The sequence below is a fragment of the Mytilus trossulus genome, chromosome 5 (assembly GCF_036588685.1).
Source record: "Mytilus trossulus isolate FHL-02 chromosome 5, PNRI_Mtr1.1.1.hap1, whole genome shotgun sequence".
NCBI classification, from domain to species: domain Eukaryota; kingdom Metazoa; phylum Mollusca; class Bivalvia; order Mytilida; family Mytilidae; genus Mytilus; species Mytilus trossulus.
In genome coordinates, this window is record NC_086377.1 from 161968 (window position 1) to 424393 (window position 262426).

At 34.1% G+C, this 262426-nt stretch overlaps 6 protein-coding genes across 18 annotated transcripts; 3 read left to right on the forward strand and 3 right to left on the reverse strand.

Annotated features, from left to right (window-relative positions):
• Nucleotides 1-15712: 15712 nt before the first annotated feature.
• On the reverse strand, nt 15713-22334 carry LOC134719345 (uncharacterized). The gene is made up of 3 exons (XM_063582355.1): nt 22299-22334; nt 17943-18200; nt 15713-16659 (listed from the first exon to the last, which is right to left on the reverse strand). Exons 1-3 carry the CDS (start codon nt 22330-22332, stop codon nt 16586-16588), a joined length of 366 nt encoding a protein of 121 aa, XP_063438425.1. The 5' UTR covers nt 22333-22334; the 3' UTR covers nt 15713-16585.
• Nucleotides 22335-28596: 6262 nt separating this feature from the next.
• LOC134719346 (uncharacterized) lies at nt 28597-33433 on the forward strand. The gene is made up of 4 exons (XM_063582356.1): nt 28597-28658; nt 29943-30077; nt 30955-31153; nt 33133-33433. The coding sequence occupies exons 2-4, from the start codon at nt 30035-30037 to the stop codon at nt 33221-33223; spliced, it is 333 nt and encodes a 110-aa protein (XP_063438426.1). The 5' UTR covers nt 28597-28658; nt 29943-30034; the 3' UTR covers nt 33224-33433.
• Nucleotides 33434-38007: 4574 nt separating this feature from the next.
• LOC134718427 (another transcription unit protein-like) lies at nt 38008-63146 on the reverse strand. Its single transcript, XM_063580927.1, has 12 exons — nt 63080-63146; nt 57405-58214; nt 57076-57156; nt 55887-55987; nt 55539-55681; nt 55021-55105; nt 52442-52560; nt 48089-48223; nt 41906-42041; nt 40678-40849; nt 39799-39911; nt 38008-39147 (listed from the first exon to the last, which is right to left on the reverse strand). The coding sequence occupies exons 1-12, from the start codon at nt 63123-63125 to the stop codon at nt 39004-39006; spliced, it is 2085 nt and encodes a 694-aa protein (XP_063436997.1). The 5' UTR covers nt 63126-63146; the 3' UTR covers nt 38008-39003.
• Nucleotides 63147-85817: 22671 nt separating this feature from the next.
• Nucleotides 85818-203787, forward strand: LOC134718429 (tight junction protein ZO-1-like). Of its 13 annotated transcripts, none has more exons than XM_063580928.1 (37): nt 85818-86105; nt 100598-100763; nt 102273-102366; nt 107475-107510; nt 145195-145242; nt 146061-146185; nt 146605-146707; nt 147271-147358; nt 147916-148019; nt 148436-148574; nt 148978-149202; nt 149935-150082; nt 151138-151167; nt 151606-151762; nt 152392-152494; nt 152702-152753; nt 153381-153551; nt 155726-155871; nt 163249-163299; nt 163744-163839; nt 164403-164488; nt 167239-167449; nt 168731-168828; nt 169714-169947; nt 170722-170770; nt 172254-172391; nt 172755-172873; nt 174721-174941; nt 176304-176498; nt 178007-178336; nt 184180-184332; nt 187440-187583; nt 188953-189087; nt 195773-195984; nt 197167-197310; nt 198895-199214; nt 199678-203787. In XM_063580928.1, the coding sequence occupies exons 1-36, from the start codon at nt 85826-85828 to the stop codon at nt 198996-198998; spliced, it is 4935 nt and encodes a 1644-aa protein (XP_063436998.1). In that variant the 5' UTR covers nt 85818-85825; the 3' UTR covers nt 198999-199214; nt 199678-203787. The 13 variants fall into 13 exon arrangements, with proteins under 13 accessions (XP_063436998.1, XP_063437000.1, XP_063437003.1 ...); XM_063580937.1 differs by lacking the exon at nt 85818-86105 and adding an exon at nt 94861-94951; XM_063580938.1 differs by lacking the exon at nt 85818-86105 and adding an exon at nt 94968-95012.
• On the forward strand, nt 127292-132427 carry LOC134718430 (uncharacterized). The gene is made up of 2 exons (XM_063580943.1): nt 127292-128917; nt 131800-132427. Exon 1 carries the CDS (start codon nt 127468-127470, stop codon nt 128911-128913), a length of 1446 nt encoding a protein of 481 aa, XP_063437013.1. The 5' UTR covers nt 127292-127467; the 3' UTR covers nt 128914-128917; nt 131800-132427.
• Nucleotides 203788-208767: 4980 nt separating the features above from the next.
• LOC134718431 (peroxisomal membrane protein 11C-like) lies at nt 208768-220460 on the reverse strand. The gene is made up of 4 exons (XM_063580944.1): nt 220154-220460; nt 212200-212378; nt 209932-210012; nt 208768-209391 (listed from the first exon to the last, which is right to left on the reverse strand). Exons 1-4 carry the CDS (start codon nt 220370-220372, stop codon nt 209166-209168), a joined length of 705 nt encoding a protein of 234 aa, XP_063437014.1. The 5' UTR covers nt 220373-220460; the 3' UTR covers nt 208768-209165.
• Between the last annotated feature and the right edge of the window lie 41966 nt (nt 220461-262426).

A 262426-nucleotide genomic window follows, 5' to 3' on the forward strand; every position in this document is an offset into this window, starting at 1 on the left:
TGAGGACGGGGTATCATCCGTAGATACAATTGTAAAGGGAAGAAATAAGAAAAAACCATTAGTTTCTAAAAAAGATTTAAAAGATATGTACAAAGAGATGAAGCTTTCTGATCCAAAAAAAAATGTCGCGGATGTATCGCCTAACACTAACCGCAGGAATAGAAAATTTCCTCAAATACATTCAGTACCTTCAGGCCGAGGGGGAGTCAACTCCGTGTCTTATTCCGCAATCCTACGTTCATTAAGGAAGGAAGGAGAGAATCAACCAAAGTCAAATAAACCTAATATAGTGGGTGAACAATTCTTAGGCGCATCGTCTAATTTCGATTATCCTACTACAACTTCAAAACAAGATTTGGTTCGAGCAGATCAACAGAGACCAACCGCAACTGTACCAACAAGTGTGAAATCTGGAGGTTTGGTATCAGCGCCGCTACTAGACCGAACGCAAAATACAAAATGGGCGTCACTAGCTTCCGGCATAATGCAACGTGACAAGAAAGCTCCAGGTGTTGTAATAGATAATAAAAAAACATCGATTGTTGGAGGCAAAAAATGGCCAGCAATGGTAGCACAACATCTGCAATGGACTGATACTGCACCGAATTCTATGTCTCTTTCTGTTGGTCATAATACAGACGGCAGATATATAAGTGATCCATCAACACAAAGAGATAGGTATAGAGGTACAATTGATAAAGTCAATAGTGGTATGCATCTCAACGGGCAAGGGGTTTTAAATGTTAGGCCTACGCAGAGTAAAACATCAGACAATGACCACTTATTCGAAAATATTTTAAATTCGCTTGTTGATGTAGCTATGGACTCACCATATTTAGAACAACAGAAACTTGGCAGTATTGTAGACCAACCTAGGGGTGTAGTTGTTGAAAAATCAATCAAAGCACACCCTTCGAACGGCAATTCACCGCAACCAATGTATAACCAACGGGATCGTCATAATAACATGCATAATGACAATAGAGAAATGAGGGATAATTATAGAATAAGCTCAGTACCAGTGACTCAACATACCGATAGAAATTCCAATACACAAGTCAATAGGATAAAAGATCAGAATTCAGTTGATTTATCTTTAGGATATCAACAAACCACATCTACACAACCCCCTAATCTGTTTACGTATGGCAAATCATCTCAAAACTATTGGTGGCACGACCGCCAGGTCAAAGGACAAAAAAGTGATGTTCTAACGTTTTCAGGAGCAAATGTTCCTTCAAATAGTATGCAGCAAAGATTAGGAAATAATCCTGGTAACTCTGCAAAATCTACCTTACAAAATTCAAGAGTTTCGAATTCGGATATAAATCGTTCTCGTCCGCGAAATCGTCACGACAGAATTTCAATGGTAGGAGCACCAGACATGGGATTCCACAACCGGCATCAAGGCATTGAATCACACAGCAGGGAACCAGATATGGGATTCCATAGCCGGGATCAAGGCATTGAATTACGCAGCAGGGAACCAGACATGGAATTACACTACCGGGATTCAGGCATTGGATTACACAGCAGGGAACCAGATATTGGATTACGCAGCAGGGATCAACGGATAGGATTACACAGCAGGCAACCAGACACTGGATTACACAGCAGGGATCCAGGCATTAGATTACACAGCAGGGAACCAGATATGGGATTAAACAGCAGGGATCCAGGCATTAGATTACACGGCATGGAACAAGACTTGGGGTATCACAGCCTGGATCCACGCATTGAATTACATAGCCGGGATCCACGCATCGAATTACACAGCAGGGAACCAGACATGGGATTACATTACCGGGATTCAGGCATTGGATTACACAGCAGGGAACCAGACACTGGATTACACAGCAGGGATCCAGGCATTGGATTACACAGCAGGGAACCAGACACTGGATTACATAGCAGGGATCCACGCATAGGATTACACAGCAGCGATCCACGCATAGGATTACACAGCGGGCGAGAGTATGATTTACATAACAATGGAGAGATACAGTCAACAGATGTAAATTTAAGCAACAAACCAAGTCAAATGTACTCTAATATTGAATTACCAGGCTTGAAAGCGCCGGGATTACAAATACGGCCAATGGACACACCTAAGAAAACGAACATACAATTTGGTGGTCTTTCTATAGCATCAAATGGAGCAAACGATCACCAAGGACAGATACAGATGCAAGGTGAACCTAATAGGTCCATTCAACCAGACCAAAGACTGACTAATAAGAAAACTATTCATCTAATGCCTGGTATACGTGGCGCACATGATATTTTATCTCTACAAAACCAACAACATTCTGAACCTGCTTTAACTGATACACAAACGCCAACAGTTCCCTATTCAAGGTTGTTGCCGCCAGAAGAAGCACAATTCAACACAATACCCGGTTCACCCAATTATGGTTTTCCGTTTGAAATGAGTCTTCATCAGTTCCAGCATGCAAACAATCAGGGTACACGCCGAAAACGTGTGATATCTCCACAGGAAATGGCGGGAAACCACATTCACTACGATGTTGGTCCAGCAAATGAGGTTTCCAGCAATAACTTGAATCCTAACGATTATGCCTATCAGACCTCTGGTCAACCTCATGAAGTTGTCGTTAATATAAATATAATGAAAAATCTGTCAAAAGTATGTGCTCCTCACGAACGTTTTACTTGTAATCCGGTTGAAAACAACATAGCCGTGTCCGATTTACGTTCCATGTGTATGTCGAGCTGTAGTAATGGAGTCTGTCCTGTCGATAAATGTTCGTGTTTTTGTGTTTCCTTGACAACCCTTGATGTTAAGAACATTATAGTCGCGTCGAACAAAATAGTACCTTCGAGACAGACAAATTCATTGGGACATATACTCGAAAACTCAGGAACTGGTACCCGAAACCTTCCAAAAACAGTAAATATTATTGGTGTAACTGCTGGAAGACAAGGAACCGGTTCTCCAAATCTTCCAAAATCAGTTAATATTATCGGTTTGAATTCTGGTATCTCTGGATCGAATTTGCCTAAGAATTCAAATACAGTGAAAAACATTGCTATGGACGCTGGAAACTTAGGAACCGGTTCTCATAATCCTTCTAAATCAGTAATTATCAACGGTATGAACGCTGAAAACTCATTATTTGATTTTCCGCAGCCTTATCAGACAGTGAATAATATTGGTTTGAATGCTGGAAACTTAGGAACCAGTTCTCATACGCCTTCAAAAACAGTAAATATCCTCGGTATGAACCCTGAAAACTCATTAAACGGACTTCCTCATCAGCCTTTTGAAACAGTGAATAACATTGGTTTACCTGCTCCTCCTACGACTTTGAATACGGCGAATACGATTGGTTCGGCTGGAAGTAATCTTTTCCCGCACGATTTCAAACCAATGGTGACGTGTACTCCAACAAGTCTATTTTTGTCTATCAAAGGCATGGTAGATTGGTGTAACACTGAGTGTGGAATAAGTTTAGATAATTGTCCTTGGCATATTTGTGAATGTCAATTCATTTTATAGGGTAGATTCATATTGTAATGCGCTTTCATGTAGATGTTTGGTGGTTTTTAACAAGAACAGTTTAATGTCGTGAAATTGAAGAAAACATTTAATTGGTACCATTGAATGAAATTGATGTAGAAATTAATTAAAAATTTTATATCGAATATGTTTTACGAAGATGTGTATGAATGTCAATGATTCATCAAAGACAAAATGGATAATAAATTTACACTTTTATGGCAAAGTACGACCTTTAATACGGAGCCTTGGCTCACACCGAACAGCAAGCTCTAAAGGGTTAAAAATGGCTAGTATAAAACAATTGTACACTCTGTAGATAATAGGAAATGTGATAAAAGTGCCAATGAGACAACTCTCCATCCAAGTCACAATTTGTAAAAGTAGACCATTATAGGTCAAAGTACGGTCTTCAATACGGAGTGTAAGCTCACAACGAATAGCAAGCTATACACGGCCCGTCAAAATGGCTACTGCAAAAATATACAAACAGGACTACCACCGGTCTTATTTATATAAAAAAAAAAGAAAGAAAAGCAATTATGAACCAAATCATCAAACGACAACCACAGAACATCAGGTCAATATAAGAAAAACGCGGGAAAACACGTATGAAGTCCACAAACAATCGACAACCACTGAACATCAGGTCAATATAAGAAAAACGCGGGAAAACACGTATGAAGTCCACAAACAATCGACAACCACTGAACAACAGGCTCCCAACGTAAAGAAAAATGCAACAGAATTCGCCGTTTCAGAATCGAATGCGTCCTGGGTAATATTTTCAAAAGCGTACAACAAAGCTTTTGATTCGTACACCAAAGCTTTGGATTGGTTTAAAAGTTATAAACAATGGAAATTCAACCAATGACGTAACGTTAGTTTCACTTTGGGGTACGAACAATGAAATTACCCATGACGTTTTAGATTCTGAAAATTCTGAAACGGCCAATTGAACGTTTTGACAAGCGCCAACATTTAGTTTATTCTTGGACAGAAATGTAAACAAAACACTATAACAAGATACAGAACAAAGAATTAATCAAAAAAAGTAAAATCACAAAAATACTGAACTCCGAGGGAAATTAAAAACGGAAAACCCCTAATCAAATCGCACAATACTGATAAAACACATCAAATGAATGGACAACAATAACCCAACTCGATAGAAAATACATATACATAAAAACAAGTGAATAGACGCTTAATTCTTTAAGTATTAGCTTACGTATATTATATATATATATAAAGTTTGTACTCATTTTTCATCCGTAAAAATTGATACACTATAATCATTAAAATATGGTGATTGCAAATGAGACAACTCTCCAAAAGAAATAATGTTAACATTCAACAAATGGTCAACTATGTCATGAATGTGTCAGTTTATAAGTATATTGACCCTTATGTCTAATACGGTAACCTTTATTCTTAAATACAATGTACATGTATAGGTGCGTTAGAATCAAACTAAAAATATTGTAATAAAATTCGACGTTAAGTCATCACACTACACATAAATTGTGATCACGTGACACTTGATGATCACACTACACATAAATTGGGATCACGAGACACTTAATGCTCACATTAGACATATAGTAATCATACTAGAAACCTGATTATGAAACTTAACACATAATGACCAAGTTAGATACATAACTATAACGGACATATGATGACACTACACCCATGATCACATAAGACACATGATCACATAAGACACATGATCACACTACAAATATGATCACATTAGACACCTGATAACACTAGACACATGAGGACATTATACACATTATCACACTATACAAATGATCACACTACACACATGATGACAGTGAACTCACTACACGAATGATCCCATTACACACACGATGACACTACACACATGATGACACTACACACATGATCTCGCTACATACTTGATCACATAAGACACATGATGGCACTATCAACATGATCACACTACACATATGATCAGTTTAGACACATGATGACACTATGCACCTGATCTCACTACATATATGATCACATTAGACACATTATGACACTATACACATGATCACACAATACAAATGATCACACTACACACATGATACACTAGAAACATGATGATAATGATCTCACTACACAAATGATCCCATTACACACATGATGACATTACACACATGATGACACTACACACATAATCTCACTACATACATGATCACATAAGACACATGATGACACTATAAACATGATCTCACTACACACATGATCACACTTAACACATGATAACAATCAACATGTTATCATAGTTTATTCAAGGTTATAATATACACATGATTAAACTAGATGCATAGTCACGCTAGACACATGATCCCAATACATACACACGATCACACTTTACACGTAATTGTCAGACTAAACACATAAGTGTAGACACAAATTAATCATGCTACACGCATGAGAGTAAGTAAGTAAGTAAGTAAGTAAGTAAATAAGAAAGTAAGACTCAGATTCTAATAAAGATATGAGATGGTCATAATAAGGACTGCCAAATTACAGAGTATTCAAGTATGTTCATTATAATTGTATTAGGTACCAGAGGCGGATTTAGGGGGGCCCAGGGGTCCCGGTTCGCCTCTTTTTTGGAAAAAAATTTGATTGCTTATATAGGAAATCATTGAAGCGTGACTGGAGCGGGTCCCCTCTTAGATCAGTCAGTGGGCCCCCATTTATGAAAATTTCTGGATCAGCCACTGGCTATATGTGTAACAAAATAAAAGTAATATGATATATAAAGACATTAAACACAAGGGGTCCCAATATAGAAAATTAGGGAAGCTACTAGGATCACTGTTGGCCTTTCGTGTGTGAGGAGTCCGAAGACATACGAGAATCACGCTCAACACATGAAGAGTCCATTGACGCATGGTAATTACACTAAATTCATGAAGAGTCCGTAGATACATGGTAATTACACTAAACACACTAAGAGTTTAAAGACACATGGTAATCACACTAAACACATGTTGATTCTGTTTGTGTTTGGTTCAATTTATACAGCCTGCGTATCAATGAAGAGACATTTATGGTCGAGGTGTGTATCTTGTTCATTCTAATTGGGACTGTTAATGTAACACTATACACATTATAATTTTACTTGAACACTTGTTGACTACACTGGATATCTGGACATTACATGAACTATTCAGACATATATAATACAGCATGTCAACGTTAAAGGCGTGTTTGAGAAGATACAAAAAAGATCACAAAAATACAGAACTCCGAGGAAAATTCAAAACAGAAAGTCCCTAATCAAATGGCAAAACCAAAAGCTCTAACACATCAAACGAATGGAAAACAAAGGTCATATTTCTGACTTGGTACAGGCACTTTCTTGTAGAAATGGTAGATTAAACCTGGTTTTATAGCTAGCTAAACCTCTCACCTGTGTGAATCAGTTCATTGGTGTTCATTATTTCTAAGAATTTTTCCGTTTCTGTTGATCTTTTGAATAAATATATCAGTTATGGTATAAGTTTACGAGTATACATATTATTATGAACATTTCTAGTAAGTAATGTATGGACTGAAAAGCAATGTTTTACTACAAAAGTCACAACTCGGCAAAATGTTTGTTTGAAATACATTCTGTGCAGTGGCGGATCCAGAAATTGTCATAATCGGGGGCCAACTGACTGACCTAAGAATAAGAATAAAAATTTTACTAGTCTAAAATTCAAACAATAGGATTGTTACTAAAATACACAACAAAAACAAGCAAACAGACAGGCATATTAATGACCTAAATGGGGGCCCGCTCCAGTCACGCTTCAATGATTCACTATATAAGCAAACAAAATTATTTTCCCAAAAAGGGGGGCCCGCCCCCCCCCCCCCCCCCCTAAATCCGCCTATGCTGGGAAATTTTAGTTCTTTGTTATCCGTATACGGTGCAGGAAATTCTTTCCTTCCGGTTTTAGTGGAGTTCGTGTTGTTTCTTATTTCTTATTTATAAATGTTGATGTAAATGTCCCTTGGTTTTGTTAGTCTTTGTTTACTCCTTGGTGTTGATTGTTATTGCCTTAAATCTTCCGAGTACCCGATGAACATAACAGTACAAACCGTCTATAATATGAGAGTTTAATTATGTGTTTATAAGAAAATATAGTATTATCCCAATCAAGTCACATTATATATAGAACAAGGGGGAATATTGAAATGCTTAAAAAATATATTCATATAAAACATTACATCTCAAAAAGTCACTCTAACTATCATTAAAAAATGTTTCTCCAACATATAAAATTTAGAAAAAAGTAAAAACACAAAAAATCTGAACTCCGAGGAAAATTCAAAAAGGAAAATCCAAAATCAAAAGGCAAAATCAAAAGTCCAAACACATCAAACGAATGGATAACAACTGTCACATTCCTGACTTGGCACAGACATTTTCTAATGTAGAAAATGGTGAACTGAACCTGGTTTTATAGCACAAAGAGACAACAACCCCATCAAAGAGCAGAAGATAGCCGAAGGTCACCAATAGATCTTCGATACAGCGGGAAAACTCCACATCAGAAGGCCTCCTTCAGATTGACCCAGTTATCGACGTCATACTCAGAAATATATATAAAAAAAACTAAAATTTCAAATCATCATAAAGTAACAAAGGATAAAGGTTATTATTTGCATTGGGACAGGCGCAGAAGATTAAACCTGTTTTTTTTTATCTCAACCCTCTTCCTATACCTTTAGCAAAATTTTATTGGATAAAACATAGATCAGTATAACTTTTTCAAATATTAAAGATGTGGAGATACATCATTCTAAGAGTATTTTTAAGGCCTAAAAGGGGCAAGATTCAGAGATATAGAAGTATAGGGAGATAGATCATTATACGAGGATGCAAGTAGTACAAATAAGTCAATTTGTGAAAAAAAAATGGACATACACCACTGTAATATTCACACGACGAAATGTAGATAAAAAAAAACCAGTAATACGCAAAGTAAAACTTACGTGACTGAGATGCCCCCAGCAAAGATATGCTAAGTATGAGATGGTAAGTTAAGAAATAAAGAGAAGCTAAAATTGAGGATAGAAATGGGGAATGTGTTAAAGAGACAACAACCCAATCATAGAAAAAACAACAGCAGAAGGTCACTAACAGGTCTTCAATGTAGCGAGAAGTTCCCGCACACGGAGGCGTCCTTCAGCTGGCCCCTAAAGAAATATATATAAGTGCAGTGATAATGAACGCCATACGTATTTCCAAATTATACACAAGAAACTAAAATTAAAATAATACAAGACTAACAAAGGCCAGAGGCTCCTGACTCAGGACAGGCGCAAAAATGCGGCGGGGTTAAACGTGTTTATGAGATCTCAACTCTCCCCCTATACCTCTAGCCAATGTAAAAAAGTAAACACATAACAATACGCACATTAAAAATCAGTTCAAGAGGAGTCCGAGTCTTGTATCGTTGTAGTGAAAAGAAGAGAAACAAAATCTCCGAACTCTAAGGAAAAGTCAAAACGGAAAATTACTTTTCAAATGGCAAAATAAAAAGCTCTAATTAACACGTGAACGATTGGAAAACGACTGTTATATTCCTAACTTGGTACAGGCATATCTTCATGTCGACAATGGTGTATAAATACTTGTTTTATAGCTTACGTACCTCCCACTTGTATGACAGTCGCATAAAATTTTATTATATGGACAAAATGTAAACAAAACAAATATAAGTAAACATGTTAAAAAAAGGGGTACAGTTTAGTCAACATTGTGGACAAATTAACTGGTTATAAAGGCACAACCATTCGATATACTGGGGTCCAGGAGAAATGTTTGCGGGTTACGTATTCATTTTCATATTGTGTTCAACAAACTATTTATTAACATCCGTCTTGATGTTTTCAGGAGCAAATCTTTCTTCAAATAGTGTGCTGCAAAATATAGAAGATGGATCTGACAACTCTGCAAATACTACGTCAATAAACACAAAAGTGTCAATGGCGGATACTAATCGTTCCAGTTCTCGTTCAAGTCTTGACGAAGTTTTAACGGAATTAATAGAACCAGATATTGAATTACCTAAAAGGAAACCAGAATCTGTATTACTTAGCAGGAAACCAGTCATTGGATTACACAGCAGGAAACCAGATGTTGTACGTTTCAGCAGTAAACCAGACGTTGTACGTCTCAGTTGGAAACCAGCCACTGGATTGACCAGGAAAAAAGACATTGCATTAATTAGCAAGAAACAACCAGACATTGTATTAAAAAGCAGGGAACCAGACATTGGACTTTCTGGTAGGAAACCAGCCATTGGTGTGATCAGCAGGAAACAAGACGTTGTAGTGATCAAGAGGGAGCCAGACATCGGACTTCTCGGTAGAAAACCAGGCATTGGACTTCTCGGTAGGAAACCAGCCATTGGTTTACAAAGCTGGAAACCAGAAATTGGTGTGATCAGCAGGACACCAGACGTTGGGTTGATCAGCAGGAAACCAGACGTTGGATTACTCGACAGGAGAGTAAATAATTTACAAAACTTAAAACAGATTCAGACAACAAATGATAATTTAAACAGCAAAGCCATTAAATTATATTATAAGAGTCAATTAAGAAGGTTAGCGCAGGGATTACACATACAGGCAATGGACATTCCAAAGAAAAATTCTGTACAATTTGGAAGTCTTATGGAAAACCACCGTAATGTCGCTGCGTTAGGACCAAAGTCGGCAAAAGAACAACAAAAAAGGGAAAGTTTTCAACCAGACCAAAGACTGAATAATAAGAAAACTATTCTTTTAATGCCTGGTATGTTGAATGGCGCTAGTGGTAGTGTATCTCTACAACACAAACCTCATCTTAAGCCTGGTTTAACTGATTTAAAAAAATATCCCAACCCGAGGTCGTTTGCTCAAAAAGTTCCCAACTCAAGGTCGTTTGCTCACAATGTTCCCAAGTCAATGTCGTTTGCTCACAATGTTCCCAACTCAATGTCGTTTTCTCAAAATGTTCCCATCTCAAGGTCGTTTAGTCAAAATACACAGCATGCAATGCCTGGTAATGACATAAATCATAACTTTCCGTTTGAAAAGAGTCGTGTCCGGTTTCAGCATGCGAGCAATCAGGGTACAAGAAAAATCAGTGTTACATCTCCACCGGAAATAGAGAAAAAACATGTCGACGCTGGTCTAGAAAATACAGTTTCTACCAAAAACTTGAATTCCAAGGAATACACTGGTCAACCGCATGCAGTGGTCGTTAATATCGATACAATGAAAAATCAGTATAAAGTATGTGCTTCTGACGAACGATTTTCTTGTAATCCGGTGGGAAAAAACGTAGCCGTGTCGGATTCGACTTCCTTGTGTGTATCAAAATGTAATGAGAGACATTGTCCTGTCGTTAAATGTTCTTGCTTCTGTGTTTCCTTGACAACCTTTGTTGTTAAAAATGTTAAAGTCGAATCAAACAAAGTAATGCCCTCGAAACAGGAAAGCGACATTGAGTTGGGCCAGATACTTGAAACTGCAGGAACTGGTTCTTTAAAGCTTCCAAAAAGAGCAAATTTTATTGGTATGAAAATTAAAAATTCTAGAATTGGTTCTTCAAAGCTTCCAAAAAGAGTAAATTTTATTGGAATGAATTCTAAAAAATCCAGAAACACTTTTCCGACGGCTTCCGAAACAGTAAATATTATTGGTATGAATTATGAAAACTCCAGAAACAAATTTCCGTCGCCTTCCGAAATAGGAAATACTATTAGTATGAATTATGAAAACTCCAGAAACAAATTTCCGACGCCTTCCGAAATAGGAAATACTATTGGTATGAATTATGAAAACTCCCGAAGCAAATTTCCAACGCCTTCCGAAATAGGAAATACTATTGGTATGAATTATGAAAACTCCAGAAACAAATTTCCGACGCCTTCCGAAACAGTATATACTATTGGTATGAATTATGAAAACTCCAGAAACAGATTTCTGACGGCATCCGAAACAGTAAACACAATTGGTAGGAATTATGAAAACTCCAGAAACAAATTTCCGACGCCTTCCGAAACAGTATATACTATTGGTATGAATTATGAAAACTCCAGAAACAGATATCCGACGGCTTCCGAAAAAGTAAACACAATTGGAAGGAATTATGAAAACTCCAGGAACAAATTTCCGATGGCTTCCGAAACAGTAAATAGTATTGCTGAAAAATCAGGAACCGACTTTCTAACGCCTTCAAGATCAGCAAATATGATTAGTATGACCGGAAGTAGTCTGTCGCGGCACGAGATGGTATTAAAAACAAGGGTGACTTGTACCCCAACAGATCTATTTTTGTCTATCAACGGGATGGCAGATTGGTGTAACACAGAGTGTAATATAAGTTTGTATAATTGTCCGTGGAATGTTTGTGAATGTCAATTCATTTTATAGAAAGCACATTTTACAGGATGTATTGATATTGACATGCGCATTTTATAGGAAGTATCTATATATTGACATGCGCATTTCATAGGATGTATCTATATTGACATGCGCATTTCATAGGATGTATCTATATTGAAATGCGCATTTCATAGGATGTATTTATATTGACATGCGCATTTTATAGGATGTATCTATATTGACATGCGCATTTCATAGGATGTATCTATATTGACATGCGCATTTTATAGGATTTATCTATATATTGACATGCGCATTTCATAGGATGTATCTATATTGACATGCGCATTTCATAGGATGTATCTATATTGACATGCGCATTTTATAGGATCTATTTATATTGACATGCGAATTTTATAGGATGATCTAGGATGTATTCATATTGACATGCGCACTTTATCGGATGTATTACATTGACATGCGCATTTTATAGAATGTATTCATATTGTAAAGCGCTTTCATGTTAAATTATAACCAAGAATGTAGACTAAACGAACATCTGGCGTATTAAACAATAAGCCTGGAACATTTAATAACTACTTATACCTCTGGGTCGATATCAAACTCCGAAACAGCGGTTACGTCCTCTTTACTACGCTACGTTGACTTTAAAGTTTAAGGGTAGGCTATTTTTAGCATAACAAGAAGAGAGGTCACCTAGCATGCCTAGGGAGTTTAGGAAATACACACCTTATTATATGGTGTTATGTATACATGTAGAAATAATTTCAGCTACATGATAGTTTAGCGAAGCAACGTCACCACTGTTTCGGAGTTTGGGTCGATATGCCACTGCTGGTGGACGTTTCGTGTCAATTTTTCAAAATATTAAGGATTTTGTTATTCCATGCAGAGATTACTTTAGTCGTATTTGGCACACATTTTGGTGATCCTCAGTGCGCTTCAAATTTGCACTTACAGTAAAACCTGACTAAACCGAAGCCTTTCGGGACTTCTGATTTTTTCGATCTTGGCAGGTTTTCGGTTTCATCAGGTTCACAATGCTTAAAATGTGGTATGATTGGTCTTCAGAACAAGTTTGGATTAGACAGGTTTCCGGTTTATTCAGGGTTCGGTTTAATCAGGTTTCACTGTATTTGGCTTTACGACTATTTTGATTAGAAGCGTCACTGATGAGTCTTGTGTAGACGAAACGCGCGTCTGGCGTATTAAATTATAAGTCTGGTACCTTTGATTAATATATTCATGTAAATGTTTTACGGTTTTCAACAAGAAAAGTTTCAGGGGCCAGCTGAAGGACCCCTCCGGGTGCAAGAATTTCTCGCTTCATTGAAGACCTGTTGGTGACCTTCTGTTGTTGTTTTTTCTATGGTCGGGTTGTTCTCTCTTTGGCACATTCCCCATTTCCATTTTCAATTTTACTACTGCATAAAATTGAAGAAATATTTATTTGACACCATTGCTTGCTATTTTGGCCGTTTCAGAATCTAGAAAGTGAAAGTGAAAATAACGTTATGTCATTGGTTGAATTTCAATTTTTAATAACGTTTTCAACCAATCAAAACGCTTTGGTGTACGCTTATTAAAATATTACCCAGGATGCATTAGATTCTGAAACGGCGAATTTTTAAATTAGTTAAATGTAGTAAAGATTTAGTTAGAATATATTTTTGAACTTAGTAAAGTCTATATTATTATCTTACGTAAATCATGTATATATATGTCTAACAATGTTATGGGGAGACACGTTGCAATATGTATATATCAAATATTTATTTATAATACGATTAAAATTAATAATAGCAATATAAGACAAACTACCCATCTATCGGGTTTGCAACTATCCAGGTGAAATCGGTTGCAGATATACGAAGTATATGCTGCTCGTCAGGCTCTATGTGCATTGACCAAAATAAACAATTAACTGTTAAACATGTTAAACTTTAAAAATAAATGATATTTAGAACTGTTTAAGTTATATTGTTACTTGTGTTGTTGAAATAATCCACACTAGATACAGTGTTCACACTAGAAGCATGATGATCACACCATACGTACTGTAATCACACTAGATATACTGTGTTCACACTAGAAACATGACGATCACACAAGAAATACTGTATTCACACTAGATATATTGAATGTGTTCACACTAGAAAAATGATGATCAAACGATACAAACTGTAATCCCACTAGATATATCGTGTTCACACTAGAACCTTAATGGTCGATACATACTATAATCACATTAGATACAGTCTGTTCACACTAGAAACATAATGATCACACCATACATACTGTAATCACACTAGATATACTGTGTTCACACTAGAAACATGATGATCACACCATACATACTGTAATCACACTAGATAAATTGTGTTCACACTAGAATCTTAATGGTCACACGATACATACTGTAATCACACTAGATATATTGTGTTCACACCAGAAATTTAATGATCACACCATACATACTGTAATCACACTAGATATACTGTGGTCACACTAGTAGCATGATGATCACACGATACATACTGTAATCACACTAGATATACTGTGGTCACACTAGTAGCATGATGATCACACGATACATACTGTAATCACACTAGATAAATTGTGTTCACACTAGAATCTTAATGGTCACACGATACATACTGTAATCACACTAGATATATTCTGTTCACACCAGAAACATAATGATCACACCATACATACTGTAATCACACTAGATATACTGTGTTCACACTAGAAACATGATGATCACACCATACATACTGTAATCACACTAGATAAATTGTGTTCACACTAGAATCTTAATGGTCACGCGATACATACTGTAATCACACTAGATATATTGTGTTCACACTAAAACCTTAATGATCACACCATACATACTGGAATCACACTAGATACAGTGTGTTCACACTAGAAACATAATGATCACAACATACGTACTGTAATCACACTAGATATACTGTGTTCACACTAGAAACATGATGATCACACAATACATACTGTAATCACACTAGATACAGTGTGTTCACACTAGAAACATAATGATCACACCATACATACTGTAATCACACTAGATATACTGTGTTCACACGTGAAACATGATGATCACACCATACATACTGTAATCACACTAGATATATTGTGTTCACACTAGAACCTTAATGGTCACACGATACATACTGTAATCACACTAGATACAGTGTGTTCACACTAGAAACATAATTATCACACCATACATACTGTAATCACACTAGATATACTGTGTTCACACTAGAAACATGATGATCACACGGTAAATACTGTTATAACACTAGATATATTATGTTCACACTAGAAACTGTATGATTACACGATACATACTGTTATCACACAAGAAATATTGTGTTCACACTTGAAAGTTTATAATCACACGATACATACTGTAATCACACTAGATATATTGTGTTCACACTAGAAACTTTATAATCACACGATACATACTGTAATCACACTAGATATATTGTGTTCACATTAGAAAGTTTATGATCACACGATACATACTGTAATCACACTAGATATATTGTGATCACACTAGAAACATGATGATCACATGATGCACACTATGTTATTACACTAGAAACATGATAATCATACTGAACACAATGCACTAGATTGATGATGCAGTGATATTGTTGGCTTTTTTCAAAACTTCCTCTACCCTTTTTTATTGGCGTCATTTTTATCAAGTTGGGAAATTTATTATGATTAACCATGAATTTGACTGGAACTTCAAGAGGTTAACCCTTATTTGAAATTAGACCCCTTATTGTCAGTGATGATAAATAAGGAGACCCACAAATCTGCACACATAGTCATTTTAGGCATGAAAAATGTTTAAATGAGTGTTTTTCAGTTTGTATTACTACTGAGATTGCACTGTTTTGGAAAAAAGTTGCCTTTTTGGGAATAATTTTAAGCCATTTCTTTTTCAAATTGGGATTTTTCTCCAGGGGAAAAAGCCTGTATCATGTGTATTCTCCAGTAATTTAAGGAAACAATATCACTGATCTGTCCCGCTTCAGGTTAAAATATTTGGTCAAGGTAGTTTTTTTTGAAATCGAAGTCCAATCAACTTGAAACTTAGTACACATGTTCCTTATGGTAACATCTTTCAATAACTACTGAGATTGCACTGTTTTGGAAGAAAGTTGCCTTTTTGGGAATAATTTTAAACCATTTCTTTTTCCAATTGGGACTTTTCTCCAGGGGAAAAGCCTGTATTCTCCAGTAATTTAAGGAAACAATATCACTGTGATGAGTACCCTAGAAACATGATAATTACACTAAGCACACGATGATTACTTTAAACACACGATGATTACACTAAATATATGAAGATTTATTATCACTCAATTAATGTTTATTATCAAAGTGTGCATCTCGTGCATTTAAATTTGAGCGTTTATGTTACACTGTACACATTGTGCTTCTTGTGTAACCTTGTTCATTACACATGGTGATTCCACTACACATCTTGTTATAACACATGATATATAAACCTGTTCAAACCTATGGCGTGTGAATGATGCGTGTATCTTTATATCTTCTGCCAATCTAGGCACATCTCCACACAAACATGTCAACACAATATTACAGGCGTGTGTGGGAATATAAAGTTCTTGAGTGTTCATTATTTCGAAGAATGCTTTCACTTTCTGTTGACCCTTTAGATAAAAATATAAATTATAATATAATTTTACGTGTAAACATAGATCTATTACTGTTTTTCATATATTAGTAAAAAAACTAATACAAATCGGTAAAATTCGTCATTTAAGGCCAATATAGCTCATACCATATCCTCTTACATCTATTGAGTGTAATGTGGTAAGTATAAAGTAATAAAGATCCAAATATAAAATAATAGGAAAGCGAGGGTGAAGATTGGTACCTATTCAAACGTTTAAATCCGCTGTATGTGTTTGCACCTGTCCTATATCAGGAATCTAATGTTCAGTGGTTGTCGTTTGTTGGTGTGGTTCATAAGTGTTTCTGTTTTGTCGAATTTTTTTTATATAAAGATCGGACTGTTGGTTTTTCCGTTTGAATGGTTTTTACACTAGTAAGTGTATGGCCCTTTATAGTTTACTGTTCGCTGTGATCCAAGGTTCTGTTTGGAAGACCGTAGTTTGACATCATGATTTTCCTCTTACAAATTATGACTTGGAAGGGGAGTTATCTTCTTATCTATATCCAGTAGAGTGGAAATGAAAAACTAATTGAATAACCTGTCCTAAACCCCAATAATCTGGGTTTTAGCCTGGGATCCGGCCCAATCTAGCTGCGCGTCGTATACTGACATGATTAGCCAGGACCCCAGGCTATCTGGGTTTAACTGAACAAACTCACTCGTTATAAGAACACACCCATAAGTTATTCTAGGCGGACAAGGCAAAACAATGTGGATTGCATATTGATTTTCATTTGTAATTATGCATGATAAGCTATCAAAAATTTCATCTTCACTTTTGAACATAAATACATCCCGATTTTTAGTGCTGCTGAATACTCATTAACATCCGGTCTTGAGCAAGATTATTTTCCGCACTTTTAAATACCCCACCAAACCCACAAACTCCCACCCCACCCCAAGAAATTTAAATTCAAATAATCAACCCATTGTGGTTCATTTTGCTGGGTCCGAGAAATTGTTCTCGTCAAAATATGCATCAAATATTTGCCACTGAATGTAAAGCAAAACAAATTACTAGCTGTATTGAACTTTATTTTCACACTACTTTCAAAGCTATTTAGTATTTGTACAGGTGTTAGGTCAAGAGCCCCCGCCCCCTTTTCCTCCATAATGTACAGGTATTAAGTCAAGAGTCATCCCCCATCCCCCCATAATTTACAGGTATAAGCAAAATAGTCCCTTCCCTTTTCCCCATAATGTACAAGTATAAATTCAAGAGCCCCTCCCCTTTCCCCCATAATGGCAAATACCTACTTGTCCATGGGTTATAATTTCTATAATGCACATATCCGTGTTTCCTCCTTCTATACACCATACATAGTCCTATGACAATTGCAATGAATAAGATTAAAGCCAACACGATTCCAATTGTGGCTCCCATGGACGGACAACAGTAGTTCCTGTCATCTGGTACCTTTGGTCCACAACATCCGGTCAAACAAAATCTGTATTCTGACAGCGGAATGGTTCTAAAGTAATACTGATAATAGCATGACCCTGCTTTCACGTACGCTAGAAATACAAATAAAGAAATAAAATGCGTATGTACGCCAATATAAGGCCTAGATGAATGCGTATATACGCCAATAACATATATATATATATATGTCACTGACTCAGACGTACTTATGAATATAATTATTTTCTGTGACTGTATCTTACATTAATTTGTAGGATCCTTTACTATAGATAATTTAGCTGATCTGTAACAATAACATCTGCATGCCTTATATATCATGTACTGTAGTACGCCGCTAGATTAAAACTGACGTGGAAAGGTAACATATGCCCACCGAAAGCTCTTTTTTGAGAGCCCAGGTGGTCGTGTGGTCTAGCGGGACGGCTGCAGTGCAGGCGATTTGGTGTCACGATATCACAGTAGCATGGGTTCGAATCCCGGCGAGGGAAGAACCTAAAATTTGCGAAAGCAAATTTACAGATCTAACATTGTTGGGTTGATGTTTCAACCCAACAATACATATTTTATTTGCAAAACAAACACCAATTTTGATTATGGCAAATACATAGACAAAACATACATAATGAAAACTCGACAAAATTATAATAGATATGATAAAAACAGTTATTGGTTTCCCAGTTCAAATGAATCTTTAATAAAAGAAACAACTGCCTTTACATCATTTGGTGTTGATGGATTTAGTATAATCACGAGTTTATCAGTAAAATTAAGTGTATAAAATTTACATATTTTTGTATATAATATTTTAGAAAGATTTCTCTTTTATTTTTACTAATTTTACAGTTAAAGAAAAATGGAATTCATCGTCTAAGGTATTACAAATTTACCATTTTCTTTCATTTTGTGGTATTTTTGTATATCGGTAATAACATAAACGCCATTAAGTTTTTTTTTCTCTGATCGTTAATGACGTCTTTACGCTAAATCCATTGGATGTCATATTGGATTTATAATGGTTGATATTCAAGTCTTAAAGAAACATATTTTGTTTAACAGTTGTTACTGGCTTTGAACTAGCTGTCAGTAACTTCGAATACTCTCAGATATGTACCGAGTTGGTGATGTTGCATCTTACATCTCCCTCATGCAAAGCTCTAATTCCTTTCACGAATTTGGCTATACTTTTTGGACATTTTGGATTATAGCTCTTCGTCTTTTATATACGCTTTGGATTTCAATTATTTTGGTCACGAGCATCACTGAAGAGACATGTAATGATGTATCGTCGAAATGCGCATCTGGTGCAGGAAAATTTGTACCATTAATGTTATTACATAGTTTAAGATTTACACTTAAGCGTAGGAACTTTTTTGTTTTAACTACTTTCCAGTATGTTTTCTTTTTTCTTTTCGGGACCCATAAAGTGGTGTTATATCTTACAAATCTATCGAAATAATTTTGGCAAATAACTCCGCTCAAGCCAATGCTAGGGGTCTTATTAGTCGTACAGTTAGGAGGGGGAGGGCAGGGGTACCCTTCTCCCACCCCTCTTCTCCTTTCTCCTACCCCTTTTCTCCTTTTTTTTTTTAATTTACCGGAAAAAAGAGAGATATTTTATTTTTTCATATTTTATTTTTTTCTCCAACTTTTTCTCCTTTCTCCCAGCCTTCCTCTCCTTTCTCCTACCCCTGTCCTCCCCCTCAGTTAGGTGAGAGTTTTTTTGTTGTTTTTTTAAGGTTTTTTTTTGTTGCTCCGTGTTGATGACCTCGATCAGTGTTATTTTGAGATGAAGAACAACAATAAAAGAGATATTCCCTTCGATTTTTGTGTGTGTTTTTTGCTGTGCATGTACTGATTTTGTGTACTGGATAAATGCCAGGATACCCCATATCCCTTGTTTTTATGTGAGGGGTGAGTGTTTACAATAGGCACTGGCCACAGTTACATGAAAAAATGTTATTGTTACATTGGAGACTAATTGCCGGAATGCAAAGTTGGGTAAGGAACCGATTAATTACGAATGTAACAATAATTATTGAGGCTACGGTTACATGGCGTTATTGTTACATGAAAAACAGCAATGTACGATCGGGCTAGTAATATGTACTAATGATAATAAAGTTAAAGGCATTGAATTCATATACAATATATACAATAATAACATACAATTTCTTGATTTTTTTAATTTACAATGACAGTTTCTACATATCCAGTCATTGAAGTTGTTTTTGGAGCATGTTCAAGTCCGACAAATTTTTGATGAAACAACTCCAAGCAATATTCGTATATAGGTAAATTGGTTAAAAAAAAGGGGGGAAAACCTTTGGTTTGGGTGAGCTCCATCTGATTTTGAAACGAAATTACGTCCTCCATGGACGAGATTGAGGATGGATACATCATCGTAACATGTATATAGAAGTTCATAGTATTTAAGTTCACAGTTAGCAAACTTTGATTTTGATGTATATATGAAGTTGTAGGTTTGTGTGTTGATATTGTTTCAGTTTCGTTTCAAACGCATCCCAAGTTTTAATGTTTTCACCCAATACAAAATTGGTAATAGGAATTTCTTCGTCCATTGGTCACGAAAAAGTGTTTAAGTATGAGGACTTAAACTAAAGTGTGTATCCTTTTGTTTGTGCTTTGTTGTTTGGTGTCTACGTTTCACACGTCCACGGACGACAAATGCCAAGTATACTCTTTAACAGGGTATCCCAAAAAAATCTCTGGTAGTGGGATTAAGGGAATCCTGATCACATAAATAAATAAATGGATCCTGGTGTAGTCTGAACGAAGTCTTGCAAGTTAACATAAACACAAAGTCGATTAAAAGTTCAATGCTGTATTATTCAAAATCCAAAGTACATGTAACATTAATACAACATCTTAACTGCAGGCTCAACAATACGGTGGGTGACATAATCCTAAATCTCCTACGTACACTCCTCTCGTACACAAAATCGTCTCTCTCGTATATCGTATCCCGTCCCTACAACTATTTCTCATTAGGAATATTACAATATGGTAAATGACTCTGAAAAAAGAAATATTTCTACAGGAGCTAAATTACAGGAGCCCGGAGCCCGGAGCCCGGAGCTAAGGTCAACTGAAACTGAGGTCAACCAGTCACCTGTATAAACATAGAAGCGGGGCACCAGCTGCTTAACATGATTGATATGACATTTAACAAGTACAATCTAATTGAAGGCGAGAAACATAGATTGCAAGGGATTATTTTATAACTGTTAATGAAAATAAGTAATTAATCTAATTATATCATGATCATAAAACCCAGTGATGCATGTAATAAACGAAAAACGTTACAATTTGTCATGATTATTGTTACATTTCCATGTAACCGTAGCCAGTGCCTTTACAATATGAAACATGTTAAATTCCCCCACACTGTGTGTGTGCCTGTCCGTTGGTTGTTGTGGTTTCATGTCTGCCATATTTGTTTTTTCGAGAGAAAAAAAAATGTTAAAAACTTGGCCACCGGTTAGTTTTCCAATTGAATTGAATGATGTGTTCGAGCTTAAATTTTGCCATTTATAGGCGATGAGCATAGGCGGATCCAGGGGGGCCCGGGGGTTGATTATATAGGGAATCACAGAAGGCATGACTAAACCAGCCCCCCTTAGGTCAGTCAGAGCCCCCCCCCCCCCTTAGGAAAAGTTCTGGATCCGCCACTGATGAGGACTTTCTACTTTGAATTTTCAACTATTCGTTTAGTTTTGTTTCGTTTTGTTCATTCCGTTTTGATTTCGTTTCTAATTTTGCTCACACCAATTAATTCTGTTTTTTAGCGGGGTACTTGTTTCTCAAATGGCAACAGGGACAATCTTTATTAATGTTCTGCGTATTTATTTTTATAAAATTGAGATTGGAAATGGGGAATGTGTCAATGAGACAACAACCCGACCATATAAAAAAACAACAGCAGAAGGTCACAAAAAAGTCTTCAATGTAGCGAGAAATTCCCGCACCCGGAGGCGTCCATCAGCTGACACCTAAACTGACTGTTTGTCTTATGACCTCGTCATTGTGATATAGTTGTAGATATCCTGCTTGCAATAAAGAAAAACTTCAATTGTATATCGTATACATGGTATACTTAAAACCTAGTATGACAAATGTGGAACAAGAATAAAATTGAATATGAACAAGATTTGATCAAATTTGTTACTCACCAATTGTAAGACAAAAGATAAAAACGTTCTCCATCACTTTACCAATGTTAACATATGTCTATCAAAACCGGAAATTATCATAAAAAAAATTCAATGAGAGATATTTTTAACGTACTTGTGAAACTGAAAGTGTCAGATTTTGTGCAAATTTCTTCCTCGTTTAAAATTTGAACACATCAAGGACTTATAAAGTCCCTGAACACATGTTTCTTTCATATTCCTTCTCGTATAAACTATACTTATCGATGTAGACAATAGACAATAGACAATAGACAATATTTATTAACACATTTACATTTACATTATACAGTATTGAGCATGTTGAGACAATAGACTGGCAATAGTTGAATATGATTATATTGATAGGTGACAGTGGTATTCACATGGGGGAGGGGTATGTAGACATAACCCTTTGGTGGACTGAAAGGGACACACAGAAGGGGTACGTTCTAAGTCAGGAGCTTCTAGTCTTTGTCAGTCTTGTACGTTTTTTTTTTTGTTTTTTTTTGTATTTTAATTCATTGATATGTTTCGGAGTTTAGTATCATAATCATGATAATGAAGCGTCCATTTTAACTGAACTATAGTACACAATATAAAAAAGAAGATGTGGTATGACCATGATGACTGCCAATGAGACAACTATCCACAAATCACCAAAATGACGCAGACATTAACAATTAACTATAGGTCACCGTACGGCCTTCAACAATGAGCAAATCCCATACCGCATAGTCAGCTATAGAAGGCCCCGATAAGACAACGGTAAAACAATTCAAACGAGAAAACTAACGGCCTTAGTTATGTAAAAAAAACTAGAGGCTCTAAAGAGCCTGTGTCGCTCACCTTGGCATATGTGAATTAAACAAAGGAAGCAGACGGTTCATGACAAAATTATGTTTAGGTGATTGTGATGTGATTTTACATCATCCTTTACTGAACATTCTTGCTGCTTACAATTATCTCTATCTATAATGAACTTGTCCGTGTAGTTTCAGTGGAAAATGTTAGTAAAAATTTACAAATTTTATGAAAATTGTTAAAAATTGATTATAAAGGACAATAACTTCTTAGGGGGTCAATTGACCATTTTGGTCAGTTTGACTTATTTTTGAGTCCTAAATTGCTGTACATTATTGCTGTTTACAGTTTATCTCTATCTATAACAATATTCCAGATAATAACCCAAAACAGCAAAATTTCCTTAAAATTACCAATTTAGGGGCTGCAACCTAACAACGAATTGTCGATTCATCTAAAAATTTCAGGGCAGATAGATCTTGACCAGATAAACAAGTTAACCCCTTGTCAGATTTGCTCTAAATGCTTTGGTTTTTCAGTTATAAGCCAAAAACTGCATTTTACCCCTATGTTCTATTTTTAGCCGTAGCGGCCATCGTGGTTGATTTGCCCGGTCACAAAACACAATTTTTAAACTAGATAGCCTAATAATAATTCTGGCTATGTTTGGTAAAATTTGGCCCAGTAGTTTCAGAGGGGAAGATTTTTGTAAAAGTTAACTAAGATTTACGAAAAATGGATAAAAATTGACTTTAAAGGGCAATAACTCCTAAAGGGGTCAACTGACCATTTTGGTCCTGTTGTCTTATATGTAAATTTTACTTTGCTGAACATTTTTGCTGTTTACAGTTTATCTCTATCCATAATAATATTCAAGATAATATCCAAAAACAGCAAAATTTCCTTAAAATTACCAATTCAGGTGCAGCAACCCAACAACGGGTTGTCCCATTCATCTTGAAATTTCAGGGCAGATAGATATTGACCAGATAAACAATTTTACCCCATGTCAGATTTGCTCTAAATGCTTTGGTTTTTGAGTAATAACCAAAAACTGCATTTAACCTCCATATTCTATTTTTAGCCGTGGCGGCCATCTTGGTTGGTTGGCGGGTCAAAAAACACAGTTTTCAAATTAGATACATCAATGATGATTGCGGCCAAGTTTGGATTAATTTGGCCCGGTGGTATCAGAGGAAAAGATTTTTGTAAAAGATCATGGAGATTTACGAAAAATGGTTAAAAATTGACTATAAAGAGCAATAACTCCTAAAGGGGTCAACTGACCATTTTGGTCATGCTGACTTATTTGTAAATCTTACTTTGCTGAACATTATTGCTGTTTACAGTTTATCTCCATCTATAATAATATTCAAGATAATAACCAAAAACAGTAAAATTTCCTTAAAATTACCAATTTAGGGGCAGCAACCCAACAATGGGTTGTCTGATTCATCTGAAAATTTCAGGGCAGATAGATCTTCACCTGATAAACAAATTTTCCTCATGTCAGATTTGCTCTAAATGCTTTGGTTTTAGAGTTATAAGCCAAAAACTGCATTTTACCCCTATGTTCTATTTTTAGCTATGGCGGCCATTTTGGTTGGTTAGCCGGGTCAAAAAACAAAAAATTTAAACAAGATACATCAATGATGATTGTGGCCAAGTTTGATTAAATTTGGCCCAGTAGTTTCAGAGGAGAAGATTTTTGTAAAAGTTAACCCCGGATGACGGACGACGGACGACAGACGACGGACGACGGACGACGGACGACGGACGACGGACGACAGACGACGGACGACAGACGACGGACGACAGACGACGGACGCCGGACGCCGGACGACGGACGCTAAGTGATGAGAAAAGCTCACTTGGCCCTTCGGGCCCAGTGAGCTAAAAATGAAAGAAAAACAACTAGATTTGTAATTGCTAGCAATAACGGATGGCACCCTTCCCCCATTGCCAGGTGAGCGGCAGCCATTTTGAAAATTCCAAAGTCAAATAGTGCATCTACAGATGTCTAGTAACATTTTTGCAAAGTTTCATTAAGTTTGAAGCATTTGAAATTTTGGACAATTTGCTGTTTCCATGGTAACGGCGGTCATTTTGAAAATTCCAAACTCAAAAGTCAAGTCTACATAAGCTAGGCAACATTTGTTATAAGTTTCATTAAATTTAAAGCATTTTGAAATTTTTCATATTTTTGCTGTTTCCATGGTAACGGCGGCCATTTTGAATATTCTAAAGTCAAACCCCCGCTGCAATTTTTTCCCTCCATAATCATATACCATTTTTAAAAATGTCTCTAGAATAAATTTAACATTGATGTTCTGGAATGTTCTGTGAAAATTCAAAGTTTTGACCTTTTAGCATTGTTTCCATGGTAACAAGAGATATTTTGGAAATTCCAACGCCAAATTCCACATCTTCCAATGTTGCTCATCCTTACTGTGAAGTTTCCTGAAGTTTGGAACATTTTGAGAATTTTGAAATTTTTGGTGTAGTTTCCATGGCAACATAGTAGTGGCGTGGATAAACATGTTAGCGGGGTTCCCCCCCCCCCCCCCCCCTAACCTGGGACTGTGGTATAACAGTACAACATAAGAACGAACTATGAAATCAGTTGAAAAAGGCTTTTAAAACTTATCAGATAGACAAAAATACAAGTGGACGTGACCGGATACTAACAAACTTTTGTAATGTTGAAAATATGTTTTTCGTTGCTATAGCATAAAATGTATATATGCGTTTTTGCAATAGATTATTCATTCATTTAATACATCCGGACATAAAAAGACACAATGAACAGATCTGAGAGTACTCGCAGTTATCTGACAGCTAGTTCAAAGCCACTAACAACTTATAAAAAAAACTCATGCACCTTAGACTAAACAAGTTGAGGCCACCTCCGGTGCAGGATTTTCTCACTGTTTCAGTTTTATTGGTTTTATCTTTTTATTAAAATCAAATTGTTTGGAACATGAATAAATATAAATGAGAGGATGTGAACATGTATGAGTGCCAATGAGACAACTCTACTCTCCATTAAAGTGACAATGTATAAAAAGTTCACAACTATATTTCATTTTAACACGGAGCCTTAATTGGCTAACACCAAACAGTAATCTATAAAAGGCCACATAAATCATCGGGTCTACCAGTGTTAAACAATTTAACAGAAAAGTAAACCTGAAATACTTATGAACCAATTCAAAGAACGACAGCGGTTTCTACTGAACATCAGGATCCTGTAAACCATGTTTGTGTACATTGCAATGAAATATGTAATATTATATGATTACGATATATAATTTCTATGTTATTGAGATTCCAGTCAAGGAATTTAATTTGACATTGACAACTTCGGGTTTATATTTCTTGAACGAAATACAAATTGAGAACTTGGCAAAATAGAGAAAACTCCACTTGCATCTTCTCTTTAGATGCAAACAAAGAAGCAAACACACAAATAAACAAACAAATAAATAAATAAAGCGCCAAATCTGATAACCATAATAACTGCACGTTCAAGAACACCCCTGGTCCTGGTTTTGCGGAATTTAACGCTACATCTAAGGGGCAAACTAGTATAAAGTGCGCATTGAAGAAAAGACGTGTATAGCCAGTCAAGGTCGTTAAAAACTTCCATTTGTTGACGTGTCGCAGGAATAAGCTACCTTAGTTCGGGAAAAATATCAGTTGATTGATTGATTGTTGGTCAGTTGCTTATAAATGTCCAGTGGCAAATATTTCATGCATATTCAGGACGAGAACAAGTTCACCATAAATACAATAGGAAGGTTGATACGATAGAGGCCATCTGGGGTGATGGTCGGGGAAATTTGGACTGCCACTGGAAAATGAGGGTATCTTGGAAAGGGAAAGAAATTCTGCCTTGCAACAGGCCACCTTAGGACCACTCAAAAGAGATGTTGCAAGGGTTCTTAACGTGCAAAGAGCGTGGCACTCTCTCTACACGAGGCATCGGATTTAACGTCCCCCTTCTGACCGGACGTGACTGCGAACTTGATTCATCCCGCATAGCCACTTCGGCAAGTGTTTTACTGCCGGTCGGGAGAAGACAAAGTGACCATATGTCTATACCCCAGTCACCATTGGGGGCAGGGAAATGATATCAGAACTTATGATTAGATCAAATAAAGTTTCCATAACTTCAAGTATAGGGCCTGTATATTTATTTTAAATCTAAATTATATAAAAAGGGTGGGGTACCCACAGTCGCCTGAAGATTTCATAATTATAGCGAGAAAAAAAAATCGCTATATTTTCGCTATAATTATGAAATCTTCAGGCGACTGTGATAAAGAAGATGTGGTATGAGTGACAAGGAGACAACTAGGCTCCATCCAAGTCACAATTTGTCAAAAGAAGAACCATTATAAATAATATCTTTATTTGCAAAACATACAAAAACCAATTTTGGTTGTGGCAAATACATTGACAAACAAACATAATGAAACATAATGAAAACTCGACAATATTATATAAGAAATATGACAAAAACAGTAACTCTTCTCCTTTCCTCAGTTCTAATGACTCTTTAATAAAAGAAACAACTGCTTTTACATCATTTGGTGTTGATGGATTAAGTATTATCACGAGTTTATCAATAAAATTAAGTGTATTAAAATTTACATATTTTGTATATAATATTTTAGAAAGTTTCTCTTATATTTTTATTTATTTTACAGTTGAAGAAAAAATGAAGTTCATCGTCTAAGATATTACATATTTTACATTTTCTTTCATTTCGTGGTATTTTGGTATATCGTCCAGTTTCTATGAAGAGACAATGATCGCTTATTCTAAATTTGGTTAACATTTTTCTTGTCTCTTTACTTGGGTGTGATAGGTAGTATTGCATTTGGTTATTTATATTAGATTTAAGAAATTTATATAGATATATTTTATTATTTTCATTTGAGTTATTTATTTTATCATCAATAAGAGTTTGATAATAGTTGATATAACTTTTTTTTAATTGGGGTTTTAACATTTTAGTCTGTTTTAAAGTTCTAGTTTCCTCAATAAGTTTAATGTCAATATTTATATCTTGTGACACATTTTTTGCAAAAGTATACCAAGAGTGTGTTCCCTTGGTATCTAAACTTTTAGTTAATTTAAAGGCTTCATTAAGAAGTGGGTTTAGATTTTCATTATTTAATCTAGATAGGTACATCATAGTTTGGGTTTTTATGAAAGTTTCTAATGGCAAAAGTCCTAGTTCATTTCTAACAGCTAGATTTGTTGAGCTTCTTTTTGTCCCCAGTACAGTACAGTCTATATAGGCTATATATTTTTCAATTTCAGTTAAACAAACCAAAAACGTATGCAAATATTTACCAAAATCTGTGAAATATTACCCATTTCATGTACTTTTTTCCCTTATTGATAAAGTAGTTTTTGTACGTTGTAGTGTATTACAGTTTAGAAATGATTTTTGTATTTAGTTAAACTTTTACCTGTTCCCATACTAAACAATCTGGCTAGCGCTTCAATCTGCCGCTCTACTCTAAATAGACGAAAACAGCAAAAAGGGTATTTTTGTATCATATATATACATTAAAAAAGTATAGGGACCACAACAGGTCTTTAAATGGTCAAGGAAAAGCATAGGTGGTTCTTAGCGGTCTTGCTAAGTGTACACATAAATAATTTCCAGCTACAGAAGTTGCACTAACAGTGTAAAAAAGGGGGGTTGTTTTCATCTGTAAAGTATTGTGTAAACACAGCAGACATTCAAATGAGATAAATAATTTTGGTGAAAAAAAATTACAGTAATTGGTAAAGATCGGCTGTTTATATCTCGAAATTTATTCTTAGTACTGAACCTATGTGGTTGGAAAAGTTTATAACTGTATGTATAATGACCTATCATTTTTATCCTATGGTCCAGATTGTTTACCAAACTCAAATCATAGTTTTATACCTACATAAGATACCTTTAAGATGGTTGTGGGACTCATCCTTTTTAGCCCACCATATTTTGGTACACTTTCAAAACTGATACAATCATCTGATTTAGTGCAATATTTAAAAAATTAAAAAGTTATATATAGAAAACTATTTGTGTCCTCATCAATTTCTTAACCATGTTAACTGATACATGACTGACTCCCAATGACGGTCTATACTATTTTTAAAAGTTTCCACAGTTTTTGATGAAATAACTTCAACTGGTAGGTTATTTCAATCATTAATAAAAAGTTGTTAAACGAAAAGAAGTGTTAAATAAAACGTTGACAATCGAAAAGAAGTGTTATACATAGATAGGTTTTGCTAATTTCCATATTAACAGTGTCTTTGCTAAGGTTGAAAATCAGTGAGATTCAACAATTTCTTCAAGAGTTATGCCCCTTTGAAATATTAATTATATGGAATATTGCTCTATTAATGTACACAGATTTTTATGAAATTTATATTACTGGTTTACATCATCAATGTCTTTTGACAAGTAATAGAACAGTGCTGATTAATTATTCTTTTAAAAGAGTAAGGTCACTTGGAAATATGGACATATTATATTTATAAGCTTTCTCATACATGTGTACAATATTACTGATTACTCAAATAATTCAAGCCCTTTCCGTGTCCGATTTTCACGAGGGCTTGTACTCCTGTCAATCTAGGCACACCTCCAGAGTCCTGTCTCTTTGTTAATATATATTAGTTTTCAACAAGTAAAGTGAACACATTTTTTTAATTAGGGTAGTGCCAAGGCAGTCCACAGCATTTTTTTAAATCTCAAACTTGTACATGTATAAAGTTATCAATATGTTACTTTTTTTAAAGGTTAATTATATGTAGAGTATTATTTTACAGATATTATAGAACAAGCTAGCAGTTATTTTATAGAATGAAACTGGACCATGGAAGGAGAAGAAATATAAAGATGGGATAAGACAGATGTAACTATGGACAGTAGTGATCCAGTCACCAATATCACAGATATCACAGGTTTGAAATGTGTTCTGTTTTATGCTGGAATTTTTTTTTCTCTTTTTCTGATATATAAGAATTTGGGTGTTGCAGCAACCTTGCCTTGGGATCATAATTCTTTCAAGTCAATTTTTTGTACTCATACTCAAAATTCAACCAATCAAAATGATGGATTTCATGTTTCATGCATGATTTTTGTGCTCTGAGCACTAAGCAAATTTTTATGACTTCAACCCCTGGATTTGGTTTCTAAAATAACAATTAGGATATAACAATATTGTATTTTCATCTCCTACGGCATCAATTGGTGATTTGATTGTCACAAATTAAGTTTACTAGCGATACAATATTGTTTTAAAGTTGAGAATGGAAATGGGGAATGTGTCAAAGAGACAACAAACCGACCAAAGAGCAATTAACAGCCATCTCCATTTTAATAAAACTGACAGAAAACAAAGTCAAACTATACATTTAAAAATAAAATTAGTCATACATCATCTTAAGTATAGGCATAGTAAGCTTTTTAAGGATGTTTGGTCATGTTGGGAATCTATCTACTTTTTGCATTTGTATAAATAAACAAAATGAACAGACTAGATTTGCTTGCTGCATTGAAGACCCATCAGTGGCCTTTGGTTGTTATATGTTCTATGGTCAGGCTGTTGTCTCTTTGAAATATTCCTCATCTCCATTCTCAATTTTTATTGTTAGATGAAATTTTTGTGACTTTACTGTTTATTATGATGAATAGAGAAAAACTTTCTTAATTTATAGAATATAGAAATGAAAGACCCCCATTGTGCAGAAAATGTATTTCACAACTTAATTTGTATTAGACTGGCACTGTCAGAATTAGAAATTTTTTTTTCATTTTTTTCTTTCTATTTTATTTTAGAAACAACCGCTTTAGCATCCAATACCAGCATTACAACGCCATTCTGGAAACCCCATGACGATGATTCCTCTGGTCACGGAATTAAAGACCATACAGTTTTTGTATCGTTGGTTGTCATGGGGATTATTGTGCCAGCCATCTTTATTTTTATATTTACAATGATTTGTATTAAACATAGGAAAACCAAACAGACAAGAAGGTGAGATACTAAATATAAGTAGATGTGGTATGAGTGCCAATGAGACAACTCTCCATCCAATAGATATAGGAAGATGTGTTATGAGTGCCAATGAGACAACTCTCCATCCAATAGATATAGGAAGATGTGTTATGAGTGCCAATGAGACAACTCTCCATCCAATAGATATAGGAAGATGTGGTGTGAGTGCCAATGAGACAACTCTCCATCCAATAGATATAGGAAGATGTGGTATGAGTGCCAATGAGACAATTCTCCATCCAATAGATATAGGAAGATGTGGTGTGAGTGCCAATGAGACAACTCTCCATCCAATAGATATAGGAAGATGTGGTGTGAGTGCCAATGAGACAACTCTCCATCCAATAGATATAGGAAGATGTGGTGTGAGTGCCAATGAGACAACTCTCCATCCAATAGATATAGGAAGATGTGGTATGAGTGCCAATGAGACAACTCTCCATCCAATAGATATAGGAAGATGTGGTGTGAGTGCCAATGAGACAACTCTCCATCCAATAGATATAGGAAGATGTGGTATGAGTGCCAATGAGACAACTCTCCATCCAATAGATATAGGAAGATGTGGTGTGAGTGCCAATGAGACAACTCTCCATCCAATAGATATAGGAAGATGTGGTGTGAGTGCCAATGAGACAACTCTCCATCCAAGTATGAAGTTGTGATATGAGTGGCAATGAGACAACTCTCCATCCAATAGATAAAGGAAGATGTGGTATGAGTGCCAATGAGACAACTCTCCATCCAATAGATATACGAAGATGTGGTATGAGTGTCAATGAGACAACTCACCATCCAAGTCACAATTTGATCATTGATCTGGTTATTTTTATAAATTTACTGCTCAAAATTTATGATTTTTTTGTAATACTAAGGCTTGTTTTACCTCAGTCATAGATTACCTCAGCTGTATTTGGGAAAACTTTTAGAAATGTTGGTTCTCAATGCTCTTCAACTTCGTAATTTATTTGGCATTTTTAACTTTTTTGGATTCGAGTGTCACTGATAAGTCTTTTGTAGACGAAACACGCGTCTGGCATATATACTACATTTAATTCCGGTATCTATGATGAGTTTATTTGTAAGAGTAAACCATTAAAGGTAAAAGTATGATCTTCAACACAGACCCTGGGCTCACACTGAACAGCAAGCCTAAATGGACCCCAAAAGTTACTAGTGTAAAACCATTCAAACGGGAAAACCAACAGTCTAATCTATTTGAAAAAACAAGAAATGAAAAACACTTATAAAGCACATCAACAAGTGACAACTACTGAACATCAGATTACTGACCTTGGACTGGTTCAAACAAATGCAGCATTAATAAATGTTTTATTAGGTACCAACCTTCACCCTTATCAGAAACAATAGTGTAAAATCACAACAAAGAAACAAGGTGAGATACTCTCTATTATTAAAGATTGAACATATAAGGAAAATGGAACAATGCTGAAGAAAAATGGGACATAACAATAAAGAATAGAGAAAAATAGAGGTAAATAAAATACCATTAGAGAATAATAAAGTGGTAAAACATTTTACTGGAACAGCCTTACAGAAAAATATGAAGAACTGTCTGCAATTGATAAACGTCATAAGGAAGCTAACTTTTGATTTTTATTGAGGGGCTAGGATGAAATTGTTAAGAAGGCAGAACAGGAGTTTTGAGTTAAAAAATGGGTAGGATGAGCAACTTGTCAAACAGAAAAGAACGGATGACAATTTATGGGAAAAAAGTCAGGATAAACTAATTAAAAAAATGCAACACCAAAGAGAGTGAAAAAAGCAGGACAGACATTACAACTGAAAAAAATGCAGGACAATATTTTTCATTCATTAGAGCCCCAGGAATTGGTAAGTAACTTATAGTATACACCAAACTGAAAGTAATTAATATGCTGTTGTTTATCATATGTATAGATCATCAAAAGTAATATATAAACTTTTTGTCATTTTAGATCAACCATGTTATTAAGAAACGGCCCTGACATTCCCATGGATGATATTCCTCTGTCTATCAGAACAAATCTAGAAAATGGCCGACTGTAAGTCATATATACAGCAGCCATCTTGAGAGAGACAGATTGAGGACTATGAATGTCAGAAAACATTTAAAATGTAAAAAACATCATATGTTCTCATGAGCTAAAATATTTTGCTTTTAAAACCTGGTTGTACTATTTTTAGAATGTGATTTTTATTTTATTTTTTTATAATTTTTAGTCTAGTCTACATATATATATATTTATGCAATACATGTATTTGTCAAAAAGTAGCTTTTACCGCTATCTTTTTTTTAAGCCATTCTAAATCTTAAATTTTTACATATTTTTTTAAATATTAGGCTAAAGGTCTTCTAACATTTTGAAAAAATAGTGTTATTTCCAGAATTTTGTAGAGAAAATTGTTTTTTACATCTTTTAATCAATTGAATTAGACATGTTTTGTCTTTAATATAATAAACCTTTTGAAGAAGTTAAGATTTGTTGTCTGATTTTTCTAGTGAAAATCTTTTTGAAGAGTTTTATATTTGTTGTTGTCCGATTTTTCTCATGAAAATTTTCTTTTTTTTCAACGTCATTTAGTGAAATGAATGGGGCATTTTTTCCCTACATATCCCCTAAATAACTACAACAAGTCTTATACCTATTATAGCACTGAATGTAAAAAATTGCTTTAATATATCAGTGGGAAGTCAAATTAAATATTGTGTTTTATAAAGCTCTGGTTGTAGTTGAGTCAATTACAATTCTGGACAAAGGAAGATAACTCCAATTTTTAAAGAGGGCTTTAACAATGATATCATTTATATTTTTAGAACAGAGATTAGATTTGTGCACCTTGCAAAAGTTACGTGATTGTCTTGACAATTGTAACATCATTTTTTTACTTATATTTCCTTGGTAAATTTCTGGAAATGTTCATGTATAGGATGTATAGAATTTTATGATCAATGCACTATATTTTATGTATCAAAAAGGTAGTGATCAGTCTTGGAAGATTTAGATATCAAGTGAGTACCATAGGGTACTGATTGCATTATGTAAAACTCTGTTGCAGAGCCTAGCTGTAAATACTGTAAATTCAGAAATTCAGTTCATTTCTTATTGCAATTTTAGAGGAACATAAAATATATGAGATTAGTTTAGGCTATTCCAAAACCATATGTATGCAGATACATGTACAAGATTTCAAATTGCGAGTGCTTATAATTGCCATACTCAGTCAGTCCCATTATTGGCATTTATAAAAGCCTCACTTTAATTTCTGAATTTACAGTTGTAGAAAATGTATTTGTAATAAAGTTACCTATTGTAATAAAACATTTTTTTTTGTAGCATGTACTAATTGGTGCTAGCAAATGTAACAAAATTAAATGTTTAAAATAATATATAGTCAGGGTCCATGGCATTCAGATTTGTATTTAATTATTATTGTTAATCTTTAGATTTAATGCTGAAGTTGGATTATTGATGTTTCGATATGCTTTTTTGTATGTAAACAACATATTGATCAGTAGTCGATGTTTGGTTCAAAAGTGCCTTTTGTATTTATTGTGGGTCTCATTGGGGTCTAAGCGTGACGCAGGATTGCCAATTTTTTTCCGTAATTGTGAAACATGAAAGTAAAATTATTATGTCGTGAAAACGAGAAATGAGGTCTTGCGGGACCTGGGAAATAACAGACAAATGAGAATTGCTTTCATACATAGTGTAAGCAGGATACAGGAATCTGACAAAACAGTAAGCGGGATCCGGAATCGGAACCCCCCAATGAGACCCCCTGTATTCTTGTTATTGTTGATATGCTTTCTCAAAGGTTATAATTAAATCATCAACATTGCTTCATTCCAGAGGCTCCCCATAGAGTTTTTTATTATGTGATTAAAATATATCAAGATTATTTGCAAATCTAGTACTGCATTTTTGTTTTAAAAAATAATTAATGATTGTGGTTATATTGGCAAAATAAATTGTGATATTTTGATAACTTGGATATTCCCATGAGGGGGCTTTTCAAATAGAACCACCCACATAAAATTTCCAGTCAGTTCCTCATTTCTTCAAGGCATTTTTTTGTGCTTGATAGGCTTATTTACATTCCCTATATTTGACTGTAACAATTAAATTATTATTTTCTCATACTAATAGCCCCTTCTCTCACTTTCCTAATTGATTTTCCTCTGAGTTCAGTATTTTTGTGATTTTACTTTTTTCTCAAGGAAGATTTTCCCCAGCATTTTACTACCCTGCATTGCAATAATATTTTGTAATAATATTTGAATATAAATTCTTATGATTTTAATCAAAAGGGTTGTGTGTAGTATTTATTTCTCATAAGACTTTTTTAATTTATAATAATTCATAGAATGAATATACATGTACGCATATTTTGTAACTGCCTTTTGTTTTATTTCTAAGTGCCTTGTACATAATATTTGTAATTGTTATACATGTATAAAGGAATAAATACTTTTTATGATGCAGTTTTGTTAAGTTAAATGCCACAGTATAGACACTGAATAAAAATTCCTAAACTTTTTTATGCCCACACCTACGATAGTAGAGGGGCATAATGTTTTCTGGTTTGTGGGTTAGTTCATTCGTCATCCATTCTTTTATCCATTTATTCATCCCTCTATCTGTCCCGCTTCAGGTTAAAGTTTTTGGTCAAAGCAGTTTTTGATTAAGTTGAAGTTCAATCAACGTGAAACTTAGTACACATGTTCCATATGATATGATCTTTCTAATTTTAATGCCAAATTAGAGTTTTTACCCCGATTTTGTTGAGGAGGTATCATAAACCAAGAACATCAAATCAAAAGACCCTAGATCTTTATTATACCCCCGCTTTAAAAAAGGGGGGTATACTGTTTTACCTCTGCTCTGTCCTTCCGTCAGTCAGTCCGTCCGTCCGTCCGTCCCATGAATATTTTTCATCACATTTTTCTCAGGAACTACAATACAAGGATTTCTGAAATTTGGTTTCAGGGTTTATCTAAGTCAGCTATACAGTGTGATGTGTTTTCAGATTGATCACTTGACAACTTCCTGTTTACCGAAAACTTGTATGATTTTACACATGATAGCCAAGTTGAAAATTTTCATCACATTTTTCTCAAGAACTACAATACAAGGATTTCTGAAATTTGGTTTTCAGATTCATCACTCAACAACTTCCTGTTTACCGAACACTTGCATATTTTTACACTATTAATATTATCCACTTGCGGCGGGTGTATCATCAGTGAGCAGTAGCTCGCAGCTTCACTTGTTATACATGGTTAATGAGGTATATTACTATATGCATAATTCAAAATATGCCAATATATATCAGGCATATGTTAATCTAATGTTTAGTACACTTGATATGATAATTGGTACTTTGTGATATCATGTCAAGTTACAGATCAAGTTTGAATGTTGTTCCAATCTAAGGATTGCATGCAGAGTTATGGTCCTTGGACTTAATTCACTCAAATAATCAGTTTTCCATTTTTTCCTGTGATGCTTGAAGATTTTGATTTGGTAATTGGTAGTTAGTTTTATCTTGACAAGTTAGTCCAAATTAGAATTGTGTTATGGTCAGATTATTTTGTGCAGAGTATGTTCCTTGGACTTTTTGTCGATGCTTGAAAATATTGACATGATTCTTGTTGTATAGTTGACACCATGATCAAGTTGGCATATTGTTCCAGTACAAAATTAATTTTTAACAGGTAAGGAACTATTTATTGCCATGCAATACTCTCAGAATGCTTGTTATACATGTCATTTCATGGCCTATTATACCATGCTGTGAAGTACAGTTTGGATCATGGTTGAAGCCTGTAGAGTGACCTATGGTTACATTTTCTGTGTAATTTGGTCTCTTGTGGAGAGTTGTCTCATTGGAAATCAAACCATGTCTGATTATTATAATATTATCTTACACATTAGCTACATTAAGTTTTTACAAAATAAAAAATAATTGCGATACTGTACTTTTTATACATTAGTTTTCACAATAAGGCTGCATAACTGCCCTAAGTAAGTTGTTGTGTAAAATGTATTCATAATAGTAATGGTAAAGCCAAATAAAAATATATGTGGGATTCCAGTATCATCCTTAGAGTTGGCAGGAAGGAATTTTTTTATTCTTTTTTTATTTTTATTTTTGATGGTGAAAATCCACAAAATATTTCTTTTGTTAGGGACCACATCAAAAGAATGATGCAGGATAAAAAACTTCAATCAAATAGTTTGGGAGTGGGGGGATCAACATTGCTGCAAGTTTTGTTAATCTAAAATCGATTTTACATATATCCCTATTGGTCAATCAATTTTTTCCCAAATTATGTTAAGAAGGGGGGTGTAGGGGTCAGTGAAAAAACTATGTGAATTAAGTTTTTCATCCTTCATTGAACTTTTGATGTCGTCCCTTAATCAAGTCAGATTTCGGTATATTCATGAATGCGCTTGAAACTTGAGTTAATTTTCAGTGTTGTTCAGTCACTTTTTCGATGTAATTTATTGCAACTAATGTAATAATCATATCTATTACATTTTAAGTTAATTTTATTGCAATCTGTTATGAATTTGTTGCATTTTAGCCATAACAGATACATTTTTGTACTTCAGATGACAGAAGTCTGAATTAAATTATTTAAATTCACATCCCTCCAAATTTGATCATTTAAAAATAGTATTTATCAGAATGAAAAAAAAGTTCTAAGGATGGGGTTTAAACTGGGACCTGTCACATATATACTTTTATTTGTCCTATAGTTTTCATGAAAAGAGCAATTTATTGGCCCTTCTGCGTTATCTTTTAAGAAATAATATCCAACATAATTCATTTACTTGTTTTTTATTTTTATGTTTATATTTACAAATTGCACATAGTTTCATCCCTGTCAAATCACATCCCATGTTCTCATACTTCTCTCTCCTAACACAGTTTATTGTAAGTTCCACATGGCATTCATGACTATCTAACAAGCACAACAATGGTTGAAAGAGAATGTTTTAAGTCTGTTTCACCTTAATGCTTAAATAGCATTGATGAAACTGCCTATAACACACACATCACTGATTCAAAGAGATTATTTTAAGTCTGCTTTACCTAAATGCTTATAAAGCATTGATGAAACTGCCTATAACACACACATCACTGATTCAAAGAGATTATTTTAAGTCTGCTTTACCTAAATGCTTATAAAGTATTGATGAAACTGCCTATAACAAACACACAAATGATTTGAAAAGTTATCTCCTATAACTGCTGGTATCAAATCTATATTTTAAGTCAACAAATCAGTTACACTCAATGCATGGAATTATACATATTATACATTATACATGTATGCAAGAATTTTAACCTTAATAACTTACCAACATTGAAATAGGAATTATACACTACTAGATTGATGATTGAACATTTTAAAATATTCTTACAAATTTTGCTTTCCTTTTTCTTGGTGCTTTAACAAAAAAACTTATAACTGATATTGATCGTAAGTGTACTGAATTGTTCCTGACTAATACTATCAATCTTAGTCATAAGTATTTTTATGAAACCGACTCCGGAATGCTATTTTCCAACTGGAAATTACATCAAAATCCCAAAGAGTGTGCAGTTGACATCAATCAAAATAAATTATTACATTGACCAATCAGAATTGGTGTTATAAAAAGTAACATTTGAATCCATGAAAAAATTTACGTCCATGATAAATATACATAATGATAAATTGATATGAGCATCATACAACATTCAAACTTTCATACATCACTCAAAAACCACATTTCTATATCTCAATCATACAAACATCACTAAACAATTCATGTCTAGTCCGATTCTGACCCAGATTTATTTTTCTCTGACTCACTACCACTCTGCTTGCCACCCCCTCCACTTCCGGCTTCACTTTCTTCATCAGATTCTACAATTCTGGCTTTCTTCTTTTTATGTCCTGTATCTGAATCCGAATCCTACAAAATAATAAAAAGTTTGACATAGAATTTTTCTTACGAGGAAGCTCGGAGCATGCTTCCAGGAAGCTTGGAGCTTTTTAAGTTGGCACTTCTTAGCAATATATGTAACACCAATTATAGATATAAGGCGATGTGGTATGAGTAAGAATAAGACAACTCTCTTTTCAATTCAAAATAAAAATCACATCAACAAACGACAACCACTGAACAACAAGTTCCTAGTTCGGGCAAGTGCAAACAAATGCAGCAGGTTTTTTACAATTATATCAAAGGGAAAGAATTTTATCATAAGTGTATGTTTAAAGTTTCGGGTTCAACATTACATAAATATATTACAAAATTGTAAAATAGTTCATGCATTCAGGTAATACATTTTTTGTTTCTAAGAAATTCTCTATATACTGTGGATTAATTTTTTTTTGTCTGTTTTATAGCAATGGTCAAGGCTAGTAACATCAGAATTTGGTCAACTCATTATTTCAAAATATTCAATGAATATACATTTATCATCTAATTGAATATATTGGGTAATTGGATATATTTTGCTGACATTAGGGTTTCTTATTTGCTAGATTTTACTGTAATTCAAAAGCTTGGTTTCTAATTTGCAAAATTTCATGGTATTTCAAAAGCTTCCTTCTAACTTACATCCTCTACTGGACCTTTCTTAGCCTTCATCAACCGCTGTGCTCCAGATCGTTCCTTGTCAGAATCATAAGAATCACTATCACTAGAGTAAATGTCTGGAACATTTGGCCGATCTGAAAAAATCAAATTATATGACATCTTATATTTACAACTAGTAAATTGTATGACTGAAAAATAATAACAAATACATTTTTCATAAAACAATTATATTTTCATTAATTACAATTCTGAACTTGTTTTTTGTTTAGATGTGAAGGCTTACAATCATAATAACTATCAAAATATGAGCATTTTCTCAAGACATGATCTTTGACCTACCTTTAGCATTTTGTGTAAAAGTTTGTTATTTTATTTCTCTAAAAGAAGACTTGACTTTTGACCTACCATTAGCATTTTGGTAATGTTTTTTTTTTGGCTGCTATCAAGATTTGACTTTCAACCTTCCACTTGCATTTTGTAATATTTTTTATTGGTGGCTATCAAGATTTGACCTTTGACCTACCTCTAGCCTTTTTGTACTGTTTTTTAATGACTGCTATGAAGATATGACCTTTGACCTACCTCTAGCCTTTTTGTAATGTTTTTTAATGGCAGCTATGAAGACATGACCTTTGACCTACCTCTAGCCTTTTTGTAATGTTTTTTATTGGCAGCTATCAAAATTTGACCTTAGATCTACCTTTAGCATTTTTGTAATGTTTTTAATAGTTGCTATGGAGTGTTTTTTAATGGCTGCTATGAAGACATGACCTTTGACCTACCTCTAGACTTTTTGTAATGTTTTTTAATGGCTGCTATGGAGATTTGACCTTTGACCAACCTCTAGCATTTTTGTAATGTTTTTTAATGGCTGCTATGGAGATTTAACCTTTGACCTACCTCTAGCATTTTTATAATGTTTTTTAATGGCTGCTATGGAGATATCTCCTTCTTCCTCTTCATCCCCACTTTCTAGGTAACCACCAGAGAGACCCTTGGCAACATGTCTTTCTTTTTGTCTTTTCCTTGTTCCTTCCATTCTAATGGCTGCTCTCAACTTTTCTTCCTCTTTCTGTAAAATATGAAAAAAATTAGATTTGACAAAAAGTCTATACTGACTGAAAAACTCAACAAGAATGTGTCAATAGTTCAGAGATGCCAAACTTCTAATGTTCAGTGGACCGTGAAACTGGATAAAATATGACAAACTTTAGATTTGACAAGACAAACATTCTATACAGACTGAAAAACTATACAAGAATGTGTCCATAGTACACGGATGCCCAATTTGCACTATCATTTTCTTAGTTCAGTGGACTGTGAAATTGGGGTAAACAAGAATGTGTCCCCAGTACACGGATGCCCCACTCACACTATCACTTTCTGTGTTTAGTGGACCGTTAAATTGGGGTCAGAACTCTAATTTGACATTACAATTAGAAAGATCATATCATAAGGAACATGTATACTAAGTTTCAGGTTGATTGGACTTTAACTTCATCAAAACCTAACTTAACCAAGAACTTTAACCTGAAACTCGACAGATGGATGAACAGAGGAACTAAAGGATGTATACACCATAAAGCATAATGCCCCTTAAAATAAGAAAATATGAGAAGTGAAAGTTATAAAATGAAGCTATTGTGTATTAATTTTGTGACATCTGATAGACGAAGGAGCAGGTTCTAATGCATGTATAACTCCTACAGCCCTAAAGTCACTACCTTTATGTATTGTTATCATTTCTGATCTGTTAGTGATGGGATAATACTGTGGACTCATTTATTTTCATGGGTATCAATTTTCGTGGATTGTTGAAAACTTGCATTTTCGTGGATATTTGATTTCGTGATTTTGACAATCACTGTATATAAAGACTATAGAAAATATATTATTCGTTGAACATTTGAATTCGTGGTTCACCTTTACCCACGAAAATTGGTATACAACGAATAATAATGAATCCACAGTAGCCACTACCTTTATCATTTATGTTCTGTTAGAATTATATTAACATTTGATGGGATAAAAGCCACTACCTTTATACATTAAATATATACATTTATCATTTCAGATCTATTAGTGAGTTAGTGATGTTATAATAGCCACTACCATTATATACATATACCTTTATCATTTCTGATCTGTTAGCATCAGGATCTTTGCCGTGGATGGGTAATACTTTGACCTTTTGTGCTTTCGTTGATCTGTCTGCTAATGACAAGGTCATTTTTCTGTGAGTGAACGATTCTGTAGAATGTGGTCTGAGGGAAAAAAAATAATAAAAAATTAATGTTAAAATATCCATATGGCCCGAGAACACAGTTATTTCGTAGTGCATTTCTTTTAGACAATAAATTCAAATTAAAAAAATCGCACCTGCTCTTTCTCAAAAATATTTTTACAGTGTAGTGTACTACCAGTGAGACAAATAATATCAAAATTATAGAAACTTCTCCCAGCTCTAACTCCAAATATTGACAATTCTGTGTTAAGGGGGTGTACAATTCAGTTTGACAGCTTCAGACGTGATAAAATTTGACCTTTTAGAACAGGACCAAATCACTACTTAACATAAAGTTTCAGCACCCAAATTTTTTTGACATGTAATTACATCCCCCTACTTAATTTTTCATGCATTTAATATAAAGAAATAAATTGGGAAAGTGTATTAAATAAAACATGCAAGTTATACACTGTTTACACTAGGGACTATATTCGTAGACAACGAAAACCAAAGGACGATAACTGTGTCCTTGAACCTAATAGGACAGAAAGACTTGACCAATCTTTATAAAACTTTGCATAACCTAAGCTTAGGCAATAATGAGATAGTTTGCCAAGTTTCATTGCCATATGTCATATATAACAGAAACTATGGTCATTTTAGTATTGACATTTGGATGTTTATTTTTGACGTATAAATTAAATATCTTCAACTGTCAAGATTTTGGCCTAAAAACTTGAATTTTGCAAAAATTTGCTTTTTAAATGCTCTTGAATATTAGATATTAAGTATTAAAAGCATCTGCATACTCATTTTATTTATCAGATGTATTGTATTTATTCCAAAGTCAAATTTATATGTGCCTATGCCTGAAAATAGAGATTTTCCAATGCAGGGAAGCCTTATATAAATATGCATTTTTCTCAGCCAATTTGAAGTTTTTGAAGTTTTTTAAGCCTAAATTATTCTTTCATATATATTAAATGTACTTTAAATGTATAGAAAAGTTACAAAAAGTATACCACATGAGTATAAAATGGTCTTGGAGCATGTAGTACTGAGAATTATTTAGAGTCAATTTAGGCGGTAGTCCATATTGACATATAAAAATGCACACAGAAGCTATCAGAAGTGAAAATGTGTTACTTTTTGTTCATTTCTATGCTAAGGTGTTATGATACAAGAAGTCTAAATGCAAAAGGACTCTTGCATTTAAATTTTTTGCAAGACAATATGGTCTGACGGCCTGTTTTTTCACTTTTCGATGGAAAACTTGCATTTAGTTTTAGTCTCAATAGGCATAAATTTTGACCACTTACTATCATACAGGAAAAAACATATGGTAGCCTTTAAAGGAGTAAGGTGTACTGAATATAGTTAAATACTTTTTTTACAGATTTAGTGAAATATTTGTGATGGACTACAGATTTGATGTATAAAGCGCTTCACATTTTACATACATCAATTAGGCCGTTTAACCAGGGCCATGAATACAAAATATGCTGCACTTTTTATCTGTGATAATCTACTTTTCTCTTTATTTAGAGTTCACAAATGGTTAATTTAATTTGATTTAAGCATAGAAACACAAATATCAGGATAAAAAAAGCTGTCAGATAGAAAGTCTGCATGCCTCTTAGGCATAAAATGTAAACTGCTTTAAAATGCTTATTATAGCCGTAGAATGTCAAAATGGCACTTTTTAACAGAATTTATGTAAACCAAAGATGTAAATCCTTTACTTTTATTGAGTTTGACAAATTGAAACCAGCAAATCATTCAGGAAAGTTCCCAAAGTACAGAATCTATATTTCAGGAATTCATCTCTTATTAATAGGACAGAAAGACTTGACCAATCTTTATAAAACTTTGCATAACCTAAGCTTAGGCAATAATGAGATGGTTTGCCAAGTTTCATTGCCATATGTCATATATAACAGAAACTATGGTCATTTTAGTATTGACATTTGGATGTTTATTTTTGACGTATAAATTAAATATCTTCAAATGTCAAGATTTTGGCCTAAAAACTTGAATTTTGCAAAAATTTGCTTTTTAAATGCTCTTGAATATTAGATATTAAGTATTAAAAGCATCTGCATACTCATTTTATTTATCAGATGTATTGTATTTATTCCAAAGTCAAATTTATATGTGCCTATGCCTGAAAATAGAGATTTTCCAATGCAGGGAAGCCTTATATAAATATGCATTTTTCTCAGCCAATTTGAAGTTTTTGAAGTTTTTTAAGCTTAAATTATTCTTTCATATATATTAAATGTACTTTAAATGTATAGAAAAGTTACAAAAAGTATACCACATGAGTATAAAATGGTCTTGGAGCATGTAGTACTGAGAATTATTTAGAGTCAATTTAGGCGGTAGTCCATATTGACATATAAAAATGCACACAGAAGCTATCAGAAGTGAAAATGTGTTACTTTTTGTTCATTTCTATGCTAAGGTGTTATGATACAAGAAGTCTAAATGCAAAAGGACTCTTGCATTTAAATTTTTTGCAAGACAATATGGTCTGACGGCCTGTTTTTTCACTTTTCGATGGAAAACTTGCATTTAGTTTTAGTCTCAATAGGCATAAATTTTGACCACTTACTATCATACAGGAAAAAACATATGGTAGCCTTTAAAGGAGTAAGGTGTACTGAATATAGTTAAATACTTTTTTTACAGATTTAGTGAAATATTTGTGATGGACTACAGATTTGATGTATAAAGCGCTTCACATTTTACATACATCAATTAGGCCGTTTAACCAGGGCCATGAATACAAAATATGCTGCACTTTTTATCTGTGATAATCTACTTTTCTCTTTATTTAGAGTTCACAAATGGTTAATTTAATTTGATTTAAGCATAGAAACACAAATATCAGGATAAAAAAAGCTGTCAGATAGAAAGTCTGCATGCCTCTTAGGCATAAAATGTAAACTGCTTTAAAATGCTTATTATAGCCGTAGAATGTCAAAATGGCACTTTTTAACAGAATTTATGTAAACCAAAGATGTAAATCCTTTACTTTTATTGAGTTTGACAAATTGAAACCAGCAAATCATTCAGGAAAGTTCCCAAAGTACAGAATCTATATTTCAGGAATTCATCTCTTAGGCCCGAGAACACAGTTATTTCGTAGTGCATTTCTTTTAGACAATAAATTCAAATTAAAAAAATCGCACCTGCTCTTTCTCAAAAATATTTTTACAGTGTAGTGTACTACCAGTGAGACAAATAATATCAAAATTATAGAAACTTCTCCCAGCTCTAACTCAAAATATTGACAATTGTGTGTTAAGGGGGTGTACAATTCAGTTTGACAGCTTCAGACGTGATAAAATTTGACCTTTTAGAACTGGACCAAATCACTACTTAACATAAAGTTTCAGCACCCAAATTTTTTTGACATGTAATTACATCCCCCTACTTAATATTTCATGCATTTAATATAAAGAAATAAATTGGGAAAGTGTATTAAATAAAACATGCAAGTTATACACTGTTTACACTAGGGACTATATTCGTAGACAACGAAAACCAAAGGACGATAACTGTGTCCTTGAACCATATATGATAGGGAGTCAAAAACATGATGAAGTATGCATAATCTCAACCACTCTCATACTGTGCCTGCCCAAAGATGAAGTCTGCATAATCTCAACCACTCTCATACTGTGCCTGCCCAAAGATGAAGTCTGCATAATCTCAACCACTCTCATACTGTGCCTGCCCAAAGATGAAGTCTGCATAATCTCAACCACTCTCATACTGTGCCTGCCCAAAGATGAAGTCTGCATAATCTCAACCACTCTCATACTGTGCCTGCCCAAAGATGAAGTCTGCATAATCTCAACCACTCTCATACTGTGCCTGCCCAAAGCAAGGAGCCTGCATAATCTCAACCACTCTCATACTGTGCCTGCCCAAAGCAAGGAGCCTGCATAATCTCAACCACTCTCATACTGTGCCTGCCCAAAGCAAGGTGCCTGCATAATCTCAACCACTCTCATACTGTGCCTGCCCAAAGCAAGGAGCCTGCATAATCTCAACCACTCTCATACTGTGCCTGCCCAAAGCAAGGAGCCTGCATAATCTCAACCACTCTCATACTGTGCCTGCCCAAAGCAAGGAGCCTGCATAATCTCAACCACTCTCATACTGTGCCTGCCCAAAGCAAGGAGCCTGCATAATCTCAACCACTCTCATACTGTGCCTGCCCAAAGCAAGGAGCCTGCATAATCTCAACCACTCTCATACTGTGCCTGCCCAAAGCAAGGAGCCTGCATAATCTCAACCACTCTCATACTGTGCCTGCCCAAAGCAAGGAGCCTGCATAATCTCAACCACTCTCATACTGTGCCTGCCCAAAGCAAGGAGCCTGCATAATCTCAACCACTCTCATACTGTGCCTGCCCAAAGCAAGGAGCCTGCATAATCTCAACCACTCTCATACTGTGCCTGCCCAAAGCAAGGAGCCTGCATAATCTCAACCACTCTCATACTGTGCCTGCCCAAAGCAAGGAGCCAGCTGTAGATCATAATCTCAACCACTCTCATACTGTGCCTGCCCAAAGCAAGGAGCCAGCTGTAGATCATAATCTCAACCACTCTCATACTGTGCCTGCCCAAAGCAAGGAGCCTGCATAATCTCAACCACTCTCATACTGTGCCTGCCCAAAGCAAGGAGCCTGCATAATCTCAACCACTCTCATACTGTGCCTGCCCAAAGCAAGGAGCCTGCATAATCTCAACCACTCTCATACTGTGCCTGCCCAAAGCAAGGAGCCTGCATAATCTCAACCACTCTCATACTGTGCCTGCCCAAAGCAAGGAGCCTGCATAATCTCAACCACTCTCATACTGTGCCTGCCCAAAGCAAGGAGCCTGCATAATCTCAACCACTCTCATACTGTGCCTGCCCAAAGCAAGGAGCCTGCATAATCTCAACCACTCTCATACTGTGCCTGCCCAAAGCAAGGAGCCTGCATAATCTCAACCACTCTCATACTGTGCCTGCCCAAAGCAAGGAGCCTGCATAATCTCAACCACTCTCATACTGTGCCTGCCCAAAGCAAGGAGCCTGCATAATCTCAACCACTCTCATACTGTGCCTGCCCAAAGCAAGGAGCCAGCTGTAGATCAGTTGTATCAATCTTTTATAATTGCTTTTGTTGAAAGTGGATTTGTTTATTTTTCATTGGTTCAAATTTTTCGTAGATTGAGGAAAACTTGCATTTTCGTGGATATTTAATTTTGTTGTTATTACAAATTCTGCATGTAAACATTCCATTAGATAATTTGTAATCTGTTGAACATTTCAATTTGTGGTTCCCCTGTAACCGGGTTCCCCTGTTACTGGGGTTCCCCTGTAACCGGGGTTCCCCTGTAACTGGGGTTCCCCTGTTTCCGGGGTTCCCCTGTAACGGGGGTTCCCCTGTGACCAGGGTTCCCCTGTAAATGGGGTTCCCCTGTAACCGGAGTTCCCCTATAACTGGGGTTCCCCTGTAACTGGGGTTCCCCTGTAACCACAAAAATTGGTGTCTGACAAATATTAATGAATCCAAAGTATTATTAAATAAGGTCGATAATTTTCTTTTAAAACTATTTCACATTTCCTTATCTCGCAGCCTATATAGCTGACTATACTGTATGGTTGTGGTCAATGTAAAATGTCATAGAGATCCATTTACTTACTGTGGATTCATTTATTTTCATGGATACCAATTTTCGTTGATTAAGAAAATCTTGCATGTTCGTGGATATATAATTTCGTGGTTTTGCCAAAGTCTGTATACAAGCTTATATAATTGTTTGTATTTGTTGAACATTTAATTTCATGGTTCTGCTATACCCAAAAAATCAACGAAAATTGGTATCCAACGAATAATAATGAAATCACAGTAAACTAAAGTTATTGTCTGGAAACCAAATGCGTCTTTAGTTTAGTTTAGCATTATGAGAACCCCAAAACATCTTTGCAGCCATATAAAAATAAGTATGTTTTATAAATGTTAATATATCATGTAAGTTATACATGAATGAGACAGCACTAAAACAACAAAAAGTTCTTACCTGAAGGCCACTTTTGTCCTGAATACACTTTGACCTTGTAAACCAGTACCTTGACGTACAAACAAGTGATTAAAATCTCCTTGAATAGGCATAGTATGGACGTCAAATATCTCCGTGCCCAAATGTAATGACATACTGAAATATAGAAAAAGTCACCATCAAAATTAATAACTCATAACAGAGCAAGGCATAGTATGGACGTCAAATATCTCCGTGCCCAAATGTAATGACATACTGAAATATAGAAAAAGTCATCATCAAAATTAATAACTCATAACAGAGCAAGGCATAGTATAGAGGTCAAATATCTCCGTGCCCAAATGTACTGACATACTGAAATATAGAAAAAGTCACCATCAAAATTAATAACTCATAACAGAGCAAGGCATAGTATAGAGGTCAAATATCTCCGTGCCCAAATGTAATGACATACTGAAATATAGAAAAAGTCACCATCAAAATTAATAACTCATAACAGAGCAAGGCATAGTATAGAGGTCAAATATCTCCGTGCCCAAATGTACTGACATACTGAAATATAGAAAAAGTCACCATCAAAATTAATAACTCATAACAGAGCAAAGCATAGTATAGAGGTCAAATATCTCCGTGCCCAAATGTACTGACATGCTGAAATATAGAAAAAGTCACCATCAAAATTAATAACTCATAACAGAGCAAGGCATAGTATAGAGGTCAAATATCTCCGTGCCCAAATGTACTGACATACTGAAATATAGAAAAAGTCACCATCAAAATTAATAACTCATAACAGAGCAAGGCATAGTATAGAGGTCAAATATCTCCGTGCCCAAATGTACTGACATACTGAAATATAGAAAAAGTCACCATCAAAATTAATAACTCATAACAGAGCAAGGCATAGTATAGAGGTCAAATATCTCTGTTCCCAAATGTACTGACATACTGAAATATAGAAAAAGTCACCATCAAAATTAATAACTCATAACAGAGCAAGGCATAGTATAGAGGTCAAATATCTCTGTTCCCAAATGTACTGACATGCTGAAATATAGAAAAAGTCACCATCAAAATTAATAACTCATACCAGAGCAAGGCATAGTATGGAAGTCAAATATCTCCGTGCCCAAATGTAATGGCATGCTGAAATATAGAAAAAGTCACCATCAAAATTAATAACTCATAACAGAGCAAGGCAAAGTATGGAAGTCAAATATCTCCGTGCCCAAATGTAATGGCATGCTGAAATATAGAAAAAGTCACCATCAAAATTAATAACTCATAACAGAGCAAGGCATAGTATAGAGGTCAAATATCTCGGTTCCCAAATGTACTGACATGCTGAAATATAGAAAAAGTCACCATCAAAATTAATAACTCATAACAGAGCAAGGCATAGTATAGAGGTCAAATATCTCCGTGCCCAAATGTAATGACATACTGAAATATAAAACCAGATGCTCTGCAGGGCACAGCTTTATATGACCGCAGAGGTCAAACCCTGAACAGTTGGGGCAAGTATGGACACATTATTTAAGCTTGATACAGCTTTGCATTTGGATTGTGATTAAAAAGTTGACACAACTTAGGTTTCTGACACAGAATGAATGTGGTCTAAGAACTTAAACTCAAAAGGTTTTTGAAATTTCAATAAATTTAGACATCACAAGCCTATTTTCTTAAAAACACTATTTTTGTCCTTCCAAATTCAGTATAATTATCTGCCCTTGATTAATGATTTTTTTTCTGAATTTTAATTACACTTGACTTTTTTGATAGTATAATTAAGAAACTTGAAGATTTATAACTATCCTGTTGAAACTTTATAAAAATTTAAATCTAAAAAAGTATATTTGCAACATGACCATAAAGGATCCTCAGAAAAAAATACTACTTGAAGTTTAAAATAAAATGGTTAACCATTACTACCTTACCTGCCGTCTGACCATCTTACAATCCTAGCCCTTACCTGCCATCTGACCATCTTACAATCCTAGCCCTTACCTGCCGTCTGACCATCGTACAATCCTAGCCCTTACCTGCCGTCTGACCATCGTACAATCCTAGCCCTTACCTGCCGTCTGACCATCGTACAATCCTAGCCCTTACCTGCCGCTGCCGTCTGACCATCGTACAATCCTAGCCCTTACCTGCCGTCTGACCATCGTACAATCCTAGCCCTTACCTGCCGTCTGACCATCGTACAATCCTAGCCCTTACCTGCCGTCTGACCATCGTACAATCCTAGCCCTTACCTGCCGTCTGACCATCGTACAATCCTAGCCCTTACCTGCCGTCTGACCATCGTACAATCCTAGCCCTTACCTGCCGTCTGACCATCGTCTAATCCTAGCCCTTACCTGCCTTCTGACCATCGTACAATCCTAGCCCTTACCTGCCTTCTGACCATCGTACAATCCTAACCCTTACCTGCCGTCTGACCATCGTACAATCCTAGCCCTTACCTGCCGTCTGACCATCGTACAATCCTAGCCCTTACCTGCCGTCTGACCATCGTACAATCCTAGCCCTTACCTGCCGTCTGACCATCGTACAATCCTAGCCCTTACCTGCCGTCTGACCATCGTACAATCCTAGCCCTTACCTGCCGTCTGACCATCGTACAATCCTAGCCCTTACCTGCCGTCTGACCATCGTACAATCCTAGCCCTTACCTGCCGTCTGACCATCGTACAATCCTAGCCCTTACCTGCCGTCTGACCATCGTACAATCCTAGCCCTTACCTGCCGTCTGACCATCGTACAATCCTAACCCTTACCTGCCGTCTGACCATCGTACAATCCTAGCCCTTACCTGCCGTCTGACCATCGTACAATCCTAGCCCTTACCTGCCGTCTGACCATCGTACAATCCTAGCCCTTACCTGCCTCCTGACCATCGTACAATCCTAGCCCTTACCTGCCTTCTGACCATCGTACAATTACCTGCCGTCTGACCATCGTACAATCCTAGCCCTTACCTGCCATCTGACCATCGTACAATCCTAGCCCTTACCTGCTGTCTGACCTCGTACAATCCTAGCCCTTACCTGCCGTCTGACCATCGTACAATCCTAGCCCTTACCTGCCGTCTGACCATCGTACAATCCTAGCCCTTACCTGCCGTCTGACCATCGTACAATCCTAGCCCTTACCTGCCGTCTGACCATCGTACAATCCTAGCCCTTACCTGCCGTCTGACCATCGTACAATCCTAGCCCTTACCTGCCGTCTGACCATCGTACAATCCTAGCCCTTACCTGCCTTCTGACCATCGTACAATCCTAGCCCTTACCTGCCGTCTGACCATCGTACAATCCTAGCCCTTACCTGCCGTCTGACCATCGTACAATCCTAGCCCTTACCTGCCGTCTGACCATCGTACAATCCTAGCCCTTACCTGCCGTCTGACCATCGTACAATCCTAACCCTTACCTGCCGTCTGACCATCGTACAATCCTAGCCCTTACCTGCCGTCTGACCATCGTACAATCCTAGCCCTTACCTGCCTTCTGACCATCGTACAATCCTAGCCCTTACCTGCCTTCTGACCATCGTACAATTACCTGCCGTCTGACCATCGTACAATCCTAGCCCTTACCTGCCATCTGACCATCGTACAATCCTAGCCCTTACCTGCTGTCTGACCATCGTACAATCCTAGCCCTTACCTGCCGTCTGACCATCGTACAATCCTAGCCCTTACCTGCCGTCTGACCATCGTACAATCCTAGCCCTTACCTGCCGTCTGACCATCGTACAATCCTAGCCCTTACCTGCCGTCTGACCATCGTACAATCCTAGCCCTTACCTGCCGTCTGACAATCGTACAATCCTAGCCCTTACCTGCCGTCTGACCATCGTACAATCCTAGCCCTTACCTGCCGTCTGACCATCGTACAATCCTAGCCCTTACCTGCCTTCTGACCATCGTACAATCCTAGCCCTTACCTGCCGTCTGACCATCGTACAATCCTAGCCCTTACCTGCCGTCTGACCATCGTACAATCCTAGCCCTTACCTGCCGTCTGACCATCGTACAATCCTAACCCTTACCTGTTGTCTGACCATCGTACAATCTTAGCCCTTACCTGCCGTCTGACCATCGTACAATCCTAGCCCTTACCTGCCGTCTGACCATCTTACAATCCTAGCCCTTACCTGCCATCTGACCATCGTACAATCCTAGCCCTTACCTGCCGTCTGACCATCGTACAATCCTAGCCCTTACCTGCCGTCTGACCATCTTACAATCTTAGCCCTTACCTGCCGTCTGACCATCGTACAATCCTAGCCCTTACCTGCCGTCTGACCATCGTACAATCCTAGCCCTTACCTGCCATCTGACCATCGTACAATCCTAGCCCTTACCTGCCGTCTGACCATCGTACAATCCTGGCATTACTTTCTTTCTGTGGTGCACCTAACTCATCCAATACATCAGTGCCGTCTACATCTTTCACTTTTCGCCATCGAATAGCATTCTCTACCTGTAAAGTCATGCATAAATTAAAGTAAAGGATTATAACTTATTTTTGTTGATAGTCATTGAAAAAAAGATTTTATTTTACCTTTTTTCAAACTATTATGTGACTTTATTCACTCAATTCAATTAGTTTTATGTTTATATAATTTTCAAATTTTAAAAATATTCATCGTAGACCTTTTCATCAAAATGAGTACATACGTAATCAAACCTAATGCCATTTCATAAAAAAGAGGGTCCTATATATATGAGGGCCCTCATGGGGTTTTTGATTATGTGATTACTTGGCCGTTTTTTTAATGATTATCTGATTATTAAGCCAAATATTTCATGATTATTTGATTACCTAGGACTGTATTTTTAGTTTATGATTATTTGATTACTAAAGATAAGCAAATATTTAATGATTATGTGATTATATTGGCAAAAAAACTAGAGGCTCCAAAGAGCCTGTGTCGCTCACCTTGGTCTATGTGAATATTAAACAAAGGAAGCAGATGAATTCATGACAAAATTGTGTTTTGGTGATGGTGATGTGTTTGTAAATCTTACTTAACTAGTCTTGCTGCTTACATTTATCTCTATCTATAATGAACTTGGCCCAGTAGTTTCAGTGGAAAATGTTAATAAAAATTTACAAATTTTATGAAAATTGTTAAAAATTGACTATAAAGGACAATAACTCCTTAGGGGGTCAATTGCAATTTCGGTCATGTTGACTTATTTGTAAATCTTACTTTGCTGAACATAATTGCTGTTTACAGTTTATCTCTATCTATAATAAAATTTAAGATAATAACCAAAAACAGCAAAATTTCCTTAAAATTACCGATTCAGGGGCAGCAACCAAACAATGGGTTGTCAGATTCATCTAAAAATTGTAGGGCAGATAGATCTTGATCTGATTAATAATTTTACCCCATGTTGGATTTGCTCTAAATGCTTTGGTTTTTGAGTTATAAGCCAAAAACTGCATTTTACCCCTATGTTCTATTTTTAGCTGTGGCGGCCATCTTGATTTGATAGTCGGGTCACCGGACACATTTTTAAAACAAGATACCCCAAAGATGATGATTGCCAAGTTTGGATTAATTTGGCCCAGTAGTTTCAGAGGAGAAGATTTTTGTAAAAGATAACTAAGAATTACGAAAAATGGTTAAAAATTGACTATAAAGGGCAATAACTCCTAAACGGGTCAACTGACCATTTCGATCATGTTGACTTATTTGTAAATCCTACTTTACTAAACATTATTGCTGTTTACAGTTTATCTCTATCTATAATAATATTCAAGATAATAACCAAAAACTGCAAAATTTCCACAAAATTACCAATTCAGGGGCAGCAACCCAACAACGGGTTGACCGATTCATCTGAAAATTTCAGGGCAGATAGATCTTGACCTGATAAACATTTTTACCCCATGTCAGATTTCCTCTAAATGCTTTGGTTTTTGAGTTATAAGCCAAAAACTGCAGTTTACCCCTATGTTCTATTTTTAGCCGTGGCGGCCATCTTGGTTGGTTGACCGGGTCACGCCACACATTTTTTAAACTAGATACCCCAATGATGATTGTGGCCAAGTTTGGTTCAATTTGGCCCAGTAGTTTCAGAGGAGAAGATTTTTGTAAAAGATAACTAAGATTTACGAAAAATGGTTAAAAATTGACTATAAAGGGCAATAACTCCTAAACGGGTCAACTGACCTTTTCGGTCATGTTGACTTATTTGTAAATCCTACTTTACTCAACATTATTGCTGTTTACAGTTTATCTTTATCTATAATAATATTCAAGATAATAACCAAAATCTGCAAAATTTCCACAAAATTAACAATTCAGGGGCAGCAACCCAACAACAGGTTGACCGATTCATCTGAAAATTTTAGAGCAGATAGATCTTGACCTGATTAACATTTTTATCCCATGTCAGATTTCCTCTAAATGCTTTGGTTTTTGAGTTATAAGCCAAAAACTGCATTTTACCCCTATGTTCTATTTTTAGCCGTGGCGGCCATCTTGGTTGGTTGACCGGGTCACGCCACACATTTTTTAAACTAGATACCCCAATGATGATTGTGGCCAAGTTTGGTTCGATTTGGCCCAGTAGTTTCAGAGGAGAAGATTTTTGTAAAAGTTAACGACGACGGACGACGGACGCCGGACGACGACGGACGCCGGACGCAAAGTGATGGGAAAAGCTCACTTGGCCCTTCGGGCCAGGTGAGCTAAAAAATTACTTGGACCCCCCCCCCCCCTCATGAGGGGCCTCATATATGTACTCATTTTTAAGTAAAATCAGTTTCAAACATAAAAATACTGTTGAAGAAAAGCATCTTTTCCTGATATGTCAGTTTGACTTTGCAAAAATAACATTTTATGTTTGCAATGTCATTATCTTCACAGTAACTGTATTGTATGCCCTTGACATTGGTTTTCAGACATAACAAAGTGACCTTATTTACCTTCAACTTTAACCTTGCTCGACCTTCTTCATCCAAAACTTCATCTTCATCAATCTCATCTTCATATGTTGTAGCATCATAAGGCCTATAAAATATATTTATCAATTATGGACTTTAGTTTTCTCGTTTGAATTGTTTTACATTGTCATTTCAGGGTTTTTTATAGCTGACTATGTGATGAAGGTTGTACAGTCACCTATAGTTGTTAATTTCTGTGTCATTTTGGTCTCTTCTGGACAGTTTTCTCATTGGCAATCATACCACATCTTCTTTTTTTATATTTTGACTAGGTCAAGACATTACATATGGACTGTTCAGATTATATTTATTATATTGACCATGTTGAACCCTTTCTAGTACAAAACCTGATGTGACATACTACGCTTTGGTGGTATTAAACATATAGTTATGCCTCGGTTTATAATGATAAAAGGGACATGTTACATGTATGTGTAAGAACAAATTTTACACAATGCATAGCTCTGTTTTATTTTGTAATGATACAAGGGGCATATTACCTGGTTTCTACACTGAGGAAATTAGGAAGTTTAACATAATGTATAGTTTTGCCAAGATTTGTAATGATACGAGGGATCTCTACTTCTATAAGTGTTTCTTGTGGCTCTTCGACCTCTTCCTCCTCATCAGAACCTCTCCTTCTCTAAAAAAACAAAAGTAAGGACATCAGTTATTGTTAAAAAAAGTTAAATGAGTTAATGTTAAGTTTTATACATTTATTGACTAAGTCAACTACTGTAAATTCAGAAACTGTTGCAATGTTTTTATTATTGCATTTTTTTTTTAACTTCACCTAAGGACATCCTTTAGTGTAATTTTAATAGTACGTTGACGGCTTCACAACATACCGGAGAATTATCATCTCTGTCACCTGACTCGGGCCGCTTTTCTTTGTCTTCTTCGTCTGAACTGATGTCATCTGCATCTCCAAAGAGATTATCAACAGTAGCTACAAGTAGATAAGGAAACATTGTTTTTAATGATTGCACATGAGGTGTTCTTGCGATCCCTCTCTATGAACATGACATCAATTTTGTTGTGACATTATCTATTTAGAGTTCCAATACAAGTATCATTGCAAGCAGACGTTTTTATTTCTAAGCCTTAATTTGTGTCCGTACAACCACTTATGTTAATTATAAATGGTTTATATTTTTCATGAGCCAAAACTGACAGCCTGACATGAAATGATCCCTATGTTGTAGAATGTGACATTAACCCCCATCAAAGAAACCATTAATAGTTTATACACACAACAATGATGCACTACATCATGGTTGCAATATATAAAGTTTTAAAATGTAAATAAAAACCTACCTACATGTACCCACCTGCTGATGGTGTGAGTCAGCAATGCCAAACAAACAATTTCTTAAGGGTGGCCTAGGGGCCATTTTGAATGTCAGGGTTTTTAAAGTTGACTATAAGGTACTAGCAGGTCTCATTGTTGAAGCCGTACTTTACCTATGGTAGTCAGGGCCTTTTATAGCTGACTATACTTTATTGACGCAGTCTGCACGGTTAGCCACTCGTCCGATGCCCCCAACTAGTAAAATTTCATTTGAACAAGTAAGTTTTTGCAAAACTTTGTTTGGCCAAATAAGAAAAATGTCAGAATATAGGTCTTCTGACTAGTTGTTGAAAATTTTTTTTTGTGCAGACTGTGACAATGATGTATCTCAATGTTAAAAGACCATGTGTTCTCTATATTTCTGAAAACAAGAGGTAGTTTCTCTGCTACAATCAAAAGGCGACAGAAAATCTACAGGAATAGTTTTTTGGTTCCCTATCTTAATGATCTAGATGGGGAGTATATGTTTATTCTTATTTTCCTACTCTTAGAAGTTCTATATAAACTTTTTTAAGTTGTAGTAAATCAAATATGAGAAGTTGAGTCAAGTCATGCATGCATGCAATTCAGAATTTACTTATTCGCTGCTGTAAAGAAGCTAATTATAAAACCTTTTGAAAAAGATTCATTCAATCAATTAAGTGATCTCTTAGAGTTAAATCCCTTTTTATGTTGAAAAATCTTACCATCTACTCTCCCATCCTGGCCTTCCTCGTCACTACCCATAATCCTCCTCTTCTTACGTCTACCAATATCTGAATCACTTCCTGTCAACATAATAATGTCATAATTATTGAAATACAGTCGCTTCATTTTTATTCATGTTTATTAATTTTCTTCCTTTAAAGATGATATAAAAAAGAAGATGTGGTATGATTGCCAATGAGACAACTATCCACAAAAGACCACAATGACACAAACATTAACAACTATAGGTAAAAAATGAGCATACTTTTCTTAGATACTAATTAATGATTTCTTTGTTTTCCTTAAGACTGCATACAATAATAAATACCTGATCCACTTTTTCTTGAACCTGATCGAGATCTTGACCTTGACCTAGGACTGCCTGCCTTCGACCTTGGACTTCCAGACTTTGATCTGGGACTTCTTGATCTAGACCTTGGACTGCCAGACCTGGATCTTGGACTTCCAGACCTCGACCTTGCACTTCCAGATCTGGATCTTCCTGATTTGGACCTTGGACTCGCTGATCTTGACTTTGGACTACCTGACCGTGATCTTGGACTTGCAGATCTTGATTTAGGACTACCAGATTTAGATCTTGGACTGCCTGACCTTGACCTTGGACCAGGACTCCTTGATCTACTTTTTACTGACATAGGGCTTCCAGATTTAGGACTGCCAGACCCACTCCTATGGGAATGTGGGCTCCCAGAGCCACTCCTGTGTGAATGTGGACTCCCAGAACCACTCCTATGGGACCCTGGACTTCTAGAGCCACTCCTCTGTGATCCTGGACTTTTAGAGCCACTCCTATGAGAATGTGGACTTCCAGAACCACTCTTGTGTGATCGTGGACTCCCAGAGCCACTCCTATGTGATCTTGGACTCCCAGAGCCACTCCTATGAGACCCTGGACTTCCAGAGCCACTCCTATGGGACCCTGGACTTCCAGAGCCACTCCTGTTGGATCTGTGACTCCCTGATCCAGATCTGTGACTTCCTACAGGACTGCCTACTGGTGTATTGCTATGTTCTGATCCACTGTGTTGGGCTGGACTCCCAGGTGGACTCCCTGAATGTGCTGGACTACTTCCACCTGGGGTTCCTGGCACTGATCCATGACCACTTCCATCACTTTCTGAAAATAATAAAAAGACCATATAATTATACACTGTACAGTGATGTCTCTATGGAGTTCAAAGTAAATATTAAATTGCAGTAGAGGAGCAGGTTCCCTTCTTATTGCAGTGTCATATTCTTCAAAATATTGGAAATCAGAAAAAAAATAATAAATTTTCCTATGACAATGTACAAATGATGAATTCCAATTCTTACTGAATATGAGCAATGAGATATATATATAATCTAAAAGTATGGTAATATTGGGAATGGGAATCGGGAATGTGTCAAACAGACGACAGTTAGCTGACCAAATGGCAATAAAGAGCCAAAATCTAGTGTTCTCTCCAGGCAGTTTAAGCGTCTACTTATCAATCTTTTTAGCGTATATTAATCATTTTGATATTGAGCTAAATAAGTTTGATACTTAAAACTATAGAAAGTTATCATGATTGGCGTTAGTTAATGTTTCATCAATTCAATGCATTTAAAGTGTTTAATTCATTCCCAATCTCTTGTCAAAAATTGTTTATTTCCATTAAGTTTTCTTCTGCTGCCATTGACATATTTGTGTAAACTATGGATTGGAACCGGACCAGATATGACAAAAGCCAGCATTTTATGATTATAACTACAGATGCACAGTTGACAGAAAAAAATATCCCAAAGAGAGAAAACTATATATGCATTCCACACACATTAACAGACTATTTGTTATATCTCCTGACTTAATGCATTCATTTTAAAAGTGCATTGTTTCAATACACTGACCGAAGTGGCATCTATTATAAAAACTGCTACTAATTTATTGAGTGCCATAACAGAATGAATTTCATGTGATAAAGAAAAAAGTTTTTAAATTGAAAACTGCTATGCAGGGGCATAAAAATGATGAATTAAACAAAACGATAATTAAAAGAAGAATAATAGACTAATGGGGGTTTAGATATATACAGAATAGTGAAAATTTGTTTTAAAAAGTATACATTACAGAAAATGATTACTCTACCAACAGTGCGAGGGCTGTAAAGCCAGTCATGTACATGATGTTGTCAAGGACGTTAAACACTTCTATCATCAATGATGACCCAGACACTCTACCCATCCTCATACCTAGACCCTCCGAAAATACTACTTAAACGTATAAATTCTTAAGTCAGAAGTATGTATATATCTTGAGTAAGGAAAAATTAAATCGAGTTATCTTTCTTTATCTGGGTGTGCACCTTCTTTGGAGGATTGTATACAGGATTTAATAATATCCCCTATGAAATAATGACCACCATTAAATACTGTCCATGGACAATATTGCCTTCTTATTACTGGGTGTACATGTAGTTTATAAGGGTTTTCATACATTTTCTGTCCATGGCATATTTTCACAACAATCGTTCAAAAAGGCTAAACTAACTTTATGGTAGCTTCAAACCTTCATTCACCAAAAAAACTGGTGCGTTTCTGCGAAAAAAATCATGTGCAATTTTGTGAATGAATGGGGAAAGTAGATCTTGTGTGTTGCATTCATGCATGTCATTTAATAATAATACACATGTATACAGTAGAGTTCTTCTCCTTTTAATTTATGGCAGATTTTACAATAAGAAGGAATTATTGTTTTTTTGTATCCATCAAAAAAGCAATTGCTGAAACTGTGAAACAGACTGTGTAATGGAGTAATGCATTATGTTATTGAATAAAATGTGTCTTTCTGAGTAAATAAAAATAAAAATTACTCTGTGTTTGTGTTTTTTGTTAGAATTAGAGGGTTTTCAATTTCAAAATATTGGACATGGAATAGACATCATGACCTACTTTACTGACATCCAGCTTATTCGGAGTGGAATTTTGAAGTATTATTTATAAGTTGAGCCTTATCACATGGACTTATATTTTAATAAAAAGTCTTCTTTTGTGTTTTAATCATAACTTTAAGGCAGATTTTTATTGGTAAAGGCTAAAAAAGGTAATTTAATAATATTGTTGCTAACGTCACGTCTTTTCCGTCCATTGTGATATGTCACGATCGCAATTTTCTTGTTGGTTCTCAGACTGGCCATTGTAGTTATTTTTATCCCGGGTTTTATAAATAATTGAAAATAGCAATCATATTAAATTTGGATGACGTAAGGGGGTCAAAGGACTTGAGGAATCAATATCATTGGCTGTTTTATTTTTTGCGAACGTTACTACTTGAGGTTTCCGTCCAAATCAGTGTCACGTGAGCAACATATATTTAGATCTGTAACTCTCCTGTATAGGAGTTACGATATCGCCCTTTGCAGAAATAGATTCGGAGTCAGTTCCTTCACATGATGGGGTAGCAAAGAAGGTAAGTTGTATGTAATATCGTTACAAGAGGACCTTAAATGTATTCCGTCCATCAAAAAGACGTTCGCAACAAAACGTAATGTCATGATAGTAGATGTTGCTAATGTTACTATTACGAATTGGTTTCTTGTGTATTCATTTGATATAAAGTACACCTGCAAATGACATTCTGTATTTTTAGAAATTCTAAACCAGACTGTACAATTTTATTACTCCAGGCATATATTAAACATCACTGTGTGCATACATTTTAACTTTTAAAGATGTTGTTGCTCATGTGACATGTCCAAATGTCGCTAACGTTACTAATTTTTTGGTTTCTTGTGTATTCATTTGATATAAAGTACACCTGCAAATGACATTCTGTATATTTAGAAATTCTAAACCAGACTACAATTTTATTACTTCAGGCATATATTAAACATCACTGTGTGCATACATTTGAACTTTTAAAGATGTTGTTGCTCATGTTACATGTCCAAATGTCGCTAATGTTACTCATTTTTGTCTCCGTCACGTTAGCAACATGAAAGTAGGAGACAGAACACAATACTGTAAAATCTGCCTTATACTTTACACACTACCTTCTTATTGTTGTTCTTTCATTCATTGTCATAGTTTATAGCTGGGTATTTCTTAGAACTTAAAATGTCTCTGTCATTCATTTCCATCCATTTATTATCTGAGATTTGTTGACAATCAAAATTTTTGAAATTCCTAGTTTTAATCAAAATTTTTACTAGCCTGTCGGACTACTATCATGACTATGATGAAATCAATATTTCTTTTTTTTTTTATTTTGCTTTATTTTGTCCAAAAATCTTAAGGGTCAGGCATGAAAAATTTGAAGATCCTGTAACAAAATCACATTTCTAGTCTAGGTCTGTCACTGCAAATTTTCCACATGTTACACAATTTATTACATTGCAATCCACTATATATTTCAACCATTCGTGATCTTTTTCTCAAGATTTTTTAAATAAATCATTCCCTTTTGTCAATTTCAAAAATCCTTTCTCAATGTTCTTTTGCATGTCAATTATTCTTATTTTTTTGTCTGACGGTTTAACTCCTTCCAAAAATTTTCACATTTTGTGTTGTTGTGAAGGACACAACCCTCACCCGAGATATTAATTAACTTGATCAATTGTAATAATTAGTACCCCCAGTATTGTGTAATTGATTTTGACAGGTAATTTTTTTTGTAAAACAAACTGTTTTTATAGTGCAATCATTGATTTATAACGACAAATTTCTAATGGTCCAACGCAAATTATATTGGTCTCAGACCACCCGACCAGTGCTAATTTCGAATCAAGGCAAAGATTAAAGATGTCATGTAGTTTGTTTGATTGTTGTGAAGTCCGTTTTGTAGACTACAGGAAAGCGCACCACTCAATTGTAACCTCACTATTGTTGAGGTACTTCCATGTTCACGTATTTTGCTAGTCCAAATAATTATGACGTCTGGCAAGGCTATTTTAATTTTTTTTCTGGGACGCCTTCCTACAACGTCATATCGCCGAAGCCATTTTTTACGTCTGGAGTTTGAGAGCAAATTTTGGGGGGAACTTTGAAACCTAATTTTGACAAGAAATTTTTATTGCCGGTTAGAAATTTTTACGTAGTTACAAAGTCCTACCTTTTTTGTGCTTATTGATGTAAAATATTTCCAGAAATATCCAAAAGAAAGGATAAAACAAGATAAGATTCCATTTGAAGTGGGGGGAACATTTATTTTGTTTGGCAAAGATTTCCCACAATTACCAACGGCACGTGATTTCCGGTGAATATAAAATTTAAAATCCGTTAAATTTGACAGACCCGAATTTCCGGATAATGTAAATCGAACGTTCCGGAAATTCGGAGCCATAAAAACTGACCGGATTTTAAATTTTATATTCACCGGAAATCACGTGTCATTGGTAATTGTAGGAAATCTTTGCTAAACAAAATAAATATTCCCCCACTTCAAATGGAATCTTATCTTGTTTTATTCTTTCTTTTGGATATTTCTGGAAATATTTTACATCAATAAGCACAAAAAAGGTAGGACTTTGTAACAACGTTAAAATTTCTAACCAGCAATAAATATTTCTTGTCAAAATTAGGTTTCAAAGTTCCCCCCAAAATTTGCTCTCAAACTCCAGACGTAAATAATGGCTTCGGCGTTATGACGTCGTAGGAAGGCGTCCCAGAAAAAAAATAAAATAGCCGTCCCAGACGTTATAATTATTTGGACTAGTATTTTGCCTGTAATTTTGGTTCATGCCATTGTTAGAAATCTTAGCCACTATATGCTTTACCAATCGATCTGCGATCAGAAACTGTACTTGGGAGGGATATGTTTCTAGTGTGTTCAATTTTGCAGGATGGAATAAATATTTTACTCTGGAAGGGATTTAAAAATTATAGTGTCTTCGTCCTTTTTGTTAAATTATTTTTTCTACAGTACATGTGACAGGTACATGAACCCTCATATTAAGAATACTACTTATTTTTGAGTGTGAATATCAGAGTAAACCATTTCAAATATATATATGTAGCAGATTATACCATTTCCACTCTCGTCACTGCCAAACAATTCTCTGCTTTCCGCCATGCTTTTTTGCTAAATTAAGAACCGATGTCGGACTGGATACGATAAGACAAATCGGCATCTGTTTATTTCGACACTTCTTTCTTCATAAGAATCAAACGTGACAAGTCGTACCTTCACCAACTCGTACTAAACCAAGTCGTACTATATTTAAACCAACATGTAGCCATAATGTATATATTTTTTTACACTTAAATAAAACATGATAATCTAAATCAAGTAAAATTTTAATGTATGTATGCTTTTGTATTTTATTGTGAATATTTGAACCTTTTTCTGTAATATGGCACTTCTGTGGTGATTGTAACAGACAACAGACAAATTCACAAATTTTGGAATGATAAATTAAAATCTGATGCTTGTAATAAAACCAGTCTTAAATATGTCTGCATAGATAATTTGGAAATAGGAAAACCAGCACATGTATGGAAGCTAAAAAATCAACCCAGAATTGAGATAAGAAAATCCATTGTGAAATCCAGAATGATGACTGGAACTTATATATTGCAATCAGACAAACATAAGTTCACACATTTCTCAACAGAAGCAACATGTCAACTGTGCCATACAGAAAGTGAAGACATAGTACACATGATAACCACCTGTCCTGTACTAAGCACTATAAGAGAGAAATATTTTATAGATATAAAAAAAGTCATTTTGGATAGCTGTGGTCCTGCAAAATGGAATACATACTGCAACAATAAGATGGAAATTACACGTCTGATATTAGACTGGAGCAATTTTAAAGAATCCCTTAGTATAGGAATGGCACTGGCAGAAAAGTTAGAGCAGAAAGCTAGAAACCTACTATTCCAACTACATATCAAGAGAATTGAAATATTAGATGCAAGGAACATCAAATAATATTGTATAAAACCAAAGTGTACAGGTATAAGAACAATTATACTGTGTATTAATATTCAATATTCAGTGATTAGTGAAGAAGCAAAAATGGATAAATGTCTATACATATAAGAACTGTTTTATTAAAAATGTTAAACATGGAGAAACAAATATATTCATATTCTCATTACATGGACTAGAGATAGATGATTCAAATAAGTGTGTTAGTAAAGAAGACAAAATGAGGATATTCATCAAGATGAATTGATAATCACCCGAATGCGAGTTCAGCTCTAAATTTATGAGTATAATTTTAAGTTTAAAATTTCTATAAAATGAGAAATGTTATTATATAATTAAAATAATTAAAATTAATGACAAGCTCCTGTATTATAAATGATAATTTTATATGATGCCAAAATATTTTTAACCACATTTTCCACTTAAAACAAAGTAAATTTATTACATGATACTGAACCTAAGAATAAGAACTTTGTTTTTAATGACTGTCTTATTTTTAATTTTTTAGCTTTTTAATTAGATAAAAGATTATAATTTTTATCAATGAAATTCCACATCACCAGTCAAGAAAATTGATGTTCACTATTATGAGATATTTTATCATATTAAAATTGATACAAAATATATTTTTACTTTTTAAAATACATACTTGTTCCTTTTAAAATAATTAAGTAACCTTATTTTTAGAAAATTAATCTATAACTCTATCCTTTTATAAAAAAAATAGAATTATATATATATAACTACTATCATTATAGACACTTATTTTGTTTTTGTACAACTTTTAAATATTGGATGTTTAAGTTTTAAAACAAACAAATAAAACAACAAAAAACATGTATATAAGACCCTCACATGTAAATACTGCTATGGTGCACGTTTCTTTTATTATATTAAAAAAAAAATTAAAAAAAAAAAATAGATACAAAATAAAACAGTCTGTATATATATATATAAAAACAACTTATAAATGAAAGTAAACCTCCTACATAGTGTGCTGTACATAGTTATCTACATACAACCAAAAAAAAAATCTTACAAAATTTACCCCAAATACTCTAATAATATATATATTAGAGGTGTTCCTATTTAAAGGAAGCTAATACAGAGAAGAAGAAGAAGTAACACCAGAAAAATAGAGATAATACAGGAGCGTGCCCTAAGATTTATATATGAGGAATATTGTAGTACCTATGAACAACTTTTATATTAAATCAAAATTACCAAGCTTAGAAATTAGAAGAATTAGAATGATAGCAATAGAGGTATATAAAATTATTAATAAACAGTGTCCATTATATCTACATGAACTTATTGAAATTAAAAAATGTAATTACTCTTTTAGAAATAACAACATAGTAGATTTTCCCAGGGTAAGGACAAATACCCATGGGCTACGTCACTCATTTAGATATGCAGGAGCCAAACTCTCGAACGAACTGCCAAATAAAATGCGGGAAGAAATGCCATTGGGTCAGTTTAAAAGTTTGGTTGGTAATTGGGAGAGCAGTTCGTAGATCTCGATGAGCTATAGATCAGTTTATTTATTTATCTTGTATACTCTGGCTTTTAAATTATTTGGCATAATTTATTATTTATTTGTGTTCTTAATGCTTGAATTACTTTTAGTGCTTTATAATAGCTTTGCATGAATGTTAGTTTATCTGCATTTTATGTTTGCTTATATGCTTTGATTGTGCTTATTAATTGCTGTGCTTGATAACATTATTTATTTCGCCTGATGTGCTTCGTGTTTTATGTGTTTTATGTATTGTGCTTGTCTTATATGTATGTCGGAAAAAACCTCTACAGAGCGTATGTTGTATTGTTATATGTATAACCGACTTTAAATAAAAATTTTATGCTTTATGCTTTATGCTTTTATGATCTTTTTTCCTGTTAAGACAGAAAATGTCGTGGCATGTATTTATATATGTATATGTATTGCCCTTTTGAATCTAAAATAAGTCAAGATTACATTTATTATCATGATTATCTTATAATTTGGTTTGAATCTAACTTTGATACACCAACCATGCACACTCTACATAAATCGTTCATTCGTTTATACACTCGGCTATTTTAAAACTGAAAACTGTATATTATTCTTTTTAACACATCTTTGATAAATCAATGGAAAAAAACACGAAGTTTATTCTGTTGTTTCTCACATCTTGTCACTAAATTTTACTTCATGCTTGTTGCTATATTCTCCTCCTTGTCGCTTCTTGGTGCCTTTTGTCGCTTCATGGCACTTTTTGTCGATTTTTAACGCTTATTGTCGCTAATTATTGTAACCCCGAATGATGATTAAATCTCTTCATCGATGTCTTTCCTCGATTGCAAACAATTTTTATGCAAAGTTTTTTTAAACTAGACAAATAAATTAAACGCAACAGAAATAATTGCCCTTTCTTGTATTAAGATATTTCAGTTTAACACTGGGCTGGTGATACCCGCAGGGAATTAAAACTCCACCGGAAGTGGCATCGACCCGGTGGCTGTAAATAAACTTATGATATATATACCAGGAATAAATTGTGTATTTACGCCAGACTCACATTTAGTCTACAAAAGACTCATCAGTGACGCTCGAATCCAACAAAAAAGTTAAAAAGGTCAGACAAAGAACGAAGTTGAAGAGCATTGAGTACCAACATTTCTAAAAGTTTTGCAGAATACAGCTAAGGTTATCTATTTCTGAGGTAGAAAAGCCTTAGTATTTCAAAATTCAAAAGTTTTGTAAACAGTCTATTTATGAATATTACCATTTCAATGATAATTCATGTCAGCACAAAGTGCTGACTACTGGGCTGGTTATACCCTCGGGGATTTAAAACTCCACCAGCAGTGGCATCGACTCAGTGGTTGTAAATAAACTCATCATAGATACCTGAATTAAATTTTGTATTTACGCCAGACGAACGTATAGCTAACTTCTTATCTTTCTTCCTTAGAAGTTTCTGTATGAAGTCAGCCTCATAATCATAAAGAAACAAGTCGGCAAGGAGAGGGGCACAATTTGTTCCCCTTGGAATGCCGACAGTCTGTTGAAAAAGACGTCCTTCGAACGTAACACATATGTTGTCAATCAAGAAATCAAGCATCTTGATAATGTCAGTTTCAGGGATTTTTTTGTTTACAAAATGAGAGTGATCCTTTACAAAGTAGGATTGATCCCTCCCTAAGACAAGATACTTGTATCTGCGTTGGCTATTCTTTTTTTTTTATGAAACAAAACGACACCAACGTTTTAATTTATCTTTTAGTTTGGAATGTAGAATACTTGTGTAAAGTGTAGAAAAGTCAAATGTTCTAATACTTTTACAAGATGAAAGAGACTTAGATTGTATGTACTCTAAAAGATCTTTGGATTTTTTAAGTATCCACATCTGATTCACGCCACCTCTAGAATAGGCAGTTTCACAATTACTCTGAAGTCCGTCTTTGATTGATGATAAAATAGATGTTAATAATTTAGAAACAGGTTTCGTGGAGCACTTAGAAGATCCAGCAATATATATATATATCGTTGTTTGTTAGGACACTTGTGTAGTTTAGGTGTACAATACATTGATGGAAGATCCAGTTCATCTTTGGTTAAAATTCCAAAGGTACATAACAGACCTATGATTATCCAGGATTTCCTCTTTGGTAAGTGTCATGAGTGTTTAAATAAAAAAGAAAATGACTTTCTTAGTGAATTGTCAATACCTAATTCGTTTTATATCAAGCAGTTAATGTAATGAGTTTTACACACAAAAAAAAAACCAATGTTGTTTGGGGCTTTATCTGCCGAGACGACAACATATTGGTCATACATGTAAGATAAGTGCTTTGCAACATTTGGGTCTTTAAAGATTGACGTAGCATGGACATTGATAGACCTATTCAGTTTCTTAAATCTGATTGGTATCAACGACCTCACTGCCTTTATCCATTCGGACATAGTGTCTACGTCTTCCTTCTCGCGCTTATCCCATTGTCTGGCATAATCCTATTCGGGATGTATACAGGACCACGTCATATGACGTAACAAAGAAAGATAGACAAATAAAATTGAGAATGGAAATGGGGAATGTGTCAAAGAGACAACAACCCGACCATAGAAAAAAAAACAACAGTAGAAGGTCACCAACATGTCTTCAATCTAGCGAGAAATTCCTGCACCCGGAATCGTCCTTCAGCTGGCTCCTAAACAAATATATAGTTCAGTGATAATGAACGCCATACTAATTTTCAAATTGAACACAAGAAACTAAAATTAAAAACATACAAGACTAACAAAGGCCAGAGGCCCCTGACTTGGGACAGGCGCAAAAAATGCGGCGGGGTTAAACATGTTCATGATATCTCAACCCTCCCCCTATACCTCTAGCCAATGTAGAAAAATAAATGCATAACAATACGCACATTTAAAATTCAATTCAAGAGAAGTCCGAGACTGATGTCAGAAGATGTAACCAAAGAAAATAAACAAAATGACAATAATACATAAATAACAACAGACAACGCATATTAACCAAAATAACACGAATACACAAATTGTCATAGAACATTACGCAATGACGGAATGTATAAATACAGACGAATCACATCAAATGGATACCACCAAAAACAGAATAAACAGTAGCACTGATATTCTTTCACACAAATACACGAATACTATAACATGTTGTTAAGATGATAAAAAATGTCGTTACTCAGAATCTATACTTCAAGACCACCGCGTCATTTTTGTGAAGTCGATACTGAATATTCACAAACTTTCAAAACACTCTGGTGTCGTTTAACAAAGTCTCAGTAGTTGTTGTGTGTTTTTAATAATATTCTAAATAAGGAATACGTTGGCTATACCCCATATGCAGGTGAAGTTATTATTTTGCTACTAAGATGGAAGAAATTGATTATTTCAAAAATAAAATTGTCTCGTTGGTCAGAGATTCTGGCACTGAGATGACCGTGTATGTCAAATTCGAGGTATAATTTCCATTGTTTTGGACGTTTTCAACCAATCACGACGTTTCGGTGTACATTTTTGAAAATTTTACCCAGAATGCATTAGATTCCGAAACGGCGAATTGAATCCAACCAAACAAAATTGGATTGTTAATAAAAAGCACATAATCAATATATATATGTATATATCAGAAAAGGAAATTGAATGACATGGCTTCTTTGATATTCTTCTTTTTCACAAGTGTCTGAAGGAACTCCGATTCATACGAAAACAAGAAAAGGTCGGCAAGCAGATGCAGTTTGTTCCCGTACCAGATCTCAATTCAATTATTCTAATTGCAAGATTGCGTCTTCTTCCCGTTTAGATTTTAGTATCATGCCGTCATAAAAGTCATAAAATATACGCCGGAAGAACACAACCCTTATCATACTAACAAGTGGTTTAGAATTAGAAAAAACACGAGCTTGGTCATAATTTTAATCCTTCTTTTTCATATGACAGGAATAGGCATTATCAGATTTTATTAACAATAAAAGGCCCAAAGGGGCAAATAGAAGAAACATGTATAGGGAAAAAGAACATTAATTATCATAGATAAATAGAATTTGAATACACAATCGCTTGTTACTAAATTGTGAGGGATGTCATAGCGATGATTATTTATCACTTTTTAAACATCCTTCCGGCTCCATGTATACAATTATCGGAAAGCAGTTTGTAATTTGCACCGCCAGTTCCAACATAACTCCCGACATTTTGGTTACCGCCAACTTCACGTGACCCCATAGATTGCCATTGATTGGACATATGTTTTGCATCAGTTACAACCGTTTGACTGGAATTTCCGTAGCCAGCACCTTTATGAAGAAGGTATTGATTTCCATGGTCCGTGGTAACTCTAAAAAAAACAGAAATTGAAAACAGTATTTTGTGAAAATATTATGATTTTTTACCTAAATTTAGCCTATGAAAAGTGGTAATGCCGTTTTCATTCATGTTTTCTTCAAATACTGATAATCAATGGTTTAAAGGATATTATATGTCTCAACGTATTTTAAAAAAAACATTAGAGAATAATTTAATTTTGGATGTAACGCGTCTTCTGATTAGCTGACGTTATTTTGTTATGAGCCCATAGACATAATTTAGTCATGCGACCGTGACGTCATCAACTTTTTTTCATGTTTTCTACGCTTGAAATTTAGAATTAAATGATAAGAATTGACTGTAATATTTTTTTCTGTCTATTCGAAATAACATAAAAAAAAATTTGGTGCACACTGTTGAATAACCCGACATGACATTATAGAGTAGAGAGACTGTTCCTCACGCCCTGGTGATTAACAAATGGGACATTTGCACTGCCACCACTACTGCCCATTGGTCTTGCCATACGTTCCACATTGGTCACTTTTTCGTTATATATACCGGTCAGTCCACTTTGTGTCTTTACGTCATGTGGGAAATTTGCCATTTCAAACCCTGTAACATAAACGTACTTCATTAAATTTATCATGTTGAACTTACTTCAAATAAAGCTAATACTAAAAATGTCCAGTGTTGGTGGCCTTCGGCCATTGTCTGCTCTATGGTCGGGTTGTTGTCGCTTTGACACATTTCCATAAATAAGGCCGTTAGTTTTCTCGTTTGAGTTGTTTTACATTGTCTTATTGGGGCCTGTTATAGCTGACTATGCGGTATGGGCTTTGTTCATTGTTGAAGGCCGTACGGTGACCTATAGTTGTTAATGTTTGTGTCATTTTGGTCTTTTGTGGATAGTTGTCTCATTGGCAATCATACCGCATCTTCTTTTTTATATTAGCAAGATGCTTCTCACGGTTCTTGATTGACAACATATTTGTTACGTTAGGATGACGTAATTTTCAACAAACTGTTGGTATTCCCCTGGGAACAAACTTGGCCCCTCTTCTTAAGTTAATTGACGACTTGATAATTTATTCGTATAATGCTGACTTCATACAGAAACTTCTAAGGAGGAAAGAAGTAAGCGGTATTCCTTAACCTTAATTTCCGCTATATAGATGATGTTCTCTCACTAAATAACTCAGGCAAAATGTGTGACTACAATGAAAGAATCCTTTACCATCGGACTTGAGAGAAAGGTTACAACAGATATAGTAAAATCTGTCGCTTATCTTGACATGCATCTAGAAATTGACAATGAGGGTCAGTTAAAAACCAAAACTTAACGAAAAAGATGATTTCAGCTTCCGAATTGTGAACTTTCCATTTCTATGTAGCAACATTTCAGCAGCGCCCTGCATACGGACAATATATATTGAAGTTTTTAAACTTTGGAATCGTCTAAAATGTGACAATACTAGTAATATATATGTAAAAAGGTTCATACCTGGGCGATTAGAAGAAAATCGTCATGGGATTATAGAGTTTTACAGTTAGCTCGTAAATATAGTTTGATTATAAATGTAGAAGATGAAATTAATATGAGTAATGTATGGGACTCTATACAAACTTTTGAAAATGAATATTGGCACCATGAAGTATGGAATTATAAAAATAATGTCAATGGTAATAAATTAAGATTTTATAGATTGTTTAAAACTTGTATTGGTACGGAGCCTTATGTAAAGGTAGTTAATAATAGATGCCACCGACGTATTTTGTCACTATTCAGAGCTGGTTCGTTACAACTTAAAGTTACAACTTAAAGTTGAAACAGGTCGATATGCTAACTTAAAGTTGAAACAGGTCGATATGCTAGACCATCAGAACCTCTACAAGACTGTTTATGTATTTTTTGTGATAGTAGCCAAATTTAAGATGAAAAACACTTTCTTTTTAATTGTTGTTTTTACTCTGATATCAGACATGAATTATATGCCAAAGCCTGTCTTTTAAATGTTGATTTTGAGAATTTATGTGACGTTGAAAAACTTCGTTATCTTATGTGTAATGAGAATATGGTTCTTCTTTTAGCTAGTTCCCTTTATCATATGTTTTATCGACGAAAACGTGTCATCTAGAAATTATATATGTTTTGTTATTTGTTATTTTTTTTTTAATTTACGAAATACATTTTAAATGTATCAAAGCTGTCCTTTTATGTATGTATTAGATGTTTGTTTTAATGATAGTGTCTCATAAGTCGTTTTCGGCTGGCATCCTTTTACATAAATGTTGGGTTCTTATGACTTTATGTGTATATATATATATTGATATTGTAATGGATGGTGACACTTTAATAAAATAAATCTTATCTTGGCGTAAATTAAAATATTGTTGATATTTCTTGTCCAAATTGACTGATTTAAAAAAAAAATACACATTAATGTCTGCAGTTTCTTTCAATAATTCTAAAAATAAAGTTATCATTTATTTAGGAAAAAACATTTTAAATACAAAAATGTCAGCACGAAAAAGATAGCATTTTTCGATAGTTGTAGTAGAAGTATGATGTTTGTGTTGAATGCAAAATATTCCATAAAAACTGCATGTTTTATATTGTAGACATCAAGTAAATAAATCACCATCTTAAAGAGGGACGCACTGGCTGATCTAGAAATTTTCATAATTTGGGGCCCACTGACTGCGCTAAGAGGGGCCCCCTCCAGTCACTGGCTTCAGTGATTCCCTATATAAGCAACCATTTTTTTCCCCAAAAGGAGGGGCGTTCCATGCCCCCCTCTAAATCCGCCTCTGGGACGAAAGATACCAAAGGGACAGTCAAACTCATAAATCGAAAATAAACTGACAAAGCCATGGCTAAAAATGAAAAACACAAACATAGTACACATGACACAACACAGAAAACCAAAGAATCATCATTACCTTGTATTTGAAATTCAGTGTCCTTAATTAAGCTAGAAATAAAACTATTCTGTCTGGTGTTCGATGTTAACTGCGCAATTAAATTTTCGCACTAAATATAAATCCTCTCAAATCAACGGAAATCCACAGTTCTAAAAATAAGTTTAACATGTTTAAGTCAATAGTAAAACCATTTTGTCTAAAGCTCAAACATATCAAACGATTGGATAACAACTGTCATATTTTTGACTTGGTACAGCCATTTTCGTAGTAGAAAATGGTTGATTGAACCTGGTTTAATGGCTACAGCCAACTAAACCTCTCACTTGTATGACAGTCTTATCAAATTCTATGATATTGACAACGATTCGTGAACAAAACAAACAGACTAATAGGTAACAATGTCAAATATACAGCAGTCAACATTGTGTTATAATCTTACATCACTAGAAAAACAACAGCTATTTACCAAAGAAGCACAAAATGGCAGATAGACCAAGCATATATATAATAAGAACACAATAACGACACGAATACATTTTCTTATGTCTTTTATCATTCAAAACTAATTAAAACTAAAAGAGATCTAGAAAACTAAGCGTAAATAAAGGCAACAGTAGTATACTGCTGTTCGAAATTCATAAATCGATTGAGAAAAAAAAACAACAAATCCGGGTTCCAAACTAAAACTGAGGGAAACGGGAAACACATCAAATATAAGAGGAGAACAACGACACAACAGAAAAAACAAAACACCAAAATGCAACACAAACACAGACGAACTATAATATCAGAATGCTCATTTTCCTGACTTGGTACAGGACATTTTAAGAAAAAAATGTTGGGTTGAACCTGGTTTTGTGTCTAGCCAAACCTCCCGCTTTTATGTCAATGTTATATTGAACATTAAAAGGACAGCATTTAATTTACATGACAGGACTACAATACAAATAAATTGGAGAACATACAGGACAGAGAAAACACAGATACGAGGTTTATATAATTTAACACGCCATACATGTGTCATAAGACTCATCGGTCCCGCTCAAATATAAGAGCATTGAGGGCCGGAGCAATGAACAAAAGACAAACCCGGCAACAAATAAAACACAAAACAACAAACAATAAGACAAATTAAAAACCAATTGTTCAGAGAACAATTGAAGGTCTTTCCACCATAACAATGTATTTTAATATGAAAGGTGTAAAAATAGGTTTAAATTGTCATTTCAATCGTCAAATGATAGCTTATTGTACGCTGATTCCAAAAATATATGGTTTCTAAACAATATTTTTTCAGATAAGGGAAATAATTTCTTACTTCCGGTTTGAAAAACGCTATTTCCGATAATATTTGACTATTAACTTGACACTGATTCCAAAAATATCTTGTTCTATATACTTTTATATTAATAAAGTACAATATATAGCTACTTCCGGTTTACACAAGGTCACTTCCGGTTGTTTTTTCAAGGTCAAATGGTTTGATATCGTTTGCCAAAAGTCTCATGGCTTTATCATGTATACACATGAGGTAAAAGCAAAGGTCAAAATCTAGAACGTCAAATTAAACTATGACCTTGAGATCAATTTCAAGGTCATTAACCAAGAACCTCAAATCAAAAGGCCATAGGTCTTAATTATGTTTAGTTAATGAGTTATATCACCATACGCGTATTTTTAAATTCCAAAGGGGAGAAAACTGCCTTTTACATTCAATGTACCCTTGCAATCAAAATTTACGTGTTACGAAATGTCGCAACAAACAATTTAGAAAAAATAATTTGTCGATATCTTATACGGTTTCTGGAAATGAGTGGAAATGAGCAAAATTCAAAAATTAGAATATGACCTTGACCTTTGACCTTGACCTAATTTTCATTTTTTTGGACCAAGGACCTCAAATTAAAAGATCCTAGGTCTCTATCAATTATGGTTTACCAGTTAGAAATGCAATTCACTTATATCAAATGCATAAGGGGAAATAACTCTCATATGGAGCGTTCATATCACTTCGGTCAAAATAGGACAAATCATGCGAAGGATATAACGAGCAATTTTGTAAAATAAATTTGTCATAATATTTTACGGTTGCGAAGGAGTTACCATAACAAGGAAAACAGTGTTTGGGGAGATAACTCCTACAAAGAAAAGTATTCCTTTACGCAGGGTAAATTTCAAAAGCGCATAAACTGTTTGATATGATATACCAAATATCTAAGCGACTTATTGCGAAACAAATGTTTATCGCAAGAACAAAATTAGGCAGAAGAAAAAAAAAAAAATAATCAGAAGAAAAACAATAGGTCTTTCCACAGAAAAGTGGAAAGACCTAATAACAATGAAAACGGAAAATAAATTAAAAACATGAACCCCGAAAAACACGGGGCTACGTCCGAGGGAGAACAGATCTTGCGTGACAACTATTTGATTTGAAGACAAGCTTTCTGTTTTGAAATTTTCAACATGTATGAGGGGTTTGCCTCAATGTATTCACGGTCTTTTAAAATAGTGAGATAAGTGTTCCTGAAATAGTATACATAAAGTTAAATGAAACCCATTTTCAGACATTTCAAGTTTATTTAAATAATATTTATACTTTTATCATTAAAAGATTTATTAAGGTTTTTCCCGAACATTTTTTTTTTTAAGATGATTTTTATGAAAAAATCTGGTGTCATCTCATACTTTCGAATAGCATTTACAGAATGGCTTAAAAGACCCGCCGAGTTAATTATTTTCAATACATTGTAAGTCAGGTTATTTATTTTAAAAATACCACAGAACAAACAATTAATGCTTGTGATTATTAAGGCTGAGTTATTTATTTTAAAAATCCTCCTGTCCACCTCACCCATAATATCAAATTGTCGTCCCCTTATAATATGCGTCCATAATATGGGACCCTTTCTTAATGAAGGACATGCATGTACGTAAACGAGCCCAGAGACAATCAGTTCGTTCCATCAATGGGTATTTCACAAGCAAAGAGTAGTTTAAGGAGAATTAGAAATGAACAAAAACTTCCGACGCTGGAAAACAGACGTCGTCAGACCAAAACGACAAATAAAAGCCAAACAATTTAATGACTATATAACAACAAATTTTGTAGGTAAAGGAGTAGGTCCAGTACTTGAAGACCCGGCCCCTTTTGGCCCCAAAACACAGCAGTTTTACAATTTTTTTTAAATGTAAACTTTAACTTATTTATTGGAAAGGAAAATGCTTCATCTACATAAATATGGGCTGTTTTTCACTATCTAATGCACAGATATCGGGTACCAGCATCATTAAGTCATGCTAAATTACTGAAATCTTCACAGTTTAACTGTTTATTTTAGACGGTTTCAGTCTTAAATGAAAGTGGCCAAATTTGTGTTCAATTCTAATATTGAAATGTAAGTTGTATTTGATGATAATACATAACATATATAAAGGTTGAAGATGAACACGGATGCGTGGGACATTTCATTTTTGACATAAAAGAAACCTTCTAAAATGTGACATTTTGAGGCATATTGGATAGATTTTTCACATATAAAAAAGAAGATGTGGTATGATTGCCAATGAGACAACTATCCACAAAAGACCAAAATAACACAAACATTAACAACTATAGGTCACCGTACGGCCTTCAACAATGGACAAAGCACATACCGCATAGTCAGCCATAAAAGGCCCCGATAAGACAATGTAAAACAATTCAAACGAGAAAACTAACGGCCTTATTAAGTAAAAAAAAAAAAAAAAAAAAAAAAAAAAAAAAAAAAAAAATGAACGAAAACAAATATGTAACACATCAACAAACGACAACCACTGAATTACAGGCTCCTGACTTGGGACAGGCACATTCACAAATAATGTGGCGGGGTTAATCATGTTAGCGGGATCCCAACCCTCTCCTAACCTGGGACAGTGGTATAACAGTACAACATAAGAACGAACTATAAAAATCAGTTGAAAAAGGCTTAACTCATCAGATAGACAAAAAATACAAGTGGACGTGGCCGGGTACTTATACATCCCGACACAAAAAGACACAATGAACAGATCTGAGAGTCATGACTCGCAGTTATCTGACAGCTAGTTCAAAGCCACTAACAACTAATAAAATCAAAGCGCGAAAGCGCTGTAAAGGCAGTTAATTACAGGTTGTGTGTATTTCTAGTCCAGTTATACCATTATTTTCCATAGAACAGAGGTGGTTTGTAGAATTTAAGATTCAGAGTTCTTTTGTACCTAGTTCACCTATATCTATAGTCTATGTTTACAGTATATTTTATGTGCCTCCCATGAAATGCATTTTTAGCCATGGCCTTGTCAGTTTGCTTTAAATTTATGAGTTTGACTGTCCCTTTGGTGTCTTTCGTCCCTCTTCTTTAGACATATAAGAACTTTTCCTTTTCAATATAAATAGACTATTCTTAATTATTGATTGTATACACATATTCTATGACTCTCATAAAAAATAGTTCACAAAGATTGACTAGTCTCTGTACTGTGTTTATAGCAAGAACATCAAGTAACATAATGGTAAATGTACATAGTAACATGTCAACTTTTTTGATGACCATACCTGGCAACTGTCAGTATTTCCCACATCGAGCTCAAGGCTCCCAAATGGAAATTTTGTAAGAGCAATTTTGTCGACTATTTTAAAGAAAACAATTAATTCAACAATGGCTATGAGCTTGTTAATGCACGAAGAAGCCAAAAACCACATTAGAATATATTTGAAGGGAATCCATGACAAATCGTCCCACTTTAAAATCAAGAGTGCACACACTGAAATGTCTCGCCTTCTTTACTAATCATTGATATTATGTTGATAATCCTAATAATAAAGCTTTATTACAACTGTCACATAATCTTAACATAAACCAAGAAAACTAAACATTGACAATTGAACCATGAAAATGAGGTCAAGGTTAGATAAACCATGCCAGGTAGGCAAGTACAGCTAACAATTCTTCCATACAACAAATAACATTGACTTATTGCTTATAGTTTAAGAAAAACAGACCAAAACACAAAAGCTTAACACTGAGCAATGAATTGTAAAAAATGAGATCAAGGTCAAATAAAACCTGCGCGACTGACATGTAGATCATGAAATATTTCCATACACCAAATATAGTTGACCTATTGCATATAGTATTAGAAAAAAAGGCCAAAACTCAAAAACTTAACTTTGACCACTGAACCATGAAAATGAGGTCAAGGTCATATGAAACCTGCCAGGTAGACCTGTACACCTTACAACCATTCTATACACAAAATATAGAAGACCTATTGCAAACAGTATAAGAAAAACAGACCAAAACACAAAACTTAACTATAACCACAAAACCATGAAAATGAGGTCAAGGTCAGATGACACCTGCCAGTTGGACATGTACACCTTACAGTGCTTCCATACACCGAATTTACTAGACCTATTGCTTATAGTATCTCAGATATGGACTTGACCACCAAAACTTAACCTTGTTCGCTGATCCATGAAATGAGGTCGAGGTCAAGTGAAAACTGTCTGACGGGCAAGAGGACCTTGCAAGCTATGTACATACCAAATATAGTTATCCTATTACTTATAATAAGAGAGAATTTAACATTACAAAAAATTTAACTTTTTTTTTCAAGTAGTCACTGAACCATGAAAATGAGGTCAAGGACATTGGACATGTGACTGACGGAAACTTCGTAACATGAGGCAACCATATACAAAGTATGAAGCATCCAGGTCTCCCACCTTCTAAAATATAAAGCTTTTAAGAACTGAGCTAACATCGCCGCCGCCCCCGGATCACTATCCCTATGTCGAGCTTTCTGCGACAAAAGTTGCAGGCTCGACAAAAAAACTGCCCCAACCTGGATTACCAAATCGCCCCCCACTTGTGAACCGTGTTAAATCCCGTTAATATTACCCCTGCCAACTGGTCCCACCTAATGGAAATCGGTGAAATCTAGATAAATATATTAATAACCAGGATGAATTTAGTAATGCCAACTCACCCCACTTATGGAAAAAGATGTTATCCCATGGAATATAAGTTCAATTCCATATATTGCATTATGATACATTTAACAGGTTTCTTTTCAATTGTTATGCAAATAACTTAGAGCTTCAAAACTTAGTTATTCTTTAACAATCAGGGTTTTTTTAGAATTATAATTTCAGTATTTATCAATAATAGTAAGTAAATTAATTTTCGGTTTGTTTGTATTCTGTGTACATTAGTTTTCATTAAAGTGGTGCGAGTTTTTATTTTTAATTATATATATATATGATTAATCTAAATATTACCGTTTTTTTATAAGTAGGGCAAGTTGGCAGGAGTAATATTAAACATGATTTAACCAATTTCACATGTGGGGCGATTTGATAAATCAGTTTGTGGCGTTTTTTTAAAAAGTGGGGCGATTAGCCAGTGGGGCGACTTGTCCTGCTTCCATTTGAAGGCCCCCTTGGAGGTTTTGTATGACTATATGAACCATCTTTCATGTAAAACCCCCATGTGCATTTTGAAAAGTTGGCAGATATGTTTCTAACTCCAGGCAAAATCTACTGGTATGAATGAAAAAGAAGTTTTCAATTGAGGCTCTGTGGCCATAACAGCTGTCTCATTAGCATTTTAACCACTTCCAATATTTGCAATTAAAACAATAGAAGAAAATTATTCAACGCAAAAACAAAACTTACTTGTAAGTAAATATGAAATTCTCTTTACGGTATGAGTTTTTCTCATTGTTTGAGAAATTGAGATTGTACAGTAGTACATGTACCTGTAACTGCTTATACCAATTTCTTATTCACTTTTGCTTGATTAACTCACTAAATATCATATACATTGTACCACATCTCCTTATTTTTATAAGCATTCCAATAACATGAACAATTGTAATTCAATTCTATATACCAAAGCAAAATGATCTGCACCACTTTCATTCACTAGTATGCATCTTTTGGCAAAATACAAGTTCTTAAATGACACAATATATATTTATTGATAAAAAAAATAAAATTTAGTATACAACTCTATAAACAGGTATAAAAAAACACAGCTGTGTCATAACTTGTGAAATCTGTGCTGAAAACACAAACGTTGATGGTATTTGATTAATTCCATATGTGAAGCTCAACATTAGCTCGTCAGTTGGTGGTGGACAGTTATAGTTCCTTTCTGCAGGCTAGGATGAATGGCTTTTCAGGAAAACCAATTTCACAAATCAAAACTTTCCTCTAGATTTCTCCTACAATATTCATCCAGTTTAGTTCTTTTGTTTTAATTGGACACCGTCCTGATTTTTAATTTTGCAAACCATTCAGTCTCTTGCTTGCAAATGGTGCATGAAATTAGGATGGGTATGGCAGTAGACAAGTGTCTTTAAAGTGGGTTTGTGCCCTGAAAAAAAGTTTTATAACTTAATTTTTTTGAAACTTGTGCAACACACATACCTAAATAACTATAACATAGAAGAGAGCAGCATTCGTGTCAATGTTTTGTTCCTGTTTACATTGTCATTGTCATTGATATTTTTTTCAGAAAGCCTGAGCTCATGAATTCCTGTCATTACATCCTAAATTAACATAATTACTGCTAGCTAGCTAGAATAATTATCAGTATGCAATACGTACACTATCATTGTACAGCCCAAGTCTTCAGTATATATAATTGTTGCATTCATTCACTCCTGTGTTCAGTCGTTCAAAAATATTTAAGGTGGTATGGGTGTCTTTCGCCATCTTGGATTGTAAAAAACAGAGAATCTACGGTCCATATTTTCTATCAAGTTAGCAAATTTTTATGCAGGAATGCAGATATTTAATGTGAATTTTCATTTAAAAGAACCAATTTATAAGAATATAACTTAGAAATATTAATATTTTTACAAGTGTAGATTATTTTTGGTTGTTTATGAATATTTTCAAATTGGTTATTTAAGGGGAGGTAACTCTAAAACAGTGCATTTTCTGAAGGACTCTACATGAAATTTTCCTATTTTGTCTTTTAGCCGGAAAAAACGTACGGTGACCCTATCTTTTCTTTTGATATTCTCAAAGCATTGTCTGAAAGCAATCTTTTCCTAATTTATTTTACAATTCTATCATTTTGTTTAGTTTCTATTCACAAAATGTTGTTTTTTCCTGTATAGTCCATACAAAATTTGTCATTTTGTCACAACCTGTAGCTTGAGAAAATGCGCGGTGACCTATCATTTCTATAATATTTTTGAACATGTATCAATAGATACTACATTTTGACAAAGTATGAACAAATTCTATCATTTTTATTTTAGACTCCCATACCACCTTAAACATCAACAAATGAACTTTAATAAGGACAAGAAAACACTAGAAAAGATACGTACATACAACCCGTGTTTAAGTGTATTTGAGAGAAATATATCGGGTTAAACGATTTATAAAGGAGAAATATATCTGGTTAAACGATGTATATAAAAGGAGGAAAAATTGTAGATATTGCATTACGATGCTTTCTACCTAATAGCACGTGGATATGTTTACATATTTAGACTTGACCCAGTATGACCCGTACCTTGTAGGTCACCGCCGTCGACTAGACTACAGTCGTGTATAAGACAACAAAAAGCTTAAGCCTATACTATTTGTGTGAAGTAAATGTGTTTGTTCTGTACATTTAAATTGTTTTACCTGATAGCAAGGACGTAAATCTATCCGTTTCCTTCTCAATTCACTTTGTCAAATTCTTCGAGCTTCTTCGAAACATACGTATTACTGCGCCGGAAGTGAGAAAAATATGAGAAATCCTCGTAAAATAATGCTATTTTCAATTTTGTGGAATCCATTTTGTTATATTTATTATACAAAGATAAAAAAAAGTTACGATTAATTATGAATTTGATATCATTATACGGAACGTTTGTGGACTATTTTTTCCATAGCTGTAAAACGGTCATTTTGGCGGGAAATCATGTACACATACACACGTAGATTGGCTGGTACCCGATCGTAATGTTACACATCACATACACAAAAAGCTAATACCCGGAACGTAGTACCGGGAACCAGGATAATACGTAGACAACATACATAACTAATACCGAAATTGAAAACGCTTTACAGTTTCTCGTTCATAAACCGAATTCCGCTTTGAATTATAGAAGATGCAATATTAATCATGTTCAGTCGACTTTTCATTGTTATATCAACGTCTGAACTAATTAAAGAATCTTTAGATGTCAGATAACACTCGAAATTGACCCGACCTCTTTCCGCACGGAATACACATAATGATAGTTTGTAGTCAGGTTGACTGCTTATAATGCAAAATACACACTCATAACAAGTTCTATAAAACAAACAAAACACACTGATCGTTTCTTTAGTCCCCAATGTAAATGAAAGAAATAAAAACCATATCATACCATAAAAAGAAGAGGAGAAATTCGAACATTTCCGGATCTATTTCTGGCCAAAAGACCCCCTGCAAAGATTGCGTATGAAAAGATGAACCTCATGACTTAAAAGTCAGGCCTTAAAGCACTGCCTTTAAAAATCATGCCTCTAAAACTAAACACTCAATCCGTACACATCCAACATACAATGGATTTAGAGTAAAGACGTCATAAACAGCCAGAGAAGAACGTGACCTTGTGCAATGCCAAGTTACAGGTATCGACAGATTGTAGATCCATGAAAATGTAAACGTATATAACATACTAGTTATATGTTATTAGCTTTTAAGCTACTGATAACAAAATCAATATTTATACCAATAAAAACAATATTCAATGATCTTATTACAGTGTTGAATAGATAACCTTTTAGAATAAGTTTATTTAAGTTTGTGACCTACCGAATTAGACTATTTACCGGATTTGTAATCACATAAACAACACGACGGTGCCACATGTGGAGCAGGATCTGTTTACCCTTCCGGAGCACCTGAGATCACCCCTGGTTTTTGGTAGGGTTCGTGTTGTTTATTCTTTAGTTTTCTATGTTGTGTCATGTGTACTATTGTTTTTTTGTTTGTCTTTTTCATTTTTAGCATTGGCGTTGTCAGTTTGTTTTAGATTTATGAGTTTGACTGTCCCTTTGGTATCTTTCGTCCCTCTTTTGAAGAGCAACAAGTTTACATGGATCATTTTTAAATTTCCGGGCACGGTTAACAACATTTCCGTTAAAATGAGGATGTGCTATCCCGTTTGAAATAAGTTTTCTACAGGTAACAGCTTCCAGTTGCTTTTGGGCATTTGCATATGCTCAAGTCAGTGGCCACGGTGTTTCGGATAAGCGAAAATTCTGATATAAGAACTTTGATAGGTCACCTTTTTATTTATAAAAAAAGAACATGGATTCTCGAATTCTCACTATTAAGCTAAGGAATATAAGATCGACAATGTACACATCAACAAAAAACTTATATTATCCGAATTCAGATAAAATAGAAAAAACACATTACCAAGGAAAAATAACTGCTCTTATCCAAATTCGGATAAGCAGTATATATTGCATACCTCTGAAAATTAAGTATGCAATCAGTATCCTTATCCAAATTGGGAAAAGTATATCTATATTTAATATTAATTTGGTTCCCCTGATTTGGTTGTTATCCGAATTCGGATAAGAAGATAAAATGAATTATACATATGAGTACCAATCAAGATTTTTTCCCATTTTTTTTTTATACAGATAAAGGTGATAAATTTACATGTCAATTAATCTTGTGATTAATTTTCTGAGCTATTATTGCTTGATTGTTGCTTGTTTAACGTTCAGTGGCAAATATTGCATGTACTCCACATGAAAAAGCAAAAGTTAATAAAGGAAGGGTAAAAATTCGTTCTACAAACTGCTTCTTCTTTCGTTTGTCATCGGTAAATGCAAGCATGATAGACAAAAAAGAGAAAAAGAAACTCGTCCGACCATATATATAATAGCTATAATGGTACAACCAAACTTCAAAACCAAATATTTATATCTATGGAAAAATTTAGTAAAGGTTTTAAGTAATTTATGGTAACGATATCCCTGGTTTAATAATTTACCTGTAATAGTAATACATAGGTTGCGTTCGTTAAAATCAAAAGGCTTTAAGCGTCACAAAAGACACGGGCATAGCGAACTAGTTGTGAAATATAAACACCGTAAGATGGTGCCAAAGGAACATCACCATGTAAAAATGGAAAATAAACAATAGGGAACGAAAAATCGTCTCTTTTGTTGTAAATTTTAGTGTGTAATTTCCCGTTTAAAACCGAAATATCTAAATCCAGGAAAGGACAGTTATTACCGAATACATTTGTTTGATTTATTTAAAGTAAGTTCCTTGGGGTAAATTTCAGCAGTATATTGAGAAAATTCTTGATTAATTAACGAAAAAATATCATCAAGATAACGGTAAGTGTTGTTGAATTTATCAATTAAATGCCATTTCGACGGGTCTTTACTGAGTTTAGTCATAAACTGTGACTCGTAACAGTACAAAACAATTCTGCTATTAAAGGAGCACAATTAGTTCACATGGGGATACCTACAACCTGTCGACAATCTTTGTTGCCGAAACGTACGTAAATATTATCAAGTATCTAAGCTTGAATCGGAGCGTTCTTAATTAATGACTTTTAAAATCAGTTAAAATCTTTCACAGAAACTTATTGAATCAACTGAAATAGACTAGACGTTTAAAAAGTGTCAAAAATCTTCCGTCAGATGAACTCGTAATTCAGGCCACAATCGGCCCTTTCCGCACCTACTCCTTTTCTAAAAACAACAGCCGGTGCTTCATTGAAAATTCCACCTAGCAAATCCGATCAATATAAACAGTCAAATAACATCAAACAATCTCGTGTGTGCCAAGACAATTGAGAGCTTTTAAAGTTTTAGACTTCGGTTGCTCTCACAACGTTGAATTAATTTTCAAGCGGCCTCTCTCCCGAAACACATTGATGTCATATACTGGCCCTGCAAAGTACACATTCAGATCAGGCAGATTATGGTACTTTAAACAAACATGAATTCATGACAAATTACCCCAAACCTAATCGCCCCACTTTTTCACCATCTCGCCCCACTTTTGTTTACCATCCCGCCCAACTTATGAAAAAGGTTAAAATTCCATTGAAAACGAGTTGGATAATTTGCTGCAAGTCTGTTTTTGAAAAGGGTAAACATCCTCTTTGAAATAAGGTCTACCATCTCGCCCCACTTGAGAAAAATAAATAAATCCTGATGAATTTAGTAATGCAAACTCGCCCAAATGCAAAACAGTTGTATATCTTTGTTTCCGTGAAATTAAATCAATACCTATGATTTCGGAAAACCTTAGATAAATATGCTTTTCCCGTTTGGATGGTCATATACTGTTCGGTGTGTGCCAAGGCTCCGTGTTGAGGACCATTCTTTGACCTGTAAAGGGTTGTTTTTTTTACAAATTGTGATTTGGAAAGAGAGTTGTCTCAAACTCACTCACAGTATTTCTGTGACGTAAATGGCAACTAGCCCCACTTGTGAAAAAATATATAGAGAAATCCTAATGTTGAGTCTTGCCAACTCGCCCCGGCCACTTATGAAAAATAGAAAAGTCCTGATGAGTTGAGTCATACCACCTCATAGTCAATAAAGATAGTTTGATAAATTTTCGTTTGTAAGTGGGGCGATTTGGCAGACATGAAAATTATATATATTCATTTAGATTCTACCTTTGTTCCTGAAGTAGGGCGAGTTGGCAGGATAAAAAAATAACGGGATTTAAACTTTTTTCACAATTGAGGCAATTTTTAAAAAAGTTGGACGAGTTTGGGACGTTTTTTTTTAAAGTTGGGCGATTTGGTGAAAAAGTGGATGGGTTTGGTGTGGGGCGATATGCCAGTAGGGCGATTTGTCCTACTTCCAACAAACATCATTCATTTTTTCGCAAACCCTTAATCGTCTGAGTAAGAAGGCCCTTTTCATGTATGCAATCTCCGTATTCTTGTTGCATACCAATTCATAAGTTGTATTTGTTTTATATTTCTGATTTCGTTTCGTTTAATTTGATCGTTTCACAAAAATATTAAAGTTGATCCGCAAAATGGATTGACCGTAATCAAAGTAGACAAGATGGCGGGCAAAAACACTGTTGCCCGTCTTCTTGGTCAACATAAGGCAGCTATACTAAGAGATTTGGATGTAAACAGAGTTTTACCACGATTGATAAAAAACGAAGTTATAACACAATCAGAAGAAAGACAAATACTAGAGTCTGGTGGTCGTAAAGTACAATGTGAAGTGTTTTTAGACATTTTATCTAAGAAAGGTGTCGGTGCATTTCATGAATTTTGTGCAAGTTTAGAAGAAAGTTCGCCACATTTATTGACAGGATTCTTATTAGAAAACCCAGGTTGTTATTTATTAAGAAATATATTTAATTTATTAAGACATAAAAAAGAAGATGTGGTATGATTGCCATTGAATAAGACAACTATCCACAAAAGACCAAAATCATGAAAATGACACAAAAATTAACAACTATAGTTTAGGTCACAGTATGGCCTTCAAGAATGAGCAAAGCGCATACCGCATAGTCAGCTATAAAATGCCCCAATAAGACCATGTAAAACAATAATTTATCCTTGCAAAATCAATGAAAATGACGTCACAAATAATTTTACAAGAAATAATCTTGGACTATAGTTGCCTTCAGCTGAAATTCGTAGCGGTTATCGGTAAAAATAATCTTAACTATCAACCGCGTTCTCTCAAGATATAGTTTTTCTCATTCCATTCATAAATCGCGAAAAGAAAAATCACAACTGACCTACCTTTTAAGTGATCGCACTGTAATAATCCTGACCTTCACATTTTCCAGAATGTTTTCCATTGTAATTCCGCCATCTTTGTTTCTATGAGGAACATTTGTTTACATGTGAAATTCGTCATTTACGCAGTTTCCTGAAATGTTCTTTTCATTGATGTGATACGGTTTCCCACGCTTTATGCAAATGTTATGAAATTGAACTCCAGGGGAACACTTCCGGAAAAAACAATGGCGGATTCCACCATTCAAAATAGTCTTGGAAAATGTGAAGGTCAGGATTATCACAGTGCAATCACTTAAAAGGTAGGTCAGTAGTGGTTTTTCTTTTTGCAATTTATGAATGGAATGTGAAAAACTATATCTCGAGTGAACGTGGTTGATAGTTTAGATTATTTTAATTGATAACCGCTTCGAATTTTAGCTGACGGCGACTATACAAAAAAATTATGTAGGTCTATGACAAGGGTTTCAAATCATAAATATATTTGAATCTGGGTCCGTTCGCGCCCATTCATGTTCGCACCATCTCATGTTCGCCCCCTTTCATTTTCACACCCTACATGTACATGTTCGCGCCCAATTTTAATTTGTTTTGGGTTTAATTACTTTGACATTTGTAATCAAGTTTTGGCAAGTAGTATTCTTATAAGTATAATAGTTTTCGTTGTCTCAAAATAAAGTGAGGCAGCATTTTTTATTGAGTTGAATAAATCTTAATTATGTTTTGGATAGTGTATTGTTAATTTTTTTTTATTCCTTTCTAAATAAAGTGGAATTCTGTTATCGTTTTATTTTGTGTTGAATAACTCTTAATCATGTTTTGGTTAGTGTATTGCTATAAATTTGTTTCATTGACTTGTTTCAAAATGGAGTGAGATTCTGACTACGTTTTTTTTAGTGTGTTGAATAAATTTTATCATGTTTGATCATGTTTTGGTTATAATAGTGTATTGCTATATTTTATTGTTTCATTGTTTCATATCAAAGGGACCAAGCTGTTAAAACAATTATCTTTTGTGTTTTTCATTTAAAATCTTCAATCTTTTACTCATATCAAGCTATAAATACATTCAGTATTTACACCAAAGCAATTAAAAACAACAATCATGATATTCCAATTATTCAACTGGAATTTGAATTAAAATTGGGCGCGGACGTGAAGAGTGCGAACGGAGCTTGGGTGCGAATGGGCGAGGTGCGAACGTGTAGGGTGCGAAAGTATATTGGGCGCGAACGGACCTGATACCAATATATTTACCCTTGAAGTAGACTTGCATTTCAACATCTATAACTGTCAGGGAGAGCCTTTGGCCTAGATATACTATATATAATAACATCTAAGAAACATGAATAAGTCTTTTAGAGTTATCTATAGATATACAATATATACATCCTTAACAATAACAGTGCATGATAACTCTGACGTCAAATGGCTGTGAACTCCGAGTTGGGGGTGTGGGATGCTAGAGCTCTTCCCATATTGAAAAGTGGATATTTGTCCGTCCAAAATAGAAGCGCTGCTTCATCGCATTAGGAGAATCCAGGTCCGTTCGAGCCCAATCATGTTCACATCAAATTTTTATTGGTTTTGTGTTTTTTAAGTTAGTAATCAATGTTTGACAAGTGTATTCCTCTAAGTATTTGTTGTCAATGTCATGTGAGACAACGTTTTTTTGTGTTGAATATATCATAATTTTTTTTTTGTCAGTGTATTGGCCGCCTAATTGCTAACTTTTATCTCATTGTTCATACAAAACGTGAGACTGACAACGTTTTTTTTGTGTTGAATAAATTTTAATCATGTTTTGGTTAGTGTATTGCTACAAATTTTTTGTTTCATTGTTTCAGATTAAAGTGGCCAAGCTGTTAAAATCTTTTGTGTTTTTCATTTAAAATCTTCAATTTTTACTCATACCAAGCTAAATATATTTTTTTGTACATGCAGTTTTTACATCAAATTAATTAAAAACAACAATCTTGATTTTCTGATTATTCTATAGGAATTTGATTTAAAATTGGGTGCAAACTTGCAAGGTGCGAAAGTGTATCTGACGCGAACGGACCTGATACCGCTTCAGGACCAGGTGCCGACTAGCTTATGTCCTTGGAATTAAAAATAAATTGGACATCAATTTGTTCATTTTTCATTATTCATACCATACTTTTCAGTGAATTAAGTCACTTGTTCAAAGTGTTCTGAAAATTTTGAAAACAGTAACTTTTTGTACATGAAGGACCGGCAAAAATTGTAGGACTAACATATAATCTTGCTTTGTTAGTTACATAACTCTGTCTCACACTATTACAAGAACAATTCTATTCATGTTCTGTAAATTGTTGATACATTTGTATTTTTAAGTCAGATAATGCATTGAAACACATCTGGCACTGACACTGGTGTTCCACTGAAATTCACTGCTTGATTATAAATAAAGTTTTAACTTTTAGTTATAAGCATGATAAGATAAGATAAAAAATGTACATGTACATTTGTAAGAAAAAAATTATTTTAATCCAGCATGAGCTAAAAATACAAAACAAGCTCTAAGACAGATTACACAATGTAAAAAACATGCAGATATATAGACAATAACTGTTTTAATAGTGTCTTTAAATATCAGCTGTATTTGTACGAGGCTAGGAAACAAGGTGTATGCGAGCTTTTAGCGAGCTACTACACCTGTTTCGAGCCGAGTACAAATACAGCTGATATTTAAAGACACTAAACAGTTATTGTCTTTATCCTGCAATTAATTCTGTATATTGTTTGTGTTTTGAAAGACACAAAAACCATAGATGCCAACCATTACCATTTTTCCGTAGTTTTTCCGATTTTGCGATAAAAACTACGCTATTACGGTCAAAGTCGAAAAGTTACGGATTCCCAACCCTCGCCGTTCAATTGTGTAAAACGCGGATTTTTATCATTACTGTTCCGTCTTGGTCCAGTATTTAGAAAACCCCAATGTAATGTTTCCGGTTTCTCTGGAGTTATCGACCTATCGTTGGGAACTAACTGACTGCCGAAGACGCAAACTTTCATTTTATGTAGTAGCTTTCCCCCTTTCTCTACTTCTCCTTGACAAAACGAAAATGTACGAGTCGAAAACATCTGAACAATTAATGAATGGAATACATACTACAGACACCATGTTGAACCACAAATTTTAGTGCAAATCATTTTGCAACCACTCGTCAGTAATTTTTATTGGTAAATGCAAATTTGTTAATGATTACTGAAAATTTATCAAAAGTACGGAAAATTTGATAGTTTGTTACTGACTGTGTCAAAAGGGGTTGGCATAGATCTATGAAAAACAAACTAACATATTTAGCATTTATTTTCGATTTGTAAAACCTTGAGGCCCGCGTAGTCATATCAAAATCACACATTACGCTGAAGATGGGTTCTGAAAAGAGAATGTTGAATGGTCAACAATAATACATCGATCAAAGTCAATAATTATCTATTTTAACATAACAACTAATTTCAATAGTAAAAACAAATAACAAAACATTGTCCCATTTGAAACAAAAGTGTACGAGTTGTCCTACGCTTCAGACTTGACATGGAATTTCCCTAAACATGCATACTGAAATTGACATGGTTGATTTTGTAACACAATCATACACATTCAAGTTTTGAAATCGACAATTGTCATCGTCATGTCATCGTCATTGGAATGCAACGGGAATACACATTCTGACTAGTGAGGTTAAACAGGTTCAAACAATACTCAGTCCGGCAGTGGGCGGAGCTTTAAAGTGATATCTGTATAGTATACAGATACAGCATAGCGATATCCGTAGGGCTGTATCTGTATAGTAGGACACCCAATTGCAGGATAAATATTAAGAAGATATGAATGCCAATGAGACAACTCTCCATTCAAGTCACAATTTGTAAAAGTAAACCATTAGGCATTACACATGTTATATTTGTTTAGGGGCCAGCTGAAGGACGCCCCCGGGTGCGGGAATTTCTCACTACTTTGAAGACCTGTTGGTGACCTTCTGCTGTTGTTTTTTTATTTGGTCGGGTTGTTGTCTGTTTGACACATCCCCATTTCCATTCTCAATTTTATATATACATGTACAGTCAAACCTGATTAAACCGGACCGTGAATAAACCGGTTTCCTGTCCATTCCGGCCGAAAATGAAAGTCCCATATATTTCCATTCAAAGTCTTTGTTAAAATACCCTTTGTAAACCGGACCCTGTGTATTCCGAATTCCGGTCTAATTATGAAGTCCCAATCATCTTAATTACATTAATTATTACCTGTCAAAACCGGTTTGTCTAATTAATTTCAATGATCGATATGCAATCAAAACATATTTGATAATCAATTAGTCAGGTGTCAAACTGTGAAACTACAATCGTACAGTAGTGAGCTGTATTATTTATTAAAACATTATAAACATGATAAACGTGTCAATTAAACGGAAAGACACACCGAATATATCTCGGATTAAACTTACGTTTTAACTTGGATAAACAAATCAAAATTGCAGAGTAAGAAATTCACATCGTGATTTCGAAATCCTGGGTTCCCTGTTGTGAACCCCTAAACAAATGACCTTGATAATGAAAAACACCCGGATGACAACAATCAATGGATATTGTACACTGTCAGACAACGTTTCGAAAGTGATGAAATTACATTTGATAATATTCTGGGTTTTTAATCGGCCATTCCAACATTTCAAACTATTGATCATGGGAATAAATCGAAATTCTCGTCGTACAATCCAAACAACACAAGCATTATGGTGCAAATGCAAACAATGAAAAGCGAAGTGAAAATATTTTAATTTATCAGATTTAATTTACATTTAGAGAGAACTTTTAAATGCAAAATGTCGGGCGGCACAAGTCATTAACTTCTGGTCAAAACGGAAACCTGAATAAACCGGCTCACTGTCCAAACCGGCCCTTTTTCATAGTCCCATAGCCGGCCGGTTTATACAGGTTTTACTGTATATAGGTCAATGTAAGGTCTTCAACACAGAGCTTTGGCTCTCACTAAATAGCAAGCTATAAAGGGCCCCAAAACTAAGTATCTGGTTGTCACTTTCACATGTAACTTTGTCTAAGTCTTTGGTTGTCACTATTAAAGCAGTGGCTTACCAAAAATGATCTAAAAGGGGGAGGGGGCATTGACTGCATAAGAGGGGGTCTGCTCCAGTCGTAGTCTTACTTTGTGATTCTCAATATAACCAATAACATCTATTAAAAAAGGGGGCAGGCCTCCTCTGCAAAAATTTTCATCCAAAACTTCGCACAAAGAAACAACTGCACTGTGATAAAATAATTGTTGTCCAAGTCCTTCCATTGGATTATATTCTGCTCCATCCAACATGTCTAAGTCAATCTATTGGATAAGTTTCTGCTCCGTCCAACTACATGTAGTCCAAGTCAATCCATTGGATGTGATTCAGCTCCATCTGACCGACATGTCCAAGTCTATCCATTGAATGAGATTCTGCTCCATCCAACATGTCCAAGTCTATCCATTGAATGAGATTCTGTTCCTTCCAACATGTCCAAGTCAATCAATTGGATGTAATTCAGCTCCATCTGACCAACATGCCCAAGTTCATCCAATAGAAGATTCTGCTCCATTCAACATGTCCTAGTCTGTCCATTTAATGAGATTCTGCTCCGTCCAACATGTTCAAGTGCACCCAATGAATGTGATTCTGCTCCATTGAACATGTCCAAGTCTATCCATTGAAATAGATTCTGCCCCATCCAACCAACATGCCCAAGTCCATCAATTGAATGAGATAGTGCTCCATCCAACCAACATGTCTAAGTCCATCAATTGAAATAGATTTTGCTCCATTTAACCAATATGTCCAAGTGCATCAATTAAATGAGATTCTGCTCCATCCAACCAACATGTCCAAGTCCATCAATTGAAATAGATTTTGCTCCATTTAACCAATATGTCCAAGTGCATCAATTGAATGAGATTCTGCTCCATCCAACCAACATGTCCAAGTCCATCAATTGAAATAGATTCTGCTCCATTTAACCAATATGTCGAAGTGCATCAATTGAATGAGATTCTGCTCCATCCAACCAACATGTCCAAGACCATCAATTGTAATAGATTCTGCCCCATCCAACCAACATGTCAAAGTCCATCAATTGAATCAGGTTTTGCTCCATCTGACCAACATGTCCAAGTCCATCAATTGAAATAGATTCTGCTCCATCCAACCAACATGTCCAAGTGCATCAATTGAATTAGATTCTGTTCCATCTAACCAACATGTCCAAGTCCATCAATTGAAATAGATTTTGCTCCATTTAACCAATATGTCCAAGTCCATCAATTGAATTAGATTCTGTTCCACCCAACAAACATGTCCAAGTCCTTCCACTGGATGAGATTCTGTTTCATCCAACGTGTCCAAGTTAATCCATTGGATGAGATTCTGCTCCATCCAACCAACATGTCCATCGATTGGATGAGATTCTGCTCTGTCCAACATGGTCAAGTCTATCCATTGGATGAGATTCTGCTCCATCTAGCCAACATGTCCAAGTCCATCCATTGAATGAGGTTCTGCTCCATCCAACAAGTCTTTTCATTGGATGAGATTCTGCTCCATTAACATGTCCAAGTCCATTAAACTTTTTTTATTTAAGTTTTCTTTGGTAATAGTCACTATAATAATAAAAAATAACAGCATCAATTTTGGCCAAGTAAATATTAGTGATCAGCCTTATTTATACAAGTTCATTACAAGTCTGAATTAAAAACAATGTTCAAAGCTATGATTGCTTTGGATTAAAACTGCAATTTTTGTACAACTGCCAAAAAAATTTTGCTTCGTTATATATAGATTCTTACATTGAAACCAGTGGATTATCGGATTTATCCAATCGAGATAGTTAAATTATCAATTTTAAAGTTCGAGCCGCCTCGGCAAGTACTTTAAAATTTATAATTTAACTATCGAGATTGGATAAATCCGAGAATCCACGAGTAACTATGTAAGAATCTGTTTCTCTAATGATTAAAAAGACATTTTCTTTTTGTGTTTACCGAAAATCCCCTTCGAGTGCCTTTCACATTGCACGAAGTTGTCAATTTCATTAACACCTGTTATCATATTTTGGTTCATCCAGTCAGCCAAAAAGGTCATGACCCTTAAAATCATCCAATGATCTTCTGAGATCACCAACAACCACACGTTGATTAAATTTTTTTATACAATGGGTTCGAAAAGGGATAAATTTCCATAGAATTAGAGAAAATGGTATATCTCCGTCGTCTGAAGATGCATTTAGTTTCTGGACAATAACTTCAGATAAAATAGTGAATGGATCTCCATAAATTTTTACCAGAAGTTTTAATATCACTTAATTGAAGGTTTGGATTGATTTTTGGGGGCTATCGTCCCGTAGTTTAGGAATAAGGGCTAGTTTTCAAACAATAACTTTAAGCAGTGAAAGGGAGGTAATTCAAAAGCAATTAATATACAATGTTTGGTATTTTCAGATTTATCTCCCTTACACTACTTGTAAGTAATGTATAAATGTTTTTGACTTGTTGCAAAAAAAAAGTGTAAAAAGGAAGGGGGGGGGGGGTATTAGTAGATTTCAATTTTCCAAATTTCTCAAATTCCAAAATTTTTGAAAAGTTTGAAGAAGAAATCTTTAATTGCACAATATTGCATAATAGATTTGTAAGATCTTTACATTTGTTTTGTGTCAGAAACTCATATTATGTCAAGAATTTGATCACAATTTAAATTTAGAGCTGTATATATCTAGCTTGAATGTTGTGTCCATACTTGGCCCAACTGTTCAGGGTTTGACCTTTGTGGTCGTTTAGAGCTGCACCTTGCGGAGCCCTTGGTTGTTCATGTGCATGTAAAACGAATTTCACTGAAGAGGGGTCTTAAAAGTACAGCACAAACAACATGAACAATATTTTCCAAATGACCAAAAAAGTGAAAAAGTATACATTGTAGCTTAACAAAACACATTTGACAACTGGTACAACTGATGTCCTTAAACCCTACTGACTGCAATATATACATGTATATATCTACTGTACAAAGTTTCACATTTTAATTGATGTTTGTAAACAAAACCTTATATAATATGTATTACAATGATTACAATGTCATAATAGTAAATGTATTATAAACAAACAAATGTGTAGAAATATATCTTGTTTATTTTGTACACAAAAAGATTTAAATTGTGGACTGGATCAAACCAGGTACAGTTTTATCTCGTCTTTTTCCCAGGGTAGATTTACAATCCTGACATCCCTATTTACCTGTTTGTTTGGACTATTCTGTAGTACAATAGTAAGACTTATAGACTAATACATATGTCAAGATAGGTAAAAAGTTCACCTGTAAAATATAGGTCAGGTATAACGCTTCTTAAATCACTACAGGTAAGACAATTTTAAATAATTCAAAAAATATAATTTGCATTTTAAAGATGACTTGTAGATAGTATGTTGGATTACTAATTGTAATATAATCTATATTGAAATTACGTAAAGAAGGTTATTTAAAAATTATCTGCTCAAATTGTCTTTTAATTGGTTGTACAATATTTTGGCATAAAACCTTACTATATGACTAGATCATGTCTTTAACTTTTAAAATTTAAGGGTAAAATGAGTCATTTGTAAATCCTAGATATTTTATATTAACACAAATAATAGCATGGAGAATGGTGTTAATTATTACTCATATTTTACTACAAATCACAAAATTGTCATTAGAAAAATTACTGTGGTTTGAAAATGAAATAAATTCCCTCTCATTGGCCTCTTTAATGTGGATATCGGTGCATCAACTTTTTTGTTGTGTATATTTAAATATGAGAAGATAAACAAGACGCATGGCTTCAAATGGTAAGATTTACAATTTTGTACACAAACTCAAACGACATATTCGGTCAGACGAGAACAAGTAATATTAAACTTTATTTTGAGTTTTATTTCATTAATTTTGTTTTATGATTGATTAGTGATTGCTAGACATATAACCTTAGCAAAATATGTTATTTTGTTGTGATTTTGGTGGAAGATGTTTTAGTTACCAAAAGATCAGAAACTACAGTGTGTGCATTTACTATTGTGATGGTTAGACATTGTTTCCAATAATAGACAGAGGCAGACTTAAAGGGTTTGGGGGGGGGGGGGGGGGGGGGTTTGGGGTGGCAGGGGGACTTGAGCTCCCATTTTTTTTGGAAAAGTTGGTTGTATACTTAAGGAATTACTGAAGCATTACCGGAACAGACCCCCCTCTTAGGCAGTCAATCCCCCCTCCCCCTTTCCCCCCAAATTAATTTTTCTGTATCAGCCACTGATAGAATGCTGTGTTGTCTATCTATCTTAAAATATAGGCCAAGATCTAAATCTTAACCAGTCTAAAAAAAAAAGGAGGAAAAAAATAAAATAAAGAACATCTCAAGTGACAATTGTGTCAATATCTGACTTCCCCAGACTGACACAAACAAAATAATGTTGTACACTGTAATTTAAGTAATTATTGTGCTGCTTGTGCATTTATAATTTTAAAAGTTATATACTGTGGATTCATTTATTTTCGTGGGTACCAATTTACGTGGATAAGGGAAAATTGCCAGTTCATGGATATTTAATTTCGTGGTTTTGCCGAAGTCTGCATACAAGTGTATAGAACAATTGTTATTCGTTGAACATTTAATTTCGTTGTTCACCAGTATCCACGAAAACCACGAAAATTGGTATCCAACGAATAATAATGAATCCACAGTATATAAACAATACAAAAATATGAGATTAATTATAAGAATTTTATGAAATACTGCATACAAGTATAAAGCAGTCCAATTTCAAAAGTTTAATTTTTATTAAACTCATCCCTTTGTAATTTTTGTTTTATCAAAAACCTCACAATTTAAAAAAAAACTGACCTTATTTAGAAACTTGTGACAAGAAGAAAACGTATTAAATGACAACAAGACAAATGTTATAAGGGATGTCGTTTCATGCCTCATTTAACTGGGGGATGTTTTATGAGGAAATATTTAAAAACAATGATTTGTTCAGTCAGAGAAAAACTGTATGTTGCACACCGACTACATTTTGAATTTGTATTGGTGTGTGTGTGGGTCTTGAGGAGTTATGGTGGTTTTTTTTTAGCCTTCGACTTTAGTCGAAAAAGCGAGACTAAGCGATCCTACATCCCGTCCGCGTCGTCGTTGGCGGCGTCCACAAATATTCACTCTGTGGTTAAAGTTTTTGAAAAGTTAATATCTTTCTTAAACTATACTGGATTTCTACCAAACTTGGACAGAAGCTTGTTTATGATCATAAGATAGTATCCAGAAGTAAATTTTTCAAAAATAAAATTCCATTTTTTCTGTTTTTTACTTATAAATGGACTTAGTTTTTCTGCGGGGAAACATTACATTCACTCTGTGGTTAAAGTTTTTAAAATTTGAATATCTTTCTTAAACTATACTGGATTTTAACCGAACTTTGGTTGTCTTATTGGTATAAGCAATTTTGTTTTACTACAATAAGAAAACTATTTATATTTGTATGAAAATGGGTCATGAAAAATTATTCTTTACATGAAATTACTGGGTATTGATTAAATATATTTTCTGTAATTCTTATTTTGATAACTTTTACATGAGTCTGATAGTTTAGTTTAAACATATTTATTTATAGTGGATTGGGAAACAAGTTTTGCAACTTATATTAATCCCTTTCCACTTTGCGGGTGCGAGTGCTGCCTTGTAGCGGCATTAGCCTACTCTTTTTCGAAATCTACATGAGTCTGATGAGAATTTAAAAAAAGTTAAAGAATTGAAATAAGGAATATGTCAAAGAGACAACAGCCCGACCAAAAAGCAGACAACAGCCCGACCAAAAGCAGACAACAGCTGGAGACTACCAGTTGGTCTTCAACACAGCAAGAAAATCCAGCAGACAGAGGTGATCCTCAGCTGGCTCCTAAATTAAATTGTGTACTAGACTAGAAGGAGGGTAGGAGGGGTCCTGATCCCGAAATCCCGGACTTAAAAATACGAAATCCTGAAATCCCGGGTTTAAAAAAACGAAATCCCGAGGTCCCGAGATTCAGAAAAAGAATTCCCGGATCCTGACAGGGTTAATCCCGAAATCCTGAGCTTAAAAACACCCGATCCCGGAGTCCCGAAAAAGGTCATATCCCCCTCAGACTAGTTCAGTGAAAATGGATGTCCCACAAAACTCCAAAACCTATTTAAATGAACTAAAATTATAAAAACATACAAGACTATATATGTGAAGCAAAACTGTTCAACTGTTTAAATCAGCTAGTCTACCCATTGAGCCAGCCGTGATATCATCATGTCATGGCTAATTTATTCTATACAAGCCCACTAACAAAGGAAGTATTAGATTACCAATACTAGCATGACTAGTATGAGTAATGATTGAACCTATCTTTTAAAGTTAACACCTTTTATTGTTATCTTCATTGTTTTAATTATAGATATATAAGTGTCTACACGTGGAACATTTAATTATCAACTCATAATGTTTTATTTCAACCCAATAGTTAAGTATATGCGAGGTCAAGGGTTCAATCTTATTATTGTTTTATTATGTCTTTTCCCAAAATTGCAAGGTAGGTAGGGGGATCCGCCTATAGCCTGTCATCACTGAGGTTGTGGGTTCCTACACGTGGCAGGGACACTTGACTCTAATCTTAATTGATCAGGGTTGTCAGATTTCCTACAGAGGTGTCAGTGGTTCTCCTGGCACTCCAGCTTCCTACACAAATAAAATGCTACAAAACTGGTAATTGGCTGAAAGTAACATTAAAGTTTAAATGTCAATCAATCAAATTGATATTTGCTCTACTGTGGATTCATTTAATTTCGTGGGTACCAATTTTCGTGGATTATGGAAAACTTGCAAGTTCGTGGTTTTGCCGAAGTCTACATACAAGCATATAGGAAATTTGTTATTCGATGAACATTTAATTTCGTGGTTCACCAGTAACCATGAAAGCCACGAAAATATATATCCCACGAATAATAATGAATCCACAGTATATATGAGAATGATCAATATATAATTGCTATCACCTTATCCTCAGTCCATTCTTATAACAAATATTTTGATCACTCTTCTCAGAAATTACTGAATAAAATGACTTGATGGTTGGTCAGCATCTTGACCGATACGAGTTGTTTTAATCTAAAATATTAAAATCGCAATAATAGATGCATGCAATAATTTTTGGACAGCAGCTTAGTAGAATTGTTAGTCAGATCAGCTTTGAGATCTATCAGATTTATTTAGTTGAATTTTAAAGTTATTTGTTAATTAAGAAAAAATGATTGAATTAATAATGTGTTAAAAAAACATCACACAATGTCAATTTGTAAATGTGACTTATCTCCCTTTAACTGTATTACATCAATGAATCCAGGACAATTCACACCAAGCATATTAACAGAAATAAATATCATTAAATTCTATATTTTGTTTATTATTTGTTGATGATTTAACAGAATGTCTTGTGAATCAGCTATTTGACTAATTCCCATCATTATCCTCCTTGTTAACTTTAAATTATCTTCCCAGGTGAGGTCATCCACAAAGGTATAACTCACTACAGGTGAAATAATTGGATTAATCACTTGTATAATATATTGGATTTTACCTTGATGTAATATATTTTACCCTTGTTTTCCCCCCTATTAAACATTTTAACATTACCCATTAAGGGGTGTGCTTTTTAATAGGAAGCTCATATCAAGAAAAGAAAAAAAGTAATACGTCACAGGGCTCACATTACTTCAGAATTATAGGGAGAAGTGACTTATCTTTTTGAAACTGATAGGGAGAAGTGGTGAGATTTGAACAGGGTGACTTGTTTTCACTTTTGGGGGTTCAGGGAAAGCGAAGTGACAGTCGGGAAAGCAACTTCTTCGGCCAAGTCGCCTGGTAGTGTGAGCCCTGAGTCGTTTTGAAAATAAGTCTTTTGGAGGCTGTTAATAAGTAATTGTAAATCCTTAGCTACTGTACACATAATTTAAAACTCTTGTTTTTTGTATACATGAACAATGAGGTCAATTCTTTAGAGTAAAAATGATTGCACCTAATTACCAAATTTGTGGTCAAAATCTAGCAGTCATTATAACATTCTAATTGTATAAACATTGTACTCATCTTCAGAATACAGATAATTCAACCTTTCACACCATTAGATTTTGCAGGGTTTGAATTAGCCATGCCATGGCCCACTCGCCAATGGTCCCTAAAATTTGGCCTGAGCTACTTAAATTTCTACTTTTCTGGTAAAGTGGGCTACACAATTAAAGTTGTGGGCTACCATGCCAAAATTTTACTTTAATAATTCCTGTTTTGTGTCACCAGCACAAATTTTGCACTCCCTTAAGTCCTTAGTATTGAGTAAAGTTAATGAGCTCTCAGTCACATTTTTATCATGTTCATTTATGGCCCTTAGCTGTTTGGATCTTTGGACTCATTGACACCTTCCCCATGTCCATACTCAATTTTATTTCAAGTTAATCAGTGACAACACAACATTTTTTCCTTGGCCTAATAGGTGCTCAGGTCTGGTAGTACTGGTTTTATCAACAGATAAGAACATGGATATTTTATTTGTCAACAATTAAAATTCCAATCTCTGTCTCATTTTATGGTCATTTGTTTCTGATCTTAATCAGTGAGACAATATTGATATAAGGGAGATAATTGGTTGATATTATAATGGATATGGCGACAAATTGTCACTTAAATTATCATACCATTAAAACATTAAAGACCGTGACTCACATGACTGATAAGATTGTTAAGTAAGAATTATTTTAGAACTTTCTTGTTCGCTCCTGGATCCTGGACTCTTAGACAGATCATAGACTATTCTCTATAGTACTGGCTGAATGAAAACAATAAATAAGAAAAGCTTAAGAACCTAGAGGCCTCTGATCTCTGACATGTTGTAATACATAATAATATATCCTTTGATTGAAACAAAAATGAAAGCAAAGGTTTAACGATATTGATGTTTATTTTTAGAAGCAATATCTGATGAGAAAGGACCAACAAAGGCCCTGCAACTGGGATTTGAATTGGCCCTGAAAGAGCGAGATCATGCTCTTAGACAGCTACAACAAGTAAAGACGGAGAGAGACTCAGCTCTAGCCAGTCTGGATAATCTGGAAGGGAAAAATAAAACTCCAAGGTAAACAACAATGTGCCCCATCCGCACTATCATTTCTTTGTTCAGTGGACCGTGAAAATGGAATAAAATCTCTAATTTGACATTAAAATTAAAAAAGATCATATTATATTAGGGAACATGTTTTGTTTACTAAGTTTCAACTTCATCAAAAATTACATGAATATTTTTTTAAAACAAAACTTTTACCTGAAGCGGGACAAACGAATGAACACAACCAAACGAATGGACGGGAGAACGAACGGATGCACAGACCAGAAAACGTAATGCCCATAAATGGGGGATAAAAAAAACAACACTGCTCTTAGTAGACAAAACTTTAAAATTTTTTTCTAATTCATATGACACTAAAACAGAATCAAATTTCAAAAGTGAACCAACCGAGATTTAACATCTCAGGCAAAAAAATTTCATATAGTTTTACAGTTTAAAACTCTGCCTATTTTGAGGTGCAAACTGAATCATCCTATGTCATTTTATTCACAATTTTACAGTTAGACCCCGTTTACATGAATAAGTGTAATATAGGTATATATATATATATATAATCATTATGAAAACAAAAGATTTTTTTTCATGTGCTTTTATACTTGCCTAATCAAGAAAAGAGAAGTATTAGCTTTAGATGACAGAGAAAAAATTTATATAAAAAATGAGAGCAAGAAGGCTTCATAAGAAATAAATTTGTTATCTTGGTGTGAAATCAGGTGTATTGAAATTACACTGGTGTTGAAAATTCTGTACACCCCTAGGCCTGATTACACCATGATAATAATACAACAACAACAACAACTCTCAAGTGGTCCCATAAAGACCATCACAACAGAAAGTAGGAACAAGAGGTACAGGCAAGGTGTGAATATAAGATAAACTCATCATAGATACCAGGACTAAATTTTGTATATAAGCCAAACGGGCGTTTCGTCTACAAAAGACTCATCTGTGAAGCTCGAATCCAAAAAAGTTAAATTAGTTAAATTAGCCAGATAAAGTATGAAGTTGAAGAGCATTGAGGACCGAAATTCCTAAAAGATATGTGTTGTAATTAGAACGTGTCCTAGAAGTCATGTACTGTGGATTCATTTATTTTCATGGGAACCAATTTTCGTGGATTAAGAAAAACTTGCATATTCGTGGATATTTAATTTCATTGTTTTGCTTATGTCTGCATACAAACCTATAGAAAAAGTATCATTCGTTGAATATTTAATTTCGTGGTTTGACTGTGCCCACGAAATCCACAAAAATTGGTATCCAACAAATAATAATGAATCCACAGTAAATCTTATACTGTGGATTCATTATATTTCGTTTGATAGCAATTTTCGTAGATTTCGTGGTAGCCTGGGATTCATGAATTCAAATATCCAATTAATTACATATTTTGTAGAGGAATTTGTGCAGAGTTTGGAAACAAAATGAAATATCCACAAAAATGGAAAATATCATCAATCCACGAAAATTGGTACTAATGAAAAAATTATTGAATTCACTGTTATTGTTTATTTTCAGTAAGTCCTCGGACAGTAACCAGGACCACAGATCTAAGTCTCCGAGTCGTAAACCTCGCAGTAAAAGTATGGAAAGTGACACAGAAATAGACGAAGTAAGTACAAACTGTTATCAGCAGGTTAAATTGTCATGACTACGTAGGACAGACAATAAATCAGGATTTACATTTGCAGGACCCAGTTGATGATTCTTCAAACTTTTTAAGAAATGTTTTCAAAATTAACTAAAATCGACAAGACGAATATATTTTTTATCAGGCGTGTACTGTCAGTCGTGTGCAAATTTGGAGGATTAATGTTAGAAACATATTCCAGCATTATTTTCTTCAATCAGAAATCGGAGTATATGCTCTATCGGAGAATATGCTCATATACGTTGAAAATGTGTTCGCATTTATATCCCAAACAATATTACCGATTTTTGACTTTTTCCCAATGATAATATAAAACATAAAACAAATAATTCTTTCCCCCAAATTGCACCATTTATAAGCTTGCTGGTAAATAGATAGCCATGTGTAGAAAAATTTAATAATTGAGTTAACATCATTATAGGAAAGATGATATACATGTGTGTCTGTTGCCTGCAGCCTCAAATGAGTCAAAAAATATACAGTTCATCTTGAAGATTTTTAAAATCTGGCCAACTTATAGAGTAAACATGACACCAGGAAGTTGAATGAAAACTAAAAAAAAATGTTTTATTCAAAGCTTATCCCCCCTTTTTTTGCATTTTGCACCTGTTCCAACTCAGGAGCCTCTCTCTGGCTTTTGTAAGTCTTGTATGATTTATATTTTAGTTCATTTATATGTTTTGTAATTTGGTGTGACATCCACACATTTTGTTCAGGGGCTAACTAGTTGAGCCCCCCCCCCCCCCCTTCTAGGTGCATGATTTTCATGACTCATTCTTGGTCTTCAGCTGTTTTCTGCTCTTTGGTTGGGTTGCTGTCTCCGACAAATTGCAAATTTCCTTTCTTAATTTTGATCTTGTTTTCTTTGATAAATATTGGATCAAACAATTTGGATTATAAAAATGTTTTTTTTTAAAATGAATTGGGATATTTCACCTTTAATGGTACTTCTATGGCAGAAAATTTGACCATTGGCCATCTGATAAGGAGATATGTTTATGTTTAATTTATATATTTATTATCTAAATTGAAATCAAATGAGAAAGCAAGAAAAGTTAAAAGTAATCAGATCCCTCCATTAAAATTTAATTACCGGGGACCACCATTTATCTCGTACATTTGAGATATTGTTACAGAGTTTGACATGACATACAAATTATAAACATAAGGAGATGTGGTATGATTACCAATGAGACAGCTTAAAACCAGAGTTCAAATGGAGTGAATGTAAGCAATAATAAGCAATTATACAGCTTTCGTCAATAAGGAAAACTTAGGCTGTGGAGGCTCAGCCATGAAAAATTTAAAACAATTCTAATAAGAAAAGCAACGATTTGATTACACAATTATGCCCTTCTATTCTATATTTTAGGCAAATTTTCTCTATTCTTACAATGTATTCTCTAATCTGTAATACTATTTATTAGTAATAGGCAATCATACAGCTTTCACCAATGAGAAAAACAGTAGAACACTGTAAAAAGTCTGGAAAAACAACAGCCTAATTTACACAATTCTAGCCCTTCTATTCTATATTTTAGGCAAATTTTCTGTATTGTTAAATTTTTTGGCCCATTATTCTCTAATCTATAATAGGCAATCATACAGCTTTCAGCAATTAGGAAAACTTATACTGTAAAATGTGACGTCTGAACATCAAAAATATGAAATTTAAATGATTCCAAAAGAAAACCAACAGCCTAATTTACACAACAGTGGCAGATCCAGAACTTTTCCTAAAGGGGGGCCCTCTGACTGACCTAAGAGGGGGCCCGCTCCAGTCATGCTTCAATGATTCCCTATATAATCAACCAAATTTTCCCACGAAAGGGGGGCCCAGGCCACCCAGGCCCCCTCCCCCTTGATCCGCCTATGCACAATCTGCCCCTTATAATCTATATTTTCATGCCCATTTCCTCTCTTCTTTAAATTTTTGCCCATTATTCTCATAATCTATAAACCCCATCCGGACCCTTGTAGATGAATCTATAAACCCCATCCGGACTCTCGTAGATATATCTATAAACCCCATCCGGACCCTCGTAGATGTATCTATAAACCCCATCTGGACCCTCGTAGATGATGAATGAGACAAGAAAATTGAACTAAGGTTTCACACTTTTATGTGAACATGTAAAAACATATTTAATACAATCTAAAGGTGATCACCTCTATACAATGTTATTCTTCAATTAAATTCTTCAGCATTGAACAGTTTTACTATATTATAAATCAAATTTAAAGACGTTTAAAAGTAGAATTTGTAAGAACATCGAGTGTGTTTGATATACTATGTCAATACTGGACGATTCTTTTGTTGTGGGTTGTAGGGTGAAATAAGTATGAGTCAAAATGTACTATGTTATACTACTTTATATCTGAGGAGTAACGAAGGAATTGTAACAATGTTTAGAAAAAGTCATATTTTTAATGAAGAACAACATTTGACGTACAATGTTTAAAAATGTTCATATTTTGAATGAAGAATTTTTATTTTTTGACAATCTTTTTGTGGACATACTTAAATATATCAAGAGAAAGGAGGAATTGTAATAAATAATACTGTATAGAGTATAGTCACTGAGGAAAGGAAGAGGCGTAAAAAACCTTGTCACATACTTTCTAAGAACAACTTGTTTGTTTTTTTGCCAATCTCTTGTGCAATAAAGAAATTTGAAGGAACCCCTAAAGTCATATATTGTGTTCAGCAAAGGACTTCAGAACAACAGAAGTTTTTTTAAAAAGTGATTGCAACCTAATAATATACCTATATTTAACAGGACTTCTATTCAACCAAAACAGTAGTGTGTAAAAATGAAATTTATGAACTAGATGATTTAAGACCTTGTTCTCTCATGTTTCTAATGCACCAATATTCCAACAGGAAATAGCTGCAATTAAATTGTTTGCAGGAAAGCTGGATTAATTCCTGTTTATTTTACCATTGTTCTGGATTTGAACAGTTATTCAACGTTTGTATGTTATAAGTGCAGGAATAACAACAAACCACAATAAATTCCTTGTAAAAATTATTTATTTGCCGATTTTGTGTATTACCATTCTAGTATAGACAAGATAGACTTTGATATCTTAATATTTTGATGGTAAAATTAATTAAATGTCACTCAGACAAACTTTAATGAGGTCGTAAAATTGTCACATGATTTCTGTTTAATTGTGGCATAATCAAGTGGATGTTTTAAGTGCCTAAATATTTACTTAAATTTATAACAGTTGTTATAACTTGTTGATTATTGGAAAAATAATCCAGTAAATATGAGTAGATATTAAGAACAGTTTAGGCCACATATTTGACAGGTCCATAGTGGAGGTAGACCTTCAGATTACAAAAATATGTTGGAATAAGTTTCTTTTCTTTGGACCTGTGTTTACAAATAAGAAAAGACAGGGCAGTAAACCGCAGCATTCTCCAGAGGCAATAGATCTACTTGTGTGTGGGACTATTTTTATGGACCTATCTTACAATTTCGGTATTTCCGTGGCTCTACTGGAACTAAGGGCACCTGTTTTGCCTAATTGTTGTGGATGCTAACGTATCACATTATCAGACACATTATTAAATGTACAGCTATCCTCAAAGGAATTAAAACTTATCAAGCTTATGATTGTTGGATCATTGAAATAAAAGGAAATTCAATGCAGGACAATTTTGACTGAAATTTACAGAGTTCTGCTAGTCAACTTTTTTTGTTGTTGCTACTATACATGAATTTGAGTGGTTCTAAAGTTGGATACACTGTTGTTTAGGATCTGCTTCTCGTATATGCCTATTAGGGTTGTCCTGAATGAGAAAATCTCCATTTGACATTTAAAGTTTAATTGTGATTAATTTTAACATTATTTTTGAAAAATAGTTTCTCTGGTAGAAAATCTATAACCACTTTAACAAAGGAGAAACTTTGATATGTATTAAACCGGTTAGATTTGAACGAGGACGTTAAAACATACATATCTGTTTTAGTAGGATCGTTACTCGGAGACTGAATACATATATATCGTCCATTTATTCAAAGTTTTCACGTTAATGGGACGATATAAAGTTGAGCAAACAAATCTTTCCTTTATTCATGAACTAGATGTTTCTAGTAAAATGTACAATTGGTGAGAATTGATATTTCTGTTACATTGATCAGAAATTAACAGTAGAAACTGTCTGATCTTACAAATAAAAACGTCAAGATTACAGTAGAATCTAGATAAAAAATGTCAAGTTTACAGTAAAATCTAGAATTATTAAATGAACGAACACAAAACTTTGTTCAAAGGGAAAAAACTGTTTATCGTTCCACCAAGGAAAATTTTGGAGTAAAAACTTGATTTATTGAGTCGGTGGGAATTAATCTATTTCTGGTTTCATAACAATAGATTTATGTGTTTAATTTGTTGTGAAGGACATGATAAAACGTTATTAATGTCATAAAAAATGACCACACTTTATCTATAACTGTGTTTATACATGTACATGGTATATGTATGTGGTTAGTGAGGGGGAGGCATTATATACATGTACATAAATGTGCAACATTTACTTTACTTAACGTAAGAGAATATTATAGTGCATAAATATTCAATTGAAGTTTGAAAACAAATATAAAATATTACGCAAACCAATGAATTAGACAAGGATATAGCGGAGATAGTGATATATGTGTGATGAAAGTTTTGTGTGTTTTAAATGTAAGGAAAATGTTATGTGCTTTACAGATGATTTATATGTTATACCTATTGTGATAGATTAGTCTCGGTGGCAACAAAAATTTAAATTCAAATATAAAACTAAAGACAAGTCTGTGTTTTGGATATATATTTGGATCAAGATGTTACAGATCAAATCTTCTACATTGTTGTGTGTTGGTGAATTAATGGTTTAGGAAAAGAAGTGAAAAATGGATAAAATTATCAAACTTAATAATTGAATGCATTAGAGGCAATTAAACGACTTGTCTTTTGATGAACCTCGTTTTGGAATTGAGTAGAATATATAACTATTCTTTGGTTATTTTGGACATTGCATTAAACAGTGGATTATGTTTTCTTTTAAAATGAAGGGATTAAAACGTAGCTCGTCAGTCAAGAAAAATAAGGTGAGTTCCGCATGTTGACCTTTTATATATGGAATTTATTAACTTGATGTGATGTTTGTAAACCAGTTGTGGTAGAGATTGTCCTAGATAATGACCCCTACAATAATGGTATAGATTGTCCTAGATAATGAACCCATTCACCATCTCAAAATGTGAATTTTAACTTGCTTTGAAATTAACTTTTCTGAAAGAGAAAAAAAAAATCATTGATTGGAATAGATATCTCCTAAGTATGTCTTTAATATTTTTCACAAAACAGTATTTTTGGTTTTATATATAATTAGTTAATTGTGAGAAAAATGACAAGTTAAGATATATTTATAGTGTGAACAATATGTAGCATTTAAGGACAAGTTATTGTGAACACTTTTGCTAGTGGTGAAGTCTTAAATTTGAATCTCTGGTGAGGCAAACTTTGCTAGACAAAAAATTAATCAGCCAGACAGAACTTAAATAAGATTTTTTGGTTGAATATATAGGGGAAAAGTCGAATTTCTTTTTCAGTAAGACAAACACTAAAACAGTTTGGCACACCCAGACTGTACATATACATGTATGCATATAATTGTAATTTGAAAGATTTTTTTTGTTCTCTCTGTACCTTTCATCTCTCCCTACTTTTTATGTCAAAACTACAATAGGGAGTTATCTCCCATTGTTTTGAGTTATCTCCCTTTGTTATAGACTATTTCAGACATCTCTACCACTTCTGTATAATGATGTGTATATAAAGGTTTGGTTAATATGTGTTGCATGTGTAAATATATATCCACAGAATACAGGTGGAAGATTTGTTATATAGGGTGTTATAAATATGTTACTTTAAAACTATATGGTTATAAGATTAATTGAAAAATCATTTTAATCGGATAATATCAGAATTTGGACTCATATTCCATGATTTACATTTGGAACAAAGAGCAACTTCACAGTGTATATTCTCCAATATTGAAATAATGTTTTTTACTCAGTATATTAGTGTTAAGCGTAAAGGTAATTAAACCCCTGACAGTAAAGTGTATTATTTACCGAGTACTAGTATGTACAACATAAACATTTTGTTGAGGCATCTATTATTGTTGACACTTATTTTTTACAATGAAGATGTAATGTTTTTTGGTGGAAATCAAATTTTGCAATAATCATCTGATTTTAATCAGCAATGGAAAAAAAATATTGAAATTGTTGTCCTGAAATTTTTTAACTAGCTGAAAATTGGCTAGATCGCAGCGGTGACGATTCTTTGATTTAATTTTTAACATTACATAAAATCAACTTTTCCCTGTAGATTTATATGATGAAGAAGCTTTGTTGTTTTACAAACGATGAATAATAACAAGGTTTGATTGATCATCTAATAATTGATTACTCAGCAGTTTTATTGACAATACTTAACCTTTTTATGTGTGATCATTTGACCTCTGTTTGACCTCTAATTTGTGATCTATAACCAGAAATATAATTAACCTGGACTTTTAATTGTTAATTATGATTTTCTTTCTTATCAGCAGATAAAATGTCCATATATAAATGTCTTGTTCCTAATACTACCACTTTTCCTGAATATATTTATTAATTAATTATTACCAAGATAAACTAAATTTTATATCTATCATGTCTATGTAGACCAATTAACATATAGCAGGTTATTTTCGCATATCTTTGTGGAAAGAACAAAATCTCCAAAATAAATTCCGCCAATTTAAAGGTGAACATTCAAAGGTATTGATAAAAGTTTTGAATACTCGAAAATATAACAAAATGCAAAAATTTCACAATAGCAAAAAATTACCCACTATACAATATTTTCCAAATTTTGCACCTTTATACATGCATTTAATCAGCGTCAAAAGTTATAAAAGAGCAAATGAAGATACCAAATGCTGAAAAATACTGCATGACATTATGTTTTTATAATGTTGCAGAAGAAAGGGCTACATTTGCACTTTAATAAAATAATATCTGACAGCTTCTGATCTCTCAAGTTTAAAATGAAGCTTTATCATTTAAGTCAATGGGAATTTTTTTACTGAATTTATCTCTATGCTACACTAAAATGTTACTCACAATAACTTGAAACTTAATACAGTTGTTCATTATGATGTAAAGTTTTTAAACTTTTCATCTCAAATTATGGTTTGACCCAGATTTCTAGGTTCACTGGACAGGGAATCGTGAGAGGGACTTGTGTCTTAACATGGAAGTAATATTATCTTATTAGACTCATAGACAAATATTGAGTGGGGCGTTAAAAAAGTATCTTATGCAGGCATGATTCTTGTTAATGATATAATGCTTTATTACCAAGTAAAAATTATCTTCAATGTAACTGAGATTTGAATAAGTAAAACAAAAACTTTTATTTTCTATGCAGAATTGTCCAAACAATGTCCCAAAGATTTTATGATTTTGTGATTTATGAAAAAAGATGTGGTATGATTGCTATTGAGACATGTGACTCTCCACAAGAGACCAAAATGACCCAGAAATTTACAACTATAGGTCACCATACAGCCTTCAACAATGAGCAAAGCCCACACTGCATAGTCAGCTATAAAAGGCCCTGAAATGATAATGTAAAACAATTCAAACGAGAAAACTAACGGTCTTATTTATAATTTTTGTGATTTGGTTATTATTTACTGGATAATGTTATTTTTATGATATTTCCACGTAATGACAATTTTACGATATTTCACTAATATATTCACATCTGTGTTGTACAAAGTTATAAAATCTCCCATCATATTGTGTTATATTACTGGTTTTCATTGTTATGACCAAGGGAGACAACTCTATAGAGTGTTTAGTTTGCAGGGGTTTCACTTCATTTTGTTTGAAGGGGCCAATTAGAGATTTAAGCAGGCCCAAACCTAACAGGGGGGGTTTGGGGGGGCTTGCCCCCCCACGATTTTTTTTAAATTAGACGCAAAATCCTGCATTCTGGCGCATTCTGGGCATTAAATTATAGTTCTGAAAATGTCACTTTTACCACTAGCCCACCTCAAAATTTTAACAAAAAGGCTTAAAAACCTGCATACCTGGCATAAAACTATAGTTCTGAAAATGTCATTTCTACCACTTTCCCCACCATCAAAGATTAAAAAAAAAAATAGACACAAAATCCTGAATTCTGGGCATGGCAGAAAATTATAATTGTTCTAAAAATGTCACTTTTACAGTACCACTGTTAATGTAGGCAACCTAAAGTTTTTCTAAGTAAAAAAATTGAATTTAAATATCTAACATCACTAAGTCAGAAAGTATAATATTGAAATATTTTCATTTATATCACTTCACTAAGAGATTAATTATTAGAATGATTGATGGATACAATTCAATGACACTTATGTATAAAAACTTGTTATTCATGCCAAAATAGAGTTCACCAGCAACATCTGATCATCCTCAGAATAAAAAAATACTACATTGAGCATCATAATTTATTTCTGGCTATATAATAATTGTTGATAAAAGGTTACATGTAGTAGCAAAAACTCTGAACCTGAAAAGAGGTTAATTTTATTTAAATAGGGACATGGGACAATAAGAAAATTATTGTGCTATTTACATTTAAAACCAGATACTTGTCCTACCTTTGGGGACCCCTAAAAAAATTTGGACAGCACTTCCCCTGCACGCAGCAGTTTTAAATATCCCCCTTCCCATTATCCCGGTGGTATGAAAAGATGTGTTAAGAAAGAAAAAGAAGAAGTGCTGGCCAGGCTCATTTATAAGAAAACATGAGCTTCCACTTCTTCTAAATTTCGTTTGATAGCTTTTAAAAGGGTTACATACCTCACAACTGAAAGTATTATCACCAGAAATATATATATGATTTGGAACGGGACCAGAAGTTCTGCCAAAGCAATTTTTCATCGATGTACCCTGCCCCCTTTTCGGATGCTTTGTAGTTGCCGGCAGATCGACGGGGTCTGTTGTAGATCACATAAACAGTAAAACTATGTATGTATGTACGTAGATCCCTCCGTTTACGGAACACCCCATGAGAGCTGCGAGGGTACAGTGGAATCTGTGTACATTACTATTCATTCAATCATAACAACGATAAGCACGTGTGTCAAACAGGAAGTCTGAAATAACAGCCAATGAAAATCGTCGTTGCAACCGCATGTCGGTTTAAAATATAAACACAAATCTTCGAACTCCGTTGTCATGATTTTAATATAAAAAGATCTGATAAAAAAAATCGGACTTTTTTTTTTTTTTGTTAAGGACAACTGAACCGGCCAGAAATTGATTTGAACAGTTCAAAATGGCCGGCGGCCGGTTCTTAATGAAAACACTGAGTTTGACATATTTATAGAGGTGATATCCATCAATGTCATATTGTTATAAACTGTCTCTATATTAGGATTACATGTCCTGTTACTGTGTGGATTATTTAAATGCCAGCATTTTTGAAATTTTCAACTTGATTTTTGTATTATTTGTGACTTATTTAAAGGATCTTTAACAATTGGGTATGTAGAGATTGAATTTAATACTTGTTATAATGGCTTGTGTATTTAGGAAGGACATAATTGTATTACTTTTTAAAAAAATCTGATCCTGGAAATATTTTTAACAAGCACATGCTCTAAACTTTATGATTGAGAGGTTTTGTAATAAATGAATTAATGTAATTACTTGGAAAAGAAAAAAATAATTCGATGACTGCATGATATGAAAAAATGGTCATTCTGGTAGTTAAATCTTAGTACAGTGGGATTGCAGAGGTTTTTCCTACAGGGGGTTGGTGGTTCTGTCTGAGCACTCCAGTTTCCTCCACCAATCAAAACAATGCCAAAACAATAGTGCTGAAAGTGACATTAAATATCAAAATAAATCAATGTGAAAGATGTCAAACTGGTTAACTGAAGCAGGCATATACCATTATCAATATAGATGAGTCTTTTTGTACAAGAGATGAAGTTATCAAAGGTCATGAATCGTCTTGATGGAATTAGTTTAACTGGTTCTTGAAGTTTTTTTGCTTCTAAAAATACAGTACAGCCAAACGTGGTCTTTTAAACTTTTTACCGCCAAATTGACTGTTAGTGGACCAGTACTTGATGTTACTCCTGTTCATAAAGTAACCACCACAGAATTACAGACAGACTTTAGACAGTCACATACAGGAATTGGTGGCTTAGAACATCTTTTATAAGAACTCAACTCTCTTCCTTATCGGGGGACATTAATTTGACAGCAGCTAAATAACTTCCAAAAAGGGGGGACTTATTTTATATTTATGTAAACAAAATCTTTAAATTAGAATGCAGACTAAAACTACCACCAGATTGTAAGATGAGCACTATTTAATATAAAATATGCAAATTTATTTAAATGACTTGCTAATCTTATTTGATGTAAACAGAGGTTTTTATGGTAATGATATGTTAATCCTGAAGAAACATCGGAATGTTAGATTAAATTTTAATGTGATCTATGTTATTGTCATCTGAGGTTTTTTCTTTCAATATAAATAGGTAAACTCCCAATGGAAGTATGTATATTGAATTCATAATTAGGGAGAGAGTGTAGTCTACAGGTTTTATTTGATATTGCTATAATTTTACATATTTCTGTCAGCTTTAAAGTTGAATAATCCTGTTGAATCACAATCAAATGCATGACTATCATGTAAATTTAAATCACTGCACCCTCAAAATTAACTTGATGTACATTTAATTTAAGTGAGATGTTTAATACTGAAAATAATATCCTGTGCACAGGACAAACACTTGTATGCTAGTTTCCCTACAGAAGGTAAGACAATCGCTTCTAATACTGCTGCTTCATTTATCACACTGATGATAACTTGGTGTTAACGTCCTTTGTCCCACTTGGGCTGAAAGTGGCAATAAACAAACTTTACCCCATAGAGGTTGAAAGTGGTGTTAAAGTTCCTAACCCCATAGAGGCTGAAAGTGGTGTTAAAGTTCCCTCCCCATAGAGGCTGAAAGTGGTGTTAAAGTTCCTAACCCCATAGAGGCTGAAAGTGGTGTTAAAGGTCCCTCCCCATAGAGGCTGAAAGTGGTGTTAAAGTTCCCTCCCCATAGAGGCTGAAAGTGGTGTTAAAGTTCCTAACCCCACAGAGGCTGAAAGAAGCACTAAACTTCCTTTACTCCATGGGTGCTGAAAGTGTTGTTAAACATCCCTTTTCCCACTTTTGCTCAAAATGGTGTTTCAAGTCCCTCTTCCCCCATCCCCACCCTCATTTTTGTGCAAATGATGTGTGTAATAATCATACAAATTGTGTCTCTAATCTGTGGGATTTTATAACTTTTATTAAAATTACCAAATTTGATTTTTGACAAAAAATGCCTCTTTTATCATGTCTGATGCTTCAACCTAAAATATTTGAAATGTTACTTTTTCTATGTTGTAACGATAGCAAAATAACAAACAGAAATGGAAAACAAACTTGTGTGGAATGTTGCGCCTGGTAAAACCCCTTGATCCTATCTTATGTTGAGATAAGTTTTAGAAATAAATAGCTCTGGTTTGTGTTTTATAAATAGTACATCAATTCTCAATCAATGATGCCACATTCTTTACATTGTATTTTTTTCTGGAATGAAGAAGGATCAATTTATGTGCCACAATCTTTATAGAAAAAGGATAAATTACATTTGACCAACGATCAATTTATATGCCACAATCTTTGTAGAAAAAGGATAAATTACATTTGACCAACGATCAATTTATATGCCACAATCTTTGTAGGAAAAGGTAAGTTATATTTGACCAGTGATCTGAATTCATATGCCACTATCTTTGTAGGAAAAAATGATAAGTTACATTTGACCAAGGATCAATTTATATGCCACAATCTTTGTAGAAAAAAATGATAAATTACATTTGACCAAGGATCAATTTCCCCTGTCAGTGTGCAGTTTGAACCATGGTTAGAACCATGGTTAACCATGGTCAACCATGGTTGTATGACCATGGTTGACCATGGTTTGACAAAATTGTTAATTGGCCGACCATGGTTAACCATGGTTTTAATGACCATGGTTGACCATTGTTGGAACCATGGTTATTGATGGGTCAACCATGGTAGGAACCATGGTCAACCATGGTCAACCGTGGTTACAACCATGGTCAACTGTGGTTACAACCATGGTCAACCATGGCTCCAACCATGGTTATTGATGAGTCAACCATGGTCAACCATCTCCATTAAACCATGGTTGACCATTTTACATTCTTGTCAAATCAATCTTCAATTATCTTGAAACAGTTTGTCTACTTGTTATGGAGCCTGTATACTTCTCTTCCTTTTTGTGTCAGGACTACCAACAAATGCTGAATTGCATGAAACTCTTTAAAGCTACCCTTGCAGAAATGGTCATCCATAAATTGAAAAGCAGTTTCCACCTGCAAGAACATAAAATTTTCCACAAAGAATCAATTGCTCTTGATAATTTGTATAAAATAACAGATTTTAAGGATCAAAAATGTTTTTATCTTCTTTTGCAAATTTTTAATAATAAAAAACATAACAACAAAATAAACATTATGAACATGTTTTTGTTTAAACAAATAATTGTAACCCCCCTTTTTTTTTGGTTTACCTTTCAAACAAAAGAATGATTGTGTAAATTATTTTACCATCGGAATTATAAATTGACAAAATTTTCATATTGTACAGTTTTATCAGTTACACCTGGAATTAAAAACAATTAATTTATCTTAAATATAAAATTTATGTTGATATGGATAACTGACACCAGTGGCGGATGCAGGTATTTTCGAAAGGGGGGGTGCTAGCCCAGGGCAAAGGGGGGGTGCAGGGGGGTGCAAACATATGTCCCGATTCAAATGCATTGATCGGCCAAAATAAAGGGGGGGTGCGGACCCCCGGAACCCCCCCTCTGGATCCGCCACTGCTGACACTGACAAAAAAATTTAAAGACCCATTTCAAGTGGCATGTGTTCAATTAATGAACGCCAAATCAAATACTGTAACAATTTTTATATCTTTTAAACAAAATTTCAAACGGATTTCCTGTGAATGTACTTATCTGATAACAAATCTTCTTTACGTGCCACTGGACATCAAATCCTTCACTTGAGTTTTAAAGCGCGAAATAACTTTACTGAGATCACGTGATGTTCCAAGTCATTTAAATGTTTCGCACTGAGTGAATCATAGTTAACGGTTGGTGATAATAATTGATCATGACGTCGCACGTGTTTCCGGCTGGGGAATAAACATAAACAATAAAGACTAAAGATATGACTCTGAAATGTTTTCAAGTTCTTAAAATATGCCGTATAATGATAAAGAAAGGCAGATTTATGAACTTGGAGAGAAAGTCAGAAATAACGTCTTTGGAAGAAAGAAATACATCGTTAAATGACAGCGTCCAACTGTTAAAAAACAAGGAAATTATACTGATCTGCTGATCGAAAGTAAGTTCCAACTTCCAGTTTGTAAAACTTAAAGTCCAAAAATTGAACCGACTGTAACTAGCATTCTCTGCCACTATAGCTTTACTGCTCAGTTTATGTGTGTTTTAAAATGTACAGAGACTATATTGTTATTGAAATAATCATGAAAGGTCACAATTTACCTCTTGGGAAGAAAGAAATTAAAAATTGTCAATAACATTGTACCACTTAAAAAACGAGCACGATTTTTTAATGTTGAAAGTCTCAAAGTAATTTTACAATTTGATATAAATTCCCATGGGTATAATCCAGATCATTTTATTTCACCATGGTCCAGGTTGTCAAGTTGACCATGGTCAGGTGCAAGACCATGGTTGTCAAATTGACCACGGTTGATTAGACCATGGTCAACCATGGTCAGATGTTTACCATGGTCACAAACGTGGAAAACCATAGTTAACCATGGTTAAATAGGGCATGGTCAACCATGGTCAGATGTTGACCATGGTCACAATCATGGTTAACCATGGTTGACCATGGGTTTCAGCACATCCAACCATGGTTTGACCATGGTTATCAATGGTTAGCGATGGTAACCATGGTCAACCATGGTTGCATTTTGACAGGGGATATATGCCACATTGAATCTTTATAGGAGAAAAAGGATAAATTACATTTGACCAAGGATCAATTTATGTGCCACGTAAGTTATATTTGACCAGTGATCTGAATTCATATGCCACAAACTTTGTAGGAAAAGGATAAATTACATTTGACCAAGGATCAATTTTTATGCAACATTGAATCTTTATAAAAAAAAGATAAATTAGTTGTAAAAGCCAAAATCTCTTTAAAATGTAATTTTTTTGCATTGATGCACTTTTAACTGTATCAAGGTTCAAATATGCCACAATCTGTGTACAACATTGTTCTGGTATGATTTACTAAAACTTATATTAAGGATCAATTCATATGCCACAAACTTTGTAGGAAAAGGATAAATTATATTTAAAAACCAAAATCTTGAGGTTCAAATATGCCACAATCTGAGTATAACATTGTTCTGGTGTGATTTACTGTTAATTATATCAAGGTTCAATGACTTGATGCCACTGTTTTGACAAGACGTGACAATATTTTATTTATTTATTCATGTTATTTCTGGAGTAATGTATGATTGATTGGACTTCTGTACATCACCTAACAAAGGAAAATTATATTTTACTGATTTAAAGCCAAATTTTAAACAGTAAAAAGATTTTTTCATGGTATTCCAACTATTTATTAACATTTTATTCATTTGTAAATGTTTTCTTTATTTTTGCTAAATATTGGTAGAAAGTAAAAGAAATGCATGATTTTTAACTGGATTTCTGTGGGATGTACATTGGGGGAGCAGGTGATCGGCTACCAAACTGTGTCTGTGCATTTGCCATGAACAGTTACTATAGCTTTTCAAATGATTATACATTGTTACTGATTCAGTTTGTTCTCAGTCTGACCAGTGGCAGATTCAAGGGGGTGGGTTTGGGGGTTGGAACGCCCCCTTTTTTGGACGATAAATGCATTCTTTAACCTGTGTTTGAAACTCCCCCCCCCCTTTTTTTAAATAGCTGGATCTGCCCCTGCTGACTGTGAGCCTCTTGTATTTAAAAATATTGTAAAAAAGGTAATAGATGTGTATAGAATTAAATGCCACTATCAAGAGTTGACTTAAACACTCAAAAAAGATTTAATTACAATAGAAATAATTGTCACAATGACTGCTTTAAAATTATGTTAATTCACATTTTTCGTTTACCTTAATGAACCTCGGATAACATATAACAGTAAAAAAAATCTCTAAAAAATTTAGAAAATTTCTAATCTGGTATTATGTGCCACTTGAAACATGTCAGATTTAAATATTGTACTACCTATGTGACATTTTTAAGGAGATCATAGTTATGTAAGTGTTTGTTTTTATTGAGCAATCAAGATTACATTGTAAGTTAAACCTTGATCTAGATCTCAATCATAGTAAAACTCTAAACACTTGGATCATTTGTAAATACCTGAGATAAATAGAAATATAACTTAGAAAATATTACGTTTAATATCAACAAGGTACAAATGAATGTTCATAGTTTAATCAATGTTAGAGAAGATCTGATTCTTAACTTCCTCCCATTCATAGTATGTTTTATTTTATTGCATTGTATTATGTTTGGGGAAGGTTAACTTATTAAAATCTGGTAATAAGACCCATCACAGCCTGGTTGAGGAATTGGGTAGGCAAATGCTCACAATAATCTGTACCGATACAGGCTCCAAATATCCTCCTTTATCATGTTTATACTCCATAACTCATGGTGGTGCTCCTAATTAAAGGAGGCTCATACGGAGACAAGACAAGTATATATACAGAAAAAGTAACTATGAAAATGATGTGTAATTTTGAAGTCCTAATTGGAAGTTTTGTCTTAATAGTCTTAAAAGTCTATTCGATGACGGAAACAATATTTGGACACCTTTATTTACATATTCCTAAAAAAAAAAACCAAACTGAATAATCTAAAGCGATGAGGACTCAAAGACATGCTGTTTAATTTATTGTTTAAGGAAGAGAAGCAACACACACAAGTAGGTCTTCTCATTTAATAGAATAAATTTTGCTTGACTGCAGGTCTTCCATTTGGTTTCATAGCTGTTTGCTGGCAAAATCTGACAAGGTTTAAGTAACTATTATCTACGATGTAAACTGTTTCCTGTAAGAAATATATCTTTGTTGCATGTGATGTTTTCGTTTCATAGTCTTGATTTCATTTAAGATAAAACTTCAATGATTTTCTTCCTCATATGCAAACTATCTGTTTACGTGTTTCCTGCTAACCCCAAACAAATCTAGAATACATATTCTTTACGAGGCCAGCTGGAGGACACCTCCGGTTGCAGGATTTCTCGCTTCAATTCAGTGGCCTTTTGGCTGTTGTCAGCTCTATAGGCACGTTGTTGTCGCTTTGACACATTCCCCATTTCCTTTCTCAATTGTATCTATTTAGTGCCACCTTAGTAAGGCTTATTAACCATTGGACTCTTAAAGAGGTGCCAAATCATTCACAAGATCAATCTGTGTGTTAATTCATCTTCTTTGTATAGTTTTCAGGCAAAGAGCTGAGTTTTTGCTTGTCCCGTTTGAATGGTTTTACACTAGTAATTTTGGGGCCTTTTATAGCTTGTTGTTCAGTGTGAGCCAAGGCTCCGTATTGAAGGCCGTACTTTAACCTATAATGGTTTACTTTTTAAATTGTTATTTGAATGGAGAGTTGTCTCATTGGCACTAACACCACATCTTCAAAAGTTTATTGTGAAGGCTGGAGTCTTAGTGAATCAGTGGTATGAGCCATTTAAGAGGCCATACCAAGCTCTACCTTTGGTGTCATTGCCATTATGGAGAATTTCTTAGTTTGGCCAGCTGGCAATCAAGACATTGGTTAGACTAATGACATACCAGAGAGCCTTGGTGTAGTGGTTAGTGCATCAGTGGTATGAGCCATGTAAGAGGCCATACCAACCTCTACCTTTGGTGTCATTGCCATTATGAAGAATTTCTTAGTTTGGCCAGCTGGCAATCAAGACATTGGTTAGACTAATGACATACCAGAGAGCCTTGGTGTAGTGGTTAGTGCATCACACTTCTAACACAAATGTTCTGGGTTCCATTCCCGTTCCGGGACTGAATTTTCAACTCTCCCTTAACACTATTTGTGAGTATGGTCTTCAGGAAACAATGATAGTTCGTCAGAAGCAAACGATAAATGACTGACTCGTGTTAAGAGAGAGAGCAATATCTCTTGCATGTTAAATGCATCCTTGTAGAATTAAAAAAAGAGCATGCTAATGCCGCTACAAGGCAGCACTTGCACTCCAAAGAGGAAAGGGATTTAAGTATAAGTTGCTTATACAAAACTTGTTTCCCAATCCACCTTAAATGAATAAATATGTTTAAACTAATGACATTCCACCAAATAATTACCAAGATAAATATACATGTTACATGTCATGGTAAAGGTGTGTCTCACCTGTGTATCTACCTGTGTGTCTCACCTGTGTGTCTACCTGTGTGTCTCACCTGTGTGTCTCACTTGTGTGTCTACCTATTGTTATTACCCCCTGTAATGGTACAGGTGTGTGTCTCACCTGAGTGTCTAACCTGTATATCTACCTGTTGTTATTACCCCCTGTAATGGTACAGGTGTGTGTCTCACCTGAGTGTCTCACCTGTATATCTACCTGTTGTTATTACCCCCTGTAATGGTACAGGTGTGTGTCTCATCTGAGTGTCTAACCTGTATATCTACCTGTTGTTATTACCCCCTGTAATGGTACAGGTGTGTGTCTCACCTGAGTGTCTAACCTGTATATCTACCTGTTGTTATTACCCCCTGTAATGGTACAGGTGTGTGTCTCACCTGTGTGTCTAACCTGTATATCTACCTGTTGTTATTACCCCCTGTAATGGTACAGGTGTGTGTCTCACCTGAGTGTCTAACCTGTATATCTACCTGTTGTTATTGCCCCCGGTAATGGTACAGGTGTGTGTCTCACCTGAGTGTTTAACCTGTATATCTACCTGTTGTTATTACCCCCTGTAATGGTACAGGTGTGTGTCTCACATGAGTGTCTAACCTGTATATCTACCTGTTGTTATTACCCCCTGTAATGGTACAGGTGTGTGTCTCACCTGAGTGTCTCACCTGTATATCTACCTGTTGTTATTACCCCCTGTAATGGTACAGGTGTGTGTCTCACCTGAGTGTCTCACCTGTATATCTACCTGTTGTTATTACCCCCTGTAATGTTGTTTACATTAATGATAGTAGATTTATACCTTTCAATTATATCCGAGAATTAAAAACAAGTTAATTTTGTATTCATGTCTTATTATTTAATGATTTTAAATATGCAACTTGATTGTTGTGAGTTGCACGAATTTGACACATACCTTGAGATTTAAATTGCAATCTTTGAAAGATTTAAGTTTTATGAATTTACATGTATCATGTTATGTATAATAAGGTTTTGAATAACACAGAATATGAGGTAAACCTTGACTGACTTACTAAATTGTCATCCCTTAACATGCACTTCACTACAGATGCAAATCCTCAATTTGTAAAAAAAAAAAAGGGGGGGGGGGTAACAAAAAGAGTTTTATCTAGAAAGCCCAGTGGCTTATTGGTGCTTAATTTATATTGTTACATTTTCCGTTATAAGAAAACAATGTTTATGTGGTAGGAATTTTCATGGAACAGTGAAAAGTGAAGAATTTGAAACTGGACAAAACACAAAATCCATGGAAAAACCAAAAGCATTGTATTGCTGTTCTTCATCTTAGAGTTAGAGTGAGTGTTTCCATAGGGGCTCTGGAAATCTTTTTAATACCATTATGTACTCTCTAACCTGAGCCAGTATAAAACTAAGGAGATATGAGGGTTGATCTAAGCCAGTCAAGGTCTTTAAAAACTTACATTTGTTGTTGAAGAGCACAAATTAGGATTATATTTCCTAAACCTGACTATGCATGAACCTGAAGCTTAATGAAAATCTAGATATAAAGATTTAAGATGTGACAAAGGCCATTGTAAAACTGTCCATTTCTTCTTAATGTCAATTAGAACCAACAGTAAATTTGTTTATATATAACTATTAAATATGACAGGAATAAATATTAACATTCCGTCAACGTCCCAATCATTTCATTAAAAAAACAATGATTCCTAACATAAACAAACTTCTAATGAATGATTTTATAACTAGATAGAAATAATTATACTGGACCAGAAAAGTGTTGCTTGAGGGTTATAATATTTTACTGTGACATTCCAGCGTGTAATCATACACGTTTGTTTACTACAGTCAACTAGACCACCTGTAAAGTAATACACAAAATATGTGGAAAATAATAAAATAACAAAAATACTGAACTCCAAGGAATATTCCACAGAAGTGATCGGAAATATTTTGCAACTGACTTACTACTGAAATGATTTATAATAGTTGTTCAAACTCATGACACTAAATTTTGATGACAACTGGATTGGAATTTCAACATTAAATATACATTAATATATGGTCAAGAACTTATGGATCTTTGTTTTTAAGAGAAAAATAACTAAGAAGACAGGATTTATTTGGACATGAAGAAGTCAAATCAGAAACTTTTGACCTGATTTGCACGATAAAAGTGTTCAAAGGTGTTAATTTTAATATGTGACTTTATAAAATATTGAAGATGAAAGTTTCCAATGTCAGTTTCCAACATTCAAAAAGTTTTTTTTTTGCATATTTAAATATAACTGAATGATTTAAAGCGTAGCAATACAGTATTTGCCACTGGACATAAGGAACAACAAATCATTTCCTTTCATAATAGCTAAAGAACATATGTGAATATTTGGTAATTAAAATCTCTTCCCAAATCTATATAAAATTTATAAGAGCCTAAAGGAATTTTGATTCCTCCAATTGATCTGACAATATATGTATATGATATGGTTATAATCAGAGTTTATGTGGCGTTTATTTCAACTTTATTACATGTTAATATCATAAGAATGTCACTGATCGTTGACAGTTGGAGTTTAATTGGAAGATAATCAGAGAAAGTTCAATACTTTGTAAGAAACGTCTAACTTTGAAAAATCAGTCGTGTAACGGCTCTATTCCAGCTTGAGCAGAACAAAATCTATAAAAAAAAATCAGAAATTTTGATAATTCCATTGTGAATTTTGGACTTCATATCAAGGGTTTAATTATAAAATGATTTGTGTTGGATTGTAACAATATATTGGATACAGTACCGCCATCTACTTTTAGTGAAAGCATTTTGATTTGTGAATGGAATAAAAACTGTTTGACACATTTATGATGCAATAGACTTTTGAAATGATTTGAGTTTGTAGTGAGAACAGCAAATGTCATTACAAGTTATATCAAATCTGTTTCTAAGTGTTAGACTATGTTGTTGTTGGTTACAATTTAAGTACATGTATCATGGTTTTACTGTATTTAAGTGATTATATACTTGCATTCTACTACAAAGCATGCAGAGTACCTACACAGTATTTCAAAAGAGTGCTACTTATATCATTGACAACTGATATTTGTTTTAGGAGGTCCCCAGATAAAAAACAATTGGATTTTCAAATTAAGTGAGTAAAAGTAGCTCAGAACTGTGAAGAGCTTGACTTTTTAATAAAAAAAGGTTTAAAAGGGTTGTTCAAAGCATCGCAATATACCTGTTGAAACTGCGTCAAAATTTGAACTTATAATTCAAAGAAACCTATGAGTGAGGTAACTAAAAAATCTCATAAACTACATCTAGATCCATAGGGAAGAAAACCAGGGTCATTTAAATATTGACCTCATTATTACAAATTCAGAGATTTATAACATTGTCAGAGATTTATAACATAGTCAAGAGATTTATAATGAGGTGATTACATATTTAATGTATACAAATTAATAAGGTGATAATTCAATTACACCAAAGATTACAACATACTATTATATTAGCATCATTTTCTGGTTCGTGTGTGCCTTAAATGGAGCAAACATTTTTACCAGATAACAGCTTGTATGGTGTGACTGTCTAGATTGATACACCCCCCGTCTACGTGGATGAGATTTGGAACGCTGTCTAGCTTAAAAGTGGATGAGTTAAGGACCGCTGTGTAGATCCATACATACCCTTTTACATTATTGAGATTTGGACAGCTATCTAAGATCATACAAATTCCCTTAAAGGCTCTTTACATGGAAGAGGTTTTGACCGCTGTCTAAATTCATAAACACCCATTTTACGTGGATGAGATTTGGACCGCCATCTTAATTTGGACTGCCATCTTAATTTATGCACACCCATTTTACGTGGATGAGGAGTGTGGGCTGCCCTCTAGAATCTTACATATTCTTAAAAGTTACATGTAGAAAGCTGGTATTCTGGAGTTACTGTAGAGTTTTTGTGAAGAGTTAAGATTTAGATGTGGATCTGTTGTAAATTTATTTTACAAGTCAAGACATATTTTGTGAATTTTGACTTTGTTTTGTTGATAATCTGGAAACTTCTATAGAAGTGATTATTTTTCACAATTTTTTCGTGAGTTTGTGAGATACAAAACTTCAGTGTCATACAGTTATTGAAAAATTTATAGGATAAAGATTCAAAGAACAATTGAAAGAAACTAAATTTTGAAATTTGTAAAGAACCTATATTGATACAGTCTTTATAGTGCTTCACATTATATATTGCTTCACATGGTATACTGCTTCACATTTTAAATTGCTTCACATGTACATTGTACAAAAAAAAAAGAAATAAAATTTTAAACTTAAAGAGTAAAAGCTTGAAATTTTTGAGCATTCCTCTGCTGGCTGTGGATAGAATAAAAGCACGAATTTGTTATCACCATTTGATATACCTTTCTCAGACTTAAGTGATTACAGTAATTGGCTTATGACATTATCCGACCAGAAAACAACGATTTATAAGATTTACTTTAGCAGAAGTAAGACCAGTCATATTTAAACCCCCTGAGAATTTAACCTGAGAGTGACTATTGTATTCTACAAGGATTAACTCTGATACAAGTGGGAATTATACATAATACAGAGTAACGAACTGTGGTATACATGTACATGTAAAGACAAACTCACCTACGGAGAAAATAGTATGCTACTTTTGGTCACTCCGTGATAGGTTTATATTGTTTATGTCAAATTAAGGAGAAGAAGTTCTAAACCAATTGTGTACAAGTTTATTAAGGAGAAAAAAATGAGGAAATTGAACCTGTAATATGCAGATTTGAGAGGATTACATATAATATAAAAACAATAGGCTGAAAATTAGAATACTATTTTTAAACAAAGTGTAACATTTGGTACATTTTCTTTGTGTTTGAGTCAGGGATTATAACACGGAGATCCAATAAACTTTAAAAAAAGAAAAAGATGGAATAGATTTAACCTTTGTTGTGGCAAGGCTATATAAAATTATTGTTATTGTCAATGTATTTTATGTGAAGTTTGACAAAACTGTGAGATCCAAAAAACTTTAAAAAAAAAGATGGAATAGATTTAACCTGTGTTGTGGCTATATAAAATTGTTGATATCACAGTCCATGTATTTTTTGTGAAGTTTGATAACACTGAGATTCAAAAAACTTTCGATAGAATAAAAATCTGTGTTGTAGCGCTGATTATAGACATACTTTGTATGAAGTGTATATATCACTATTGTCCGTATTTTGTGTAAAGTAACAACACTGAGATCCAAAAAACTAAGATCCAGAATAGAAATCTGTAGCGCTGATTTTAGACGTACTTTATATGAAGTGTATATCACTATTGTCCGTATTTTGTGTAAAGTGACAACACTGAGATCCAAAATACTTTCCACAGAATAGAAATCTGTAGCGCTGTATAAGACGTAGTTTGTATGAAGTGTATATCACACACATGTAGTGGGTGACACCAAGGTATGAAATGGTGACAAATTCTTGTCAATGAATGTATTATGTATTCAGGTATTACATACATGTAGATAATATAATGACAAATTTACATGTACGTTATACAATTCTAAGTTATTTCCATTTATGAATTTGGATTAGTTTAGTTGTGTGGGGATTTTAACTATAAGGATCAATTATTTTCTCTACCACGGAGTGAAGTAAAAAAAAATGAAGAAATGTTAAAAAAGTGATCTTAAATATTTGCAACTGATGAATGAAGAAATATTGAAATAGTGAGTTAAAATACTTTCAACTGATGAAGTAAAAACTAAAGAAGAAATGTTGACATAGTGATTTCAAATACTTGCAACTGATGAAGTAAAATTATTAACAAGGATATGTTGGAATAGTGTAATTTCTTGGAGAATTATAGCAGTGAAAAAATACATCTTCAAACAAACAATGAGGAAAGCCTATTCTTTTAACGCGCTTAGACGCAATGATCCACTAAGATGGTCTAAAAGCCTCAACGATTTGAGGATCCAGAAAAATGTCAATTTCTTGTACGACAGATGTAACGGACAGGTTCAAGTAAGTTACAATTCTGTTTTGAGCCCATTTTGTTTTCAAAGATACTTTATTTTACTTAGTAAGAGAATGGTCAGGTCTTATAAGCAACCTGGGACTTCCATTACAAAAACATGAGTTTTGTTCATCGTTGAATTTAAACTACCCCCTGACATGTATTGATGTTTTAGTATTTATGGTCTCATTGGTGGCGTTATACCGCATCTTTAATTTGTACCATTTAAAGATTCCATTTTCTGCTCTGAGGAATTTGGATATTTTCTGTGGAAGTGTATAATAAAATTGAGAATGAAAGTCATTTTAAAGAGCAATGATTAGTCTTTTTTTTTAGGGGGGGTCTATTTGAAAGTCAGATTGACACATGAGTTGAGTTCAACATTTAAATTAAAAGATGTATTTATAGTTGCAAATGGATTCATTTATTGATACCAATATTTTTCATGCATAAAAAGGGGGGGGGGGGGGGATTTTTGATTTTTGTGCTTTGCAGAAGAGTTCATAAAGTTCATGAACTTTGTAGAACCTATGATATATAAATGTGATTCATCTGTACACTCGAAATTCACCAAAAAATGATATACCACGAATAGTAATGAATCCACAGTATAGAATAGATTTTTTTATATAAATTATGTATATTTAAACCTTGACTTGATCATTCATTGTAATCTGAAACTGTTTGTAAAAAAGTTTGCCAGATATATATATAAAGTGATAATTTTCTTGAGTCTGCCAGATAAGTTATAAATTTGATACTTTAATACAAAACGTCATATTAATCTGTTACACTACAATCCCCATACATAAATCTGCCATCATTTAATCCAGTCTTAATTCTACCATCATGTCAGTATAGTGCAAGGTAAGATCTTTTTCTTCATACTGTGGATTCATTGATATTTGTTGGATACCAATTTTTGTGGATATCGTGGGTACAGGGGAACCATGAATTTTTAGGTTCAATAAATTGCAAATTTTCTAATGGGAATTTGTAAAACTCTTGAAATTAGATATCCAGAAAAATGGCAGTTTTCTTCAAACCACGAAAAATTGGTACCTGTGAAATATGAATGAAGCCTTCAATTAACAAGTAGTTTTGATACTTTATTTATTTTCTTAATCATATATAAAAAAAATCATAGCAAATATTGTTTTCAAAATAATTTGCAATGTCATAAAAAAGGGCAAAATTGAACCTAGATTAGAAATGTCAGTCTAATTTGTTAATCAAGCAAAATATTATCGAAACTGAAACATGGCTTTTCATTTTATATCATAAATTAAGGTACTTACCTGACATATGTACTTTAGGATTTCAATCTCGTTGGTATTAGACTCGACCGGAAGTTCAAAACGCGCGGGAACCAGATGTTATGCTACATCCGGTTTCCCATGAACTTATCAGTTTTCTTTCTCGGCGGCTTGAAAGATAGTCGTGTATTACGTGCTCGTAATTTCTGCCGTTTGAGATGGCAGAAGAAAATAGAAACGGAGATATTTCTCCGGTGGAAGAAGATACTTTGGAGGATTCCTCTCGTGAAGGGCAGAAGCCACCTTCATCTTCGTCTGTAGTTACGAAGAAAAAGAGGAAGTCGAGGTCCAAGTATTCGGAGTTAGAAGATAAGTGGAACACAAAGTTCGGAAACTTAAATAGTAAGTTAGATAGCATGTTTGACTTGTTAAAGGGTGAACTAACAGCTAGACATGTACAGACAAGTACCGCAAATGGTGACAATATAAATACGTCTGATAATTCACTGTCACAAAGACAGTCCAGTTCAACTTCAAGTCTGTCACAAAGACAGACGAGTAAAAGTCAGTCACAAAGACCGACACTTAGGTCTAGAGATTCAGATAATGAATCAGCTGATGATCGTGATGATGTAATGTCTTTGCAACCAGGTCAAAACGAAGTTTTGGGTTCAGGGACAGAGTCTGACAATGAAGGCTCTAATGATGAACAGTTGTCAAGTAAAGCAAAGAAATGTTTATTTGATATTTTTGGTGAGGATGCCATTGCCAAGAAAACAGAGAAAAAAATTGGCATTACAATGGACGATTCTCAAAAAGAGGTTCTAATGGGTCACTGGCGTGCACTCAAACCTAATTTAGTATCAGCATTTGCTGAAGAAACTAAAGAACTATTTCCTGTTGATGAGGAAACAGAAAAATTCCTTCAGGTACCAACTTTAGATGATTTCATTGGAAATTGTTTAGTTAAAAGACATGGCAGTAAAGCATCTTTTTCTAAAGGAAAAAATTTATGCTCCCAACCTTACAAAATGCTTGAGAAAATAGCATATAGAGGACAGCAAGCAAGTTTCATGGGTATTGTCATTTGCATGTATATGCAACAGAGTCTTGGTAATTTATTAGAATTATTATCTGATGAGACGCCTAACATTGATAAAGCTATTCAACAAGTAAGGGACATTTTTGCTATGTCCACGAAAGAGTTGGATCAAGCTGGTAGAGCAGGTGCGTTTCACCATATTTTGAGACGTCAAATGTGTATGACTGATACATCCATGTTTCTACTTCATGATTCTAGAGACATTTCAGATTTGCCTCTGACTGGAGAAGGTGTTTTTGGGGATAACTTAGTTTCTGCTTTAAAAGCTAGAAAAGACAAAGATAAAACTCTTGATGATTTGTTGCCTGATATTTTCCCAAAAGACAGGAAAAGGAAAACACCTTCAACAGAGGATTCTAGTAAAGCTAAAAAGGCTAAAATAGAGAAATCAGATCAAAACAAAGACAAGTCATCTGAGAATTTTCGTATCCCAAAACTGTCTTCCAACACAGGACCTAGAAAGTTCACCAAAAAGACAGAGGATGGAAAATTCTCCAAACCAGATACTGGTTACAAGAAGACTCCCTTTCCGGCTAGAGGAGGGAAGTCCTTTAGAAAATGACAAGGTGAGAATAGTGTTGTTTCCGGAGATACCAGTAGGTGGTCGTCTTTTTCATTTTCTTCCAAAATGGGAAGAAATTACAAAGGACAAATGGGTTTTGGCTATAATTCAAAATGGTTACAAACTGGAATTTTTACAAAAACCTCCGTTTTTAGGAATCAAAAAGACATTTGTAAATGTCACAAATTTGGAAATTCTAAAACAAGAAGTAAAAAGTTTATTAGAAAAAGACGCTGTAGAAATTGTGCAAAAAACACATGTTCAGACAGGTTTCTACAGCACACTTTTCTTAGTAGAAAAGAAAAACGGAAAATTAAGACCCGTAATAAATTTACGACCACTGAACCAGTATCTCAAGAAACAACACTTCAAAATGGATACAATGACCAAGGTTTTAAATTTAGTCAAGAAAGGAGACTGGGCTTGTTCTCTCGATTTACAAGATGCTTATTTACATGTACCAATCTTTCCAAAGCATCGAAAATATCTAAGGTTTGCAATAGACGAAACAGTGTATCAGTTCAAAGTACTATGTTTCGGTCCAACAAGCTCACCTCGGGTATTTACAAAGATAGTCTCAGTTGTAGCAGCACATCTGAGAAAACTAGGTATAAGATTAGCAGTGTACCTAGACGATTGGCTTTTAGTCGATCAACAAAAATCCGCACTTGTAAAAAATCGAGACACAACCATCAGTCTCCTTACTTCTCTAGGTTTTATAATAAACACAGAAAAGTCAGAATTAATTCCTACTCAAACAATAACATACATAGGAGGACTATTCAGACTAGATCTAGGACTAGTGTATCCAACTCCAGAGAGAATCAAAAACTTAAAAATAACAATTATTCAGTTAATGAGGGGTCAAATAACAGCAAGACATTATTTGAAACTGCTGGGCATAATAGCATCCTGCCTAGAATTGATTCCCAACAGTCGTTTGTTCATGAGACCAATTCAAATGCACTTGTTACAAGTTTGGAGACCCTCCAAAATGAGTCTGGAATATCAAATTCCTTGTACACAAGAGCTGAAAGCTCATCTAGCATGGTGGTTGTGCCAAGCAAACACTATGAAAGGGCGGTCTCTATATCAAGGGTCAACAAGTGTAACAATCACAACAGATGCCTCGATGACAGGTTGGGGGGGTCATTTAGGGACTCAAACTGTTCAGGGTCTGTGGTCAACAAATCAATTGAGATTGCTCAAACACATAAACAATCTGGAGTTGGAAGCAGTATTTCTAACAGTCAAACATTTCCTGCCTGTTTTGAAAAACAAACATGTACTAATTCGGTCAGACAATACAACGGTAGTACAGTACATAAACAAACAGGGGGGAACAAAATCGATTCAGCTTTGCAGTCAGACATGGAATCTCTGGAATATGGTTTTGAGACACAAAATTGTAATCAAAGCAGCCCACATTGCGGGGGTAAAAAATGTTCTAGCAGATCAACTGAGCAGGATCAAAGTAAGACCAACAGAATGGTCTCTGAACAAGGCAGTGATAAACAAGATTTTCTTGGAATGGGGATCACCAACAATAGATCTGTTTGCCTCGGCTCAGAATCACAAGTGTCCAGTGTTTTGTGCTTGGGATCAAGATCCAACAGCACTGACACAGGATGCCCTAGCAATCGGATGGGACAGGATGTTTGCTTATGCTTACCCTCCTCTATCCCTAATTCCGAAAGTGTTACAACACATGATAGATTATCAATGCGAGATGATTCTAATAGCACCTTTTTGGCCAAAACAATGGTGGTATCCACAGTTACTACAACTGTTGATAGCACAACCCCTACTATTACCTCAATGGGAAAATCTGCTAGAACAAGGTCAGAGAAGATTAAAAATAGTTCATCCAAATCCAGAGATATTCAACCTGACTGCATGGCGAATATCGACAAACAATTTAAAGCAAAAGGCTTTTCAGAAAACACTAGAAAATTATTATCTGCCTCATGGAGATCTGGTACACACAAAGACTACAAATGTAAATTTAGACAATTCAGTAGCTGGTGTAATCAATGGAAAATTGATCCATATGTTGCAACTTTAGAAGAGTGTGCAAATTTTTTAGCATCTTTATTTGATAAGGGGTTAAAATATAGAACAATTGCAGGATACCGATCAATGTTATCCTCTGTGTTGCCTCCTGTTGATAAGACACCAGTAGGACAACATCCTTACATTATCAGACTTTTAAGAGGGGTGTTTAACAGTAGACCACCTGAGCGCAAATTGCTGCCAGAATGGGATTTACCACTTGTTTTGGACATGTTCAAGAAACCTCCTTTTACTCCGATGAGATTAGCTAGCCTTAAGCATCTTACATGGAAAACTGCCTTTTTAATAGCTATTACAACTTTTCGAAGGTGTAGTGACTTACAAGCTTTAAAACTAGGCGAAGGCTCTGTCAATATTCAAGAAAAAGGAGTTACTTTTTTGAGACATGGTTTAGCTAAACAAGATAGAGCTTATCATGACAATTCAAAAATTTTCATACCAGCTTTTCCAGAGAGCAAATTATTAGATCCAAAAAGAACTCTTTACATGTATCTGAAAAGAACAGATGAACTGAGACAAAATGGGGAAAAACAAGAATTTAAATTGTTTTTATCAATTAACAAGCCTCATAAACCAGTAACAGCTCAAACAATATCACATTGGATAGTGAAAACTATCAAGATGGCTTACAAGCAGAATAAAAAGCAAATAGGCAAAGTAAGAGGTCATTCAACAAGGTCAATAGGACCATCATGGGCCCTTTTTAAGGGAGTTAGTATGAAAAATGTGTTGGATAGTGCAGATTGGGCAAAATCCACAACATTTACCAAGTTCTATTTAAAAGATGTTAATGTAAATTTTTTAAATTTGTAGGATGAAGAATGAGTTCTTCCTCGGCGAGTCGCTGAGGGAGAGTGTATATATGTTTTTCGTTATGTGGGAATGGTGGTGGATTTTAAATGCACATAGATGACAGTTTGCCTGAGTGTTTAAAAAACACAGGTTTTTAACGGCCAATCTGTATGATCAGATGTTTTTCAACGTTGTTGAAATAAATATAAACTAAGGAACTACATAGTAAGTGTACGTATTTCCATGTATAATAAGTTGTATATACTAGAGTTTATAGTTTGTGATTTATTGGAAGAAGAAGTATTTTAAGAAAACTTTTTGTCAAAACTTCCTGCTACAAATTATTGCTTTGTAATCAATAGAAATCCTAAAGTACATATGTCAGGTAAGTACCTTAATTTATGATATAAAATTCAAAAATTTGAACTCAAATTCAAATTTTATGAATAAATTATACTTACCTGACATATGTACTACCCACCCTTCCTCCCCAGGAAGTTTTTAAGTTTTCTTAACGGGGTCTTTCAAGCCGCCGTGAGAAAACTGATAAGTTCATGGGAAACCGGATGTAGCATAACATCTGGTTCCCGCGCGTTTTGAACTTCCGGTCGAGTCTAATACCAACGAGATTGAAATCCTAAAGTACATATGTCAGGTAAGTATAATTTATTCATAAAATTTGAATTTGAGTTCAAATTTTTGAATCTTTCTTACTTATTGTTTTTGTGTCTCTGGTTTTATATTCCTGCTCTGTGACTCTGTACTTTGTTTGCCTTTTTTATACCAATAAAAGACAAGTTTTGTTATCTTTCAGTATGTCACAACTACTGCTATAATTATTTATGTTTGAAATCTTTTGAAATATATGTTAATTATATAAATTTGAAATCTTTTGAAATATGTTGATAAAATTAGGTATGTGTCGATCCTTGGATAATTCTTATTGAAATAAAATATATGCATATTCTAAATGATTCAATACATGAAAGTATTCAACTAATTTTCTTGTAATTACATTTAGTTATCTCCCTTGATGATAAAACCTTGTAAATTAATTTTGTCTGACAAGGTACAGACAAAATTACGTAATTAAAATTAATAATCTAATTGCTATCTACACAAAGTGGTCTTTAATTGCAATAATTAACAAACAAAGACATGTACCTGAGTCTTATCATGACATCAAAGGTTTTTAAACGAACTTAATGAAGCCAGGTGAGTGTTATATTCAACACCTTTCTACCTGTAATCAGAGCACCAATCAAACCTTAGTCTAGACGTTTACTCAAATTAATATAATGAATAGAAAGATAGGGTTTCATGGAATTTCTTAACATGTTTAAAAAGTTTTTGACTTTTGATTTAAGGAAAGATTTTATCATCATTTCTCTGTCTTTAAATAGGCGAAAATTGAATTAAAATCTACCTTTAAAACATAAAACTATACTGTTTAAATATATTAAGATAAAAGGTATTATGCATATTCATTAGGAATTTAACATAAATGGCAATCGAAACATTTGAAAGACAATACTGTTTTAAAAATTTGCTAATTTATATTTGAGGCATACATAAATTAGTAATTAAAATAATAACAATGAATTTATGGGATGAAACAGCATTCACCCATATAGATTTAAGCTCTCTCAAAGTCTAACAACCCATAATTGAAAAATAAAAGGGCAAACACCACAAGCATGGGGACACATTCTACTGCATCCAAATACCTATAAGACATCATCAACAAAACCCCCAGTAATTGTATTACATAGATTAATTAAATTTGTTTCTGGTGTTCAGAATTTCCTTCTTTACCTTTATCTTCCATTTTCTGGCAAAAAAATAGGGAAGGCAAGTTAAAAGATAATAATTAAAAAATGAAGAAACTGTTTTCAAACTTGAATACTACAAATAAAAACTTTAAAAGTCAAAGATGGTTTTGGCAAGATATGATATTATTTTGGAAAGATAAAATTGAGAATGGGAATGGATAATGTGTCAAAGAGTCCTCAATCTAACCAAAGATAAAGGCAGATGTATGCTTCAGCTAGCCCCTCAACGTAAAAGACTTACAACCCACCCCTTTTTTTAGAGGAATAAGCCTGGAGGCCGAATAATTCAATCCCTCTCGGATCCAATTTTCTTCCATCTTTCCAGCCATCGTAGATCAGCAGAATATAACGACTGCATATTTCCTAGCCTAGGAAAGCATCAATGGGCAGGGGCAGATCCAGTCATTTTAAAAAGGGGGTTCCTAACCCAGGACAAAAGGTGGGGGTCAAACTTTAAGTTCTCATTCAAATGCATTGACCATCCATAAAAAAGGGGGGATTCTGTCACAGATGGGGTTCAAAATAAGTGTTGTTGTAGTCAGTTTGATCCTCATTCTTAACTCTTGTTATAAATGGTCATAAATCATAAATAAAATTTACTGTCAGCAAATTTTAAACTTTATGAAAATATGATATGATATTCTGATTATGATATAGGTTAAGGAGGCCATAAATAACTCGACAGTTCTCCATTTACTTCCATATAAAATTACATTCTACCTACAATTCTACAGGACTAAATAAGGTAAAAGTTTTGTTACATTCCGCATTACTTTTCTTTCTATCAGGAGTAAATTTAGAAGTTAAAATCTGTAGTTTTGGAGTCTCCTTAATAAGCCATTAAAAGGTGAGGTTTGTGCAGTTTTATGTGTTACTTTTACGGTAAAACTATCTTACTGAAGAAAACCACAAGGGAAAGTTTTGTTTCATTCTTTAAATGGCCCACAAGGTTTTAAGCTAAAATGTTATTGCAATTATTATTATAATAACAGATTTTTTTTTTTATAAAATTAACAAATATGCAGCATAAATACAAATATTTAGAATTGTTAGAATATTGTAGATTTATGAATATATGTTCATTTGAAATCTCAGTGACTTTCAGGTATTTTCCCCAGCATATTTTAAGGAAAACTTAAAATATCACATTTCTTAATCTGCAACTTTGTTTGAAAGTTCAGTTAAACAATTTATATGATATCAGTCACCATGGAGCTTAATTACTTAAGTTATTTTAAATAAAAATAAGAACTTTTGCAAAAACAACTAATGTATGTTAAAAAAAAAGTAACTTCAGAATTTGAGTGAAACAGAAACAATCTGAGATATATTGAACATATACTGTTCCAAGAGTGAAAAAAACATTTCATAAAATACCAAATATTTTGTAGTAAAAAGGAACAAAATATTTATGAGGATTTTTTGTTTGAAAAGTGATTAATTGAAATATGACAAAACTTGTGGTCATTCTTAAGATGTGCTGTACAGACCAGGAACTTATGGTTATCAAATGACCTGAAGCAGTGGTCATTTAATTCATGGTTGACTGAACACCAGTATGTCAAAGGGTCATGACCTTAGGCTTGTCTATCAATTGTTAGTATTGTTCCACCTGATTGGTTTCTAATTGTAAACAAACAACATGGATTAAATAGCAATTAAATCTCATTAGCCTTAGTTAATCTGTAGCCATATAAATATAAATAACAATTGGACACTTCATTATCTTATACAGCTGTCAACGCGACCTGACATCTTGAGAAAAGTGATGATTTTGTCATTTGGCGATTGTGTCAATTATTGCATGTGGTGATATTTTTTTTCAAATTACAAAAGTAAACAGTAAGATAGATTTTCTTCTTGGATTTGTATTGTTACTTACCAGTTTGGGATAATTGGATGTGTTTTGTATCCTGAGAAATAAAAAACTTCATCCAAGGGAGATAAATATGATGATGAAAATCTGTAATCGCTGTCAGAAATATGTCACATCCAAACTACATACATGTCAGGTAAATTATCTATATTGAAATAATGATGAAATGTAACTATTGAAAATATGGAAATATTTCGTTGGAACTGGAATAATGTAATTATTGGTTCAAATATAAATTATTTTGACCGGGAAAGCCGTAGTTTATAATAAGAATATATATTTCAGAGCATCAATATATTATAATGCTTAAGATCAATCTAATTTTAAAATATAAAAATATTGCATACTGAATTACACTGAATTATTATTTGAATTATTTACTTCAGGTTTCAATTTTGAATGAATCCAAAATAATGTATTTTTTGTAGTTTCTACCCTCATGAAAATATTTTTCTGAATTTTTTCTGAACTGGATGCTGAAATTTTACTGAACACATTTAGTAAACCCTTCTCTGAAAAATGCCTGAATTTGGCACGTTCCAGCAAGTTTTCAGCACATTTTCAGTAAAAATTCAGCAGTACGTTTTCAGTAAGTATTCAGCATTAATTCTGAATTTTTCTGAACACCTTGCTGAATTTTAGAGAATCTATTAAAAATCTTTTGCTTAAAAATGTCTGAATTTGGCACATTCCAGCACATTTTCAGCAAATTTTCAGTAACAATTCAGCAAGTCATTTTCAGTAACTATTCAGCAATATTCAGAAATAATTCAGCATTAATTCTGAATTTTTCTGAACACCTTTCTGAAATATTCAGAACCTATAAAAAACCTTTTGCTTAATGATGGCTGAATTTGGGACATTCCAGCAAGTTTTCAGCAAACTTTCAGTTACAATTCAGCAAGACATTTTTGACAGTAAATATTCAGAAATAATTAGCATTACTTCTGAATCTTTCTGAACAACTTGCTGAAATATTCAGAACCTCTTAAACACCATTTTCTAAAAAAAAAAACCCAGCTATAACACGTTCCAGTGGGTTTTCAGCAAATTTTCTGTTAAAGTTCATCTTAGACTCTTAAGGTAAACTTTTCAGCATTTCTTTCTAAAATGTTCAACAAACAAAACTATATTTAAGCAAAAATTCACTAAAAATTTGAATTAATCAATACTCAGCCAATATTCAGTCTTCAGCTATTGTTCAGGATGTGTTCAGACCATTTTCAGTTATAATTCAGGAAAGGTTCAGATGATTTTCAGTTATAATTCAGGAAAGTTTCCATTGGTATTTAGACAATTTGAGCTTTTTAATATTCTGTCTGAAAGACACTTTTTATCCAAAACAAATAAACGTTATTTAAGAAATACAATGGTGTCATATGTGAAGTAGAATAAACAGTTGTGTCTTTGTCTTTTTTATTATTTCTTTTTATTTTGTGTCTTACATGTATATAGTTGCAATCAGATCAGTCAAGCCTTTTACAACTGATGATTAGTTTGTGTTATGTTGTGACATCATTGACCCAGCATTGTGACATAAGAAATTTATGAGAAAGTGGACACATTTTAAAGTGGGTTATGCATAATACAGTATAGATTTTGCCCATTTTAATCTTTAACTGACCAGTAATGACCGTTTATTAAATCTCTGGTTTTGTTTTGTTTTTTTTTATCTATGAATTGTTTGCTCAGCATCAATCATGCCACATCTAATTATTTTTATATTTTGTATAATAAACATATAATTGTCCCAAGTGAAAGCTTCCATGCTGCTGTTGATACTTGGGCCAAGTATTGTACACCGTTAGGTTACCACACGAAAGGAGCACTACAGTAAATCTACATGTAATCTCACGTCTTTCACTTGAAACATTTCGTATCTATAACATTAACATTAACAATATATGCGTCTTGTTCTATTTTCCCACTAATAAAATAAGTCTTTTGGACTCTTTCCTGTCCTTCAACCCTTTGAAATTTTCTTATGTTAATAGGGAAAATCATCAATCCAATTTCAACGTCCTGATAATTATTTCAAATAATGTGAATCATGAATTATTCATGAACTTTTAATTCTGTTAATTCAGAAATTGAGAATCATTTGTAATTGTATATTAAATAAAAATCAGATTAAAATATATATGTAAACTTCTCTTTTTTTCTGTATTAATCAAAATTGAAGTTTCAGAGCTTCAAACTTAGATCAGTTCATTTTCTGCTTGAATTTCAAAAAGTTTCTGTGGAAGATGCAGTACTTCACCTGCAAGAAAATACAATCCACAAAGAATCCAATGTCTTACTTATTTTCTAATTCAATATAAATTATGATTTTTTTAAAATGCCATTTTTTAAATTGATTGATTTGGTATCATGAAAGAAACAAAATTTAGAAGGGAAGAGAAAAAAGTATAAACATTTCAAGGATTTTCTTCATTTTTATTTATTTTCTGGTGTTGACTTTCTCAAAAATGGTATTTATATGGGGACGAAGTCCCCAATAACAGTAGAAAATTCAATAAAAAAAAAAATCGGGAAAATTTCCCGAAATTTTTCATTGTACTAATGAACTCAAAATCATTCAATTTTTTTTATGTCATGTTTTGAAATCCCGGACCTGCGCAGAAATCTACAATGTACTTCCTTTTCCCGTTTTGTTTGTATGAATCTTTCAGTTAAAATATATATTTACCAGTCTATTATAAATAGGAAGGATCGCAATATCAATTTCATTTTTATATGAAAAAACGTTACCTAAGGAAAGCGTTTCTATGTTTACATTTCATATGACGTCATAACTTACGCACAACTAAACTCCCTAACAACAGAACCAAAATCGGAAACGTTACGGTATATTTCAGTTTCTTTTTTAACAAATATTTAAGTTACAGAAAAATAATTCATACAGACTTCGTCCCCATTTACAGGTAATGCCTGCCTCATATTAGATTGTCTCAATAAACTTAATCTTTAAATTAGATTTAAAATTAGCAATAAACATTTCAGTTCAAACTGTAAAATACTTATCTGATAAATATAGCTATCATTTCACAAATCGTATTTAGGGCGCCTAAATAGTTTTTTGTTGACGTAATTAATTATGCATTTCCGGTTCAGAAAGGTTTCACTTATTAAACTGGTATCTACTTTCTACGAACATAGTGTAGTAGCCAGCAGGGGATCAGCTTAGATCATGAAAACGTTTTAACTCCCTATATAACTGACTGTACTATCAATGCTTGTAAATAACACTGTCCTAGTTTACAACAACAACGATTGACTTATCTGATATTTTTCTTTGTTCTTTTTTTTATGCCGAAATACAATTAAGTAAGGCATATTGAAGAACTTGGAGAGAGATTCAGAAAACTTCTTCTACAGATAAAATTAACACTGGCAGTGCACCAGCAAAAACGGATAGGCTATCGAACAAATAGCAAATAATTTCAACGTAAGTTCCCTTTTCAAATTTTGAATTTTTATTAATACTTCGACACCAAGACACATTGACACGTGGCAAGACCTCCGGTGTCAATATTTTAATATAACATAGGACCTTGGTTACCTCTCAAGTCTTCATATAAATAAATTCTAGACATTCCGGCACCTTGTCAAATCGGCACTGTTATAACTTATAGACAGTTCGGCACCAAGTCAAATCGGACCTGGTTAATTCGCCCCCAAAATGAACAGATTATGTGTTGCAAGTTGGGGAATCATGACATTTAAAGAAAGGAAATTTATTACAGAAACAACAAACTTGTTATAAATTGTAATTGAGTCAATGATATAAGTTCTTCAGTTTTTAATGTAACATTATTAATAGAGTACTCATGACTGTAAACAGAAAGTCAGCTTATTTAATTGTTTATTGTAGATTTCACAGGTACCTGGGGACATGATTACATTTGGGTGCCCCTGAGTGGGAGAATCCTTAATGACACACACACCCTTTTTTTTGGTACATGTAGTTAATGATTTTGAGATTTTTTATTTGTTTATATAAACTATTTTCACTTTGAATATATTTTGATTTTACTGATTGGCTAATATCTCAAAAAGATACGACCCAAATTCTTAAACTTTCCCTTAAAAATCATATGTCACAATGCTTATGTTATATCAATAACTCTGCTCTAAAAATAAATTGTTTACGTTGTTAATGCCAATTGACTTCAGATCAACTCATGTAACATGTGTAATTAAAAAAACAACTTCAGTTTGGTGGTCTTTGGTGTACATGTATTCTGCTCTAATCTGATATAAAAGTTTTTAAAATATTTGTTTTGCCCCACCTACGATAGTAGAGGCCTGTGGCATTATGTTTTCGGGTCTGTGGGTCTGTTCGTCTGTCTGTTTGTCTGTCCATTCATCTGTCTGTCCCTCTTCAGGTTAAAGTTTTTGTTCAATGTAGTTTTTTATTAAGACTTGAAGTCCAAGCAACTTGAAACTTAGTATACATGTTCCTAATGATCTAATGCCAAAATATAGTTTTACCTCAATTTCAAGGTCCACTAAATATAGAATATGATAGTGTGAGTGGGGCATCTGTGTACTGTGGACACATTCTTGTTTGTATTATTTTCAGAAGATTTTCAGTATTCTGTCTGAACAGTTCAGCATCTGGCTAATCTGTTCATATAAGCTCTTAGAACTGTTCTGAACAGTTCAGCTTTCTATCATTTCAGAATTTTTTTTTTTAGCTGTATTGAACAATTCAACACTGTCTGAATAGTTCAACACATTTTCAGATGTCTTTCTGAAAAATTAAGCAAGTATTAATTCTGTTCAGAATGATTTCAGTATTGTTTCTGAACATTTCAGGATCTTAAAAATCTGTTCAGAAAGTTTTCAGGGCTGTTCTGAAAAATTCAGCACTGTTCAAAGATATCAAAAAGTTTTCAGCATAGTTTCAGATGTTTGTCTGACATGTCTGAGGAGTTCAGAAATAACTGAACAGTTCAGATTATTTTCAGCTTCAGTTCAGCGATGTCTGAATTTTTCAGCACAGTCTGAACTTTCCAGAAAATGTTACAGCACTTTTTCAGCATATCTGAACATTCCAGTAATTTTTCAGTATTTGTTCAGAATTTGGAAAAAGTGCTTCAGCACTTTTTCAGATCCCAAAATTTGGTTCAGCATGCATTCAGCTAGGGTCCAGAACCTATTCAGCAAAACTCAGCAAAAATTCAGACTTTTTATTTCATGAGGGAAATGACAGTGTTATAAGAATGGCATATTTTAAAGTTTTGTATTCTTACTTCCCTTGATTTGACAAGATAAATCAACGCTTTATTAAGTGTCAGCTCTATACATTCCTATGATTTTCAATCTGTTAGCTGGTCATTGCCATTTGTTTAGTTGACAGTGTAACCAGATTGACCTATGGTCATCTATTGTCCAGTTTTAAGTGTTTAGCTTTCATCCAGTCTGATATTAACATTTAGAATTCCTTTGGTATAGAAATGAATTATCCTCCCAATATAAGATGATTACACTAAGACAGTACAGAGAAGTTTGCCAAGTTATTTGTGAACGGTTATTAATAGATATATGTCTTCAGTCTTGAATTATTTTTCGTTCAGCAACCTGTGTGTTATGATGCCATAAGAGTCTGTTACATTGTAGGATTTAACCATGAAAATCCCTACTAATATATTTCGTAAACTTAAGGTAAGAAAGTTTACAGTTGAATCAATTGTTTGTTGCAGTTTAAACTTGAAGAATAAAAATTTTTAGATAAATATCTCCACTAGCAAAGATATGCATAATGTATTCTGTTTTTTTCAAATTAATTCTTTTTTTTTCTCTGTATAATTAGTTGATAGATAAATTATTTAGACAGACATTCTTGAGTAGTGAAACTTTAAAATTAAAATGAAAACTTTTAAGGAAAGTTATCTGCCCATTGTAACTTATTTTAGTTTTTATATCCAACAAAATTTTTTAGTGTTGTCACTCTTAGATTTAGTAAACATTAATTTACCAAATAAAGACACATCAACATTAGGCTTAAAACACTCTGATTTGACATTTTAATGTTGTATATAAACTGTGAGAATTTGATGTTTTTGAGCCCCTGATATTACATGTTTACCTGTGAGGTATATAATAATGACCTAGTAATGGCCTTGTTATACTAGTTCTACCACCTCAACCTGTTTTATAACTAGATCGTAACATGTACATGTACTGAATAGCCAGGAGGCACCCGTAACATGTATTTCACAGCCATCAGCCACCCGTAACATGTATAACACAGCCATCAGCCATCCGTTCACTGGTTATTCAGTCACAACAGGCAAATTGGTTCAATCTGGTAAAGATGCATATCCACTAGTGCAGGTCTTTTTGTAAGGTTATGATTTCAATTATCTCAAGAGTTTGTGTAAGTCTGAATTTGAGGTCCAGATCCTGTTTAATTCAGGGTGGGAACATTTGATCTTTGGAAAACGTGTATTACATAGCCATTAACCACCCGTTCAAATTGCTTCAATCTTGTAAAGTTGCATATACATTAGTACACTACCTATTGTAAGGTTATAATTTCAATTATCTTGAGAGTTAAGTTTGCTTCTGAGGACCAGAGCCTGTAAAATTTAGGTGGGAACAATCGACTTTTGGAGAACTGACACCCAGATATAATGGTAGAGCAGCACAATTTTGTGGAGTCAGAAAATGTAGACAAAAACTTTTATAAACTCATTGAAGCTAGGATGAAGAGTTGTCTCATTGGCACTCATACCACATCTTATTGTTTCTATTTCAGAATTTCTTTGTCTTCATGTTTCCATGTTGTATTAATATTTATGATAATGACATTTTGTCTGACTTCATTAGAAGAAACGCCCATAAACATTATCATGAAGTATTAATTAGTATCTAAAGTGAAACAGGAAATTGAATTAATCGCCATGATATTTTACTAGATAAATATGCAACATTCTTATAGGACGTTATCTATCTGCATGAAAACACTCAAGAAATAATAGAATAATTAATGTATGTAAGATAATAAATGTTGAGTCCAGAAAGTCAAGATTATTTCCAAACATGATATATCAAAGTTGATGTAAAATATCTAGAACAAAAATTAAACAACTTATTTTCCAATTATTGTAAAAAAAATAAGTAGTATAGTTTAGTGATAGGCTTTAATACAAGTTTATTAATACACTCAGGCAATAAAACAACAAAGAAACCAAAATTGTACTTAAGTGGATTAACCTTTTAGTATTTAGGATTTGAATAGAATTAAATTCAGAAAACTGAGAATGTGTTAATTTTGCTTATATTACGTGAAAAAATGTACTATTTACCAAAGTTATATAATTTAATTTAAATAACTAATTTAAATAAACAAGTTTTAAAAGATTTGATATGTAAATATTTAGATAACAAATACTTGTAATTGTTTAGTAGTAAACAAACACATTACAATCATAAACAAACACATTTGTGGGAAACAAGGGAGGTAATCTGATTTATAAACAGATTAAAGGGCAGATAATCCAATAAATGAAGTAGTAATTTAGTGTTAATTTATTTCTATTGTTATTTCGATAATTATGGACTTAAACAAAAATTATGAGATTTATGTAAAGTATACTGTAATGTAGCTGTGAAAATTATCAGCTATAAGAAGAAAATTAATCTTTAGATTGAAGATTTTTTGAATTCTTGTGATTAGGGAACAGACTTTATTTTTGTGTGGTATTTTATTTTTTATCAGAGAATGTATGTACATTCCAAGACTATTATACCTTATAGTCCTAGGTACATTTATGTCTGCCATTGTCAGAAAGACATGGATATTAGTTATTAATAGTAAGAAAAATAAAGATGGGTAGAAAAGCAAGGCGAAATCATATTTGAAAATTTAAATTCTTTGAAAATTCAATTGAAAAATTGCTAGACTGATAAATTGGTGATTTTATAATTACTCAGATTAAAGACTGATTAATTACAAGTAAGTAAAGATGAAACGGATTGCTTCAGGTGTCCAGACAGGTATAATTACCTGGAAATAATGACTTCAAAGGAAAATCTATTGTATTTACTAATTACCTGTACAATATTGAGTTGTCTGGAAGTCAAGAATTTTTACCTACACATCAATTTGATTTGTTTTTTTTTTTGTTTTTTTTGGGGGGGGGGGTCTATAATTTGTATTTATTATCTCCACATCATATCCCAAATTCTTTAAGTAGGATCATGGAAACATTACATTTGTATTGATAATATAAAGTCATATCATAGAACATGCATTGTACTTAAGTAGTATTCCTCAAAACAAAACACTCTTATCTATCTGCTGATGATAACAGATTCAGATATATGTCAAATAAATACATGTATCAGTACAGGTTGGATATTATCCAATGTTAAGCTAATCAGCATGTAATAGAAGACACTGATATGTACATTTATCAGCTCTGAGATTATCCCCTTTTGAGTTGTCAAATTATTTGAAAGAAGCCAACATCTTTATCAATTTGAATTGTATAATGCTATCATAATATTTCTGATATTGACTCCTTTATTTAGCTGTCAGATTAACAAGGAGACATATCTATCACTATAACAAGTAGTTTTGTCTGATTATATTTTGTAAAGAGGCCTTAAAATAGGAATGGTCGATGAATCCTCATCTTTAAGATATACTAGATGACCTCATAGATTAACATAAAACATATTAAATGTACAATTTACCTCAGTGGTGACTTTTGAATATCGTAAGATCGGGGAACAAGTGAAATTGAACTCTTTAGATAAATATGTTTAATGTGAAATATACCTTGAAACTTTAAGGTATTGTAAAATATGAAATTAAACTATTTAGAATATAAATATGTATGTTAATGTGCAAGTGTCAGTTTTTAATGGAGACATAATAATGTCAGTTTAAAAAATACACAAATGTATTTTTATATTTATTTATAGATATAATTTTGGCAGTGATACAAATATGTATACATATATGTCAATATTTTGATGATTTTTACATGAGTTTTTATATTGTTGTTATTCTTGATATGGTTCAACTTTTACCTGTACAGGTATTTATATAAGGTTGAAAAATTAAATCTTTTTTTTTATAAAAAGTAAGATTATCTTTCCCGTCAATCTGAGAGTTAGGAAAATATTTATTATGAATGTCAATTAACTTATTCATATATTTATAAATGTACCCAGATGACCTTTTGTTATAGTTTACCTCTATTAGTGAAGGGGATAATTGTTTGAGGTTTGGAAGCTTGTTTAGTAGGTATTTGGGTATACAGTTGTTTAGTCTTGACTTCTAAAAGATAAATGAATGAAGTAGACTTTACTGAATGAAGTGTCTCATATAGGGATGAAAAATGTGAGAATTTTTTAAATGGATTTGATTTCTTACAAGGTAAAGTTAATGTCAGTGAATAATTAATAATTTTTAGGGTACACATTGTCACTGGAGTTGAGTTATTGCAATATTAGAAAGACAGACAGTATCTAAGCCTCTGTCTCAACTATAGATATCTGTATTTGATATCAGAATAATGCATTAATTGAATTGATAAAAACCTCCAAATAATTTCTGAATTTACAGTAGCATAGATTTTATGTTTTGAAAACATTTTCGGAAGGTAAGGAGTAAATAGGAAAAACAAATCTTGTTGTCCGTCCATGTAGTTAGTTTATTTTATACTAATATTGTTTTTCTTTTTTCAGAGTGGTGATACAGTTGTATGGGAAACTCATAAAGTATCACTCACTAGGGTAAGTGAATAAGGAATAAAGTATCACTCACTAGGGTAAGTGAATAAGGAATAAAGTGTCACTCACTAGGGTAAGTAAATAAGGAATAAAGTATCACTCACTAGGGTAAGTGAATAACTCATAAAGTATCACTCACTAAGGTAAGTGAATAGGAATTAAGTATCAATCACTAGGGTAAGTGAATTACAGATAAAATATCACTCACTAGGGTAAGTGAATAACTCATAAAGTATCACTCACTTGGGTAAGTGAAGTGAATACCTCATAAAGTATCACTCACTAGGGTAAGTGAATAACTCATAAAGTATCAGTCACTAGGGTAAGTGAATAACTCATAAAGTATCACTCACTTGGGTAAGTGAAGTGAATAACTCATAAAGTATCAGTCACTAGGGTAAGTGAATAACTCATAAAATATCACTCACTTGGGTAAGTGAAGTGAATAACTCATAAAGTATCACTAACTAGGGTAAGTGAATAACTCATAAAGTATCAGTCACTAGGGTAAGTGAAAAACTCATTAAGTATCATTCACTAGCGTAAATCAATAACATTAAATCACAATTTTACTGCAACCGATGTACAGTTTGACAATTGATGCCCTGAGGCCAAAATATTTGAAAATCCAAAACCTTGTACATATGTGAAAGAGCTGATAACAAAAAAAGACCTGAAGTAATTAGTTACAACCAGAAAATACATTTGACCAGAACATGAGGGAAAGATATATATTTAACAGTTTAATATCTATCCTTTGCTCTATATTAACAGGTACCAGTGTATGAGTTTTATTCTAATCCTTTGCTCTTTATTAACAGGTACCAGGCTTTGGTTTCGGTATTGCAGTAAGTGGAGGGGTAGATAATCCACATTTTGCCAATGGTGATCCCTCCATTGCCATCTCAGATGTTTTAAAAGCGGGACCAGCAGAAGGCAAATTATTGTAAGTAGATATAACTTTTCAGCATTCTTTAACTCTGTCTTTGAATAACATGCACAGTTTGGAGGAAATGTGTCAGCACTTAGCACAATTAATGTCATATTTTTATATTTGATATTTAAAACACATCAAATCTGATCTTAAGTCGAACAAAGTTTGTAGAATTTGGACCCTTACATAAAATACTGGTAGGACATGAAAAAGAGTTTAGGAAAGCTTTGAAAAAAGGGTGTTAAAATGTGAATGATCATATGAATGGGATTAAATTCATTAAATACAATTTCTCAAATCTATATAGTATGAATAATGGCCCTTTAAATATCACTATGTGTCCACCATTACTTGACATCACAGAGTTTGTGTAATTTTGACGTCATGTGGATAACTGTATAAATACAATGAATATTTTTTATCTCTTTTAGAATAAACGACCGAGTTGTCAGTGTCAATAGCTCTTCCCTGGAGAATGTCGATCATAGAACTGCTATACAAGTATTGAAAGACAGCGGCAATAAAGTCCACCTAGTAAGATACTTATGTCCACATCTTTTATTCATTGATAGACAGTTATTCCCTTGGCAATCCTACCACATGTACTTATTTTCATGTTATGTTAAAATGCTGAAATCAAGCACAGCCTGTGTAAAAAATGCTGTTGATTTATTATTTTTTATGGAAACAAATTTCCATAGGTCAAGGAAAACTTTCGTTTCAGTGGATTTTTTTTATATTTCATACTTTTGCCTAAGTACATACATTTGTCTATTTAAAAAAAAATAATTGTTTAACATTTGAAGCTGTGTTTCACTTGTACCCAATAATATCCACATTAGTCAATAATGGAATGATTGGTGAAAGAAAGCACTTTGTCTGTTGTGAAATGTCCTTGTCATTATTATTTGCCATCAACATAAGTTACATATTTTAGACAAGAAAACTACATAAGATTAAGCTGGAACAAATCTTCTTGCATATTTTAATTTTGTGTATAGTGTATAGTTTTGAAATTGTTGTTTATTATCCCATTTTTGTGACCAGGAATTATTCTGTTCTAACTATTAACCCTGTGGTATCTTGTAATTTTACAGGTAATACGTAGAAGAGTTGTTGTCACTTCTATCATGGACCCAGAAACTCCACTTAAAATTATGTTGGAGAAGAAGAACAGAAAAGATGGTAAATAAATAAATAAAAACAATAAAAGGGAGATAACTTCTAAAGGGGATGATGAAATCTTAGAAAAGTTCATCTGGTAAATCTTCATGATGAGGTCTATTGATAACTCTTATCGAAATGGTAGGAGGGCGTGCCAAAAAAATATTGAAATAAAAAAAAAAAAAAAAAAAAAAATATTGTGATAACTTTGATAACATTTTTTGGCAAAATCTTAACTTGACTGTAGAATATATAAACCAATTTCTGACCCTCATGGGTAGACAAGGTTGCTAACCCCTTTAGGATGATTAATAAGAATAAAGTATAAAGGGCAAACAAATGAGAATTATGATTTGCGTAATATGAAGATGATGGGCATAAAAGTAAAAAATTAAAAAAAATAGTATGCTTAAATATGAATGATGATAATGATAAAAAAGGGGTTAAAATGTTAGTATATACACAAATGAAAACTTCAACACACTTTCAATAATTTGACTGATAAATGAGTTGCTGTTTGTTTTAATTCAGGTTACAGTTTTCTTTATATATAATGAGGTGTTTTGGTTTCGTTTCAGATTTTGGAGTTGTACTAGGTTGTAAATTCTTTATAAAAGAGATTTACTCTGGTTCCCTTGCCAGAGAGGAAGGCACATTACAAGAAGGGGATACAGTATTAAAGGTTTGTTCAAGTTTATCATGTTTATCTTTGCGTCTTATATGAAATGAAAAACTTGTTTTGATTAAAAATGGCAAGTTTGTTCATCATTAAAAATTATGCAGTGACCCTATATGCTCTCAAAGACATTCAGGATATACCTTTAAATGCTCAATCAATCTAGCAAGTAAGATCTTACTTTATGTATAGTTTAAATCGTGTTATAGTAATGCTTAAATTTGAGAATGGAAATGGGGAATATGTGAAAGAGACAACAACCTGACTAGATAGCAGACAACAACGGAAAGCCACCAATGGGTCTTTAATGCAGCAAGAAAATCCCACACCCATAGGTGGTCCACAGCTGGACCCTAAATAAAATTGTGTATTATAGTTTAGTGAAAATGGACGTCGCACTAAACTCCATTTATGTATTACAGATTAACAATACCCCTGTAGAAAACCTGTCTGTTCACGAGGCCAGGAAACTTATAGAGAAGACGAAGGAGAAATTACAACTGTTTGTCACCAAGAAAAACTTGGAGAATAGAAGGCAGACAAACAGGCTTCAGGATGACGGTAAATTGTGATTTTAAAAGGGGGAGGGAGGGGAGAGAACAGAGGGCAAGGAATAAGGGTACAAACAGATGGCTTTTAAAATATAGTTGCATACTGAAATTTAAAAAAAATGCGATCAGGTTTCCTTCGTAAGTCTTATCTGTGGGGTTTCAAATGATATGTTGTTAAGACAGTTTATTCACTGTTGAAAATTTTGAATTTTTTTTCAATTATGTTTGAAGAAATCATATTCAAATAATAAAATCACCTGTTAGCTATTAACATAAAAAGTATTTGAAATCCAACATGTTTATTTTGGTTAAAAAACATTGGTTATAGAACAAAAATTTATTGGTCCTACAATTTTGTATGAAATTTCTTTCATATAATCAGCTATATTATGAGTATATTTATATTTTGACAGAGGCCTCCCTTGGTTATGGAACATTACAAGGAACTCTCCAAACACAGAAAAGTGAAATAGATAGTGTCAACATCTACCGTCCTAATGGGCCTCTGGAGGATGTATATAAACAAGACATTCCACGTGGAGCCTACCCTCCTAGTGAGCATGCCCGGTATGACGGGAGGTACATCTATGACCATGAGGGACCCCCAGTACCTCCCCTTCCAACAGGTGTCGACCCTAGTAAGTCATTAAACTTATTCTTTATATTAAGGTGGTACATAACACTACAGGGAGATAACTCTATAAAATCAGCTGAATGTTTCAATCAAGTTCTATTTGTATATTATATACCTAGAAATGATTACAGTACAAGAAAGACAATTGAACGTCACCAATTATAATATTGGATTTTATATAAAATCATTGAATACAAATAGCATTAGTTTCAACCCAGTGGGTTTTCAGCTGAACCACTAGACAGGAATATGTGATAATTATCATGACAATTTGTAACATTTGAACTATTGACGTCATACAACAATCACTTTTTCTTTGTGGCATCAAAGACATTCTCTTCTGATGTCAACATTTTATGTAAACTTCTTTGATGAAATTGTGAATGGAAATGGGGAATGTGCCAAAGAGACAACAACCCGACCATAGAAAAAAACAACAGCAGAAGGTCACCAACAGGTCTTAAATATTGCGAGAAATTCCCGCACCCGGAGGGGTCCCTCAGCTGGCCCCTAAACAACTATATACTAGTTCAGTGATAATTAACGCCATACTAATTTCCAAATTGTACACAAGAAACTAAAATTAAAATAAAACAAGACTAACAAATACCAAGTTATGGTAGACATATAGATTTAAATTGTATTTGAAAGTAATGCAACTTATAAGGGAAGTTTTTTCGAGGCTAAATGCTAATTAATCTAATGTTGTATATTAAAATATCTTTTTGTTTTTCAGATGCTCCCCCTCGACCACCAAGCCCAGGAAAGGAAGCCTTACGGTCCGATGATTTTTACAATTCTCCTCCACAAAATGATGGTTACTATAGCGACAGACCAGAATCTCATATGGACAAAGCTCCAACAAGGAGACATCACCACGATGAGTAAGTTCAAGATTTTAAAAAATATAGGAAAAAACAAGAAAATTTCCTCCATTGAAACAATTTTTTTGCATACTTGATTCCCTTAGTAATTTCAATAAAATGCTGAAAATTGTGAAAAACAAACATTTCATCAAATGAATTTATTTAGGATATTCCTATCGTATTCCTTTTCATATTGGATACAAATTTTATTAAGTCTACTGCAGACACTTTCTAGTCAAGGTGTTTCAACCGAGGTACTCTATAGGCGTCAAAAGGCATCATTATGGAGGAAAGGGTTAACAAATGTATTTACACAACAAAAAAGTTGATGATCAATATGGCATAAGGAATATCACACATGCACTTAATATAGAAATGCATTTTATAGCTTATAATCATACATTTCACAATTGTCATGCTTGTTTAAATGCTGCAATAAATGTTGTAATGGCTAAATTGGATTTTTAACTTGTTCATGATGTGAACATTTTTATTATTAACTTCTAATAAGATTCAATGATGTATTATTTCTAAGTATGAAATGTAAATTTGACCAACATTTATTGCAGTATTTATAACATTAAACAAACATCTGCAAACATCATTGAGGGTGGCATTTTTGTATTTGCTTTTAAACTTTGCTTCCATCATGACTTTCTTATATAACTGCACGGTGGGGACAACAAGCTTTTCAAACTCGACGAAAATTTGGATAAAGGAATATAACACATGATGCTAGCACTACTGCACAAAAAATATAGAAATACATTTTATTGCTTAAAATCCTTATAATCATACATTCCACACTGGTACTACCAAAATGCAAATGGAGTGTTGTTCTAATCTTATTTTATATCTGTGGGTAGTATGAGTTAAAAAAGGGCCATCCTTGGAAAGGGGGCATAGTATTTTGTGGAACAACCCTGATTAGTCATACTTGTTGAAATGCTACATTTAATGTTGTGATGGCTAATTGTGATTTTTGTACCAGTGACTATATATGAGGACTCCACTTAGATATTTGCATAGCTTTATTTATACACGCTAGATATCATCACATTACTTTATTGTAGGAGATATGTCGGCAAGAGAAATGATATCATGTAAGTATTCTCACCTTTGTCAACTTTATATGACCTTGGTGACCTTTGTTAGCAAGTCAGTAAGTGACAGGCAGGTGTTGGCAGAAGTATCCTATTAACAAATTGAAGCTGAGTCAGATGTAAATAAAACTGTTTATAAACCATTTTAAATGTCTGTCAGATAAATGCATTCTGTTAGAAATCTGCAGATCCATTATATTAACCAACTGTTTTAATCCTTAGAAATTTTGTGGGAATTTTGTCAGATTTCTTTGTCCAATATAGATTAAACTTAAATCAGAGTTAATTTGTTCTCTCAAATTGTTGCTAAATGCCATCCTGAAACTCGTAATTAGATGTATTGAAATATATCCAAAAAGGGCAGGTAACTCTATTTTAATTTTTACAGAGTTAATTCCCATACAGAAGTAATATAGTGATTTGTTTTATTCATTTCAGTTCTGATCCCCGGTTTGTGTTCTTCCATAAGCAGCCAGATTTAGGATTAGGATTGAGGCTCGCTGGAGGGAATGCCACAGGGATATTTATAGCCTCTGTACAGCCTGGAAGTGGGGCTGCTGACGTGGGGCTCACTGAGGGAGATGAGATTTTATTGGTAAGTATATAACATGGGGCTCACTGAGGGAGATGAGATTTTATTGGTAAGTATATAACATGGGGCTCACTGAGGGAGATGAGATTTTATTGGTAAGTGAGGCTCGCTGAGGGAGATGAGATTTTATTGGTAAGTACATAACATGGGACTCACTGAGGGAGATGAGATTTTATTGGTAAGTGGGGCTCACTGAGGGAGATGAGATTTTATTGGTAAGTACATAACATGTGACTCAATGGAATTTTTATAGTTTTTCAATCTTTAGGAATGTGCATACAGGTTCCATCTAATTATTGATTGTTTGCTCCAAGTTCAGTTACAATTATTTCATACATATTCAGGACATAGAGCTGTTGGAGACAGATGTAAAAAAGTTTATAAAGTTTATAGATTATCAATTGTCTTTAAAAGCTTTGTTGTCAATTTTTTGTGAATTAAAAGTAGATGGATTTGTTTAATGGCATAAAGATTCTTTTTAAATATTTTTTTTTAATAAGAACTTGTTATTTGTAGTTTTGTATATATTCTGACAAAGTGCCAAGCATTTGATTTTAGTTATCTGCTGCTTGTGCGAAGTTGTAGGATTTTGTGTATACTTTGGGAACTGTGATAGTTAAATAATTTTACAGGCAAATAACAAAGAAATTCATGGTTTATCCAGAGAAGAAGCAGTGACCTACTTAACAAGCCTGGAAGGTCAAGTTCAGATGCAAGTTCACTATAAAAAAGAAGGTAATAACATTATTTATATCTACATAAAGTCCAAAAATTTGGAATTGATTTCTTTTTATGTACATTTTGAATAACTTTGCATCCTACTTGCTCCATACAAAGAACCTATCATTTGATTTACCATTAATAAAATATTTTACTAAGAAATTTTATTTCTCTCATAGTTTGCAAGTAAATTTTAGTTACATATGATTATTTATTTTTCAGAATATGACAGAATAATGGCCAGTAAAGAGGCAGGGGATTCATTCTATGTCAGGTATGTAACTTGTCCATAGCTCATAAAGTTAATTAGTGGAGTCCACAAAAAGTTAATTTGTTGAGTCCCACCCACACCTCTTTTATAATATGGTGGTTGGGACAAATTTTGATTTTTTAAATTTTCATTATTTTCACTGAAACTGTTAAGAATTTTGTTGTAAAAGAGTTTTATTTTCCCACTAATTATAAAAAAGAAGATGTGATATGATAGCCAATGTGAAAACTCTTCATAATTGAGTCTAAAAGCAGCAAATAATAAAATATCATATACTAAACAAATAAACCATAATATTGTCCAGACATATTGCAGGTTTCAGCTTGCTGATATTCAGTATCAAATACAATAGTAAAATTAATATTCTGTATTGCTTGTTAACCACTATTACAAAAGAATCTGAGGATACCAATGGGAACAGTCAAAACTTATAAGTCAAAGAAAAACCAAAAACACCAAGAAAAACAGTCCAAAAAATGTCTACATAGAAAACTAAATATTAAGCAACACAAACACTGTTAAAAAGCAAACTTCAAAATAGATATAAAACTGCATCATCTATGATTAAGATATTGATTTATTTGAAATATATATATATAAATGATATTAATGTTTTTCCATTTTTTACAGAGCTCATTTTTCGTTAGAAACTGCAGAACAAGGTGAATTGTCTATTAACCATGGCGATATATTCCTCGTCAAGGATACACTATTTAGAGGAAGTGTGGGGTCATGGTTAGCTGTGTCCCTCGGCAAAAATAATAAAGAGAACAAAAAGGGAATCATTCCTAATAGAACAAGGTAATTATATTGTCATTGAAGATGAATGTCATATACTTTTGTTATGTACAAATTAGGGCTATCAGTAAGAATGTATCGTAAAATATGAAAGGACTTTCAGCCATACGAGAAAAACACCAAAATACATAGTCTTCAATGATAGACAGGTGTTTAAAAACTACATGTCAACTAACTGAGCTCAACCAGTCAAGGTTGATAAACCACCTCCTAGTAGTCCTTGAATTTCGAAATGTTTCTATCCCATCTGACTGTTTGATTTGTTTTTATACGACCGCAAATTTTGAAAAAATTTTCGTCGTATATTGCTATCACGTTGGCGTCGTCGTCGTCGTCGTCCGAATACTTTTAGTTTTCGCACTCTAACTTTAGTAAAAGTGAATAGAAATCTATGAAATTTTAACACAAGGTTTATGACCATAAAAGGAAGGCTGGTATTGATTTTGGGAGTTTTGGTTTCAACAGTTTAGGAATAAGGGGCAAAAAAAGGGCCCAAATAAGCATTATTCTTGGTTTTCGCACAATAACTTTAGTTAAAGTAAATAGAAATCAATGAAATTTAAACACAATGTTTATGACCACAAAAAGGAAGGTTGGTATTGATTTTGGGAGTTTTGGTCCCAACAGTTTAGGAAAAAGGGGCCCAAAGGGTCCAAAATTAAACTTTGTTTGATTTCATCAAAATTGAATAATTGGGGTTCTTTAATATGCCGAATCTAACTGTGTATGTAGATTCTTAATTTTTGGTCCCGTTTTCAAATTGGTCTACATTAAGGTCCAAAGGGTCCAAAATTAAACTAAGTTTGATTTTAACAAAAATCAAATTCTTAGGCCTCTTTGATATGCTGAATCTAAACATGTACTTAGATTTTTGATTATAGGCCCAGTTTTCAAATTGGTCCAAATCAGGATCTAATAAAATTATTATATTAAGTATTGTGCAATAGCAAGTCTTTTCAATTGCACAGTATTGTGCAATGGCAAGAAATATCTAATTTCACAATATTGTGAAATAGCAAATTTTTTTTTAATTAAGAGTTATCTTTCTTTGTCCAGTAAAGTAAGCAAGAAATATCTGCAAGAATTTTTTTTAATTGGAGTTATCTTTCTTTGTCCAGAATCAACTTAAATCTTTGTTGTATACAATATACAATGTATATTCACTTTTTACTACCAACTGATAAATTTAAATAATCTTTACCATTCAGTGATAATAAGCAGTTTTTTTACATCTTAATATTTTATGATGTATTTAAATGAGTAGTAATTGTTGCAAACTCCATTAGAATATTTTAATTGAAATTAGTTTTGGAATAAGGGAAAGGGGGATGTGATTAGAAAATTGGGTTCAATTTTTCTCATTTGAAATTTCATAAATAAAAAGAAAATTTCTTCAAACATTATTTTGAGAGGATTAATATTCAACAGCATAGTGAATTGCTCTAAGAGAAAACAAAAATTTTAAGTTCATTTGAATACATTCATTCTGTGTCAGAAACCTATGCTGTGTCAACTATTTAATCACAATCCAAATTTAGAGCGGAATCCAGCTTGAATGTTGTGTCCATACTTGCCCCAACTGTTCAGGGTTCAACCTCTGCGGTCGTATAAAGCTACGCCCTGCGGAGCATCTGGTTATAAAGTATATTAAACTCACCAAAGAAGATTTTAAGATTGAGTCCCCTTTTATGAAGAAAGTTTTGTTCAAAGCATTCCAATTGTATTTTAAGATACAAGACCGATTTTAATTTAATTTTGATTTAATTACATAAGTCTATATAACTTGACACATTGAAATGACTATTTCTCTTATCTCTAACTTAAATTACTCTTCAGTCTGCACTTTGAATTTAGGACCAAAAACCTGCATATTTACACAGCGGAATTCTGTAATTTGACATCCATATAAAAATGGCATTTGACATCAATATAAAATGGCATTTGACATCAATATAAAATGGCATTTGACATCAATATAAAATGGCATTTGACAAACCAATAAAAGAAATGCAAAAGATACCAAAGGGATTTGTAAACTCATAAGTCTAAAACAAATTGGCATGGCAAAAAAAGAAAAACAATGACATAATCTTAATACAAACTTGACATATCAATACAGATACTGATACAGATACAAAGACTTGCAGTGATATAAACAATTTTTTTTTTATTTACAGAGCAGACGAGATCATGGGAACACAACAAACATCTGAAGCTGATAAAGAAAACTCACCGGCTAAAGTGGGGAGGGGCTTGTTTAAACGTAAAACTGCCCGGCGGTCCAAGTCTCTAGGCAAGGATCACTGGGAAGATGTTATATTTTGTAAGTCTAAAAAGCCTTTTGATTGGTTCAAAAGGTTGCTAAGGAAATTGTAGTGTAGTCGTAGTATAGCTATTGTAAAAGTGGAATTGGAAACTGATGCAAGGAATCCTGAGACTATATGTCAAAAGCCATAAAGAAAAAAATGTTCAGAAGCCTGCCGGATTTTCGGCAAAATGGAAAAAAAAATCTAGAAACTTGTCAGATTATAATTTTATTCCGAATAGTATCATTTACCATTTGACAGTTCTAAGAAACTATCTTATAAGCACAGCGGCTGACGATTTTACGATTTTGAGTTATTCTGAACCTAAAGTCAAGAGTTTTAAGTGATCTAGGTTTATGCATTCAGATTTGAAATGAACCAGAATCTTGTTTTCCAAATCATAAATCGCGATTCTACCTGATCCTGCATACTGTGAATTCATTTATTTTCATGGTTTAATAACAAATCATGGATGAAACAAAACTTGGATGTGTTGATATTTAATTTCATGATTTTGCTAAAGTTTACACACAAGACTTTAGAATATTTGTCATTGGATGAACAATTAATTTCGTGATTCAACCATACCAATAAATCAACGAAAATTGGTATTCAACAAATTATTATAATGAACATAATCAACAGTATCAAGATTATAATTGACCCAGGATTGCAACAGTTTCCACTTTCACCCATATATATATAATATATATAATATACTCATATGGTGCTAGTTGATATATTGTTAACTGTTGTATATGTTATATTGTTAAGTTTATGTTGTTGTTATTAAATTTGTTTTATGTGTTGAAGTCTTTCCATTGTCTATTTACAAAGGATGGGGGTGTGGACTTAATTTTCTTGGATTTTATGCATAGAGTTTTAAATATCCAACAAGATACACATTTGCTATAGATTTGTATACAAAATTTGTTAGGAAATTCAGTATCCATACATTTGTAATTTTCCTTAATTCACAAAAATGTGTATCCAAGAAAACAATTGGATCTTCAGTACTTGTACAGCCTATCTCTTCTTAATGGCCATATTTATGTTAAAGCAATTATTCAAACTTAAAATAACTGTTGAAGATAAACTTCACTTTTGTAAACATTTAAGTGTATTCCTTAAATAGTAATATACTTTTCTCAACCGATACTTTCACAACAATTAATTTGTTGCTTTGAAAAAACAGCATTTTGTCTTAGCAATGAAAAATATATCGCTTAAATATTCGTCCTTTGTTGTTTTACCTAACATTGATGTGGTTTTGTGGTTTTTAGCTGATGATGGTGGTAAGTGTATGTCACCTGTAGTTTCCTCAGTTGCTATGACAACCTTTTAGTTTCTAGCCATGCTGCTTTTGTCATTCTATTCTATGTATTATTTGACCTCTTGACCTTAAAATGATTTACACAACAGCTCTTGTGGATTTTGTTGTTTTCACCTGTCAGCAATGGAGTGTCCACTCTTGACCACTCAAATTAAATCTTAGATTTTGTAAAAAAATAAAAAAAAACATAATTAGAAAACTAATTTTTCACAGTAGTGTTTATCTAATTCCATCTTATTGGTATTAAGATGAGAGAAAATGTTTGAACAGGGGGTCATACCAAATTTTTCCCCCCTCTGTAACCAATCTCACCATGGACAGGTGGTAAAACAAAATCCCTGTGAGCTGTTGTTTAATACATACCATCATTGTTCACAAGTAGCCATTGTGCCATATTGAATGCCTGTCGTCTGCTTCAAAGAAGAAGAATTTGCATGAAAATGTCATCATCCTTTTTGATAGTTTCAATAGTGTTAATAGCTTATATATATTATCATACCATGAGATACACAATAGACATTTGCCATTGGATGTTTATCAAGTAGCAATCAACCAATCATATCATAGTGTCCTGTTTGTACATCATTGTCATGCACCATAGTAAACATTAAGGTCTCTCTGTATTTAAGGAATAGTTAACAAGGGATTATTCAAATCTGGAGTAATTTTGAATTCTGGAAAATTGTAGAGAAATTTATGATGAAAACTAATCAACTAAATAGTAAGTTCATTATGAAATGATAGTGAAAGTAAAATTTACCTTAGCCATGGGCTCATGGCTAACCCTATATAGTGTGGTTAGTTTTAATCATACATTTCTAATCAATTTTCCAGGATTCAAATTTATTCCAGATTCAAATAATTCCTTGTTTAAAGAGTTACCACTGTCAATTTGGGATTTGACGGTTATGAAAGCTGTTATCAACTAGCAGAGCAAAGCAAAGCTAGATTAAACAGTTGTGAACTTCAAGTCATAATTGAAAGAGTCAATTCTTCTCTTACAATATTATTACTGTAAATTCAGAAATTATTGCGAGGTTTTAATATTGTGAAAAATGCAACAGGATTATGACAGCAAGAATTCAAACTCGCATTTAATTTTTTTACATAAGAATTCACAGTATATTATCAATGCTGCAAAAATCAAAATCAAAATAATAAATGCACGCAATAATTTCTAAATTTACAGTTTTCCTGTTTTATTTCAATACTTATCCCATAATTGTTGACATCGACTACTCATCATTGTTGCCTAAGACTTTGACCCTCAAACATTTGAGGGCAGACATCATCCCATCAAAAATACCTTTACATTTTACATTGACCCTCAACCATTTGAGGGCAAACATCATCCAATCAAAAACAGCTTTACATGTTACATTGCATTAGAATAATAATCAAAGTGCTGAGAATACTGATGGATTGATAGAATAGCTTTAATTGCCTTATAGAATGTTCAATACTTACACAGTCAGTATCATTGCACATCAAATAGAGTAGATATATTATAGATAATTATATAGCAAGCCATTTCTTAGGTTCATGTCTTTGTGGTTATTAGTAAGACCACTTCTGCTTCCTTGTTGCTAAGGACTGTTCCATCAAGATGGATCTTCACAATAAGACATTTGAACCATTTTAGGAGGTCAGAGAACCCGGTTTCAGGGAGATTACTCTTAAATTGTTTGTAAAAAGTGGATTTGTCAGCAATTTTTATGTCCCATTTAGTGCATGATGTTTTTTAGTCTATTGGTCTGATTTTTCGTTTGTCCATCTGTCATGCTTCAGGTTAAAGATATTGGTTAAAGTTTTTGGTCAAGGTAGTTTTTGATGAAGTTAAAGTCCAGTCGACTTGAAACTTAGTACACATGTTCCCTATGATTTATTTTTCTAATTTTGATGCCAAATTTAAGTATTGACCCATATTTCGCAGTCCATTCAATATAGAAAAAATAGTGCGGGAGGGGCATCTGTGTACTACGAAAACAGATGTGAAATGTAATTTATGCAGATTGATCTTAGGTCAAATGGTGTAACTCATTAAATAAAAAACACAGCTCGAGATACATCTTTAATTATGTATTGAACGGGTCAAATGTTGTAACTCATTAAAAATACAACTTGAACTAGGTCTAAAGTTATGTATTTAACTTCTTTTTTCCTAATTAAAAAATTAGAGGTTGAAATTAGATTTTCAAAATGTTTTAAATAAGTGAATATTGAACCATTAAGATCGTGTTATAATTGTAGCTGGTTTTATAAGATCAAGATCCAATCAGGACTCAGGGTGTATGTATCATTGTGTGTCTGTCCTCAGTCATGTCGTCCATTCTACTGTCGATTCATTTATTTCATGGGTATCAATTTTTCGTGGATTGCTGAAACCTTGTGTCTTCTTGGACATTTGATTTCGTGGTTTTGTCAATCTCTGTAAGCAAAGCCTATTGAAAATCTGCTATTTGTTGAACATTTGAATTTGTGGTTCACCTGTACCCAAGAAATCCACGAAAAATTGGTATCCAACCAATAATAATGAATCCACTGTATATAAGGATTGTGGATCCCGTCAACCATTATTCCTATCAACCATAATCCTAAGTCTGTGATATTATTATTGTGTGCCATGTGTCATATCATCCATTCTACATAAGATCATCCATAATCCTAAGTCAGAGATATCATTTGGAGAATTTGAATACAATTTCGGAGAAAAATTAACCACATAATGTAATTTATTTTATTTTATTTGGATATTTTTTTTCATCTATATTTGGAATGCCAACATGGATAACTTATGCCTATTTGAAAGAAAGAAATGTGTTTTAAAGATAATGTTATAGCTAACATTTGTTATTACAATATTTCAAAATGATACTTTTTGATTTGTTAATTTTTTCTGTTCTCCAAGTTTCCAAATTCTTTGATATCTTTCAATATAAATCATTTCACAGAGTGTGTTTGTCACAATATTATATTGCTTTATCACAGAGATTTCACATTCATCACAAATCATAAAAAAACATCAAATTTCTGAAATGTATTCAAAGGGAGATAAATTGTTATTTTAGGCAACAATTATTACGGTGAGTTCTCTGAAGCCAGACATGGGAAACAAATAAGTCATAGCTTTCAGATGGAGCTGTAGTGCCAATATAAATGAAAGACTAGGGTTTATGCAGGGTTACACTGAATTCTATTTTCTGTATTATTGAAAAATAAGAATTAAAGATATAAAAAAGAAGATGAGACAACTGTTCACAAGAGACCAAAATGACACAGACATTAACAACTATAGGTCACTGTACGGCCTTCAACAATGAGCAAAGCCCATACCATATAGTCAGCTACAAAAGTCCCCGATATGACAATGTAAAACAATTCAAACAAGAAAACTAAACAAGAAACTGTCAAGGCTGTTCCAGAATGTCCACCCCACCAGGAAGGCACTTTATTTTTAACCTCCAAAAATTGAAATAGATTATACCACCACAAACCTATAAATGACAACAACACTTGTAAAAACCTCAAAATCTATATTATTACACTTTTATCAACTCGTCCTGAATATGCATGAAATATTTGCCACTGGACATTAAGCAACCAACTATCAATCAATCAATCTTTTATCAACATACTGTCACCCAACTCCTGCTCTGGTGCACCACCTCCATTATCTGTTTACTTTCATATACAACTACCCACATTAAAAAATAAGCCTACCTTGGAGTGCTCGGTGGCCTTGCAGCCTAATATTTTCATGAACAGGAAATAAAATTGGCATTCAAATTTTTTCTTTTGGCTTTGTTCAAATATGGATTTTGTATAAATTACTACATAAACACCCTACATTTTCTTCTTTTCTTATAGACAATATTAAATGTTTCATTTCTTTAGTTTATGATAAAATTACATTATAAAAGAATTACTCTGAAAGCTATGACATGTCTTGTTTGGTGAATCAGTATCCTAAAACACAGCATGATCAAAACTATTGTGGATTCATTAATATTCGTTGGATACCAATTTTAGTGGATTTTGTGGGTACATGATAACCACGAATTTAAATGTTCAACGAAACGTAGATTTTCTATATGCTTTGTATGCAGATATTGGCATAACCATGAAATCAAATATCCACGAAAATGCAGTTTTTCGTCAATCCACGAAAATTGATACCCACGAAAAATAAATGAATCCACAGTATCTATCTATTTTTATCTTGAAATTCTATTTCTTTATGTATATATACATATATGGAATGAACTTATAACGGGAATATATACACTCCTATAACTAGTTCTTAACTGAGTTATCTCCCTTTGGGAATGAACTTTTAACGGGAATATATACACTCCTATAACTAGTTCTGAACTGAGATATCTACCTTGATGTTCTAGGAATATGAAAAGTTTTTATATGCTAAATCACAAAATGGGTAAACAAATAAGATTTTCAAGCACAATGAAATGGAATAGAGATGATTTGATGTATCAGAAAAAAAACACATGCACCAGTTCAAAACAACCCCTAGCATCATTGGGTTGCTACAGGATTATTCAGAGGGGGGTCTACTTGAAGTGCAAGACTTCATAGATTTTACTTTTATAAAAATTAGATGTGGTATGATTGCTAATGAGAACTCTCACTCATTCTCAGACCAAATAAAGTACAGGATTTTTGACCAACAATGAGTTTTGCATTCTGTCTAAGCATATCATCTCTCAACCTTTCTAAACACTATATTGTAAGCTTTGGTGACAGTTGTAGTTTAACCAGACCAATCAAAATTCTTTACATGATCAGAGCCAATAAAGCACATGTCATGTCACATGTCACATCTAGTTAAGTTCAGCTTATCGGTTATTTGATTGTTGGTGTTTAAAAACTCCACTTTCTGCATTCTTGGCTATATGGTGTTAGCCACTTGTTATTGATGGACCTTCTACAGAAAAACAAGCAATCTTTGACAACACAACATTTCTTCAGTGACCACTGTAAATACAGTCCTTTGACCACATAATCACTGAGACTGATAGTTGAACTTGATTTTATGGATTTAGGATAAAAATATGTTACTTTTATACTTTTAAAAATAAGGAGATGTGGTATGATTGTCAATGAGACAAACGAAGTGGATGTAAGCAATGGGTGTGTTAATAACACTACAAGTTTAAATTTCACTTTCTTCTATGAATATTTGAAATGAGGGGAATTGTAGTTGGCAGTTTTGTTTGTGGTTTTGGCCTTAGAAGGGGCAGGGCCATGTATATGCATTTTAAAAGTCAGTGAAATGCATGTGAAGGGTTAATTTCTAGGTAAATTGTCCTCCATGAAAATAAGACAAATGTAAAATTTTCCTATTATAATGTATTGTCTTCCTGTTTACTTCACTTTTCTTTCTTCAAACCTTGTATACTGTATAATCTGGTTTCTCTATCTTTTTAAATCTCCAATAAAACAGAAGTTGGTATTGTAACTTAGTAGTATGAGACAGGAGGGTTACATTTTTTGTAAAATAAATATAGAGTAGTTTTTGCTGTTTATTCCTATTCTTATGACCTATGAAGGAAGCATATTTTGCATGTAACATGATTCCAAAATATCTTTTAAGTATAGAAATAGGCATGTTCAATATGGTATTATATTATATATTCAGGTTAAAAGAATTTATAAAATAAGATTATTATTCCATTAGTCATTTTCTCTTGTACATTTGTCTTACACAAAATGGATTATTGAGTAATCGTCAAAGAAATATTTGTGTATTTAACATAAGAGCTAGAATGATCTGTGTTATCTAGAGGCTTACATTATCTTTTATGAAAATGGTTGGTTCAAACATTCTATAGATTTTAAGAGTTATGTCCCTTTTCTTGTCTAACTTGATGATACATGTATATGATAGAACAATGAATGTTTAAAAACAAACCTGACTGAAATATCTTAGTATGTTCTAGAAAGGTTTTGATTTTCTTTTCAGTTTACCTGTATTCATTGATATTTGTACTGTTTTCTGTAATTATGTGTTGTTTCATTTTCTTTTTTTTCTTTCTTTTAACAGCTAATCTGACAACAAAGTTTCCTGCTTATGAGAAAGTTCTGATAAGTGATGGTAAGAATCTTTATTGTTTTTGTGGTTATCTGGTCATAGATCAAAAAAACTTTAGTTTAAGGTTTAAAGTTTAATCTTTGTAGCATTCCGAATAACTAAAAATAGAGATTGAAGCTAACAAAGATGCAAAACTAATTTGGCAAAGTGAAACTGACATCACCATAGCAAAGACCAAGAAATAACCTTAAGAATTAAAAAAAAAATTCACAAAGGAAGATTGTCTCCCCTGAAAAAAATGAGGTGTTCAAATACTAAAATCTGGATTGTCATCAACACACAAACAAAGAACATGAAAAAATGATATACATAGAATAATTATATATGTATAAAATAGTGTAGTTATCTTTTCCCCTTTCACAAAAATGAATAATAATGAAACATACATGCATTGTAATCATATTTCAATAATTTTTTTTTTTTTTAACTGCGCTTTTCTGTTTACAGTAAACTTTGTTCGTCCAGTTGTGATATTTGGTGCTTTGTCTGATGTAGCTAGAGAGAAAATGTTGATGGAATACCCAGATAGATTTGAATCACCACGTAAGTATAGTAGTTACTGAGATTAGTAATAAATTGTCTGATTCCTCGAAAAGGAAAATGCCAATGGAGAGTTCTCGAAAAGTGGTGGTCCTAAGATTTGACCACAAAAATTTGCAAAGGACCAGCACTATTTCAGTATTTTGCAACAGAAATAATAGTGAATTCCAGCATATTTCCCCTCAAAGACCACCAGGGTAAAAAAAATTCAAGAACTCTGTACTGATGAAACATATTTAAAAAATATTGTCCATAAACTCAGTAAAAGAGAAGAAGAAATATATGTTTACAATTGACAAAAATAATATTGCTATGAAAAACAAATGTAAACATCAGTTTCTCCCCAAATACAATGTGACTTTACCCTTATACAAATTCAGAAAAAAATAATAACAGACACTTAGTAATCATAATACTATTTTCATTTGTTTAATTACAAAAAAATACATCTATTAAGCAAACATCAAACTTGCACGCTTATTAGAATTATGATTGGTTAGTTGGTCAATATTTTACAATAATTGAGTTCTTGGATAAGTTGTTTTTATAATAATTATTTTATACAGAACAAGACAACCATGGGTCGGAAGACGAGAAGAAAACAAGATCTGGTATTATAAGACTAGGTGCAATCAAAGAGATTATCAATAAGGTTTGTCACAGATTCTTTTAACTTTGTACAAATCTCTGATGGAAAAATATCCCATTGCAAACAAAAGTGATGATTTATTTTTTATTTTAAAATTTTTGTTTTTTTGTTTTTTTGGAAAGTTTGCTATAGCTTGCTATAGCAATAAACTTTCTTAAGGCATCGGCCTAACCGGAAAAGAGACAGCCTAACTTACTTTAGGAAGTGTGTCCTACTTCTTGATAATGTAGTACTGGTGTTTGAAAACTAATAATAGAAAGATGCTTTTGAAATTTCTATTCAATATGTAAAAGCCTGAGAGTATCGGAAGTATCATGGTATCTCGTCTGATCTTGGCATACAAAAAACTCGGACTATAATAAACTTGGCCTTTTACATATTCGGCATTAGAAATCGGACTTTAACAAAAATCGTAATTATACTAATTGCTATTAAGACTCCTAAACAAAGTTTTTGCTCAGTTCTTAATATTTTTCTCCTTGGGGTCTATTTTTGAGGGGCCAACAGAAGGGAGGAATTTACTATAGAACCCTAATTGATTTTTTTTTAAATTTTCAATAACAATAATAAATTATAAACTTGAAGAAAACAGTAAGTGACAGACACACATGGTTTTCAGTAATGATAACAGGACCATAAAACAATTCAAATTAATTAAATTTAGGTTGAGTCCATGGTGTCACCCCACCTAACCCCTCATGTTTGAATACTTAAAAACAGTCAGATCCCCACTCTTAAACATTATATGTTCTTTACACGTTACAATAAAACAAATCAAATGAAATAAAAGGCGAGTTCCCTGGGGTCACTCTCACCCCCTGGTTTTTTGAGAACTTATTAACAGTTGAGATCTCCACCCATATACCATATATATATTATTGTATGGGACAATGAAATTAATCAAATGAAATATAGAGGAACTGCAGAGGGGTCAGTCACCCCACCCCTTTCTTTTCAAAAACTTGTAAACGGTTGAGATCCCCACCCATAAACCATATATATTTTTGTATGTGGCAACAAAACAAATCAAATGAAATAAAGTGGTTGTCTCTTTGGGTCAGCCCCAACCCCTCATTTCTGGGAACTTAGAAACTGTCGAGGTCCCCACCCCTAAACCATATATATTTTTGTATAGGGCAACAAAACAAATTCAATGAAATAAAGTGGGAGTCCCATTGGGTCAGCCCCACCCCCTCATGTCTGAGAACTTGTAAACGGTCGAGATCCCCACCCCTAAACCATATATATTTTTGTATAGGGCAACAAAACAAATCAAATGAAATAAAGTGGGTGTCCCTTTGGGTCAGCCCCACCCCCTCATGTCTGAGAACTTGTAAACGGTCGAGATCCCCACCCCTAAACCATATATATTGTTGTATAGGGCAACAAAACAAATTCAATGAAATAAAGTGGGAGTCCCTTTGGGTCAGCCCCACCCCCTGTTGTTTGACAACTTGGAAATGGTCAAGATCCCCACCCCTTAACCATATATATTCTTGTACTGGACAATAAAACAAATCTAATTCAAAAGAAGGGGAGTCCCTAGGGGTCACTCCCATCCCCTTGTTGTTTGAGAACTTGTAAACGGCTGAGATCCCCACCCACAAACCATATATATTTTTGTATGAGAAAATAAAATAAATCAAAATGAAATATAGAAGAATTCCACAGGGGTGACCCAACCAACTTCTTTTTGAAAACTTATACAGTCAAGATGATCACCCCTAAACCATATATATTCTATTTTATGGGGCAACAAAACTAAACCAATGAAATATAGTGGGAGTACCTCTGAGTCATCCCCAACCCCTCATGTTTGAGAACTTGTAAACGGTTGAGATCCCCAACCCTTAATCATAAATATTCTTGTATTGGACAATAAAACGAATAGAGTGAAATAAAATTAAGTCCCTCGGTGTAACCCCACCCCATCCTGTTTTGAGAACTTGTAAACAGTCAAGATCCACCCCCTTTTCGAAAACTTGAAAATTGTTGAAATCCCCACACTGAAACAACATATATTCTTGTACGGAATAATAAAACAAATCAGATGAAATAAAAGGCTAGTCCCCTAGGGCCACTCTTACCCTACCTCCTGTCTGTTTGAGAACTTGTAAATTGTCTAGATCCCCACCCCCAAATCATGAATATCACTTTACTAGACCAGACCAATTTGTATTGGACTTTGCTTAATGTCAGGCAACCCGTGGGAATTACTAATTTTGAGAGCTTTGTTTGGGAGACTTCGTAGCAGCATCCTGTTACAATTATTTCTTGATAAAGTTTTTTCTTTTTTAAGTAGGAAAAAAAAGTTAACCATGCAATCTACACACTATCTATTTGAAATATTACAATCTACCGTTGCAAACTTTCCACATGTGCTATCCAGCACTTTGATTAGATATATGATATGACACTATTACATGAACTGCTAATAAAGTAAAGAATTTTTTTCTTTTCAAAACTTATTACTCTTGGACAACATTGACAAATTAAGGTGGTACCTAACACTACAGGGAGATAACTCTGTAAAATCAGTCAAACGTTTTAATGATGTAGTGTTCATAAGGGAAATATTAAGCTTCTCAATGATCAAAATAAGTGTTTGTCAAACTGCTATATAATCAGTGTAATTTTTCTGATAAAACGGTTGTTCAATTTTTTTGATGATTAGTTTTGTTTGTCAGACAGAACAATCAATGTTGAGAAATTGTTGACTTAAACTTATAATTTGTGTTGTTTTTATTTTCCAGAGAAAACATTGCCTGTTAGATGTGACTCCTAACAATGTTGACAAACTAAATTATGCACAGTATTATCCAATCGTCATCTTCCTGAAACCTGAGAGTAAAAACGTCGTCAAAGAATCTCGGTCTCGCCTGGCGAAAGGTTCAAGTAAAAACCCAAAGAAACTTTATGAGCAAAGTTTGAAGTTAGAGAAGATGTACAGCCATCTGTTTACTGGTAGGTTATAAACATTTGTCACCGTCAATTGCAGATTTGATGGTCGCAAATGTAGTTTTACAGGCAATGTTGTACTGGATATTTCTGTTAAAATTTGAAAATGAAATAGTTTAAATCTTCATTGAAATGTTATCATTGATTATATAGATATAAGAAGATGTGGTATGAGTGCCAATGAGACAACTCTTTATCCAAGTCACAATCTGTAAAAGAAAAACCATTATAAGTCAAAGTATTGTCTTCAACATGGAGCCTTGGCTCACACACAACAGCAAGCTACAAAGGGCACCAAATATGACTTGTGAAAAACTCTTCAAACAACTGAATCAATGGTATAATCTATATAAAAAAAATGAGAAACAAGAAACAATTATGAGCACCATTAAAAAAATCAACAACTACTGAACATCAGTTTTCTGACTTAGGATAGGTACAAACAAATGCAGCAGGTTTAAACATTTGAATAGGTACCAACCTTCAACCTTACCTGAAAGAATAGTGTAACATCACAACATAGACATTTTATATCATTTAATCAATTAGCTCTATAAAACATCAGAAAGAGGCTCTGATTCTGAAACTGACAACTGACTACTAACTTTTCAGGATACATTTATATTTAGTTTCATAGATTGAGAAAAAAATCATATTTTATATCATATATGCTTGATTTTTATGCCCCACCTACGATAGTAGAGGGGCATTGTGTTTTTCTGGTCTGTGCATCCGTTTGTCCGTCTGTCTGTCCGCCCATCTGTTCGTCCGTCTATCCCACTTCGGGTTAAAGTTTTTGGTCAAGGTAGTTTTTGATGAAGTTGAAGTCCAATCGACTTCAAACTTAGTACACATGTTCCCTATGATATGATCTTTCTAATTTTAATGCCAAATAAGAGTTTTTACCCCAATTTCACGGTCCACTAAACATGGAAAATGATAGTGCTAGTGGGGCATTTGTGTACTGAGGACACATTCTTGTTTTCGTCTTGATTAATTCAGTTAAAATGTTTAGAGGAAATTTTGTTGACAACAAATATTTGTAACTTACCTGTACACACAAAATCTACAAATATTAGTCATGAAAGTACCCCACAAATAATATTAAATCAACAGTTTCTGTTGATCAGACTTCATTGAATTATTAAATTGATAATAAATTTTGCAGTTAACCCACGAAAAAAATCACTAAACAATGTAGTTTTTTTGTACCATATAAAAATTGCACCTTTGAACATGGTTTATACAAATAATTTAATAAACAATTATTTTCATTAATATAAACAGGTGCAGTTGTACAGAATAACACAGATATTTGGTTTAGGCGGGTATTGGAAGTTATTGAGGTGCAGCAGAAACAACAAATCTGGATGTCTGAGGGACAAGTGAGTTATCTTCCATTATATGTATACAGTGAAACCTGTTTGAACCAAACCTCTTCTAGACTTAGTATTTTGTTACTTTTTGGCTCATTTTCGGTTTTATCAGGTTCACAACGTACATAATTTGATATGACAGTGCTTATGAACATGTTTGGTTTAGACAGGTTTTTTGTTTAGAGCTATTTCAGAAAAATTTGTATGGGGGGGTTGGAAGGCAGTTTTTGTCAGCACCCACCACCAAGACAATTGTAATTGAGAATAATAGTGCATTATAGTGTGAAAAGTTGCTCTGAGACCCATCACCCATGTATTATTAATACAACGTGCCTTCTAACCCCCCCATACATTTTTTTCTGGAATAGCCCTTAGGCAGGTTTCACTGTATAATTAAAAGTTTGCTGCCTCAGGTTATAAGTGCTCTACTGTGACTATCTCCACCAATGTAGGCTTATTAAAAACAAAATAGGAATAACACATATTATAAAAAAAATGGGATTATTTTCACGCTTTCCAAGGCAAATTCTTTTACGCAAGGTTTTTTTGTTTGTTGCTTGTACTGAACTCTTTTACCCATCTTAGAATATAAGCAACAGCATATTTTCACTTTATTCCCTGATACAAAAATTAGTGAAAACAAACTCTGAATGAAAAATTTCCTTATGACAGTATTTATCTTTGATTGACATTGAATGCTGTTATCCTAAATAACCTCATAGAAGTAACAATAGTAACATTTTGTGTTTAAATATAAAGGAAGATGACAAATTTATCATGCTACTGTCGGGACTCGTCTAAACAAGAAACTGTGTGGTCACCATTGATTCAAGATGTCAAATAATTAATTAATAAAAATTCTATTTGTTTTCAATGTAATTCTAACTTTTGCAGCCTGAAGACAATGTCCACGATGACTACTTGTTCCCAATGAACAGTCGACTCAGTTTTGCTGGACCACGTGAAAGTGAACAAGACTTGACTCGTCATAGGGATGAGTTTGAGTTTTCCCCCAAACATCGTCCACGATTAGTGAGGTCCTCATCTGATCCCAGTGTTAACACCATGGAGAAGATCCCCGGTATTCCTCCTTATCCTGCTCCGCCAAGTTATCGTAAACCATCGAGTGTAAGTTCAATTAATATTATACCAATTCAGAATCTAAGGACTGTGGGTAATATCATTGTTTGTACACCAAAATAAAAATAACGTTATTTCATTGGATGGATTTCCATTGTTTATAATATTTTGAACCAATTTCAAATTTTGGTGTACGCTTTTGAAAAAATTACCCAGAATGCATTAGATTTTGAAACTGTGAATTGTTAAGGGTGAAGAAAATTAATTGTGGAAGATGAATAAAAAAGAAGATGTGGTATGATTGTCAATGAAACACCTCTACATAGGAGACCAAATGACACAAAATTAACAGCTATAGGTCATCCTATGGCCTTCAAAAATGAGCCAACGCCAAACTGCATAGGCAGCTATAAAAGACCATACTTTCATTCTTTTGTTTGGACAAATGCTTCATTGCAGTCTAAAGGAAGTTAAGTGAACAATTTGTCCAGAGTTTTCATTTAAACCCATATACTAAATAAATCAGTACCGGTAATCATTTAATTTTGCCGCAACAAAATTAAACCCTATCATACTGTAAATTCAGAAATTAATGCGAGGTTTTTTATTATTGGGAGACATGCGACTGAGTTGTAAACGCAATAATTTAAACTCGCATTTTGAAATATTTAATATGAATTTAACAGGATTTTTCTCAAAATCGCAAAATTTAAAATTGCATTTAAGTCTAAAATGACCAAATCACAATAATAAATGCACGCAATAATTTCTGAATTTACAGTATATGATTTGCATTATATATTTTTTTTTTTTTTTTTACAGCCGACGTCACCTGGGGGAGGCATGTATGATGACAGACGTTACGTTGATCGTAAGTTATCTCAATTTTGATTGGTTGTTTATTTACCCTTACCAACATATAAACCTAACAAGTCCATTATTTTAACTTGGCTGTTGGAATCTTTTTGTTTGTAGTTAATTTGTGTGGATGCTTGATATAAATCTTTGTATACTGTGGATTCATTTATTTTAGTGGGAATCAATTTTTGTGGATTGATGGAAAATTGCATTTTTGTTTATATCTGTTTTTTCAAACAAAGCATGTAGAAGAAGGAGTAGGTTTAATAAGGGCCTCAAATTTCAGATTCATCTAACGAAAGGTTTTGGACACTTTTTAAATACTGTGTACTTCAATTGATTCGACCAATTAATGTGAAAGATTTTAACTTTTTTAGTCATTAAAAGCGCTGATTCAAATATTAAAAATATATCAAATATGACAAATACGTCACTTTTCAGATGTTTTTTTGTCAAAAATGAACGTAGCTGCATCCGTGTTCATCTTCAACCTATTTATATATAATGTATTATCATCAAATACTACTTACATTTCAATGTTATGAATGAACACGAATATGGCCACTTTCATTTTAGACAGAAGCGGTCTAAAAATAAACCAAAATGCTAAAATTTTGAAGTTTTCAGAAATTTAGCATGACTTTATGCAGTTAGAACGCGACATTTGTGCATTGTATTTTCCAAAAAAGCTCATATTTATGTAGCAGAAGCATTTTACTTTCCAAAATATAGCTTAAAGATTACATTTTCACAATTCTCTAAAACTATTATATTTTGGGGCCAAAAAGGGGTCTTACTGAAACTACTCCTTTACAATACATTGAACATTTAAACTCGTTGTTAACCTGTACCAACGAAATCCACGAGTATTAATGAATCTACAGTAGTTGTATTTTCCGACTTTCCTTCTTGCTCTTAGCTGGAAAGCCATGATTACAAAAATTTATCAAAAGAATAGTAGAATATTTATGAATTGTTAAAATAAAAGTGGATGTTTCGCTCTGAAGTATGGTATCTTTGTATATTACATAAGTAAAATATATCACAGATTCATATATTAAACTCACCTTACTATAAATGTCTTACCATGATTTGATGAATAAAAGCAGAAGAGTTCAGTAGTGATATTGAGGGGATTGTTAGTACATATGAGATCCTAGAATCTATGAAATTTAAAGATTACCTCCAGCATTTTATGAGATTATAACTGAATTAGTGTTGGTTTTTGTTTTTTATCTCAGGCTATTCCATTATATTGATGTGGGAGGGAAGGAAGGGACTTCTAAACTCCCTGTACAACCATACACACCCTCCCCATTGGTTTTAATGTAATACCAAATAGCCTTTTAGAAGCTTGATATATCACACGCCTTTAACTTTGTAGATTGTGAATGCTTGAAAAACATTTAATTTTCATTAGAGATATATTTGAGTTTTCTTGCTTTAGCTAACCAGTGTGAGTTTTGTGTGTACTAACGTGACCATTTTATTTTCAGTTGACCAATCAGAGGATAGATATTACCCATCATACTATGCAAACAATATGTCGCCACGTCACCCGAGTCGAGCACATATTGATGCTTATGCCACAATTACTCCGCATGAACGACTTCGGCCCTCTCTCCCTACTGACGGTAGGTTAAATCACAAATATTGTTATCATGTTACTAAAGATATAGTGGATTGTGTTAAAAGAATTATGATGTTAAATGTGCTCGGTCAACCGTAAAAGACTAAGACCTTTGTTTGCTATTGTAAATTCTGAATTTTCTGCGATTTTTGTATTATTCCTGTGAACTCTTTAATTTCTTTGGTAGCGATTTTCATAAATTGAGGAAATATTGTAATTTTTCATAATATTGGATTTTGTGGTTTTCCTAAAGTATGTGTACATGTATGTGGAAAGATTAATTAATGTTTTGAGAACAGTATCTCATCTATGCTAAAATGAACTGTATGTATAATATGAATAAAATGTTTTGAACTTCTTATTGTAGAACGATGGTTTGATCCTGCTTACGACTTAAAGTCAGCACCAGATCATCGGAGAACTGATAGCGACCCTGCCCATAGATCATACCACAATTCTCATCCTCACATTCCAAATGATAATAAGGTAGGTCATCACCATGACAACAGATAGTGACCTTGCCCATCGATCATACCACAATTTTCATCCTAACATTCCAAATGATAATAAGGTAGGTCATCACCATGACAACAGATAGCAACCCTGCCCATAGATCATACCACAATTCTCATCCTCACATTCCAAATGATAATAAGGTAGGTCATCACCATGACAACAGATAGTGACCTTGCCCATCTATCATACCACAATTCTCATCCTCACGTTCCAAATGATAATAAGGTAGGTCATCACCATGACAACAGATAGTGACCTTGCCCATCTATCATACCACAATTCTCATCCTCACATTCCAAATGATAATAAGGTAGGTCATCACCATGACAACAGATAGTGACCTTGCCCATCCATCATACCACAATTCTCATCCTCACATTCCAAATGATAATACGGTAGGTTATCACCATGACAACAGATAGCGACCCTGCCCATCCATCATACCACAATTCTCATCCTCACATTCCAAATGATAATAAGGTAGGTCATCACCATGACAACAGATAGCGACCCTGCCCATCCATCATACCACAATTCTCATCCTCACATTCCAAATGATAATAAGGTAGGTTATCACCATGACAACAGATAGTAACCTTGCCCATCGATCATACCACAATTCTCATCCTAACATTCCAAATGATAATAAGAAAGGTCATCACCATGACAACAGATAGTAACCTTGCCCATTGATCATACCACAATTCTCATCCTAACATTCCAAATGATAATAAGAAAGGTCATCACCATGACAACAGATAGTGACCTTGCCCATCTATCATACCACAATTCTCATCCTCACATTCCAAATGATAATAAGGTAGGTAATCACCATGACAACAGATAGTGACCTTGCCCATCTATCATACCACAATTCTCATCCTCACATTCCAAATGATAATAAGGTAGGTCATCACCATGACAACAGATAGTGACCTTGCACATCCATCATACCACAATTCTCATCCTCACATTCCAAATGATAATACGGTAGGTTATCACCATGACAACAGATAGCGACCCTGCCCATCCATCATACCACAATTCTCATCCTCACATTCCAAATGATAATACGGTAGGTTATCACCATGACAACAGATAGCGACCCTGCCCATCCATCTTACCACAATTCTCATCCTCACATTCCAAATGATAATAAGGTAGGTCATCACCATGACAACAGATAGTGACCTTGCACATCCATCATACCACAATTCAAATCCTAACATTCCAAATCATAATAAGAAAGGTCATCACCATGACAACAGATAGTAACCTTGCCCATCGATCATACCACAATTCTCATCCTCACATTCCAAATGATTATAAGGTAGGTCATCACCATGACAACAGATAGTGACCTTGCCCATCTATCATACCACAATTCTCATCCTCACATTCCAAATGATAATAAGGTAGGTCATCACCATGACAACAGATAGTAATCTTGCCCATCGATCATACCACAATTCTCATCCTCACATTCCAAATGATAATAAGGTAGGTCATCACCATGACAACAGATAGTGACCTTGCCCGTTGATCATACCACAATTCTCATCCTCACATTCCAAATGATAATAAGGTAGGTCATCACCATGACAACAGATAATGACCTTGCCCATTGATCATACCACAAGGGTTATCCCCACATTCCAAATGATAATAAGGTAGGTTATCACGACAATTTATTCTCTTCATTTATATCCTTTGTGATGTATTCCTCTAATTAAAGATATACATTTGACATATTGGTAAAGATTTGTGAAAAATTGCTTGTGAAAATGTTTGATGATAATTTTGTTTATTCTTTTCAGCCATTTCATGATAATGCCTCATTCAGTGGTGATTCCTACACACGATATACATCTCATCCAGCGAATAAACACGATGATTCAAAACTCAGAGAAAAATTTGGGACCAAAAATGTTCGTAACACATCACATGACCCATACAGATTTACACGAAGTACGGCTCACCCGGTGAATACAGCTAGTGTTGATAAATCAAAACTGTCAGATCTCACAGCACGATACAGGTGAGCGGTTGTATAATATTTCTTCTATTATTGTATGGTTAAAGCTTTAATTTATTTTGGGATTTTAATTCAGTTTTGTTCGTCGATAGATATTAACCTAAAAATTGAAAACTCCAAGGAAATGTAACCTCCAATCTATTTCCATGAGACAAAACCATGAAAATATTTTGCCATGATACAAAACCCTGAAAATCTATTGCCATGAGACAAAACCATGGAAATGTATTGCCATGAGGCAAAACCTTGAAAATATATTCCCCATGAGACAAAACCATGAAATCTATCCCTTGAGACAAAACCATGAAAATCTATTTGCCATCAGACAAAACCATGAAATCTATCCCTTGAGACAAAACCATGAAAATCTTTTGCCGTGAGACAAAACCATGAAAATTTATTGCTGTGAGACAAAACCCTGAAAATCTATTGCCATGAGACAAAACCATGGAAATATATTGCCGTGAGACAAAACCATGAAAATCTATTCCCCATGAGACAAAACCATGAAATCTATCCCTTGAGACAAAACCATGAAAATCTATTTGCCATCAGACAAAACCATGAAATCTATCCCTTGAGACAAAACCATGAAAATCTTTTGCCGTGAGACAAAACCATGAAAATCTATTGCCGTGAGACAAAACCATGAAATCTACCCCTTGGGACAAAACCATGAAAATCTATTGCCGTGAGACAAAACCATGAAAATAATAATTATATTGCCGTGAGACAAAACCATGAATATCTATCCCAAAGAAAAGATGAACCTTATCCCAAACTTCCTTTTACATTTATAAGAAATAATCAACATCATTCTTTTATAGATACAAGAAAGATAAACCCAATCAAAATCATTCTTTTATAGATACAAGAAAGATGAACCCAATCAAAATCATTGTTTTATACTTACAGGAAAGATGAACCCAATCAAAAGCCTCCTTTTATTCTTACAGGAAAGATGAACCCAATCAAAAACATTCTTTTATATTTACATGAAAGATGAACCCAATCAAAAACATTGTTTAAATTTACAGGAAAGATGAACCCAATCAAAATCATTGTTTTATAGATACAAGAAAGATGAACCCAATCAAAATCATTCTTTTATAGATACAAGAAAGATGAACCCAATCAAAATCATTCTTTTATAGATACAAGAAAGATGAACCCAATCAAAATCATTCTTTTATAGATACAAGAAAGATGAACCCAATCAAAATCATTCTTTTATAGATACAAGAAAGATGAACCCAATCAAAATCATTCTTTTATAGATACAAGAAAGATGAACCCAATCAAAATCATTCTGTTATATTTACAAGATAGATATTCCCAATCAAAATCATTGTTTTATATTTACAGGAAGGATGAACCCAATCAAAAACCTCGTTCATTATCAACATCACGTCTTCCAACTTCACCACAGAATCCTCCATCATCCATCGATCAACCACAGAAAAAGGTTCCACCACCCGTACCTGTCAAAACTTATAACCTAAAAGAACGAGGCATAGAACCTGACGAACTCAAAATGAGGAACTATGAAAACACAAACAGGTAGGGATGGATATTTACAAGTTAGTTTTTGTCTTTTCTATTATAGGGACATTATTTCTGTCCCTATCCAATATACCCTCATTTTCCAGTGGCAATCCAAATTTCCCCCATCTTTATTATGGGTGGGCTTTATTACACTACCTACCTATTGTGTTTATTGTTAATTTGTTTTCGTCCTGAACATGTATGAAATATTTGCTACTGGACGTTAAGCCACCAACAATCAATCAAAATAGGGACATTATTAAACATGGAAATTTTGGTAGTCTTCACGATGAACTGGTAAATCTACAGACCCGAAGTTCAATTTTTGAAAATATTTAGTTAGATTCTGTTGGCCTGTAGGACATGATTTTTACAGGCCTGAGAGCAATTGTACAAGCCTGGTGTGAAGACTGTAATGATATCATTTTTCTATTGTTGAAGAACCAATGACAGGAGAGAATTCATTTGTGGCACAGAGAGTCTACCCCTTAATCAGAGTTCAAAAAACTTTTGGTTTGAATCATAATAGTAATTAAGCATTTTTTACAAAAGATATTTTGGACATTTGTGGCCACTTTTTTCAGATTTGACCTTGAATGTTGACCTTCAGGATTACTTTGTGTCATTTGGTTTCTGTCTTGTTGGCATCTACATAATTTCTCCTTTACTCATATTGGTTCTGAAATAAATGTGTCAATCAAAATATCTTCCTCTGTAATGATCTCCCTTGATCAGCTTGTATATAGCTTAATATCAAATTTGTTTATTGCTTTTCCATTATTTCAAAATTTTGATGTTTTATTTACTACAAGACTTATAACACCCAAATGTTATTTATAGATTACATCACCTTTTATTTATATCTTATATCTGTATACATATATGTACTCAAATCTTAATTAAAAGAGTGACGAAAGATACCGAAGGGACAGTCAAACTCGTAAATCTAAAATAAACTGACAACACCAGTTAATTAAACTTTGAATAAAAAACTTCAAATATGATATAATTTATAGATTTACATTTTAATTAAGAATCACTGTAAGATTTTTCTGTCTATGAAGAAATAACATAAAAAAATGGTGCACACTGAATAACGCCTGTAGTTTTTTTATATTATTTATAGTTATTCCTTTGGTAATAGCCATATTTTAAGGAAATGAATTTGAAGACAAACTAAATTGTTGGGATGACCTGATCATTTTAAAGTGTATTGAATTTAATAAAACTGTCATCAAAGTGAGAGGGTTAGTGCTATAAAACGAGGTTTAGTCCACCATTTTCTGCATTTAAAAATGCCTGTACCAAGTCAGGAATATGATAGTTCTTGTCCATTTGTTTTTGATGCGTATAGTTATATGATTTTGCCATGTGATTAGGGACTTTCCGAAATTGATTTTCCTCTGAAGTTCAATATTTTGTGATTTTACTTTTTAGCACCACATTCATGTACATGTATTTGCTTAGCTTAATTTGTATTTCTGCTTTTTATTTCCATTGAGCTTTATTCACTGCTTTTGCAGATCTTTTAACTATAATGATGGTAGCGCATACGCCACAGTAAACAAACCTGATCGTTACCATAACGATGAAAATCCATATGATTATGTCGTACCTAGATCTGGTTACCCACGACAACAGCAAACAGCACCGCCACCTCATCAAAGCCATTATGCTAAACCTTTCACAGGAAGTCCCAATAGGGGAGGTAACTCTGGCAGATATTTTGAGAATCAAATTTACATGGACACTAAAGATTTAGAAAAACTGAAATCTGTTCAGCCTGATCATCGTGGCAACCAGGAATATTACTCACGTGACCCTGGATATGTTAGTCCAGGAGATCGACCAAGGTGAGAATTTTGACCTTGAACTTTGACACTTATGGCTGCTTTCACTCAGTACTTACAAGGATAGTTAACTGATTATTTTGACAGAAATAACACAGGTTTCTGGTTGTCATACTAAAATCACACATTTTTTAATTATTTTTGAACTTTTTACTTTAATATTCTCAATCATTAATCCTAGGGTAAATACAGATTTAAATTGAGAATAGCTTCAATATTATTGGCTTATTTCAAAAAGTAATACAAATTTTACACTGTATAATTTATTTTAATGGTTTTCATATCGTTTAATTGTTGTTTATCTTGAATTTTGCATGGCTTGCCATTTTATCTAATGATATCTTTAAAATGACAAGCATGTAAATTGACAGTAACTTTTTGTTTGTCATCTAAATATATAATGAACAACTCAATTTGAAATTAAAACTTATATTTTATTTAGAACAATTTGAAATATTTACATGATCTCTGAAAAGTATTTTTAAAAATTACAAAATATAACATGTATAAACATTTTATGCATCACAAATTTCATATGGTTTACATCACCATAATCAATACTGTTTGTACACTTATATGGTACATTGCTGTTTTATGTGTCTTTTTTTGGTTGATGGCTGTACTAACATTCTATCAATACAATGTATCTTCCTTTTGTTTCTTGCAGTAGATTAGAATAGCATGGCCCTCTCATCTCATGACCGCTGCATGCTTGTTATAATACTGGAGTAACCTCCCTTTATAATAGTTATCTCCCCTAGACAGTGAAGAAATGTCTCCTATGTATAGCGTGGACCTCTCATCTCATGACAGCTGCATGCTTTTTATATACTGGAGTCAGTGCACAAGTACCCTCCCTTTACAACAGTTATCTGCTCTAGAATGTGAAGAATATAAATTACCTCCCTTGTATATTGACTTACCTCCCCTTTGTAACTGATAATCAACCAATATAACACTGTGTTAATTATAGCTGTACCTGTTCTAAAAAATAATGTAAGATTGTAGGATTTCAGAATTTACATTAGGATTGATGAGGAAAACATTCTATTTTAAAAACAACAACTTATTAATAATTAATTTTGTAATAAATTTAACAACCTTCAGAATATTGTGAGTAATAAGAACTTAAGATTAACTGCTTAATTGATATTTATCATGAGCAACAGGAAGGATGCCACATGTGGAGCAGGATATGCTTACCCTTCCGGAGCATCTTGGCTCACATCAGGTTCTTATTTTGTTTTTTAGTTTCCATGTATTCTTTTCTTCAACTTATTAGTTTTGGTATTTTGCTTTGATATTGTTGATCCCTCTTCATAGGAGATTTGCTTGTCTCTTTGATATCTGTGTAGTCTGTTCTCCTACTATGACTATTTTGCACTAGTTTGGTGAATTGGAAATGAAAAGTTAAAAAGATTCTTAACACAAAAATAAGATAGGAATGGTGTTTGTGTATGAAACTTTAACATAGGTTACGTAAGCATCAGAACATAGGTTACTTAGTAACAGAATATAGGTTACTAAGCAACAGAATAAAGATTACTAAGCAACAGAACATAGAGTTACTTCCAGACTGTCATGGTCTAATTTGGACTCTTCCTTCAAGTTCTGTAAAGTATGTAACTCCATCCAGCAGTCATGAATAAAAAACAGCAAATGAAGGCCATGCTTTTCTCCTCAAATATTTCCAAAAAAAAATTGTCCCATTCTTTTTACATCTGACAGTAAAAATGACAGTGAATGTTTCGTTATTTTAGATTTCAGTGCATGAAATAAAGTAAACATAAGATAACTTTTGTGCAAAATTTCAACATTTAGAACTTAACTTATTTAGAAGTTTTACAAGAAAACTGTGCCATCAAGAAATGGTCTATTGTCCCTCTATTTGAACCCAAACTGAAAGTAAGGGTTAAAGTCTACTGTAAGAAAGAAAGTCGATATGTGTATTTATACAGTGTTAATATTTTCTTGTGTATTTCACCTTTTTGTAGTGTTCTGTTAACATGAATCGGAACACATTTTCAATAATATTAGGCCAAAAAAAATTATATGTCTGTTTCCTGTTTCCTGACCAACCCTGACTCAAAGCCCCCCAACCCTAGATCTTTTTATAGATCTTTTTATTCAATACCGGAAAAAAATTGTTTCTGATCTGATCAAGATCCGTATTTTACTATACCCAAACAATCAAAATGGCTGCTCTCAGCACAAATGTGCTACAAATTAAGGTTTAAAAAATGTCGGCACTGAGGGGATTTTTCAATTAAAGCTTCTTTAAAGAGATTAAATGATTAAAGGGTACAGGACCCTAACCAAAAACAACATTTAACCATCTGCAAATCTGGCAGGGAGGGCAAAAATAATAATAATAAAAAAAAATCCCGACCTATATAGCTACGGACCCTGATTTTTTTGCCTTGGCAGCAGGAAACAGACATTTTTTTTTTTTTGGCCTTAACATAGCAATTTATTTTGGATTATATTCAATCTGTACAATATTATGTAGATTTTAAAGAAGTTTAGATTTTTTTATTTCATTATTTGGAGAATTTATTATAGGCCTGTATTGGGAGAAATTATTTTACAAATTTAATTGGAGAATGAATTATAGGCCTGTAAAGGGAGAAATTATTTAAATATTTAATTAGAGAATAAATATAGGTTGGTAACTTATTTTACAATTTTATTTGGGGAATTAATTAAAGGCCTGTAAAGGGAGAAATTATTTTACAATTTTATTTGGAGAATTAATTATAGGCTTGTAAAGGGAGAAATTATTTTACAATTTTATTTGGAGAATTAATTATAGGCTTGTAGCAAAAGAACTTATTTTACAAATTTATTTAATTGAGGAAAATATTTATGTTTGACATTTTATAATTTCCATATCATATTAAATTTTGATACATATTTAACATATCAGGAATTACATATACAGAGTAAGTTTGGCCAGTTTAAGACACATACATTTATTTCACAATTTATTGGTCATATTTATTATCATATCGAATGGTTGTTTACATTAGGAGGACACCTCCATTTATTAATGAAATACTTATTTTTATATGAAAAAAGATCAAGAATTTTTTGACAAACTTAATTGTATTTTTACATTTAGAAAAAAAATAATATTTTTTTTGTCCTTTTTGACAATATTTTTTTTATATAACTGCTGGTTAGCTTTTTTTTTGAAAATTTATATATTATAAGATTCTTAAGTAGTCTTGATACACAAGCTGTTTTTTATGTATAGATTTAATGAATTTTATTGTGTACTTCTACTTGCTGTTAACTGTGTGTACATACTGACTTATAAACATAGAAATAACGAAACTTAAATAAAATTTATCAAACTACTCTTTCCTTTTAATCCATCATGACTGCTGGAAGGTTACACAAATTAACACATAGGCGGATCCAGGGGGAAACAGGGTACCCCTTTTGTAGGAAAAAATTGTTTGATTATATAGGGAATGACTGAAGCATGTCTGAAGCGGGCTTCCCCTTAGGGCCCCCCTTTTGTAGTTTTGTAGGAAAAATTTGGTTGATTATATAGGGAATGACTGAAGCATATTGGAAGCGGGCTTCCTCTTAGGAAAAGTTATGGATCTGCCACTGTAACATATTTAGGACTGGGTCGCACTAATGTTAATTAGCATCTAATTTTGTTTAAATTTTAAGTATTATTTAGATAACAAAAAATCAACAGATTTAATTAACACTTAACATTTAATTGATGTTTAATGTTAATTAAGAGCAACCCATTTTTGGATGTGGTGAAATTGTGTAGTATCTATTTCATCCTTTATCAAATGTTACCCAACTGCATGTTAAAATATCCCCTGTATAAATTTAACCCAACTGCATCTTGAAGTGCCCTGTCTTAATTTTAACCTACTGCATCCTGCATTGCCCAGTCTAAATTTAACCCTACTGCGTCCTGCAGTTCCCAGTCTTATTTTGATATCCAACTGCATGCTGAAATGCTCTGTTATGCAATACTTGTCTCATATTTTGGTACATTAAGGAGTTTGGTGCTGATTAATGGTAATATCAGTGACAAACTCTGTGTACAAGTGACTTGTGATTAATGGTAATATCAGTGACAAACTCTGTGTACAAGTGACTTGTGGTGCTGATTAATGGTAATATCAGTGACAAACTCTGTACAAGTGACTTGTGGTGCTGATTAATGGTAATATCAGTGACAAACTCTGTGTACAAGTGACTTGTGGTGCTGATTAATGGTAATATCAGTGACAAACTCTGTGTACAAGTGACTTGTGGTGCTGATTAATGGTAATATCAGTGACAAACTCTGTGTACAAGTGACTTGTGGTACTGATTAATGGTAATATCAGTGACAAACTCTGTGTACAAGTGACTTTGCTGATTAATGGTAATATCAGTGACAAACTCTGTGTACAAGTGACTTGTGGTGCTGATTAATGGTAATATCAGTGACAAACTCTGTGTACAAGTGACATGTGGTACTGATTAATGGTAATATCAGTGACAAACTCTGTGTACAAGTGACTTGTGGTGCTGATTAATGGTAATATCAGTGACAAACTCTGTGTACAAGTGACTTGTGGTGCTGATTAATGGTAATATCAGTGACAAACTCTGTGTACAAGTGACTTGTGGTACTGATTAATGGTAATATCAGTGACAAACTCTGTGTACAAGTGACTTGTGGTGGTGATTAATGGTAATATCAGTGACAAACTCTGTGTACAAGTGACTTGTGGTGCTGATTAATGGTAATATCAGTGACAAAGTCTGTGTACAAGTGACTTGTGGTGCTGATTAATGGTAATATCAGTGACAAACTCTGTGTACAAGTGACTTGTGGTGGTGATTTATGGTAATATCAGTGACAAACTCTGTGTACAAGTGACTTGTGGTGCTGATTAATGGTAATATCAGTGACAAACTCTGTGTACAAGTGACATGTGGTGCTGATTAATGGTAATATCAGTGACAAACTCTGTGTACAAGTGACTTGTGGTGCTGATTAATGGTAATATCAGTGACAAACTCTGTGTACAAGTGACTTGTGGTGCTGATTAATGGTAATATCAGTGACAAACTCTGTGTACAAGTGACTTGTGGTGCTGATTAATGGTAATATCAGTGACAAACTCTGTGTACAAGTGCCTTGTGGTATACTGTGTACCTTTGTGTCAAGACTATTTCCAGTAACTTGTCAGTTTAGATTTTCCATCTTGATTTTTATGAAGACACATTTGTATTTTCTCCCATGTTGGGGTTCCTTGGATTTGTATAGTGTTTGTTTTCAACATAAAGAAAACAATATTATATCTACACTTCACATTTCTCATAACTAGGTATCAATGCTTTCCAGAATACATGGTGTTCATTATTAAATCAGGGAGATACCTGGTTTATATCTGAGTATGTCAAGTGATTTGTTATCGAATACCTCATTCAATGTGTTTTGTCAAACCTGCTGTGAAGGTCATCTAAATTAAATGAATTTTAGGGTGAAGGTCATCTCAATTGAGTGAATTCTGTGATGTAGGGTCATCTTAATTCAGTAAAAACAATTCTTGTTTAAATGCTTTTACACTGGTTATTTTCTGGGCATTTATATTTTTGCTATTTGGTGTGTGCCAAGACTCTGTTTTGATAGCCGTACTTGGATAGAGAGTTGTCTCATTGGCACTCATACCACATCTTCTTATATCTATGTCACTGATGAGTTTTTTGTAGACAAAAAGTGTGTCTGGCACTAACATAAAATTTCAATCCTGTTATCTATGATGAGTTTATTGAATATCATCAATAGATTAGTTATATCCTTCAGTGTAAAATTTCAGAACTGACGATGAATTAAATTCACTTAAACGAGCTGAATATCGTAAAAGCTGGACTGGTCCCCCAGAAAGACAAACCAGAAAATTTTCATCTTATGCTAAGTTAGTTACGCCAGGATTTTATGGAGGTCGTTCTAAATCTCAGGAGAACATACGGTAATGACGAGACTTCGATCACGGAGAATTTGTCATCTGCTAAATAAATTGTTTTACGGTGGATTCATTAATTATCATGAGTACCAATTTTCATGGATTGAAGAAAAAATGCATTTTTTGGCGGATAATTGTTAACTGTTTATTCAGAAATTATTGCATGCATTTATCATTGCGATTTTATCATTTTAGACTAAATTGTGATTTTAATTTTTGGGATATTAAGAAAAATCCTGTTTAATTCATATAAAAAATTTCTAAATATGAGTCTAAATTCTAGGGATTTTATAACCCTTGCAATAATAAAAACATCGCCATGATTTCTGAATTTACAGTATGTGGTTTTGCCAACTCTACAAAAAATGTAACTTAGTTTCTGAAAAAATTAATTCATGGGTAACCTTTTAAGCAACAGAATTCATGAAAATTGATATCCTGTGAATAATAATGAATGCACAGTATTAACTATAAAACATGTATACTAAAAGGTAGAAGAAATGCAACACTTTCTGTGGCAAGTGGCCTGAATGCCAAAGTTATCTTAATCTAAAAATGTCTTGAAAAAATCTAAATATTTTGATTTGCACTTTTAATAGAGAATAGTAACTTTGATCTTAAACCATTAAAATAAACTTTCCTCATTATAATAATGCCACAACAATTTGAGAAGAATTGTCTGTCTTACAAACTTTTTCACCGTTCAGTATTATAGTCCCAGAAAAGATTTATGGATTTAACAGACACTGATTATTTTTGTTGATAGAATAAGACGCTAATTAAGCAACCCTGTGACAAAACCAGAAGACATATAGAGAGCAACATACCAAGAAAATCTTTGAAAACAAGTGTCTCAAAACAAACATTAATGATTGCAGCATTTTCAAAACAATAGAAACCAATCCTTTATAATGCTATCCTACAACATAAACTGCTCTTCGTAAACAGAATGATATAATCTATGCCCCATCGTGTTGCATTTCTACTAACATGATATACCAAAATAGTGTTTAGATACTTTATTTGGCTGTGACAAAATCTCCCAACAAGAAATAGTCTCAGTTTATTAGATGCTTTGGAATTTGGGCTGGTGTCACATGGTTTTGGCTGGTATCACATGGTTTTACACATTTCTTGTTCATACCACACATAGAATGTGCATGCACACCAGAAGGAAATTTGAATGCACTACAGTTATAGCATATATCTAAAAAAAAAAAGAAATTAGAAATGTTCTGCATGACAGATTGGCAGTGGAAGTTTGGTAAATGAGAAGTTATAAATTTGCTGCATGACTGCATGGTGCTAGGTGTAGGTAAAAGATTGACATAACCTTTGTATTTAAACAGTACAGTAATCAGACAGATAGAATATTATAGTAAATATCAACAAACATTACAGTAAAATCACTTACAAATCTACCGTAAATTCAGAAATTATTGCATTGTTTTTATCATTGCGAAAAAATCAAACAGGGTTATGATCGCAATAATTTCATATCACATTTTAAAATTCTTTATATGATTTAAACAGGATTTTTCTCAATATTGCAAAAAATAAAATCACATTTTTTTGTCTCAAATGACAAAATCGCAATAATGAATGCATGCAGTAATTTCTGAATTAACAGTAGTTAAATCAATTCACACACCAAAAAAAATAAATTGGGGTATATAGGAATCACCCTGGTCTGTCTGTCTGTCTGTGTACATTATCAGTGAAACTCATCCTACAAGTAAAAACACAAAAATACCAAAGTCTGAGGAAAATTCTAAACAAAAAGTTCTTTTTCAAATGACAAAATCAAAAGCTTAAACACATCAAATGAATGGATAACAACTGTCATATTCTTGACTGGGTACTGGCATTTTCTGATATAGAAAATGATGAATCATACCTGGTTTTATAGCAAGCTAAACCTCTCACTTGTGTTACAGTCACATAAAATTCCTTAATATTGACAACGTTGTGTGAACAGAACAAACAGACATAATAGATTAAAATGTCAAAAAATGGTTTATACAGACAATAGTGTGTTAATCACTATGAAACAAACAAATGTAACAAAGAAACACAAAATTGTGTCTGTTGAACATTTGGATTAATAAATGCATGCCCAAATTTCCATATTTACTGATGCTGATGTTTATAACTGATCTTGAGTCTCTGTGGTATTTATTTTATAGTCACAGGCAATTTTGAAGAGAGCATATCTGGTTATTAAGTCAAAATTGGTATTTTCAGAGCATGTTTAAAACTAACTTAAAGGGAAGCATCTCAAAAGGAGTGAAATGATACTTTATTGGGGAGGAACTCAATGAATATATAAAGGTTACTTTATAGGGGAGCATCTCAAGAGTATATACATTCAACTTTATAGGGGAGCATCTGAAGAGTATATTACAATTAGTTAAGAGGGGAGCATCGCAAGAGTATATACCAATTACTTTATAGGGGAGCATCTCAAGAGTATATTACAAGTACTTAATAGGGGAGCATCTCAAGGGTATATATACCAATTACTGTATAGGGAAGCATCTGAAGAGTATATAAATGTTTCTTTATGGGGAAGATCACAAAAGCATATATGTAACAGTTACTTTACAGGGTAGCATCTGAAGAGTATATAATTGTCTTTATTTATTAAAATGTAACTTTATAGGGGAGCATTTCAAGGGTTTATGAATGTTACTTTATACATGATATAGGGGTAGGATCTAAAGAGTACATAAATGTTACTTTATAGGGGAGGATCTCAAGAGAACATACATGTTTCTTTATAAAGGAGATCTCAAGAGTATATAAATGTTTCTTTATAAAGGAGATCTCAAGAGTATATAAATGTTTCTTTATGAGGGAGCATCTCAAGATTAGATACATGTTACTTTATAGGGGAGGATCTCAAGAGAACATACATGTTTCTTTATAAAGGAGATCTCAAGAGTTTCTAAATGTTACTTTAAAGGGGAGCATGTTAAGAGTACATAAATGTTTCTTTATAAGGGAACATCTCACGAATATATAAATAATTCTTTATGAGGGAGCATCTCAAGAGTACATAAATGTTTCTTTATGAGGGAGCATCTCAAGAGTACATAAATGTTTCTTTATAGGGGAGGATCTCAAGATGCTAATGATAGCGATGACAGAGGTAGTGCTTTTGAAGCTTACAGAAAACCACAGTTATCAACGTTTGGTAAATCAGACTCTCCCCATAGTCCTGTTGTCTCAACAAACGGACCCATGAAAAATTACAGGTAAATAAACAGGCTATACAAATAAAGATGTAGATGTAAACATGATATAATTACATTATGGAGGGAATACACAAATAGTTAGTAATATACATTTTAATGATTGGTGATCCTTCTTCATGTTGAGGAAAACATTTTTTTATAAAATGTACAAATGCAAGAAATTTAAATGTATTACATATATGTCAATGCAAAGTTTTGTGAAAGGTTAAACACTCCAAGTTTTGTAATTGTGACTTAGTATAAATGTTAGTCAAGCTCAGTTAGGTAGCAATCTAACAATGCAAAACAAAAAAAACTTTAAAAGAAAATAAAGTTGAAATAAAGAAAGGCTGTGAATATCATTGTAGCTCCTTGTGCGTGTATATTTGTTAAAGTTTCCACATTTTTCTTTAATTCTGTTTTAGTAAATTTATAACCAAAATGCCAAGGTAATTTTGGATACAAGGTTTTCTTTATTTCTTCTTTTTATTTCAAACCTTGCTTCATTGTAGGCCAAATTAAGAAAAATGTTTAAATTATGATATGACTGCTTTGGAATGGCTTTTTTCAGTGAATGTCTAATTATCTATATTAAGAGTCAGAGAAGTTACTTTCTTTATCTATTTGTCTGTGGATACTTCCTTTATCTATTTGTCTGAGGATGGTAGTTTAACTTTCTAGAGTTTGATAATATTTTATTCATTATTTTGCCTCTGACTTTGTTGATGTTTACATTAACAACATCATGTGCGCTTTTAGTTTCTGATGATAATTTTCCATGTCGAGCAAGAAGCGTAATATGAAAAATTATCACAAAAAAGATCAAAGAAAAAATACGCCAAAAAGCGGTTTAATCACAGATATATTCCATATTGTCATAGAATTGAATGTTAAGTCTTGTTTTACAATAAGAAAGATAATAAAAAAATGGAAACTTTTGTTATGGTAAAATGATCAAAGTTTTAGGTCAAGGACATTTTTTACAGTCCTTAGTAAGCCTATGGTATAAACACCCTCAGACGCATGTCATCTCTGTATAATGAATTCCCTCCTTTAAAGGAGCACTATCTGTTAGGGACAGTAATCATTGTGTTAATTTTTGGCAAAATAATGATAAAAGAATAGGTTTGCTAGTAGATTTAGTTGTTTTCTGACTTTGCATTCTATAGGGACAATGTTGGATGGAATCCAAATTTTGGTGACATTTTTTTTTATTCAAATACAATGTACTTGTTTGTATGGCTTCATTGTATCTACAGGTCACTTGGTAAAGTCAAAGTTTTATATTTTACACACACTAGCAGAATAAATTTTTAAATGGACAGATTTCCATCTGACATGTTCTATAAATTATTTTAAATGTTTTATACTGTATTTTCTGTCTGTATAGCTCTGAACCTATATCTTCGGGTGAAGGCACTACTACTACTAACCAAAATGCATTGCAACTTCCTGTTGAGTCATGTGACAAGACTGAAACTCCTCCCCCTGAGAATGAGCCTCAGTCTGAAACTGTTATCAGTGGGTAAGAACCCAGCAACTGAAGATGTTATGTCTGAGTTGCAGAATGTTTGTGCATGTAATGTTTGGCTTTTGATGAAATAATCAGAGATTTTAATTTTAGATGTTTGATGCTGGCTTGTAACATTGTATTCTGCCAAAATAAGCACTCATCTTATATCAAAAATTTCTTTTGGAAGAAAAAAAAAGAATATTTCAGATCATTAACAAATTCATGATGAATGCTTTTTATATGACCGCAAAAAATGCGGTCGTATATTGGTATGGCGTTGGCGTCGTTGTCGTCGTCCTAAGACACATTGGTTTTCGCACTATAACTTAAGTTGAAGTAAATAGAAATCAATAAAATTTAAACACAATGTTTATGAACACAAAAGGAAGGTTGGGATTGATTTTGGGAGTTTTGGTCCCAACAGTAAGCATTCTTCTTGGTTTTCACACCATAACTTTAGCATAAATTAATAGAAATCTATGAAATTTAAACACAAGGTTTATGACCATAAAAGGAAGTTTGGGATTTATTTTGGGAGTTTTGGTCCCAACAGTTTAGCAAAATTAAACTTAGTTTGATTTCATCAAAAATTGAATAATTGGGGTTCTTTGATTTGCCGAATCTAACTGTGTATGTAGATTCTTATTTTTTGGTCCAGTTTTCATATTGATCTACATTAAGGTCCAAAGGGTCCAAAATTAAACTTTGGTTTTAACAAAAAAATGAATTCTTGGGGTTCCCTTATATGCTGAATCTAAACATGTGGTCCGAGTACACAGTTATCGTCCTTTGATTTTCGTTGTTCACGAATATAGTCCTTAATGTGGACAGTGTGTTACTTGCCAATTTTTGTTATACCCCTTCCAAATTTAATTCTCCATGTTTTATGCCTCATATAGCAAGTTGGGGGGTGAAATGACACTGTAAAAAAATTTGGGTCATAAATATTTAGGTAAAGTAGTGATTAGGTCCAGCTGAAAAAGGTAAAAAATTAGCACTTCGGAAGCTGTCAAAAGATTTCAAGACCCCCTTAACACAAAATTGTCCATATTTTGAGTTAGAGCTGATGAAGTTTTCTATAATTTTGATATAATTTGTCCCAAAAGTAGTACAACACACTGTAAAAATGTTATTGAGAAAGCGCAGGTGGGATTTTTTTTATTTACATTTATTGTCTAAAAGAAATGCACTACGAAATAACTGTGTACTCGGACCTAAGAGGTGAAATCAGGAAATATAGAATCTGTACTTTGGCAACTTCCCTGAATGATTTGATGGTGTCAATTTGTCAAATAGCATAAAACTAAAGGATTTAAACTTTTATTTGATAGAATTTCTGCAAAAATGACCAATTTTGGCATTATATGGTCAAAATAAGCATTTCATAGATTTTTCAATTTTGATGCATAAGTGGCATTTTGACTTTCTATCTGACCTGTTTGTATGTGTCAATTTTGGTGTTTCTATGATTTAATCCAGTTGTATTACTCATTTGTGAACTCTGAATTTACAGAAAAGAAGATTATCTCAGACAATATGAGCAAAGTGTGTTGTATAAATGACCCTCATCTAACGCCCTGTTTGGATCAAGTTAAATGTGAGGAGCATGGTACATAAAAGTTGAAGTCCATAATAAAGACCTCACTAAATTTGTATAAAAAGCACTTAACAATGTCTTTTGTACCTGTTTCATTTCACATAATATCTTTCTTTATCTCTGTAGGATACCATGTGGTTCAAATATAAGCCTGTTGAGACTAAAATTGCATTCAAGTTTTTCACTAAAAAGTGAAAAATCTTTGTATCAGACCATACTGTCTGCTCAAAAAGTTGAATGTAAGAGGCTTTTTGTGCTCAGATTCATTGTATCATGTCACTTGAGTATAGAAATGATAGAAAAGACACAATTTTTTATTTCCTATAGCTTCAATATGCATTTTTAAATGTAAATATGTGCTACAGCCTAAATTGACCCTAAATTATTTTTAGTCATACTTGGCCTAAGACCCTTTTAAACTAATATGATATGTTATTTGTAAGTTTTCTTTCCATTTAAAGTACATTAAGTACATATGTAAGGATCATTTATAATCAAAAAGCTTCACAAATTTAAAATTGCTGGAAAATATTACATCTTCATGTAAGGCTCCCCTTCATTGGAAAACCTCCATTTTTAGGCACAGGCTCATATAAATTTGACTTTTGAAAAATTATGCTAAGTCTGATATATAAAATGAGTACTCTATTGCTTTAAATACATGATGTATTATATATTAAGGCATTGTAAAAGTATTTTTTTGCAACATTTTAATTTTAAAAGCCCCAAATGTTGATAGTTGAAATTTCTCAATTTTAACGTCCAAATTTAACACGTAAAGTTGAATATAGAATTAATCATAGTGTCTATAATATATATCCTATTGCTATGAAACTTTGTAAGCAGTCTTATAATACATTAGGCTTGTGTCATACCAAGTTTTATAAAGATTGGTCAACTTTTTCTATCCTATTAGGTCCAAGTACACAGTTATCGTCCTTTGATTTTCGTTGTTCACGAATATAGTCCTTAATGTGGACAGTGTGTTACTTGCCAATTTTTGTTATACCCCTTCCAAATTTAATTCTCCATGTTTTATGCCTCATATAGCAAGTTGGGGGGTGAAATGACACTGTAAAAAAATTTGGGTCATAAATATTTAGGTAAAGTAGTGATTAGGTCCAGCTGAAAAAGGTCAAAAATTAGCACTTCGGAAGCTGTCAAAAGATTTCAAGACCCCCTTAACACAAAATTGTCCATATTTTGAGTTAGAGCTGATGAAGTTTTCTATAATTTTGATATAATTTGTCCCAAAAGTAGTACAACACACTGTAAAAATGTTATTGAGAAAGCGCAGGTGGGATTTTTTTTATTTACATTTATTGTCTAAAAGAAATGCACTACGAAATAACTGTGTACTCGGACCATGTACTCAGATTTTGGATTATGTGCCCAGTTTTCAAGTTGGTCCAAATCGGGGGTCCAAAATTAAACTTTGCTTGATTTTAACAAAAATTGAATCCTTTGGGTTCTTTGATATGCTGAATCTAAACATGTATTAAGATTTGTGCTTATGGGGCCAGTTTTCAAATTGGTCCAAATCGTGGTCCAAAATTAAACCTTGTTTGATATCAACAAAAATTGAATCCTTGGGGTTCTTTGATATGCTGAATCTAAACATGTATTTAGATTTTTGATTATAGGCCCAGTTTTCAAGTTGGTCAAAATCGGGGTCCAAAATTAAACTTTGTTTACATTTCAACAAAAATTGAATATAAGGTTTTTTTTATATATGCTGAATCTAACCATGTATTTAGATTTTTGATATTGGACCATAATAGGTAAATGTCCAATTAAAAATTTTAAAGTTTTTAAGTTTAAGTTCTTAGACAACATTCATTCTGTGTCAGAAACCTATGTTGTGTCAACTATTTAATCACAATCCAAATTCAGAGCTGTATCAAGCTTGAATGTTGTGTTCATACTTGCCCCGACTGTTCAGGATTCGACCTCTGCGGTCGTATAAAGCTGTGCCCTGCACAGCATCTAGTTAAGTTTTGATGTCAATTTTGGTACAGATATCTAAGTCTTATAGTCCAATCCACTAAAGCAAGTTATAATTTCCCATCCACCTTTTTTAATCCATAACTGTCCTATCCCCCTTTTTTAGTCGATTGTTTCCATCATTACAAGTTATTATTGTCCCTCTCCTTTGTCCAATATACCTTTGAACTATATTTTCCACTTCTTTAGAGTCTGTTTACTGTTAATTCAGAAATTATTGCCTGCATTTATTATTGCTATTTTGTCATTTTAGACTAATTTTAATTTTTGTAATATTGAGAAAAATCCTATTTAACTGAAATAAAAAATTCAAAATTGCAATAATAAAAACATCGCAATAATTTCTGAATTTACAGTATTTTTATATTTACCTTGATTATGACTTTGAATCCAGGACAGCAGGAAATACATTTCTCATAATTTTGAATTAGCGCTTTTCCTTTCCATTACACATTCTTGATAAACCCATCAACTTTTCCAAAGTTATATTTGTTAATCTACTTCCTACATGTCAGGAAAGTCCTATCAATTATTATTAGGGATCTTAAGAAATACACTTCTCATAATTTTGAATTAGCGCTTTTCCTTTCCATTACACACTCTTGATAAACCCATCAACTTTCCCTAAGTTATATTTGTTAATCTACTTCCTACATGTCAGGAAAGTCCTATCAATTATTATTAGGGATCTCATTGGGTGTTTTGATTACTGTAAACCAACTTATTTTCGCGGATACATTATTTCGCGTTTAGCGCTATCTAGTCAACTTTGCGGCTATTTAATTTTGCGGTATTCTTATTCAGATAAGGTAAGATCCAAGTTATACATGTTCGCGACGATTTAAATTTGCATCATTTTTCTAATCGCGAAATTCGCGTAAATAAATCGCTCGCGAAATTAAGTTGGTTTACAGTACATATCCCGATTATTGCTTCGTCAGATTCTTTTGTCCCGCTTATCATTGTAGTAATAACAGTTGTAATTTCACATTGCCCAATTTCATTCCCCATTTTCACACACAATTATTTGACTTTCACATGTCTTGCTTGCAAGAAATCAGCCAATCCTGTGTTACGCCTTGACCTCAATGAGACCCACCATGATCATGTATTTTGATCCCTTTAGACAGAGTTCCATTAAACCTTTCTTTTACTCACTGCCTTTTACTTTGTACCTAAAGCATGTTTGACTGTAGAATACTGGAATTCACTTTTTCAGATTTAATACAAACTTGATAATTGCAAACTTAGGGAGCTACCATTTGATTTTTAGGGGGGGGAGGGGGGGCTAGGATGAAATTTGAAAAAAAATAGGCAGGACAGAAGTTTTGAGTAAAAAAAAAGGCAGGATGAGACACTTGCAAAAAAAATTAGTCAGGATGACAATTTATGTAAAAGTCAGGATAAACTAAAAAAAAAAATCAGGACCGGATAGAGTGAAAAATAAAAAGGCAGGACAGAGATTACAACTAAAAAGAAATGCAGGACAACATTTTTCATCCTTAAGCCCCCCCCCCATAAAAATCAAATGGTAGCTCCCTTATAATGCTATTGTATTAATATCTTTAACAGAGTTTATTTTTTCACATCTGGTATTACAGTATAGTCATAAAACATCCAATCAGTTTGCTTCTTTCATTTTAATGATTTTTGAAAAAATAACAGCTTGGGAAAAGAGTTTTGCTTAAAAAGTGATGTGATAGATGTTGGCCTCATAAAAGAACAACATGGGAGAAACTGTTTAATTTCAAGGAGGGGGAATTGATTTTTTTTTTGTCTGACTGAGAAATAATTTTTTTAATGTTTTTCATAGGTATCATTCAAATTGGTTTTTTTTAAAAAGTTAACACTACCTGTATTATAAGTCGTAGGAAAAATCTGGTTTCAGAATATATTTTTTTGTCATCTGTTTGACCACAATATTTTCAAAGATACCAGAATTTGAATATAACTAAATTTTGTTTAGGAAATAAAACATAACCTCTCCCTTGAAGTTAAATGGTTTCTACTGATATGGTGATTATTTCATTGTGATTGTTGCTTTTTAAACATTATAATACAGTTTACAATTTCTAAACCAAATTTTTAATGAACTGGTTACCTGTCTACAATGAACTTTTTTATCTGATAACAGATCGCATATATATAATCTTTATGTTTTTACAACAACAACAAAAATCCTACGTTTTTAATAATTCTTAGACTGGAATAAATTTGCTCTGAATTCAATTAAAAGATAATTAGTTATACAAGAGCACTTTCACAACATACAAAACATAGTATCTTGATTTTCAGGTAGCTTTTAACCAGTTGAAACCAAGAAGTTTATATTGAACATAAGTCATGTTGTGAAGGGTTTCTGTTTAGAAAGGTTTCACTGTAATGGGTTCTTAATATTATTACATGGACCTACACTGACCAGTTTTATATTTTTAACAAAAACAAATGTGGAAAAGTGGTCAAGATCTGATAACATAAACTATTATGTAGATAAGACATTTCTTTGTGTCCATCCTTTTTAAACATACATGTTCTAGAGGTATATTCTTAGAATTCAATTGACATAAGAAATAATGGTTAGTGTGTAATATAAGTATTGAAAAATTATGCTTAAATTTGTAAGCACACTATACTGGCCATCTTATATCACTAGAAATATATATTTTTTTTATTTTATTTTAAGATCTTTTAGAAATTCTTGCAATGATTAAAAAAAAAAATTTCATCTTTTTATTGTTAGATATCAGAATGTCTAAATGTATCAAATGTGTTCGCATAGGACAGTTGTTATTCAATTTAGAATTTATTGTGAGTTTGAAGAATGGACAAAACAACAACAGTAATTATTATTGATATAATTACAAAGTTCTATTATTCTAAAAATAGAACTTTACAATAATCTCTGAAATAACAGTATCCTGTGTGTTAATTGACATTTTTATTTCCAGATATTTGAGATTTGGTAGAGGTCAAAGAATTGATAGAGAAAGGGGGTGGGGGGATGATTTTCTTGTTTATGTAATATATTTATAATTGTGAAAGTGTGATAAGAAAAAAAGAGTAAAATGATCAGTTTTTAATTATTATTTTTTTTAGATTTAAAAATGACCATCAGCTGGATGAGAATCATACAGTGGTTGCCACGGCCAGGGGGTCATTTGACCATCAGGGAGGAGTGTTGGAATCTCCAGAGACAGGGGTCAGTATCGTCATTCCAGCCGGTGCCATCCCAGAGGGAGTACAACAGGAAATATACTTCAAAGTCTGCAGGGATAATAATATACTTCCTCCATTAGATAAAGAAAAGGGTAGGTAACTCCACTAAAATAAGGAGAAAAAACATAGACTTATCATTGATTTATTATCATTTGTTAAATTTTGTAATGACAAACCACGCATATAAATGTTAGGACACAATGCTTATAACCACAAAACACTGATCAATTTATTAGAGTTCTGTCCCTTTACAATGTTCTCTTTGTAAAATTTGCCTCAATTAAACCTTTTGAAACTTAAACACAATGCTTTTTACTAAAAAATTCAGATCAAGTTTGAATAAAGTTGGCATGGCTTTTAATGATTTAGAGTTTTGTCCATTTACAAAAGGAAAAATTTCTAAAATTTTCATTCCTAAAGTTTGCCTCAATCAAATGTTATGAATCTTATACACAATGCTTGAAACTTCAAAACACAGAGCATGTTCGAATTTAGTGGCATCATTTTTTTATGTTTTACAGTTCTGACCCTTTACAAATGAAAATATGGCAAAAAATTGCTAAATTTTTTGATTTTGTTCTCTTACTTAAGGTTGCCTCAACCGAATGTTATGAAACTTGTACATGATGCTTTTAATAACAAAACTCAAATCAAGTATGATTTGGGTAGTGTCACTGACAAAATTTGGTGACACCAAATTAAAAACAGGTGATAAACATTATGCTTACAGTCCTTGGATGGTGTAAACTTCCCACTAACACCATACCCCATTACACCATACACCATACCCCATTACACCATACACCTTGTACCATTACACCATACACGTTACACCTTAGCACCATACACCTTACACTTTACACCATACACCATTACCCATTCTATCTTCACGATCCGAAATTACCCATAATGCAATTAAATTTTAAATATTAAGATTTTTATTATGTTTATGCTTACAATCCGAAAAAAATCAATAAAAAAAAAATCGTTTGCAACCAATGAAAGGTCGTACACAATCATTCACACCATTCCCGATCGCACGTTACACAATCACACCATTCCTCATACACCATTACACCATTCCCCTTACACCATACACCTTACACCATTGCACCATATGCCATACACCATTACACCATACACGTTGTTTTGGGAAGTTTACACCATCCAAGGACTGTAGTATTTTATTTTCAGCATCTGCAAAATATGCCAAAAATTTCTATTTATGCACACAAAGTTGTGAATGCATGTTTAGTTTGATTTTATTCTTTCAGGTGAGACCTTATTATCTCCCCTTGTGATGTGTGGACCTCATGGTTTGAAATTTCTACTACCAGTTGAATTACAGCTCCCCCATTGTGCCTCAGTCAATCCAGAGAGTTGGTCGTTTGCTTTAAAGTCCAGTGATTCTCCTTCAGGTTAGTAATTAACCCGATTCTGTGCCTCAGTGAGTTAACCTCTCCCCTATTGTGCCTCAGTCTATCCGTATGACTGGTTAATTGCTTTTGATAAGATATAAGGTGCCAACCTTCACCCTTAACTGAAACAATAGTGAAAAATCACAATAAAGAAGACACACTATAAGTCTATTTGATACTTTAGGTAAGTAACGTTTCCATTATGTGTAACACTTATCTCAATATTGACTCAGTGAGTAGTCACCGCTGCAATTGTGAGTAATAAGAAGATGTGGTGTGAGTTCTAATAAGACAACTTTCCAAAATTTGTAAAAGAAAACTATTATAGGTCAAAATACAGTCTTCAACATGGAGCCTTGGCTCACACCAAACAGCAAGCTATAAAGGCCCCCAAAAATTACTAGTGTGAAACCATTTAAATGGAAAAATCTACTGTCTAATCTTTATAAAAAACTAAAAACACTTATGAACCACATTTACAAAGGTAACTACTGAACATCAAATTCCTGACACTTTATGTAAGTAACGTTTCCCATATATGTAACACTTATCTCAATATTGACTCAGTGAGTAGTCACCACTGCAATTGTGAGTAATAAACACATCTTTTAGTCTCAATAAGTAAATTCTCTCCAATTGAATTACCTTTTCAATCATCATATCATCTTTGTAATGTCATTTCAAGAAAAAAAGTTGAAGATCAGCTGTTATTAAATGTCTAATTCTTAATACAGTGTCAGAAATAAATTATTTAAATTTATTTACTTATTCGCCCATTTCAATTTTAGATTTGATAGATCAGCTTATTATATAACTGTGATGTAAAAAGCCAATAAATCAATTAAATCATAAAAAAATAACCAATTTTATAGTTGTCTTTTAATTAACAAATGTTTGTTGATGTTTTGCCCTAAAATGAAAAATTTAGAAAGCATTAGACAAACACAAATTTTCTTTCTTTCTTGTCATCCCGAATACTGTGTATACGTCATTACTTTAACAGGTTAGCCAACCAGTTATTGCAATCTCTGCCCACAGTGCTAACAAGCTCTTTGATTTGTTTACAGGTCAGCCAACATATAATTGCGATCTTAGCCCACATTGCATACAAGCTCTTTGATTTTTTTTTACAGTTCAGCCAACAAAAGAATGAAACCTTTGCCGACAGTGCTCACAAGCTCTTCATTTTTTTACAAAAACAACAAAAGAATGAAACCTTTGCCCACAGTGCTAACAAGCTCTTTGATTTTTTTACAGTTCAGCCAACAAAAGAACGAAACCTTTGCCAACAGTACTCACAAGCTCTTTGATTTTTTTAAAGTTCAGCCAACAAAAGAATGAAACCTTTGTTCACAGTGCTAACAAGCTCTTTGTTTTTTTTACAGGTCTGCCAACAAAAGAATGTAACCTTTGCTCACAGTGCTAACAAGCTCTTTGATTTTTTTTTTTACAGTTAAACAAACAAAAGAATGAAACCTTTTGAACACAGTGCTAACAAGCTCTTTGATTATTTTTACAGTTAAAGCCAACAAAAGAATGAAACCTTTGCACACAGTGCTAACAAGCTCTTTGATTTTTTTACAGGTCAGCCAACACAGTGGCAGAATATGAACTTGGCTGGTACAGAAGGAGTAACACAAGGACGGGTCGGTAAAAGTAAAGTCTCTGTACTAGTAGATCATTTCTGAACAAGACAATCATTAATGGAGGAACAGACACTTTGTTATAAGTGAAAAATACAGCTGATTTCTATAAATAGATCATGATGCAAACTGCTTATATCTCAGTCCCTTTCATATAAAACATTTAGATTGAGGCAGAGAAACCTGAACTTTTTAAAAATTCAGATTCATGCAAGGAATGGGAAGATAACTCTTTTTAAACTAATCTGATTAATGTATGAGGTTACAAGAGCGCAATTATTCGTAATGCATTTTCCATAGGATACCACTAGTGTTCCGTATTTTTTTTCTCGAAGACTACACAAACTAGGGAAAAACGGGTGGCAGTTCCTGTTACTAGAAATACCAGTTTTGCATTACAACCAAAAAAAAATATAGGGTCATGCCGCTCAAATTGACCTAAAATGCAGTTGAAAAAAATCGTCTACTTTTTTCGCTTAATGAAAAAGGCATATTTTTAATGGCTCCGACGTGCAGAAATTGAAGATATTTTCTACACTTCGTAAAATGTGAATATGATTTTCGGCAATTTTTAAACCTAATTGAATAAGCTTTCGATTAAATGTAATTCCAATCCTGTATCAACCAATCAGAAGCCGTATAAGATTCTTTTCTGAGTACCATCTTGGGGTAAAAAACTTGCCGGTAAAACGTAAACAAATAATTGCGCTCTTGTAACCATGAGGAAGGGGAGAGCAATCATATAAAGTAATATGATGAAAGGGAGACAATTCTTATCAATCAAATTTGATTGTTGAATGAAGAAGGGGAGATTGTTTTAAAACAAATCAGATTTTTTAATGAGTAAGGGGTGATCACTCTCATAAAATAAATATGATTGTTGTATGTGGAAGGGGAGATAATTGATAAACAAATCTGATTGTTTTATGAGTAAGGGGAGATCACTATGATTGTTTTGTAAGAAAGGGGAGATCACTCTACTTGTTGTATAAGGAAGGGACTGTTATAAGATGTCAGGCAGCTGGAAAGGAACAAACCAGATCCTAGTCAATGTTTAATTGTGTATATTGATTTCTTCATTGATATCATACAAATATAACCAAATAATTTTAGCTAAAAATATCTTCGTGTCACAACAGTTTATGTTTTCAAATGAATCTTATTGCTACAAGGGGTTTATTTGAGATTATATTTCACATGTCATAACTGTATTAATTGTAACAAATATTCAATAAGTGTTAACAATTTATCAACCTTGTTTAAAAAAAAAATCGTTTTTTTCTTCCCTTATTGTGTTGTGCCGACCTTGCAGAAGTAAACCTAAAGGATTATCTATATGTTATGTTTTATACCTGTTTCCTATATAATGACATACACATTTCAAACAACAGTGCCAAAATGTTATTATTAACTTTCAACAGATGAAAAGTGTTAAGTAAATGAAATTTGAAGTCAACATTGTTTATTTTTTAAAGAAATTTAAGTAAACTTACACTTGTGTTTGTTGTGTAATGAATGCTCATTGTGAAATTAAATTGAAGTGCAGCAACGTTTATTTTGTAATGATATTTAAGTTCAACAATGTTTATTTTGTAATGAAACTTAAGTTCAGCAACGTTCATTTTGAAACGATATTTAAGTTCAACCATGTTTATTTTGTAATGATATTTAAGTAACAACTTTTATTGTGTTTATTTTTGATGAAATTTAAGTTCAACAACGTTTATGGTGTTATGAAGTTTGAGTTATCTCAAAGATTATTTAACAGATATTAGATAAGAACAACAATCTTAAAAGACCACTTCCGAGTTTGTCTGTCACTGAAAAAAACTCGTCAATTATGCGTGCCTTTATTACGTCATTTAACAGATTGAGGGGGTTCACTTCAGCACTGCTGAAAGACAATTATGAGAACTCAATTTGCAGAATAATTCGTGCAATATAGCTTTATAGTTCTCCAACCATTCACTCAACATGGAAAGGAAGTGACGATGCCCCTAAATGCACGAATGATGTTCACTAAAACCAAAGTTTTTTACGGAAAAGCATAAAACTTGAAAGTTGTCTATTATCATGATTATGTAATATTATGTAATAAGATTTAAGTTCAAAAGATTTTATACAACATTATAATTGTTTAAAGATGTGTTTAATGAATATCAATTTGTAAACAGCTTACTTTTAGTGAGTGAATTGTTATTTTTTTTGAGGTTGTGATGACTGTTTGGTTTTTCATTATTTTATTTCTTGGTTGTGTTTATAAAAAGGTTTGATCAAGAAATTTGTTTAACATTTGTTTATTTTTTTTATATGACTATCATTGTCCACAGAGTTTTTTTTTATTATACCACTTCCCCTCTTTACATACATTGTTATATTGACTCATTGTAAAACGATTTCAGGGGTTGGGAGTTATCTCCCCTTCTCAGTTTGGGAGTTATCTCCCTTTCTCAGTTTGGGAGTTATCTCCCTTTCTCAGTTTGGGAGTTATCTCCCTTTTTCAGTTTGGGAGTTATCTCCCTTTTTCACGTTGGGAGTTATTTCCCCTCATTATCAAAGCAACAATACTCAGTTAAAGAACAAATACATATTTTGCAGCAATTCATTTAGTAATTCAGTTTTATAGTTTATATGAACAGTATATTTAAACACATAGCTAGATGATTTATCTCTTTCAGGGCAATTCCATTAAAATGAGATTAGGGGTAGAAGAAAGTGAAGTTTGACAAGGGTTTTCTTTTGGTTTACAGAATATATACAAAATGTGTACATTGTTGGAAATACATAATTTATTAAAAAAAAACTTAAGAAACAGGACAAAAAGTAAGGTTCACTGAGCTTTTCTCCTGTTTTGAAGCGAGTAAATAAACATTTTATTTTCTGACAATGTACATATTGTTTTTATCCTGCAATTTACACCTAGTGCTTGAGCATTAGTTGTTGAAAATCAAAATAATTGCTTTTTTTTTAAAGAAAAAAAATCTTGATGAATGGAAAATAACAGAAATAAAATATCTTGTTCAGGAAAAAATTATGAAACTCCTTTCCTACCCTCTCTGTTCCATTTTAAAGAAAAGCCCTTAACATAAGAATATGCATAATCTCCCCCCCCCCCTTCATTTCTCCATATATACACATGTTCTTTACTTATTAGTTAGCATTCTACCCATACCTGTATCTGTATCCAATGAATTTCTGTCAATATAGGCACACCCCCTTTTATGGAGTAAAACAATAAAAATAGTTCCAGCACTGCAATAGTATTGAATATCAATCCACCAATATATTTACACAATGAGCATTATGTAGACAGTTCACAGTTCAAATTACGATACTTATTTATTCTTTTATATGTAAAAGATAAAAATTGTCTGTATACTATTAAAATAGGAATATAAATATTTAAGTTCATAAAATATAGGATCACATTTAGTGCTTAACCATTGGTGGTAACAAGGAGGGGCCCAGTCCCCCTTTTGTGAGACAAATTTGGTTGATTATATAGGGAATCAATGAAGCCTTATTGATGCAGGCACTACCTTAGGTCAGCAGCCCCCTTATTAAAAGTTCTGGAATCCGCCACAGTTAACAATTCGGATCAGTAATTTGTTTATGTTAGACTAGATGTTATTTATACAAGAAACAAAGGTTCTTGTGTAAAACATTGTTAATATCCATAACACTATCACTCGAGTTAAGTGGGGAGATATGTAAAAATTTGTTAATTCAGAAATTATTTTTGTGCAATTTTTTTTGGGGGGGGGGAGGGGATAATTTTTTTTATCTTTAAAAATTAAGAATAAATTATTGTGTTTTCTTGATATACAGTGTACAACAGTGTTATTTGAAGAAAAAAAAATGCAATACCTAATCTGCTCCAATTTTAACATTGATAAAAACATCACAGAAATTTGTGAATTTACAATGTGATTTATTTGTTTGTGCCAAAATGTTAATGTAGACTGCTGTTTATAACTTTGCATTAAGAATGGTAGATATATATACAGTGTACATACAATTATTTTAAATTGTAAATTTTTAAAATTGTTTTTATTTTCAAAAATTTTATTACTGGAATATCTTTGTATAATAAATTGTTGAATGTGTTATTGAAAAGTTCAAATATTCATTTTATAAAATATCTTTATTTGTTGCTAAAATAATAATATTAAGCAAGATATATGAATAAATGAGTGATTTAAGGATGTTACCTCTTTATTTTGAATTTTTGCCAGATATTTGGATTCCTCTGAATTTATCGATGTATTGCCAAAATAATTTCTTCTTAGAAGAAAAAAAATACAGTACTAATTTAAGGATACCGTTAGTTTTGTTCACATTCTATTATCACAGTAATTATTTCTAGGTTGTATTGTGTTACTTAGCAACATATGTCTGCCATTATGAACAAAATCTAAAATGAATTTTGATTGGTTGTTATTCTGTTGTTACCATGGTTGTGCTTTATACAAAAGTTTATATTTCTTACAAGTTTTACATTTAAGTGATATTATATTAGTTATATACCATTGTAAATAGAGTTTATACAAAGAAGATAAAGTTTTATTGTTTCACATTATACTATGATACCAGTTAGTATATTTATTTTCATTGAAAAAAGGGGGGGGGAATAAATAGACGATTTCGATTACGTACCCTTGTCTCCAGAGTTTATCATTTTCCTACAGCTAACCTTCTTTGTGGTTGGACATTAAATCTGTACCTATACAGTGTGTTAAATGTCTTCCTTTTTACATCATAACCCATGGTGGTGCTCCTACTAAAGGAGGAAGATACAGAACATACAAACATTATGGTACTCAGTCAATTAATACATGTGACAAGAAACCCAAGGAAAATCAAGTGCATTTTAGGGGAGCAATGACTGATTTTCAACGACTTTGTCATTTAAAGGAAAATAAAGCATTATTTTTTCCAAAAAAATGGCATTATTTCATTTGGATTCAGTTTTGACAATATTACAACATTTGTATTCATTTTGTTTTCGTTTCACATTTAAAAGCATAAAAACTATGACAGCTGAGGGGGGGGGGCAACATAATTCTATTGTCAATTAAAGTATATGATTTGTTAACTTTTTCTTCTTCAAAACACCAACAAGAGAGTTAGCAGGTATGCTAAATGTTAAATTATAGTCAGCTGTTAATAGTATAGCTAGCCATCAATATATATTATATTAGTTGTTGGTAATACATTTTAGACTGTTTTTCTGGGATAACTAACTGGTATTATTATTTTAAAGTGTGATTTGTACATCTACCGTTCATTATTCCTATCCAAACCATTGTTAACTGCATATTATCATGATTAATAAAATTTATAAAGATATCATTTTTGTTCTTTTACCAGAGATCCCCCTTTTCTATTTCTTAGATTGATTGATTGATTAGTGATCAACACATCTTTCAAAACTATTATTCTGTTTCTTTGTGGTCAGTTCTTATTGGTTGAGGATTCTGCAGTGACAGTAGAAAACCACTAGCAGCCAATATTAATATTTAGATTTAGAGTCAAACATACCTGCTACGTTCAAGATTTGAACTTATAACCCTTGTTTATAGGCTTAGCAGCGATATTTTTGCTCCTTAAACCACGCGGTCACCATCATTTGGTCTTTGGTGGATAGTTGTCTCATTGGCTATCATATAACAAACATCTCCTTGCATTTCAGACCTTTACAAAAAAATAATTACTTTAAAAGTTTATTGTAGCATCATCTTCTGTTTGAAAGAAACACAAATGTGTAAGGTTACTTAATTACTAGAAAAACTTAATGTGGTATGAGTGCCAATGAGACAACTCTCAATCCATGTCAAAATCTAGAAAAGTAAACCAGTATAGGTCAAAGTACGGTCTTCAATATCGGACTTGGCTTGACCAAATAGAAAGCTATAAAGGGCCTAAAAAAACATGTCCAATATCATTGCATTTAGTATGGTCTCCATTTTCACTCGACTAGTACGCATCTTTGTAATAGGGCTAGCTGAAGAATGCATTCGGGTGAGGGATTTTCTCGCTGTGTAGAAGAATCATTGGAGGCCTTTAGCTGTGTTTTACCCTTTGGTTGGGTTGACTCTTTGACACATTCCCTATTTCTCAATTTTATTTTTCTATTTCTATTTACAGGTGTGTTCCATAATTTAAGGTCCATTAGGGATATTGATCAATTTGTGATGTAAAGATATAATTTATGTTATCTATTGGTGTTCGTTCCTGTTAAATACTAGCTGTTGGCTTGCTGGCTAATTGATGTTTATCCTTTCAGTGAATGAGAACAACAAATCTGTGTTGTACATATATATTATGTAATCTGCTGTTGTTTACAGGTGTGTTCCACAATTCCAGGTTCAATGACCAATCTGAATTATATAATTTTTTTATTTTTTTTTATTTTTATGTGTTTTAACGCCTGACTTTAAAGTGGAGGAATCCGTAGTGCCTGGAGAAAACTACAGAACTTCGATAGGAAACCTGGCAATCCTATAGTCAATTAAGATTGCAGTCGAGTGCACCTGCACGAGCGGGGTTCGACTCACAACCTTAGTGTTGACTGGCTATACACAGAAGATGAAGCACTTACACCACTCGACCAACGACCTTTGTATTGTAGGGATATGTTATGTAATCTGTTGTTGTTTTTTGTGTTAAATACTAGCTGTTGGATTGCTGGCTTATTGATGTTTATCCTTCCATGAAGGAGAACAACAAATCTGTGTTGTACATATATATTATGTAATCTGTTGTTGTTTTTTGTGTTAAATACTAGTTGTTGGCTTGGTGGCTTTCTGATGTTTATTCTTCCATGAAAGAGAACAACAAATCTGTGTTGTACATATATATTATGTAATCTGTTGTTGTTTTTTTGTGTTAAATAAAAGCTGTTGGCTTGCTGGCTTATTGATGTTTATCCTTCCATGAAAGAGAACAACAAATCTGTGTTGTACATATATATTATGTAATCTGTTGTTGTTTTTTATGTTAAATACTAGTTGTTGGCTTGGTGGCTTTCTGATGTTTATCCTTCCATGAAGGAGAACAACAAATCTGTGTTGTACATATATATTAAGTTATCTGTTGTTGTTTTTGTGTTAAATACTAGCTGTTGGATTGCTGGCTTATTGATGTTTATCCTTCCATGAAGGAGAACAACAAATCTGTGTTGTACATATATATTATGTAATCTGTTGTTGTTTTTTGTGTTAAATACTAGTTGTTGGCTTGGTGGCTTTCTGATGTTTATTCTTCCATGAAAGAGAACAACAAATCTGTGTTGTACATATATGTTATGTAATCTGTTGTTGTTTTTTGTGTTAAATACTAGTTGTTGGCTTGGTGGCTTTCTGATGTTTATCCTTCCATGAAGGAGAACAACAAATCTATGTTGTACATATATATTATGTAATCTGTTGTTGTTTTTTGTGTTAAATACTAGTTGTTGGCTTGCTGGCTTTCTGATGTTTATCCTTCCATGAAAGAGAACAACAAATCTGTGTTGTACATATATATTATGTAATCTGTTGTTGTTTTTTGTGTTAAATACTAGTTGTTGGCTTGGTGGCTTTCTGATGTTTATTCTTCCATGAAAGAGAACAACAAATCTGTGTTGTACATATATGTTATGTAATCTGTTGTTGTTTTTTGTGTTAAATACTAGTTGTTGGCTTGGTGGCTTTCTGATGTTTATTCTTCCATGAAAGAGAACAACAAATCTGTGTTGTACATATATGTTATGTAATCTGTTGTTGTTTTTTGTGTTAAATACTAGTTGTTGGCTTGCTGGCTTTCTGATGTTTATCCTTCCATGAAGGAGAACAACAAATCTATGTTGTACATATATATTATGTAATCTGTTGTTGTTTTTTGTGTTAAATACTAGTTGTTGGCTTGCTGGCTTTCTGATGTTTATCCTTCCATGAAAGAGAACAACAAATCTGTGTTGTACATATATATTATGTAATCTGTTGTTGTTTTTGTGTTAAATACTAGCTGTTGGATTGCTGGCTTATTGATGTTTATCCTTCTATGAAGCAGAACAACAAATCTGTGTTGTACATATATATTATGTAATCTGTTGTTGTTTTTTGTGTTAAATACTTGTGTTGGCTTGGTGGCTTTCTGATGTTTATCCTTCCATGAAAGAGAACAACAAATCTGTGTTGTACATATATATTATGTAATATGTTGTTGTTTTTTGTGTTAAATACTAGTTGTTGGCTTGGTGGCTTTCTGATGTTTATCTTTCCATGAAAGAGAACAACAAATCTGTGTTGTACATATATTTTATGTAATCTGTTGTTGTTTTTTGTGTTAAATACTAGTTGTTGGCTTGGTGGCTTTCTGATGTTTATTCTTCCATGAAAGAGAACAACAAATCTGTGTTGTACATATATATTAAGTTATCTGTTGTTGTTTTTTGTGTTAAATACTAGCTGTTGGCTTGCTGGCTTATTGATGTTTATCCTTCCATGAAGGAGAACAACAAATCTGTGTTGTACATATATATTATGTAATCTGTTGTTGTTTTTGTGTTAAATACTAGCTGTTGGATTGCTGGCTTATTGATGTTTATCCTTCCATGAAGGAGAACAACAAATCTGTGTTGTACATATATATTATGTAATCTGTTGTTGTTTTTGTGTTAAATACTAGCTGTTGGATTGCTGGCTTATTGATGTTTATCCTTCTATGAAGGAGAACAACAAATATGTGTTGTACATATATATTATGTAATCTGTTGTTGTTTTTTTGTGTTAAATACTAGTTGTTGGCTTGGTGGCTTTCTGATGTTTATCCTTCCATGAAAGAGAACAACAAATCTGTGTTGTACATATATATTATGTAATCTGTTGTTGTTTTTTGTGTTAAATACTAGTTGTTGGATTGGTGGCTTTCTGATGTTTATCCTTCCATGAAAGTGAACAACAAATCTGTGTTCTACATATATGTTATGTAATCTGTTGTTGTTGTTTTTATGTTAAATACTAGTTGTTGGCTTGGTGGCTTTCTGATGTTTATCCTTCCATGAAAGAGAACAACAAATCTGTGTTGTACATATATATTATGTAATCTGTTGTTGTTTTTTGTGTTAAATACTAGTTGTTGGCTTGGTGGCTTTCTGATGTTTATCTTTTCATGAAAGAGAACAACAATTCTGTGTTGTACATATATGTTATGTAATCTGTTGTTGTTTTTTGTGTTAAATACTAGTTGTTGGCTTGGTGGCTTTCTGATGTTTATTATTCCATGAAAGAGAACAACAAATCTGTGTTGTACATATATATTATGTTATCAGTTGTTGTTTTTTGTGTTAAATACTAGCTGTTGGCTTGCTGGCTTATTGATGTTTATCCTTCCATGAAAGAGAACAACAAATCTGTGTTGTACATATATATTATGTAATCTGTTGTTGTTTTTTGTGTTAAATACTAGTTGTTGGCTTGGTGGCTTTCTGATGTTTATCCTTCCATGAAAGAGAACAACAAATCTGTGTTGTACATATATATTATGTTATCTGTTGTTTTTTGTGTTAAATACTAGTTGTTGGCTTGGTGGCTTTCTGATGTTTATCTTTCCATGAAAGAGAACAACAAATCTGTGTTGTACATATATATTATGGAATCTGTTGTTTTTTGTGTTAAACACTAGCTGTTGGCTTGCTGGTTTTTTGGTGTTTATCCTTGTATGATATAGAACAATAATTCTGCTATATAAATATTTTAATATTCCAAATATATCAATTGCATATAACAGATAAAACAGTATTTACAATATAAAAATAATCTGTAGCGTGAAAGACATGACTATAAATAAATGGCACTATATAACAATAATTAAGGTCTGCATTTAGGGGACTTATTTCTTTAATTTTTAACATTATTTTCCTTATTTTTTTTCTTTCATTTCACTTGGAATTTAATACTAATATCTAATTAGTTTAATAGTTTCAGATTTGTCTTTCTTGTTTATTTCTTAAGATTCTCTTAACACCTTTTTTTATCCGTATTTATAAATCTTTTTCTTAATACCTTTGTAAATTCTGGTTACTAGTAATTATTTATTTTCCTTATGAAAAAAATATTTGAATTCTATATGGTTTTGTATATTGCACAGACTCCTTTAATGAATAAGGTGGGGAATTGAAAAACCAACGTTTGGCCTCTGATTACAGAAATGATTATACATAATACTCATTCACGACTTTTTAGGCCAGTTTTTATATAACATAATACTAGTAGACAACATTCCAAACACACCACTCCATGATCTAGACAGTTTCCCTGCCCATAAAACCCCAGGAGGGCACCAGTTTATAGCATTGATAAAATCCGATGAAGCCGAAAGAAGTGACAATCGTGCTTCCAGTAAGTTGGCTTTCAGTACTTTGGCTTCTGTAGATATGCTCTCTAGGGATTCTTCTCTGTAAAAACAAATGGGTAACAGTAATTAGCGCACATGGAAGAGGTGATTACCTAAAGGTCAATACAACTTCATAATCCAAAGAGAAATTGGCAACAACAACAATTTATTAAACACTACCAAGAAAACTTGACTGAGTTACAGAAATCATAACAAACATTGGGAAGGCAAGTTTAGACATGTTATATGAGATTACACCTTTACCTGTATGTGAATGGAACAACTTAAATTTCAACTTTTAAAATCATGTATTCCTATTTTTTTTTAAATGATTTTCTAGTTTGTCTGTTTGTTTGTTATTTGTGGCAGTATACCAAATATTATCAGTTGACTCCAAATATTGTTATATCTGTGTCTGTCTGTATGTCTGTTTTTTATTTGTCTTGGTATACCATGCATGCTTACCTTTCATCAGTGGACTCCAAATATTGCTGATTCTTTGTCCGTTTGTTCGTTTGTTTGTTTGTTTGTTTATTTGTTTGTGTGTCCGTCTGTCTGTTTGTTTGTTTGTTATTTGTCTCTGTATACTATAAATTCTCACCTTTCATCAGTTGACTCCAAATATTGCTGCTTCTTTGTCTGTTTCAACTTTTTGCTTATCAAACTAATACTAACTAATTGTCTGAAATTATAAACATGTATTGACTTATCTCATGAAGCATTGGCATCCTACCCTAACCATCTAACTGTCTGAAATTATAAACATGATATATTGGCATTGTCATCCTAACCCTACATCTAATTCCTACCCTACCCTAAATTATAAACATATATTTTGTATTATCTCATACAGCATTGTTAACCTAACTCTGAGTCCTACAATCGTGTTCAAGAGACAATTTAAAGAAGTAACGGAAGAGTGAAATCAAAATTAGAAGATAAATCAAACAAACAAACAAAGCTCAAATTATATTATAATGCTGTTCTTCCCTCCTAGAATAATTAGTGAGATAAGTGATCAGGTTCACCATCAGTAACGCTGTTCCTAGCAAGGCAAATATTAGGTTCACTATTAGTACAACTGTTCTCTTCTCCTAGATTAATTGATTGTTGTTACTTCAACAACACTTAAAGATGTATTGGATATATCAAGGTGGTATGTGGGCCCAGAGTCGACATTCAATCCTAGTTAATAATAATAATAATAATAATAATAATAATAATAATAATAATAATAATAAAAAATGATAATAATAATAATAATAATAATAAGAATAATAATAATAATTATATTGTATAGCAATATAATATTTCCCACAGAACGTAACTAAAAGTTAGCGTGCAATAAATTATAATATTGCACTAGTGCAATAAATCTTCAAAATTCATGACGTCATCAACGTTTAAATCTTAGTTTCAACCAATTTTTACTTTCAAATATTATATTGCTATACAATAAAAGGGTTATTGCATGAATATTGGGGAATATTGTCCCTCGTAGAACATATATTGCACTCGCAAGCTCGTGCAATATAAAATTCTACTCGGGACAATATTCCCCAATATTCATGCAATTACCCTATATAATAATAATAATAATAATAATAATAATAATAATAATAATAATAATAATAATAATAATAATAATAGTAATAATAATAACAATAATAATAATAATAAGGATTGGAGTCAAACGCACGAGTGATACTTAAACCACTCGACCACCAACATCTATTTTCCTAGAATAGAAAATTCAAGGAAATAATGTAATAGTAAAATCAAAGTTAGAAGATCAAACAATGTTAAAATTAAAAAAAAAATTTTTTAAGATAATTATAGATGTACAAACTTACTATCCACACTGATATGTGTCCATGTTCCGGACCATATGAGTATTTGGACCATACGCGTATGGTCATGACCATATAGGTATATACTCATATGGTCCGACCATACGCGTATGGTCCGACCGTACGCGTATGGTCGGGGTAATTAACACTCTGATACAGTTTACTTTTAATACTTCTAAACTCTTCATATGGTATGACCGTTCATTAAAAATACACTATCATAAACTGAAGGTAATTTTATTATTAACATAATAAAAGATTAGCTAAATAAAAATTAGAAGTTTCACAAAGTTAATTTTACTTACTTGTCAAAACTATAATAAACACATTTTATATCGATGGTCATTATACCGATGGTCATTACCGATTTGTTATAACGAGTGAATGGCAATATGTCAACTTTTAAAAATAAATTCCAAAAATTTCTTAATGAACTTTTACAGAAGAAGTCGATAGAAAGTAACATGGTTTATTTAAGTTGTCTTGTGAATATGGTGTATTGCAGTTTTGTTACGATATTTGAGATCCAGAGCTTCTTAAAAACACCGTAGACATATTGGAATGGCCCAAGACCTCGATATCACTGTACGCAGCTACACAAAATATCTCTTTTCATTCGCAAAAAAAAGTGTAAATGAAAAGGATCGTGCACAACCAAAACTTGCAAATTCAAAAAAGCTATGATACCACGTGGAAGTAAATGTCACCCCAAGCCTGCATGCAAGAATATAATTAGCGACGAAAACTAACTATGGCATCAATATTTAATATTTACGTAGTATTTGAATTATAAAAATAATACATTGTCATGTTACCATCAGTTTTTTTAGATAAAGTTTTTATATGGTCATGACCATACGCGTATGGTCCAAATACTCATATGGTCCGGAACATCCACACTTGTATTATATAAAGAATATCTTAAGATAATTATAGATGTACACACTTACTACCCACACTGATATGTGTCCACACTTGTATTATATAAAGAATATCTATTCATAGATGTACACACTTACTTGAGTATTTCAGCGACTAAAGAAAGAGCCCAGATCATGACGCCTAGCACCCACCATTTCTTGGAGTCTGTGTTGATCACCTGTTTGTCAGCTAACCAGGCAATATGCTCCACAGGATAAAATGATTGGTTAATAATGTTTGTTAACAGGTTCAATATTCTTAATAGTGTGCTCTTCTCCTAGATCAAAATGATATCCAATAAATCAATTAAAGAATGAATAGAAATTAATAAAAATGAATAAAATGAATAAAAATGAAAGAAATCAAAGATTAAATACTAGTAAATAAATAAAACTGTTAAGTTAAATTATTTCCACTTGTTAATTTTTATCATTCTCTTATCCATACGATATTAAAGGGGGTGATGGGGGTGGGGGAGAGGTGTTGTGTCATTATATTCTTATTTACAAAGCGAAACAGGTTAAGCTTTAACTTGTTTAGCTTGATATATATTTTGATATAAGCGTCACTGCTGAGTCTTATGTAGACGAAACGCGCGTCTGGCGTACTAAATTATAATCCTGATACCTTTGATAACTATTTACGCCACTGCCAGTCTGGGTCGATGTCACTGCTAGTAGACGTTTCGTCCTCGAGGGTATCACCAGCCCAGTAGTCAACACTTCGGTGTTGACATGAATATCAATAATGTGGTCCTTTTAATAAATTTGCTGTAACAAAACTTTTAATTTTTCGAAAAACTAAGGATTTTCCTATCCCAGGCATAGATTACCTAAGCCGTATTTGGCACAACTTTTTGGAATTTTGGATCCTCAATGCTCTTCAACTTTGTACTTGTTTGGTTTTTTGAATATTTAGATATGAGCGTCACTGATGATTCTTATGTAGACGAAACGTTTTATTTGTTTACTAGTATTTTATCTTTTTGGTGTGAGTCAAAGCTCCGTCTTTGAAGACCGTACTTTGATTTAAAGGGAGCTACCATTTGATTTTTATGGGGGGAGAGGGGGGGGCTAGGATGAAATTTGAAAAAAATTAGGCAGGAAAGGAGGTTTGAGTAAAATAAAGGCAGGATGAGACACTTGCAAAACAAAAAAGTCAGGACGAAAATTTAGGTAAAAAAAAGTCAGGATAAACTAAAAAACAAAAGGCAGGACCAAACAGAGTGAAAAATAAAAAGGCAGGACAGAGATTACAGATAAAAAAAAATGCAGGACAACATTTTTCATCGTAGGCTCCCTCCATAAAAATCAAATGGTAGCTCCCTAATGGTTTACTTTTATAACTTTTGACTTTTAATGTCTCATTAGCACTTATAACACACGTTCTTATATCTTCTTACTATGAGCAATTCAAACGACGGGTGTCATGTATGGAGTAGAATCTGAATACCTTTTCAGAGCACATGAGATCATCACGGAGTAGAATCTAAATACCTTTCCAGAGCACATCAGATCATCACCGTTCTTTGATGTGGTTTGTGTAACTGTTGTTCAGTTTTTAGTGTTTTAGGTAGTGTTATAAAGACTGCTGTTTGTCCTAAGTCGTATTACTGTTTTTATACGCCCGTCAAAATTTTGACGGGACGTATTATGGTAGACACATGTCCGGTGTCCGTCCGTCCGTCCGTCTGTCCGTCCGTCTGTCTGTCTGTCTGTCCGGCATAAACATGTCGCACCGTAACTTGAGAACGACTTATTCAAATTTCATGAAACTTAATATAGTTGTTTCTTATGATGGTCAAATGATCTGTTACTTTTTGGTGAAAATTAGATTTAAACTTTTTGATTTACGACACTTTGTAACTAAAACAGGGGTGTGTTTTTTTTACATGTCGCACTGTATCTCAAAAACGATTCTTGATTAAGGCTTAAAACTTTGAACACTTCTTAGTTATATTATTCTTAATATATGTATACTTTTTGGTGATGATTCAAAATTTCATTTTTGAGCTATTGAGTATTTTGTAAAAAAGGGGGAGTTTTTTTTTACATGTCGCGCCATATCTCAAAATCAATTTATGATTATTGCTACAAACTTTACACACGTCTTTGTTATATTAATCTTAAGATCTGTATACTTTTTAGATGATGATTCAAACTTTCATTTTTGAGTGATTGAGTATTTTGTAAAAAAGGGGGAGGGTTTTTTACATGTTGTGCCGTATCTCTATAACAATTTATAATTATTGCTTAAAACTTTACACACTTCTTGCTTAAAACTTTACACACTTCTTTGTTATATTAATCTAAAGATCTGTATACTTTTTGGTTTTGATTCAAAATTTTATTTTTAGTGATATTTAGTTTTTTGTAAAAAAAAAAAAAACAGGGTGTGTGTGTGGGGGGGGGGGGGGGGGGGGGGTCCCGCCGTGTCTCAAAAACTATATATTGTTATTGCTTGAAACTTTCTCAGAAACTATTTATGATTATTGCATATAACTTCCACATAAGACGTCGGGCGTATCATGCGCTCATGGCGCAGCTGTTTATTTCCCATGGTGTCAGTTTATTGTCAGTTGATACATTTGTAATGCACCTTTAAGGAACTCTTTCTATTCACGAGTCATCTGATGTAATATTTATACGTTCTACATTTTAACCTTGTGATTGTGATCTCTCATTGATAAATATCCCTCTGAAGAAATTCATATAAACTTGATAAAAATAGAGACACGTTTAGATTGCACATAAGGTCAAGCAAAAAAGATGAGTGTTTCCTGGATTCCCTAATATATATATATAAAGTTCCCTAATAATATAGGAAATCCGGGAAACACTCATCTTTTTTGCTTGGCGTTTTCTAATATATATATTATACAGAAATGTATTGTAAACTATAACAATAAAATGTGACGTGATCACAGAATGACACAGAAATTAACAGCCATAGGTCACCGTACGACATTAACAATATGCAAAGCCAACACCGCCATAGGGAATTCCCCGAAGGCCCCGAAATCACAATTGTAAAACAAGAAAACTAACGGTCTTATTAATGTATATCTCTTTGACACATTCCCCATTTCCATTCTTAATTTTATGTATAGATATAAGAAGAGGTGGTATGAGTGCCAAAGAGCAACTCTCCATCAAAGTCACAATTTGTAAAAATAAAACCATTATCATTGAAAGAACGGTCTTCAAAACGGAGCTTTGACTCTCTCCGATCAGTAAGTGTATGTATAAATAAAATTGAGAATAGAAATGGGGAATGTGTCAAAGACACAACAACCCGACCATAGAAAAAAACAAACATCAGAAGGTCACCAACAGGTCTTCAATGTAGCGAGAAATTCCTGCACCCGGAGGCGTCCTTCAGCTGGCCCCCTAAACAAATATATACTAGTTCAGTGATAATGAAAGCCATTCTAATTTCCAAACTGCACACAGGAAACTAAATTAAAACATTACAAGACTAACAAAGGCCAGAGGCTCCTGACTTGGGACAGGCGCAAAAATGCGGCGGGGTTAAACAGGTTTATGAGATCTCACCCCCCCCCCCCCCCCCCCCTAATAGCTCTAGTCAATGAAGAAAAGTAAACGCATAGTAATACGCACATTAAGATTCAGTTCAAGAGAAGTCCGAGTCCGATGTCAGACGATGTAACCAAAGAAAATAAACAAAATGACAATAATACATAAATAACAACAGACTGCTAGCAGTTAAATGACATGCCAGCTCCAGACTTCAATTTAACTGACTGAAAGATTATGATTTCATCATATGAACATCAGGCACAATCCTTCCCGTTAGGGGTTTAGAATCATACCATTATAACATATATGAGAAGAACATAACCCGTGTCATGCCAACAACTGTTTTTTGAATAAATGTATTTTGTTCCGATGCAAAGACCCTATATGTATATCAATATTAACGCCAAAATATGCAATCTTTAATGACCTGACAACAGTATCGTAACTATATCCCTTTTTAATAAGTCTATTCAAAGGTTTTGCTAGTTTCTGAGGTGAATACTGACACCTTTGTGCTTTATAAAGAATATTTCCATAAACAAATTGGATGTGTACTACCTGAACGTATAAGAAGTCTGCATGTTGAGCTATATTTACGAATGATGTCCTTATACCGATGATAAAATTTAGTAAATGTTTTGACTAGTTTATGATATCGAAAACCCTGCTGTAATGATTTTGTAGATGTTTTTGTAAATGTTTTTGTGTCCTGTTAAATTGTACCTTTTAAAATTGTTATACGATGATGACTGATGTACCCATATTTTGACTATTTTATTAATTGTGACTGTTTATTTAACGCATCATGTCAATGTAGCGGAATTTGATGAGACTGTTATTAAAGTGAGAGGGTTAGCGCTATAGAACCAGGTTTAATCCACCATTTTCTACATTTGAAAATGCCTGTACCAAGTCAGGAATATGACAGTTCTTGTCCATTCGTTTCTGTTGCGTTTTGTTTTTTGATTTTGCCATGTGATTATGGACTTTCCAAATTGATTTTCCTCTGAGTTCAGTATTTTTGTGATTTTACTTTTTTCTCAGTAATACATACATTTCTCTCGTTAAAATCTAAAACAGTGTTACATACACGAGCGAAGCTTATATATATATATTAAAAAAGGGGTGGTCAATAAGTTAACCAGGATGGTTTCTAAATTTGGAGGCACGGTTAACAACATCTCCTTTAAAACGAGGATGTCTGATTCCGTTTAAAATACGTTTTTACAGGTACAAGCAAACTTCAAAACCAAATCTTTATATATTTGACAGAATCCAATTAAGGTTTCCATTAATTTTTGGTAAAACAATCCAGCAGTACATAGATAATACGTTCAGTATAAAATTTGAAACGTCACAACGTATAGAACGACTTGTGGTAAATAAACACCGTAAGATTGAGTCAAATGGACATAACCACTAAAAAAGTAAAATTAACAATAGGAAACGGTGATGTTTAACTCCACCAAATTTTGTATGTGTGCGTGTACCAAGCCAGGACACTCTTATATAGTGGTTGGCGTTTGTTGCTGTGCTACTTTTTTGTTATTCGCTCATTTTTTTTTAACATGACTTACCAGGCCTTTAGTTTTCTCGTTTGAATTGTTTAAAATTTGTCATTCCGATGTCATTTATAGCTGACTATACGGTATTATAGGGTTATTGCATGAATATTGGGGAATATTGTCCCGAGTAGAATTTTATATTGCACGAGCTTGCGAGTGCAATATATGTTCTACGAGGGACAATATTCCCCAATATTCATGCAATAACCCTTTTATTGTATAGCAATATAATATTTGAAAGTAAAAATTGGTTTAAACTAAGATTTTTATGTTGATGACGTCATGAATTTTTAAGATTTATTGCACTAGTGCAATATTAGAATTTATTGCACGCTAACTTTTGGTTACTTTCTGTGTGAAATATTATATTGCTATACAATAATATGCTTTGTTGAAGGCAATACGGTGACATTTAGACGTTATCTTTTTTTTTACATTTGGTCTATTGAAAAGAGTTGTCTCATTGGCAATCATACCATATCTTCATTTTCATATTTAAAAGGTATGAGTGAAATAGGCAGCCACTGTCACCGGCAAGTTAACAAAATAAAAACTGTGACCTAAATCTCGAATATAAAGATTGTTTGAGAACGAAAATGAAGTTTCTTCAACCAATCATGTGTGTTATTAAAATTTGCTGTTATAAAATATTAAAAATTATAAATTAAGGAATGTATCTCCCTCATGCAAAGCTCTGATTCCTTTCACGGATTTGGCTATACTTTTTGGACCTTTTGGATTATAGCTCTTCATCTTTTATATAAGCTTTGTATTTCAAATATTTTGGCCCCGAGCCACGAGCATCACTGAAGAGACATGTATTGTCGAAATGCGCATCTGGTGTAAGAAAATTAGTACCGTTAATTTAATTATAATGTTCCGTAAGATGAAGTTTCAAAATAATTTTTATGACACACTATACACTTAAATTGTGTTTTTCATCAAGTACCATATATATATTAATCTTAATATACATTACTGACATACCGGCGAACTTTTACAAATTAAAACTATTAACAAAATATGTAAACAATGTAAATAATTGATATGGTGTGTACATACATTACTTTTACGTTTATGTGTCAAAATAGGATGCAGTTTGTTTGATAAATTAACTCGTATTTAACCAATCAACAAGAAGATTTAATTGTTATTATAAATAGGAGACACTTTAATAAACATACACAAGTTTGCACCTGTCCTAAGTCAGGAATCTTATGTTCAGTAGTTGCCGTTTGTTTATGTGGTTCATATGTGCTTCTGATTTCTCGTATTTTATATAGATTTGGTCGTTGTTGTTTTTTCGTTCGAATAGTTTTGCACTAGTAATGTCTGGAACCCTTTATGGCTTGGTCTGTTGTGTGAACCAAGGCTCCATATTGAAAACCAAAATGGTTAAAATTAAGGCCATCATTGAATTGTCAATGGATACAGTAAGATGTGGTGTGAGTGCCAAATGAGACAACTCTCCATCCAAATAACAATTTGAAAAAAAGTAAACCATTATAGGTCAATGTGCGGCCTTTAACACGGAGCCTTGGCTCACACCGAACAACAAGCTATAAAGGGCCCCAAAATTACTAGTGTAAAACCATTTAAACGGGAAAACCAACGGTCTTATCTATATAAAAAAAACGAGAAACGAGAAACGAGAAACACGTATATATTACATAAACAAACGACAACTACTGTACATCAGATTTTTTGAGTTGATGTATTCCGTATATATCAGGAACAGTCTATAATATACTATAAATAATATAGACTGTCCCTGTATACTTTTTTTTATATACACTGCATATATGCAAATAATCATAATAATGTAGGCGACAAGTACTCTAGAAAAACAGTGACCATGGTGAAGGATCCAGAACTTTTTATAAGGGGCATTCTTTTCAGAAGTCTCAGCCCCAACCCCCTGGATCTGCATATATGGGAAATACTACTAATACAAAAATCGTATACACATCATTGCTTCCAAAGCAGGGAACAACAAGCGTGACATGATTCGTTCAGGCACTGCTGTCAAAAGGAACGTGCCACAAAATGATAAAATAGCCTTGCCATACATCATGATTATTTGGACTACGTCAACTTTGTTTGGCTAGAAATTGAGAATGGAAATGGGAAATGTATCAAAGAGACAACAACCCGAACATAGAAAAAACAACAGCAGAAGGTCACCAACAGGTCTTCAATGTATAACGAGAAATTCCCGAACCCGGATGCGTCCTTCAGCGGGCCCCTAAACAAATAATATAGTAGTTCAATGATAATGATCGAACGCCATACTATTAAATTTCCAAATTGTACAAAAGAAACTAAAATTAAAATAATACAAGACTAACAGACCAGAGGCTCCGGGCTTGGGACAGGCGCAAAAATGCGACGGGGTTTAACATGTTTATGAGATCTCAACCCTCCCCCTATGAGGGGGAGGACAGGGGGTACCCTTCTCCCTTCTCCCACCCCTCTTCTCCTTTCTCCTACCCCTCTTCTTCTTTCTCCCACCCCTCTTCTCCATATATTTTTTTTTAATTTACCGGAAAAAAGAGAGATATTTTATTTTTTCATATTTTATTTTTTCTCCAACTTTTTCTCCTTTCTCCCAGCCTTCCTCTCCTTTCTCCTTTCTCCTACCCCCTTTCTCCCTGTCTCCCTTTCTCCCTTACCCCTGTCCTCCCCCTCCCCTATACCTCTAGCCAATGTAGAAAAGTAAACGTAGTTAGATAATTATTTTCAAATATTTTTTTTTATATTTACACGCTTTATAATTGATTTAAATAAAAATGTCAAAGTCGTTTATCTCAATGTCTCAATGTAATTAAAAATGTGAAAATAATAGACATCATTAAAATTAAATGTTGATATCAATACAATGTGTCCTACATTCTGACCTTTGTAATAATTTTACACGTCCTATTTCTTGACCTTTGATAATTTCTTACCTTACTCCCTGTTCCGTAAGAAAGATTGTAGAATAGCATTGGCAAGTCATCAAATAATCTTAGGATTACTCGGCAACCACCTAGATCTGTAGCAATAGCGCGGATCCGATCAAAAGCTAATCCCTTTCGGTCCCCACTTACAAACATACAAACATAGGTACTGAGTCGTATAATTCTGTCATGTCCTCTGTATGTTTCTAATACGCGTACAAGATCCATGATTGATGATACAAGTTAGAAGTGTGTGTGTTTGTGTACTTTGAACCTACGTCTGTTCTAAAGTGAAAGTAAATCACGTGGTTTAATATTTCCCCATTGTCAACATAAGAATACCACAAAATAAGATAAAAGTATAGAACACAAAAACGAAATAAAAATAAATTGAAATAAAAATTTAGAAATAGGCTTTGGGACTTGATTGGGCAGTTTGAGCTTTAGTTTCTCAATATCTAACTTGAATTATGTAGCATAATTTAATCCATAGCAAGGATATTCCAGAGCTGTACAGTACTGCGTGATTGTGTAGGCATTGGCGGATCCAAGGGGGGGGGGGGGGGGGTGTGCTTTTCTTTTGGACGATCAATGCATTTGAATAGGAGCATATAGTTGGAACCCCCCCTTTTTACTCTGGGTTGGGACCACCCATTTTTTTTAAATGGCTGGATCCGCCCCTGGTAGGGCATAGAATAGAATACAATAGAATATTTTTATTTCCCAAATTACAGGGCCCATAAAGGGCATAAAATCAGAAACAATTGATTTACATAATTAGTAACAACAGCAAGAATAGAGGCATATACCTATATAATTGGAATATAAGCATTGGTCAGAATCAAGCTAAAAACCACATATATATTGTGATAAAAGAATAATAAAATTACATTATACATAGATATAGGAAGATGTGGTGTGAGTGCCAATGAGACAACTCTCCATCCAAATAACAATTTAAAAATTAAACCATTATAGGTTAAAGTACGGCCTTCAACACATGCATATATGTATTTATTTTCAAATTATTTACTTGACTAAATGTCAGTGTTCATGCCTGATCTCCTTAATTCAAAACAATCACAAATATAACAACCCAGTTTTTCCATAAGAGTGACATTTTCTTGGGTCAAGAACCATACAAATTTAGAAGATTTATTTAAGTTTATAAAATTATAACAATTGTTAGAAATGTCTTGAAAAAAATTGTCCCTTTGAATATCATAAAGAGGGCATTCTAATAAAAAATGAAGCTCATCTTCAACTTTACCAAGTGAGCAATTAGTACAAAGACGCTCAGATCTTTCTATATGCTTTTTTGAATATCTGTCTGTCTCAATTTTTAAAGAGTGAGCACTTATTCTTAATTTACAAATTGACTGCCTTTTTTTGAAGTCCTGCAATTCTAAATATTTTTCTTTTTTAAAACAATTTTTTATGGAAAAATAAGTACCAAGCTTCCCTTTTTTCAGAGTTAATTGTTTGATACTTCAGTTTATTCCAAAAAGTGACATAACTTTTACATAGTTTATTTTTAACATACTGACATAAAGAACCAATTAGTTTAAACATATTTTATTGTCCAAAAAACATTGACAATAGGATTAGACACAAGTTTTGCAACTTAGAACGTCTTCTCCATTACATACAAATAATAAATAACCGAACAAAAATGAAATACATAATAATAACATCATAAACAATATTAATATGAAGACATGAAACTAACGAGAATTTAAACGACATGGCTCATCTATTTTTAAAAGTCGAGTTGACCGTAAATCTTTATGATAGACCTACCTGGTAGGTTGTATTAATCTTGGAATAAATATTCCCTCAAAAGGTAAGTTTTTACTGTATTTTAAACAAATAAGTTAAATTGTTGTTGTCAACTGATGAATTATATACTAAAATCAAATTGATGATCCATGTCTTAGGAAAGAATGAACAATTTCATTCGAAGTCAACAAAAAGTAATAACATTGTTATTGGTATATATTTAACCATAATGTCTATAAACTATGAAAAGCGATTGGTCTCTTTAATATAATTCTGCACTTTTATAAAAATTAGCATGTTTATGTTAAAAGTAAACAAAGCATTGCCGTACATTAAATTTTCAAAGTCGGTAGGTATATTTTCTTTTCTAAGTTCAAAAAATAAGGTATTCCTTTGTACTGTATAATTTTTACACGAGAGGAAATAATGTTGGGCATTTTCGTATAAATAACCACATTGACACATTGCGTTAGTTTTAATATTAGCGTGATACAGATCCATGTTCAGGGCACTGCATTTGTTTCTTAATCTTGCGTGTAAAACATTTAAATATCTATCGCCAATATTGAAATATGTAGGGGGTGATTTGTTTTTATAATATTTCTGTTTAATTTTAAATTTAAACATATTTAAAGAAAGTTCATTTCTAACACTTAAATCAAGCGAATTCCACAGTTTGATACTAGATGGAATAAATGATTCCTGATAAAGAGACAGTCTGCTAGAGGTTTGGTATATATTTTGACTGCTTCGTAGATTGTAATTGTTTGTTTCTGCAACTGTAGGGGGTATTAAATCTAATAAGTATTCTGGGGCATCCTCTTTCATAATTTTGTAAAATAAAGTTAATTTCTTAACTTCCCGTCTAATCCTTAATTTTTCCCATCCCGTCTCTAAATAAAGTGATTGAGTGCTAGCATAGCTTGTTAGACCAGTGACAATACGTGCTGCTTCCAGTTGTAATTTTTCTAATCTTTCAGAATTCAACTGTCCGCAATTATCCCAAACTTCAGAAGAATATTCTAGAACAGGCCTTATAAAAGTTAAATATATTTTTTCTAAATATTCCCTTTTTAGTCGGAATTTCAAACGTCTAAGAACATTTAATTGTTTTGATACCTTTTCTATTAGAGAATCGACATGCTTGGTCCACTTACAATCACTGCTAAAAAATATGCCTAAATGTTTATGACTAGTAACTGTATCTACCTGAACTCCGCCAAAATTAAAAATCAAGTTATTTTTTGAACTTTTGTTACTAAATAACATGATATTAGTTTTATTTGGATTGAATTTAACTAGCCAATCATTTGCCCAGGAATTAATATTTTGTAGATCGATATTTATCATAGATTGGAGAGTAGTTACATCTGGAGCAGTATGTCCAATAGATGTATCGTCTGCAAACATTCTGCTTAATCCAATCATATCATCTGCAATGTCATTAATAAATATTAGAAATAAAAGAGGACCCAGTACCGAACCCTGTGGAACACCAGCTTTAAGATTACCTAATTCTGAAGTCGCATCTTTTAATACTACCCTCTGAGTTCTATTTGTTAAGTAACTTTCAATCCATAATAACAGATTGCCTTTTATACCATATCTTTCTAACTTGAGAAGTAGACCCCTTATCCATACTCGATCGAATGCCTTGCTTACATCGGCAAAAGTTAAACTTGTATAGAATTTATTGTCTAAAGCATATACGATAGAATGATACATCTCAATTAGTTGATGAAAAGTAGAGCAGCCGGGTAGGAAACCAGACTGAAATTTATACAAAAGTTTATTAGAAACTAAATGATTGAATATATGTTTATATATTATTTTTTTCTAGTACCTTGCTCACGCAAGAAAGAAGTGATACTGGTCTATAATTACACGGCATTGACTTATCTCCATTTTTAAATAAAGGAATAACATATGCCAATTTCCAATCTTTAGGAAATATATTTTGAGAGAGCGATTTATTAAAAAGAATACATAAGGGAAGTGCAATCTCATGTTTTACTGCTATAAGCATTCTATTACTAATTTTGTCTGGACCAACAGCTTTATTTGGATCTAAAGTAGAAATAATATCTTTAACGTCTTCTAAAGTTACTGTAATTTCAGACAAAATGTTAATACCTCTATCATCGAATTCGGGCAAATTTTTGTTTTCTTCATCTAGACTAGCTATTGAACAAAAATATTTATTTAGAATATCAACTTTTTCTTTTGCATCATAAGAAAATTCATAATTATTACTAGGGTTTTGCATCGGTGGAATATCATTTGAAGATCTGTCTTCTTTTAATAAGGAGTTTATTATTTTCCAATATACTCTACTATTCGTTTGCTTTAGTTCATTTAAGTTTTCATTAATATTATCATAAAAGTTTTGTTTAATTTGTTTCTTTAAATTATTCACTCGATTTCTTTGGTTTTTAAATTTCTTTTCGTTTGTCATGCTTTTATTTTTTATAAATATTTTACGAAACCTGTCTCGTTTTCTTATTTCTTTACGGAGGTTTGAATTAAACCAAATTTTATCATTAGATCTAATAATTACTTCTTTTTTCGGAATGCAAGATTCTGTCACTTTTAAAAATTCGTCCGTAAATATATTGCAAGATTCATGGATGCTAATATCGTTCTCTAGTAATTTATTCCATTCGACCTCTGAAACCATCTGTTTCATTAAATTATAATCCCCCCTTTTATAGTCCCATATTGTACGTTTGAAACTCTTCGAGTTACTGAATCCGCTTCTGACTGTTATATAAGTACCTTCATGATCACTTATGTCTCTATTGATAGGTATAATACTCGAGTCAATAAATTGAATGGAATCAGTTATCAATATTGGGTCTAATAAGGACATGTGTGTGAAGTTAGCAGCCGGTTCGTTATTCGATATTCGATATTCAATATCCAACCAGCTGCTAGCAGTCGGTTGGATATTTAAAATTAAGTTGAAAATAAAAAAAGAATAATACTTAATAACATTAAAAGCATGATTTTTATAGTTAAAAGAACTGATAAGATACGTAGGAGATAGTTTCATGACCTCTTCAAGCTGTCGCAAATTCTCGTTGTTCTTGAATATAAACCCTTTTCTAATTTGCATATTTGTCTAAATGTAATAAAGATTGTTGTCAATAAAAAAAAATCAAAGAAGTACAGTACATTTATACAGGATTTTTCTTATAAACAAAAACAAAAACCGATAACTCTAGAAAACAATTAGGATTATAAATAGAAATATTTATGGAAAGCCCATAAAAGAAATATATAGTGAAAAGCTACCTGAGACCGCTTAAATGAGGGTGAGACCCCCTAGTCTTTCAATGTCCACCAAATTTAAGTAAATCATAGACTCTGTATATATAAAGGTTGTATCAGAAGGATTGCCCAGAATAATGTCATATTCGATATCTATGGAGGGCTTGTATTGTCACTTTTCAGCTAAAAATTATCAAAATTTTAGGACAAAGGGCACAGGGCAATGGTGAGAGCCCCCTAATTGCTCAATCTTTCTAATATTATACAGAAATTTAGTCAAAAGGAAGATACACACGTGACTAATAGGAATTTGGGTAGACTTCCTGTCTTTAATGTTTACGGGGCGCCCAAATTGGCAGTTGGATATTCAAAATTGATAGTGAAAAGCGACCTGACACCGCTTAAATGAGGGTGAGACCCCCCTGGTCTTTCAATGTCCACAAAATTTAAGTAAATCATAGACTCTGTATATATAACGGTTGTATCAGAAGGATTGCCCAGAATAATGTCATGTTCGATATCTATGTAGGGCTTGTATTCTCACTTTTCAGCTAAAATTTATCAAAATTTTAGGACAAAGGGCACAGGGCAATGGTGAGAGCCCCCTAATTGCTCAATCTTTCTAATATTATGCAGACATTTAGTCAATAGGTCGATACACACGTGACTAAAAGGAATTTGGATAGACTTTCTGTCTTTAATGTTTACGGAGCGCCCAAAGTGCCAGTTGGATATTCAAAATAGATAGTGAAAAGCTACCTGAGACCGCTTAAATGAGGGTGAGACCCCCCTGGTCTTTCAATGTCCACAAAATTTAAGTAAATCATAGACTCTGTATATATAAAGGTTGTATCAGAAGGATTGCCCAGAATAATGTCATATTCGATATCTATGGAGGGCTTGTATTGTCACTTTTCAGCAAAAATTATCAAAATTTTAGGACAAAGGGCATAGGGCAATGGTGGGAGCCCCCTAATTGCTCAATCTTTCTAATATTATGCAGACATTTAGTCAATAGGTCGATACACACGTGACTAAATGGAAGTAGGGTAGACTTCCGGTCTTTAATGTTTACGGAGCACCCAAAGTGCCAGTTGGATATTCAAAATAGATAGTGAAAAGCTACCTGAGACCGCTTAAATGAGGGTGAGACACCCCTGGTCTTTCAATGGCCACAAAATTTAAGTAAATCATAGACTATGTATATATAAAGGTTGTAACAGAAGAATTGCCGAGAATACTGTCATATTTGATAACTATGGAGGGCTTGTATTGTCACTTTTCAGCTAAAAATTATCAAAATTTTAGGACAAAGGGCACAGGGCAATGGTGAGAGCCCCATAATTGCTCAATATTTCTAATATTATGCAGACATTTAGTCAATAGGTAGATACACACGTGACTAAAATGAATTTGGATAGACTTCCTGTCTTTAATGTTTACGGAGCGCCCAAAGTGCCAGTTGGATATTCAAAATAAATAGTGAAAAGCTACCTGAGACCGCTCAAATGAGGGTGAGACCTCCCTGGTCTTTCAATGTCCACAAAATTTAAGTAAATCAAAGACTCTGTATATATAAAGGTTGTATCAGAAGGATTACCCAGAATAATGTCATATTCGATATCTATGGAGGGCTTGTATTGTCACTTTTAAGCTAAACATTATCAAAATTTTAGGACAAAGGGCACAGGGCAATGGTGAGAGCCCCCTAATTGCTCAATCTTTGTAATATTATACAGAAATTTAGTCAATAGGTCGATACACACGTGACTAAAAGGACTTAGGGTAGACTTCCTGTCTTTAATGTTTACCGAGCACCCAAAGTGCCATTTGGATATTCAAAATAGATAGTGAAAAGCTACCTGAGACCGCTTAAATGAGGCTGAAACCCCCTGGTCTTTCAATGTCCACAAAATGTAAGTAAATCATAGACTCTGTATATATAAAGGTTGTATCAGAAGTATTGCCGAGAATAATGTCATATTCGATATCTGTGGAGGGCTTGTATTGTCACTTTTCAACTAAAAATTATCAAAACTTTAGGACAAAGGGCACAGGGCAATGGTGAGAGCCCCCTAATTGCTCAATCTTTCTAATATTATGCAGACATTTAGTCAATAAGTAGATACACACGTCACTAAAAGAAATTTGGATAGACTTCCTGTCTTTAATGTTTACGGAGCGCCCAAAGTGCCAGTTGGATATTCAAAATAGATAGTGAAAAGCTACCTGAGACCGCTTAAATGAGGGCGAGACCCCCTGGTCTTTCAATGTCAATAAAATTTAAGTAAATCATAGACTCTGTATATATAAAGGTTGTATCAGAAGGATTGCCTAGAATAATGTCATATTCGATATCTATGGAGGGCTTGTATTGTCACTTTTCAGCTAAAAATTATCAAAATTTTAGGACAAAGGGCACATGGCAATGGTGAGAGCCCCCTAATTGCTCAATCTTTCTAATATTATGCAGACATTTAGTCAATAGGTCGATACACACGTGACTAAAAGGAATTCGGGTAGACTTCCTGTCTTTAATGTTTACGGATCACCCAAAGTGCCAGTTGGATATTCATAATAGATAGTGAAAAGCTACCTGAGACCGCTTAAATGAGGGTGAGACCCCCCTGGTCTTTCAATGTCCACAAAATTTAAGTAAATCATAGACTCTGTATATATAAAGGTTGTATCAGAAGGATTGCCGAGGATAATGTCATATTCGATATCTATGGAGGGCTTGTATTGTCACTTTTCAGCAAAAATTATCAAAATTTTAGGACAAAGGGCACAGGGCAATGGTGAGAGCCCCCTAATTGCTCAATCTTTCTAATATTATGCAGACATTTATTCAATAGGTCGATACACACGTGACTTAAAGGAATTTGGGTAGACTTTCTGTCTTTAATGTTTACGGAGCGCCCAAAGTGCCAGTTGGATATTCAAAATAGATAGTGAAAAGCTACCTGAGACCGCTTAAATGAGGGTGAGACCCCCCTGGTCTTTCAATGTCCACAAAATTTAAGTAAATCATAGACTATGTATATATAAAGGTTTTATCAGAAGTATTGTCGAGAATAATGTCATATTCGATATCTATGGAGGGCTTGTATTGTCACTTTTCAGCTAAAAATTGTCAAAATTTTAGGACAAAAGGCACAGGGCGGTGGTGAGAGCCCCCTTATTGCTCAATCTTTCTAATATTATGCAGACATTTAGTCAATAGGTAGATACACACGTGAGTAAAAGAAATTTGGGTAGACTTTCTGTCTTTAATGTTTACGGAGCACCCAAAGTGCCAGTTGGATATTCAAAATAGATAGTGAAAAGCTATCTGAGACCGCTTAAATGAGGGTGAGACCCCCCTGGTTTTTCAATGTCCACAAAATTGTAGTAAATCATAGACTCTGTATATATAAAGGTTGTATCAGAAGGATTGCCCAGAATAATGTCATATTCGATATCTATGGAGGGCTTGTATTGTCACTTTTCAGCTAAAAATTATCAAAACTTTAGGACAAAGGGCACAGGGCAATGGTGAGAGCCCCCTAATTGCTCAATCTTTCTAATATTATGCAGACATTTAGTCAATAAGTAGATACACACGTCACTAAAAGAAATTTGGGTAGACTTCCTGTCTTTAATGTTTACGGAGCGCCCAAAGTGCCAGTTGGATATTCAAAATAGATAGTGAAAAGCTACCTGAGACTGCTTAAATGAGGGCGAGACCCCCTGGTCTTTCAATGTCAATAAAATTTAAGTAAATCATAGACTCTGTATATATAAAGGTTGTATCAGAAGGATTGCCCAGAATAATTTCATATCGATATCTATGGAGGGCTTGTATTGTCACTTTTCAGCTAAAAATTATCAAAATTTTAGGACAAAGGGCACATGGCAATGGTGAGAGCCCCCTAATTGCTCAATCTTTCTAATATTATGCAGACATTTAGTCAATAGGTCGATACACACGTGACTAAAAGGAATTTGGGTAGACTTCCTGTCTTTAATGTTTACGGATCACCCAAAGTGCCAGTTGGATATTCATAATAGATAGTGAAAAGCTACCTGAGACCGCTTAAATGAGGGTGAGACCCCCCTGGTCTTTCAATGTCCACAAAATTTAAGTAAATCATACACTCTGTATATATAAAGGTTGTATCAGAAGGATTGCCGAGGATAATGTCATATTCGATATCTATGGAGGGCTTGTATTGTCACTTTTCAGCAAAAATTATCAAAATTTTAGGACAAAGGGCACAGGGCAATGGTGAGAGCCCCCTAATTGCTCAATCTTTCTAATATTATGCAGACATTTAGTCAATAGGTCGATACACACGTGACTTAAAGGAATTTGGGTAGACTTTCTGTCTTTAATGTTTACGGAGCGCCCAAAGTGCCAGTTGGATATTCAAAATAGATAGTGAAAAGCTACCTGAGACCGCTTAAATGAGGGTGAGACCCCCCTGGTCTTTCAATGTCCACAAAATTTAAGTAAATCATAGACTATGTATATATAAAGGTTTTATCAGAAGTATTGTCGAGAATAATGTCATATTCGATATCTATGGAGGGCTTGTATTGTCACTTTTCAGCTAAAAATTGTCAAAATTTTAGGACAAAAGGCACAGGGCGGTGGTGAGAGCCCCCTTATTGCTCAATCTTTCTAATATTATGCAGACATTTAGTCAATAGGTAGATACACACGTGAGTAAAAGAAATTTGGGTAGACTTTCTGTCTTTAATGTTTACGGAGCACCCAAAGTGCCAGTTGGATATTCAAAATAGATAGTGAAAAGCTATCTGAGACCGCTTAAATGAGGGTGAGACCCCCCTGGTTTTTCAATGTCCACAAAATTGTAGTAAATCATAGACTCTGTATATATAAAGGTTGTATCAGAAGGATTGCCGAGAATAATGTCATATTCGATATCTATGGAGGGCTTGTATTGTCACTTTTCAGCTAAAAATTATCAAAACTTTAGGACAAAGGGCACAGGGCAATGGTGAGAGCCCCCTAATTGCTCAATCTTTCTAATATTATGCAGACATTTAGTCAATAAGTAGATACACACGTCACTAAAAGAAATTTGGGTAGACTTCCTGTCTTTAATGTTTACGGAGCGCCCAAAGTGCCAGTTGGATATTCAAAATAGATAGTGAAAAGCTACCTGAGACCGCTTAAATGAGGGCGAGACCCCCTGGTCTTTCAATGTCAATAAAATTTAAGTAAATCATAGACTCTGTATATATAAAGGTTGTATCAGAAGGATTGCCCAGAATAATGTCATATTCGATATCTATGGAGGGCTTGTATTGTCACTTTTCAGCTAAAAATTATCAAAATTTTAGGACAAAGGGCACATGGCAATGGTGAGAGCCCCCTAATTGCTCAATCTTTCTAATATTATGCAGACATTTAGTCAATAGGTCGATACACACGTGACTAAAAGGAATTTGGGTAGACTTCCTGTCTTTAATGTTTACGGATCACCCAAAGTGCCAGTTGGATATTCATAATAGATAGTGAAAAGCTACCTGATACCGCTTAAATGAGGGTGAGACCCCCCTGGTCTTTCAATGTCCACAAAATTTAAGTAAATCATAGACTCTGTATATATAAAGGTTGTATCAGAAGGATTGCCGAGGATAATGTCATATTCGATATCTATGGAGGGCTTGTATTGTCACTTTTCAGCAAAAATTATCAAAATTTTAGGACAAAGGGCACAGGGCAATGGTGAGAGCCCCCTAATTGCTCAATCTTTCTAATATTATGCAGACATTTAGTCAATAGGTCGATACACACGTGACTTAAAGGAATTTGGGTAGACTTTCTGCCTTTAATGTTTACGGAGCGCCCAAAGTGCCAGTTGGATATTCAAAATAGATAGTGAAAAGCTACCTGAGACCGCTTAAATGAGGGTGAGACCCCCCTGGTCTTTCAATGTCCACAAAATTTAAGTAAATCATAGACTATGTATATATAAAGGTTTTATCAGAAGTATTGTCGAGAATAATGTCATATTCGATATCTATGGAGGGCTTGTATTGTCACTTTTCAGCTAAAAATTGTCAAAATTTTAGGACAAAAGGCACAGGGCGGTGGCGAGAGCCCCCTTATTGCTCAATCTTTCTCATATTATGCAGACATTTAGTCAATAGGTATATACACACGTGAGTAAAAGAAATTTGGGTAGACTTTCTGTCTTTAATGTTTACGGAGCACCCAAAGTGCCAGTTGGATATTCAAAATAGATAGTGAAAAGCTATCTGAGACCGCTTAAATGAGGGTGAGACCCCCCTGGTTTTTCAATGTCCACAAAATTGTAGTAAATCATAGACTCTGTATATATAAAGGTTGTATCAGAAGGATTGCCCAGAATAATGTCATATTCGATATCTATGGAGGGCTTGTATTGTCACTTTTCAGCTAAAAATTATCAAAATTTTAGGACAAAGGGCACAGGGCAATGGTGAGAGCCCCCTAATTGCTCAATCTTTCTAATATCATGCAGGCATTTAGTCAATAGGTAGATCCACACATTACTAAAAGGAACTTGGGTAGACTTCCTGTTTTTTATGTTTACGGAGCGCCCAAAGTGCCAGTTGGATATTCAAAATATTTAGTGAAAAGCTACCTGAGACCGCTTAAATGAGGGCGAGACCCCCGCCCCCCTGGTCTTTCTATTTCCATTAAATTCAACCAAATCATAAATTTTATATATATAAAGATTGTATCAAAAGTGGAATGTTCTTGAAAGGACTGTTTGCTGCAGATCAGATCAGACCAGAACCCTAGGCCTAGTAGAATCGATGACCTAGTTTAAAATACAAACCGTCACTATAAGTTGAAGGGAAAATATACAGACCTTTATCACACACCTTCACACAGCTCACACAACCACCCCTTGTGATGTAAAATCCAGGTCCAAATGCATTGTTGATCGCTATTTCACACAGACAACTTAGGGCTCCAACACCTCATGCTGACATGAATTGTGTTCGCCAACATAGGAAAGGCTCGCATTGCCCTTTCCGCTAACATGGATAGGAATCCACTTTCTTTTTGAATTTTTTTTTTCAATTGGTTAGTGCTTTTTTCCACTAGAACCATTTTGTAGAAGCTTGGTGATCTTTTCAATCTGTTGCGGGGTAAGCAACATCTTGTGTTCACCATGCAGGTTTGTGAGGGATAAACGAATGGTGACCGGGAAACCTTTTTTGTCTGCTCCCTGTAATATTTAGATTGACCTTTTATAAAGTTCAAACCGTATTTCGATAGACTATTTATTCATGCCTCGCGAAGATGGAAGCAGATGGTGAGATGTTCTCTGCGGAGATTGTGGATGATCGCCGTCTGGATTGGTGAGGTATGTCTGCATGCGATTGATGGTTCTCAAGATCACGGGTAAGTACACCATATTTTTTTGGGGTTTGAATGATCTTTACCCCAGGATCGATTGCGGGGGGGGGGGGGGGAAGCTTCAGATAGTGGACTGTTGGGAGCCGTGTATGTAGCTGCTATTGATGATGCCACTGTTCACCAGGATGCTGTTGATGCTTCTGATGCTAACAATGTATTCACCCTCTTTGTAACATTTGTTGCCCGATCAAATGTGTAGAGCTGTCGCTTAAATCCCAATGTGGTGTTCGATTCCTTAAATTGTAGTTTGGGGAGGGGGTTGAGCCGAGTAAAAATGCGACTGTCGTTTCTAGAGACAAAGATGGAAAACCCTTGTTTTTGGTCTGTGTTGTGGACGATTTGCTGCAACAGTGTGGTGTCCATTTATTTATAAAAACACGACGTTCAACTACTGACCGACCGATTCGAACTGGAGGCCTAGGACTCCTACGGAGATTGGAAGTGCAAATGCTTCGGTGTTGGCGGGAACATAACGCTCGAATTCCGCTCTAATTTCGCTCAGAAATCAGAGGGGTCGATATCACCGTTACTAAGGAGGGTGTCAATGTTGTAGAATTTCTTTCTGAAGTCTACATCCTCTGTGAACACTATGGCAACCTTGTTTTGTGAAAGAAAAAAAACCGGCATTGAAGTCAACGGCTGAGTAGCGTTCAGCTTTGAGGGTGACATGGATATTTTGCAATCGACAGCGATTGAACACGGAAGCATTATGAGTTTTGTCATTATCTCTGTCGGTTTGAAAGGCAACGATAATATATCTTGGCTTTCGCGACCACTATTGGCAGCTAGGCGGCAGTTAAACTGTGAGGATTGGGGAACGACTATGAAATCACACTGTCTCATGCGAAATCCACAGAGGACCATGGATTTTTTTCTGGATGGTTTTGTACAGTTGCATCTTGTTTTCGTCTGCAGGAGTGACGCTCCAGAGTTGGTAAATTGGGCGCCGGCTTAAGGTTCGAATTCGTGAACCAAGTATTAATATTTTTGAAGACTTTCATCGAAGGTCAACCCTTCTGTGATTGTAAGGATGTCAGACATTATGTATTTATTTATAACATTGGAGGAAGTTGGGATGGTACTGATGCCACGACCAGAGATGAAATTGTTTAACTGGGTTTGGTTGTTGGGATTTCTGCGTTTAACACTGAGCTGTTGATTGGGCTTGCTGCGTTAGTCAATGGGTTTTCGAGTGCGGGTCACTTTGTCAACGAAATGGTTGACGACTACCACCTACCACTCCTATCATGGCTGCATTGGTGGCAGTGCTCATAGGCCTACTTTTCAATGTCTTGGCAGCAGAGGAGGTGAACATGCGACCAGCGATACTGGCGATAGTGTCAAAAAAAACGTCTACCACCGTATGTATACTTTCAAACAAAACCTTTCTTAATTGAGGATATTACGATGGAGTTGCTTATATTCCTTGATGCTGATGTGTTCACCTTTCTTTATTGCATCGATGATCGCCATAATCGCGTTGCGCACACCATTGTTTCCAGCACGGTATGCAGTGTTGCACAGATCCAAGCAATAAAGGAGCTGGTCAAAGTCGGAGGGTAGAAACACGGTTTGAAGTCCGCTACAATGCTTATCTTGCTTTAGATGTGAGACACAATCTTCGTCCACTTAAATCTTTATCGCCTTAGTGTTCCCGAGAGGGTTAATTGCCTTAATACATGGCACCGTAACTGTTCAGGATCTCTGCATAGTCGACAAGGTCTTAAAAACTTCGGACTCGAAAGATTCTGATTTCTTTTTCACCATGAGTTCCCAGAGGTTAAGGGTTCCATTGTACCTCACACCATCCACGAAAATATCATCGCCGTCAGAAGTAACTGGTTAGCTTCCGATGAAGAGATCAAGATCCAAAGGTGTGGTCGGCGAAGGATCGTTACTGATCTGCAAATACTGCTGTGCTCGAAGTCCGAGGATGGTGTATATAGGTGGTGCAATGGGTAGTGGGTAGTCAAACTTGGGCGGTGGAGGCTGGAGAGCTTTCACTGCTGCAGGAAGTTAAACGATCGTTTAGGTGATCGGTGAAGCTGCCTATCGCTGAGCCTCAACCACAGGCTTAACACCTTGGAAAGGTCAGGGTTGAGTCCAATCTTCTCGAGGCGATGCTGCATGTTACTGGCTTGAATCTTCCGCTTGATCTCTTGCAACTCCCTGGCGAGCGCCTCACACTGTTTAGGGTCTGTAATCTTTATAAACGTTCATTTATTTAAAGCGTTGACGTGAACCTTCCTAAGTGAAGGTTTGAATACCTGTAAGCGTTTGTTTGTACGCCCCTAAGCGTTGGTTTGAACAGTTGTACCTTTCCTGAAACTATAGGCATATATCTATCGAAAGGTTAAAAAAAACACACATGCATTTTTGCTCGTTTTTCCATAATTTGAATTGAAAAGGTCGAGCTATAAATATTTGTTGATAAACACTTCAATAATTTATGGACCTATGGGTGGTACGGATAGCAAAATACGGACTGTCAAACAGATACATACCATATAAAACATGCTAAAAACAATCTAAATGTTCATATAACCCCACTAAGGAAGCTATATTATTCTTCAATTATCTAAAAATCTATTTCATTGTACAAAAACTTTCATATTTAAAAAAATCACCATGGCCATAATGCGATACTAAACTTCTATTAAACTGTGTATTGCTACAGAACCTTATCGTTTTTGATTTCAACCTTATCGGTAAATCAAAGCACTCAAAGTCCGCGTACACTACGAAAGGGACTCTCATCGGGTGGGTGTTGTTGACAAAAGTCAGCTGGTATGTCCCTTCATTGGGCAGCTCTGATCTTGGCTGCCTTGTGGTTGACGCAACACTCTTTGTTGGTTTCCAGAACTTCCTTGCTATGAACGTGGTTCAAGCACATGTAGCCTTGGATCAGCAGTAAGTTGAGTTCTCTCTCCTGCTGTTCACCAATGTTTGAAATGTGCAGCGGGTATACTTCACTATCATCTATTCTAAATACATTATCCGCCAGGGTGGAATTGGCCTTCTCAAATTAATTAATATCCTTGAGGCTTCCCAGATTGAGCTCTGTGTAACCCTGTCCGTTTGTTTTGGGTCTACCGAAGGCCGAAAGAATGGCCCACTTGAAACACTCCTCGTCGTTTTTTTCACATTGATTACAGCCTTCTTGTATTTCATCCACGCCGGCTAATCAATGTACTGTGACCTACGCAGCGGTCGTTGGTAATATTGACTTGAAATTTTACAATTGCTTTCGATGTCCAGTCCCTTTTTTCAGAGGTCCACTGTGCAATATTCTCTCCGATCTTTTCATCCATCTTCTCAAGGGTTTCAAGCAAGTCCGTGGTTGAGGGGAAAATCTGGTTTCCCGAGTGAAAGTATCCCACGTTCTCATCATCCATCTTACCTGTTGGGTTAATCTTCACAGTGCAGCATCACATTGACTTGTTATCCTTTCAATGCCCAATCGTCTATAAGTTCAACTCTTGACATCTGAGAGACCTCAAGGAAGGTCTGCACATCCATGTCAATAATAGTGGTCATCTTTCAGGTAGTAAATACATCTTTAAAGGCTTTCTTCAGTGGATGTACCTCAATTTTATCCCCAATGATTTCCTATCTTCTCTGATCTGTTCCTGTAACTTATCCAGTAGTCGATCTTTCGACATTCTGCTAACCTCTATCAACTCATGCTGTTTGGCTTGGGTGATAATATCCTTCCTAGTATAGGGTTGGAACAACGCTAGACAAATTTTGGTCTTCGTTCCGATCAACTGATCCAACTGATCCTTCCTCATCGGGGAGTACCATCGGCGGTGGTTCATTTTGGCAATACCACTCAGGGCTTTGACGTTTTCAACAACTAATTCCAGCTATTAATAGCTATTGGATCGATGTCTTAATCTTTAAAACAATCCAAAATAAAATCAATTTGTTTCACCCAAAACCAATATCCACGATTAAATGGTTTTAAGACCCAGCTTTTGATCTTTCGATCCTATCGTCCATATCAAAATATATAAAATTCGTGGTAATCACACCCGGTGCGCCTGTTTCTTTTTATTCATCCCATAGCTCACAATTTGCCGAGCTCAATCGGTCTCTCTCTTTGTCAAGACGGTGGTCAGCTGCTTGTTTAATCTCTCACAACCCCAAGTGGGGATATGGTTGCCCCTTTCCAACATAAGGTTATAATTTCTGCCTACCTGTTAACTAAATGTCTGCTTAGTACCGTATAGCGGGTTATTTTCGCGGGGTGTAAATTTTCGCTTATTTTCGCGGATAGAACAAAATCGCCAAAATAAATTCCGCCAATATAAAAGTGTACATTCAAAGGTAATGTTAAAAATGTTGAATCCGCCAAAATAATAACCGCCAAAATTTTTCGTATACCTTATTCAATGAAAATCGCGAAATTTTACACCCGCGAAAATAACCCGCTATACGGTAATACAAAGATTGAGAGATTAGAGGGCTATCACCATTGCCCTGTGCCCTTTGTCCTAAAATTTGGACATTTTTTGACTGAAAAGTGACAATCTTAGCCCTCCGTAGATATTGAAGATGACGTTTTTCTGGAAACTCCATCTAATACAATCTTTATATATACAGAGTCAATGATTTGGTTGAATTTTATGGACATTGAAAGACCAGGGGGGTCTCAACCTCATTTAAGCGGTCTCGGGTAGGTTTTCGCTATATATTTTGAATATCCAACTGGCACTTTGGGCGCTCCGTAAACATAGAAGACAGGAAGTGTACCCAAAGTCCTTTTAGTCACGTTTGTATCTACCTATTGACTAAATGTCTGTTAAATATTAGAAAGATTGAGAGATCAGGGGTCTCTCACCATCACCCTGTGCCCTTTGTCCTAAAATTTGGACATTTTTTGACTGAAAAGTGACAATCTTAGCCCTCCGTAGATATTGAAGATGACGTTTTTCTGGAAACTCCATCTAATACAATCTTTATATATACAGAGTCAATGATTTGGTTGAATTTTATGGACATTGAAAGACCAGGGGGGTCTCAACCTCATTTAAGCGGTCTCGGGTAGGTTTTCGCTATATATTTTGAATATCCAACTGGCACTTTGGGCGCTCCGTAAACATAGAAGACAGGAAGTGTACCCAAAGTCCTTTTAGTCACGTTTGTATCTACCTATTGACTAAATGTCTGTTAAATATTAGAAAGATTGAGAGATCAGGGGTCTCTCACCATCACCCTGTGCCCTTTGTCCTAAAATTTGGACATTTTTTGACTGAAAAGTGACAATCTTAGCCCTCCGTAGATATTGAAGATGACGTTTTTCTGGAAACTCCATCTAATACAATCTTTATATATACAGAGTCAATGATTTGGTTGAATTTTATGGACATTGAAAGACCAGGGGGGTCTCAACCTCATTTAAGCGGTCTCGGGTAGGTTTTCGCTATATATTTTGAATATCCAACTGGCACTTTGGGCGCTCCGTAAACATAGAAGACAGGAAGTGTACCCAAAGTCCTTTTAGTCACGTTTGTATCTACCTATTGACTAAATGTCTGTTAAATATTAGAAAGATTGAGAGATCAGGGGTCTCTCACCATCACCCTGTGCCCTTTGTCCTAAAATTTGGACATTTTTTGACTGAAAAGTGACAATCTTAGCCCTCCGTAGATATTGAAGATGACGTTTTTCTGGAAACTCCATCTAATACAATCTTTATATATACAGAGTCAATGATTTGGTTGAATTTTATGGACATTGAAAGACCAGGGGGGTCTCAACCTCATTTAAGCGGTCTCGGGTAGGTTTTCGCTATATATTTTGAATATCCAACTGGCACTTTGGGCGCTCCGTAAACATAGAAGACAGGAAGTGTACCCAAAGTCCTTTTAGTCAAGTTTGTATCTACCTATTGACTAAATGTCTGTTAAATATTAGAAAGATTGAGAGATCAGGGGTCTCTCACCATCACCCTGTGCCCTTTGTCCTAAAATTTGGACATTTTTTGACTGAAAAGTGACAATCTTAGCCCTCCGTAGATATTGAAGATGACGTTTTTCTGGAAACTCCATCTAATACAATCTTTATATATACAGAGTCAATGATTTGGTTGAATTTTATGGACATTGAAAGACCAGGGGGGTCTCAACCTCATTTAAGCGGTCTCGGGTAGGTTTTCGCTATATATTTTGAATATCCAACTGGCACTTTGGGCGCTCCGTAAACATAGAAGACAGGAAGTGTACCCAAAGTCCTTTTAGTCACGTTTGTATCTACCTATTGACTAAATGTCTGTTAAATATTAGAAAGATTGAGAGATCAGGGGTCTCTCACCATCACCCTGTGCCCTTTGTCCTAAAATTTGGACATTTTTTGACTGAAAAGTGACAATCTTAGCCCTCCGTAGATATTGAAGATGACGTTTTTCTGGAAACTCCTTTTAATACAATCTTTATATATACAGAGTCAATGATTTGGTTGAATTTTATGGACATTGAAAGACCAGGGGGGTCTCAACCTCATTTAAGCGGTCTCGGGTAGGTTTTCGCTATATATTTTGAATATCCAACTGGCACTTTGGGCGCTCCGTAAACATAGAAGACAGGAAGTGTACCCAAAGTCCTTTTAGTCACGTTTGTATCCACCTATTGACTAAATGTCTGTTAAATATTAGAAAGATTGAGAGATCAGGGGTCTCTCACCATCACCCTGTGCCCTTTGTCCTAAAATTTTGACATTTTTTGACTGAAAAGTGACAATCTTAGCCCTCCGTAGATATTGAAGATGACGTTTTTCTGGAAACTCCATCTAATACAATCTTTATATATACAGAGTCAATGATTTGGTTGAATTTTATGGACATTGAAAGACCAGGGGGGTCTCAACCTCATTTAAGCGGTCTCGGGTAGGTTTTCGCTATATATTTTGAATATCCAACTGGCACTTTGGGCGCTCCGTAAACATAGAAGACAGGAAGTGTACCCAAAGTCCTTTTAGTCACGTTTGTATCTACCTATTGACTAAATGTCTGTTAAATATTAGAAAGATTGAGAGATCAGGGGTCTCTCACCATCACCCTGTGCCCTTTGTCCTAAAATTTGGACATTTTTTGACTGAAAAGTGACAATCTTAGCCCTCCGTAGATATTGAAGATGACGTTTTTCTGGAAACTCCATCTAATACAATCTTTATATATACAGAGTCAATGATTTGGTTGAATTTTATGGACATTGAAAGACCAGGGGGGTCTCAACCTCATTTAAGCGGTCTCGGGTAGGTTTTCGCTATATATTTTGAATATCCAACTGGCACTTTGGGCGCTCCGTAAACATAGAAGACAGGAAGTGTACCCAAAGTCCTTTTAGTCACGTTTGTATCTACCTATTGACTAAATGTCTGTTAAATATTAGAAAGATTGAGAGATCAGGGGTCTCTCACCATCACCCTGTGCCCTTTGTCCTAAAATTTGGACATTTTTTGACTGAAAAGTGACAATCTTAGCCCTCCGTAGATATTGAAGATGACGTTTTTCTGGAAACTCCATCTAATACAATCTTTATATATACAGAGTCAATGATTTGGTTGAATTTTATGGACATTGAAAGACCAGGGGGGTCTCAACCTCATTTAAGCGGTCTCGGGTAGGTTTTCGCTATATATTTTGAATATCCAACTGGCACTTTGGGCGCTCCGTAAACATAGAAGACAGGAAGTGTACCCAAAGTCCTTTTAGTCACGTTTGTATCTACCTATTGACTAAATGTCTGTTAAATATTAGAAAGATTGAGAGATCAGGGGTCTCTCACCATCACCCTGTGCCCTTTGTCCTAAAATTTGGACATTTTTTGACTGAAAAGTGACAATCTTAGCCCTCCGTAGATATTGAAGATGACGTTTTTCTGGAAACTCCATCTAATACAATCTTTATATATACAGAGTCAATGATTTGGTTGAATTTTATGGACATTGAAAGACCAGGGGGGTCTCAACCTCATTTAAGCGGTCTCGGGTAGGTTTTCGCTATATATTTTGAATATCCAACTGGCACTTTGGGCGCTCCGTAAACATAGAAGACAGGAAGTGTACCCAAAGTCCTTTTAGTCACGTTTGTATCTACCTATTGACTAAATGTCTGTTAAATATTAGAAAGATTGAGAGATCAGGGGTCTCTCACCATCACCCTGTGCCCTTTGTCCTAAAATTTGGACATTTTTTGACTGAAAAGTGACAATCTTAGCCCTCCGTAGATATTGAAGATGACGTTTTTCTGGAAACTCCATCTAATACAATCTTTATATATACAGAGTCAATGATTTGGTTGAATTTTATGGACATTGAAAGACCAGGGGGGTCTCAACCTCATTTAAGCGGTCTCGGGTAGGTTTTCGCTATATATTTTGAATATCCAACTGGCACTTTGGGCGCTCCGTAAACATAGAAGACAGGAAGTGTACCCAAAGTCCTTTTAGTCACGTTTGTATCTACCTATTGACTAAATGTCTGTTAAATATTAGAAAGATTGAGAGATCAGGGGTCTCTCACCATCACCCTGTGCCCTTTGTCCTAAAATTTGGACATTTTTTGACTGAAAAGTGACAATCTTAGCCCTCCGTAGATATTGAAGATGACGTTTTTCTGGAAACTCCATCTAATACAATCTTTATATATACAGAGTCAATGATTTGGTTGAATTTTATGGACATTGAAAGACCAGGGGGGTCTCAACCTCATTTAAGCGGTCTCGGGTAGGTTTTCGCTATATATTTTGAATATCCAACTGGCACTTTGGGCGCTACGTAAACATAGAAGACAGGAAGTGTACCCAAAGTCCTTTTAGTCACGTTTGTATCTACCTATTGACTAAATGTCTGTTAAATATTAGAAAGATTGAGAGATCAGGGGTCTCTCACCATCACCCTGTGCCCTTTGTCCTAAAATTTGGACATTTTTTGACTGAAAAGTGACAATCTTAGCCCTCCGTAGATATTGAAGATGACGTTTTTCTGGAAACTCCATCTAATACAATCTTTATATATACAGAGTCAATGATTTGGTTGAATTTTATGGACATTGAAAGACCAGGGGGGTCTCAACCTCATTTAAGCGGTCTCGGGTAGGTTTTCGCTATATATTTTGAATATCCAACTGGCACTTTGGGCGCTACGTAAACATAGAAGACAGGAAGTGTACCCAAAGTCCTTTTAGTCACGTTTGTATCTACCTATTGACTAAATGTCTGTTAAATATTAGAAAGATTGAGAGATCAGGGGTCTCTCACCATCACCCTGTGCCCTTTGTCCTAAAATTTGGACATTTTTTGACTGAAAAGTGACAATCTTAGCCCTCCGTAGATATTGAAGATGACGTTTTTCTGGAAACTCCATCTAATACAATCTTTATATATACAGAGTCAATGATTTGGTTGAATTTTATGGACATTGAAAGACCAGGGGGGTCTCAACCTCATTTAAGCGGTCTCGGGTAGGTTTTCGCTATATATTTTGAATATCCAACTGGCACTTTGGGCGCTCCGTAAACATAGAAGACAGGAAGTGTACCCAAAGTCCTTTTAGTCACGTTTGTATCTACCTATTGACTAAATGTCTGTTAAATATTAGAAAGATTGAGAGATCAGGGGTCTCTCACCATCACCCTGTGCCCTTTGTCCTAAAATTTGGACATTTTTTGACTGAAAAGTGACAATCTTAGCCCTCCGTAGATATTGAAGATGACGTTTTTCTGGAAACTCCATCTAATACAATCTTTATATATACAGAGTCAATGATTTGGTTGAATTTTATGGACATTGAAAGACCAGGGGGGTCTCAACCTCATTTAAGCGGTCTCGGGTAGGTTTTCGCTATATATTTTGAATATCCAACTGGCACTTTGGGCGCTCCGTAAACATAGAAGACAGGAAGTGTACCCAAAGTCCTTTTAGTCACGTTTGTATCTACCTATTGACTAAATGTCTGTTAAATATTAGAAAGATTGAGAGATCAGGGGTCTCTCACCATCACCCTGTGCCCTTTGTCCTAAAATTTGGACATTTTTTGACTGAAAAGTGACAATCTTAGCCCTCCGTAGATATTGAAGATGACGTTTTTCTGGAAACTCCATCTAATACAATCTTTATATATACAGAGTCAATGATTTGGTTGAATTTTATGGACATTGAAAGACCAGGGGGGTCTCAACCTCATTTAAGCGGTCTCGGGTAGGTTTTCGCTATATATTTTGAATATCCAACTGGCACTTTGGGCGCTCCGTAAACATAGAAGACAGGAAGTGTACCCAAAGTCCTTTTAGTCACGTTTGTATCTACCTATTGACTAAATGTCTGTTAAATATTAGAAAGATTGAGAGATCAGGGGTCTCTCACCATCACCCTGTGCCCTTTGTCCTAAAATTTGGACATTTTTTGACTGAAAAGTGACAATCTTAGCCCTCCGTAGATATTGAAGATGACGTTTTTCTGGAAACTCCATCTAATACAATCTTTATATATACAGAGTCAATGATTTGGTTGAATTTTATGGACATTGAAAGACCAGGGGGGTCTCAACCTCATTTAAGCGGTCTCGGGTAGGTTTTCGCTATATATTTTGAATATCCAACTGGCACTTTGGGCGCTCCGTAAACATAGAAGACAGGAAGTGTACCCAAAGTCCTTTTAGTCACGTTTGTATCTACCTATTGACTAAATGTCTGTTAAATATTAGAAAGATTGAGAGATCAGGGGTCTCTCACCATCACCCTGTGCCCTTTGTCCTAAAATTTGGACATTTTTTGACTGAAAAGTGACAATCTTAGCCCTCCGTAGATATTGAAGATGACGTTTTTCTGGAAACTCCATCTAATACAATCTTTATATATACAGAGTCAATGATTTGGTTGAATTTTATGGACATTGAAAGACCAGGGGGGTCTCAACCTCATTTAAGCGGTCTCGGGTAGGTTTTCGCTATATATTTTGAATATCCAACTGGCACTTTGGGCGCTCCGTAAACATAGAAGACAGGAAGTGTACCCAAAGTCCTTTTAGTCACGTTTGTATCTACCTATTGACTAAATGTCTGTTAAATATTAGAAAGATTGAGAGATCAGGGGTCTCTCACCATCACCCTGTGCCCTTTGTCCTAAAATTTGGACATTTTTTGACTGAAAAGTGACAATCTTAGCCCTCCGTAGATATTGAAGATGACGTTTTTCTGGAAACTCCTTTTAATACAATCTTTATATATACAGAGTCAATGATTTGGTTGAATTTTATGGACATTGAAAGACCAGGGGGGTCTCAACCTCATTTAAGCGGTCTCGGGTAGGTTTTCGCTATATATTTTGAATATCCAACTGGCACTTTGGGCGCTCCGTAAACATAGAAGACAGGAAGTGTACCCAAAGTCCTTTTAGTCACGTTTGTATCCACCTATTGACTAAATGTCTGTTAAATATTAGAAAGATTGAGAGATCAGGGGTCTCTCACCATCACCCTGTGCCCTTTGTCCTAAAATTTGGACATTTTTTGACTGAAAAGTGACAATCTTAGCCCTCCGTAGATATTGAAGATGACGTTTTTCTGGAAACTCCATCTAATACAATCTTTATATATACAGAGTCAATGATTTGGTTGAATTTTATGGACATTGAAAGACCAGGGGGGTCTCAACCTCATTTAAGCGGTCTCGGGTAGGTTTTCGCTATATATTTTGAATATCCAACTGGCACTTTGGGCGCTCCGTAAACATAGAAGACAGGAAGTGTACCCAAAGTCCTTTTAGTCACGTTTGTATCTACCTATTGACTAAATGTCTGTTAAATATTAGAAAGATTGAGAGATCAGGGGTCTCTCACCATCACCCTGTGCCCTTTGTCCTAAAATTTGGACATTTTTTGACTGAAAAGTGACAATCTTAGCCCTCCGTAGATATTGAAGATGACGTTTTTCTGGAAACTCCATCTAATACAATCTTTATATATACAGAGTCAATGATTTGGTTGAATTTTATGGACATTGAAAGACCAGGGGGGTCTCAACCTCATTTAAGCGGTCTCGGGTAGGTTTTCGCTATATATTTTGAATATCCAACTGGCACTTTGGGCGCTCCGTAAACATAGAAGACAGGAAGTGTACCCAAAGTCCTTTTAGTCACGTTTGTATCTACCTATTGACTAAATGTCTGTTAAATATTAGAAAGATTGAGAGATCAGGGGTCTCTCACCATCACCCTGTGCCCTTTGTCCTAAAATTTGGACATTTTTTGACTGAAAAGTGACAATCTTAGCCCTCCGTAGATATTGAAGATGACGTTTTTCTGGAAACTCCATCTAATACAATCTTTATATATACAGAGTCAATGATTTGGTTGAATTTTATGGACATTGAAAGACCAGGGGGGTCTCAACCTCATTTAAGCGGTCTCGGGTAGGTTTTCGCTATATATTTTGAATATCCAACTGGCACTTTGGGCGCTCCGTAAACATAGAAGACAGGAAGTGTACCCAAAGTCCTTTTAGTCACGTTTGTATCTACCTATTGACTAAATGTCTGTTAAATATTAGAAAGATTGAGAGATCAGGGGTCTCTCACCATCACCCTGTGCCCTTTGTCCTAAAATTTGGACATTTTTTGACTGAAAAGTGACAATCTTAGCCCTCCGTAGATATTGAAGATGACGTTTTTCTGGAAACTCCATCTAATACAATCTTTATATATACAGAGTCAATGATTTGGTTGAATTTTATGGACATTGAAAGACCAGGGGGGTCTCAACCTCATTTAAGCGGTCTCGGGTAGGTTTTCGCTATATATTTTGAATATCCAACTGGCACTTTGGGCGCTCCGTAAACATAGAAGACAGGAAGTGTACCCAAAGTCCTTTTAGTCACGTTTGTATCTACCTATTGACTAAATGTCTGTTAAATATTAGAAAGATTGAGAGATCAGGGGTCTCTCACCATCACCCTGTGCCCTTTGTCCTAAAATTTGGACATTTTTTGACTGAAAAGTGACAATCTTAGCCCTCCGTAGATATTGAAGATGACGTTTTTCTGGAAACTCCATCTAATACAATCTTTATATATACAGAGTCAATGATTTGGTTGAATTTTATGGACATTGAAAGACCAGGGGGGTCTCAACCTCATTTAAGCGGTCTCGGGTAGGTTTTCGCTATATATTTTGAATATCCAACTGGCACTTTGGGCGCTCCGTAAACATAGAAGACAGGAAGTGTACCCAAAGTCCTTTTAGTCACGTTTGTATCTACCTATTGACTAAATGTCTGTTAAATATTAGAAAGATTGAGAGATCAGGGGTCTCTCACCATCACCCTGTGCCCTTTGTCCTAAAATTTGGACATTTTTTGACTGAAAAGTGACAATCTTAGCCCTCCGTAGATATTGAAGATGACGTTTTTCTGGAAACTCCATCTAATACAATCTTTATATATACAGAGTCAATGATTTGGTTGAATTTTATGGACATTGAAAGACCAGGGGGGTCTCAACCTCATTTAAGCGGTCTCGGGTAGGTTTTCGCTATATATTTTGAATATCCAACTGGCACTTTGGGCGCTACGTAAACATAGAAGACAGGAAGTGTACCCAAAGTCCTTTTAGTCACGTTTGTATCTACCTATTGACTAAATGTCTGTTAAATATTAGAAAGATTGAGAGATCAGGGGTCTCTCACCATCACCCTGTGCCCTTTGTCCTAAAATTTGGACATTTTTTGACTGAAAAGTGACAATCTTAGCCCTCCGTAGATATTGAAGATGACGTTTTTCTGGAAACTCCATCTAATACAATCTTTATATATACAGAGTCAATGATTTGGTTGAATTTTATGGACATTGAAAGACCAGGGGGGTCTCAACCTCATTTAAGCGGTCTCGGGTAGGTTTTCGCTATATATTTTGAATATCCAACTGGCACTTTGGGCGCTCCGTAAACATAGAAGACAGGAAGTGTACCCAAAGTCCTTTTAGTCACGTTTGTATCTACCTATTGACTAAATGTCTGTTAAATATTAGAAAGATTGAGAGATCAGGGGTCTCTCACCATCACCCTGTGCCCTTTGTCCTAAAATTTGGACATTTTTTGACTGAAAAGTGACAATCTTAGCCCTCCGTAGATATTGAAGATGACGTTTTTCTGGAAACTCCATCTAATACAATCTTTATATATACAGAGTCAATGATTTGGTTGAATTTTATGGACATTGAAAGACCAGGGGGGTCTCAACCTCATTTAAGCGGTCTCGGGTAGGTTTTCGCTATATATTTTGAATATCCAACTGGCACTTTGGGCGCTCCGTAAACATAGAAGACAGGAAGTGTACCCAAAGTCCTTTTAGTCACGTTTGTATCTACCTATTGACTAAATGTCTGTTAAATATTAGAAAGATTGAGAGATCAGGGGTCTCTCACCATCACCCTGTGCCCTTTGTCCTAAAATTTGGACATTTTTTGACTGAAAAGTGACAATCTTAGCCCTCCGTAGATATTGAAGATGACGTTTTTCTGGAAACTCCATCTAATACAATCTTTATATATACAGAGTCAATGATTTGGTTGAATTTTATGGACATTGAAAGACCAGGGGGGTCTCAACCTCATTTAAGCGGTCTCGGGTAGGTTTTCGCTATATATTTTGAATATCCAACTGGCACTTTGGGCGCTACGTAAACATAGAAGACAGGAAGTGTACCCAAAGTCCTTTTAGTCACGTTTGTATCTACCTATTGACTAAATGTCTGTTAAATATTAGAAAGATTGAGAGATCAGGGGTCTCTCACCATCACCCTGTGCCCTTTGTCCTAAAATTTGGACATTTTTTGACTGAAAAGTGACAATCTTAGCCCTCCGTAGATATTGAAGATGACGTTTTTCTGGAAACTCCATCTAATACAATCTTTATATATACAGAGTCAATGATTTGGTTGAATTTTATGGACATTGAAAGACCAGGGGGGTCTCAACCTCATTTAAGCGGTCTCGGGTAGGTTTTCGCTATATATTTTGAATATCCAACTGGCACTTTGGGCGCTACGTAAACATAGAAGACAGGAAGTGTACCCAAAGTCCTTTTAGTCACGTTTGTATCTACCTATTGACTAAATGTCTGTTAAATATTAGAAAGATTGAGAGATCAGGTGTCTCTCACCATCACCCTGTGCCCTTTGTCCTAAAATTTGGACATTTTTTGACTGAAAAGTGACAATCTTAGCCCTCCGTAGATATTGAAGATGACGTTTTTCTGGAAACTCCATCTAATACAATCTTTATATATACAGAGTCAATGATTTGGTTGAATTTTATGGACATTGAAAGACCAGGGGGGTCTCAACCTCATTTAAGCGGTCTCGGGTAGGTTTTCGCTATATATTTTGAATATCCAACTGGCACTTTGGGCGCTCCGTAAACATAGAAGACAGGAAGTGTACCCAAAGTCCTTTTAGTCACGTTTGTATCTACCTATTGACTAAATGTCTGTTAAATATTAGAAAGATTGAGAGATCAGGGGTCTCTCACCATCACCCTGTGCCCTTTGTCCTAAAATTTGGACATTTTTTGACTGAAAAGTGACAATCTTAGCCCTCCGTAGATATTGAAGATGACGTTTTTCTGGAAACTCCATCTAATACAATCTTTATATATACAGAGTCAATGATTTGGTTGAATTTTATGGACATTGAAAGACCAGGGGGGTCTCAACCTCATTTAAGCGGTCTCGGGTAGGTTTTCGCTATATATTTTGAATATCCAACTGGCACTTTGGGCGCTACGTAAACATAGAAGACAGGAAGTGTACCCAAAGTCCTTTTAGTCACGTTTGTATCTACCTATTGACTAAATGTCTGTTAAATATTAGAAAGATTGAGAGATCAGGGGTCTCTCACCATCACCCTGTGCCCTTTGTCCTAAAATTTGGACATTTTTTGACTGAAAAGTGACAATCTTAGCCCTCCGTAGATATTGAAGATGACGTTTTTCTGGAAACTCCATCTAATACAATCTTTATATATACAGAGTCAATGATTTGGTTGAATTTTATGGACATTGAAAGACCAGGGGGGTCTCAACCTCATTTAAGCGGTCTCGGGTAGGTTTTCGCTATATATTTTGAATATCCAACTGACACTTTGGGCGCTACGTAAACATAGAAGACAGGAAGTGTACCCAAAGTCCTTTTAGTCACGTTTGTATCTACCTATTGACTAAATGTCTGTTAAATATTAGAAAGATTGAGAGATCAGGGGTCTCTCACCATCACCCTGTGCCCTTTGTCCTAAAATTTGGACATTTTTTGACTGAAAAGTGACAATCTTAGCCCTCCGTAGATATTGAAGATGACGTTTTTCTGGAAACTCCATCTAATACAATCTTTATATATACAGAGTCAATGATTTGGTTGAATTTTATGGACATTGAAAGACCAGGGGGGTCTCAACCTCATTTAAGCGGTCTCGGGTAGGTTTTCGCTATATATTTTGAATATCCAACTGGCACTTTGGGCGCTCCGTAAACATAGAAGACAGGAAGTGTACCCAAAGTCCTTTTAGTCACGTTTGTATCTACCTATTGACTAAATGTCTGTTAAATATTAGAAAGATTGAGAGATCAGGGGTCTCTCACCATCACCCTGTGCCCTTTGTCCTAAAATTTGGACATTTTTTGACTGAAAAGTGACAATCTTAGCCCTCCGTAGATATTGAAGATGACGTTTTTCTGGAAACTCCATCTAATACAATCTTTATATATACAGAGTCAATGATTTGGTTGAATTTTATGGACATTGAAAGACCAGGGGGGTCTCAACCTCATTTAAGCGGTCTCGGGTAGGTTTTCGCTATATATTTTGAATATCCAACTGGCACTTTGGGCGCTACGTAAACATAGAAGACAGGAAGTGTACCCAAAGTCCTTTTAGTCACGTTTGTATCTACCTATTGACTAAATGTCTGTTAAATATTAGAAAGATTGAGAGATCAGGGGTCTCTCACCATCACCCTGTGCCCTTTGTCCTAAAATTTGGACATTTTTTGACTGAAAAGTGACAATCTTAGCCCTCCGTAGATATTGAAGATGACGTTTTTCTGGAAACTCCATCTAATACAATCTTTATATATACAGAGTCAATGATTTGGTTGAATTTTATGGACATTGAAAGACCAGGGGGGTCTCAACCTCATTTAAGCGGTCTCGGGTAGGTTTTCGCTATATATTTTGAATATCCAACTGGCACTTTGGGCGCTACGTAAACATAGAAGACAGGAAGTGTACCCAAAGTCCTTTTAGTCACGTTTGTATCTACCTATTGACTAAATGTCTGTTAAATATTAGAAAGATTGAGAGATCAGGGGTCTCTCACCATCACCCTGTGCCCTTTGTCCTAAAATTTGGACATTTTTTGACTGAAAAGTGACAATCTTAGCCCTCCGTAGATATTGAAGATGACGTTTTTCTGGAAACTCCATCTAATACAATCTTTATATATACAGAGTCAATGATTTGGTTGAATTTTATGGACATTGAAAGACCAGGGGGGTCTCAACCTCATTTAAGCGGTCTCGGGTAGGTTTTCGCTATATATTTTGAATATCCAACTGGCACTTTGGGCGCTCCGTAAACATAGAAGACAGGAAGTGTACCCAAAGTCCTTTTAGTCACGTTTGTATCTACCTATTGACTAAATGTCTGTTAAATATTAGAAAGATTGAGAGATCAGGGGTCTCTCACCATCACCCTGTGCCCTTTGTCCTAAAATTTGGACATTTTTTGACTGAAAAGTGACAATCTTAGCCCTCCGTAGATATTGAAGATGACGTTTTTCTGGAAACTCCATCTAATACAATCTTTATATATACAGAGTCAATGATTTGGTTGAATTTTATGGACATTGAAAGACCAGGGGGGTCTCAACCTCATTTAAGCGGTCTCGGGTAGGTTTTCGCTATATATTTTGAATATCCAACTGGCACTTTGGGCGCTCCGTAAACATAGAAGACAGGAAGTGTACCCAAAGTCCTTTTAGTCACGTTTGTATCTACCTATTGACTAAATGTCTGTTAAATATTAGAAAGATTGAGAGATCAGGGGTCTCTCACCATCACCCTGTGCCCTTTGTCCTAAAATTTGGACATTTTTTGACTGAAAAGTGACAATCTTAGCCCTCCGTAGATATTGAAGATGACGTTTTTCTGGAAACTCCATCTAATACAATCTTTATATATACAGAGTCAATGATTTGGTTGAATTTTATGGACATTGAAAGACCAGGGGGGTCTCAACCTCATTTAAGCGGTCTCGGGTAGGTTTTCGCTATATATTTTGAATATCCAACTGGCACTTTGGGCGCTCCGTAAACATAGAAGACAGGAAGTGTACCCAAAGTCCTTTTAGTCACGTTTGTATCTACCTATTGACTAAATGTCTGTTAAATATTAGAAAGATTGAGAGATCAGGGGTCTCTCACCATCACCCTGTGCCCTTTGTCCTAAAATTTGGACATTTTTTGACTGAAAAGTGACAATCTTAGCCCTCCGTAGATATTGAAGATGACGTTTTTCTGGAAACTCCATCTAATACAATCTTTATATATACAGAGTCAATGATTTGGTTGAATTTTATGGACATTGAAAGACCAGGGGGGTCTCAACCTCATTTAAGCGGTCTCGGGTAGGTTTTCGCTATATATTTTGAATATCCAACTGGCACTTTGGGCGCTACGTAAACATAGAAGACAGGAAGTGTACCCAAAGTCCTTTTAGTCACGTTTGTATCTACCTATTGACTAAATGTCTGTTAAATATTAGAAAGATTGAGAGATCAGGGGTCTCTCACCATCACCCTGTGCCCTTTGTCCTAAAATTTGGACATTTTTTGACTGAAAAGTGACAATCTTAGCCCTCCGTAGATATTGAAGATGACGTTTTTCTGGAAACTCCATCTAATACAATCTTTATATATACAGAGTCAATGATTTGGTTGAATTTTATGGACATTGAAAGACCAGGGGGGTCTCAACCTCATTTAAGCGGTCTCGGGTAGGTTTTCGCTATATATTTTGAATATCCAACTGGCACTTTGGGCGCTACGTAAACATAGAAGACAGGAAGTGTACCCAAAGTCCTTTTAGTCACGTTTGTATCTACCTATTGACTAAATGTCTGTTAAATATTAGAAAGATTGAGAGATCAGGGGTCTCTCACCATCACCCTGTGCCCTTTGTCCTAAAATTTGGACATTTTTTGACTGAAAAGTGACAATCTTAGCCCTCCGTAGATATTGAAGATGACGTTTTTCTGGAAACTCCATCTAATACAATCTTTATATATACAGAGTCAATGATTTGGTTGAATTTTATGGACATTGAAAGACCAGGGGGGTCTCAACCTCATTTAAGCGGTCTCGGGTAGGTTTTCGCTATATATTTTGAATATCCAACTGACACTTTGGGCGCTACGTAAACATAGAAGACAGGAAGTGTACCCAAAGTCCTTTTAGTCACGTTTGTATCTACCTATTGACTAAATGTCTGTTAAATATTAGAAAGATTGAGAGATCAGGGGTCTCTCACCATCACCCTGTGCCCTTTGTCCTAAAATTTGGACATTTTTTGACTGAAAAGTGACAATCTTAGCCCTCCGTAGATATTGAAGATGACGTTTTTCTGGAAACTCCATCTAATACAATCTTTATATATACAGAGTCAATGATTTGGTTGAATTTTATGGACATTGAAAGACCAGGGGGGTCTCAACCTCATTTAAGCGGTCTCGGATAGGTTTTCGCTATATATTTTGAATATCCAACTGGCACTTTGGGCGCTCCGTAAACATAGAAGACAGGAAGTGTACCCAAAGTCCTTTTAGTCACGTTTGTATCTACCTATTGACTAAATGTCTGTTAAATATTAGAAAGATTGAGAGATCAGGGGTCTCTCACCATCACCCTGTGCCCTTTGTCCTAAAATTTGGACATTTTTTGACTGAAAAGTGACAATCTTAGCCCTCCGTAGATATTGAAGATGACGTTTTTCTGGAAACTCCATCTAATACAATCTTTATATATACAGAGTCAATGATTTGGTTGAATTTTATGGACATTGAAAGACCAGGGGGGTCTCAACCTCATTTAAGCGGTCTCGGGTAGGTTTTCGCTATATATTTTGAATATCCAACTGGCACTTTGGGCGCTACGTAAACATAGAAGACAGGAAGTGTACCCAAAGTCCTTTTAGTCACGTTTGTATCTACCTATTGACTAAATGTCTGTTAAATATTAGAAAGATTGAGAGATCAGGGGTCTCTCACCATCACCCTGTGCCCTTTGTCCTAAAATTTGGACATTTTTTGACTGAAAAGTGACAATCTTAGCCCTCCGTAGATATTGAAGATGACGTTTTTCTGGAAACTCCATCTAATACAATCTTTATATATACAGAGTCAATGATTTGGTTGAATTTTATGGACATTGAAAGACCAGGGGGGTCTCAACCTCATTTAAGCGGTCTCGGGTAGGTTTTCGCTATATATTTTGAATATCCAACTGGCACTTTGGGCGCTCCGTAAACATAGAAGACAGGAAGTGTACCCAAAGTCCTTTTAGTCACGTTTGTATCTACCTATTGACTAAATGTCTGTTAAATATTAGAAAGATTGAGAGATCAGGGGTCTCTCACCATCACCCTGTGCCCTTTGTCCTAAAATTTGGACATTTTTTGACTGAAAAGTGACAATCTTAGCCCTCCGTAGATATTGAAGATGACGTTTTTCTGGAAACTCCATCTAATACAATCTTTATATATACAGAGTCAATGATTTGGTTGAATTTTATGGACATTGAAAGACCAGGGGGGTCTCAACCTCATTTAAGCGGTCTCGGGTAGGTTTTCGCTATATATTTTGAATATCCAACTGGCACTTTGGGCGCTCCGTAAACATAGAAGACAGGAAGTGTACCCAAAGTCCTTTTAGTCACGTTTGTATCTACCTATTGACTAAATGTCTGTTAAATATTAGAAAGATTGAGAGATCAGGGGTCTCTCACCATCACCCTGTGCCCTTTGTCCTAAAATTTGGACATTTTTTGACTGAAAAGTGACAATCTTAGCCCTCCGTAGATATTGAAGATGACGTTTTTCTGGAAACTCCATCTAATACAATCTTTATATATACAGAGTCAATGATTTGGTTGAATTTTATGGACATTGAAAGACCAGGGGGGTCTCAACCTCATTTAAGCGGTCTCGGGTAGGTTTTCGCTATATATTTTGAATATCCAACTGGCACTTTGGGCGCTACGTAAACATAGAAGACAGGAAGTGTACCCAAAGTCCTTTTAGTCACGTTTGTATCTACCTATTGACTAAATGTCTGTTAAATATTAGAAAGATTGAGAGATCAGGGGTCTCTCACCATCACCCTGTGCCCTTTGTCCTAAAATTTGGACATTTTTTGACTGAAAAGTGACAATCTTAGCCCTCCGTAGATATTGAAGATGACGTTTTTCTGGAAACTCCATCTAATACAATCTTTATATATACAGAGTCAATGATTTGGTTGAATTTTATGGACATTGAAAGACCAGGGGGGTCTCAACCTCATTTAAGCGGTCTCGGGTAGGTTTTCGCTATATATTTTGAATATCCAACTGGCACTTTGGGCGCTACGTAAACATAGAAGACAGGAAGTGTACCCAAAGTCCTTTTAGTCACGTTTGTATCTACCTATTGACTAAATGTCTGTTAAATATTAGAAAGATTGAGAGATCAGGGGTCTCTCACCATCACCCTGTGCCCTTTGTCCTAAAATTTGGACATTTTTTGACTGAAAAGTGACAATCTTAGCCCTCCGTAGATATTGAAGATGACGTTTTTCTGGAAACTCCATCTAATACAATCTTTATATATACAGAGTCAATGATTTGGTTGAATTTTATGGACATTGAAAGACCAGGGGGGTCTCAACCTCATTTAAGCGGTCTCGGGTAGGTTTTCGCTATATATTTTGAATATCCAACTGGCACTTTGGGCGCTCCGTAAACATAGAAGACAGGAAGTGTACCCAAAGTCCTTTTAGTCACGTTTGTATCTACCTATTGACTAAATGTCTGTTAAATATTAGAAAGATTGAGAGATCAGGGGTCTCTCACCATCACCCTGTGCCCTTTGTCCTAAAATTTGGACATTTTTTGACTGAAAAGTGACAATCTTAGCCCTCCGTAGATATTGAAGATGACGTTTTTCTGGAAACTCCATCTAATACAATCTTTATATATACAGAGTCAATGATTTGGTTGAATTTTATGGACATTGAAAGACCAGGGGGGTCTCAACCTCATTTAAGCGGTCTCGGGTAGGTTTTCGCTATATATTTTGAATATCCAACTGGCACTTTGGGCGCTCCGTAAACATAGAAGACAGGAAGTGTACCCAAAGTCCTTTTAGTCACGTTTGTATCTACCTATTGACTAAATGTCTGTTAAATATTAGAAAGATTGAGAGATCAGGGGTCTCTCACCATCACCCTGTGCCCTTTGTCCTAAAATTTGGACATTTTTTGACTGAAAAGTGACAATCTTAGCCCTCCGTAGATATTGAAGATGACGTTTTTCTGGAAACTCCATCTAATACAATCTTTATATATACAGAGTCAATGATTTGGTTGAATTTTATGGACATTGAAAGACCAGGGGGGTCTCAACCTCATTTAAGCGGTCTCGGGTAGGTTTTCGCTATATATTTTGAATATCCAACTGGCACTTTGGGCGCTACGTAAACATAGAAGACAGGAAGTGTACCCAAAGTCCTTTTAGTCACGTTTGTATCTACCTATTGACTAAATGTCTGTTAAATATTAGAAAGATTGAGAGATCAGGGGTCTCTCACCATCACCCTGTGCCCTTTGTCCTAAAATTTGGACATTTTTTGACTGAAAAGTGACAATCTTAGCCCTCCGTAGATATTGAAGATGACGTTTTTCTGGAAACTCCATCTAATACAATCTTTATATATACAGAGTCAATGATTTGGTTGAATTTTATGGACATTGAAAGACCAGGGGGGTCTCAACCTCATTTAAGCGGTCTCGGGTAGGTTTTCGCTATATATTTTGAATATCCAACTGGCACTTTGGGCGCTACGTAAACATAGAAGACAGGAAGTGTACCCAAAGTCCTTTTAGTCACGTTTGTATCTACCTATTGACTAAATGTCTGTTAAATATTAGAAAGATTGAGAGATCAGGGGTCTCTCACCATCACCCTGTGCCCTTTGTCCTAAAATTTGGACATTTTTTGACTGAAAAGTGACAATCTTAGCCCTCCGTAGATATTGAAGATGACGTTTTTCTGGAAACTCCATCTAATACAATCTTTATATATACAGAGTCAATGATTTGGTTGAATTTTATGGACATTGAAAGACCAGGGGGGTCTCAACCTCATTTAAGCGGTCTCGGGTAGGTTTTCGCTATATATTTTGAATATCCAACTGGCACTTTGGGCGCTCCGTAAACATAGAAGACAGGAAGTGTACCCAAAGTCCTTTTAGTCACGTTTGTATCTACCTATTGACTAAATGTCTGTTAAATATTAGAAAGATTGAGAGATCAGGGGTCTCTCACCATCACCCTGTGCCCTTTGTCCTAAAATTTGGACATTTTTTGACTGAAAAGTGACAATCTTAGCCCTCCGTAGATATTGAAGATGACGTTTTTCTGGAAACTCCATCTAATACAATCTTTATATATACAGAGTCAATGATTTGGTTGAATTTTATGGACATTGAAAGACCAGGGGGGTCTCAACCTCATTTAAGCGGTCTCGGGTAGGTTTTCGCTATATATTTTGAATATCCAACTGGCACTTTGGGCGCTCCGTAAACATAGAAGACAGGAAGTGTACCCAAAGTCCTTTTAGTCACGTTTGTATCTACCTATTGACTAAATGTCTGTTAAATATTAGAAAGATTGAGAGATCAGGGGTCTCTCACCATCACCCTGTGCCCTTTGTCCTAAAATTTGGACATTTTTTGACTGAAAAGTGACAATCTTAGCCCTCCGTAGATATTGAAGATGACGTTTTTCTGGAAACTCCATCTAATACAATCTTTATATATACAGAGTCAATGATTTGGTTGAATTTTATGGACATTGAAAGACCAGGGGGGTCTCAACCTCATTTAAGCGGTCTCGGGTAGGTTTTCGCTATATATTTTGAATATCCAACTGGCACTTTGGGCGCTACGTAAACATAGAAGACAGGAAGTGTACCCAAAGTCCTTTTAGTCACGTTTGTATCTACCTATTGACTAAATGTCTGTTAAATATTAGAAAGATTGAGAGATCAGGGGTCTCTCACCATCACCCTGTGCCCTTTGTCCTAAAATTTGGACATTTTTTGACTGAAAAGTGACAATCTTAGCCCTCCGTAGATATTGAAGATGACGTTTTTCTGGAAACTCCATCTAATACAATCTTTATATATACAGAGTCAATGATTTGGTTGAATTTTATGGACATTGAAAGACCAGGGGGGTCTCAACCTCATTTAAGCGGTCTCGGGTAGGTTTTCGCTATATATTTTGAATATCCAACTGGCACTTTGGGCGCTACGTAAACATAGAAGACAGGAAGTGTACCCAAAGTCCTTTTAGTCACGTTTGTATCTACCTATTGACTAAATGTCTGTTAAATATTAGAAAGATTGAGAGATCAGGGGTCTCTCACCATCACCCTGTGCCCTTTGTCCTAAAATTTGGACATTTTTTGACTGAAAAGTGACAATCTTAGCCCTCCGTAGATATTGAAGATGACGTTTTTCTGGAAACTCCATCTAATACAATCTTTATATATACAGAGTCAATGATTTGGTTGAATTTTATGGACATTGAAAGACCAGGGGGGTCTCAACCTCATTTAAGCGGTCTCGGGTAGGTTTTCGCTATATATTTTGAATATCCAACTGGCACTTTGGGCGCTACGTAAACATAGAAGACAGGAAGTGTACCCAAAGTCCTTTTAGTCACGTTTGTATCTACCTATTGACTAAATGTCTGTTAAATATTAGAAAGATTGAGAGATCAGGGGTCTCTCACCATCACCCTGTGCCCTTTGTCCTAAAATTTGGACATTTTTTGACTGAAAAGTGACAATCTTAGCCCTCCGTAGATATTGAAGATGACGTTTTTCTGGAAACTCCATCTAATACAATCTTTATATATACAGAGTCAATGATTTGGTTGAATTTTATGGACATTGAAAGACCAGGGGGGTCTCAACCTCATTTAAGCGGTCTCGGGTAGGTTTTCGCTATATATTTTGAATATCCAACTGGCACTTTGGGCGCTCCGTAAACATAGAAGACAGGAAGTGTACCCAAAGTCCTTTTAGTCACGTTTGTATCTACCTATTGACTAAATGTCTGTTAAATATTAGAAAGATTGAGAGATCAGGGGTCTCTCACCATCACCCTGTGCCCTTTGTCCTAAAATTTGGACATTTTTTGACTGAAAAGTGACAATCTTAGCCCTCCGTAGATATTGAAGATGACGTTTTTCTGGAAACTCCATCTAATACAATCTTTATATATACAGAGTCAATGATTTGGTTGAATTTTATGGACATTGAAAGACCAGGGGGGTCTCAACCTCATTTAAGCGGTCTCGGGTAGGTTTTCGCTATATATTTTGAATATCCAACTGGCACTTTGGGCGCTCCGTAAACATAGAAGACAGGAAGTGTACCCAAAGTCCTTTTAGTCACGTTTGTATCTACCTATTGACTAAATGTCTGTTAAATATTAGAAAGATTGAGAGATCAGGGGTCTCTCACCATCACCCTGTGCCCTTTGTCCTAAAATTTGGACATTTTTTGACTGAAAAGTGACAATCTTAGCCCTCCGTAGATATTGAAGATGACGTTTTTCTGGAAACTCCATCTAATACAATCTTTATATATACAGAGTCAATGATTTGGTTGAATTTTATGGACATTGAAAGACCAGGGGGGTCTCAACCTCATTTAAGCGGTCTCGGGTAGGTTTTCGCTATATATTTTGAATATCCAACTGGCACTTTGGGCGCTACGTAAACATAGAAGACAGGAAGTGTACCCAAAGTCCTTTTAGTCACGTTTGTATCTACCTATTGACTAAATGTCTGTTAAATATTAGAAAGATTGAGAGATCAGGGGTCTCTCACCATCACCCTGTGCCCTTTGTCCTAAAATTTGGACATTTTTTGACTGAAAAGTGACAATCTTAGCCCTCCGTAGATATTGAAGATGACGTTTTTCTGGAAACTCCATCTAATACAATCTTTATATATACAGAGTCAATGATTTGGTTGAATTTTATGGACATTGAAAGACCAGGGGGGTCTCAACCTCATTTAAGCGGTCTCGGGTAGGTTTTCGCTATATATTTTGAATATCCAACTGGCACTTTGGGCGCTACGTAAACATAGAAGACAGGAAGTGTACCCAAAGTCCTTTTAGTCACGTTTGTATCTACCTATTGACTAAATGTCTGTTAAATATTAGAAAGATTGAGAGATCAGGGGTCTCTCACCATCACCCTGTGCCCTTTGTCCTAAAATTTGGACATTTTTTGACTGAAAAGTGACAATCTTAGCCCTCCGTAGATATTGAAGATGACGTTTTTCTGGAAACTCCATCTAATACAATCTTTATATATACAGAGTCAATGATTTGGTTGAATTTTATGGACATTGAAAGACCAGGGGGGTCTCAACCTCATTTAAGCGGTCTCGGGTAGGTTTTCGCTATATATTTTGAATATCCAACTGGCACTTTGGGCGCTACGTAAACATAGAAGACAGGAAGTGTACCCAAAGTCCTTTTAGTCACGTTTGTATCTACCTATTGACTAAATGTCTGTTAAATATTAGAAAGATTGAGAGATCAGGGGTCTCTCACCATCACCCTGTGCCCTTTGTCCTAAAATTTGGACATTTTTTGACTGAAAAGTGACAATCTTAGCCCTCCGTAGATATTGAAGATGACGTTTTTCTGGAAACTCCATCTAATACAATCTTTATATATACAGAGTCAATGATTTGGTTGAATTTTATGGACATTGAAAGACCAGGGGGGTCTCAACCTCATTTAAGCGGTCTCGGGTAGGTTTTCGCTATATATTTTGAATATCCAACTGGCACTTTGGGCGCTCCGTAAACATAGAAGACAGGAAGTGTACCCAAAGTCCTTTTAGTCACGTTTGTATCTACCTATTGACTAAATGTCTGTTAAATATTAGAAAGATTGAGAGATCAGGGGTCTCTCACCATCACCCTGTGCCCTTTGTCCTAAAATTTGGACATTTTTTGACTGAAAAGTGACAATCTTAGCCCTCCGTAGATATTGAAGATGACGTTTTTCTGGAAACTCCATCTAATACAATCTTTATATATACAGAGTCAATGATTTGGTTGAATTTTATGGACATTGAAAGACCAGGGGGGTCTCAACCTCATTTAAGCGGTCTCGGTAGGTTTTCGCTATATATTTTGAATATCCAACTGGCACTTTGGGCGCTACGTAAACATAGAAGACAGGAAGTGTACCCAAAGTCCTTTTAGTCACGTTTGTATCTACCTATTGACTAAATGTCTGTTAAATATTAGAAAGATTGAGAGATCAGGGGTCTCTCACCATCACCCTGTGCCCTTTGTCCTAAAATTTGGACATTTTTTGACTGAAAAGTGACAATCTTAGCCCTCCGTAGATATTGAAGATGACGTTTTTCTGGAAACTCCATCTAATACAATCTTTATATATACAGAGTCAATGATTTGGTTGAATTTTATGGACATTGAAAGACCAGGGGGGTCTCAACCTCATTTAAGCGGTCTCGGGTAGGTTTTCGCTATATATTTTGAATATCCAACTGGCACTTTGGGCGCTACGTAAACATAGAAGACAGGAAGTGTACCCAAAGTCCTTTTAGTCACGTTTGTATCTACCTATTGACTAAATGTCTGTTAAATATTAGAAAGATTGAGAGATCAGGGGTCTCTCACCATCACCCTGTGCCCTTTGTCCTAAAATTTGGACATTTTTTGACTGAAAAGTGACAATCTTAGCCCTCCGTAGATATTGAAGATGACGTTTTTCTGGAAACTCCATCTAATACAATCTTTATATATACAGAGTCAATGATTTGGTTGAATTTTATGGACATTGAAAGACCAGGGGGGTCTCAACCTCATTTAAGCGGTCTCGGGTAGGTTTTCGCTATATATTTTGAATATCCAACTGGCACTTTGGGCGCTCCGTAAACATAGAAGACAGGAAGTGTACCCAAAGTCCTTTTAGTCACGTTTGTATCTACCTATTGACTAAATGTCTGTTAAATATTAGAAAGATTGAGAGATCAGGGTCTCTCACCATCACCCTGTGCCCTTTGTCCTAAAATTTGGACATTTTTTGACTGAAAAGTGACAATCTTAGCCCTCCGTAGATATTGAAGATGACGTTTTTCTGGAAACTCCATCTAATACAATCTTTATATATACAGAGTCAATGATTTGGTTGAATTTTATGGACATTGAAAGACCAGGGGGGTCTCAACCTCATTTAAGCGGTCTCGGGTAGGTTTTCGCTATATATTTTGAATATCCAACTGGCACTTTGGGCGCTCCGTAAACATAGAAGACAGGAAGTGTACCCAAAGTCCTTTTAGTCACGTTTGTATCTACCTATTGACTAAATGTCTGTTAAATATTAGAAAGATTGAGAGATCAGGGGTCTCTCACCATCACCCTGTGCCCTTTGTCCTAAAATTTGGACATTTTTTGACTGAAAAGTGACAATCTTAGCCCTCCGTAGATATTGAAGATGACGTTTTTCTGGAAACTCCATCTAATACAATCTTTATATATACAGAGTCAATGATTTGGTTGAATTTTATGGACATTGAAAGACCAGGGGGGTCTCAACCTCATTTAAGCGGTCTCGGGTAGGTTTTCGCTATATATTTTGAATATCCAACTGGCACTTTGGGCGCTCCGTAAACATAGAAGACAGGAAGTGTACCCAAAGTCCTTTTAGTCACGTTTGTATCTACCTATTGACTAAATGTCTGTTAAATATTAGAAAGATTGAGAGATCAGGGGTCTCTCACCATCACCCTGTGCCCTTTGTCCTAAAATTTGGACATTTTTTGACTGAAAAGTGACAATCTTAGCCCTCCGTAGATATTGAAGATGACGTTTTTCTGGAAACTCCATCTAATACAATCTTTATATATACAGAGTCAATGATTTGGTTGAATTTTATGGACATTGAAAGACCAGGGGGGTCTCAACCTCATTTAAGCGGTCTCGGGTAGGTTTTCGCTATATATTTTGAATATCCAACTGGCACTTTGGGCGCTACGTAAACATAGAAGACAGGAAGTGTACCCAAAGTCCTTTTAGTCACGTTTGTATCTACCTATTGACTAAATGTCTGTTAAATATTAGAAAGATTGAGAGATCAGGGGTCTCTCACCATCACCCTGTGCCCTTTGTCCTAAAATTTGGACATTTTTTGACTGAAAAGTGACAATCTTAGCCCTCCGTAGATATTGAAGATGACGTTTTTCTGGAAACTCCATCTAATACAATCTTTATATATACAGAGTCAATGATTTGGTTGAATTTTATGGACATTGAAAGACCAGGGGGGTCTCAACCTCATTTAAGCGGTCTCGGGTAGGTTTTCGCTATATATTTTGAATATCCAACTGGCACTTTGGGCGCTACGTAAACATAGAAGACAGGAAGTGTACCCAAAGTCCTTTTAGTCACGTTTGTATCTACCT

Excerpts from the sequence above, each read along its gene's own strand:
- LOC134719345 (XM_063582355.1), bottom strand. The coding sequence starts at position 22,332 with ATGGAGAACGTTTTTATCTTTTGTCTTACAATTG. Across the intron at positions 18,201-22,298 it reads TATCTTTTGTCTTACAATTG|CGTACGTGAAAGCAGGGTCA; the intron begins GTGAGTAACAAA and ends TTGTATTTCTAG. Across the intron at positions 16,660-17,942 it reads AAATTATAACCCATGGACAA|GGTCAACAGAAAGTGAAAGC; the intron begins GTAGGTATTTGC and ends TTTTATCTAAAG.
- LOC134719346 (XM_063582356.1), top strand. The coding sequence starts at position 30,035 with ATGGACAGTAGTGATCCAGTCACCAATATCACAGATATCACAG. Across the intron at positions 30,078-30,954 it reads CAATATCACAGATATCACAG|AAACAACCGCTTTAGCATCC; the intron begins GTTTGAAATGTG and ends ATTTTATTTTAG. Across the intron at positions 31,154-33,132 it reads AAAACCAAACAGACAAGAAG|ATCAACCATGTTATTAAGAA; the intron begins GTGAGATACTAA and ends TTGTCATTTTAG.
- LOC134718427 (XM_063580927.1), bottom strand. The coding sequence starts at position 63,125 with ATGGCGGAAAGCAGAGAATTGTTTGGCAGTGACGAGAGTGGAAATG. Across the intron at positions 55,682-55,886 it reads ACAGAGATGATAATTCTCCG|AGAAGGAGAGGTTCTGATGA; the intron begins GTATGTTGTGAA and ends TTGTTTTTTTAG. Across the intron at positions 39,148-39,798 it reads AGAAAGGTCCAGTAGAGGAT|GATTCGGATTCAGATACAGG; the intron begins GTAAGTTAGAAG and ends ATTATTTTGTAG.
- LOC134718429 (XM_063580928.1), top strand. The coding sequence starts at position 85,826 with ATGGCGGGCAAAAACACTGTTGCCCGTCTTCTTGGTCAACATAAGGCA. Across the intron at positions 148,020-148,435 it reads AAGGGGATACAGTATTAAAG|ATTAACAATACCCCTGTAGA; the intron begins GTTTGTTCAAGT and ends TATGTATTACAG. Across the intron at positions 155,872-163,248 it reads CTGGGAAGATGTTATATTTT|CTAATCTGACAACAAAGTTT; the intron begins GTAAGTCTAAAA and ends TTCTTTTAACAG.
- LOC134718430 (XM_063580943.1), top strand. The coding sequence starts at position 127,468 with ATGGCAGAAGAAAATAGAAACGGAGATATTTCTCCGGTGGAAGAAGAT.
- LOC134718431 (XM_063580944.1), bottom strand. The coding sequence starts at position 220,372 with ATGGATCTTGTACGCGTATTAGAAACATACAGAGGACATGACAGAATT. Across the intron at positions 212,379-220,153 it reads CTTACGGAACAGGGAGTAAG|GAGAAGAGCACACTATTAAG; the intron begins GTAAGAAATTAT and ends ATTTTGATCTAG. Across the intron at positions 210,013-212,199 it reads TTAGTCGCTGAAATACTCAA|ACAATTAGTTAGTATTAGTT; the intron begins GTAAGTGTGTAC and ends TTATAATTTCAG.